The sequence below is a fragment of the Sphaeramia orbicularis genome, chromosome 21 (genome assembly GCF_902148855.1).
Source record: "Sphaeramia orbicularis chromosome 21, fSphaOr1.1, whole genome shotgun sequence".
Taxonomy (NCBI): Eukaryota; Metazoa; Chordata; class Actinopteri; order Kurtiformes; family Apogonidae; genus Sphaeramia; species Sphaeramia orbicularis.
The window spans coordinates 32,561,075-32,845,960 of record NC_043977.1 but is presented as its reverse complement, the minus strand read 5'-3'; the positions used below and the strand labels follow the sequence as shown (position 1 = coordinate 32,845,960).

Below are 284,886 nucleotides of genomic sequence, written 5' to 3'. Positions count from 1 at the left end.
GACTTCAGATGTCATTGATAAAGGGGCCAATACAGAGGATTAAGAACTAGGGTATGGAAACTTTAGATCAGAGTCATTTTGATAGTTTCTGTTCTCAGTCTGATTTAAAAAGGGCAAACATTTGTTTGATAGTAAATGTCTTCACCCAACCACTAGCCTTGAGTGAAAGAAAAGTTTTTGTGTTATCAGTCATAGTCTCTGAAAAATGGCCAAAGAATCATAAATTCTGCCAGGGTATGTAAACTTATGAGTACAACTGTATGAGGCAGTAATTGAACATGTAGACGATGTTGATATGTTAGAAACAGCAAAATGGACAAGAGTAAGGATCTGAGCAACTATAACAATGGAGAAGCTGTCATATCATTTCTAGATCTTGTACATTCTTGATGTAAAGCGGTTAGTACCAACCAAAAGTGGTGTAAAAAAACAACCGGATCTCAACCAATCGAGCATCTACAGGAGTAGAACATTATTGCTAATATTGTATAGGTTCCCCTTTTTCCACCAAAACTGCTCTGACCCGAGGCCTAGACTCCACCAGACCTTTGAAGGTGTGTGTGGTATCTGGACCAAGATGTTAGCAGCAGATCTGTGAAGTCCTGGAAATAGAGAGGTGGACCTACATGGACCAGATATTTGTGTCCAAAACCTTCCACAGATAATCAATAGTCCTGAGATTGACATGTCCTTCCTTTGTTCATTTCTGGTACTAACCATTGCAGACCAGAAACAAACAACAAGACCTGTAGATGTGGCCATGCTCTAACCCAGTCATCACCGTTACAATATGGACCTGGCCAAAGTCACTCAGGTCCTTATTACTCTGCCCCCCCAAAGGGGAGGCAAGGGGTGTTGTTTTTGGTTACGGTTTGTTTGTTTGTTTGTTTGTTTGTTTGTTTTTTAAGCAGCAAAACTACATTTTGAATTCATACCAAATTGGGTTTATAGATTGCTAGTGACCCAGAATAGATGTGGTTACATTTTTGGAAAAATTCACATTTTTAATGAATTTTGAAAATCTTTTTTTGTTCTCCCATTTACTTATAATGGGCAAAATTTCAAATGTCTGTAAACACAAGTTTTGTTTCAATTTCCTTCAAACTTGCCACATATATAGAGGTAATTGATATGCTGACATCAGCACATGCATAGACATGATGACATCAGCTGGATCGATGCCAAAATAAGCTACAATACGTGCGAGGGGCGGGGTTTGTTGGCACCACTGGCACTGGCCTGGCACCACTTGTGTTGATCATTTTGCTGCTTCCAACACATCAGCTTCAGGGACTACATGTTCACTTTCTGCCTGACATATCCAACCCTTATAATGAAATACTGAATATTATTACCACCTCTCCTGTCAGTGGTCACTATGTTATGGCTGTTCTGTGTATGTCATCCACCTTTTCTGCCTTCATTGGATATTTACACACAGATTTGCTGTTTTATATGAAGTTTTTTTTTTTATTTTTGGTAGTTTTATATATTGTCAAAACTTGTTTTTGTAATGATATCCTGTCATATGTGTTTGTATTTGTGTTTAATTATTAGATATAAATCATTGGTGTGGGTTTCAGTTTTGGGGGGACACATTATCACAGAGTCTAGGGAAATTTTGAGAATCAAACATTTATTTCCTGCATTCACCAACTTTTGCTCATCATCCATTAATGCTGGAAGTGTTTTTAATTGATATAAAATGTAAAATTCAGACACTAGGTGACATATTAAATTAAAGTATAGTAAGTAGACCCTCAGGTATTATTATGCTATGTTAATTCTAAATATGTATTCTCCTGCAGGTCACATTTTGTTTGACATCTCCAAATATACATGCACATATTCTATAAACCTTAGGAATTTATCAGCTTCAGTGTTTTCTGCAGGATTTTCTCATGTTTGGAGTGATTTTAGGAATGTTAAATCAGAATGGAGGGCTATAATACATTTTGATCACTACTGATTATTGATAATATTTAAATATTGAGGGGGAGGATTTCCCAGCACCCCCCCTGAAATCTACACTTATGTTTTAATTAAAATCATGTAAACTGAGCGACAAATGGACAGGTATCTGCACACACTGAATGTTATGTCTAAAAACAAAAGTATTTTACTGAGCCAATGTTGTAGTCAATAAGAAAATATGTATTTAAAAAAGATAATACCGGAAGTCATGTTGTTGCGCAAAACTAAACCAAAGACAAAGAGGAGATTTGATCAGGGACATCGAATCAGTATATGCTGAAAACAACAAAATGAAGACAGAAATGCACAGCTTTCATACTTGTATATCTGATTTTCTGCTTGTGCGTTTCTTAAAAGGCCCTGACACATCCAGGGTTTCTGTGCCTACACTCAGTGGTAGCTGGTGTTGGCTCCAGCATCCCCACAACACTCTGGATGTTTTTAAGAAGCACTTCCTCCTTGAACACAATAAATATTCTTGACTGAACAATTGAACTGATGAGATTTAAAGCCATAGACACTGACATGAACTAATGTTAATACATGATATGACACTTATTCTATGTTTTGTTTATAATTACATGTATGTTTCTTTGTTGCTGTTCCATGTGTGCAAATTTCTATTCTATTCTATTCTATTCTATTGTAAGTCATTTGTGGCATTTACTCCTTTATATTTTTAGATTACTTCTTGAATACCAATGTATACACGCTGTTGTATCTATTTTTTCTCTAGTTAATAAAAGGCAAACAGACAGTATGTGTCAGATTACTAATATGCTATTCAAACACAGTGCATAATTGGTTGCTTTGTCATTGTAAACATCTCAGAGGAACATCCTGTTCCTGTTTGTGGTGGTGCGTAGGGTGGGATGTTGTTTTTAAAGGTAGTTTTGATTACAGATTGGCATGTTGACAGGTTTATGAGCTGATGACAATAATGATGTCAACAAAACCAATCATCTTCTTCTCATCTTTGACTGGATATATATTGTGAGGATGATTAGCTTTTTATCAAATCCACTTTAATTTCAAGGTCATCATCTTTTTTAGCACTGATACTTTATACTGACAGACTTTACAGACCTTCCATTTATCAGGCAGCTGATTTGGCTCTGCAGTTAAGCTCACCACTAGGTGGCATCATATCACTGACTGTATCTACGCCAGCACAGACTGTAGCTACAGGATGCCAGCCTTTATCCATTATTTGTCTATGAACAGTAGCACCATTGTTCTCTCTTTGTCCTCATTCTCCTTATTGTGCTGCCCATAAATTAAAAGTCCTGAAATGCGTTGATTTCCTGCAGATTCGCTCTGTAGCTTTGAAGATGTGTGAATGTGTCTATTCATTGAACTATAGTAGGAACAGCTTGTTGGTGCTATAAATGAATTAATAATTTCTATATGCAGCCTGTGCAAGAATGCAGACAATGTCAGCAACCAGCCACAGAGATAGCAGCAGAATCATTTAGTAATGCTCATGTACTGACTGTATTGAGTGTATGGTATTGATCTGTTAATATGGATGAAACCTTTGGGTCGCTCAAACATCCCTCACAGATACCCTGTCCACACAGGAAGGACATCAGCCACCCTTAAAGAATATGCAAATTGTGTAAATCTGTCCATAAATCCACAAAAAACAGTGTTTACATAAGAAGCTGCTTTGGTTTAAACATCATGACAATACATTGAGCAGCATAGGGATTTCAATGGAAAAGCCAATATGATGTTAAGTTGCAAAAATATATTCCTCAGCTGCAGAAAACAAGAGATAGTGTCTACAAAGCTGGTGTATTTTAGTTCAGTGTATCGGGTATAATAGTAATAATATAGTGTACACTGAACAAAAAGGAGTCTCAAGAAAGTAAAGATGCCTGGTTTCACAGAACAGAGTCCTTAATAGTCTTGTTGAGTGTGCTGTTCTTTAAGAGAGTAACCTCATTTTAAGAATATATATCTAACATTTGTCTCAATAAGATACTCCAGCTCGATATAACCAGTAACAAGCTAAAACAATACTGTTGAAAACATCTATTGCAGTCTTATCCCTGATGGAGCCCAGACACTGCTCACCATCTCCGCTATTACTTTAAACATTCATTTTGCTGCTGTAATATGTGTACATTTTTTCCATCTGTCCCTCCGCTGGGGCTCTTCCTGAGGTTTTTACAGTTGTTTTTCCTGTTAAAGGGTTTTCTTCTTTCCTGTGGTTTCAAAGAGGTTTGAAGGACAGAGCCTGTGATATATTGTACAGACTGTAAAGCCCTTGGAGGTGAATCTGTGTGTAATGTTGAGTTATACAAAAAAAACTGAACAAAATTGGATTATTTCCAGAGTGACAGGATTTACACACATATTCAGTTTAACCCATAAAGACCCAAACATTCATCACTGACCAAAAGCATCGACTGATCTAAACCGCTTAATACCTGTTGATCCACTAATCCTATCAATACATGTAAATAATTGGTGTAAAATGCAGTTTGCCATCTTTTTATGGTCATCAGATATGACTCATTTGGACGTTCAGAGGCTCTGTAGTGAACGTGGAAACATCGTCATCTTCTACAACATTGATTCACCAGTAAAACCCATGGAGTTTGATAAATGACAGTGGATGAAACTGCCTGGTTTATGTTTAGTTGATGACATGTTTCACTGAAAGTCACTTTTTCTGCTGTTTTCTCTGTTTTTTGATAAATAACCCTCAACTTTAATCTCATCTTTTATGAACATCTACAGGATTAGTAAATTAAATATAGGAAAATACCAGATTTATACTGATAAAATGCAAAATACTGAAGATAATATTATAATAAATGTACATAAATCACTTAAGAAATGTTAAATATAGAGAAAATTTCATTTGGGAAATGACACAAAAAATAGCACTGGGTCTTTATGGGTTAAGATAATTAAACCCATTTTAAATAACTGTTTTTACTGTAATGAACAGCATTTTCTACCCTTAAAGACCTGAAGCTATTTTTGTGGTCTCTACATTTAATTAACTTTTATTATGTGATTTATCTCCATTTATTACAATATTATCCTCTACATGGTGAATACCTGATTTTCACGGAAAAATGAAAAATGCAGACATTCATAAAAGCTCAAGGTGAATCCAAAGATTATTATATCAAACAGAGAAAACTGACAAAGAAGTGACTGTTTTCAACAAAATATTTCATTAACTGACATAAAAACAGGAGTCTACAACCAGTAGCATTTGTCAAACTACAGGGGTTTTATTAGTGAATCAATGCTGCAGTAGACGACGGTGTTCCTCATGTTCACGACGGAGCCTCTGAATGTCCAAATGGGCACATTTAATGTAGGTAAAAAGGTGAAAAACTGCATTTTACCCAATTATTTGCATGTATTAAAAGGATTAGTGGTTAAAAAGTTATTAAACGTATTATATCAGTTGATGCTTTAGTTCGCCAGCAGTTGTGTAGATCTTTGGGGGTTACGGCCTATTATTATCTTTACATGCCAGTCTATTATTCTTGCTTTAAATAATCTATCTTCACTCCTATTTTTCTTATAATACAATAATATTATTTGACTTCTTCCTTATAGGACTCAGGCCAGTGTAGGCTGTTGCATATGTATAATGAAACACATGTCAGAAGAATTACAGTAATATGATGATACTGCAGTTCCTTGTGATTTTGATGACATGCTGATGCTCCCTATTATAGCACATTCTGTATCTGTGTCTGTATCTGTATGAAGATGATATCAGAGGAACATTGTCATGGAAATGTTTCATCTTTGGCCATTAGCAGCTCTTGTTCACTGTGCACAGACAATCTCTACATCAGTTTTGCTCATATCACATCTCAATCTTATGTGAAATTATATGAATAACCTGTTTTTTCCTCTTAACAGATTTGTGAGCTTTTGTGTTTCGGCCTCCGCTGTAGATAGTAAGTGTGTGAGGTGTATCTGAATGATGCATAGGAGTGTGTCAGTTTACATCCCCAGCAGACAGTGTTTTAGAGGATGTATGGGTTTAACACACAAAATATGATTTAGTTACAGCTAAATTTCTAAAATTAATTCATTACTTAAAGGGATTACTATTTTGTATCTTAATTATTCACCCCTGATTTGCATGAATATCCCACCTGCCTACATACTGTATGACACAGAGGATGGAGTTAAAGGGTGCAAACAGAATTAAGGTGCATGTACAATAAGCTTTTGTTATTGTTTATTATGTTCCATTTTTTCATTTAATGCTGTGTAAAAAAAAACAAACATCCAAGGTAAAAAAAAATATTTTTTTCTGGTGCTTCTATTTTGAGCAGATTAGCTTCAAGGTGAGAAAAAAACACTTCAAAAGCAAAGTGAAAACTAAATGTTCTACTGCGGAAGTGTAAGTTCACACAGATTCATTTTCCTCTTTGTTTACTGGCTTTCACTCGAACTTTCTGCTGTGGAATATAAAAGCTCAAGGAAAAACTGGGTATTTGCGCTGTTTGCCAATCAAAACATCAAACTGCTTTTATTTTTTCTACATACTTATCTTCAGAAAATGTCATTTTACATCCAGAGCGACTCCCGAGTTCAGAATACTTTACTGTTGGTAGTAGTGATGTGTGGTCCATTTGTCAGCAGGATTACATTGATGTTCATGAAACTTAGTGGAGGAGTTGAGCACGGGAGAGTGGCTTAGAACTCAGAATGGTAATGGTTACCATGGTAACAGTGCATTACACTAACCCATTGGTTGATGTGGCTCCAATAGCTCTCTGTGTCCTTGTCCAAAACATTAGCCACATATAGAAAAGAGTAACAATTATTTAGTTATTCTGGAACATTTATGATCATTGTGGTAGAAGCCATTCTTCCATCTGTACAAATGTACCATCTATACACACATTTTAACATATGGTGAACCAAAATGTAATTATGCTAAATTAGGGCTGCATTGCATTATTGTAATGGAAATGCAAGGTTAAAAAAATTGTTGGCTGATGTGCCCTTGAGCAAGGCATTTAACCCCCCATTTCCTCCCTGGGTGCCTGACATGGCAGCCCGCTGCTCCTAACCTGCAGTGTGTGATGTGTGTACCTGCATGTTCGGCTAATGATGGGTTCAAAACAGAAGGTTCGTTTTGGTGTCGGTTGAATGTCAGCCTGTAAAATATATACTGACAAATAAAGATTCTTCTTCTTCTTCTTCTTCTAAAGGCCCAACTGATCAAAGTACCAGTGATAGACAACCGTAGAGTAGAGGGGGTTAAAGTTTGCTCCAGGCATTTTTTTTTTTTTTTTTAATTTCTCTTTCAGCTCAAAAATGGCTCTTTAGATTGTAAAGGTTGCTGACCCATGCATTATCTGGCATAAAAGAGGACAGCATATGCCTTAAGTTGTGATTGTGGAACAAACAAAAGAGTGAAATACAGCCTTGGGTGGAGATCCATCTACTCCACACCATTACAGGCAATGTTGAAATATAGAATTTCAGATATGTTACTCTTTTTACAACAAAATGCATTAAAAGAGTGATATTTTGCTTTTTGTTTTCTTTAAAAATAGAATTATGCATTTTAAAACATTTCCCTGTGGTCTACATAAACTGTAAATGCTATGCTTAGGTCTGAATTCTTCATTAATTCAACTCCACAGGTCCATCTTCAGCCCTGTTTCTGAGTAATGACACCAGAAAGGTCGTTTTAAGCGCTGGCCCTTTAAATGCAAATGAGCCACTTCACACCCCACCCCCTCCAGATTGTTGGCTGTGCTGCTCTGTCCCGTTCGGCTTGAAGTTTGGACATATTTACAGTATGGACTACAACCACTGCTGCAAAGACAAGCAATTATGGCGTACTCTGAGAAACGTTTGTCGGAAGTCTTGACCTTATATGTGCAAATGTTGTGACGTAACTAGTCATAAAATATAACAAATTAAGAAGGAATTAAAACGAATAAGATAAGAAAGATTCATGTCAAGATTTTACACAATATATATACCACTAATGCTTATCTTTCTATATTTTTAGATCTAGAAAACAAATGTAACTTATGTAATAATGTGACTGAAACATTAATACACTTGTTTTATCAATGCAACCACTCTATTGCCTTCTGGACTAAATTGGAAAGATATATATTGTGTAAAGTCACACACCCCATTGTAACTGATTGTAAATCTGTTGTTGCATGTTTTATTGCACCAAGAGAGCAGCATTGAGTACATTGTTAACTTATTATTATTGTTTGGTAAATTCCATATCCATAAATGTAAAGTATTGAAAATGACCCCCAGTTTACACAGACTCTGAATTTGAACAGTACATTTGCAGTATTAAGCTTATGGACTCCCCCAAATGTGATAAGACTGTCAAACTAAAGTATATGAAGAACCTTTTACAGAGAGCTAATGTCAAAAATCCTGTGTATTTGTTTTTTTGATCGTATGTTAAGCTTGTTATAAATTCTTGTGGCCTTGTCGTCTGTATGTTTGATCTTTGTGAAATAACGGTTTAAAAAAAAAAAAAAAAAAGGTCAAGACGATAGGTCGGACAGCGAATCAAAAAAAAAAAAAAAAAAGAAGGAATTAAAACAGGTTGTATAAATCCACTCAATTTTTGCCGGAATGAATATAAAGATAGCTTTGCAGAACCTAGAGGGTTCAATTTCCAACTTTTTGATCTATTAGGGTCCAAATACACAAATAAATGTACCAAAGACTAATAAAAGTGGGTTTAGTAAAATATGAGCCCTTTAAAAATGACGTTATCAGTGTGTGATATTCAGTGACATCTAGTGGTGAAGTTGGAGATTGCATCACTTTGACCTCAACTCATATTTGCTTGCATTGGCTGCTGATAGTGATATATTACTGCTGGTAGTTGTTTGATCCATTGTTACTTCCGCTAGGAGGTATTGTGATCACTTTGCTTTGTGTATTTGCGTGTTTGCATGCGTGTTTGTTTGTTTGTTAGCAAGATAACTCAAAAAGTTATGGACAGATTTTCATGAAATTTTCAGGAAATGTTGATACTGGCACAAGGAAGAAATGATTGAATTTTGGTGGTGATGGGGGGGGGTGATCTGTCTTGGTGGAGGTCTGCATTCTCTGAGTGCTTTTCTTGTTGGACTTTGATATCAGCACTTAATCCTGGATGCCATGAAACAGAAAAAAAAAAATCCATTCTGAGCTACTTTAGAAACCTAACAAGCCAAACCTTGCAAGGTGAGTCACTCCTTTTGTAAATGTAACCATCTCATTCTGAGGTAATTAAAGCACAATGATTCATATTTCTGGCAAGAATTCACCTACTTCTGCACCTGGACCCTAATAACTCCCTGTAAATCTTACATGCTGAGCCTCTTAGGGCAGCCTATTCTGCACTCTGTTGTCAAAGACATTCTAATAGTGACCCTTCTAAGACTGCCTTCAGTACAGTGAAAAGTGAACTATTTCAGACACAGCTTGGGAATTTCCTCAACGCGGATGAATCAGCTGGAAAGAAACATCTTAACATTTAAATCACCCAGCTGGAGTTCCTGTGGCTTCACTCTTACATGAGCATCGGTGGAAGACTTCAGTCACTGCTGCTGCCATTTCACACATGACGTCTGTGACTGGAAATGATAGAGTGATAACCCAAACCGCACACACACACATACACACACACACACACACACACACACACACACACACACACACACATACACACGCACACACGCACACACACACACACACACACACACATCCCGTTATATCCAGATCTGATGGTGAGTCAATGGGACTGCTCAGCTACAGTTACTTTTTTTTTATAGTCTTGAACAATTTAACAAGTCTTCTTAATGGATGCTCACCCCAGTGTACAGCTCATGGGGGCTGTTTCATCACATTTACTAAATGCGTGTGTATCTGTCACATAGAGGCAGAAGGGAGAGAGTGTGAAAATAAGAGAGTGAGCGAGGGGAAGGGGAGCAAGGAGTCGAGTGTGAGTGGGCGGTGGCTGTCAAACAAAATCTGTGTCAGTACCACTGTTTTCTTAGATGTTAAATTAAACCTCAAGCCAGGTTTCTCTGAGACATCTTCCTCCTCTGTTGCAATCAAATTGGCTCCAGTGGAGTTACCCACAATGCACTCTCACTATGCGTTGTGAAAACCTCGAGCAGTAGCACTCATCTGTGAACAGGTGCTGCATGACACGCCCTCAGGGATTAAGTTTCCTTTTTTAATAACTATTTCCTGTGAAATAAATCGCTCTGTGGCGGTGATCGTTTATCAGTTTTGTTTTGTCGTTCTGCTTTCCTTCATCACTCTTTACCTTCCAGCTTATACCACTTTTACAGCACTTCTAATCCTCCACATTAGCAACTCTGGGGTTATGCAAAGCTTACATCATGCAGACATTGATGTATTTATGCCTCAGGGAAATAGTTGTGGCGGAGGGAGCGGGAAGAAGACCACTGACACAAGGATTACCACAGGAAACTCTCCCTTCCCAGTGCAGTAGTAAAAAATAGCAACATTTAAACATTTAAAGCCTACCAGACGACATCCCCTACAGTTTCATTAAATCTTCATACTGAGGTTCTTGCACAATGCCAAGAGTCCCACTGAGTGTGTATGTGAGTAAAGCCAAGCAGAGCAGCAGAGAGAAACTTTGCTCTCTGTTTTCTGTGCAGCTACTCAGCATCACAGTTCACAGACAAGGCTGTTATGTGTAATTACAAGCGAATGGAAATGGTTTTGCCACTACACGCAGCGTCCTGTCCTGCAGCACAAGCAATCATTCAGGACTTCCACTCCCACAGCCGCTTATTTGAGCCCAAATAGGAACAGTGTAGGCAGAGTGTTACATAGCTGAAATGTTTTGTCTGTGCGTGTGCCATCAGTGTGACTGAGTGAGTGAGCGTAATCTGAAAATACTCCATATCTGTGTTCTGAATGCCAAGTAGGTTTGGTAATGGGATAAACTGAATTTTTAATCTCAAAGGTGAAGATCTTTGGAGTCTATACCGCTTATGGTGCGTTCATGCAGTAAACTGTGATCTAAAGGTCTAAAGATTTAACTGCTACATCAACCATTTCTTTCACATTTCTATAGCATTTATAACATTGGTGGACGATTAGCTATCGCTCGCGCCGCTGCACACGCTTAGTAACAATAACAGTGACACAATGAAAGCAGTTTCCAGATGAGCGGTACTGAAAGGATGCATTCATATCTGCCGGAGATCCAGAGGAATTGTATTTTTTTTTTTTTATTATTATTATCATTATAGTAAATAATATAGTACAGTATAATACTTTTTGATTTAATGATGTGGATGAAAGTTGTTTTTTTCCCCACAAATATTATTTATCTAGTTTTCACCATGTGTTCCTTTACCACATTGAGCTCATTATAATAATAATATGTGACTTGTGTGCAATAAGTTGTGCAATAATCCTCTGTTCTTGCAATAACAATGCAAAATGTATTCAATATTTTATTCAAACATAAATGCAGTATTTTTTTTATTTTTATTTTTTTTACAGATTTTCATAGATATACACACTGTTAATATTGTAAATATTGTGTCTATCCATATTTTATTTCTCTTTTTAGATAGATAGATAGATAGATAGATAGATAGATAGATAGATAGATAGATAGATAGATAGATAGATAGATAGATAGATAGGTAGGTAGATAGATAGATGTACTTTATTTATTCCAGACTGGGAAATTACAGAGTAGCAGCAGCATGGCACACATTCAATAACAATATAATATCACAGCAAACATGAGTCAATCAATCAATCAATCAATCAATCAATCAATCAATCAGTCAATCAATCAATCAATCAATCAATCAACATTTATTTATAGCATGCCAAATCATAACAAAAGTTGTCTCATGACGCTTTATATATTAAGTTGGTCAAAACCAGACTCTAAGCCAATTTACAGAAACCCAACAGAATCCTCCAGGAGCAAACACTTGTGACTGGTGACAGAGGAAGGAAAAACTTCCCTTTAACAGCAGAAACCTGGAGCAGACCCAGACTCCTGGAGGATGGACGTCTGCCTTGACCAGTTGGGGTTAAAGAGAGAGAGTAAAGGAGGAGAAAAAAGAGAGAGAGCGATAGAGATAGAGAGAGACTGGGGGAGAGGGGAGAAGGGGGTAAGTAGGGGAAGACACATGGATGCAGTTGATACACAGATAACTGAACTAGAACTGTCAAAAGTAGATCAGCTGGTGTTAGTATAAATACTAATGAGTAAGAGTAATATAACATGAGAGCAAACACTATACACTGTACACTATAAATTAGAAGTATAAAAAGATCTGGGTAGAATCTGGATAATAACTGTAATGTGCTGAAATAGAACTGTAAGGTGCAAAACAAGTTGAAATATTCCAACTGGGAATGTGGAAAAGACATTTAAGTGCAAATGGATTTATGATCGGAGACCTCAGACAGAGGTGAGTTTATTGTACAGTGTTATGGCAGGAAAGATTTCCTGAACCTGTCTGTTCAACAGCTTAGCTGCAGCAGTCTGTTTGAGAAGATGCTCCGCTGTGTGTCCAGTGTATGGTGGAGAGGGTGATCATTGTTGTCCATGATATTTTACTTTTAATCTTATTCTTATCTTATGTCTGTTAAATTTTATATTCCATTATTATATTTTACTTTTTAGTTTTTAATCATTTTGTATTTGCTCTATTCTTTTTTCTGACACATTGACATATTGTTTGCACTGACTAATTTCACTGAACACACAGTGACAATAAAGGCTACTCTATGCTCATTTTCATAAGATTTCTGTTAACCTCCTGAGACCCAGGAAATGACAGCAAAGTACAAGCTTTTTTTTTTGTTTTTTATTAAATAAGTGCCTATATTGGAAATATCATGATGCAACAGTTTTTTCAGATGCAGTTTTTAAAAGTTTTGTGGAATGTCCTTTGTGGTGGACAGTTTTCTTTTCTTTTTTTTTTGTATAAAGTTGTGAAACTCTTGTCCACAAATGTGGACAGAAAACCCATAGCTGGGTCTTAGGAGGTTAAAGATTCTGTTTATTTTGTGCTTTAATGTTTATGGGAACATTTATAACAGTGCAATAAACTTGTCAACACCAAAACAAATTCTATCATTGTAAGAAAATTCATTATATGAATCTAATAGGGTCAGTGCTGTGTACTGTCTCCGGAGGCTCAGAGGTCATGTGGTGTTAACTGACTGTAATTGTAAGACTGTCATTTTCTGAAACCTTCCTAAATTGAAGTTAAGGCCCTCATAACCAATTTGATAACAACAGAAACCTAATAATAAACCTAATATCTGCAAAAAATGATCACTTGGCTCCCTAGATGCCAAATAAACAAACTGTGTTTTCTATTATTTTGAAGAGGACGTTCATGTGCTCTGTTATTCACACACCTACAGTACAAATATGGTGACAAAAGCCTAAAGTGTCCTCCTGAAAACACCAGAAGATTCAATAGATTTCTTGAATGGTGCTTGGGTTAGAGATCTCAAACTAATGTCAACATAGACAAAAATCGACAGCTGTGTCTTAGGTGGATATTAGTTCAAATAAATGAACACATACAGATGTTCTACTGTCTATGTGTCCTTCAGACTTCTCATACATGATTGAATCACTCAGTGGGCTGCGTCGTTTCTCAAAGAATTATATTAGAACTGAAAAAGTGTGCCCATTTAGTCTCCTACTGTACAAATAAATACAGACGGGTGCTTCTATGAAACTGTGTTCATTTTGGTACCTTGCACTTTGCCAGCTTTTTAGACTCAATAATAAAAGAGAAATTTAGACATATTTCCCCACAGGATGTACCTAATGATGAATTCAGATAAATGAAAAAAAAAAAATTATACTCTTGCTCTGAGCCATCCCATAATTAATGAATCTTTAATAAAATATTGGGGCCAAAAATAGGATCAGAATTTTGACAGGAAAAGCTACTTAGGTGGCATTTGATCTGGAAAACATGGCTTGAAATGGTCTTATAAAGCGCTATTAATAAAGACACTAGTCGCTTTTCCATTGACCCTCAAATTGGGCAAATATAACTTGCACATAATAATTTACCAAATGGAAAAACGACAAATTCGCCAAAACTCTCGTTTTTCAATTAAAAGTTTTTGCACTGGCAAGAGGTGGTTTTTTTGGGGGCGTAGAACAAATGGTATATCATGCAAAACTGTAATGGAAAGACCTTTTTCCGCAACTAGAGTCATGCGAATAAAAAAAACGGATGTTGACAGATGTTACAACAAGCCAAGAAGAAGAGTTTTAAAAGAAACATGGTGTGGTATGTGTGGACACACCAGGAAACCAAATCATATTTTAATTTAGTACGGGATTGAAGGGTAATCTATAAAAATAATGCATATATCTGTAAATCAACACAATATTTACATTTGTTGCCATGTTTATGGAATGACTTCTCGTGTCATTTCGCGATAATAAATAAAAAAATCATTTGTGATTTAATGGAAAAACCAACATTATGCGCTTCTGGTTTTTTGACATTTAGTAAATATCGGTAAAGTTTTGCGCAGATGTCGATTGGAAAAGTGACTACTGTGTTACATTTGATGATCCTAGTGGTTTTTCTAATCCAGACATGTGGGTTTTTCATGAATCGGCAGTCTCATTCCAGGTTTTGCGTGTAATTCATTGTGTCCCCTCACGTTACATGCAGAACCTGCCCATTTAAACATAAATAAATCGTGAGTGATTTTGCAACAGTGGTAATTCTTGTTAAACACTCTGCTTTGCATAACTGGTTTGATTCCCAAAAGGTACCTGTGAGAGAATAAAAAGATATTCAAAAAAATAGTGGTGTCCTTTTTTTACCGTGTTACATGCAGATTCTTGTATAAAAATAATAGCTATAAAAATGTGTTTTAAACATTTTCTAAAGATTTAAAGTTTGTTATTTTAGGTGTAATCCCAGAAAGTTTAGAGGGAAATAACCGAAAATACCTCTTGCAAATTTTATTAACGGCAACCTTTAAATGCATCACTATCAAGTGGTTGAAACCTGAACCCCCCACATATAACACTTGGATTGAGAAAGTGAGGGAAATCTATCAGATGGAGCAAATTACGTATGTACTTAGAATTCAGGGAGAGCTATTTACATAGAGGTGGAGTCCCATGATTAAGCTTTTAATGCAATAAGCATTCAGAAGTAGTTGTATACATGTGTGGTATTTTTTTTGTCATTCATGTTTCATGTTTGATTAATTGTAATCAATATCTACTGCAGATATACATTTTTTTCATGTGTGCCATATGGGGATGTTTGATTAGATATGTAAATATATGTAAAATGTCTTGTGTACTTGTATGAGCAAAACCGAATAAAAATTAAGTTTAAAAAAATGTGTTTTATCTGAAAAATAGTTTCTCTTTTATCTCAGTAAAAATGTATTTTTTTAAAATAGACCCAAAGTGCTTCCAAAGTAGCTTCATGACATTAGTCTACATCTGGTTTGAATTTTTAGCCCCCATGTCTTGTTTTTAGGGACCAGTTTCATAGAAGCACCCAGACACATACAGAATAAACACTAATCCAGATTGACACCTGGTGTTACATCAGTTACATAATCTTTTAAAAATACTACGTCATTTTATCCACTCGGAGGAAAAAATGCCAAATACGCACCACCAAATTTTCATTCAGATTATGAGACATTGCATGCTTTCTTTTTCCCCCTATTTTTTTGTTGTTGCAAATTTTAGAAAAATAGTGACTTCTTTATTCTTTGTTGTTTCATACTAGGCAAGTAGTGTTTACTAAATAAAACATGTGCAGGGCCTTGCAGAGGTTTTCAGATTTTCACTTGTCATAAAACATGCAGTCGCTGGATTTAGAACGACTTAGCCAAAAATCCATTGCAGCTTTGTATTTACAGACAATAATGATTTCCATGACAAAGCTGTATTAAACATGAAATGCATGTAACCGTGAAACTGCGAAGATTTAGTTTTTAATCGTACATTCTCGCTGCCCATCAGTTTCTAAGATCCTGTGCTGCAGTATGCTATTTGATAAGACTGTTTAGCATTCAAGAGGACTACTCAGCACTCAAGTACTCCCAGTATTATGCTTTTAACTCATTCCCCCAGAGGAGCAGAGGGATGGAGAAAGTAGGGATTGGAAATGGAGGGAGAAACTCAAGGATCCTTCTGGGAAGAGTGAAATTTCACAGGACAAAAGCTGGTTATTGAATTCCTGTCATGATTCTTTGGATAATACCCTCCTCTATCCAACCCCCCAAGACACATTTAAAGGCTTGCACCATCCTATTCCCATCTGATTTCACCGGCTGAAAGTATGTTAGTGCATACAAGCCACTGTTCTGTCCTACCACTGGCTGGATGCTCCTCAGTGCTTCTGTATTGGATTAGACTCACTGTCCCTTGAGCAGAGTTTAGAAAAATATCACAATGCTCCTCATCAGTATGTGAAACGACTAAGGACATACAATTTCAGAATGACTCGCCGGTTGAAGTACTTGCCCTGTCAGAGAAAAGAGGTAAACTCCACCTGAATCTGCACTGATCATCTGACCACAGGAGTCATGATGAGGCCTGATTGCTGTGTGATTTGAGCATCCTCCGACCCACAGCTCATCAATATCCCTCACAGCTCAGCCCCGTTGCACACTGCACTGCAGCAGGACGCAAGCATCAGCAAGATGAATATTTATTGAAAGCCATAAAAGGACATAGGGAACAATTTATTCACTGTCGAAAAAAAAAGTGACTTGGCTGGATTTTTGAAAGAATGTGATAATTTACCACCACATTCTGCCAGGGAATTGGGCTTGTGTCTCTGTTGTTGCTCACCTCCTCGTAGGACACTCATTTGACTCGTTTTGCCATTGAGTGATGAGTGAAAAGAGCACCAGGTTGAGTCGAGTACCCACTGGATTAGAATAATTGTCACTGCTAATCCGTTGGGATTCATTAAAGTGGTCAGATGGTAAAGCCAGCAGGATTATAAGGTGAAGAGAGAGCGGACTGGGCTGCAATCCTGAAAAACGTTTCCAAAAATGCAAGAAAACATGAGGGGGAACAGTCTGATTTTATCCTCTCTGAGTCCTTCCTCACTCTGCCTTCAGTCACAACTCATCCAGTCCCATCTAGTCTGGTTGAGGAAGGGGTGAAGGAAAACAAGCCCCCAACTTATTAAGCGCCTGACTCCACAGGAAGAATCCTTCATGCAGAAAAGATTTTCGTAAGACAGAGAATTTTCTCAGTTCTGTCCTGACTTCTGTACGCTGAACAGACTAAATCCTTTTCTTTATACAGGATATTTGAGTCTGGCTTTCTGCTGTATTCTTCTGGCTTCAGTAAGAAACTGAGTTGTCTCAGTATTTCTTGCCTGTGATTAAGTGAGAGGGCGTATTCACAGGCCATGTCTGATGTCGTAGTCCTGATTAGAAACAGAGGCGATTTCTCAAAGACTGCAAGGGAAGCTTGGCTTCCCCTAAAATTACGAAAATTAAATGGTTAAATATGTACGGTTATGTTGACATTTCATTGACTACAAATGTGTTAGAACACGTTCATCTCACAGACAAGTTCGTTCAGAATCAGCTTTATCACAAATCATTGGACTCGATGTTGTTCACTTCTCATACATTCCCGTTGCGCTGTTTTCTCATACGACCTATGCTCAGTGCATTTGCCTGTAGAAGCCCAGCATCCATGCACTTCAATGAGACTGAGTGGAACAGTTTTTTTCATTGCCTCAAAATTGGACAGTAATTGGATAAATGCCACGATGTTCATTCACCCCCGGACGCACTGCGTCTCTGGGGGTGAATGGAGCTGTGGGAGGAGCTCGGCCGGGCTGGACACTGAGCTTCCACATGCTAATTGGAGGATCAGTTGAGAGGCTGAATCCTGTTTGATTGACAGCTATTTTGAGATACTCCTTCACTGACACAGTTCAGTTTAATACCGTGGCGCATTCTGCTGTGAAATCGAGAGAGAAACCACTACAAAATTACCTGTTCATTTCTTGCACTGTAAATAAAACACACTCATTGTACTTCCTTGTTTCAATTTAACATAATTTCAGAGTTTTCTTGTTTACTTGGTACGATAAGGTCACTGACCATTTTCTTACAAAGGAACAGAGCACCGAATTTATGTTTAAATAACCTGACCATTTTTTTTTATGTAAGCCGACAATGAGCTTCCTCTCTCTGAAAGACGAGCAGCCGCCACTGATTAGAACATGTTTAAAACACTCCTGACCTGCAGCTCTTTTCTAACCACCCCTTTCAGTCTCCTCCGGACTTTCTTTCTTCCTGTTGTTTCCCCTGTTTGAGTGAGACATTTATTTCTTATTTTTCCAAATCCTCTGCTTCCTCCCTGTTATTATCCTTTTTTTCTTTCTTTTTCGTCACACTTTGTCTGCTCTCTGCCAGAGGTCTATGTTTGATTATAGCTTTGCTCTCTCTCTCTCTGATTACGACCTTTTGTCTTGGTGAGTGGTGTTGTCTTCCTGGCACTCTCCCTCCCCATCAGCCAGAGTGACCTTGGCAGTAAAACAGAGCCACAGATAGTGACAAATTGCCTGATTGCAACAGAAAAACAGTCAAATGCTCCACATGTATTTAGGTGTATTTTTTTTTTTGCTTCTACTGGGTATTGTCTTCTTGAGATATTCTCTGAATTAAATATTGTTTTTATCCCGTAACCAAGCAAACCCACCCCCCCATGATATATAAGAACACACAGGAAAGAGAATAGATAGCCAGCCCTTGAGCAGAGCATTTGGCACTGACTTCAAGAATATCAGTGAGATTTGGTGCCTCTCTTCCCGTCTCTCCTGCTGATTGCTCTTCCAGACTTATGATTCCTCTGCAGTGCAGGCAGAAATCCATCGAACCAAGGACATTATCAGAATTGTGTATTACATCTACAAACCATGTTACAGGAGGGAAGCAGAGTGAAGAGAAAATTAATGTTTGCCCAGAGGAATACATTCCCTCCCTCTCGCTGTACCTGCTATTCATCCAGAGAAGAAAAAAGTAATGAATATGGCACTGGATCACTGCATGCATGATGTTATCAGATACATAGTGTGGAATATGCAGCCTGCTGTTCAACTGAGAACAACTGTACAATTCGCTCAAAACCGACCAAAAAACACAAATAATATATGAGTGAATATATTACGTAAATATAGCAGAATGTGAAAATAAGAAAAGCGGGTGGTTCAGGCAGTGGACGGTGTACAGTGTGTCTCCGGGAAATAAAGCTCCCCTTGTGTCTCTGTGTGCAGGTGCACTCTGCAAGTTACAGCAAAGCACACCGACAAAGACGGAAACAAAGGCATTTTACATTTGGCTGCTGAAAAGCTGACAAATCAAAAGGAGAATTTGTGTTTGTAATTTAACACAGTATCAGCAATTTTGATCAGCAGTGTCTTGGAAGGAAGTTGGACATTTTGCTTTCTTACATTACTTTTTAGTTAAGTTTTTATAAACACAGGATTCATCTCATGAATGACAGTCGCGACTTACGTACATGTATGTATGTAAACATTTACACACCCACATACATGCACAAACATGGCCAAAAAAAGTCCCACACAGGATGATAATAATTCACTGAACTGCCAACATCATTTATGCCACTCAAAGCTCATACAATGTCATAATAAACATCCCCACATTTATTTCCTTCCAGAGTTGCATTGGTTTTTAACTAAGATCTTGTATCTCTGATGAGTTGGACCACTATCTAATGTCTTATCCATCACATCCCTAAGATTCTCAACGGGGTTCAGGTCTGGACTCTGTGGTGATCAATCCATGTGTGAAATGATATCTCATGCTCCCTTGAACCACTGTCCAACAGTTTCAGCCTGATGAATCCTAGTATTATCATGTTAGAATATGTCTGTGAAGTCAGGAAGGAAAAAACCCACTGATGTTCAGACCAAGGTTATTATCATTAACGAAAACTAACAAAATGACGAAAACTAAAATTGTAAAAACATTTTTGTTAACTGAAATAAATAAAAACTATAATTAAAGGAAAAAAACAATAACTAACTGAAACTGTATTGTGTGTTTACAAAACTAACTAAAACGTGTAAAAATTCTGGATAAAATTCCCTTCGTTTTCGTCTTTGTCAATGTCGGATTGATATAAAATCAATTTAATCCCTCAAGCAATTTTAGCTGCTGGGACCAAATGATATTTAACTCTTGTGGTCACTTGTGGTTTCCAGTCTTCTGGTCCCCACTCTACCTGGAAACATGGAGACTAAAGTTGGGAGAAAGCAGCAGAGTCCTGTCTGTGATTTATTTGAATATGACGGTGAAAAAGATATAAAGAAACTAAAATTAAACTAAAACTAAGCATTTAGAAAATAACGAAAACTAATAAAAAATAGCAAACCTGCTCTAAAAACTAATTAAAACTAACTGAATTAGAGAAAAAAAAGTCAAAACTAAATTAAACTAAACTATAATGAAAAACCCAAAACTATTATAACCTTGGTTCAGACCTGGTCATTCAGTTTATTCAGGTTCAGATGACCTCATTTTATGGACACTTAATGTTGTTGAACCTAGACCTGACCAACGGACCAACCCCAGATCATAACACTGCCCCCACAGGCTTGTAATGTAGGCACTAGGCATGATGGGTATAATCACTTCATCCACCTTTCTTCTCATCACTCTGGAACAGGGTCAATCTGGACTCATCAGACCACATGACCTTTGTCCGTTGAAACACAGTCCAGTCTTTACGCTGTCTATTAAACTGATGGTTGTTTAAGAAATGAGAAACTACTCACTGCATCTGTTAGAGTTAAATAATTTCTTGCATCTGAAACATATCAATTTTAGGGTTTTATTGGCATAAGTGGTAAACGTACACAATTTCTCTACTGGGGCAAAAGTATTAGACACTGCTAAAATGTAAAATGTAAGAGTATTTTTTCAGTTTACTGAATGTTTCTGTGCTAAATACTGAATCTCACATCACCACTATTATTTTTCTTTAGACATCAGTACCTTTTTCCAAACCTTCATCCATTGTTACATCTTTTGTTCCTTTAGGTCTGTCATGTGTGATATGCATTGCTTTATACACCAAGGCCTTGTCTTTTCTATGTGCTATTATTCCATCCATGTAAGCTGATATTTGTCTTGATGTCAGAAAGACACACCATGAAGCAGGCCCGGACTGGCTAATCGGGAGGACCGGGACAATTCCCGGTGGGCCGGTATAATATTTGGGCCGCGAGGGCCGGAGTTCACTTTAAATATGTATTTAATATTTTATTTATTTATTTATTTTTGGGGGGCCGGTGTTCAGTCATAGCACTGAGTTGATCACGTAATCTGCAGCCGCTGTTCCTGGGCCACACCCCCTCTGCTAGCAAACTGTTTGTTTTCTTCCTGTTTTTTTTGCGGACACACCGTGACCTGGCGTAACATGTCCTTGCATACGGTTAGTAGCTCTGTACTGTAGCTGTGGAGCATATACGATCTGTGCTCTGCAGGCTGTGGATGGTCAGCTGTGTTTGCTGTTTGAAACATGGATAATAGAAAGAGCAAAGGTGGTGTGGAGAAGACAAGAATTAAAAAGAGGAAAGCTCTGGAAGCAAACGCAGCCAAATGTGACAAAATCGGCAACTTTTTCACAAAAACGACCTCCTGTTTGGAAACTAATAAGGACGACGAACCGGGTAAACCACCTTTCAAGCTAGTTAATTATCGAGTCAATGAATTGTGTGGCATTGTGACGTGTAACATAACGTTATGTCATTTAAATAATAGTATGATACGACGCCCCATAACTGGGAAACTTTGTCTTGTTGCTCCTCAGAGTCAGAAAGAACACCCAGCAGCAGACACCAGCCATGAGCCCACAAGTCCAGAGTGGGCAGGTAGGACTGCTCAGAGAGGGAAGATTATTAATAAATAGGCTCCATTGAAGAGTATGGTGTAGGCCTGTTCAGTATGAAAGGTGCTCTGAGATGCTAGATGATTCAGCACTACATGAATGAAACTGACACCAAGGCTTTGAAAATAAAAGATTTGTGCTGAGAATTATGACCATTTTTAAACTGTGCATTAGTGTCAGAAGCAGAGCCAGGAGCCAGTAGTGATGAGGGGATTGTTCCTGTCAGGATGGAAGGAAAAGGTGAGCTGTTGGAACAGACTGTGTGAACAAGCATTAGTTCCAGTAAAACCACTTTCTATACCCAAATGATAGTCCTGACCTATTTTATTTTTTATTATTAAAAGTGAGACAGTAAATACACAAAGCCCACAACTGAAAGGCAATAGCATAAAGTAATATCAAATAAGCCTGCATATTTAGCCAATGTAAATATCTTAATTAGTTCAGTAAGTCAAAATGTCTGTATATATTATTTTTTATTGTGATCCAGGTGCAGGCGAGTCTAGAGAAACTGGAGGAAGTGTGAAAGGGAGAGCAGAGTCTACTGATGACAGAGGAGCAGCTCAGCAGCACAACCCTGAACCACTAGGCAGAAATGACACAGATGAAGATGAGTCTGTTGTTAGCTTTGATTGCTTTGCTCGCCCTCAGTCACAGGATACACATATTTTTTTCTTATCATCCTCATCAAACCCCTAATATCACTATACCAAAAGTTTTCAATAGCATCGATGGAACAAACCGCAAGTAAGTTGTGATGGAAATCTTTTGTTGCAGAGGATACAAAAATGATAGTTATTAGAAAGTGCAGCAAGCTTTATTTTTATTTTTTTTAAATTTTTAATATTTTTATACTTTCATTTCATTTCAAACATTTTAAAGGTTTGAAAAATGTTAACACTTAGAAGAACAAAAATATAGATTCTGTTATTGTTGTGTTGTGAGAAATAATAATGTTGGAGATGTCGATGTGCACTCACTTTTGAAATAAATCCACATTGTGAAGCAACCTTTACTTGCGCTGAATTGAAAATATTTTAGAAAATACACTGAATTAGAAGGCTTGTAGAACAGTGTGTAGACCTAACATGTAAGGTTATAATTGCATGATTTTAATAATAATCGGTCGTGATCTAAAGTGGGTCGGTCTGAGGTATGAAACTCCAGGACTGAAATGAGTCTCAGTCCGGCCCTGCCATGAAGCAGAATGAAGAATAACTGACAAATCACCCCTTGAGTATAGTAAAAGTAATGTAAAAAATGTCACAATATACAAATGTTTGTTATGAAATGTAAGGGTTAAAAGTCTAAAATCACCATGTTACATTTTTCCTGAAAAATCTATTTAAGTACAGCAACAACATATTTATACTTCGGCATCTCTTACCCTTGTTTATTGGACCAACAAAGCATTTTAACCCTCAAAGACCTAAACATCCACCAGTAACCAAAAGCATCAGCTGATTTAAAATCATTCATAACTTATGAACCGCTAATCCTATCAACACATTGAAATAATTCAGGTAAAATGCACCTTTTCATCATCATCAGATATGACCCATTTAGACCTTCAGAGGCTCCGTAGTTAACATGGATACACTATATTTTGGCAAATAACAGTGGTTGCAGACACTTTTTTATGTTTAGTTATTTTATATTCTGCTGAAAAAGTCACTTTTTCTACATTTTTCGCTGTTGTAATAGTGCTGTAATAGTACTGATGTAATAACCGTTTACTGTACTCTGAGCTTTTATGAACAATCTCCACAATAAATATGCAGAATGTTATCCCCTGCAAACTGTAAAGGATAATATTATAATAAATGTTAACAAATTACAAAGTAAAGGTTAAATGGAGAGGAAAAAAAATTATTTGGAAGTCACCACAAAAACAGTTGCAGGTCTTTAAGAGTTAAAAAGCCTACATTTGAGAAAACACTGTTTATTACAAGAGGTATAAACAGTTATTTAAGTTCGACATAATACATCATATATTCCCCTCTAAGGGCCTTTCAGTCTGTACAGTAACTGTGGAATATATTCAGAACTTTTATGAACATCTACATGATTAGCAAATTAAACACAAAAAAAACCAAATAAGTTTTTACTAAAAAATGCAAAATGCAGAGGATAATATAATAATACATTTAAATGAACCACTTAGGAAAGGTTAAATGTCAAGGAAAAAATTACTTAGAAGCCGGTATAAAAACAGTTCTAAGTATTTAAAGGTTAACATTTGAGAAACTCTATTTACTGTTCCTGTTGGATACTGAGAGTCCAATAAACGTGCATTTAAATTATCACAGAATGTTTTGTATTAGAAGTCTCTGAAATTAATGAAATGGCTGGCAACAGGTTAAATGAGGTTGTATTTGCTTCTTTCCTGAAAGTTAGATGAGAAGATAGAAAGCAATTATTTAGTATGAAAGCCACTTAGTTTAGAATGAGTTGAAAGGCACAAACTGGAACCTGTTTAGTCTTTCTACAAGCAGCTCTAAAGTTCACTGAAAAACATGGTATTTTTTGTGTTTTACTGTAACAAGAAATGCTGTGGGATTATTTCTGCAGACTGTCCTGATGTCAGATTTATATTTAATGTCAAGGGTTGGCTGATAGATGCCTTGTCTGGAATATAACTACACATCGGAGACACACTGTGAATGGAGATGTGTATTGTGGGAGTTTTCTTCCACTTATTTCTGATCCCAGCAGAGAAAATACTGAAAGACTGTAGGAGCAGAATTGGTATGTTCTACTTTTTAGTAAGAAGCATCTATCTATCTATCTATCTATCTATCTATCTATCTATCTATCTATCTATCTATCTGTCTGTCTGTCTGTCTGTCTGTCTGTCTGTCTGTCTGTCTGTCTGTCTGTCTGTCTGTCTGTCTGTCTCTCTGTCTCTCTGTCTGTCTGTCTATACCGTACTTTCCGGGCTATAAGGCGTACCGGAATGTAAGCCGCACCTGACTATAAGCCGCAAGTGTCCACGTTATGACATGAGATATTTACACAGAAAGATGGTAAACAGAACATTATTTAAATATTTATTTCCATACCTTAGCTGCTTTTTTCCAAACAGTGCCTGTAACATGGCAGCAAAATGGCAGTAACACGGCTGGTTAAAGAACCTAGAAAAGTCACTGATCTCTATATTCATCTTCCTTCTGCGCATTAAACCGCTGCAGTCATCCTCTTAAGTGTTGGAGTTGAATAGCCTCAAAGGCTCCGTCACACTCCTTCTACATCTCTCCTCCGTTGTTGCTAAATGGCGCTTCCATGCTGCAGCTCTATTTCTTTCTTAGACAGACACATCAATTGCTTTTAACTTAAAAGCTGCAAAATATGTATTTCTTCGTGTGTTTTCTATGATGAGGGTTTGTGCATGACACGCAAAATGATTGTTAAAAGTTAAGCTCAAAACTTCTCTTCTTCACATCACCTCTTCAACCTGTCTGTCTCAGTTTTGCGCTTCCTGCTAGAGCGCCCCCTGAGGGCTGTTAACTTGTATAAATCTATACTCAAGCTGCATCGCTGTATAAGCTGCAGGTTTCAAAATGAGAAAAAAGTAGTGGCTTATAGTCCAGAAAGTACGGTATATATATATATATATATATATATATATATATATATATATATATATATATATATATATATATATATATATTCATTCATTTTCTGAACCCACTTTATCCTCACTAGGGTGTATATATATATATATATATATATATATATATATATATATATATATATATATATATAATATATATCAGCAGAGTCTTGCAAGGAATCGATATGAGCTGCATGAAGGCTCGTGCACTGTCAAGTGATGTAAGGGAGAGAGAGAATAACACACGACTAGTTGACTCCTCCAAACTAACGTCGACTTGTGCCACTTACTTGTTCACTGTGACAAATTATTGGAAAAGCAACAACTGCATGGACGGTTGTATTGAAATAAAATTCTAAGTTACTACTCCACTGCAGAGACAACTATAAATCAAAACTTGGTGTTGACCTCTCTGTGATGAACACTTTTAGAGGAGACCTCAACAGGATAAGAAATAGTCCCCCATGTAACCCTCTATAAAACCTTCATAAGACAGAACAAAGTCATATATCTAAAAAACTTGTATTTTCTCTTAAAAAAAGAAAACATCTGATTCTCATATCTTGTTGTAGCAGAGACGGGGACTCGACTTTGAGTCATACTACATCAGACTCCAGATTTATTTTCACCATGCAGGTCAAATGCTATTGGGGTATTGCTTTCACTCATGTCTGCCTGTATGTGAGAAGAATAACTCATCCACAGATACATTAGTCTTTCTGAATGGTATGTATATTTACCGAGTGAATATCTGGAAGCCTTTATTTTTTCCTGCATTTACGGTAAAGATGAATGAAATATCACCAAAAAGTCCAATGTTTGTCCTGTTCATGCTGTTAATCCTCCCAACACCCACTTCATATTAAAGCCCCTCTTGTGTTTCAGTGGTGATAACTTTTTAATTTCATAAAAGGGTTTTTATTGTGAATTATGCAACAGCGAGGTATTAAAGAGAACTCATTGGCCTCCAGTTATTAATCTGTCATAGAGACCAGTGCAGGTTTGTGTGCAGAAATGATCTTAGGACAACATTCACATATGATTCATTGTTTGTATCTATGGTGCCAGGTTTCTGTCAAAAGTTGAGAGAGCAAGAAAAGCAACTCATATGATTTGATACTCATACTGTAGATATTACCTCCACACTTGCATAATATGTTGTCACTGTGGGGGCGGAAACCTCTTATGCCTGTCAGCCAGCTGAGCCCATAAAAAAGAAAAAAAAAAAAAAAAGGAAACCTCTTATGCCCAAAAATACGGTATATTCTAAATAAATGAATGGAGTTAAGAGATGTAGTAACAAGCTGTCTTCAACACTTTCACTGGTTAAATATTTCTAAAACCATAAGGCCAATGTGAAGACTGACCAAAAGAATCATTTTATGTCAACAAAAAAGACCAAAAATGGACTCATGTGGTTTCTGCCCGACAGCGACTATATGTTCTATTTGCAAATTCAATAATTCAAAGGTGTATGGGCTGCTGCAAAAGAGAAATAAAACACACAGCGAGGGTAAAGAACCACCAACTCAACTCCACGTGTACAAAACATCTGCCAAGTTGAGTCATGTGCCCATTCTCCAACCCTCAAGACCTTCTAACTTTTGTCATTTACCAGGAACCCAAAGGAAGCTTTGGCCTCTTATGATCGGTCATTTTCAACACAGTCACACCACACAACTATGTGAATCTTGACTGACTGATAGCAATCATTAAACACCAGGAAGAAGAAGAAGCTAGTGTGTGATTAATGCCAAACTATGTGTGGGAATGACTGTATGCCCACTATTCTGTCGTACTTTTGTTTGATAAATGAGGGCCATTCAGTGCTGTTGCTTTGTCAATGTACAAAACTGATTCTAATTCCTGATATTTTACAAGTTTCCTTATTAATCTAGTTTAAAATTGATCGTAATGACTTACCAGTTCTGTGTTACTGATGAATTCTCCAACAGTGTGAACCATTTTCTGTCAGCTTCACTGTGGATGTCAGTGAATGAACTCAGTGAAGATGTATTGTTTCCTCAACGTGTCTCCTTTCACACAGGTCAGACTAATGATGTAGCTATGTGTCTAAAAGTGAAGTCTGTTAAAGCACTGACCCTGTTCAGACCTGCTGTTAATTTGCTTCTCCAGTGATCGGATCACAAGTGGTCAACTCAGGTGTCAACAGACTCTAGATCATTCAGAGGTGGTCTGTGTCTACGACAGCCACATGCATGTGAATATGAATGTATCCTCAGATGAACTGCAGAACTGCCTTCTCAGCTGATGTCTGTCTAAGTGAATATCGACATGTCAGAAGTGTCATATTGAAGTGTTTCCACAGTTTGCATAATTCTGCCGAAATTGATTTTTACATACTAATTCAACTGCTTCACTAAAGCATATGTCAGTGGAAGAGAAAGACCTGAGCTCCAAAACAAAGCTTAAAGCTGTACTGTACAATGTGGCATTTTTACACTTTTCTTTTGTAATCTTTAAATCTTCCTAATAAACATGTGTCAAACTAAAATGTAAAAGAAATCAACCAGGTTTTGAAACTCAAAAATGTTTAATTCTTATGTATTTCTTATAAAAATCTGACCAATCATTTTATTCGGTCCGAATAAAATAATTGGCTGAGCCTGGCTGAGCTTCCAGTCAGTCATTTGTTGCTGCAGTTCTGCATCAGATACTGGTACCTCTGAATCTGACGTTTCATGTGTGCTGCTCCTGTCAAAGGGTGTGAATGGATAGGACTCAAATACACAGGTGCTGAGGGGGAAAAATGGATTTATTAACAGAAACAACAACCAAGGGGAACAAACAGAAAAAACCCAATTGCAGCAGTCAGAGTCTGGTGAATGAAGGATGGAGATAAAGTCCAGGAGTCGGGTGTACTTGACTCTGCAGACAGGTCTGCACAAAGCTCAATTTTCACGACCACGTGGACTCCACGTACATGTACTTGGTGTCACACAATGTATAAATATATGGATTATGAAACCTCGAATGTCCACAGACAGTGTACGGAGTCCGTGTGCTCACAGTACGGCACAGTACTGACTCTCTGGGAGAATTTATTGTAGATGATGAGGTGAAGTGAAAACAATGATCCTCAGACCAGATCCCTTAAATACAGGGTCTCCTAGTGATAAAGGAGTCCAGCAGTTGGATGATGTTGTGTCTGATTGCGGAGGGAGGGGTCCACGGCCTTGCCAGAGTGGACCGTGACTCCTCCCACCAGTAAGTGAGGAGGGGAGCATCAGAGCTCAGGCACCAGGAAGTGGGCAGGGCTTTGGAGGGAGGCGGGTTGATCATGTTCAAATTTTTACTAAGTATGTAACTGTGCAACATACCAGATCAGTAGGTATAGTATTAAGTATATTAAAGTTGTAATACTGCTAAGAGCCACTGGGGTTGGCTCCAAAAAAAGAGCCTATTTGATAAGTAGATGCCATTGTCCACCCCCTTTTCAAAGCTTCTCTCCTTTTGCTCCATTTTACAAATGATCAAAACATAAACGAAGTTAAGCTTGTAGAAATGGAATAAACATTTTTACAGTTACACACTGGCTATAGTAGGTGAATGTATGTGTCGAACGCTGCAAGTGTGTTCCACCAGTCAGAATTCTTCAGTACAAAGCCCCGCCTCCAAGAATTACAAGAAATCTACCCTACCCCCCTACAAGGACTGATTTTCAGGGAAAGTTTGGGGTTGAGGGACAATTTTGTATCTGGGTAATTTCGATGGAAACATGAGGTTTTTCAGAATCCTGGGTAAATGTAAAGTTCCTGCTGTGGAAAATGGGCTATAGACTTACAGTAAACTTCCTAAAATATCAAGCTTTTTCTTCAGTGACTCTTTTTTAACTTTACTTGAATCGCCTAATAACTGGTCCAGTGGTTCTTTAAATCTTTCATCTACTAATAAGACCTCAGGACAAATAGAAGAGTTCATATCTGCTGTGTTGTGCTTTGATTGACAGGTCGCTATAACAGCTCACTTGCCTGCAGACTTGACTCTCAGAGTTTCTGTTCATTAATGAAATTTGTTTTTAATCCTGACAGACAGCTCCACTGTAGCTGTAGTTAACAGGTTCCACCAACAAGACTGTAAGATGACTTTGTTATGCAGTGCTTGATGAAGTTTACCATTTTATCGTGTCAGTAACCTCCTGTAGCTCTGCCCTCTTCACACCTCCACCACCAAAACGCCAACATGGCTCAGAAAACAATGGCTGATGTTACAGTTTATCCATCTACTAATTATATAGAGTCTATGAAGAGAAGTGGTTGAAGTTGTCATATCAACATTTGCATTGAACTGATTTCTTCACGATGCCATGTTATGAATTAAAGAAAAGAATAGTGCACTTAAAAGCTACTGTAGTTTCCACAGCACAGCACTGTGTAGACTACACGGTGAATTACATTTGCAAAGAAACATCACAAATCCAGTCTCATGCCCCTCAGGGATTAGGGGATTTGACCTGTTTTTATTTACCACATTAAAAATATGCTTACCATGCTTGGTTTCAGCTTTTTCAACACAACATTCCCTATTATATTAACTTTGATATACTATGTTAGCATACTGAGCCCAAAAATACATAAGAAGCACAAAATCTGTTACAAAAACATGCTCAGTGAGACATTTTAAAAGGTAGAAAAGCCAAAAAATGTAAACCCAGTTTCAAAATGTGAAAATATATTAACACAACAGTCAGGGATGGATCATAGACTCCTGTAATGAAAGCTTGTAGATGAGTTTGTTTATTTCCATATAGAGTGAGATCTAATGACGACAATGCCAGGTGTGAATGGATACACTCAGAGCTGTCCACATGGCATTGGATCATCTTAATATATTTAGAGACGTCCTCAGACCTAACAGATGATAGAGGCTCATTAGAACCATAGGAGAGTTGAGAACTGACTTCAGCATCAACATGTCAGCATCTCTGTGTTGCAGCTCTCAAAATCTAAACCAGGGATGTCAAACTCATCTGAGTTTATTAATGATAATAATAATAATAATGGATTGGATTTTATATAGCGCTTTTCTAGACACCCAAAGCGCTTTACATTATTGATCCATTATTCATTCGCTCTCACATTCTCCCTCTGATGGTGGTAAACTACATCTCTACATCTGTAGCCACAGTTGCCCTGGGGCAGACTGACAGAGGCATGGCTGCCAATTCGCGCCTATGGCCCCTCCGACCACCTTCATACGCATTCATACACCAGTGTGAGTGGCACTGGAGGCAAGGAGGGTGAAGTGTCTTGCCTAACGACACAACGGACTGACTAGGACAGAGCAGGATTCGAACCGCCAACCCTTCGGTTATTGGATGACCTGCTCTACCACCTGAGCCATGGCCACATACAGTCAAATATCATCTCAAATGGGCTGGATGAATAAAATGATAGCATAATAATCCATAAATAAATGAGAACTCCAAATTTTTCTCTTTTTTTTTAGTGCAAAAAAGTTAAATTTACTGAATTACAAAATATTCTTTCCTGAAATTTCTTAAAAAAAACATAAGTGCAATTTTACCAATAGTATGCCTAATCTTATTGTGTGCAATACAAATCACAGTGGATCTACAAAGGCACAAAACATTTAGTAACAGGATAATATTGTAAACATTTTGGAGTTTGGAGTTCTTATTATGTATATGTATAGTATGCTATCCTTCTACTGGTCTGACCCACTTGAGATCAAATTGGTCTGTATGTGACCCTTGACCTTTAACCCTGTAAAGCCTGAACCATTAAATCAGTGACAGAAAATTCCAGTTCTTTGAAACTGGATCCTTTATTGGTCCCTCTGAACAACCAATTATTATTATTATTTTTTTTTTTTTTTCAAATATCAATTTCAATGTATGAGTTTCAATTTTGTATCATATTTGATACATCAGGTCTCAATGCTCAAATATTATTAGTTTTGAAGAAACAAAAACATAATATAACACAAACATGTCTAATAAATTGGTAATTCCTTTTCTAAATTGGCAAAGTTCTGCCTCCTTCCTCATTAATGACAATCTTGTAGTGTCACTGGGAAGGCCTCTGGTAAACAAATTCCTCCCCCCGGTGGATTATCTGTGTATTGCATGTATCTAATTGTACACATCAGGTTTTTCAACAAAAAAAAAAAATCACACTGATCATGTAGAGGGCTTCAACACTCATTTATTAAATATAATGTGTTTGCTGTTATAGGGTTAAAGTCATCAGTGTAATTTTGGAACACCCAAAGTCATCCCCAGGGGTATATGTTTGACCCCCTGATCTAAACCATGTGTTAGAACCAGTAGTACGAGGTCTGGACCCAAATGCACAACCCACAGACAAAAATACAATTAAGTGGTGTTTATTAAACACAGACAAGGTAAACAGTTCACACAAAGGGGTCTTGAGTGAATCCGCGAGGGATTGTTTGCGTGGATTTGTCTCGGCGTCCGAATCCAAAAGAGGAACCTCACTGCCCGGGTCGGGAGCACACGAGGGGAACCCGACTAGGAGAAAGCAGAGGAGCGTCAGGGGACAGACCAGGTCATACACAGGGAGTCTAGCAATCAGGCAACGGTACATAAGGGAAAAGGCAAAAACACAAACCATGAATCCGGGCAAAAAAGGTCGAACACCAGAGTGGCAGATCAGGCTGAAGTACAGGCGGGGGGTCAGGCAGGCTCAGAAGTCGAGAAACAAACCGGGTCAGGAACGAACAGACAGGCAGACGAACAGGTTCAGAGAATCGCTGGTAAGTAAACACAACACAAGGAAGGAATACGAACTGGCACAGGACAGGGGAAAACACAGGGCTTAAATACACAGAAGGGAGGGAAGACAATGAGACACAGGTGGAACAAATCAGGGCGGAGACAGGTAATCAACACAGGTGAAACAATCAGGGAGAGGAAGCAAAGACACCAGACATGACACAAGAGGAGGATTTAACAAAATAAAACAGGAAATGACACACAAGACAGATAAACATAAAAGAGTCCAGGTACTGATATGACACCATGTATGTTTGCAGTGACAGACTAAATATTTCATGTGTGTTTACAGATGCTTTCCAGTGTAATGCTGTATGTGTAATATTTTGGCCAAGATAATATAAACTGCTTGTTCCCTTTAACACGTGGTAAAGCTTAGGAGGATGGAATGAAAAGGATTGATATAAGGACAGACAGAGGTTATGAGGGGATACAAGAGATGGTCACAGAGGTTCAGACCCACAGGGAAGCCATTCAAAAGGAAGTCTTGCTCCCACTGTAAATGGAAGTCATTTATCATCCTTTCATTGCAGGGTATAAGTTATCAAACATTCTCCTTTTTCTCCTCTCTCCATCTGTCATATCCGCCTGGCTGCTTCGATCATTCACTGTCACTGCTTGCGTCTGACTCCACATGTATCTGCGGAGCTGCTTTTCCTCCACGTCTCACTGTGTGCTCCTTCTACAGTCTCTTTGAGTTGTTATTAGACATCATCAGTCAGTTCAGTATGTTTGCTTATCCACTTTCTTGCACAAAAAGCACATTTGCACCAAGCTGATTTATATAAATGACAAAAAATTTCAATATCACAACAAAGTTTTTACAGTTGGGAGAGGTAAAAAAAAAGTAATGTGTGGTTGTTTATTGTATTGTGCGATGGAAAAACATGCTTTACAGACATCACACGACAATTTCACTAAAGCTTCCACTCCAGCAGAGATGAAGATGAACCAACTATTAAAGTGAAGCGATGGATGGAGTATCTTCAACTACAATACCACTGACAGCCACTAGGTGTTAGCTCAGAAAAAGTCCAATAATACCCCTTTTCCACCAAACAAGTTCCAGGGCTGGTTCAGAGCCAGTGCCTAAATTAGCACCACTTCTTTGTTTTTCCACTGCCGAAGCACCAGTCAAACCAGTTCCAAACAGGTTCCAGGCAAGAACTATCTTTGAGCAGGGCTTAACAGGGTCTAGAACCAAGCACCGATGATGTGACCCCCATCATTGGTCATCGGTGGGCGGAGGTTACAGACCAAAACAGGTTTTAAAACTACAACCACTGGGTTTTTAGTCTGAAAAGAGAAAGAATTATGGACATTAAATCAAGCAGCAGTGGACTGAGGAGGAGACCCAGTGTTTTCTGGTAATGTGGTCTTCATCTGAAGTGCAAGACAAGTTGGAGGGAGCCCTAACCCTGACACTAACCAGCTTCTGAACCAATTGAAGAAGTTAAAGAAGGACTAGAGGGACCAAGAAAGACAACTTGGACACGGAGGCAGTGGCCGGCCAAAAAGAATCCCATATTTTGACCGGTGATCACGTTTTACGGTGACATAATGACCTTGGCCTATGGAAAAGCAAACCAGTTCTTTGGAGGCACCAGGTTGGAACCAGTTAAGCCCTGGCTCTAGCACCAGCGCCAAACTAGCACCAGGTTCTTCTTGGTGGAAAAAGGGTATAAGAGTCAAAATGAACTTTCTGAAAATACTAAAACAGCATATTTTCGAGAAGTCATTCAACTCTCATTCACTTTATTTTGACCTGTTAATAAGTGTACCAGTGTGTTGTACGCTTTTAATAAATTATTGTGTCATTCATAAGACTTTAAGACTAATTGAACGTGTTAAGTATTGGTTGACAGACACATTTCTCAAACTGAGAGTGTGAAGCAATGATAAATGAGAAAAAAGCATCAGATCTCTATTGTGTTTCAGTGGTAAAACTAATCCACAGGGTTTTGAAATGGCACAAAAACCTCTGGTTACATCTCTCAGTCCAGGTGATATGTTATTTAATGAAATATACACATCTGGTTAAGTTGTAAAATAGTTATATTATGTATAATGTATGTTTAGAACCAGAGGTGGAAAGTAACAATCCACAAAAACTTTGTGACTTTACTTAAGTATAATTTTCAAGTACTCCTACTCCCTTATGTTTTAACATATTTGATCTTTCTACCCTTTGCATTTTCTCAACTTTTTTTTTTTTTTTTTTTTAAATTCTTTGTTTATTTGGAAAAGCACAAGTTACAAAACTTCTGTTACATGCACAGTTCAATTTCTACACATCACATGAAAAAGTGCTTGTCCAAGATTTTTTGTCATATAAAGATCATATAAAGTAAATAAAGAAAAGTGGGCTGGAAGAGAGGGCTTACTCCATTACTTCACTGAAAAGACAAGACTCTATAAGGTGTGTATGTTTACATCACTCTAAACAGAAATGTTTCACATGTAAGAGTATTCACGTCACCGATGTATTCATTTCACATCCATTACACATTTAACATAGTTTGTCCATTTTGACCAAATAGTGAAAAAAGATTCCTTTTACCCTTAAAACAAAATGACAACTTCTCCAGAATGTAAATGTCCTGTACGATGTCGATCCATTCTTCTGTTGTGGGTGCTTCAGACTTTAACCATTTTCTAGTGGTAGTCTTTTTACTCACTGCCAAAAGCATTAACAACAGTTTTTTTATCTTTCAGAGTCCAGTTCTCACATGAAATATCTCCTAAGTATAGGGCTTCACATTTACAAGGAATTTTTTCAGTAAAACTGTTATTTAAATGTTCACACAACTGTTCCCAAAATGGTTTGATCACTGGACAACTCCAAAAAATATGATAGTGATTGGCATTCATTGTCCCACAGAGTCTCCAACAGGTGTCTCCACTGCATTTTCTCAACTTTTTAGTACTTCTTCCTCAACTATTCCATGCTTTTCTCTACTTTGTAAATATTGTGTATATTGTTTTGTATATTTGTCCTGTCCTGCTGTTGCTGAAGAGAAATTACCCCATTGTGGGATTATCTTACCTTATTTTCAAAACAGGGTGTGTATTTTTTTAACATACGTTTGGAGGGTTATTGGCACATTTTGCATCCTGCTGCAATTTCTCAATGTCAAGACTGATGTCAGCCTTCATGAATGGGACAAAAGCACATAGAAAATGTGACCCCTTGGTTTGTAGAGCAGAGCAGGTCACATGTGGCAGATGCAACGACACAACAGATGTAGAAGGACAAAACAGACAATAGAGAAAGTCTCAAATGCTGAGAGGAGGTGTCATCCATTCAATGAGTTATCTGAGGTGAGGAGATCTGATATGGATGTCAGTGATGTGAGCTTCAGATAATTTTTTTTTTTTTTAAACAGTCTTCAATTTTACTGTAAAGAAACTGAATCAGTATCTCTACCTTTACCAGGCATTTTTTTTTTTTTTTTAACTTGAGTACTTCTACCACTATTGTCTATAATACTAATAATGTTAACTCCTAATAAGAATTTGCAATGTTTACTTTTTTTTTTTTTTTTTAATAAAAATTCTCATGAAATCTACATGCATTTGGACAAAAATGCAACCAAAGACTAATTCTGGAAAAAAGCACCTCCTCATAGTGATGAAGCAAAATGATGAATCACAGTGTGGACAAGTTTGGAGGCAAAATTTGTCTGTGTTCTTACTTATTTTAGTCGGCTATGCCCTTGTTATTCACCTCTTCACCACATATTTCCGCTGTCATTTTCTAAAAGTCACCCTTTTTTAAATCTCTCTCTTTTTTTTTTTTTTTTAACTCATTCTCTCCCCAGTTCCTCAACTTGTTTTGTCTCTTCCCCACCCCCACTCCATTTTATGTATTGACCTCTGACACTTTTTTTTTCTCCCTTTGGTGGGTCAGTGCTGGCTGCTCAGTACATCTGTTCAGATACCACCTCCAGGGTTTTAAAAGTCAGTACAGCTTTGTAAGCCTTGTCAGTGTCTTTCCAATCAGCAGGAAGTCACACAGGAAGTACATTTGCAGATGGTCCTAACAGGAAACTGAAAAGAGTAAAGTGATATTTGGCTTGGCACGCTTTCAACATATAAATTGAAATGATGCAACCACAACAAAAATGGCACACATTGCAGAGAATTCTCCAATGACACATTAACAAGGCATGTAAAAAAAAGTCACAATTTTGCAAAGAACCTGAATATTCGATGAATGACTGTTATGCACACACACAGCAGACACTTTTCACAAAACACAACTGCACATGGGAGACTAGATCTTGAAAGCAGCCTGCCAAGCTACTGAACAAAATATTCATGTTGGTTTCACACCCATCTACCCACATCTGTTTTTGGTGACGTATGCAAACTTTCTGCTGATCAGCGTCCTATCTGCACAGGAAGCGTCATATCTGTTGTTATGAAACCCCTTTTTCCACACTCAGCTCTGGCAAGAGGTACCTCAGGGAAATATTTAAAAAGAAATACTCAAGGTGCGTTATCTTGTAGATCGACTGTAAAAAGCACAAATGGATACAAGAAGAACCCATGTTGGGGGAGGGAAGCTGACCAAAAGGAAATGAGTTGGACTTACCCACACACGAAGGCAGTGCAGCTTTGACATGTGGTTGGGTGGGGTCACCGCTGCAGATGAACTGGCCCTTTAGGTCATGTTTTTCACTGTGATATAATGCTTATACAGCCTTCTCCCTTGTGAGTCTGTAGGAGTATCAGCAGCCAGACCTTGAGGGAATGTTCATTTCATCCAGCTGCTCTTTCATGCGACTGAACTCATCTCTGCAGCTCTGAATCCCTTGAGTTTTACTCTTTTTTTATTAGGTTAAAGAACAGAAAAGCTAAGGTAAGTATTCAGAGCTTGTGTGTTTCAGTTGCAGACATCAACCTGAAAAAACTCTAGGGATTCTTTAGGTAACACAGGTTTTGAGAAAACACGTGTGATCAGTAGTGGCTTCTAAAACAGATTGTACGCAATGTTTTTAGTCCATTGTGAGAATCTATAGTATGCTATATTAAGACCAGTTAAAGCAAAGAGGAGAGAGGAGAAATCCTCTGGGAAAAAAACTGAATTTCCTTGTGAACTCATACATTTATGAGAAGACATAAGAGAGAAGAGAAGAAATAAAAATTTAAGGCAAATAAACTAAAATATCTTCTCAGATCATTGAGTCAGATGATCATAAAGTTGTAAGATACGTCTCAAATTTTCTAAGACTGAATCAACACAGATGTTCTTTAAGATAAAAGTCAAACTGTTGAGAAAAATAGGAAGCCGGACAACAGATGGGGACTATTTATAGGGTTTTGACTGCAAACTTTGGCCAAACTGGGGTTTTTTAACCCTCAAAATATCCCCCAAAGGACTTGTAAGATGGTGTGAAACTTGTAGTAACACATTTCACACAGTCTATGGTCAAATTATGAAACATTTTCCCCTGCATTTACACAAAATGCACGCAATGACCACATTTTCCCAAACCCATGAACTCTGTTTTCAAAACAGTTAAAATCAGTTTAAAAAAATGCAAAATATTAATCCTTGGCAGAATGCTTACAAGCCACCAAATATAATGCATCTTGGTCAAACAGGCTCTGAGTTTTTTGTTTCAATTGTTTTTATCCCCGACATATAAATGACAGACCTTTCTAAATTTTCCATAGTAATAAAAAGAAGAAGAAAAAGGTAAATTAAAGCAAAGGGTAAGGTGTTATACTTATTACCTCCGCCAAGGAGGTTATGTTTTTGCCAGGGTTTGTTTGTTTGTTTGTCTGTCTGTTTGTCTGTCCGTTAGTGTGCAACATAACTCAAAAAGTTATGGACAGATTTTGATGAAATTTTCAGGGTTTGTTGGAAATGGGATAAGGAAGAAATGATTAAATTTTGGTGGTGATCAGGGGTGGGGGGGCCCACGGGGGGGCCCATTTCCAACAAACCCTGAAAATTTCATCAAAATCTGTCCATAACTTTTTGAGTTATGTTGCACACTAACGGACAGACAAACAGACAGACAGACAAACAAACAAACAAACCCTGGCAAAAACATAACCTCCTTGGCGTGGGGGGGCCCACAGGGGGGGCCACTGATCAGCCTTGGCGGAGGTCTGCGCTCTCCGAGTGCTTCTAGTTCCATACTGAAATTTAGATTTATGTGAAAAATCACTCATGTCATCTCATCTTGACTCCAGTCGTGTAATGGTTCTGAAGACGGTTTTGAAGTTTTTCTGTTTCCTGTTTTATTTTGTAAGTGTTAATGTTTGTTGTGTGTTTGGTTTTACTTCCCTTGTTTTCCAACCACACCTCCTCTCACCTGTGTGTTGTTATCCCTTGTCGATCTTCCATGTGCCTTGTGTCTCCAACCACATTGTCTTGTGTTTTGTTCGTGTACCTCCTCACGTTCTTTTGTATCTGGATCATGTAATGGATTTGACTGTGTTTCGGCCTCGATTTTTGTCTGCTCCTTTTGTACCCTTTCCGGTGTTATATTACTTAATTGCAATCTGTTTTTCTGATAGTTGTTTTAAATATCTGGTTTGCATGCTCTGTTTGCCATCCTGTGCTTGGTGGCACGTTTTCTGCCTTTCATCCACATGAATACTCTGGTTTCAGTCACTTAAATGATCATTTCTGAAAACTCCAGCCAAATTGGACATTTAGGAAAACTCTGATTTTGTGCTTGTGTGTGTACAGAGGGTACAGAGTTTTAGGGTCCTGAACATCAGAGTACGCAACAAAAAAATGCATCAATATCATGTGTACGACTGTTTATCATAACCCTAGCCCCATGACAGTGCTCCACGTGTATTTATGTGGGGTCATGTAGATAAAGACTTTCCTGAAAATAATCTAGTCTGTATGACGTTATTACTTAAACAGAAATTTCCCTTTATGTAAATGCCCTGGGGTCATGTATATGTGACATGTGTCTGAATTGTCTCAAATAGGCCATGGCATCACATTTTGATACAGGACACCTTTACAATATCATTTTTTGTCATGCAATGTAATGAACCAGAAAATCAACTTGGGTAGATTTAAGGGAAAGGGTTGGTGAATGGGCTAAAATAATAAACACAGGGGGATAAAGAACAACACAAACATAATGTTCCACCATGATGATCCCAACCACCTCTTACTCCAGGTTCTATCCACTTAACAAAGTCACCCAACAATGTTAATTTCCAACAACTAATGCTTTACATTGACTTCTCTGTGGTTCGTTATTTGTTGAAAGTCAGTGCTATGGGGGTACTTAAGATCTTGGGACTTTTGGAATAAGAACAAGCTCTAGTTTTTTAGGTTTTAGGAGTGTGTTATGAGTGATGACCAGTACATGCATCTCCATTTACCTGTTTGTCTTTTCCATAAAAAACCTGATGAGAAACACTGAACAAATGTTGAAATACTACAAAATGTTATTACACTTGGGGAGAATTTGAAAAGTTGAAGAGATAAAATGTAAATGCAAATACAGTCCAGTGCAATGGAAAGAAATCTAATGAATTTATATGTGTTTGCATGTGTCAAGTTGAAAGGAGATGGAACATTCACTGAATTAATACAAGAAACAGACACAAAATCATCATCATCATCATCATCATCATCATCATCATCGTCATCATCATCATCATCATCATCATCATCATCATCATCATCATCATCATCATCATCATCATCATCATCATCATCATCATCTTTATTTCCAGACTCAGGAGTCCAAACAAACAAGCAACAACTAAAAAACACAGGTTCAAAACACAGACAAAACATCACCAATATTATAAAAGACAACTGTACCAGTGTCGCCACAAGGATGACTGGTATCGCACCGAACTACGACTGGGACTTGTCACCAGCATAATGATGGAATTCTGAGAATCATTCAATCGACAGATAAATTTGTACATTAAGTTTCTCATAAGAGCCTGAAAAGTGCTAACTCCTGCATTACAAAGTAACTCACTTTCACTAGTTCTTCAAGGTTCATATTAGATGGAAAACAGTAATGGCATGGTACTGCATAAGAAGAACTACACATACTCATGTAAAACAATGGATGAACAAACTGTAGAAGACTTTGACACAATGTGGTTCAGTTAGAGACAAAAGAAGTGTCAGGTTTTTGCTAAATATCAACAGCTCAGGTAGTCACACTTATCTAACTGCCAAAGTCTGAAACCATGATGATGATGATAATGATGATGATGATGATGATGATGATGAGAAGGAGGAGGAGGAGGAGGAGGAGGAGGAGGAGGAGGAGGAGGAGGAGGAGGAGGAGGAGGAGGAGGAAGAGTCAGCTCTTAATATTCTCACAATAGTCAGTGGAAATGCACACATATTCATCTTTTCTTTTGCTGATTTTCTGAAAATTTGGTTACAGTTTTCATTAAGTTCTTGTTAAATGAAAAGTGTTGTTATGGTCAAACCACCTAAGACAGGGGTCACCAACCCTGGTCCTTGAGATCTACTATCATGCATGTTGTAGATGTTTTCCTCTTCCAGCACACTTGATCAGGCTTCTGCAGAGCTCAGTGATAGGCTTATCATTTAAATCAGGTGTGTTGGAAGAGGGAAAAATTTAAAACATGCAGGGGTGACTACTGACCTAAAAAAATCACAAATTTAACTCTTTGAAACCTGACATGTCATTGCTGACGCACCCTGCGCATATGCAGTTTGGATGGCTGTAACTGTCTCACTAGTCACTTTTCCATTGACTCTCAAATTGCACAAATATAACTTGCGCATAAAAATGTGCTTACTGAAAAAACGACAATTTTGCTCAAACTCACATTTTTGATGAAAAATTTTTGCGCTGGTAAGAGGTGGTTTTTCAGGTGTAGCGAAATTGGTATATCACACGAAACTGCAATGGAGAGACCTTTTTACGCAACTAGAGTCATGTGAATAAAAAAATTAATGTTGATGGATGTTACAACAAGCGAAGAAGAAGAGTTTTAAAAGAAACATTGTGTGGTATGTGTGGACACACCAGGAAACCAAATCCTTTTTTAATATAGGATGAGATAGAGGGGTAAAATATAATAATAATGAATATATCCATAAATCAACGTTATATTTATGTTCGTCGCCATGTTTATGGAATGACTTCTTGTGTTATCTCACGATAATAAATAAATAAATCATCATATTTGTGATTTAATGGAAAATTTGGCATTACGCACTTCTGTTTTTTTGACATTTAGTAAATATCGATAAAGTTTTGCGCATATGTCCAATGGAAAAGCCACTATTGTGTGTGCAAATGGAAAAATTCCAACAGTTTCTGAAACCTGAGATGTTACATTTTATAAACTTTATTGGGTCATTATGGTAATTTCACTCACACTTGTACTAGAAGCTAGAGAATAAGCCATTTTAGCAGTATGGGTAAATTGTAAATGATTGCTAGATTTTGAAAGATCTGGGGAAAAAAGTGCTCTGAAAAAATGGGCAAACAGACTAACTCACAGCATATTTTGTAACCTTTTACTTAGTCAAAATAAGAACAAAAATCCAGGCGGACCATTTTAGGCTTAGGGTTTAAAGGGTTAAGACTATTTTTCCACATGTATCACTCACTGAATAAAACGTGAGGCTCATTGTTTGCACACATTGTGTTATGGTATCAGCAAGTTTTCTTCTTCAAACAAAAACTCATAGTCAGATATTTTTTACATATGGTAACAATATCACTGTGTCTTAAAATCTTTATAGCTCTGTTAACTTAGCTCTGTTTTTGGACAAAAAACAGCCACAGTAAAACCACAAATCACCACTGCATTATAGATCAATGTTGAATCATCCAAACAAGGCCAGACCTGTCACAGTTTACTCTGACATGGTGAGCTTAGTGAACATAACATCACTTTATGACTTTATACTTCCATAAGCCTCATAACCAAACTCACTCATGTTGAAGAAATGCTGCGATTTCAACATCAAACTCTATTCTTTTCATTTAGATCTATGTCCAGCTACTTTCTTTGCATTTAAAAGTTGTTTCTTAATGGTTCTCATCCCGTTTCGTTACTTTCTGATGTTTTAGTCAAAGGCCTCGTGGTGTTAGTTACTTCACTAACTTCATAGCTCTTCCTTCTAAGCACTGCACTGATCATTTTAGGTCATTTTTAAAAAAATACTTGAAAGAAGAAATAGTACATGCAGCTCTGTAATTGGATTTACTCATTTACGGCCTCATTTACACCTTTGGAGCAACATCTGTAGTCTCAGTTTGAAACTCGTGACAAAAAATGATACAGAACGAAGTGTGGTCAGAGTGTCATTAAATGCTGCTAAAATCACTTCTACTTTTTTTTTTTTTACCATAGTGATGAATGTTGTAGGTAGGGATGTAACAATTACCAGTATAACGATAAACTGTGGTAAAATTGCAGATGGTTAGTATTACCGTTTAAATTCTAATTATCATGATAACTGTGTTTGATTACCGCACTTTTAGGGGAGAAAACGCTGAGGTAAAGATCTGCTTTTATGTCAAATATTTGAGTGTAGTTTTAATTTATTACAATTTTAATTTTATATACTGAATATTTGGAACCAATATTCACTTTTAAAGTCTTCGAAAAGGTTCTATAAGCATCTGTGTGTTATTTATGCAATAAATTACACACATTTTTCAAATCAGATTTTATATTTTTTGTGTTTTCTGGCCTTTTGTGTTTTTATAGTAGTTTAAAGTGAAAAAAATAATAGGCAAATGATATAAATGAAGTTTTCCTGAAAAAACAGATCCCAAACATGGGTATAGTAAACATTTCTTTATACAGTATATAAAGGCAAAATCAAAAGTACTAAAAACGGCCAAAAAAATAGGCTCAGACCACTAAGGGTTAATACTTGAACGTTTCTGCCAACAGAAAGTGCACTGTGCCTATTTATTTATTTATTTAATACAACATGGTTAAATTATTTCAGTGTGTGTATTAGTACTTTTTGAACATTTTGAGCACAATTTCAATAATACCGTGATTATAATGATAACCGTGATAATTTTGGTCACAATAACCGTGATATGAAATTTTCATATTGTTACATCCTTAGTTGTAGGTATTTTCTTCAGGTATGTTAAGTTCAAGTAACGCCGGGTTAAACAGGGACTCTGTCTTGGCTCCAGGCAGGTCACAGATGGTTCTACACAGCTTTGCTTTTTGGTTAAATGTAGCTCTGCCACTTATATTTAGCTCCATCCAATGTTACTTTTTTGAGCTCATAACATTTCAGTCTTGTGTTTGTGTCAACTTTAAATGCTGGCATATGTAAGAGGCTTCCTACTACTGTCTTCAAGTATAATACACACACCACTCTCCAGCCTGTTCAGTTTTGACCTCTTGTTTCTCTTCCTGAATGCATTAATTATTCATGATGCTCATCATACTTTTAGGGTTCCTTGTCTTTTACCTCTCAGTATAAAGTTTTCCTGTGGTTATATGAATTATCTCGTTGTACCATTCCCAGTATATTGCGTTTCAGCTTGTCATTGAAACTATGTGAGCTTTATGCTTAATGAAATATTCAACCCTGAGGCTCCACAAATGTGAGATATTTTGGATGTTGCATCATTCTAAACACATTTCACCACAGTGTAACACTTTGCACCTTCAGTAAAATTTTAAATGCATTTGGTTTTCAGTTTAATGTTTAGTTTCACAGCATGAATGACTGACAAACTGGTATGCTGCTGTTTTCCCTTCATCAATATGAAATGTGCAAACTCTTGCCATCAAAGTATCTCTGATAGAAGAAAAAATATAAAGGGATTGGGTTGTGAAGTTCAGCCTAGATTTTTCTTCTTCTTCTTCTTTACTTAACGTAGACACTGAAATTATATACACAATTAAATCTTTTCCATTTGGTGCTGGATAGGTACATTTCAACTAAACCAAAACAACTGTTCACATTTTTTTCACCATATTAATGATTTACTTCTTAAAGCGTCATCAGATTTTAGTGACAAACATCTGATTGTTGAAACATTAAAAGACTTCTGAGGAATGATGAGCACTGTGAAGAATGATTTACTTTTTTGAGATTTGGATGTTATCATTTGTCATCTGATATTATGCAAAATATATATATATATATTTTTATTATTTAAACCTTGAACTAAAACAATAAAACTGAGCTTTAAAAAGACATTACACTAAGTTAAATGGAACTTATCCTCATTATTATTATTTTTTTTTACAATGAGCAAATATACATATATTTTCTGTACTTATATATTATTACTGTTTCTACTGAGTACTACTATATATGATTTAAAAAATACATATATTTGTATATATTTTTAAATTCTTTTTGCATTTCTTACTTTAGTCCTTACTTTTAATATGTTGCTGTAACACTGAAGGCTTATCTTATCTTATCTTATCTTATCTTATCTTATCTTATCTTATCTTATCTTATCTTATCTTATCTTGGGGGCAGCCATGGCCTAGATGGCTGGAGAGTCAGATGGAGAGTTGGCTTATGACTGAAGGGTTGCAGGTTTGATTCCATGGACTGGTGGAGAGTTGTTGGCTGATGTGCCCTTGAGCAAGGCACCAACCCTCCCCATTTGCAGTGTGTGTGAGATGCATGATCTAGTGATGGGTTAAAGGCAGAAGACAAATTTTGGTGCGTGGTGCATGTGTGTGACAAACTACTACTGACAAAATAAAGATTCTATTCTATTCTATTCTATTCTATTCTATTCTATTCTATTCTATTCTATTCTATTCTATTCTATTCTGTATTCTTATCTTATCTTATCTTATCTTATCTTATCTTATCTTATCTTTTCAATAATATTCTGCGAAATCTGTAACTTCATTGGACGTAGGGTTAATTCATTGCCCGCTCATTGCCTTCACTAACATTAACAGTAAGCTTTATTGCAATTATACATTTACAAATAGCGTTATGTGAATAATATGGAGGAAATAGAATAATAATAACATTCCTTCATCTATTACTACTGCTGTTTTGTGATGTGTGGGCTAGAATGAAAGATGTTTAGCATGTGGTGTAGGATTTAGCATGCGAACAACTTGGTTAGGGCTGAGAAAAAAGAAAGCCAGAAAGAAAACACAAAAATAAACACGTCATGAGGTGTCTAGTGATCAAGCTGGTCTCCTGTGTGAAAGTCCACTTCCTGAGGGCTTTACTACTTAACATTACTTGTTCCATGATGTCGATTTATGATGTCTAAGCACTTTCATCACCTTGTGCATTAAAAATTGATGCTATAGCTTTACCTCAGGCATTGAAAACATGCACAGGGGTCAGGACTAAGAAGCAGAACATGATGACATAGGAGGGAAAACAGTCTCTGTATACATGAATTTTTGCTTGAGTTATTTGGATTAGATTCAGATAAATTCACAAAGAATTCAACAACATCTGTTTATATACTCAAAGAATTCAAATATGGATCATGTGTATTCATATAGTTTCCAAACCACTCAGTCCTCAAGAGAGTTGCAGAGGAACCTACACCCTGGATGTGTCACCACTTCATCACAGGGCTGATATATATACAGACGAACAAGCATTTACTCTCACAGTCACACCTACAGGCGATTTGGATTGACCAGCAACCTATTATAGTGCATGTCACTGGTATCTAGAGAGAAAACGTGCAGATATGAGGAGAACATGCAAACACTCCACACAGAAAGTCCCCATTGGAGTCAAACCCAGGTCTGCCTTATACTGAAGAGATGTGTTTGTGTAGATCCATGTGTATTCTGCAGGTAAAAAATAATCATAGACCAGTCCCTTGTTTCTGAATTTCTCACAACCTTCCTAATTTTTTTTTAAAAACACGTTTGTGCACTGGAAAAAAAAAAAACACTCAACCATGAGGCACTACATATTATTTACTGTTCACTTATACTTCCTTATATGTCATATTGTGTGGGAGTGTGGGGCTCGACATATAAAACAACTGTAAATACTATAGTGCTCTTACAAAAACGAGCCATACGTATTACACTGGTCAACAACAAATTTATTGTTTAAGTTTTTTGAGCTGATTTAGGATCATTTTGGTGTGCTGAATCCAAAAATCACATTTTCACAATCACACACATTTTGCTCAATCAGGTCAACTTTCTGAACCATGCTACATATTGGCTTTTTAACATTTTGCTTACATTCATGGGCATTTTCACATCATATGATACAAAATTCTTTCATATTTCTTGCAATAAACGAGTTCTGAAGCTTTTACTTTTGCCAATTTATGATTAATGGTTTTTTTAATATTACAGATGAATGAAAGGGCTTCGACTAGAAGATCTTGCAAAAATAAGCCTGACGTATTCTGCTACATCTGCGGTGAATACACCATTGTACCTAACAGGAATCAAGTGATCAAATGATTTTTTTTTCTCTTAAAATCTATTTTGGGTGAGAACTATATAAAAAAATCAACAGATAAAGTCACAAAAATGTAATCAATTTTGTGGGAAGATCCAATTTTTCAAAATCAAATTAGCAAAAAAACCTGACCTGATTGAGAAAAACAGATGTCATTTTTGGATTTAGCGGTGCAAAATGGTCTTAATTCAGTTGAAAAAACCTAGACAACTTGCAAAAAACATTTTTTTGTAACCCAGTGTTATTAATAAGGCCGGTTACCATGAACACACTAATGAATTGTTTATGAAATCCTATATTATGAAATTTAATGATTTAGTTTACTATAAAATAATGCAAATAATGTATAAAGCCAAGTTAAAGTTACTCCCCATCTGTGTACGAAGGTTCTTCTCAACACATGAGTCTAAATATGATTTGCGAGATGTTTGTAAATTTGTTGGACAAAAAGCTAAAAAAGAGACTAAAAGAAGATGTATATCTGTTGTTGGAGTTAAACTATGGAATAAGGCCAGTATGGATTTAAGAATGTGTACCCATTTTTGATTTTTAAAAAAAATGGTACATAAGGCAATTTTTGAAGGATACAATTGTTAAGCTCTAATAAGTAATAGGTAAATAATTTATTTTTGATTCTACATTAAATTATCATTAATTTGGTGGGTTAAGTTTTCTATTTTTCTGGTTTATTCTCACCTTTTTATGTTTTGCTTGTTTGTTTGGTTGTATGCATTGTTGTTGTTTTTTTCTTTTTCTTATATTGAATGCTGGGTAACTGAATTTGTTATGTAGGACAGGCATTAACATAAGCATTCTGCTTCTGCCTGTGCCTTTTCAGTCATTAACCTGTTGGTAATGTTTGTAATGTTTGTAGTGTTGTTATTGACACTGGTTGTATTATTATGTGATGACTGAATAAAGAATTTCATCATCATCATCAAGATATTAGAAAACAATGGCATCACAGCCCAATTTGCATATGCCTATTGGTGCTTTGTGTGATGAACCTGCACCTGAAACATCAAATATAGGTACACAATATGTTCAGACCTGCAGAAGATCAAGGTCAGCACAGATACATGTGGGTGATGAACACACGTACTGGTGTTGTGGTGAAATGTACATAATGTAAAGAATATTCGACAACTTGAATCAGTACTCAAGGTGACTTCGGTTTCTAACTTAAATGGTCATTACTAACTTCATTTTGTGTTGTGGTTTGTACAGCGATGTTTTGTAAAAACCAAGGTCATGTGGACTGTAATGATACAGGCAGTGACCCAGACGCAGAAAAACGGCTGGAGGCAAACAAGTTAAAGTCCACAGTCCAGCTCTTTAATCAAAAAAATCAGGAACGGGTCCAAACACGGTCAAATAATACGAGGCAGGCAGAGGTAAAAAGGGAGCAGGTGAAAATCCAAGGTCAAAATACAATAGAATTCATAACAGGCATTTAGAGACAAAAAGACACAAGAAATCTGAGTATGCGAAAGGGTGGGGGTACACATTAGGTTCACATGCAAGGAATAACAAGACGCAGGTATAACACATCGGACAATCAGGGGAGGAAGGGACACAAGGAAAGTAAAACCAAAGACTCACAACAAACACTAAACAGAAAAAAAAAAAAAAGTGGTGCCATTCACAACAAACCCCGCCCCTCGCACATATTTCATCCATTATAAGTAAATGGGAAAACTGAAAAAATTCATTAAAAAATTTGAACTTTAACCTACTGTTCCCGAAATGTAATGAGATCCATTCTGGGTCACTGGCAATCTATAAAGTCAATTTGGTATGAATTCAACCAATAGTTTTACTGCTACAGACATGTGAAATTTCGCCCATTATAAGTAAATGTGGGGGGGTTGAATTCATAAAAAATGTAAACTTCAACCTACTTTTCCAAAAACGTAATGACAGATATTCTGGGTCACTGGCAGGCTATTAACCAAATTTGGTATGAATTCAACCAATAGTTTTGCTGCTAGAGTGTTAATAAACAAACAAACAAACAAACCGAACCAGAAAACAATAGCCCTTGCCTCCCCTTCAGGGGGTGGGGTAGTAAAAACACAGAACCATTACAGCAGACATATTCTTTTTAAATGAAGGTAGCATACCTACAGCAACACATTGCATTCACTGGAGACAAATATTTGATCTCATAATTATGGGAAAATATCTAAGTTAAGTTAAAAGTTAAGTCTTTCAATAACCCCCCCCCCCACCACCACGCTCCAAACAGTATGGAATAGAGCGTTGTCAGATTAAATCTGCTTTTACTTCTTTCTTGGACTGAGATGCAGGGATATATTAATGTGTCTTATAGTGAGGATGGTATTAATATTAGTTTGTTAACACTGTGGTCAATGGGATTAAGGGCCCTCTCTCATCTACTAGAAGTCATTCTCTAGCTGTATGAGCACTTTGACCAGTACACAAAGATATGTGTCCATGGTTTTCCCTGATCACCGCAGCTACAGTTTATGCTATAACTGATACAGACACTATGAAATCTAGATCTCAAAAATGACAAGATACGGATTTCAGAATTATGAGACTGATATCTCAGAATTATGAGATAGTAGGTCTATTTATCAAACTTGTTTAGAATTATCATTATTATTATTGCTTTTATCTGTATTATTATGGATGCGGCACATATTGTATGTACTCAAATTAGGGATCAGTCCTTGGGTGGTTTTGTGCTCAGTGCAAAATACAGTTTGACATCTAATGTAATCTTTCTGACCATCCTTGAGTAATGTTTGGTGCTTTGGTTTGCAATGATAAAAAAAACAAAAACAAAAAAAAAAAAAACAGAGATAAACTGTCAAGATACCACAGTTGACCCAAAGCAGAGAGGAACGTGGCCATCGGTATGCAGGTCTGACCACCGGAGCTGGATCCAGAAGGCTGAATGTCAGTCATTCCACCATTATGTGTCTCCAGCAACGGTTCAGGGCAACCGGAACAGTTGTTGATCAACCGAGACCGGGTCAACTGGTCAATTTCAAGTATGGCAGATGTACTGTCTGTCCAAAAGGAGACAGACTGTGGCAGGTACTGATGCAAATACTCATCAGCTCATATGTTTAACTCAGACATCTATTTGATAAAACATTAACTTAACATGGATTTGTCTCTTGGGTGATTATTGGCATAAAATGTACTAACAAATACTGTGTTTCTACACTTCTGCAGTTATAGTCTTTCATGGTTTGAAGCATTCGATCTAACATCTATCTCAAAAATTAGGTGATTCATTACAATATTCCATTCGTATAATACAATTGTTTTGATAGAGACCCCTATAGAGGCAGAAGTTGCATACTGTTTAAATAAATTCATGCAGCTTTTTATTGTAAAAAACAAAAAGAAAAATGCTACGGTGTGAAGTGATATGAAGGATAATCAACAACAAACAAAATGAATCCGCATCTTAATTACTGCGTGAGGATGCATAACATTTTACTTCTTTTTTTTTTTTTTTTGCATTCTTTTAATTTGCAGTGGCTCTGTTTACCCTAAAGCACTGAAAATTATGTATGAAAAGGTCATTCTTTAATTAGACCTAATCTAAACCAAACACCACATTCATCTCCAGAGTAATCCATCAAAACATCTCAAATTAGCCACACACATTCACCACTACAAACAGCTCAGCAGTGGTATAAACAACACCCCACAGTGAAAATGACACAAAGGCTGATTTTAATACTGACGCTGTCTCTGTCTGTTTTGTTTCTCCACATCCTATTTCTTTAATCATCCCCTGCTTTTTTTCTGCCTCCTTGTTTCATCTGCAGTAGCCCGGCCAACTGTGAGATGGCTGTATAAATGTTATCTCACATACCGGTGACCTTTCAGGGGCATCATGCCAAGCAAACACTCTGCCTGAAAGCCCTGAAAGGCTCTGTGATGACCCATGTGTACCCCCTACCCTAACCAGTCGTCACACTTGGATGAATGTGCAGAAAGACCTTCTCATTCCCTCCTCCTAATGGCCGCCTCTGGGCAGCCTCAAGCAGGAAGTCAAAGACACGCTGGAGAAAAAGAAAAAAAAACTTGGGTAAGAGCAAGCTTCAGCCTCCGATGTGATTTTAGGAACATATTTCCAAAGGTCAGTGTGTCGCTGTAAAGCCTGAAATCAATTCGCAGACAGAAAATGAGACTCCTGGGGTGCTTCTGTGATGTTAAAACATGTAATCCACTGCATACAGTAGGTACCAGGTCAGGAGAACCAGTCTGAAGCAATGGGCAATCACAGAGAGAAGAAGCAGTAGTTTGATGATACAGAGATATAAATGTAAAGCTGTAAACATTTTCATCTTAAATATATGGTTGAGTTTGATTTACATATTTATACTTTCATTTTGAGTTTTTAATTTATGTTGTTCACAGAAGTTGAAAAAACTCTGAGAACCAAACCATTGGTCCTATATTGTGCACTCACTGTAATTTGATGTATTTTGTATTGGTTTATTTTCTGTAGGTTTTATTTAGTTCTCATGTTTTTGCTTTTGACTGTCTTTTAAATTACTAAAATATTCTGTCATTGGTTGTTTCTGTCTTAGTTTTTGTGAACTGTAATTATCTTGTTTTTCAGTATGATAAGAAACTAAGTTATATTTATGGTTTTATTTTTCCTGAAGGTGGTTATTGTGTTAATTATGCCATTGGGATGCACTGTTTTTATTCTGTTGAAGCCTTGAAGTGTCTTCACGGACATGCAGACCTGTTATCTGTATTTCTACTGGTTGAACTGCTTCTCTGTTACTTATTAATGTTTTGGTAGCTTCACCAGCCCATCCTCCTCAGGCTCTGATTTCATTTTGCCCTTCCTCTTTGAGGTACATTCATTTCTTTTATTCTACATTTTAGATGCAACGCCCTGTTGGCCATTGTGTGGCTGTGGGAGAAATGTGCACTCAGATGAAAGCTTTCTCACCTCCAGTGCCCATTGTTGGAGCAGACTCTATTTCATTACAATAAATTTGTAAGCAGCTTAGATGTCAGACGTAATGTTTTGTGGGAAGACCAAAGGAACCAGGACACGTGCATAAAACTTGTTCTCATCACCATTTCTCTTGCTCTTTTACTCTGTAAATGTGTGATAGAGTTTTGTTAAAGATAGGCACTGGAGCAGAGGTGACTTTCAACAGACTTCCAGGTCAAATTCAAACCTGAAAATCACAATATATAAAGGATTTTTAGATCACCAAGAGACCATTTAACTCCTGTGTGCTTTTCAAAGTGCCTCACTACATCGATCCTCTTATTTTAGGCTCATAGTGTGACAGTGTCACTGACTCGGTTGGTTGACTTGGCCCATAAATATCTCAACAACTATTTGGTCATGAAACGCTCTAAAAACCTGTGATCTGCAGTGAAGGTTTCCAAAATGAGCTCCTGACATTTCCATTGGAGTCAGAGCGAGTTTAACAAGTCTGTTATGGGGTGAATGGTGGGCGTAAATGACATCTGCAATTTACTATAAGATGTTTCATGTCTTTCCAGGAAAAAAATAAACACAGCTCAACCAATTTTGCATAAATAAATGTTGTTAACAATTTCTATGTAGAATTCCAGTGTTTGTCATGACAGATGTGATTCCTATCAGAATTTCTGTGTCCATATAAAATGTTTTAACCACTCTACAACTAATCTGGGACTTTGGAGCCAGAAACTTGAGTTTGCATTGTGATTTTTGAAAGTTCTGAAACATGAAAAAAAGTTGAATTTTGAAAACCCCTTAAAACATGTAGTTGAGCGCTAGTTGTTTTATGCGTAGTTAGTGTTGAAGATTTTTCTCCACATTTTCAGATCAGTCCGTAATGAAAACTCCAGCACATAAAACCCTCAACTTGCATATGTTTATTTAGCAGAGACATGCACCCACAGAGGTTTACATCATGAACCAACTTTCATGCTTCTTTTGCTGCTCTGGCATTTCATGTCCTGAACACAGTCTACTGAAATGTCTGTCAAAAGAGGCTGTAGCTGTTGCTGTAACTCGGTGTTTTTTTTTTTTTTTTTTGCTTTTTTTTTTTTAAAAACATATCTGGATCTCAAAATTATGTTCATGTGTCACTGAATGATAGCTGGAACTTCACAGAAACATCAGTACTGACATTTCATTTTCTCATCTTGGCAGCATCACACAGCAGCTCATACAGTAAATGTGTCTCCAAAGAAACTGCAGCTATAATCAGGATCTGATGGTTATTAATGTTGAATGTTCATCTGGATGTTTGCGATAAATCACCCTGTTTCTTTTTTCTTCGTTTTTTTTCCCTTTTTTTAAATATTTATTTGTCTTTTTTTTTATGCAGATTCAAGTTATATTGAACATTTGAACCTTCAGTTTCAAATGCATTAAACATGGCCCATTCTTTCCAACCCCTCATCCTCCCGCCCCTGGTCCTGCATGACATACTTTCTCTGTCCGTGGTGTAGTAATAGTGATAATAACAAAAATATTATTATTGTCACATCATGAGTCTTGAAATTACCACCATAATTCACAATGACACGAATAGTAATTTAAAAAAAAGCAACATATTCAGAAAACAAAAAAGGTAAAAATATAAGTGAAAGAAAAAAAAAAATAGTAGACAAATTTGCTTATTCACAATTACATCCTACATGCAAAATATGAACATGTGCTGTTATTAATGTTATTAGAGAGTACACAAGTATATATAGCACACTGAAAAATGTGAGTATTGGAAAACTGCATTAAAATCATTTTTGTATATTAGAATGTTTTCTTTTTTTTTTTTTTTTAAGTATTTAACCATGGGGCCCCATAGTACTTGAAATTTTGATGGCTGACCCCTCAAACTGTATTTAATCTTCTCTAAATTTAGAAAAAGCATGATGTTGCTAAGCCATGAGGATGGTTTCAGTGCAATTTCCATCCAAAGAGTATTTGTCTTCCAGCTAGTAATGTTGAGAAGGCAAAAATGTCCATTACATCTTTTTTTTTTTGCATAATTTATGTTTAAGAGACATTCCAAAACTGGCTAATCCAGCAGACGGTATTAATGCAGTTTCCAAAGCTTGAGATAGGTGATTAAATATATCAAATCACCCTGATTTCTACCAACACAGTCTGGATATTTATATTTTTAAGTCTGACAGTCCAAGGTAATCCAAAACCCACCTGATTTGCCTTATTTTGTAATAATCTTTAATATAGTTAAAGATAATTACAAAAACTTTCAGGATTTGATGAAAACAAACACATATACACAGTCAGTCTGCATGCAGTTAATACACAATTTCTTAACTTTAGTTTCTTTTTTTTTGCACATCACATACAAGATGATTTAAATGTTAAAGTAAACAGATTTTGTTGTAGAAAAACTTTCTTATGAAAAGATCTCCCCTGTATTTGACAAACCAAATCAAATACTGGCTTCAATATAATTTAAATAAGTAAATTTAAAAAAATGTTTCTTATGTGTTTATTAAAATATGGATAATATAGATAATAGATTAAGTGGGTGACAGATTTAATCCGAAGAGATTATCCTAATATTTCAGTGAATATTGATCAACAGAAGTCCATCAGTACTGAAGATGAAATTCAATTTGCAATAATTGTGAATGTCTGAACAAAACTTAACAAAATTCAGGAAAACACTGACACTGGGAAGGTCATGACCATATTTACACATAAAGACACAGGTCTAGTAAACATTTACATTAAAAGCTGATAGATGTTCGTATGTCAGTCACATCTCAACTTTCTAAAAAATATTCTTTTTGATTGGAAAAAGTTTATGTCCTCATGGCAAGAAGCAGCCCCCTCCCTGGGGAGGTGTTCCGGGCATGTCCCACCGGGAGGAGACCTCGGGGAAGACCCAGGACACGTTGGAGAGACTATGTCTCTCGGCTGACCTGGGAACGCCTCGGGATCCCCCCGGAAGAGCTGGAGGAGGTGTCTGGGGAGAGGGAAGTCTGGGCATCCCTGCTTAGACTGTTACCCCCGCGACCCGGCCCCGGATAAGCGGAAGAGAATGGATGGATGGATGGATGGCAAGAAGCAGCATAAACAGTTATCTGTCACTGTCCTTTCTTCAGATACAAAAAGAAAATGCAGTGATTATATGTACAGCCTTAAAAGACAAGGACAAAAACTGAACTAAATGGGTTCTAAATGGTAAAGTCACTGTGACCTCTGACCCCATGACAAAAAGCAGCACAAACAATTAGAAACATCTGTCACGTGTTGAATGAAACCTGGTATAAAACAATAGAAAATAGATGCAATAAATCTCATATCGTCCGAACAAAAGGGTCAAAGACATGTTAAATGCAAATGGAGGTCTTATTAAATAACACCACTTTGGTTTATAGAGGCTGTTTTTTAACTGAAACTTTTATTTTTAATGCTGTACATACTCCACATACAGCTCTGGAAAAAAAAAAGAAATAACTGCAATTTCCTGTGAAATCAGCATGTCTGCATGCATGACAGCCATTCTATTTCTGTTTCTGTTGAATTCCAACACAAGCACACCTTATTCCACTGAATAAACACCTGATCCATGTCTTATTTAAGAAGCAGAAGTATTAAAACCACTACTGTGGACATCACTATCTTTTTACAATAGGCAAAAACAGTGCTATTAGTACCACAAAAGTAACTGGAATCCAAAAATAACTACTGAAAACTACTGGACTTCTGCTCTGACAATGTTCCCAAATTCTGAGGACTGGTTTTTCTATCAGGACAATGCTTCTGGACTCAGTTAGGTCAATAAAGGTGTGAATGATGGACCACCAGATGAAGACCCCGTCATGGACAGCCCAATCTCCAGACCTGGACCCACTTTGAAAACTTCTGGAGGAAGATGGATGGTAACAAGCCATGGAAAATATCTGAGCTCCTTGAATTTCTCTGCCAGGAGCTGCATAAAGTCATCCAACAGCAATGGTGGAGAGGCAAGACAAGTGAAAGCTGTCATTGAAAATCAGGGTTATTCCACCAAATACTGATGTCTGAACTTTACTCAAGTTACAACATTAGTATTGTGTCGTTTAGAAATGAATATGAACTGGTTTTCTTTGCATTATTTAACCCTTTCATGCATAATGGTTACCACAGTGGACAACTATTCTACAGCTGTTCTCTTGTATATTTTATTTTATGTATATTTTATATGTATATTATATTTTTATATTTTGTTGTTTTAGTTGAATATCAGCCAGCACAGTGGACACTAATGCATCATCCCAAACACTGCAATTCATACCATTACTGTAACTTTGCTGTTCTTGATAAACCTGATCTGCAGTAACATGTTTGAGTTTAAACAACGGTTAATTGTTAGACTGTAATAAACAGTTTTGGGGTTATTTTTAGACAACTTTTTTTTTTTTTTTGCACATTATCTCCATGAAGTGAGTAATAAATAGTATTAGAATATGTTAAAATGTGACAAAATATTAGATTAGCAGCATTAAACATGTGTTTATTTCATTGTTTTCATATCATTTTCTGATATTGGGTTTTAAATACATGCTTCTTTGCTTCAAGAATGTAATGCAAGGTGTAGCTGAGTAGACATTTTTGTAAATCCATAAAAAAAAACCAACTTAATTGTATTGTTTTTTTCATGCCTAAGGAGGAATAAAAGCACTAAAAAAAAAAAAAAAAAAACCTCAACTAAGGTTCTCATAATTAATGCATGAAAGGGTTAAGGTCTGAAAACACCTACATCTTTTTTTTTTATTTTGACCATGTGTCGTGTTCTGCAAATAGATGCTCTAAATAACAATATTTTTTATTTAGAATTTGGGAGAAATGTTGTCGATAGTTTAGAGAATAAAACAAAAATATAAATTTTACTCAAACACATACCTATAAATGGTCAAATCAGAGAAAGTAATCATTTTGCAGTGGTCTTTTATTTTTTTCCAGAGCTGTATATCCGGATTGCATCTTAATACAGAGACTGAGAAATGCTTATGTGTGGTCATTATAACTGCACTAAACCAACAAACTTGTTGGACCACGACTTCTGCACAGTACTGTATACACATGCAAATGCCACAAGCCCACTATGACATCATTTACTTGGCAGTGGAATTCATATTTTTTTTAATCTCATTTGGAATGGTTTTGTCGCCGCAAAAGCCACTCAATCCTTTTACAGATCTTGCTCTAAAATGGTAAATAGCATCCCTGTTCAACATTAGCATGCTATATTGTCACTGTGAGCCTTTTGACATGGTAAGATCACCAGTTAGACTCTTGACTAATCCTCATTCCTATCGTCGGTTGTTGACAGTAATCATATGAGGCTCATGCATGTATTTAGAATTCATGTGTGAGAAGCAAACACACAGTGGGACACACTCTGTCACATACAGTTAACTAATTAAAGGCATCCAGTGATGCTTTGTACCATGAGAACACACTCAGGTTGTTTGTAATTCTAACGATGACAGAATATCATGAAATATAGAAAGTTGTAAAGGAGGAACCTTCTTGTTATGGTATTATTATTATTTTTAAACTTTATCCGTGCTGTCTTATTTGCTATTTATCACTATTACTGTGAAAAATAAGCAATCCGTGTTTTATTTCCTTGAACCGAACATGACCAGAAGCTGCTATTTTTCGTCAGAGTAATCTAGCAAGGATGTAATTTTCTGTTGAACATAGTTTCAGTCATGGCAGTACTTCTGTCTTGTGTAATTAGACATTATGGATGTTGAGTTCAAGTCTGAATTCACTTCATTCTTTCTCCTGGGCACCGCAGCTAAATATATGACTTCCATCCAAATGTGCTCTATTACTGTCTTCCAATCTTTAATTGTACTGTGCTAAATCAGTCCTTCTGTCTCTTTTAGTAGCAGGGAGTCTTTCTCATTACCATTTCAAACCTCTAGTTTGGCTTCCACGTTCCCTCATTATATCTGATGTGGAGTCTGGCCAGTTTGGGAAACAGGCGTTCAAAGCCTATGCAGAGCTCAAGTCAAATTACACAGTGCTGTTCAAAACCACACACTCACCAAGCAACAATAGTGGATTCTGTGGTCAAATAGTGAAGCGGGCCATGTTTACCCATGTTTTTAAGGGTGTATTTCAATGATTTTGTATATATGTACTTCTGTGTGTACATATAGAAGAAAGACTTTGATATCCACTGAAAAATAATTACAATGGAGCATCCTGGGAACATAAGTTAAGTTGGAAATGTATCATGTATGAACCCAAGACCCAGTGTTACTTTTGCAGCAGTTCACAAATTAATTTTTCTCTATATTTAACCTTTAAGTGATTTATTCCATTTATTATTATACTACCCTTTGAATTTAGCATTTTTTCACAGAAAATCAAGTATTTTCCTGTATTTAATTTATTTCACTGAAAAAATCAAAATCGTACCAAGTGTATTTTTCTCATTTCTTATCAAAATATCTCATCACACTTAAAATAAGACATAATCACCGAAAGAGTAACTTTTCAGTGAGATATAAGAAGTTATTTTTAGACACTAGATCTTGAAAATCTTATTTCAAGAAATCTTGCCAAGATAATTTTCACTTGTTCCATTGGCAGTTTTTTTGTTTGTTTTTTTTTTTGCTTGAATTAAGCAAAAAAAAAATAAAAATCTTGAATTAAGCAAAAAAATCTGCCAATGGAACAAGTGAAAATTATTCATTCATTCATTCATTCATTCATTCATTCATTATCTGAACCTGCTTTATCCACACTAGGGTCATGGGGGTTGCTTGGAGCCTATCCCAGGTACTTATGGGCGAAGGCGGGGTACACCCTGGACATTTCGCCAGCTCATCTCAGGGCTGAACATATAGAGACAATCACTCTCACATTCACACCTATGGGCAATTTAGATTAACCAATTAACCTATCAGTGCATGTCTTTTGGATGGTGGGAGGAAGCCAAAGTACCCGGAGAGAACCCACGCAGACACGGGGAGAACATGCAAACTCCACACAGAAAGGTCCCACCCCCCGTCGACTGGTGTTGGAATCGAACCCAGGGGTTCTTCTTATATCTCACGGAAAAGTTACTTTTTACACTGTAAAAAAAATCCTGTTGTTTTTACGGAAAAAAAACTGGCAGCTGCAGTTTCCAGAACAATACTGTAAAAAACACATCCAACTGTAAACATGTTTACAGAGTAACATGTAGATTTAACAGTTTAAACATGTAGATTTAACACTGGATTTAAATGGTAAATGGACTGCACTTAATGAGCACATTTTATACATCTTCATGGTGTCCAAAGCACTTTCCAAATCCACCAGGTCCAACTGGGAGCAATTTAGGGTTCAGTGTCTTCCATGGACACTTTGACACATGGACAGTCAGAGCCAGGATTCGAACCACCAACCCTTTGGTTATTGGACGAGCCGCTCTACCAACTCTAACAACCCATTAATTTACAAATTTAAAATGTTACATTGTTAAATGTTTACTTTTTTGTAACTTTTTTTAATTAAAAAAAAGCAAATACGCCCTTATTTCAACAATAAAACAATAGAAATACATAATTTCTACATACAAATCTGTTTTTGTTCACATACTCTTCCTGTAAAAACTGCAGCTATATTTGATTTAATCTTTAACACAAATTTTTTTTCAAATAAACAACTTTGCATTATATTGTCACTTAAAGTTTTTTTATGTTGCAATTTTACACCTTTTTGGTGTTAATTCTACAGTCATTTTTTACAGTGTAGGTGATTATGTCTTATTTTAAGTGTGATGAGATATTTTGACTAGAAATGAGAAAAATACACTTGGTAAGATTTTGATTTTTACAGTATGATCACATATAAGTCCATAAAAGTTCTGATTAACATTGAGGGCTATTTTATCAAAAACAGAGAAAACTGAAGAAGAAGTTAATTTTTTTGTTTGTTTGTTTTAATAAATGTCTCCATCCACTGTCATTAATCCAATTCCATGGGTTTTACTGGCGAATCAATGTTGTCAAAGATGACGGTGTTTCCACGTTCTCTATGGAACCTCTGAATGTCAAAATGGGTCATATCTTACGACCATAAAAAGACGATGAACTGTATTTTACACCAATTATTCACATGTATTGATAAGATTAATGGATCAACAGATATTGAACATTTGATATCGGTAGATGCTTTTGGTTGCCAGTGGCTGTTTGGGTCTCTAAGGGTTAATAACAACACCGACAGCTAATCACATCGTACATTTCTACTACTTTACTCGTTTCCACTGTAACAAGATGAACTCATTGTGAAAAATCGCAGGCCACTCATGCAGATCATCTTCATCGCATTTCATTGTATATGTTTTGTCATGCGAATCATCACTGCCTGAAACTTCTTGATAGATTCGACAGGTTCTTTGTCACAGTGGTGCATTATTACCACCTGGTTTCCTGGATCATAATAAGGCTACTCCTGCGAAATGATGTGCACTGTAGAGAAAATAATTGTATTTTGTGTGTTGAAAAAGAAATCCAGCAGTACCTTCAGAGAATGAAAAGAATGAGCGTCTGAAATCAGTTCTTAAATGTTTAATTCGACTCCAGCGTATATGAAGGGGAGGATTTTTGTGAGAGTGTGGTCCATCAGGCAGGTGGCACGCTGAGACTAGAACACACTGACTTATTTATTCATTTATGTATTCAGTCCTTTATTTAAACAGATGGACCTGTGCACAAAAATAAACACCTAGTTTAAACAGTCATACACACATTATATTGTACATTTCCATAATTTAAGACACTAAACTGCTCTGTTAGAGGTATTTGACAGACCTGCAGACACAGATGCTGTGTTCAATGGTGTAACTGCACAGATTTTTACAATGTGAAAGAGAAATAAGAGCATGTAGCCTCATGTGTTTATGCAGCTCAAACCATCAGTTCAGTCTGAACAGATGTACCACTAACTCAACTCTGACTCAACATTTAATGTATTGTGTTGAATTACATCTAAACAACATAAACACCTACTGGAATGAATAAATACATTCATTTTAATATAGACTTTTTTTTGTTTTTGTTTTTTAAACAATTATTTCATTCTTTTCTGTTATGATTGTATGTACTCTGTACCCTCTTTGAATTACATATATTTATATATTTTGGTCTTTTGTTGAAGTTGAAGTACACTGAATTGCCTCTGTGTAAGAAATGTGATATATTATTAAGAATGTCTCACTATACAAATACAGTACTAAGGTTTCAACATTTGGATTCTCTTTTGAGATACATCTGAACCAGAATGGACCCATAAAATGCCTAAATTCATATACACAAATATCCTAAAATATAAAACATTAAAGATCTAGTAACAGTTGTAGTCATATTCAGCAGATCTTTGAATATTTCTATAATGAGATATTGGGTAGAAATAAAAAAAAAAAAAAGAGTAGATCTGTCATTTTGTTCATTCATTTAATATTTGCATCCTGAAAAAATCTGAAATCTACAAATAATATTTGATCTTCCAGTAATTATGTTAAACATCTTGTACATCTTGAATGTAGACATTTATACATCTTTTTCTGCAGTCTTTTATTTAAACCCTATGGTTATTTTACAGTTCATTTCTTTTGTAGATCACAGGCTTAAAATAAAATTACCTTTATTTAATTCACAGGAGATCATTGAGGACATGCCCTCATTTTCAATAACACTAAGAGTTCAATCAGGAGCAAAATGAAGAAACATGAAGATAGTTTGGAGTACAGTAAAGAACAATCATGAACAACTTACAGACTTCAGCAACAGGAACATTGTCGCCATATTTTACGTTAACCATTAAACCTGGTACAGAGTCAAAGACATCAGCCCTGAGATGGCAATGTGATGCCCTTATTTTGCTTTTATTGTATTATTTATGGATATCTTTTGTTGAATACTCTAACCCTCAAATGGCCTTGCTGTACTGTCTGTTGTTTGTTATGTCCTTGAACATGTGAAAAGAAATTTAAAAAAAAAAAGGAATTATAAAAAAAACAAGAATAATGCCATTTAAAACAGCAAAACATCACTTCTTTAACACACCTGTATTTTGACAAGTGTACCTCCAACTTGGCACTGATAAAAGAAATAATAATAATAAAATAACAAAAAAAGACAGTAAAAAAAAAACCCCAAAAAAACTGGTACAGAGAGGAATAGTAACTACAAACTCAAAACCAATTTGATGAAATTTATAACGCCTATATTTTATTAATGTATTTATTTGTACATGTATTCATGTACATATTTGTTCTTTTGTTATTTGTGATAGGTTATGGCTTCATGTAATGTTTATTTAGGGTTTCATATGAGTTTGGTCTCATTTGAATATGTTCTTCAAGCTGATCATCTCTTGCAGGTAGAGTACAAAATGCCACTAATTGCTTTCAATTTTGTTCAAGTCCACAGTAAAATGTCATCGCAGACATTGGTATGCACAGTGTAAACAGTACATCCTACTATATAATGCATGTTCTATGTCCATCCGATCGATGTTGCCGCACAGGACGGCGTTTGTACGGATTTTCCTCAGCCTTCACAGGCCCGATCGCTGCCAAACTCGACAAATGAATAGAAACATTACCTGACTATCTACTAGGCACAATTTTATGTCCGTATTCAAATGTTGTGAGGTATGCTGGGTGATTTTAGCCTCTCATGCTATTGTACAATGGCACCACGGGTACAATGCTGCTAGTGTAGAAAACACATTACTATGGGTGCAAACATTAAAACCAGTCAGTGGACTCCAAGCCTCTCGCATCAATCACGACCCTGTATCTTCATCCATCACTCCTCTGTCCAATGTGATGACAGTGACAATGGAGCAATACAGTAAGATGAATTGGTTTTCAGTATTACTAAGTCTACTATAAACCAAAGTAGCCTTGTTTTCTATAACCACATTCAGTTTAATATAAAGTTAGGCAGCAGACACTGAAATGTCAGATCAAACTGTCACATTGAGTTGAAAACATCACAAATGTCAAAAATAGCTCCAGTGATATTATTTTTAACGTAGGACATGGATATTAATAATCAGATTTTTGCAGATATAACCATTTTTGTGTCATTTTGGCAAAAAAGTGAATGTGAGTTTCGATTCAGTCAAATACACAGGTATGGTCAGAGTTGATACCATACAACATACAGCATTTTCCTGACACAATGCACTGTAATGTACAGGATCAAGAGGCTTTGAGGTGAAGGGAGAAGCCAGCTTACATTCATATATTGCACAATAATATTGTCTGAACTGGCAAAAGGGAAAAATTATTTGTTTCTACACTAATCATGCACCAGAGAGAGTATTATGCCCTGAAGACATACAGGCGGTGTAGATGTCGTCTCTGTTTCTGTTGTTTTATAAAAGGTGGATATTAACGGCTTGTATTTTTAACTACTTTAGCAGGAGAAGAGTTTTCAGTTGGCTTTCATGCACTGTCTTTGCAGCTCAGGAGTGTAGATATAGGCAGGAGAGGAGAAAAATCTCCTACTCACATAGTAATCCTTTAAAGCAGGCTTTGCTGCCTCTCACTGCCAAACACTTTGATACATCCCTTTTGAAAAAGCAGTGGAAAAAGAGTGGAACCAAGTGATTTTAAAGAGATTCTCAAGCAGGGAGAAATTAGTGGTTGTTTCACAATCCTTTTCCACATGAAAAACTTAAATGTTCTGTTTGTGACGCAATACGAATTGCAATTATACAACAAAAGAAAAAACTTAGAGAAGTAAGCAATGAAACTTTCATGATGATATATAACTGTAGCCTGGGCAGCCATCCAGTTTTCTCATTGTATTCAATACTGAGAAAACAGTCTGGAATTGAACCGATCACTGTGAAATATGTCCGATCTATTTTATACCGTACCAATCACAAGTCTAGGGGGCAGGTGTTTCGCAATGCGTCATACGCACCTACTTCTTTTTGTCGTGAGTCTCGCCTGAGTTCGAGAATCAAAGGGGGGGTGATGATGCAATGTTTAGTGCAGTGGTTTCCAACCTTTTTTGACTCTCGACCCCATTTTATCATCACAAATTTCTGGTGACCCCGGACATTCAAAACAGAGACATTTTTTTGCTAAATTTAGTTTGTTTTTGATCATGTAATAGTTTGCTATACTATGTTGCAAATTAATGTTAATTTTAGAGGACATTTAGTCTATATAATGTATATTATTGTGGACGGAGGCAGTAAACCCAGGTGTAGATTACTGCACAAAGTAAAAATTATATTTTCCTTGGTCAGGATATGTAGTCAGTCCAGCTTGGATTTACAAGGCTGACAATTAATACTGAACAAACAAGAACTCAAACTATGAATTATGAAAGAGCTGCAGCATCTGAAACTGACCACAATGAACATTTGAAACATAAACAGTACCACAGTGCTTCAGTTTCAGCTTCAGAGTTTGTCATGTCTTTTATGGATTGTGGATGTCTCTCTCAATTCACCATATATTTTTTATTAGTAAGTTGTTTTCTTTTTTGTTTTTTTGTAACAATTACTAGAAATTTCAGGTGACCCCCATTTGAATTCCACGCAACCCCATGTGGGTTCCCGACCCCAAGGTTGAAAAACACTGCTATAGTGTGACATATGACTTGCACATTGGAAATACCCCGAGCATAGCAGTGTTGCTAACCTCTCCAGTCAGCTCGTCTTCCACTGTTCCACAAATGTTAGCATGGATAGAGTCCTCCGCCTGTAGTGACAACAGCTCACGGATTTCGGCGTCTACTCAGTTCAACATCTTTCTGTTTGCGTTGATACGTTTGTTTACTGTACATGGCCCACACTCATTTTAAAATTCCCCTGGTACGGGGGTCGCACATGAAATACGTCATCAAAATGACACCTTGGTTGTGGAACGAGAGGTGTTCCTTTTACATCATTCCAGAATCATGATTCCACCTTTATCAAAGCTCTGTTACAACCTCTAGAGGTGTTACAGAGATAAAAGTGGGACCAAATGACCCCATCATTTCGTTTACACAGACGTTGTTGCAGAATAAAGGCGAAATATTCCTGTAACAGAAGAGCTGTGTAAAAGGGGCTAGTAATGTAAACAATCACCAGGACTAAACATGTTAGCAAAACCTTAAATATACTCAAATAAGATGCTAATAAAAGAGCGAAGCTATATTTTTGTTCAGAAACTTATACTATCCATCTCTTTTTTAGAGAGAGTAGGTCGATAACTAGAGACAGTTTTTACCTCTGTTGTGATCACTTTGCTTTGTGTGTTTGCCTGCGTGCTTGTTTGTTTGTAAGCAAGATAACTCAAAAAGTTATGGACGGATTTCCATGAAATTTTCAGGAAATGTTGATACTGGCACAAGGAAGAAATTATTAAATTTTGGTGGTGATCGGGGGGGGGGGGTCTGTTTTGGCGGAGGCCTGTGCTCTCTGAGTGCTTTTCTTGTTTTAAATGATTCACAGAATTAACTGCATGTTAAATCTCCAGCCTAACCACGGCTCTTTCAAACCCAACATCACAGCGGTATGGAACTGAAATGACAGTATTCAAATAATGCCAAGTTCAGGTCCACCCAAGCATCCAACCTGAACGTTTGGGTTGGGACCAACAGCTGGGTTGCAAGGGGAGTTAATTAATGCAAGGAATTAATAAATTTGCATGGTTTTCTTAGTACTGTTTGTCCATTTTGTTCTGTGAGTCAAATGTGAAAGACTAACAAGGTGTATTTGGTTTCAAGTCTATTTTGGTAAAAAAAAAAAAAAAAAAAAGGCTCATTCTTAACGCTCGAAGACTTAAACCAAACACATCTATGAATGTAAACGGTTTAATAAGATTTGAACCCTTAATCCTACCAGTACTTTGAAATAATTAAAGTAAAATGTAGTTTCTCAGCTTTTCACCAGCATCAGATATGATCCATTTGGACATTCAGAGGTTCTGTAGTCAACGTGGAAACACTGTCATCTTCTACAACACTGATTCACATACAAAACCCATGTAGTTGGACAAATGATAGTAGTTGGAGCTCCTTGTTTTTGCTTTCAGTAAGTAATATATTTTTTGCTTCATTTTTCTCTGTTCTGATATAACCTTTGACTTTACTACTTTATGAACATCTACATAGTCAGTAAATTAAATACAGGAACATACCTTCTGTTCACTGAAAAATGTAAAGGATAAAGATAAATCAGCAGGTTTCTGTTTTGTAGTTTGATTGAGGGACGCCAACCAGCAAAGATTATATATTATGTATAAATGACCCCATATATACAGAGAAATATATAGTGCCTTGTTATGCTGAAGATGTGAAAATTGAATGAATTATAAATATCCTTTTTTAATTATTAGAGTCATTAAAATCAGTGATACAGAGAATTACCTCTGCCTAAAAACCCTTGTTAGGTCTTATTTGTAAAATATTTAGTATGTTTTTTAAAGATATACACATAAAAAGAGAGTTGCTTTTATCCCTCGGCTGGTTTATCTATTCAGGATATCATTATAAGGTAATGTGGTGAAATGTCAGATGGTAATTTATTCACAAATTTGCTCTCCTTGCATTTTATATTCTTATTCATATTAGAAATGCCTATTTATATACAAAAACAGCCCATTATTAGTATAATTCTCTCTTCCACTCTCGTAGACTTTTTTCCCTGCCCTGTCTTAATCACATGCTGAATACTGAAACTGGCACCAAACTGACAGCCTCTGCTCTGGATATGTAACCTACTATGGTGTTACACAACTGTGAGTGATGCCTTTTACATTTCCAAGTGAATAATTGGATTAAAAAAATAGTATTGACTTTAAAGTGGCTCTATGTAATATTTATTATTTATTTATTCCAAACTCTCACCAACAAGGGGGAAGTCATAAATCAGAGCATACTTAGGACTAAAAAAACACCAACAAATTAACTCTATGCATCCACAGACTGTATCACTCCCTAAATAAAGTATAAAGATCAGTATTTACACACATCTGTATTATGGGATCATCAAGTTTTCTTCATACAAAGACTCATTGTCAGTTATTTTAACAGTCAAAATAACAGTGTCTTTAGCCACTTTTAAACAGAGATCCCGGAAAAAAGGCGTGGTGGTGAGCCCACCTTTTATTCCACCATTGATGATTTACACAGTTAAGCCAAAGGACTAATGGAGGTGAGACAAACTGGACTTTTACACAGCGGACCATGGCAGAATCCATGCCAGTGCCTCCATATGCACCTGCTGTCTCTCCGGCGCAGAGGTCACCGTCATCAAAACGTCACACCTTGGTTGCAGAACGAGAGGTTTCCTTTCACATAACGTTTTGGAATCATGATCCCACCTTTATAAGGGCTCTCTTAGTACCTCCAGAGGCGTTACAAAGCCGCGATAAGGGTGGAACCAAATGATCCCACCTTTTCATTTACACAGACGTCATTCCAGAATAAAGGCGAAATATTCCCGTAACAGAAGTGCTGTGTAAAAGGGGCTTTATAATCTTCCAGTGTTGTCCCAGATAGCAGTTACCTTTGGGCCGGATCCGCATTAAAGCCTTTACATTTGTTTATAGCTTACATCCATTTTCTGACTTTGGACCAAATCTGCATCCGATCCGTCTTTCAGCTCTCTCCAGCAGTTTCGGAGTTGTGCTGGCTTAGAGATTCGGCCCAGAACAGTTTCCCATCACACAACCAAGACTGATTTTCAAAGTTGTACTGCTGATCTGGACCAGAATCGTAATATGAATCTGGGCCAACATGATTCTTGTGTATATTCTTGGAGCTGGGCCAGAGCTGGACTGTTTCTGTAGAAGATCCGTTTCGCGGCGCAGTACCTGTTTTGGCCCGATGTGCGTTTGGACACCGGGACGGATCTGCTAAACTGTTTTGGGTCGAGGCTTGGTGCGATTCTGTTCCATATCTGTCCCAGTATCTCTTTGCTACCCAGGGTGTCAGCTGATAGTTTACATTATAGTTCTGTTAGTTTAGCTCTGGTTTTAGACTGAAAACAGCCACAGTAAAACCACAAATCACCTGTTTTCTGTATGGTTTGTGTTGTCAGTAACTGCACTAAAAATCTGTTTGGAATCGAACAAAGAAGGTCAGAACTGTCACAGTTTAGTTGGAAACCATGGATGAATAAACTCTTATAGACTCTAAAAGTTGTTTCTTAGTGGTTCTCATCCCATCTAGTTTCTTTCTGGTGCTTTAGTCAAATACCTTGTGGTGATAGTTTTTCTCACTGTGGGGGACTGGCAGAATGACTCACTACTCCCTCTAGTGGTCACATAAATCCATCAGACAGTTTGTGTGAATATACTCAATGAATATCTTTACAATCTAATACATTTAAGTCCTTGTAAAATTCAGTATGCTTTGTTCTAAATTCTGTAGTGATAATTTTGGGTCATTTTTTAATATTCAAAAGTAAAAATACCACATGCTGTTATGTGACATTGTGTGATTTGTTGTACATGTAATCTGTTGGTGTGCTGCCTCTTGGCCAAGTCATTATGAGAATCAGTTCTCAGCTAACTTACCTGGTTGAATAAAGGTTAAATAAATAGAAATAAAAATAATGTATCCTTGTTTGGGGAATGTAACTGTAATCAGATTACCATCTATTGAAACAGTAACAGTAAATAAATGCAGTTACTAGTGTTGTAGTACTCGTTTTAAGACCATTTTCTGCTTTCTTGGTCTTGACTCGGTCTCGGACCACAGTGAGAGGAGAAGGACTCATAATTTCACAGCAAGTCCTTGAGACCAAAAGATTTTTTTTAATGTTAACAAAAAATCTAATTAACTTTCATTACAAATAAATTTAAATAATAAAAAAAAACATATGGGATGTTGAGAGGCATTATTTGAAAAGTACATCCCATGGTGCAATGCAAAGATTCTGCGTTCAGTGAGTGTCAGTGACTTCACTTCAGTTACTGATGTGATCTAGTGTTGTAGTGCACGAGTCCGGTCTCAGACTTTTAAAGGATATTGGATATTATGTTCTAGTGTATTATTAAAATGACAACATTTTAGAAATATTGGAAAAATGTTGTGAAGTAGACTACCCATCTAGACATACCACGAGCAAATTTGAATTTGCTCTGCAGGTCCTATGATTCAAAATCAGGGTGGGCTTAACACGTTGATGACAGAGCAGCGCTGTTGAAGCAGCTTTGAAAAATTGGCAGAAGATAATGCATATGGTAGGGATTTTTTTTAAAGATAGTAAAAAGTCCATATGAAGAGGTTGAGCGGACAAGAGTGTGTGAGACTACTCTTATAAACAATTCCCAGCCTTAGTTTGTAGGCCTAAATGTTGATTATTATGGAGTGATATTAACCCTTTCATGCATAGTGGTCACTCCAGTTGACAGTTATTCTACAGCTGTTCTCTTATATATTGATGGGTTTTGTTGTTTTAGTTCCATATCAGCCAACACAGTGGACTCTTATGCATCATCCAACACAGTGCAATTCATACAATTACTGTAACCTTGCTTCTCTTGATAAACCTGATCTGCAGTAATATGTTTTAGTGTAAATTAATTGCTAATTGTAATTAGACTATAATTAACAGTTTTCTGAAACAATTTTTTTTTTTTTTTTTGCATATCCTCCTGAGACCCAGTAATGCATTTTGTCCTCTGTAGGGGACAAAAGTTTGACAGTTTAACTTTAAAAAAAATACTGGCCATTACAAAGGACATTCCATTAAAAAAAATCAATCAATAAATAAAAATAATTTTTAAAATGTATCTGAAAAAACTGGTGCATTATGCAGTTTCCAATCAAGATAAATTTTTAATGTAAAAAAGCTAAAACTGGCAATTTCCTGGGTCTCAGGAGGATATTATCTCCATGAAATGAGTAATAACTAGTATATGAGTATGATAAAATGTGAGAAAACATCAGATTAGTGGCATTAAAAATGATTTTATTTCATACTTTTCACACAGTATATCACTTTCTGATGATGAGTTTTAAATACATGTTTCTTTGCTTCAAAAATTAAACGCATGGTGCCCAGCTGAGTGGACATTTTTGTAACTCCATGAAAACTAGGTTCATAAAAAAGTTTCAACTGCATTGCTTTTTTCATGCCTAAAGAGGAATAAAAACACTCAAGAAAAAAATATTGACCAAGTTTCTCATAATTCATGCATGAAAGGGTTAAATCATGGTTATGAAAACTGCCTTGTTTTTATGATCTTGGTCTCAACTCCTGAAAGACTCTGTCTCGACTCGGTCTTACCTCTTCAAAGACTCTGTCTCAACACAGTCTTGACTCCTCAAAGACTCAGTCTTGACTCGGGCTCACCATAGGTGGTCTCGTCCCCATCACTAGCAGTTATATAAACTGTATATTGTAACATCCATGTGTTCTGTTGTCACATAGCCAAAGGGGATCTAACCTCTCACTGGCAGCACTGCTCTGTATGTGTCTTCTAATTTATGCATAGCATACACCAAGAGGAGGCTATGAAGATTAACAGTTTGCCACATTTCAACCTGCAAAATTTAGTTTGTTTGTTTTATTTTATTTTCTGTCTCATAACACTTTGCACACAACCCAAATTTCACATGTGAGAGAGCCAATTCATTTGTGTGTATGTACTGTAGTGTGGGTGTGTAGGACTGGCTGTAAAAAAAATATTATGTAGGTGTTTGTGCCTAAAAGTAGGCATCCTAAACGTGGGGTGTGAAAGCTTGTGTTCATTTCTACAGCTGATACAGTGACAGCACCACAGTGCATTTTTTTTATTGTATGTATGCATTTATTTACATATTCACGCATTGTGACGCAGACATGCTGAACGCTTAGCATCCTGTTTTGTCGACAGCAGACGGAGGAAGCTCTCACAGCAGACCGGCCATCATACACAGACCTGTCCGTCAAATATTTGGTCGCCATGGAAACAACCTAGTTCCAAGCTAGTGCAAGGCGGATAGAGCGATATAATGGAGGACCAGACAGAGCGGTGCCTGCCTGGGGATGTGTTGCTTTTAATGCGACCACCCTCATCCATGTCTTTTCCAGTCACAGATACAATGAGACCGAGAAAAAGCAAGACTGAGATTTACTATTTGGCATCAATCCCTAAAATATACACGACTGTAGGGAAAGCTAATTTGAACTCAGTTAGAAAAAACAGGAGCTTCTTGAGATGTGAGTTTTTAATCAAAACTAATACCTATTCCCAAGTCCTACAACAATTCTTCCAGTGTTTCTCTGGTTATCATATTGTGTAGCTGAAGACAGATTATCTTATCAACAAAACATAATCATTAGATGTATTACATCCAGCTTACATCAGTTAGATAAGAGGGAGATCACAAGGAGAAGACAGAAAATGAGAGTGATGGAGAACAGGAAGAAAAGAAAGACAAACAGTTAGGTAGAGCTGAGACACTTTTAAAACTCTAACATTAAAGTGATACGGACAGATCCACAGAGATTGTTTTATTGAGAAAGTGGAGTTTCTGAGGAGTTCAAGGTTTTATTGTTGTGTTTCTATGAGAGTAAAAGACGCATTGTTTTAGATCATGAAGAAAGTTTTTTGCGTCAAGTTTTTTTCCGCTCAAGAGGTTTCATGATGTAATAACTGTGCTGATAAAGTACAGGTGCTTCTACAAAATGGGGATCATTTTGGTACCTGGCACTTTGGCAGCTTTTTAGACCCAATAATAAAAGAAAAATTTTGACATATTTCCCCCCAGGATGTACTGAATGATGACCTCAGATAAATACAAAAAAAATTATACTCTTGCTCTGACCCATCCTAAAATTAATGAATTTTTAATAATAATAATTATATACATACATATATATATATATATATATATATATATGTGTGTGTGTGTGTGTGTGTGTGTGTGTGTGTATATATATATATACATATATGTATATATGTGTGTGTGTATATATATATATATATATATATATATATATATATATATATATATATATATATATATATATACATATATATATATATATATATATATATATATATATATATATATATATATACATATATATATATATATATGTGTGTGTGTGTGTGTGTGTGTATATATATATATATATACATAGGTGTCAGTGCTTTTGATCTGGAAAACATGGCTTGAAATGGTCTTATATACAACTATAAATAAAGAAACTGTTAAATTTGATGATCCTAGTGGCTTTTCTAATCCAAACATGTGGGTTTTTCATGAATCTCAGTCTCATTCCAGGTTTTGCATGTAACCCATCGTGTCCACTCGTGTTACATGCAGAACCTGCTCTTTTAAACACATACAAATCGTGAGTGATTTTGCAAAAGTGGTCATTTTTGTGAAACACTCCCCTCTGCATAATTAATTCAATTCCCAAAATGTACCTGTGAGAGAATAAAAATATATTTAAAAAATAGTCATATGTAATCTTCATGTCCTTTTTACTGTGTTACATGCAGATTTTTGTATAAAAAATAATATTAAAAAAAAAAACAAAACTGTGTTTTATCTGAAAATAGTTTCTCTTTTATCTCAGTAAATATTTATTTTTAAAATAGACCCAGAAAGCTTCCAAACTTGCTTCATAACATTAATCAATATCTGGTTTGAATTTTTAGCCCCTCTGTCCGGTTTTTAGGGACCAGTTTCATAGAAGCACCCATATGTGAGTGGTTTGTTCATATGTATACATCATATTTCTCAATCACATTGTGAACCATTGTTGCCATGTTGTGTTTGCTGTTTTTCTTCCTATTGGAATAAATTCAAATGGAGAAAGACATTTGTTGACTCTAATCATTATCTCCACAACTGCAGTGATAAATGTGACCTGACACTGTCAGACACATTGAAAGAAGACTAATTGCCTGTTTTGAAAAGTGTGAAGACTTCGCAGGAAATCCTGTGAGCAGGAAACAGCAGAAAACAATCCCCAAACCCCAGAGACAGACAGAGAAAATGAGAGAGTCGAAACTGAAAATGACAAAAGGTGAGCTGATGATGGTGAGGCTGTGGGAGTGGGGCTGCCATCTCCCAAAAAATGACAGATACAGTGAATAAGAATCTCAGAGAAACCTCGTGGGGTCCAACACTATTCTGAAAACAGAGGCACAAATGAATCTAGCTGGAAGTGACAATGACTGGCAAAGCCCAGAGACACTGTGGATCAACAGCCGTGGAAAAACAACAGGAAATGTGCTGATTTGTTCTGTTTTAAAGGTTTAACATTTCCACATTATTAAAAACACTAAAAAACAACTACGTCTATTCTATGTATTTTATTGATTTTTGTGCATTATATCAAATGTTTCCAAAACTACTCTGTTAGCAAATAATGGTAATCATTTATAGTTGCCTCTCAGCGACATCATATCCAATTTTACCAACAAACGCTAGACTAAAACAGCAGCATTTTCAGACACATTATGTTTGAATCATAAGCAGGTCATTTAGCTTCAAAGTAATCAATCTAAGAGCTAACTGATAGATATATTTGCATATATGTTGATCAATGTTACTATAAACCAGTGTAATTAGTTGCATTTAGCCTTTAAATAAATGTGTATGTCATTAGAAGGAAATGACATGTAATGAATATGCAACACAAAATACAACGTAAATAAAACTTGAATATATTATATTCTGTAAATTTCTGCCTGATTTATGTCAGATATTTATTAAGAGTGCTGGTGGTGAGACAATTCCCATGATCCCACACTGCTTCACCACATTATTAAGTCATTTGTCATGGTTGGATTGAGAGACAGCGTGCAGTAGAAATGATATAGTTTGTTTAACTGTCCCCACATATACAGAAAGATAATGCTTTGTTATTTTGAGAATGTGAAATTAGTCAGTAACAGAGAAAAGGCTACATCCGTACATCTTTACTCTTTTTTTTTTGGAGTGAATGACAAAAGTGTGCATTGCAGCCCACGTAGTGTGAGGACTGACAGATACATCCCAGTAATCTGCTGAGTCTGCCTCCTCCTGCTTTCTATTTTTATTATATTGTGTTTCAATAAACCTGAGCTTGTACTTGGATAACTCTCATCACTGTTGTCTGACAAAATCAACATGAATGTAATTTAATAATCACACCTGTCATCAATAAAAGTGTTGGAGTCAGCAGGAAACCATTCTTTATTGTCCTTTTCCAAATTTTATCTTCATTCATGTAAAAATGGGATGTCAGCCATTTCCGTTTTTGTTCACACAGAAGTCCTCTTGTCAAAAGTTTAAGATAAAATTGTGGCTTAGACTGGACAAAAAATGTGAATGATGTGTTTTTACTATAATCTTAGTTGTTGTTTCAAAGCAAGTATTTTGAAGACAAATTAATGTTTGTATCTCTTTCCTAGCTGCTGTATATAATATAATACTTTTTATCTAGATTATCTCTGTTCATGTTTATAGTATTGCGCTAAAAGTTTTAGGCCACCTTTAGTTTTGTTGTTTTTGCAGCATTGAAATGAACATACATTTTTATTTCTCATTCTTTTTTCTTCAGATACAACAAGAAAATACAAAAAAAAAATATGTGCAGAGCCTTGACCCTTTATCGGGCAAATGACTATTTTTGGTAATTTCTGCACACATTCCAAGACAGTGACAGCAACAGTTATAGTGAAACGACAATCTCAGGTCCAATGTGGTCTACAGGGTCTGTAAGGTCCACCTCTGCATGAACAGTGAGTGTACCTGCTTTGTTAGGTACCATGAAGTAATGGTACTAATGTAAGGAATGATGTTCAAAGGGAGAATGTGGATGTGGACAGGGGTCTGGATCAGCACTTACGTTGGTGTAATGTTCTAAAATACATATTCTTTTCACCTTACATGCATTTTCTTATATTTACTTCTTGAATTTTTAATTTTTTTTGCCACTTATGAATAAGGAACCAAATATGGCAACTTCATCAACCTTATTTTTTTTACATAACAATAAAATATTTGGAAAAATTTCACAGAAGTAATAAAGTCTTGTTAAGTCCTCCAATAACACACTTGACATTTAGAATTTCAGAGTATTTCTGAGTGCCCTAGGAAGGGTTTAAAGACACACACAAAAATGTAATAAAATGAGTTGTAAAAGTTAAAGCAACTGTTTAGTGTGACCCCCGACCCCATGACAAGAAGCAGCATGAACAGTTAGAAATATCTGACATGTGCTGAATGAAACCTGGCATAAAACACCAGAAAATGTATGCAATAAGTGTCATATTACACTGGTCTACAAGGAAAATGCTTCCAGAATAAAAGTAATGAAATTTTACCACATGAGAGTCACTGATAAAGAAAAATCAAGTAGAAAATGCTGGTTGGCTGAACTTTCCGAGATACAGCCTTGGGTCAAAATGTGAAATTCAAGAATTAACGAGAGAATGGGTTTGACTCAAAAGGAATATTTGTCTCAGAGCTACAAGATCTACTTCAAAATACTGTCTGCACATTAAAATACATTCACTTTACAGGTTCTGTTTAGTGGAAGATTTATAAAACTATTATATAAATGTACATAAACCAATATATATGTGTAACAACACTTAATCATATACCTTGAAAACATCAGCAAACCAGCACTTTTGTCATTTATTTTCCAATTAATCTTATTAAAATACGTAACATTTAGCACATTTAATCTCTGAAGCAAATCATTTCTAAAAAATTGTAGACCAGTGTTATCTGAACAAAAGGGTTGAAGACATTTTAAATGCAAAGGGAAGTAACACTAAATACTATCACTTTGGTTTATAGAAACTGTATTTTTCCCACAAACCTTTGTTTTTAATGCTGTACAGGGTGGGGAAGCAAAATTTACAATGAACATTTAGTTGTTTTTTCTCAGCAGGCACTACGTCAGTTGTTTTGAAACCAAACATATATTGATGTCATAATCATACCTAACACTGTTATCCATACCTTTTCAGAAACTTTTGCCCATATGAGTAATCAGGAAAGCAAACGTCAAAGAGTGTGTGATTTGCTGAATGCATTCGGTACACCAAAGGAGATTTCAAAAATAGTTGGAGTGTCCATAAAGACTGTTTCTAATGTAAAGAAGAGAATGACTATGAGCAAAACTATTACGAGAAAGTCTGGAAGATACTATTAAAGAAGAATGGGAGAAGTTGTCACCCGAATATTTGAGGAACACTTGCGCAAGTTTCAGGAAGCGTGTGAAGGCAGTTATTGAGAAAGAAGGAGGACACATAGAATAAAAACATTTTGTATTATGTAAATTTTCTTGTGGCAAATAAATTCTCGTGACTTTCAAAAAACTAATTGGTCATACACTGTCTTTCAATCCCTGCCTCAAAATATTGTAAATTTTGCTTCCCCACCCTGTACATACTTCCCATAGACCTAGACTGTAATAATACAGAGACTGAAAAATGCATCTGTGTGGTCATTAAAACTAAATAATAAAAACAATAAACCTACTGTTGGCCTATAGGACTTTTGTTTTAGAACAAAATGTGGTGTCATGTATGGACAATGGAGGAGCGTTCACTGCCTCATAGTGCATCATGACGAGGTAGGCAAAAAAAAAAAAAAACACACAGGAAGGTGATTTGATTAAGGTTGATGAGGGAGTTTGTTTTAGGCAGGGGTCAATTTATTCAGCATGACTGGGCGAGTCATTTCCACCGCCATCATATTGTCAGGAGATGTAGGGCAGAGGGTGTAATCGTTGGATTATGGTGTTTACCAAAAAGCAGCCTCGTCCTCTGGTTTTATCATCACACCTGAGATTTCCAAGCAAACAACAAAGCAAACAAAAACACAGACACACTAGACGAACATTCTTCCTTTCATCAGGCTCTCATTCGTTTAAAATGTTAGATTCAGAGTTGTTATTTAAACACCTTCCAATGTGAAAACTGTGTATCTGTGTTGCAAGAAAAAGCAGAGTTTTGGAAACAATGACAACACAGTCCAACTTGTCCATCGTTACTTTATGAAATGAACATGTACCTGTATATGTCTATATATGGTTCTTAGTATTTAGTCAGTACTTATAATTCCAATTGAATATTGAGGATCTTTTTAGCCTTTAACCCAGAAAGACCCAAACATCCACCATCGACCTAAACCATCTACTGGTGTAAACTGTTTAATACCTGTTGATCCACTAATCTGATTGATACATGTAAATAATTGGTGTAAATTGCAGTTATTCATCTTTTCATGGTCATCAGATATGACCCAACTGGATGTTCAGGGGCTCCGTAGTGAACGTGGAAACACAGTCATCTTCTACAACATTGATTCACCAGTAAAACCCATGTAACAGTGAATGGAAATGCTTGATTTATGTTCAGTTATTGATATTTTTGCTGAAAAAGTCATGTTCTGTTCTGTTTTCTCAGTTTTTGATATAATAACTCTTAACTTTAATCTGAGCTTTTATGAACATCTACATGATCAGTGAATCAAATATTGGTAAATACATGATTTACACTAAAGAAATGCAAAATAAAGAAGATAACATTATCAATGACAGTGGATGTAAATGCTTGCTTTATGTTCAGTTAATGATAGATTTTAATGAAAAAGACACTTTTTCTGCAGTTTTTTCTGCTTTTGATATTATAATCCTCAAATTTAATCTGAGCTTTTATGAACATCTACACGATCAGTGAATTAAATCCAGGAAAATACTTGATTTATACTGATAAAATACAAAATACAGAGGATAATATTATAAATAAAAGGTGATAAATCACTCAAGGAATGCTAGCCTACAACATTGATTCACCAGTAAAACCCATGGAGTTGGATCAACGACACTGGATGAATACACTGGGTTTATGTTCAGTTAATGATAGATTTCGTTGAAAAAGTCATGTTTTCTTAATTTTTCTCTTTTTCTGATATAATGACAATTAACTTTAATCTGAGCTTTTATGAACATCTGCATGATCAGAAAATTAAATACAGGAAAATACTTGATTTATACTGAAAATTCACAAAATACAGAGAATAGTATTATAATAAATGGTGATAAATCACTCAAGGAAAGTGAAATAGAGAGAAAAATTAATTTAGGAACTGACACAAAAGTAGTGCTGGGTCTTTATGGGTTAAACCTTTAATCCATTTTACCTGAATTATTTAGTGCTAGCCTAATGTATTGATAGAATTACAAATTTCTTCAGCCACCGACAGCTGTTGAGACCATATCATCCATATATTTGTTCCATATGTACTGCTGTTGTGGTAACATTCTCATGAGACAGCTACTTAACTTGCTGCTGCTGTTGAACTTTTATGACAGACAAAAGCATCTGCATCTGCTGTGTCCAACATGATCTGATCCTCAGAGTCTGTGGTTTGAAGTCCAGTGGAAACAATAGTGAGTCTGAGCCTTTTTAGTTGTTTAATGATGTTGTGTGCAGAAATATTATGTAAAACAATGGTCTGAAACGTCCTTTTACCTGCAGTAGATTATAGTCAGCATAGACACATTTGGGAGATCCACATGTCTAGTGTTGTGGTAAAATGTGTATAACCCATAAAGACCCAGAGTTACTTTTCCGGCACTTCCCAAATGAATTGTTCTCTCTATTTAACCTTTCTTAAGCGATTTATCACCATTTATTATAATATTATCCTTTGCATTTTGTGTTTCTTCAATAAAAATCAGGTTTTTTCCCAAATTTAATTCACTGATCATGTGGATGTTCATAAAAGCTCTGATTAAAGTTAATCATCCCTATATCAGACACAGAGAAAAATTAAGAAAATGTGACTAAGAAAATGTGCTTCCACGGTAACTACATAACCTTTGAATGTCCAAATGGGTCATATCTGATGACCATGAAAAGACAACAAACTGCATTTTACACCAATTATTTACATGTATTGATAGGATTAGTGGATCAACAGGTATTAAACAGTTTATATTGGTAGATGATTTTGGTTGCCTATGGTTTTGGGTTTTTATGGGATAATAATGCACTTAAAAAAACAACAACAATACACCTTCAACTTGTTTTTTGCTGCTCAACTTTGTATAAAACTAAATCCTCTGTTCCAACCATGTCCAATATTATCTGATCTATAATAACCTCAGTTTACCGTTAGCAGAAGTTAACACATTTCTGATAAATGATAGCTGTTCTTGCATTCTACAGGAGGAGGAAGTAGCCGTTCCCTATTTTCTATCCCAGCCTCCTCCTCTTCTCTTGAATCTGCTCCAAAATATAAGGGTGTCGTCCTTGACCCATGCCCGACCCTTCAACCAAGTTCCATGAAAATCATTGCTGTAGTTTCAGAATAATCCTGCTGGCAAAAAGACAGATCGAAGAGATGTCGTGAACTCAGCCGTTCTAGTCAACCTTTGGACTTATCCCAGTACAGTAGTTGCATTCTATTTCCTGATGCAACGAAAAGTCACAAAAGCTTTATTATAAGTCATCTTCATTCTTGATCAGACTGTTGCATAATCCTTTTACTTTACATCTTCTTTTACATTTTGTATAATATAAAAAAAACCCTGAAAGTAGCTGTGTGTGAATGACACTGAGGTCACTATATGTTTTAATGATTAGTTTTTTTCTGGATGTTGAGGTTTGAATAATCTGTGTTTTGTTACCTCCGCCAAGGAGGTTATGTTTTTGCCAGGGTTTGTTTGTTTGTTTGTTTGTCTGTCTGTTTGTCTGTCCATTAGTGTGCAACATAACTCAAAAAGTTATGGACAGATTTTGATGAAATTTTCAGGGTTTGTTGGAAATGGGATAAGGAAGAAATGATTAAATTTTGGTGGTGATCGTGGGTGGGGGGGCCCACGGGGGGGCCCATTTCCAACAAACCCTGAAAATTTCATCAAAATCTGTCCATAACTTTTTGAGTTATGTTGCACACTAATGGACAGACAAACAGACAGACAGACAAACAAACAAACAAACAAACAAACCCTGGCAAAAACATAACCTCCTTGGCGTGGGGGGGGGGCCCACAGGGGGGGCCACTGATCAGCCTTGGTGGAGGTCTGCGCTCTCCGAGTGCTTCTAGTTACATTATACTTTGATTCTATTCCTACAGTCTCTCATGCTTTTTCCTTTTACACATTTTTGTTGCACCAGTTATGTGTCGTATAGTTATAGACCAGGACATAAAGACGTGTGCAACAAAAAATAACAATGTTTACTGATTTCCTGTTGTGCTTCCCTGTCCTTAAAAAGACACACCTACACTCATAGCAATAACAAGTTGGTCAAGGCTCATAGTAAAAATTTCTACTCTTACTATTTTAGGGTGCTCATAAGACGTGGTTTTCTGTATAAACAATTACATGTTGAGGAATCCATCATTCAAAATACCTAAAATTATACCTGTATTATTCAGACACAATCATCTCTGTGTTTTCACGGAGGATCAGTGGAAAAGGAAATTATCCATTCATTTTATAAACTCTAAACACGGTTCAGACTCAGACTCAGCTTTATTGTCATTCAGTCAATGGTACGTGATGTAATGAAATATAATTACCCAGGTCTCGGTTTTGTAGCATAAGAAAGATAAAGAATAAAGTATAAAATAGAATTCGGCCTGATCACAATCAAGGTATACAAGTATATTTGCATCAGTTATTAATCCGTGTTGCAAAAAGGTACCCCCATAACCATTCCTAAAATGTTTCTTTGGCCATCTTATTACTAGATCTTGCAATCCTCCAAATTTTAAGAAAATTGGATAAAAACTGATAAAATGGCGACCCAATGAGCGTGAAAACATGTGCACAATTTTATTGTTATAAGAGAGCAAAATTATTGTACATAATGTTTTGTAGCACAATAAATAATTACTACTCAACTCCTGTGTCTTTTTTATTACAAAATACACACATCACATTGCTTTTCATTTATTGATCATTTTTGTTGAACAGAATTATCAATTCTTATTTTCAGTATTAAGACAATCAACCATTTTGTTATAAAAACTCTTCTTTAACAGCCCTTTAATTGTAATAATAGAAGCCTGTTATTTAAGTATTATTATGACTAAATATGCACAACTAGACAGATTTTAGTATGCTCCCTGGCTGCAGAAAATTTGGTAACAATGTGGCAAACGGATGTTTACGTCAAACCGCATGTTTTCAATGGCGCGTTGTTCACCAAAATTCATGTTGTGTCCGTACACCAATATACAGGGGTTGGACAAAATAATGGAAACACCTAACATTGTGGCATCATAGAAGGTGTTTCCATTATTTTGTCCAACCCCTGTACTTCCATCAATAATATCACGTATATGCCTTATAGATATATTGTTATAACTTGTTCACAAATGTTTATTTACTCCTGTACCAGGAAGACTTAGTCACAGATCTAACAGAGATGCGACCATGTGGTAAGCCAGATTTCCATTCCAATCTTATGGAGTCCATACACCAAGTAGTGTCCGTACACCATATCAGATATGTGGGTCTAATTTTATTGTTTCTGTCAATATATGGAATTTTTCAGCATGCATGCTTTGGACACCACATCTATGCAATAAACAACGCATGATTATCCTGAGTGCTGAAACATTTGTATATCTTTGTAGGCATTAAATATGGAGGCTATTAGGCTGTAGCGTCCGTACACCAAATATTTTCTGATTTGACAGGGGTACAAGCCTACGAAATTTTTAGTAGACACCATAATACAAAAATATTTTGGACTTTAAAAGAGACATATCAGACAAATAAAATTGCCTGTCTGATTTTTTGATAGAGCATTATTATTTTTTATCTACATGTGCACCCTTTCTGGTACCCTTGATTGTGATCAGGCCGAATATATAAACAACAAGTGGGGTAGAATAAAAACTACCATAAAATGTGAAAAAATAATAATAAAATGAATTCGCAATATGTACAAAATTACACAGTATGCAGCAACAGTCCAGTTAAAGTGATGGTACATGTATCAGCAGCAGTGTCTGTAATGACTCTAGCAGCATCATGACCTGTTAAGGTGCACGACGGACAGTCTATGGGGGGTGGAGCGTTTACGTAACATGCAAAGCAAGTTAAATGCAAGACAAAAAACAACAACAATGTAGACAATAAATACTTCTGTTTTAGTCTTCTTGGTTGGTCCACTTCTTTGGCTCAGATGTTGACTTTTGATTCTATGAAGCTAAATAGATTTTCACATGTAAAGACACAGTCATATAATTTTTCCTGCCAATATTTGACTGGACTTGCTCTCATTATCTTATCTTTTAGATAGGGACAACAATGCACGTAGTCATACACATAGTCAGAACCTTTACAACCTCAAAAGGTATTTTTTTTAAATCTTGTGCAAACAAGATAATTATCTTGTGGGAAGAAGTTACTATCTTGTGTGGATTGTGTAGAGATACACGCGGAATAAAGAGCAGGAGATCGATGCAGGAGGTCCTTTGTCCTCTCTGACTGTTCAACACAGAAGCCAATGGCAGGTAGACAAAACACATAAAATGAACTGGATCCTGTGCAGTAATTCTTTATGGACTGCATTGTGTTCAGACCAGACCTTTCTCCTAAGGCCCTACATCTGCAGTTTCTGTCTGCTGTCATCCACTTGTAACCGTGTACTGCTGTCAAAGTGATGAAATCATCTTAGAACATTTGACTAAACAGATAAAAACTGGTTGGAGCTGGTGTTTCTTGAAGAACACTTCGTGACAATTTGTTCTCTGTTGTTGAAGCGATATATCATGTAAGACACGAGGACAATCAGCCTCTGAATTAAAGTGGTTTCTCTGGGCGCCAAGGTCACAATCCCTCGGTTAAAACATGTGAAGTTGAAAAAGCGTTGAAAAGTGTTCACATCAGAAAAAGACCTGGGGGTTAGTGACAACAATATCTGCAGCAAAAAGGGGAGAGAGGGTGACAGTTGGGGTCATATATGTATAAACTTTGAGCCTCTGTGGCATTGTGGCTGTTTGTTTGTACTGGAAACACAAAGGCAGAACAGTACAGAGACCTATAAACAGGTTTTCAGTCAATATGGGGGCACAGTAATAACCAGTTAACAGCAAAACACCAGCAGATTATTCTCAGCATTGCTGGAGGTATGATAAATGTTTGATGATTGTGATTTTGCCATATGATCAGTACTGCCAAATGTATGATTGTTTGATCATTTAATGACACTGAGCAGCCTATTAGGATTTGTAACAGTCCAGGATATCTCATTTCAATTAATATCCCATCACATTCAGGTTGGTAGTGGGTCCCAACATGCGGTAACACGTGGACACATTTGGTGTTCAACAGTCTCTGTCATGTAAGCAGAGTAACTTATATGCATGTATTACACATATTTGAGTAGGTATTTATAAGTACTTTAACACTGACTTTAATGTGTGTAATTTGGATGATCCCATGGCTAAATAATAACTTTGAATTGCAACTACTCCAGACGCGTGTTTTTGTTTTTTTTATTTTTAACTTTAAATGTCAAATTTCTGCTTGGTAACACGTGGACTTGAAACAGACATTGATTTTTTAAGCTTTACGCAAACATCCAAAGCATGAGATTCACGTCAGAAATTGATATCAAATAGGACAAAACCTTTTAGATATCATGTTCAGCTATGCTCACAATAAATTTTGGAGTAACATTTTGAAAAGTCTCTGTTTTGTTGACATGAGAACGTGGTAACACGTGGACAGGTTGCCATAGTAACACGTGGATGACTCTTTACCATTGTATGCATCACCCAAAATGTTGACTTATTTATTAAAACAACAAGCTAGTAATAACCACAATGCTTTATTTAATGTATTTAATACTGACACAGTGTTATTTACAATGTCAGAACTAAACATGGAGAATCAGCGTTCAGTTTCTATGCTCCGTATATCTGGAACAAACTACCAGAAAATATCAGATCTGCTGAGAGTCTGAGTTCTTTTAAGTCACGGCTAAAGACTCACTTGTTCACTGCTGCCTTTGACTAAAAGGCTTTTTACTTTTTAAATTTTATATTCCTTTTCGAAACTCTGTACTGCAACTCTTACTTTATTATGTGTGTGTTTTTAAATTTTTGGATTTTATGTGTTGTTTTCTTGCTTGCTGTTTTTAATCACCTTTTACATGTTTCTTTTATAATGTTTTAAATGTGTTTCTTTTTCCCTGTCGTTGTATTTCAATGTCCTGTGTGAAGCACCTTGAATTGCCTTGTTGCTAAAATGTGCTATACAAATAAACTTGCCTTGTGGTGGTCCATATTGATATAGGTCAAATTAAAAATACAGATTAATTTCTCAGTAACAGTTCATAGATAGATTTTTAAAATGTGACCAGTGTATGAATTCACAAACTTCATCATTCAGAATTTTAATTTCTTAAAGTTACAGTCTTCTGCATGTCTTTTTGTTCATTTAATGCAGCAGAAGGTTCAGAACTTCTCCCGTACCGTGTAAGTGGCATTTTAAAAAGGATAACAGTTCCATAAAATAGAGATCTTTAGCTAAAAAAATGAGCCCGCTTAATAAATAATGTGTGCAAATTGACTTTTTCATGTTGATGTTCACTTTCGCTTGATCAGTCAAATTCATCTCTTCTCACATGGTATATTTCAAGCTAGTAATACATGGGAGGATGAACTTGACTCAGGAAATTGTGGTTATTTCAACTGAAGGTAACTTTCCGACCGCTGATACAGGGTGGGGAAGCAAAATTTACAATGAACATTTAGTTGTTTTTTCTCAGCCGGCACTACGTCAATTGTTTTGAAACCAAACATATATTGATGTCATAATCATACCTAACACTGTTATCCATACCTTTTCAGAAACTTTTGCCCATATGAGTAATCAGGAAAGCAAACGTCAAAGAGTGTGTGATTTGCTGAATGCACTCGTCACACCAAAGGAGATTTTAAAAATAGTTGGAGTGTCCATAAAGACTGTTTATAATGTAAAGAAGAGAATGACTATGAGCAAAACTATTACGAGAAAGTCTGGAAGATACTATTAAAGAAGAATGGGAGAAGTTGTCACCCGAATATTTGAGGAACACTTGCGCAAGTTTCAGGAAGCGTGTGAAGGCAGTTATTGAGAAAGAAGGAGGACACATAGAATAAAAACATTTTCTATTATGTCAATTTTCTTGTGGCAAATAAATTCTCATGACTTTCAACAAACTAATTGGTCATACACTGTCTTTCAATCCCTGCCTCAAAATATTGTAAATTTTGCTTCCCCACCCTGTATTTTCATCCAGAACAGTCAGACATTCGATAGTTAGGATTTACATGCAATAATTTCCTCAAAGTACAACAATTTTAAGCCTCTGGTGCAATACTCTGACATTTCCCTTATGGAGAACTTTCTTCTATTTGGACCTCCCCTTTGGTACCATTCCACTATGTGACAATATCTGTACCTACAGAATGTGTGAGGTTTGTACATTGTACACTTCCTCCCCTTTGTCGCCTGTCACCTGTTCATCAAACATGTCCGCCTGTATTTGTTGAGCCCGTTGCATCCAGATTAGCAAGATTATTATATTGCCTCACATGATTTCCTTATCAGTCAAGATATTGTGATCAGGAGAAACAGATGGCATGAAATGACCAAGATATTTAAGGGCTCGAAAAACCCAGGCGCAGCAGCGTATCGCCATGGAAACCGTCACGGTCTTGCAGGTTCCTAATAGCCACAATTAGTTGAGAGGAACAACAAAGTGGTGGAAATGAGAGAGATGGCCAGATGTTCAGATGTTATTTTAGCTGTGGCAGAAAGCTGTGACTGCTCTCTGATTCATCTCGATAACACAGTGATGATTACGCAGGTAGAGACGGAGGGAATGTGAGGGTGAGTTTGAAAGTACAGACAAAAAGCTCACAGTTAATATGAGGCAAAGTGAACAAATAAACAATGTGGGAGCGGATTGGACGCTGGCTTCAACTGGTTACTTTTACTGAGGTCTGAATCATCATGTCACAGGTCCCTGGGTTTCAGGCTTTATTTACTTTTATCTGTTTTTAACCCTTTAATGTCCTGCTCAGAGCACATTGTGAGTCATATACTATTATAAATGTGTTGACCTTAAGTCAACCAACTGAGCCATCTCTACTGTAAAATTTAATGTTGTGCTGCAAAATAATCCACTAGTTATTGTTGTTGCAGTTTTGTGGAAATTTAAAAAGAAGCTTAATTGGTTTGTCCTTATTATACTTTTAGAAATATAAGAGAAAACAACCTAATAAAGGTCAAATAATTATCTTAAAATGTGCTCTAAACAATTGCCCCTTTAGGGTAAAGGTAGTGAAGCTAGAATAATACATTTATATTTTCATGATGCTTCACATTATGCATATTTTGTGGTTATATATGGTGATAGTAACAGCAGTTTTAGGAAATAAAATCTTATTAAAAATAATTCTAAAAAAAAGTTTGTGGTGTGTGCATAAGCCCTCAAATGGTTGAGTATGTGAAATCTAAGTGAAAATCATGGCACTGCTTTTTGATTCTACCCCCAGCTTATGGAACTCACTCCCACAAAACACCAGGAACTCGAACTCTATACAAAATTTCAAATCACAACTCAAAACTCACCTGTTCAAACTTGTATTTTCTTGAGCTCCTTTGTTCTTTTGTTTTGTTTGTTTGTGAAGCGTCTTTGAGTGTCCAAAAAAGCACTGTACAAGTGTCATGTATTATTATTATTATTTATTATTACATTAATCTGAGCATTTTAGTTACTTTTAAGATGAAGATTTAGCGAATAGATAATATAACAGCCTTAAAATACAATAAAAATATTATTTTTTATCATATATTTCCCATATTGCCTGAAAAGCTGAATGTAGTCAGCTCACATTCACATGTCTACAAGTTGTCAACAGCTCTAACAAATGGTGATTTTTCCTTCTAAACATCTCATGTGGTTTCATTTCATTCACTGTTCACATCATCTAATATGTGACTAAAAATAAGATAAGAGAAAAAGTGCAAAAACTCAAAGCAGATTTTTGTTTTTCCTCTTTCTTCTCCCATTAATCGTGTGGTGAGCCTTCAGATCTATCTGGTGTCTCCACTCATAAAACTGGAAATAAAGTTGTTCAAAGTAGCTCCATCGTCAGTGCAGTACTGATTAATTTAATCATGTCAAACTCAATAATATATCAGTCAGTCAAATGCTTCATACTTAGGGAAGGTTTGTCAATTACTGGAGTATCACTTGCTCTAGTTTTATTTAAGCAACGGATCAGAAAACTTCTGTCATTGCCGGTCTTCACCTTTTTTTTGTTGCATCAAAGGTTGCAAAAGTGAGGGTGAATTCATGTATCTGTGAACACCAAGAAGAACTAAATGAACTGCTTTTTATCTTTACCGGTGTGACAAAGCTCACACTAATGGATAGCCGAGAGAAAACCTCGCCATTAATTTGACTTTTTGCTAAACCACTTTTCTGAGCTGCTTGTATAATTGTAGCTTAGCAACTGCAGATAAGCACAACAGGCCTGTCGAGTTCTTGATTACATTACTCAATATATTTTCTTAATCAAAGCGTTTGGAGTTCAGTGGTAATTCAGGCAGGAAACTTACATCATATTTAACCGTTTAATAGTCAGTGACTCTCCTGTAGTGATGCTCTGGAACGTCTGCAGAAACATGACACAGACTGAGATAACACCCTCCCAGCAGAGCCCGAGATCACAGGTGTAGCGAACAAACAAGCTATGAGCGATAGACACACTTATATACACGAGACTGGGCAAAAAGGTGCTTGTGACCAGCACTTCCTGCTGCGCCCACCTGAGCTACTGTGAAGCTCAATTAAATGGATTTTACAGTGTGTTTGCTCTTCAAGATAAGCTCCAAACGTTAGCTATGTGTTTTTTTTTTTTTTTTTTAAATTAAAACGGTACCAACTTGTGTGCCTCATTTTTATCTTACATTTGCACACTCTCATGCACCTGGTCACGTGGTCTCCTCTGTCAGCATGAGCTTCTTTTAACGTCTGGTTCAAAGTCAGGAGTGATGAAGTGTAGCTGACAGACACACACCTGCAAGAGAAAGACAATAATCACCAAGTCAGGTGTTCCACAAAGGGCTGCTGACCTGCTGTGAAGCTGTGATCACTAGGAGACATTTTTCACCGCAGAAGTCTTTATATATTGTTATAGGTTAGAAGTATAGTCCCTTCCTTCCACTCATGCTGCCTTTTCATTCTCAATGTCTGAGTCCAGCAGCAGGTTCATGTGAGTCATCTGCCTCTAAACTCCCCACTATGGAGCTCCAGTTTGTGCGTAATGGGACTGATGCCTCTGGTCACAGTGTTTTGAGGATTCATGTAGAATCTGTGCATCCTTTCCATCCTGTAAACATGCATTTCAGTCTGTTTCTGTGCGAGATGTTGTTTTTTGGGGGAGTATTAGTTGGCCTACCACTGGTCTGTTCACATCCCCCTGAGAGGCCATCTGAGCTTCCCTCTGAGCTTCAAAGGCTAAATAAAATATTTTCAACTGTAAACTCAGCGCGGGTTTACTTTCTAGTTGGTCTTTTGGTTCACAGACAGCTGGTTAGATCTCTTTGTGTTGTGATTTATTATTCATTGGCACATTTGGCTGTGCAGCAGTAATTGCAGCATGCAGCAGCAGTGCCTGCATCTGATGGAGCACAAATGAATAAATAAATCTAGATGGCGGAGCTATTTGAACGTTTGACATTTACTGATGAGGCAATTAAGAGAGCAGCGTACAAACATAGAACCTGCATTACATTCGCTGGTCCTGCCACAGCACAATAACACAAACTGCATCGTATCACTCTCTCTCTCACTCTCATGCACAAAGTGACATGCATATATTATGCAGAAAGCAAATATGTATGTTTCTTTGTGCCACCAAACGGCCTGTGTACAGTGTTTAAATAAACTGTAACAGTAAAACTGCATCAATTTCAGATACCCTTCAGGGACGGAGAAACGGGAAAGAAAAATCATTCACACTGACCCTAAAAAGACAGACTTAACCTTTCTGTTGAAATCCAAATGTAAATTAATCATTTCTTAATTGGCTAATTTTTTTTTCCAATCACAGAAATAGATCTTTTAATACCTTTTTGTTTTTTAATAATACACTCATAAATACAGCACTGTGCAAAAGTCTTAGTCCACCTCCAGCTTTGTTGTTTTTGCAGGGTTGAAATGAGCACACATATTTATCTGTCACTCTTTTTTCTTCAGCTACAAAAAGAAAATACAGGGATTATGTGCACAGCCTTAAAAAACACACACAAAAAACGGAACAAAATGGGTTCTAAATGTTAAAGTTACTTTTTAGTGTGACCCCTGACCCCATGACAAAAGGTAGCACAAACAAGTAGAAACATCTGACATGTGTTAAATGAAAACTGATATAAAACATCGGAAGTAGACTGCAGATGTAAGACTAACTCTGGTGTGATGCATCAAACAGCAACATTTATGGTTAAGATTGTACCTGGTTCCTAATAAATAAAGTAAATAAAAAGTAAAAAGAAAAAAAAATTAATGCAAAAAAATCTCACATTGTCTGAACTTAAATGTTAAAAAACATAATCAGTCCAGAGGGAAGTGAAAGTAATTACTACCTCTTCAGTTTATAGAAGTTGTTTTTCCAGAAACTTTGTTTTCCTGCTGGACATACCCCAAATATATGCAAACTATATTTTAATACAGGCACTGAGAAATGGATATGTGTGATCATTATAACTTTACTAAACCAACAAACCTAATACTTTACAAAGTACTGCATATCTCAGATCTATTTGCTCTCTTGCATCGATAGAATCTAAAAAAAAAAAAAAAGTGAATTTCTAGCACCAGTCCTCCAAAACAACACTGTAGCCTCACACTACTGCTGTGCCAAAAATTACAGTTAACCTCAATACAGTGCTTTAGTGTGTAAAATGTTCCAGTCTGATGATAAACACATGATATGCTGATGAGTCAGAATCAAATGTGCTGTAATGTTATGTATACATGTTCTTCTTGTCTCTACTATCAGTGAGTGATTTGCATGTTTTACCACACTGTTGTCAGAAAACACAGACCTGCCAGGAACCATTCTTTTATGTTTTGCTTCATACTCTCACATTTCTCCTCTTACTTGTGACTTTGAGGTCATCAATACCCCTCTATTGTACAATAAATACGATAAACCCGGGGTGTCAAACATATACCAAAAACATCCTACAAAAGGTTCAATTTAGCCCATGGGATGAATTTGGAAAGTCCAAAAATTACACAGAAGACATTGATAGTCAATGGTGTTACTGAGTCTTTACAAGCTGTTTTGATCATATGGTTAAATACTATATATTTCAGTTCTAGGTGCCTGTTACTAAATGTTTTGTAGATCTGTGATCTGTAAATTGTAATGCACATGTGTAAATGGTAAGCTGAGACATAATATTGTTAAAATTGCACTTATTTGTCTTAAAAAATGTCAGATTATTCATGGATTTTCAGGTTATTCACAGTAGCTGTAAATGCAAATGTTTTCATTCTGAAAAAAAATTGAAGTTCTCATCATTTAGAAGTTATTATGTTATTATTTTACTGATTAACCCATAAAGACCCAGTGCTATTTTCATGTCAGTTCCCAAATGAAATTTTCTCTATATCTAACCTGTCTTAAGTGATTTATCACCATTTATTTATACTATTATCCTCTGTATTTTGTATTTTATCAGTATAAATCAAGTATTTTCCTGGATTTAATTCACTGATCATGTAGATGTTCATAAAAGCTCAGATTAAATTTGAGGATTATAATATCAAAAACAGAAAAAACTGCAGAAAAAGTGTCTTTTTCATTAAAATCTATCATTAAATGAATATAAAGCAAGCATTTACATCCACTGTCATTAATAATGTTATCTTCTTTATTTTGCATTTCTTTAGTGTAAATCATGTATTTACCAATATTTGATTCACTGATCATGTAGATGTTCATAAAAGCTCAGAATAAACTTAAGAGTTATTATATCAAAAACTGAGAAAACAGAGGAAAACATGACTTTTTCAGCAAAAATATCAATAACTGAACATAAACCAAGCATTTCCATTCACTGTCAAATGGATTTTACTGGTGAATCAATGTTGTAGAAGATGACGGTGTTTCCACGTTCACTACGGAGCCTCTGAACGTTCAAATGGGTCATATCTGATGACCATGAAAAGATGACAAACTACATTTTACACCAATTATTTACATGCATTGATAGAATTAGTGGATCAACAGTTATTAAACAGTTTAGATCAGTAGATGTGTTTGGTGTGTGATGGATGTTTGGCTCTTTATGGGTTAAACTGGGCTGTATGTGGCCCCTGAACTAAAATGAGTTTGACATCCACGCTGTTAAAGCCTTTATTTGGCACAGCAGTAGGGAGACCAAATGGAATATATCTGCAGTTCTGGGCACAGATGATTGTAAGTTCATTACGAGAGCCTTCTCACCTAATATCGTCCTGTTGGAAACCCTTTGTCCCCTGAGGCCCCCTGGGCTGCTCAGTGATGGTTTACCGTGGAGTATCTGCTCTAAAGTTATGCTTCTGTTTGACTGTTTCCATGTCATGATAACTCACTGGACTCAAATGTGTTTCATTGGATTCATTGGATTGGATTTTCAGTTTAACCCTTTCATGCATAGTGGTCACTACAGTGTACATCTGTTCTGCAGCTGTTCTTTTATATATTCATGAGTTTTGTTGTGTTAGTTCCATATCAGCCAACACAGTGGACGCTTATGCATCATGTAACTTTGCTGTTCTGGATAAACCTGATCTGTGGCAACATGTTTGAGTATAAATCACTTGTTTTTAGAATGTAATAATCTTTTTTTTTCTTTAACAAAATGTTTTTTTTTTTTGTATATTATCTCCATGAAGTGAGTAATAACTAGAATTAGAGTATGTTAAAATGTGAGAAAACATCAGATTAGCAGCATTAAAAGTGTTTTGATTTCATAGTTTTCACAGTATATCAGTAAATACACGTTTCTTGGCTTCAAAAATTAAACCCATTGTATCCATTTGAGTGGACATTTTTGCAACTCCATGAAAAATAGGTTCATAAAAAGCTGTCAATTACATTGTTTTTTGTTTTTTTTTATGCCTAAAGAGGAATAAAAACAGGTGTAAAAAAATCATGATTAACCTTCCGGTATCCCATCCACCAAGGCCCTTACTAAACACCAAGTGTGCCTTTTTCACACACTTGTGGAATAATGTCAAAAAAAAATTTCATACAGTTTGTTTTTAATTCTTTAACACTTTTTTCTATTTCATCAACTTGAGCCATAAATAAAAATACCAAATACTCAATAACTGTCACATTTTTTAACCCTTTAAGTGCCGTGTTTTTAATGTAAACAAACCTTTTTTTTTTTTTATGCAAAAAACACACAAAAAAATATTTTTTTCAATATGCTGCATAAAAAGTGGCTCACATATTATTTGATTTTTTCATCCTGGCATATGTCAATGATTAACTCCAACATCGGTAAATTTCCATTATTATTTTTGGCGCTAGGTCAAATGTTCAAAAATACTAGCATCTGTCACCAAGTGTGCGTACAATGCACACCTATAAATCAAACTATTAAATATTATATATTGATTTATTTTTCCACTCTAATTTGATTATATTTTTGTAAATCAAGGTCAGCCCTAATCATACATATCAAATGGAAGAAATAGTGCGTTTTTGGCACACTTGGGAGACAGATGCTAGTCTTGTAATTTTCTTTTGTTTACAATGCGCAGATTTTAGTTGGTGGTCAGAATTTTAAAGATCATGCAAAAATGAACAACTTTTGAATTCTAACCTTAATTAAATTGTGAAAAATAATATTAAGTTTTTTAACACGAAGTGCAAAGTGTGCCTAAAAGGTGCATCCGGATACCGGAGGGTTAAGGTTGTCATAATTCATGTCACTACAGTGGACAGCTATTCTACAGCTGTTCTCTTGTATATTCATGGCTTTAGTTTTTTTAGTTGGATATCAGCCAACACAGTGGACACTTATGCATCATCCTGAACAATGGAATTCATACAGTTACTGTTCTTACTGTTTGTTGTTCTTGATCAACCTGATCTGCACAAACATATTTTAGTGTAAATTAATTGCTAATTGTTATTAGACTGCGATTAACAGTTTTCTTAAACAAAAAGCATTTTTTGTATATTATCTCCATGAATTGAGTAATAACTAGTATTAGAGTATGTTAAAATGTGAGCGTTAGCATTAAAAATGTTTTTATTTCATAGTTTTCACACAGTTTATCAGTTTCTGATGATGGGTTTTAAATGCAGGTTTCTTTGCTTTAAAAATTAAATGCATGGTGTCCAGCTGAGTGGACATTTTTGGAACTCCATGACAAATAGGGTCATAAAAAATGTCAATTGCATTGTTTTTTTTTTTCATGCCTAAAGAGGAATAAAATCCCTCAAGAAAAAAATATTGACCAAGGTTCTCATAATTCATGCATGAAAGGGTTAATCATGCTTTTAGGTGTAAAGCACTTTGGTCTTCTTCATCTTGTTGTAAAGTGCTATATATATAAATTTTGATTGATTGATTGATCGATTGACTAATTGATTGATTGATTGATTGATTGGAACTATGGTGGCAGACTTTGGGGATGCAGTGGTTTTACAAATCCATCTGATTCTTTTTTTTTTTTTTTTTTTTTATTATTATTTTTTTTTACTTATTTGCATTTCATCTCATATACCATTTCTCCTCCTTCCCCTTCAACAAACCACCTCGGTGCCTCAGTGGAAAAACCAACCCCTCTGTGACTCCGCCCCTCAAACTCAGATGTGGATGCAAGAAAAAGGCCAGCAACAATGTGACAGACAACACAGCCCCTCCGCTCCGCTCCGCGTAGTAGTGGATATCCCCTCAATGAACTGCGAGCCAAACCGAACCGCCCTCTCCCCTGTGCAACCCAGCGAACCGGCGCAAAATGGACCGAACAAATGCAGCAGCGGCATCACCCAGTGAGGACCGACACAGTTTTTAGGTAAGGCTTTGTTCGCTTTGCGCAGGATTTCCATCCAGATCTGCATGTGCTCCTTCTGAGCGCTTTGTGCAGGACACGGAGCGCAGGGAGAAGATGTGCGTCGATGTCTGGAAATGCACGATCCACTAAATCATCTTTGCGTTCATAAACCATGCGGGTGTTCATGTGTTTTGCAAAGGAAAAAAAAAACAAAAAGGAAATCAAAACAAAAACAATCGTTTGCGTGCGTCACTTTGCCACACCGAGCTAATTCCACAGCAGCTGATTTAGTCACGGCGCCTCTTCTAAAGGTGTCCACGAAAACGGTTGAATAAACATGAGCAGCATTATTGACACATGCGGTGGAGTTGTGCACAGTGGACACGCAGGTCCGTTATAGATGCTCTCCCGTGGGGTGAACACGCAGGGACCATATAACCCTTTGCAAGACATTCTTCAGACTGGAACTGGAGGAGTGGAGTTCATTCACAGTGAAGTCAGGCCTACATGCTGCTCCACAACTTGAGAGGATGCACACATCTATTGTTGGGCTTTAATACATTCATACTAAACACCAAATACAGGCTGAAAAAGAAAATAAACACACACTTGAAGTTGCAAAAAAAAAAAAAAAATTCTAAATGAGCCTATTAACCCTTTCATGCATGAATTATGAGAACTTTAATCATGTTTTTTTTTTTCCTGAGTGTTTTTATTCATCTTTAGATATGAAAAAAAGAATGCAATTGAAAATTCTTTTATGAACCTATTTTTCATGGAGTTCCAAAAATGTCCACTCAGTTTGACAGACACCATGCGTTTAATTTTTGAAGCAACGAAACATGTATTTATTTATACATTGTGTGAAAACTATGAAAAAATAAAAAATAAAAAAATAATAATAATGCTGCCAATCTGCTGTTTTGTCACATTTTAACATACTCTAATACTAGTCAATACTCACTTCATGGAGATAATATGCAAAATAATAAATAAATAAATAAAACCTTTTAATTGCAGTTTAATAACAATAACAAGCAATTCATTTACACTCAAACATGTTACTGCAGATCAGGTTTATCTAGAACAGCAAACTTACAGTAATGGTATGAATATCAGTGTTTGGTATGATGCATTAGTGTCCATAGTTTTGGCTGATATGGAACTAAAACAACAAAACCCATGAATATACAAGAGAACAGCTGTAGAATAACTGTCCACTATACATGAAAGGGCTAAAGGATCCTCATTAACTCTTAAAGACTTACAACTGTTTTTCTGTCAACTTCAAAATTATATTTAACCTTTCCTAAGTGGTTTATCTGCATTTATTATCATATCATCCTCTGTATTTTGCATTATTCAGTGAAAATCTGGCATTTCATCCTATATTGAATTTACCATTCATATAGACGTTCATAGTAAATTCAAAGGTTGTTATATAAAAACAGAGAAATCTGAAGAAAAGCTGACTTTTCTGTAAAAAAAAAAAAAAAAAAAAAAATCATTAACTGACAGCAAAACAAGCATCTTCAACCTATGTCATTTGTCAAACTACATGGGTTTTATTGGTGAATCACTGTTGCAGAAGATGAATGTTTCCGTGTTCACTATGGAGCCCCTGAACGTCCAAATAAGACACATCAGATACTGCTGAGAAAGCACATGTTATGTTGGCCGGGTTGCCCTTGGAAATTAGATCTAGATCTCAATGGCACTTTACCTGGTTAAGTAAAAAAAAACAAAACAAAAAAAAAAAATCAGTGTATTGACAGGATTTATGGTTGAGAAATTATTAAACATTTTAGATCAGTAGATGCTTTTAGTCGCTGGTGGCTGTTTCAGATCTTTAAAGGTCAACCCACTTTTGACCCTGATAGCATAATATTAACTTAAATGGACTCATAGACAGGAAGGTCATTATAACATCAGGGTCACATGTGCTTACCTGCCTGAAAGTTAAATCTAGCAGCGTTGTTTAACACCTCCTTGATCGCTCTGTGTTTATTTCACTCGACTAAACTCGCGGCTTCTCTTTTTTACAGGTTAAACTGACTTCCTTGTGGAGTGAATTTAATTAAAACAGTCAAATATCTTATCAGCTTTCAGACCAAATGCCTTCAACTCAAACAAAAAAAAAAAAAAAAAGGGCTCTTAATCGCCTTCATGTCAGCCAAAAGTGAGTGAGGGGAGCATTGAAGTGTCAAGGGCAATAAAGTGTTGTTTTGTGTGGGTTGTCTTTGAACTGCTGTGAGTTATCTGAAATCACCAAAGGGGAAGATCACTGAGCTGGTGTGACTTCTCTCAACATCACCTTCAACAGCGGCTGCAGAGGTGAAGAGAACAGTGAAGCTCATTATAATAAGAAAACACACGCAAGCATATGCATTCTCTCTTTCCTGTTGTCCAATGGAATCAAAGACACCGGTGATTTCTTTGAATTCCCTTCTGTGTGCAGCACAAGCAGCGTGAAGCAGAAAGTACAAAAGCCTCTCACCGGGTTATAGTGACATTGTGTCAGAGATATGTCATTTTGTTTGTGTGTGCAGCTGCTGAATAATTATGAACACTGTTTTTTTTTTTTTTTTTTTTACCTTCTAGAGCTTTCAGAGTTTATGTAGAGGACAAAAGATGAAGGTAGTGGACGATGTTTACAGCTGTTGGCTCCTGCATATAAAACCTAAAACTTGAATTCCTCCGAGTTTTATGAAGTATAGTTGTTACTACGCTCTTTAATTATGTGTTATGGATGTGCAAATGGATACCTGATAAATTGAGGTTCGCTGTCTGCCATATGGTTGCGACTGTTGCCCAAAACATTTGCTTTTACACACCCCTATCTAATTATGGCTGCACACTGGCTTGCACCTCTTTTTTTCGTGTGTGTCTGCAGCTGAAATGTGTTTGTGAGTGTGTGCAGACAGACTACAGGTGTGTAGGAGAGTTGCTGTGTTTGTACACACCATCACCACAGTACATAATGATTTAATCCTAACATGGTAAAACACAATACAGCGCAGAACACCTGCAGCTGTTTCCCACCAATGCACCCCAAGTGTCGGCTTTTCATTTTCATGTCTGACTAGAGTTTTATGACTTATTTCACTGAGGAAACATTGACATTTTTGCTTGGCGGGTTTGTCGGTGTCATAAGTGCCCTGACTGGATTCACAACATGTTGCAGATGAAGGTGTGTTTTATTCAAGTTGTTGTTTTACATTTGATACACATCGTATAATTCAGAACAGGTTATCTCTAAATGATAATTCGTATTGTGCATGTTATAAAGCCAGCTGAAGTGATATTTACTATGTAAATAACAGAAAATTCAATTGTGGCTGTATTGCAGTTTAGTGAAAAGAGTGTGACAGCGGCTTTAGATACTTTTTGCTGACACGTTTGAACCACTGGCACGTTTTGGAAGTAAAGGAAATGGAGTTTTTTTTTTTTTTTCCAGCCATAGAGAAGGGGTGAGGAAATACTGCTGTTCTAAATATATAAATTGCATAAAAAGCAGGGATGACCCAATAACAGATTTATACCGTTCAGTCAGATATTACAGGGAGTCCTGAAGGGAGGGAAGTGAAACTAAAATAACTATACAGTCATTTTCATCAGGATGTTATGTCAGCATTTACTTTGACTGATGAACCACATTATAGGGGTAAAACCAAAGGAAAATTTGTTCCAGGACAGAAATGGAAGAGGTTATTTTTCAAGGCCACGTTTCAAGACACATGTTCTATGGCCGTGGCAGTGCAGCGAAGCACCTTTTCAATATTGCACGAACAGTCACTTTGACTTAAGCACAAGATGATATGGCCTATCATGCGAATGAGGGTAGAAGTCGTCTCATATTAAAAGTTCTTTAGTGCCTTTTTTAAACAAACCAATTTTCATGAATATTTAACCAAACAATTTATTTATTTATTTATTTTTTTAAATCTGCTATTCTAATTTCTTTTGGGCCAAAACACTGACATGTTTATTAATATTAAGTTAATATTCAGTCGAACACTTGTTCATTTGCACAGCAGATACAAAACAGCATTATCATTTACTCACTGTATATTCATGTCTCTAGCCACTTGATTTATGAAAGTCAGATTTTGCTTGTTTTTAATCGACTTTTTGCATCTTCTGAGGTGGTGTTTCCTGATAAAATGTTCACCCAGCTTGTTAAGTTTGATTTGTCTGTCTAGTGTTTGGGGCTGACCAGGTTGTGTCCAGTTGATCAGAGATTTTTTCTGTCCGTTGTGAAAAGTTTGAGTAGACTTTGGATTATGAAGTGGAATGTGTAAACCTGGGTTTTTCAATCATCACATTTTTGAAGTGCATGAAAACGTGTCAGATCCAATTATTACAATTGTGTCAGTTACCACATTTTTATAGTCATGTAAATGGATTGGAGAAAAAACAGCAAAAAAGTTCCCCTGGAAGTCATTAGAAGTAGATTTTTAATACATTTATGTTTATGTATAATTTTACTAAAGTTCATGAGGTTTTGTTTTTTCACTGTATATGTTTCATGTGGTTAGTTTTGCTTTACCACCCAGGTTTTGGGATCCCGCATCATTTTTACATATGCTCTGTGTCCTTATATATTACTTGATTTACTGGTGTTTGTGTATTTTAACGTAGCCTTATGTAACTTTCTGCAAAAGTCTAAATGAACCAAACTATGGTTCAGTTTGATCTGGGCCAAGACGGACTGTTCTGGTCTGTTCTGTTGTTTGGAGGGGTTTCACACTTGCAAAGTTTAGTTTGGCCTGTGAAACCACCCTTAGTTCATCCTAAAATGCTGACAGAACTTTACATGTGACTGCTGCTAAACATTGGTTCCACTGTTGTGTTTCACATGGGCACTTATTGTGACGCACATGATGCCATGATGGACAAAGAGGCAGAAAATGTCTATATGCACACTTTTCTAAATTGTACCCATCACTTACCCCTTTAAATGTTTAAGCTTTCACATAAACATTACAAATGTGTAACTATATTATTTTGAAGTTGTATTTTAGTTCCATCTTAAATTGTTAGTAAGTTGGATACAAATTTGTTGAGGACTGCAGTGCACAGATTGTAGATGTCATTTGACTAATTTGTTTATATATATATATATATATATATATATATATATATATATATATATATAAATGTACCATTGTTGTTATTTCTATATAGTAGGGGTGTAATGCTGCACCGTTTCATTTCGGGGCCTTCGATACAATACAGTGGCGTACCAAATGAATACATGTTGTCTATATGAAGAACACAAACACTGAGGAAGCAGGGTGGGCACAAGCAGAACCCATGTGCTGGGATTCCTCTATTCTGCAGCGACGTGGTGCTGCAAAACCCCCCCCAAAAAACTCTTTATTCTGAGGCTGGGGTGCCAATAAGGGGGGGTAAGCATGACAACAGAGAGTATAACAGAGGCACAGAAGCCAGGTCGGATGTTCGAAGCCTGTTAAGTTTAACTTTTGGTGTTCAGTAGTTATGGAGCCCCCCCCTTCACTGGTCTCCTTCACTGTACTGAAAACGTATTGAACCAAAGCCCCCTGCACCGAAAACATACCAAACAGAAATTTTTCTGTACCGTTACACCCCTAATATATATAGATTTTGTATATGTCCTGTTACTTCAGTACTTGTGGATGTTGTTTCAGCTGGTTCTGGAATAAAGGACAGGGTGTGTCTGAACAGACAGAATGTCTATTCAAATAACTGTTTAATCAAATCGAGTTGAAGAAAATCATCAATATATTAATCAGTTACAATAATGATTGGTAGCTGCGGGTCTACATGTGACTGAACACTCACTGCTGTTATTATGTTTTTATATAAGGGCACTTCTGCCATTACCAGCTGACAAATTCTGCACTTGAACGGCTGCAATTTCCTCATAATTACCCCCTTACGTTTAGTCATTTTATCTCCTCAGTAGTGCTGTGGTTCTTCTTGTTTTTATTATTATTATTATTACTTACATCTGACCCACATCTCTTTCAGATATACCATCAGGAATGATGGTATACTCTTCTCCCTAATGTACTTCCTGCTGAATCGAGATTTCTTTGTATCTGCTCCAGACTGTATGTGGATTACAGTAGAAAGAACTTTGGGGGGGTGGGGGAATGGGTGGGGTGGCAAGTGCAGGGCACTGTGGGAAGGTGGAGGTGTAATTTCAGATGGCCGGTAACCGACCAGAGCAGCAGTTATCTGAGCTCAGCCTTCAAAAGCAAGAGCGCTGGAGTCATCAAGACCAGCTGTGCCTCTCACTCCTGGCTGGCTCCGAGGACGCTCCGTGAGAAATGCATGGACGTCCAGGGTAATTAGCTGTCTTCACAAGATAGTAAACTTCCTGAGGGATGTTGTTTACGTGTCTCTGTGCTGATGGATGATGCTTTACTCCTTATGTTGCATCTTCAATGGGGACATGGGATGTTTGAGCAGCTTATTGTGGGGTAGCTTTCATAGTTGTGGTATAAGTCTCTGATAAGCTGCTAATCACTGTCCATGTTTAGAAGTAAGTGTCCAGAGTTCAGACAGATTATGAGGAGGTTAAGCTGTCTGAAAATGGCTGTAGAGCTTAGATTAGTGGGATTGTTCTCTGGACGGCCAAACATGTATTTTTTTCGTAATATAACAGCCAGTGTGTGAAATCCTGATATGAACAAATGCTGTCAGCATCGCTTCTGAAACATAATACATGAAAATCTGCGTCTGTAAGATACACTCTTATTTTGCTTTCAATCAGAAAAAAATTGTGCTTGCTTTCAGCCATGTGAAGATAATTTACTTCCTGTGGTTCATCCTCAGCTTTATCTTTCGACACATTCAGATTAGCATCTCTGATAAATGTTTTTCTAGTCAGGAAACAAATTCATCGTATGACAGAGGCAGGAAGTAACAGAGTACAAGTCATGTTAAAACTGGCCAAAAATGATGTTCTATTGGTCTTTCTTACAAAACAACCAAAGATATGTACTATATACTACCATATTTTTTTTTGCCCAAAAGAATACAAACCAAAACAACAGTCACAAATATATTTATAGGTATGTTTTTTTTGTTCGTTTTTTTGAAGACATATACCTATATCTTACAAAATCATCATAAATATTTAATTGCTTTATTGTTTACTGTTTTTTTTTTTTACCTTAAGCAATGTAGAACTGTGGTAACTTTTGCAGATGTTATTGTCCTTCTAATGGATGGATGGATAAAGTGGACACTCTAAGCAACCTGTGCTGTGATCATCCCACTCCTTTTACATTTAATGATGCAGAGCATTAAGCCAGTATATTACCTAGAGTGGAAAGCTTTCAACACTGATACATCTACTGGTGTTGTGGTGAAATATACATAATATAAACAACACACCTGTGCTCTAATATTATCTTGGGTTTAACGTCTGCACTTTAAAGTCCATCAGAAGCAATGTTTTATCTGAATATAGTTCCAGACAACTTTCAGCAATGTAGTAGTTCCACAATTTTGCTGTCTACTGACCAGAATCTAAAGTATTTCCAAACAGGCCTTTTAGGTTGCACAGAATGCAAATGACTTTCTCTGTGGCCAAGGTTGGGCAGTGAACTCTCTGCCGTCATTAGCACAGGGTTGTTGCTGAATGATTCACACTCTTCAGCTTGACGTAGTCATTCTGCTCATTTTAAGCCAGACAAAGTAACCCTGTGTGACTCCTGTCCATCATGCATTGCACTCATTGCAGCGACCAAGACTGGTGTGAAATCCTGTGAAACAGACAACCTCAGCAGCGCAGAATAATCAAATAATAATTCATAATCTAATGATTTTTGTTAACAATTTGAATATATAGTTGAAATTACAATATCCCCATTGCATAGGTGGGGAGTTTCCAGGTATCTTTACTTTCATATTTAATTCAACTCCTTGCATTGTACACAAAAATGTCTGTGCTTTTTACTCCTAATGTTCTTGAAATAATCTTGTTGCTTTAGTTTTTGAAGGTTCCATGTGTAATGTTTGGTGACATTTATTAAGGAAGTTGCTCATTGCACCTCATCATTATCTATGGTGGCCACTGTAAACATGCATGGACCTGGTTACAACCACTGTTTGTTGTATTTGTTGTGGGTTTCTCAGTTAAAGGCATATTAACTCTGATGCGCACTCAAACATAATAGGTGACTAATACATCTTAAGGGCTGATGCCACTTGCTGTAAAATGGAAAAGATGAGAATATTCTGAAGCACTGTGTAAACATGGCAGTGCAACATGGGAGAATTGTGGTGAAAGGTGACCTTTGTAAATAACAGACTTAGATCCTCCTAAATCCCTGTAAATCTTGAACACTGGATTTTTAATGCATTTGAAGGGAATTATTTTGTATTTGTCTCATTGTGTATCTTCTTGGTAGTTCTTCTTGGTTCAACTGGATTGGTTTAGCGCTGTTGAAAGAGAAGTTGTGCTGAGAAGAACTACCAAGAACAATGACCTGGGCAAATGTGAACCTACACAGATGTTTCATTGTGTAGTTTCTCAACATCAGGTCTGACTTACTATCCGGTCTAAACGAAGAGGACAATAGCACATGGAAGAGATGACCCATTGCTGCATATCTGACACAACAAATGTAAAACGAACATAAAAGGTGTAACTTGATGGAATAGTCAATAATGGAGAACTTTTCTGCTGAACTGAACACTTCCGTACAGGTTACATTGCAGTTAATCATCTTTTTCAGTACATTGTTGGTATAGCAATCAGTAAGTCCGTCCGTCCATTTGTCATGACTTTATTTTTTTGGAACACAACAAGAAAACCATTATTTTTTCCTGTAAACTACTCCTCTGCTGTCGATGCGCAAACTCATTGAAACTCAGCGAACATCGTGTACCACGTCAAGTCTGACCTCTAGGGATACGCCGTCCACTGGAGTGAGGTTCAGGAACAGCCCCTAGAAATGTCTTTTACTTTTTACTTTTACAACCACGACTTTTCCATCATGTAAATAAGTCAAGTTACTACTTCTACTCGTACCAGGATTTTTGTTCTTGTGCTTTATTTTTGTCACCTCTGGTCTGTTTGCACAAGAACTGGTATCTCCATTCTGTCTGACACGTAGGGGAACAGACACTGAAATGATCTCTAAGCTGACTTTCTCTTATTGCTCACATCGTACCAGCCTCTGTGGGTGTCAGTGCTCCCAGCTGTATTTATGGTCCATAATGTGAGGTGTAGAGCTGCATTTCCTTCATAGGACCTTGCTGTTGGCAGGCTGTCTTTGAGAGGGCTCTGTGCACCGTGAAAGGCTGTCATCAAGAGCTGCTGGCCTGTGTGATTTATTGGAATAAGATGTGCTTAGAAGGTCAGGATGATTCAACCCTTCCTGGACGTACTTTTTCTTTCTTTTTTTTTTCTTTTTTCCCGGTTTCCCTCTTTAAGTAGAGGTTACCTTACAACTAAATGACGTCTTTGAAGTATGCAATGTTGTCAGATTGTTAACTTTTCAGGCTGCTGCTTGTTTAGACTCCCAACGCACTGTGGATGTTTGACTTTCTCTTGTCCGTTACTCACTCTAATGAGTCAGAGGCTTGTGTTCTCTCAGCGGCTGTGTCACTAGAGCTGGTTTTAAATGAAACCCGTCCTCTGCTCTCGTAATTACAAGGTGCATGAACACTTCACATGGTGCTCTGATAAAAAGAGAGGGTGTAATTGGTATTTCGACGACCACCTCCAGGTGTGTGTGTGTGTGTGTGTGTGTGTGTGTGTGTGCATGGTCAGTACTGCTAAACGTTATAGTGGTGCAAATCTGTTCACACAGTCACTTGTGGAGGCAAAATGTTTAATCATTGCAGTTGTTTCTAGGCAAGAATCTGGCGAGACAACACATGTCATGACACAGAGGTCATGGTTTAATATATTACTATTAGGGGTGTAAGAAAATATTGATTCTGCAATATATTGCAATATTTCATTTCACAATACTGTATCGATATTAAAAAGTACTGTATCGATATTTTCAGGTACTTATTCAAATGTAAATTTTGTGGAGGTTCTTTTTTGTTTTTCTTTTTTGTTTATATTTTATTTATTATTTAACACTCTTATTAAATAATGTTAGTTCCTTTGTTGGGACTGCACAAAAATAATGTTCTGATGTTAGTTCTGAACTAACAGAATATGAACATTTGAACAGGATCTTAAACTGTAATGTCTGTAAAACAGAATTTCAGTTTGAACACAGGAACATGTTGTGATAAAACATTAGATCCTGTTCTGATCAAATAAAAATGTGTTTAGTATTTGTGCAGATTTCTGGTGTAATTCAATTCTTCAAGGAAATTATCATTTAAAAAAAAGAAAAAAACAAAAAATTGCCTTTTTAACAGCATCATGATATATCGCATCGTTATCCTAGTATTGTGATTTGTATCGTATTGCCAGATTCTTGGCGATAGACAACCGTAATTACTATGCTCTTTAATCTAATTTTAGGTAAACAGCACCCCTCCAGCCTGTCTCGGTTAATGTTTTGTTCAAGAGAGGAGTCAAATGAATGCACATAGATTACGTCACTGCTATCTTTCTCCACTGTTAACTGTTATAACTGTTAACCATAAATCTTTGCATGTATTAACAGCATTTTCGAGAACTGATGCAGTATCACAAATCTGCATTGGACACATTTACATCCCTGAATTACTAATATAGAGTCATGGGAACATATTTTGGAGTGTTTGTTTTAATGTCCTGAGCGGCTCTGTTCAGGTTCTGTAAACCATGGCCAGTTAACTGACAACAAATTATTAATATCCACAGACTGCAACACTACAGTCTGTGGATCTTTTCGGCTGCACAGGAAGTGTTTATCTAACATGAACACACCTTTGGGTACCAAACGACAGCAAACACAGGGCTTGCTCTCACCTCTTGTTCTGCGTGTTGTCACCACCTTAAACTTAGAACCGAGTGGAAAGAGATGCAGGTTGTCGCACTGTCTATTATGTCAGTGTTAGATTTTCATTATCCACAGTATTATCAGTTTATTATCAGATTATGGGGGGCTACGGGGGAAGTGTTAAAATTATTTATATTATTTACACAGGTCGAGTTTAATACACCTGGATAAAATATGTAGCATCAAGGAAACACTGCCAATATTTGTGCTCAAATCAAATTTTTTACTCTTTTTTTACCTTTTTTTTCCTCCCATATTATTTTTTTGTTTTACCCATAAACACCCAGCGCTACTTTTGTGGTAGTTCCCAAAGGATTTTTTCCTCTATATTTAACCTTTCTTAACCTTTATTGTAATATTATCTTCTTTATTTTGCATTTCTTTAGTGTAAATCATGTGTTTTCCAATATTTGATTCACTGATCATGTAGATGTTTATAAAAGCTCAGATTAAAGTTAAGATTTATTATATCAAAAACTTAGAAAACAGGAGAAAAGGTGGATTTTTTTAACAAAAATATCAATAACTGAATATAAAACCAGTGTGTCCATTCACTGTCATTGATCCAACTCCACGTGTTTTACTGGTGAATCAATGTTGTAGAAGATAACGGTGTTTCCATGTTCACTACGGAGCCTCTGAACGTCCAAATGGGTCATATCTGATGACCGTGAAAAGATGACAAACTGCATTTTACACCAATTATTTACACTTTATAATAGGTTTAGTGGTTCAGAAGTTATTAAACATTTTTCATCAATGATGATTTTGGTCGATGGTGGATGTTTGGGTCTTTATGGGTTAAATCTGACAACATTATATTTCAGTATGAACCTGTCTGAACTGACCCGGACGTGCAAAAGAACAATACAGACATTGCTTAATCCACAGAGGCTGCTGTAGTCGGTGTTTTCAGTTTCATTTAAGATGTGCAGTAGAAGACAGCGAGTTCATAAGCAGATGTTAATGAGGATAAAGAGAACGAACCACATTTTTTTCTCCCGTCACTGAAGAACTGTGATGAATGCTTATCTGGAATGATGCAACAGTTGCATGAGTTCAGATGTGATTGCAGATGTGGCCCAGATCAAGATTAATAAGATGAGAATCTGTTTAACTTGTTCTGTTCACACGGTCTTGAAAACAAAAACTGATCGTCTTCACACGAGAAAAAAAAAATAAAAAAAATCATATTCGAGACACTTACATTCCTGAATTCCGAACGCTGCCATATTGTCTGTTTTTCACTGTGGATCAGGTGTGAGTTTCCTCCAGCAGATGGACTGTTAAAAGTGTGTGAATGACATCTGCCTCACTGCACCCTTCAGCCATTATTTGGTGCAGTCACTTCTTGGAGAAAGATTAATGAGTTGCTAAGCAGGCCTTTGTAAAAATAGACATTTTTGCACTGCTGATATAATCAGTGCTGTGGCTGAGGGAGGATAGGTGCGGGCAGGACAGACCTAATCTAATTCTCAGTGGGATCAGTCTTTAATGGAGTTAGTACTTTCTTGTTTGACCTTGCTAGTGCAGGTATTACAGCAGCCTGAAGCCCACACTCATGGGTCTAAACCTGCTACTACCAAGAGCATCAGGATGAAAAATACCTTAATAAATATCAGTTGATGTGACACTTTTAAGGTGAGCCAGTGATCATTTTTAAGAGACCAGCCTACATCAGATAAATCTAACCTACCTGATGGCTTTGCTTCAAGGAAAACATTAACTATAAAACCCTGATAACATCTATTGGAAGTTATTTGATATCAAATGTGAATGCACTGTATCATCATTCTTAGCATTTGTGTCAACAACAGATGGAATAACTTTGAAATTTAAGTGTCATATTTTGGAGTCAGAATAATGCATATCTATCTTGCTACAGGGAACTTTCGGCCTGCAGAATCCAACTCCCCAGCGGATTTTCTTCTCCTAAATAAAGTGATGTTTAAACCTTTTTTCGTTATCTATGTATTTCTCTCAGTGTTTTCTTACTTAAGTTATTGTTGCTGTATTTTCTGTAATTACCGTTGTTTGCTTGGTAATTCATTTCCTGGCTCATTTATCTGTCTAGAGTATATATATTCTTTATGTTACGCAGGTGAAACCTTCATTTAGATTAGAAATCTTGAACAGGATAAACATAGTTACAACAAATCAAGACACAACAAACAATTTTCATGCATTACAAATAAATAGATACGGTATGTGGTTATATTTGATAAAAGGAAATGCAAAATTAATATTGACAATTTCAATGCAAATTTAAAATCAATCGCTGTATTGCTATTATATAAATATATGCAGAATAAATACCTTGTGTAGATGCAGGGCATTTAAAGGTGTCTCTAGAGCGGTGGAAACTGACATGTGATGCTTATCTAAACACAGTCAAAGGTCAATAAGTATGCAGGGATAACTGATTTAATGTGATGGTTGTGTTTTGTTTCTGAAGCATTTTCTTGGTAGTATTTCTTTCCATTGAGTGTTTATTAAAATATCAGAGCATTTCAATAAAACAGGCCGGACTGTATATATAAAAACAGTTATAGTTTCAGTTGTGCCGGTGCAGAGAATCACTGTTACACTAACATTCATAGCTTTCAAGTTGGTGCAGGTTCACTTGCAGGCAGGCAGAACGAGGCATGTCTGGCTTTGTTAACCAAAGTGGCCTGCTCTTTACCTTCAGTGTAGTCGACTTAGAGGAAAAGGGAGTGCAATTTGACTTCTGTGTGAATATGTTTGTGTCTCGTATTTGTGTAGTAGTTTGACCTTCATAGCTCGCCTGTTCATCTGCATGGTTGGTCGCACTCCTAGAGTTTGCATGCAGTCGTGTAAGTGATTGGCAGGCTGCTGGATGGCTGGAATGAGCTCTATGTGCAGTGTGTTCTCAGCTCCACATGTTAAGTGCCAGTGGTGGGGATCTGGTTGCCTTACCACTGCTAGTTAAGTCACATTTACCCACACAGTACAGTAACTACACACACAAACACACTTCAGTCACATGGACACAGGCAGTGGTGAATGCAATATTAATTCTAGTCTTTGCGTGGGTGAGGCATAATGTTGAAATGACTGACTTTAGAGAAAACACACATAGACATGCACAGTCAATGGAGCACAGTGCGCTCTTACATCTGCATGCACAGCATCACAGATGAATGTAGGTCGCATAATAAGGCAGATGTGGGGGAAGGAAAGAAGGTGAGCAGTGGAAGTGGAAGTGAAGGGAGGAGGAAGCCTCTCATTATGTCATCATGTTGGAGCAACGGTTGGATTAGAGCTGGGAAGCATGTATATATATATATGTATATAGGAAGGGTGTAGTCGCTGAAATGTGAGCCCTTTAACTACAAGTAAAGAGTCCTTTTAGTCCTGTAGAAAAAATATAGGTACTGGACATAAACTTCTCTCCTGTTTTATGCAGAAGGAGCAACAGAGGCAGTTCTGAAAAAGCATGTCTATTTGGTTTTGTTGCGTTGTGGATTTGTGAAACATCATTATGTGAAAGCTCAAGTCCCGTTGTGTGTAAAGTCAATATTCAGTCTACAGTCCATATGTTCTGAACTTTTTATGGAGGAGGCATTTGAAGCTGACTTGTCTTCAGCCAGATCTTGGTATATTGTCACTAAGAAGACCTCAGTCCTGGATTTGCCTCTTTATTTCAGTCCACACTTCCTAGAGCTGTGTCTGAAAAAGATCAGACACCATACACTTTAAATCTGGAATACAGTGGTCCCTTGTTTATTGCGGGGGTTACGTTCTAAAAATAACCTGCAATAGGCCAAATCCGTGAAGTAGCCAGCTTTATTTTTTACTATTATTATATATGATTTAAGGCTGTAAAACCCCTCACCACACACGTTATACACTTTATTCAGACAGGCATTAACATTTTCTCACATTTCTCTCTTGTTTAAACGCTCAAAGTTCAAACCTTGTTAAAACTTATTGCTGCTGTCATCCTTATGTTATTTTCCTCCTTCTTTATGTAACGAACCGAAGATTCATTTATTCCATAATGGCGCCCTACAGCCGCGTAACTTCTACCCTCCTTAAGCATGTCCAGAAGTCCAACTTTTTGTGTGATGGTTAGCATCTCCCTCTGCCCTTTGGGTGCGACCGCAGGTGCCTTTGTCGGTGCAGAACGTTTCGTCGACATGGTGGGTTTTGTCAGGGAGAAAACTTGCAAACATACAGCACTTCAGAGTCACACTGCTAGTGATCGAACATTTATGTAAATTTGGCAAGTCGAACGCATTTTGTACTGTACAGGAAACACTGCACGGAGGAGATTGATTGACAATGGTCTACAGCCCCTTAGCCAATCAGGACGCAGAACACAATGTGTGTTAATATGCTGTAAAAAAAAAAAGCATGCAAAATTGCCCTAAAAAAAAATCCATGAAACAGTGAGGCCACGAAAAGTGAACTGTGTTATAGTGAGGGATGACTGTATGGAAAATGTTTTGCTTGATTCTAATTGTTTAAGCAAATCACATTCATGTTGGGTATTCTAAGTGCAGTGATAGTGTCTGTGCAAAGTAGTTTCAGGGGTGGATGATTGAATATATACATATGGGGAAGTGAACTGTGGTATTAAAATGATTAAACCTAAGGAAAAGAAAATCCCAAACAAACTTGCCATTTTTGACTCTTGTCTTTTGCAGCAGGGACGTCATTGTTTAACATGAACACAAGAAGTATGAAAATAATATGTAGACTAGAAAAGCACTCGGAGAGTGCAGACCTCTGCCAAGGCTGATCAGTGCCCCCCCCCCCCGTGGGACCCCCACGCCAAGGAGGTTATGTTTTTGCCAGGGTTTGTTTGTCTGTCTGTCTGTCTGTCTGTCTGTTTGTCTGTCCGTTAGTGTGCAACATAACTCAAAAAGTTATGTACAGATTTTGATGAAATTTTCAGGGTTTGTTGGAAATGGGCCCCCCCGTGGGCCCCCCCACCCCCGATCACCACCAAAATTTAATCATTTCTTCCTTATCCCATTTCCAACAAACCCTGAAAATTTCATCAAAATCTGTACATAACTTTTTGAGTTATGTTGCACACTAACGGACAGACAGACAGACAGACAGACAGACAGACAAACAAACCCTGGCAAAAACATAACCTCCTTGGCGGAAGTAAAAATGTAAGGAAGGAGAATACTGAATGAAATGGTCACCCGACTAGTGCTAAACTGAATTTAACATACCCAGTATAAGGTTGGTCTGATGTGTGACTTTTACCCTGCCCCCCGAAGGGGAGGCAAGGGGTATTGTTTTTGGTTTGGTTTGGTTTGTTTGTTTGATTTTTAACATTCTAGCAGCAAAACTATTGCTTAAATTCCTAGCAGATTGGGTTTATAGATTGCCAGTGACCCAGAATAGATGTCATTACATTTTGTGAAAAGTAGGTCTAAGTTTTTATTAATTTTTTAAATCTTTTTTTTCCCTCCCATTTACTTATAATGGCCAACTTTTCAAATGTCAATGAAAACATCAGTTTTGTTTCAATTTACTTCAATACACATATATAGAGGCAGTTGATATGCTAACATCATCACACACATAGACATGACGACATCAGCTGGACCGATGCCAAAAAAAGCTACAATACATGCGAGGGGTGGGGTTTATTGTGCCTGGCACCACTTGTTTTCATATATTTTTGCTTCTAGTTTTCATTTTTATCATATTTTACTAAATTTGTGTTGTGGCTGACTTTGTTCCTTTGAAAAAGGCAGATTTCTAAAGTGCTGATATCAGTTCCCTCTTTATTTTCTTATTATTTGTTTCGCCATAGGAACGATGAAACAAAGTTACTGTTGGTTGCGCAAACGGCTTTGTCATGATCTTACTTGATAAACTCATGTTTTTTCCTACTCTCCAGGCTGTTCATATTCTGCAGCATTTTTCTTGCTAATGCATGTAACATTTATATACATATAAGCTTTACAATTGTAATTTCTGTATTATTTATTTTTTTAATTTATTTTATTTTACTTTTATTTAACCAGGAAGTCCTTTTGAGATTAGAAATTAGTTTTGCAAGAGAGACCTGGCCAAGGGAGCAGCCATATAAAATCAAAAGAACATAAAATCCATACATGATACACAATGAACAATAAAACAGAATAACACTTATTTACAATTTATTAACAACAGTAATATATCAATAGCAAATTCCAAAGCACGGAGGCTTTTGTAATGACCACAGTATATGAGTCTACTGTTTGATGGTCCATCAGAAATGCATCAGAGCTCAGAGAAATTGATGGTGTGCTTGTAAATAAGAGCTCATCAGCATGGACACAGGCTCATGAGCCCATGTCATTCTATCACTTCCAAATAAATGGTGGTTGTCAGTGCAGTGGAATCTGAGTAAAAACACAGTGTGCTCACTTTGTCACTATTGTTAGGAAATCTTCCTGATGATTTGACTAGAAGTGATAAACACCTTCTAAAAATCTTTGGTGTTGCAGCAAAAAATAACAAACAAAAAAAAAACAATCAGTTGTAAATGGCTTCAACTTGATCCACTGGTGCTGGAGGACTGGTAGAATATTGTTGATGAAATTCACAAAATGGAGAGATTAACATTTATGCTGAGGCTGCAAACTGAACTTTACATGCTAAGATGGGGCAAATGGATTAGTTTCTTTAAATACAATTAATGTGTGGTTTGTCTCATAGTCCTGTGAAATACTATATACATTATTTGAGTAACATGATTGCTATTTCATAACTGTAACCTAAATTATCATTACTGTTAGATTGTGACTCCTATCTGTTCCCGATTGTTGTTTTAGTTCTGAATGACAAAATGATAAATAACTAGTAAAAACTAAGTGTCACAAAAAAGAAAAGACACTGTGTGGATTCACCTTCTGGCCCTTTTGTTCTTAATGCACAGAAATTCCATGATATTCCTTGCCTGTTCTGATTTATTTTTTGCACTATAGAGGTAAAACTTCCCTCCTTGTTAGATTCTGCTGTTTGGAGGTCAGTATCATCCTCTGCTCAGAGGGTAGACTTCAGTGTCTCCTCAGTTTGCAGACAGTCTTAACAGTGGTATCCTGGTTCCTGTAGTTCGGCTGCTAATTGTTTCTTCAGAGATCTTCAAATCCTCCAGTCGCTGCTTGCAGACGTCAACCTTGAAAGGACAGATGGAATAAAAGAGCAACTTTCCTGCCTGTGTAGAAGAGACTGTGGCTTCACACAAATCAGGTGCCTCGCCGTCAGTATTTTCTTTCTTTAAGTTACACACTGACATGGACTGAGGTAGACCACCATTCAGTCTGCAGGCTATTCTTAAAAGCACCACTTTGAGGTTTCAAGAAGTGATGAAAGCAGTGGACTCTTGCAGTGTAATTACACAGGATGAAATCTGATGTTCCACATTTTAATAACACGAGTGGATGTGGAGTCTGAGGCAGGGTGGACCTGTAGTAGGGGCCTCATTAAGTGAGCAGAGATTGTGATGGTTCATTTATCCCTGTGTGAATTTACTTCTTTCTTTTAGGCTTAAAAAAAAAAAAAAGGTTTCGTTTTTGGAGTGTAAATGACTTTCAGTATCTCCAGCTCTTGGTAGGGATGGGAAGTGAGAACCAGCTCTTTTTGAGAAGTGGTTCCAAGTAGCTCAATTCCTAGGAATCGTTTGCCTGCCTGCTTAATGATTCTGCTTATCGATTCTGCCTTCGTTGTGCATGCGTGATGACGTCACACGCACGTTGCATTGTTTTGGCCAGAACATAACCAACGTGGCGTTGAGGCAGAAACGGTCCAAAAAGATGACACCAGGTCCACGTGTAACACTTGCAAAGCTTCCATGTCTTCAAAAGGATGGAATCCCTCCAATATGTTCAAACATTTGTCCACAGCATGTGACTCATTTACAGGAATGTCACGTGTTTGATTCGCTACTTAACGACGCTTGTGAGTCTAGTGGCAGAGCGAACACCAGGCTGTCATCTGGACCCAGTTCCGGTGCAGGCAAGAAACGTCCTTCCCCCTCAAATAAAAGTTTCCGAAGTTAGGGGAAGGGAAATGAGGTGCACAACAACGGGAGACATAGAGGAATTAGTAAAACGTCTCAAGTTTAACTTTCACTGTACGGTGCCCCCCCGCCAGAACAGGGATCGGCGTCATCTGTTATTATTTGTGCATACTGTATATGTTATATTTTCTGTGCAGAGATGGAAATATAAAAGACTGTTAATGCAAACACACCCATTTGTACTCTTTTATTCCCTCACCATATCAGAATCGATAAGAGAATCAATAAGGAATCGGATCGATACGCAAAATCGATAATGGAATTGGAATCGTTAAATTATTACCGATTCCCATTCCTAGTTCTCGGGTCTGATTTCTCATTTATGATCAAATTTGTCTGTAGCCACAAAAATGTCCACCTCTGGACAATTTGAGGACGTACGGCAGAAGGCATTGTGCAGAAACATTATGCCTTGTTTTGGGTACATTTTTGAGGTTCATGTCACAACAGTCTTGAACATAGTACGGGATCGATACCTGTGTAAAAGCATCTGCTTTAGTGACAGTTATGCAGCAGGGATTTTATTTTGGAGATGTTATTTACAGGAATGACATTTCTTACAGAAACTTTATTTTATTTTTTTTTTATCTGACAGGGTCTTTCAAGATGCAACCCTGAAGTTTAAGTCAGTGATGCAATATGATAAGGTGTAGATAAGATGACTAATACCCAAATGCACATGTGTCAAAGCAACATGAGCAATGTTGAGCCTCTTCATAAGTTTACACCTTGTCATAAAAAAAGGTATAACCTCCATGTTTGACAGTATATTCATCCGTTGAGTGATGCATTGAATAATAAAGTATGAGCAGAATATGTTTGTGGCAGTTTCTTACAGGCAAATGGCTTAAGTAACTGATTTAGCCTTGCAGAGTTAGTTCAGTTGTTTTGTGTTTCATAAGACTTTGCTCTATTTATATATTAACTGTTATCACAAGTTGCACCCACTTCCTTTTCAAAATCCAGCCTGTTATACTCTTTCATTTAACACTTCCTCAAAACCAAACAGTTCATGCAGAAATCAAAGGGTCTGTAAATGCTAACCTCTTGTCCCGTTTTGTTTTTTTTTGTCAATGATCTATTAAGTTTGTTGCTGCTTGAACTGCTGTAAGGTGAATAATAAAGAAGAACAGCTTTATTTCTTTTTTAGATTGAGAACAGCTCCACTCTTAAGGGCTCAATATTTTATGAGGAACAAGCCCTTTGGCCAGTGTTTTATTCAAGAAAGTGTGCACTCTTACATCCTCTTGCTGTGCAGGGTGGAATAGATCACGGCAGTGTGTTCTTTTGCAGAAGCAGCCTGAACTTCTGAGGATGAGACCCTCTTAAGGCCCGGAACATGCTGGGTTCTTCTCACATGCAGCAGCAGTAGCGTTATGTGTCAATTTTCATTTCCGTGCCCTTGTTATCAGATGGGAGAGGCCACACAGGTTAGGTGTGTGACATGTGTCAACCACAGACGTGTCGTAGAAACTGAAGGAGACGTTTGTTTTTACACATGAAGTGGCGGCTTAAATATTACTGGCAATATTTTACATAACTGACGCACTTCACGAATACCAATGTCTGGACTACATCAGAATTTGGCACAGATGTAAAGGAAAATTGGGTTTTTCATTCTCTTTTACTGGGGTTAATTGACAGTGATGTGATAAATGAACTTGGCCTTCTTCTTATGAACTAATTTTTTGGTGAAATGTAATCATGTTGACAGGATATCAGCGGAAATGTCACTGTAGAAAGAGACGGAAGAAGCAGCAACAGTAACACACAGCTGGTGTGATGTGAGTAACATACAGCGGGTGGGGTGTCGCAGCTGTAAACGCCTTTTCAGATGTGTCCAAATGACTGTTTTTGTCAAGCTTAAATTTTCCGTAACTCATAAGTTGGTTGTGAAGACATCAGAAGGTTATTTATTTATTTATTTTTTCTTATTTTTACTTATTTTTAAGTAAGTTTAAGTTTAAAAATAAGAAAAAATAAGAAGGTTATTTTTGATTTAAATCTGATTTATTTTCTGTCAGAGGTTGAACATGACTGATGTGCTGAAGAATATTATACAACTGTTTCAGAAATATAAAACAGGTACATATATTTAAAACTAAACTGAAAGTATGACCAGCAGGCAACAGCTTTCAAGTGTTAAAAGAGAATACAAGCAAAACAGACCATCTTCACCAAACAACACCGGGGGTATATATGTGGGGGTGCGTTCCTTAACTACTGTAAGTGGCGTGAACCAAAAATGAAACTTAACATGCTTTGATCGTCCTTCTATGCCGCACCCTACTTTTCAGTTACCTGGCCGCCCCAGTTCTCAGTCACATTTTCTCCTGAGGGAACACTCATTACCTCCCACTGCAGCCCAAACATTAGCATGTGTGCTGTGGCTGCTCTTACGCCTGTGTTGTGTGCGTCAACCTAACTTGCAGTCCTCTAGTGTGATTGGTTCAGTGTGACGCTACTTAATTATGATTGACTGTCAAAACACGGACAAATTAATTCTATCGAAATTGTATTGAGCATGTCTCGTATTTCTATTGAGGAAAAGTTATATCGCGATATATATATCCTTATCATTTTATCACCCAGCCCTATCTCCAATAAATATACAGCTTGATAGAATGTACAGAATTTGGCATTTTCACTCAGATGCAATGATTAAATGAAAAGAATTTGATGGATAAACGTCAAAAACAGTCAACTAGAACTGGGCAATTAAAAAGAAATCTCAATCTTGTCTACATGAAATGAAAACAAAGCTTGATTTTCCAATTGAGGTATTTTTTTGTTGGAACGTCAGAGAGCAAAACCTCAGTTAACTGAATTCAATATGTTGGCTGGCATTCCTGTCAACTCATTTCTGTCCATTCTAATAAAAATTGTATATTAAGAACAGTTTCAGGAAGTTTCTTTAAATTTTTCACAAATATTCGCTCAGACTCAGGTATGAACTGATCAGAATTTGGTGGTCCAAGGTTAAGGTTACTGTGTGCAGTGGTCAGTTATTGGGTATCCCTTCTAAAATCCATTTCTAGTAATTGAACTGCATCAACAGGTTATGATGGAAGGATAGCAGACTAATTAAAGTTGTAATTATTGTTGAATGATGCCCGGCTGTACATGTGGTATCACTGTCATATGGACGAGAAAGATAAAATATTAAATAAATAATACCAGCACTACGAGGGAAATGGGGTATTAACTTGTTAAGAAGACGCTTATCTCTGTTTCATTGTAAGACTCTTTTGTTGTTTTGTTTCCTTTGACGGCACTGTTGACTGGGGCTGTTTAATCTTCATTATCCGCATTAGTCACTGTTTGTTGCCATCTCTTTTCTTCTTAAATACAGGCAAACATTGATGTTTCTGTGAGCCAAACTCAGCTTTTCCCATTGAGGTCAAACCCTCCACTTCTCACAGGAGCTGCTACTTGCGTATTTGAGAAATTTTTCAACTTGGCTGTGATTAAAGAATCCAATAGAATGTGGCCTCCCCCCGGTTCCTCAGCAGGATTTAGTAAAGTGGACTGAACAATTTTCAGTGAGGTGCTGTGTGGCTGTATTCCCTTAAGGGCTTGTCCAAGCACTTACCTGGCAGTCAAATAGTGGCTGCAGTTCAGTACAGTAACCTCTGGCAATGCTTGCACCATAGATGAACCGAGAATATTAGAGCAGATAGCAGCAGGGCATGCCAGGACTCAAGAAATTCCATGGAAAAACCACTTTCTGCTTATCAGATATGTCTATATTTTTCATTTCAGAAAGCCTAAACATAAGCAGACTGCTCTTGAATATAACTCTTATATTCATCAAGTATTTAGTTTGACAGAATACATATTCAGCTGCAGTTTCTCAGTACTTTTTGTCCACTCTGTGCTTTTGTAACTGATTGATTTGGTTTGTCATTTACACTTCTTACACACGTCTTATATGTAGAAAGGTGCTTTTTGGTACAAAAATAGATACAGCTTTTGTATGAAGGAGTCTACACATACAGGAAGTGATTAGGTCATACAACAAACAGAAAACATGGATTCATTAACACATTTCAGTTTTATTTTTCAGTCATCTGTCTGGTTCAGCTCTGACAGATCGATACAACCAGCTGTTTAATGGCCTGCACTTCACTCATGCTTCACCAGACCCAAAGCATTCCGTTAACCTTCAAATCAATTTTTCCTGACCTACATATAACTTGACTGATTTTTATGTCGGACTGTGAGCTCTGCCTAAAAGCGTCTGGTCCAGCAGTGTTGCACAGACATCGCAGCTGTTGCATTTATAGCTGTATGATGGATATTTGTGCAAAGTTGGGATAACAACTGGCGTTTAACAAACAACAACCGATCAATAGTAAGTGGAATCGGCTCCATGTCTAATGACGGAACAATTAATAGATATTTCCCAGGTACAGATGTTTCATATTATACGCTATCATTTATTTTTCGCTCAGTTTTTGTCACCACTTGGATAATGTTTTGTGTTCTTCCATATGGCACAGATGCATGGAGAGAATTTGCCTCGAGGCAACACAAACAAACAGAGGAAAGTGAATCTGCCGAGATAAGACAAACAAGGAGCCGTATCTAAAACAGGGGCTACTTCTGTCGTATGGATGTGCTTCGAGTCTGGAATAGTATTTGCAAATTATGCACAAACCATGAGATCTATTGATTTTTTTTATTTTATTTTGATACATTAATATTTTGTTACATATTTATCAAGAAATATGTTCAGATTGATCAAATATAAGGGAATACCTGATCAGATGATTAAGTTTTTATGAAATTCGGTATCTCTATTGTGATGCGTGTTACTGGCTCTGCCTTTTTGTTGCGTTGTGGGAGTCCAGTGTGTGATGTGTGTCTTTTTGTGGTGGAGGTCGAAGGTTATAGTGAGGTGGGTGTGTTATGATGCCAGTGCTTACAGCAGACATACATGTCAGCCATAGTGCAAGCTAACTAGAGCATTATGATCACAGTAGCACAGCAGCAGGGTTTCCACTGCATGTAAAGGATTTTGGTGCACCGCCACGCCTTCAGAATTATGATCTTTTTTTCAGATGTAAATTATATTGTATGAATGGATCCATATAAACACAAAGTCTATATTTGTGCACATTTACTGACGATAATAAGAGTGTGAAATGGTACTCATGAAATGTGACACTGCTCTGCAAATAATTTAATTTTGAAAAACACTGGAGTCTGAACTTCCTGTCTGGCTCTACTGCAGTTCAGTCAAGAGTGGCGGCAGAGACGACAGAACGGAGTAAAGCGAGAGAGAAAAGGATAAAAGAAATGTACCTCAGCAAGACTAAGTTTAATGAATATTTTGCTCAAGCCTGTGAAAATGACCCTAATGTTAACGTCAATGTTAATAATACAGTGTCAGCGACAGTAGCGTTTAACATTAATTAAAGTTGCACCGATCCAATATTAGGATTGGATATCAACCTCGATATCAATATTTTAGCTGGATCGAGGATCTGTAAAAGCAACCGATCCGTAAGACTGAACCTTCCCCTTTAAACTTTTGCGACATGGACTACATCATGCATGCCGAGAGGTTGTAGTGTAGGGCACAGTTTCAAAAAATCCTGGAGGAAACCCTGCAGATGTATTCATCTCCTACTGCATCTGAGGATAGAAATGAAAGGCCGTAGTTGATCAGCATTACGACTTCATATCCCCGCCTCTATGGGTGCAGAACAGAACCAGACAGAAAATCTGTTACCAACAGCGAACCACGCTAAGTCAAAAACAGAGATCTCCATGCAATGGCTAAAAGCAGAAATTCAGGAAAAGTAACATATTTATCATTATCTGGATGTGAAATGACCTAATTCTAGGCATAATAAATTACAGAGAGAGAAATTCCATCGAAACTACAGAATGTTGAAGCGACTTTTGGAGCTAATTTTACAAAAATACACAAAAAAAAAAAAAAAAATCATCTGTATTGAAAACACAAAGGCCTCAGTTTTGCACCTGGGTTTTAGTTTCCAGAATAACCACACACATCTGGAAGACTCAACATCAGCATCATGTCAGAAAGATATATGAGCACCAAACTAACAGCAGCAAAGTAAAAAACATGCCTACTTCGTGCCCCGATAAATAATGCACACCCCAGAGAAGCACCAACATCCACCTGTCCTGTGTTATGTGTTTTGCTGTATAACCATGGGCTTATTTTCTGACTGCACTGTCCAATGATTAATTCAGTTGTTTTTGAGGGAAAGTGTGGACAAAGTTCAGCCTGATACCGGTTCGACAGGTGTGATTTCTCCGCGGCATTTCCTGAGTTCCCAATTCAACTTGGGGTGAAAGTCCACATCCAAAGAATTTCAGCTGCATAAACACTGTACGATCTGCATCCTTCACTGTGAATGAGGAGTGTTTTCTGGCAGATTGCATTAGCCTCTGAATTAAGACTCCTATCTGTTTATTCATGGACCGACACAATGTAATGAGGTGAAAATAGCACAGGTACCCTCAGGAAAGGACTTAATATGAATTAATTAAAACTGTTTTTATCCTTCAACTTGATTAGTTGTTTAGTAATTATTTCAGCAGCTATCTGTCATTCTGCCTCTCTGTTTAATACAAACAAATAACCACTGCCGCTCACAAACAAACCGATCATATTTTGTTAAGCAAGAAATAACACAGCAAGTCTTTCATTTTAGCATTAGACCTGAAAGGATTAGCTGATGATACATTTGTTTTTCTGCTGTTCTGATAATTGGTTTGGTATCTAAAGCTGTATTTGGGATTAAAGACTGCAGATTGTCAAAACACATTTCTATCATAATATTTCATTATCATGCATTGTATTAGAAAAGTTTTATTGAAATTAGAGGTGGAACAATAGTGGATTTTAAAAGACAGATATGATAACAAAAACAATGAAATATGCACGTCTGAATCTGATTATTATTACTGAAGAAGAGCTATCAGCAGCACTTCAAAACACTGCCTGCACATTAGAATAGATTGACTTCAGTTTAACCCTTTATAAGGCACTCATCTTATCTTAAAAATACAATAAAAACACATGTAAGGTGAAAGGAACATGTATTTTAGAACATTAAACCAAGATAAGTGCTGATCCAGACCCCTGTCCACATCCACATTATCCTTTTGAACATCATTCCTTACATTAGTACCATTACTTCATGGTACCTAACAAAGCAGGTACACTCACTGTTCATGCAGAGGTGGACCTTCCAGACCCTGTAGACCACATCGGACCTGAGATTGTTGACTCACTGTTCTCACTGTAACTGTTGATGTTATTGTCTTGTAATGTATGCAGAAATGACCAAAAATAGTCACTTGCCCGATAAAGGGTTAAGATGTAGAAATGTGTTTTATAAATACAGTAAAAAATCCCCAGCTTTGGGAAAAAAAAGTTTCTGCATGCTTGTGGTTCTTTAGAGTGATACATACCCAAATCAGTGTTTTTCAAACTGTGGGGCGAGCCCCCCAGGGGGAGGCAGAGAGGTGTGAAGGCTTGTCAAAGGGGCACGGGATCACTTCTGGGTGTTTTTTTTTTTTTTTTCTTCTTCATGTTAGAACATGAGGCAGGTGGAACTAATGTTTTAATGTTGGAGCACCCTGGACTCATTTTAGGGACGTACAACAAACAAATATAGTGCCATGGTGACCTGTCACTAGACTAGAAAGAGTTTGTTTGGAGAATGGACAAGGATTGGACTGGAAAAGAAAAATGTGCAATGTTTCTGTTTTTGCACAGTTTGTACAGTTTGCACTTTAATGTTCTGAGATGTGCAACGGAAACAGGCTCATTGAAGCCACTGATATTGTTAAAATGTTCATCTTTTGTTTCCAAAATTAGTTCGTTGTTCTAAAAAAAGTAACTTTATTGTCATAGTTGTAAGATGATTGCGCATTTCTTATTTTTATTTGGAAAAATATTGTCTCAGGGAGCAGTCTGGTTGAGTTTATTTGTATTGTTCAAGCAAAAAGTATTGTTACGATATTGATGTGTCTTTCAGTAAAAGTTACAATTGCACCACTGTTACAGTGTTGTTGGGGTTGAGGGGGGCCTGGAGATTTTTAGTCCTACGAAGGGGGGGGCTGACAGAAAAACATTAAGAACCACTGATCTTAATTGATAAATCTCAATCACTGAACAAAGTAAATCAATGGATCTAGAACTGAGCAAGAAAGCTGGAAGTGATTTTTGTAAGTCTTTCCAGTTTAGAAACCCAATACACTGGTGTACAAGTAAAATACTTCCAGAATGAAAATAGTGAAACCTTGCAAAATTTGGGTCATTAACAAAGATAAGTCAAAACTACTAGTTGGCCCTAGTTGAAAAGATTAAATATTGGGACAAAATGTGAAATCCGATGAATTAATAAGGAAACGGGCGTTACTGAAAAAGAGCTACCTACTTCAAAACACTGTCTGTATATTAGAATATATTCACTTTTCAGTTTCCTAGTTTAAGATGTATAAATCTGCATACATATATGTCAAAACATTATTATATACAGTCGCGAAAAAAAAAAAAAAAAATTGGACCACCCTTGTTTTCTTCAATTTCTTGATCATTTTAATTGGTAAAGGTACATTTGTTTGGACAAATATAATAATAACAAAAATAGCTCATAAGAGTTTAATTTCAGAGCTGATATCTAACCATTTTCCATGTTTTCTTGATAATAACCAAAATCACTTCAGTTCTTACATCAATAGCTATGGCATTGTACTGACAAAAACAGTGCTTTTAGACATTCCATGTTTTCTTTTCTGTCTGTTTTAATCACATGATACACACAGGAGTTTGTACTTGATTGCATAACTATTGTTTTTGATGACTTTTGATGGTCTAATAATTTTTTCCACGACTGTATCTTGGAATTACTAACCAGCCAGCAATTGTGTTATTAATTTTCCATCTTATTTTATTAGAGTATAAGCAGTTTAGCACATTTTGTTTCTTAAGCAGATGCTTTTCAAAATGCAGGCATTGATATTGATAGTTTTCAATGTATGGTGTATGTTTTATTTTTCTATAAATAATGCATTTTATATTTATGCACTTTGTCCAAGTGAGTGTTGGTCGATCTATGGGGGCACCTGTCTTTTTATTACTCTTATTTATGTAATTTTTCATTGTTTTTTTTTTTTTTTTTTTTTTTTTTTATCTTTTACCTTGTTACTGTCTTTCATGTATCTTTATGGAAAGCTCTTGCTACTCATTTCCAATGCAGTTTTTCTGCAAATGGCAAATAAACTGATTCTGATTCTGAAACCAATTATTCACTCAGTCATTCATAAATTCATTCCTTTTCTGCTGGAGCCTATCCTGGCTACCATTGGGTTAAACCCTGGAGGTCACAGGATCATCTTAGAAACATACAAGCAGAAAATCAGATATACAACCATGAAACCAAAGCATTTCTCTAAAGTATTCATCATTCCTTGCTTGCTGTGGTTTTTGCCTTTTTTAGAATAAATTTGATGGAAACACTTTTTCTAACATAGTGAACACTTCCATTTCCATTTCTTTGTCTGTGAACAACATGAGACACAGTCGACACCAACGAATAATTATGTGTTTCGCAATTCAGAAAGAAACCTCAAGACCCATCTTTATCTTTTGTCGAAGACCACAGTAGCTGGTTGTGTTTGTTTGTTTCTTCATGTTCTATGAGGTTCTTTGTTGGTTTAGTTACAGCCATGTGTGACGTAGCCTGTATCATCACCTGCCTGGTTTAAACCAATTTATACAAACACGTGACAGGTTTTTTTTGTCTTTCTTTAATAATATTTCTCTTCAGACTTGCTCGACAATTACACGGAATGTGCGCTACTGTGGTTTTATACTCTACATAACAGCTTAAATGCTTAATTTCAGACTAATAAAGCAGGAAATGATATAAAATCCAACACATTTTTACTGACTCTTTTTTTAATCCCCTTCATTCACCTTGGCCCACCTGAAGCGATGGAATTAGCTGATGTTTTCTCTCTGTTCGCTGCTAATTCCCTCAGTTTTTCCAAATTTTTTTTCTCTCATGCAGGTCATAAACTACATAATTATCCTCCCGGGAGCAAATGACCTGCAAACATTCCCACTGTCATGTACTCAGATTGGATTTTTGTTCTGCTCTTTTACTGGATGAACACATTTCGTTCTATTAATGTCCTTTGTTTACCTTCATCTCCTCCTCTTGCCAATTAAGTCATTTCATTGTCTGGCAGCGCCTCATTTCACTGTTTCCCGTTTTGTTCCGTTTTCTACGTGTAGCCCTCACAAGACTAGCTCTGTCCTCCACCCCCGCCTCTCCGCCTCTCCATCTGTGCTACACATTTATGTTGTTGCACCACAGTTACTGAAGCACACATCCTGATTGCTGCCAGGTGAGGCAAAATAACTGCACACACATGTGCCTCGGGGCCTCACACACACACACACACACACACACAGACGTACGTACACTGTGGGCTTCTGTTGAGCAGCGGTGCATATAGATGACATTTGTTAGTTAGTGATGTTGCCATTGGGCAGCTGTGAGCTTCTTATTTTCTTTGTTTTTTGTGTGTGAGTCAGGGCTGCGGTTGTTATTTTCAGGTGTTAAATGGCATATTTTCCTCTGAGTAACATTTGACCCAACTGTGGTAGACATGTCAAAACTGCTACACCAGGGATTACCGCCTCACACTTTCCCCACCTGTCTGTGGCCTTAAGGTCTTATGGAAAACATGCTGCAATTTTCAGGAAGTGCAGCTTTGAGAAACAAAAAGATGTGCGTGTGCAGATTTGTGTGTGTGTCTGTGTGTGATTGTTGGCATCTGTTCCTGTTGGGTTTTCGTCTCCCATACTGTCTCTGCTCCCTCTGGCCCAATTGCTCCCTGCTGTTCCCCTCCTGCTTGACCAGGGTCAGTGGATGAGCCCTGGCCTCCTGTGTGGCCCAGGGTTAGAGGCCTGGATATCTGGGTGGACTGAAGGAGGGGTTAGACCACAGGGGCCCGACATCACCTCTTCTGCTCTCTGCAGGGCCCGTCACAGTCAGGAAGCTGTAATTAGGACGAGAGGAGACTTAACAATCAGAGGCCTTTCTCTGTATTTTTTTTTTTTTTTCTTCTCCCTCCTCCCTCACTGCCACTCTCGAGAGAAATGCTCCCACATTAAGAGACCAAAACTCATAATTACTTGTGGTTCAGAGGATTGAAGTCCTCTGATGTGAAGCAATTTAATGCTTCATTTGTTCACCTTCATTGCTGCGTATTTTATTCTGTATCTGTATTCTGTAGCCATCAGTGAAAGTAACATGTTGTACATCGGAGTATTAGAAAAGCTGAAGCCCAAATAACCATGGTTGGGTATGATAGTGGAATTTGAATGTTTTTTGGTTTAGGAGTTAACCCTCAAAGACCTTAAAGCGGCATATGATGTTCGTCACCAATTTTTCATCAAATCTGTAAAATCCAAGTGATAGCCTAAGTATCACAAATCCATTAGTCCTTCCATGAGTACGTACCTGAATCACTTCCCTCATGGTGAACACATTCGAAGTGTACTCCATCATAAGCAGTTCTTGGTTTACATACTAAACCGAAACCAAACTGTCACTCGGGCCTTTTCAGAATTCCACGCAACAGCAAGAAGCAATGAAGCCCGTTCAGAGTTTGTTGCGGCTGCGTGGAATTCCCACTCCCACAATACACTTTGCATCAAAATTTGCAAAAAGGCCCGAGTGACATGTCGGTTTGGTATGTAAACAAATGGACTGCTTGTGATGCAGTACACATCGACGTTGTTCACGGAGGGAAGTGATTCAGGTGCGTAATCATGGAAAGACTAATGGATTTGTGATACTTAGGCTATCACTCAGGTTTTACAGATTTGATGAAAAATTGGTGCCGAACATCATAATATGCTTTAACAGCCACCGGCGATCCAAAGCATCTACTAATCTAAAATGTTTGATAACCTGTGAACCTGTAATCCTGCCAATACATGTGAAAAATTCAGATAAAATGGTGTTTCTCAGCTATTCAGTGACATCAGATGTGTCCTTCTGGACATCCAGAAGCTCTGTGGTGACACAATCACAACAGTAAAACTCATGTCGTTTCACAAATGGTAGTAGCTGTGGGTCTGTTCTGATATAATGGCCTTTGGATTAATTCTGAACTTTTGTGAACATCTACATAATCAGTAAATTAAATATAGGAAAATATTTGCTTTTCACTCGAATATGCAGAGAATAATACAATAAATGCTGATGAAGAAGCTAGAGAAGGTCATTTGGAAGTCAATATAAAAATAGTTATCGGTCTTTAAATGTTAAATTTCGTTCATTTGAGCCTTCATTAAAGATAATACATTTATGTAAATAAGTTTTATATTAATATCAGAATCTTGGTTGCTGAGAAACAAAATGAAACAAATCCTAAACAAATTGCTTTTTTCAGTCTCAGTCTAAAATCTAAGGAGTGCTTCTTTGACCAGTGTAATTATGAATGCAGTAAATTTGTTTTCAGATGATTCACATTTTGTGTGTTTTGTCTTTGAATGGATTAAACCCAGCTGATGTGGGGGAGTCTTCAGTAGTTGTTGTTCTGACTTATTTCTGAAGATTATGAGAGAAGCTGTAAACTTGACTCCACTCAGTAAACGATCCTGGTCTTAAAAATTCTTCTTTTTTTTTTTTTTTTAGTTTTTAATGGAAAGCAGCCAAGTTCTGCCCCGCAGGTGGTGTTTTCCTGCTGTGTGTTTTCCTGCGTGCACAGCCTCATATACGCATGTCTCTTGACTTTACTAATTTGCCCCAATTCTGTTTTCAGGGTCCTGTTGTATCCCAGAGGACGTGTGAATATGAAGAAATAAAGTCATCTTTTTAGGTGAGTTTGCTTCTGTTCTGGTTCCTTTTCAAAGTCCAAACTGGGGTTACATTCCATACATTGGAGCTGGTTAGTTTTGTGAGTGCAGTAAAGAATGTACCATGACATGCATTTGTCCTGTCATCATCATCTACGTCAGCTTTGTCTCCTTATATTGACGTCAGTTGGTTTGTAGACAGTGGGTTCCCTTTTCTCTTTCTGCAGAGAAAACTGACTGAAGAGGTTAATGTCATTACCACTATTTCTATTATCATTTTATCAGCAGTATTAGCTTCAAATGCAGTACTAGACTATTTGGAATATTTTGACACTTTTCCCTCAATTTCACTTTCTTTTCACTTTTCAATTTCACCTTGTTAGATCGTTTTTCTATTGATGTCACCTTCACTTAGAAACAAGCTTTTTTAGCTGAGTTCACTGTAATCGATGCAGAATCATGTCTGTGCATACTTTGACAATTAGAAGGTTTTTCCACATTCATCTGTGTAAGGGAGGAAATTTTTAAGTGTTTAAAAAAAAATCAGAATTTAACCCTTTAACAACTGCAATCTGTCCGGCGCTGCATTTTACACTTTACAGCATTCAAATTGCTCTAACTCCTGAACCATTTGTGTTATCAACAAAATTCAAATGGCATCAGAAAACTGAGATCCTGAGCATTCAGACATTATATAACACTTTACGGCAGCAGTGTGGGACTCTATTTCAAGTAGAAAGGAAGTGTTTCAGAGACTTCCACATGGGCAAAAAAACGCCTGGAAATAATAAAAAACAAGAAGCCATAATGTGGATACTGAATGTTCAAGACCAAAAAGCATGTTTGAGCAGATCTAAAATAGTTGAAAGTTTATTTTTTCAATCTCAAAGAGTTTCGTTATTGACGTTTACAGTTGTTTTTGGTATTAAATATGCAAAAAATTTCAAGTCTGTTTTTTTCTTTTTTACTTAAACACACTGTTTTAAGCATTTATTATTCATAATAATGATAATTAATGGCCAGATAGTGAAAGTCTGGTTCTTCCTGAAAATAAAGGCGCAAAAAAATTGGCAAAAAATACATTTTCTGACACTTTTATTGCAAAAGAAAATATGAAGACACCTAAGTGGCCTGTTATAATGACAGTCTTAAAAGGGTTAAAAAGTAGATGTACAACAAGATTATGATGAAAACTGAAGCTTTAAAGGGTGTGATGTAGAGACATGAAATCAGTAAATAAAATGGACTTTTAGAGACCGAGGACACAGTATTGGTAAAGTCAAAATAATATTAGCACATTTAGAGATTAGAAGTCTTCGATGATGCTAGAGGACAAGACACCAGTTTAACTCGTTTTTAATGGGGTCTTGAATATTTGGTAAAAAACAATATTAACTTAAATTATACAATACAGAGAATCTCATTATTTCTTGCAATTTAATTCAAGGGAGTCTTGAAAACTATGCCTCATCCTCCTCTCAACAGCGGATCTTACTATTCTTTTGTTTAATGACTCCTGTAATCAGTCTGAAGGTCTTTTCACACTAGAAACAATCCATACAACAGTTTGGTTTTATTCCACACAGAGACAATCATCTTCTTGTTCATCTGTTTGTTCTGGTTCATGGTCAGATTTCTCATCTGTAGTTCTGGTTTGGATCAAACTGAAAATTCTCAAACTCCAGGCTGCAGTTACAATGGTATTAAATGTTCTCAGTACGATAAAGGACAGCGCAGCAATCAGGAAGAGATAATGTAAAATTATTAAAATTATTCTAAATCAACTAGACGATGGAGTCGTCGCTGCAATCACAGTATTGTTTCAGAGTAAACAGTGCTAATCAAATGCTGCGTTTACAGGACATCACATTAGTGCTGCACATCATCAACATGTATTTGTTCTTATTAATATGTATGTAACTAATAAGAATAATAAAACAGACCTACCACTTACCTGCAGTGCTATGTCTCTTCAGCTCATGGAGAAAGAAAAAGAGATGCTGTTTATTTCTATAAGTGCACTTTTTTTGTCCATATCTCCAATCCCCCAAACCTTTATATTCTTGTTTGTACTGTGCAGCAGCAACAGGAACTACATTTGACTGTGTATAACATAAAACATTTGGACAAGGTCTACTGTAGTCACGATTACCCAAATGCTATTTGTGTAATACATGTGGAGCTACATGTCCCCTCTGGGTCACTTCTTAATGAGCAGTAGCTCTGTCAGTGGCACTGAGGGCAGAGTGGAGCAGCAGCTCTCCACCTGTGATGTAGATTATACTAGGCTTTGTGGGTATTTTTTTGTCGGCACCACAGATAACTGGTTACATTGAGTTGAAATAATATGCGTGATATTTTCGTAGTTTTATGAAGTGAATTAATAACCCTCTTTTTTTGCCAATCCCATTGTTTTAGCTTTGTGAATGAAAGCACATGTTGAATAAGTTTGCAGTTTTTTTCCTATAATGCATGATTTGTATTGATTTCAGGGCTTAGACAAATGGAGTTTAGCACTGCTGTTGACAGGAAGTCATCATTCAGCAGTGTGGATGTTTGTAGTTATTGTTCTGAATGTGATCAACCAACCCCTGGAAATAAATAAAATGCATTGACTTCTTGTTTGAACAATGGGAATTAGAAGTCAGAAAGGAGTGGGACCTTTTTAAAAGCGATCTCGCTTTAGAAATAAATAAACCAAACTGTATTTTTATTTTCATAAATTGGAGAGAACATATACATAAGTGAAATTGTCTGTCCTCATTATGTCAATATCAAGTTTCAATTTATATAGATGTGCAAAGTGCAAAGCAAAAACAGGTAGAAAAATCACAAACGAGTGAGAAAGGAAATAGAAGAAAAAATGAGAAATGTACACTCACTGTCAATGAAATTTTTGAGACTATATTTTTCGCCATAATTTTTATTTTGATACCCTAAACTGGAATTTTTTCATATGAATCATTTGTTTAGGATATTGGCATACAGAAACAAAAATCTAAAGTTTCAAGAAGAATTTCAAAACAAAAAACTTAACTAAAGAAAATGGCACCTGCCAAACACAAAATCACAACAGTCAATACTGGGTATGGCCTCCGTTTGCTTCGATGCAGGCGGTGATCCGTTGGCGCATGCTTCGGAGCCTGTCGTGTTGTGGTGTTCAACCAGGTTTCTGATTGTGGGTTGGGAACAGCCCATACTCCTGGCTATATGACTGTAGCTCAAACCGGCCTCCACCATACCCAGTGCCCGGAGATGTTGTTCACGTGGTAGATGTGGCATGATGCCGGTCACTGGACTAACAATGGTGGCCGTTTTTGAGCCTTTATATAGGCCTTCAAAACCAATCCTCAAATTGTGCAGATACCCACTGGGTATTGCTCAGTGTGTATTTGGTCCAATTTTGCAAAGAGACCAACCCATGTGCAATGAACCGTGACAACATGACAACTCACCATTATCTCAACTACCCGAGCACTAAGTCATCAATAAATCCACAATGAATAATTACAACCCCCCTACAAGTAGAAATATGCATACATTTCTACCTCAAAGTTTCTATTGACTGTCTGACTGTATTTATATAAATATTTATATAAATAGAGAATTAGAATTTTGAAATTCTTTTTTTTATCCACATACATAAGTGCATCATTACAATCCAGTCATACCTAAAACAATAAAAGATAAAAGAAAAATAACAGAACACCATTGAAAATGTAAATAGTATTTACATATTTGCGTTGTGGAGTGTGGGGGGTGGTGGTGGTGGTAGTGGTGGTAGTGATATGATACTCTGACACCCCCATCTGTAGTTTGACCCACAGCTGTGTTCTTTTCCAGGCCCTCCAGCTGACCTCTGGGCTGAGTCCTGGCTGCGGGGTTTTGTTGTTGGCGGGCCGTCTGATCAGGTGTGTATGTGAGTGAGAGGTGATGAAGTCCAGTATGAGGCAGTGGCGGAGGCTGGTGCTGCTGGGGATGCTAGCGTGGGTTCTCCTCTTCCTCGCCCTCCTCTCGTACTTCCTGGATGCTCGCGTGGACGAGCCCCTGTCCTCTGCTGGCTCTTTACTCTCCCAGCACCCCGACACCCGCCGCCTGACCTCCATCCAGCAGCACGCCATCACAGGCGTCCGACCTGAGCTGTCCTCAGCCGTGACCACATCATATCCTGGAGATGAGCCGCAGCCGTCCGCCAGCCCCACCACCCCAGAGTCCAGTGTGGAGGTGAGCCGCAGCCCTAACAGTGCTCCCTACGCCGCTTATGTAAGCCAGGAGGCCAGTCGCCAGGACTATCTAGACCCCCAAAGCCTAGCTGCCTGGTCCTCTTTTGGCACTGAGAATGTGGGCTCTCACTCGGACCCTGTAGTCCAGAGTCGTGAGAGAACGTCCCAGCAGGCCACGGACTATCAGAGCAATGCCAGCACTGCACGCTACCAAGGTGGGGAGGAAGAAGAAGATGAACGGGATGATGAAGAACTAGGAAATAGGATGAGGACCGCGGCAGGCCGGGGGGGCGGTGGGGACTCCTCAGACCTGGAGGAATATTACTTCTCCAAGTCAATCTCGGTGGTGCAGCGGCTGTGGCGGGGCCGGGTGTCCTCTGGCATGCTCAGTCCGCGGCTGCAGCGCGCCAGGAAGGACTATGTGAGCGCCAATAAGCATCATGTTTCATACAAGGGACTTCGCAAGGCCGCCCAGAGCGCTAAAGAGCTGCTGTGTCAGATGAAAGCCCAGGCCGGGCTGAGGACGGTGGATGGGTCGGAGCAGCCCTTCTCCTCCCTCGGCTGGGCCCGTCTGGTTCCACCTCTTTCTCTGGAGCAGCTGTACCAACAGAAGGACCAGAGAGGCTTCAAGACCTGCGCCGTGGTCACCTCAGCCGGAGCCATCCTCCGCTCTGGACTGGGAAAAGAGATCGGTGAGTAGACAGCACAACAATCTGGAGCTGGAGTGGATTCTTATGAGTAAATACTTTTACTCAAGTATTTAAGCACAGATTTACTCTAACTTCAATCTTTTTATTCTGTACAATTTTACTCTAGAGAAGTGTTTCTCAGCAGGGGGGCATTTGGAATGAGAAAGCTGTGAGGGGGGCGCTCAGGCACAATGGGGGGTGTTAGTCATGGTAGCCCCCCCCAGCAGAATGACCCCATGTAAGGTCCAATGTATAACAGAAGCACATACCCCCCTGGGTCTTACGGATTGAGGTCTGTCATGTAATAGAGGCACATCCATCCCCACCCCCTGCCCCCCCATTGCGAATCTGTGTTCAAGTGGTGGCAGGTGGCCAATGATGAGGTGAGGGGGGCTTTACCTACACAGCTATATAACCTATATACAGGGTATGTACGTGACGTCACCGCTAGCGGAAGTCACCGCGGTTATGCACAATGAGTGGGAGACAGAGGGAGATGAGTAGCAGCGTTGGCTTCAATACTGTCGAAACTTAAAAACAATGTTTAATAAGAAAAAATGGGGAAGAGCTGTTGTGCGATTGATTGTATGAATAGGTTTGAAAAGCAGTCGGAGCTATCGTTTTACAGGCACCAAAAGATGTAGATGGATCCACAAATCCTGGAAACCAAACCTAGATTTGTGGATCCCGTTTCGTGTCAGGTAACACTGATTTATGCTGTATTTTTGGGTAAAATCATACCTTAAATTACGTATTGTTTTGGCTAACGTTACTAGTAAAGCTCTTGGTTTCATGATCGGGTCTTTCATGGTTTTTGTCTTCATTTTGTGATTATGAACCTTGTGCTCCTACATGATTTGTAAACTAACTTAAACTGAGGCTAACCTAGTTTTTCAAATACGGGGGGTACTAGAGAATAAAGCTACGATGGAGTATTAGGGCCACATGAGAAAATAAAAACACTTGTCATTAGGAGTATAAAGTCATAAAATATTGATATAAAACCAGTAATTTTATGATAATAAAGTTGAATACAAAAACAATCACAATGTTATGAGAATGAAGTCATAGTTATAAAAAAAAAAAAACTCATAAAAATGTAATTCATTTATGAGATTAAAGTCGTCATATTCCAACAATAAAACTATAATATTATAAGAATAATGTCATAACTTAAAAACAGGTGGGAAAAATATCATAATTTACCAGAATACAGTTGTACCCTGCTGGTCCACAGCAGTAGTATCTGTGTTGTATAAAGTACTTGATATGAACTAGACTCAGTAAATCTCCTCAGTCCCAGTAGATCATGCATATATTCACTGGGGTCAGTACACTGTCTACTGTAAATGCACTTTGGATCAGTTGGTTCTCTGCCTAGTTTTGGACCCTGGTTGTCAGTAATGATGAAACCATGTACATTTGTTTCAGGTAAAAATAGCGATGATACATACCCTGGACGTCCGGATACGCGATTTCTGTCCACATGTCAGTGTTCATGGACCACTTGTTCTTTGGCAGCTCATACGGATCCATGTCCAGTCCAATTGTCCTTCATTTAATTTCATATTTTCCCAGTCCCGCTGTGTTTACTGGTATACTCCGTCATGTTGAGCAAGTTGGTTTTTGCCACTCAGTCTGACTTAGAGGGGTGTGGCCTGGGGGGGAAGTGACATATGTGCATACCCTCTATAGAATAACTTACACCCCCTCATTGCAATTTCTTTTCAGGGATGGGGGGGTGGCAGGAGGCTTATGATGCTATTAGTGGGTGTTTGTTCAAAAAAGGTTAAAAAACACTGCTCTAGAGGCAAATAGAAGACTTATACATCTACACACCAATACATGTATCTTTTCTTAATTTTCAGATTCAAATTTTGTTGTCGATCTCCAAATGTGCCGACTTTTGTGATAAATTGAAAAATAAATGTGCATTTATGGTTTGAGGACTTTCTCCCACATCTTAAATTTAACTACTGTATTATTCATTTGATGAATTATGCAGTGGTCTAGTTGTGGAAAAACATGTTTGTTGTGTCACAGTAACTTTGACCTTTGGCTACAAAAATGTAATCAGCTCCACCTGGATGTGCTGCGTGACCATCCCAGAAACATGATGCCTCTGGCAAATGCGATCACCTGTGGAACACTGAGCTGTTTTCTCTGAGTTCATGAATAGTTGACTTTTACAGAAGAACAACATTCAATGATCTTACAGAATATGACACATTACTGTGGATTAAACCACCAACAGTATGTGAACCAGTTAAAATAAAGCTTAAATTTAAACATCTGCAGCAGTAAAACCTAACATAAATATTAATGTGGCAGTAAAATTAATCCATAAACATCATGTGTAATAGTAAAATACTGACACTTGCTGTTTTAGTCCACAATGACTATTTTAACCATTTAATACTTATCATTATTTTTTAATAATAATTGTAATAATAACTGCTTCCATTTACAACACATTCCTTTTATTATTAATTCTTACTTATTGCTACTTTAAGTACATTCTGCTCATAACACTTTCAGAAATTGAGTTTTTTTCATGTGGTATAAGTGGATAAGGGCAACAGGAAAATGTCAGGGAAGTCATGCAGAGAAGATGTCAGCTCTCAGGTCATGACTCCAACCAGTGCTGCATGTGCATGTTTACTTTTATAATAGGATTTCTAACTGCTGGTCCATCCGTTAGAAATGACCAGATGAATAAATTATCAGCGTCTTCTCTAATCTCTCATACTCTTGTTTGCTGTTGCTGATCTTTTCGTTCCTGCCGGGGGGGGGCTTAGTCCATCTGTTTCAAATTCAGACACTTCCTCTGGGTCAGAGGGCAAAGAAGTCGTCTAGGAGTTTCATTAAAAACACCATAAAAGCAGTTCAAAGCATTTGTACTGGTGACTTGTCCTATAAAACCATTGGAGTGACATGACTTTTCAATAATTCAGTTGTGTCAAAAAGCATGAAAAGCCACATCCTACCATTTTTATTTGCATTTTCATCCCTCAGATTCTTGATATTCATACAGTAGTGGATCTGAATGCACATAAATTTGCACCTGCTTTGTCCAATCTTCTGAGAAAATTATTAAAATTTGGAATAAATGTAAATGGAAACACTGGTCTGTTTTTTTTTTTTTTTTTTTTTTTAATAAGATGAACTGGAAAACAAATTAATAAAGTGCTTTTTAGCTGACGTTTTCACTGTATATGATTAAGTGTTATTACATTTATGTACATTTATACAATACATCTTGTTCTGGGAAGAACCTGTAAAGTGAACGTATTGTAATGTGCAGACAGTGTTTTGAAGTAGATATGGTAGCTCCGAGACAAGTAGTTTTGAATAAAACCATTTCTCTTATTAAGTCTCAGAATTTAACATTTTGACCTTAGACTGTTTCTTGGAAGCTACAGCCAACCAGCATTTTTGGATTCATTTTTCTTTGTAACTCAAAATTGGTAAAGTTTTAGAGATTTATTAAGGGCATTTTACTTATAGACCAGTGAAATCTGACATGAAACTGGAGCTCAAATTACTCTGGTGTACAAGCAAAATACTTCTAGAATAAAAGCAATGAAACTTTTCCAAAATTAGGGTGAAGAATGCTTGAAGAGTGCACAATGTTTATAGTTTCAGCATGAGGTCAAAATATGGAATTCTTTGAATGAGAAAATGGGTAGTGACCACTTTTACTTCAAAACATGTGTAGTTTGGAGTTTTTCAGCATTTTTTGTTATTTTATCATACCCTAAAAGTTTGGGTATTTTGTAGGCAAAATTGTTAGTACAGAACGGCTTAATCAATAAAGAAATAATTGGTAGTTGCAGACATGTCATACTTGTGTAAATATATTTGCTTTATTTGCTATAGCCTCATCAACACACATGGACACAGAAAAAGATGCCAGAAATAGAAAAAAATACACATTAGAATACTTTCACTTTTTAGATTCCTTTTAGTTTGTGTGTAATAGAGCATTAAAGCATCATCATATAGCTTATAAATATTATTCAACCAGCTCTTTTGTCATTTGTTTTCCAATTCAGTCTGTAACATTTAACACATTTTATCTCTGAAGCAAAAAATTGCAGGCCAGTGTTAGTTAATGATGAAATTAATCAAGTACTACTTTATTAAGTCAAAATAATCAGACTCCAGCCTCTTAAATGTAAATATTGGCTTCTCTTCTCTAATGACAGTAAACTGCAGCCCTTTGGGTTGTGGACTAAATAATTAATCTTGTGGCTTTTTGTAACAGTTTATTGTAATTTTCGGATATTTTACCAACAATTATTAGAGAAAATAATTAACAGATTAATCAAGTAGTAAAATAACTGATCATGTCCGTCCTATGTCAGACTCATGTGAGTGTATCTGTTCTATACTGGGAGCAGATCATACTGGATTTAGGTGCCGAGTTAACCATTTTAGTTTATTAGTTTATTAGTTTGGATCCCCATTAGCTGCTGGGGTCATTAACAACTTAGCAACAAAACACCCCAATTCCCTACGACTCACTCAACAAACAGTATGTACATACGTGCAACACAACAACACGAAAACCAAAATTCAACAGCAAACACACAATGCAAAAAAATTACAAAAACAATATAATCGTACCAACAACAAAAAATGAATAAATAAATAAACGCAAAAAAAATAATTTTACTGTAAAGTAATTCCGGTGTTTTTGTAATTATGTTTCTAATTAATTTAATCAAAGAATATCTAATTCTGCCCTTTACTTGTAACCAGGCCAGCCGGTTGTGAGTGCCTCTAGTGCTTGTTCTGAGCACTGGGCAATGTAGGACTATTCAAGCTGCTTTGTTTTGTTTTTCTTCTCCTATTTACATAATGGGCGAAATTTCAAATGTCTATACAAACATCGATTTTGTTTCAATTTACTTTAAACTTGGCACCTATATAGAGACAATTGATATTTCGACATCAGCACACACATAGGCATGATGACATCAGCTGCATCAATGCTAAAATAAGCTACAATATGTGTGAGTGGTGGGGTTTGTTATGCCTGGCACCACCTATTTAATATTTGTTTTATATGAGTATTCCAAGTCTACAGTCACACCCAACAGCTTAGCCTCTGCTGCTTCAATCATAGTTCCTGCTACAGACAAATTCAAAACAGAAACTCAACCATATGCTTTTACACCATGTTCCCAAGATCCATAATATTGTTTGCTTTCTTAAGGAGAAGACACACCAACTCAACTGCCAGTTATCACCAGAAAAGGTAGCCCGACTGATCAGTCGGCTCCCGTCTCCTCAACACAGTCAAAAAAGTGTGAGGAACACACCAAATTGACTACCAACTTGAGCGTACATTCTGCGCTTGAGTGAAATGTAAAACCGGAAAATGACGGAACATCTCTCTAGACCAAAACGCAGAGCTCACTGTCATCAGTCATTGTTGTCAGCAGAGAGTGTCGAGTAGTCAAGAAGGGTTGTTGTTGTTGTGCTTGTTGAACGGATGGCTAGTAATAAGAAGATACTGACGTTGTCAGCTCTCTGGCTTCTTCTTATGGAAGAAGAAAGATGTCGCAGGTGAAAACTAAGGAGAAATCGCACTATGCTAACAATGCTAACGGTGTTCACTTCATGGAACGAATGAAGTCCATAGGCAACACTGACTGGCACTCATTCAGATATGATATGAGCAGTTCATGGCCTATTATAAAATACAGTAATGGTGTGAAGCACCTTGGCATAGCTGTATTCACATGGAAACTTCTCATTCACTGATTCACTAGTCAAGGTCTGTCCCTCCACCAATCAGATTGGTCTGACTGAACGACTGGTAATGGCCGATTACACATGTTAAATCAGCCAAAAAGACTGGCAACGGCATTAATGATGGCCGATCGCACGAAACACACCAAACAGACTCATGTCACCGACCTTGTCATCTCAGAGTCTGGTTTCAACCAGCCTGATATGTAAAGTGTCATGAGATAACTTTTGTTATGGTTTGGCACTGTATAAATAAAATTTGATTGACTGTTTGATTGATTGGCCCGATGACATCCCACCGCCGTAAATCGGGTTGGTGTGTCTTTGCCTTTACGCCTAGTACCTTGTGGCTCACCAAGCTATTGAATTTTAAATGACACCAAATCTACTTATGGTCTTTGCATCTACGTGGGTTTTTGTGTGGCGTTTACTGATTGACTTGTCAAGCTGATTGCGAGCAGCGTTGAGTGTGTGCCTAGTAGGTTATATGTCTTTGCATTTGAGAGGGTGTGCTTTGGTTTGGAGACTTTGGCAGCTCTTTGGTAAGTGGGGAGAGTGTGAACTCAGTGACAGATGGCTCGCTAGAAAAAAGCAGAACCCCCTCTGGTAACCAATCAGGCATCTTCACATCATATATAGCTTTCTTACATTGCCATGTGAATTCAGCCGCTCAGAGAAAGTACAAGAGTTAATAATAATGAGGGCTGTATGTGTTTTATTTCGATTATGTCTCTAAATCACCAACACAGTTGCTTAGACATTGGCTGCCCTAGATAACATTGTCCTAGAAAGAGAAGCAGAGCAAACAACTTGCATAGAAAATGGCTTGCATGTGCTGTAAATCTGCGTCTGTATATAACCTTGCGGTCTTTGTGGATTTGTGAAGATGCATACCAAAAGATCAATACCGGTGCTTTAACCACTGCTGTAAAATTTCCTAAGTTAAGAAAGAAATGTGAGCTGTCCGAGGTCAAATTTATTTATAAAGACGCAGGTGCAAACAGGTTTAAGTACAGAATAAATACAGTTTTAGGAAACGTGTATACATGTAATAACACAGATTGTACTGATATGATTGTATTGATCAATAAAAGGATATTTTTGACATTTTAGCTTGAGGTTTGTCGTTACTGGGCTAACTATATAAGGAAACACAAAAACAGTCTGTCTGCAATTTTAAGCTCCAGGCCTTAAATTTAAGATGCACAGATGCTTGTAAATCTCTGTTGAAACATCACCATCCTCCGTGTTTGCATTTGTTTTGCTGTGCAGTAACGTGACCCACATGCACATAAACAAACATGTCTTATTTTAGCTCCATACATTTGACTATCACTTTACCTTTAATATCTTACATATATTATTAAAAAGCCCATAGGAAATACAGATCATGGTGAAAATGTGAAAGCCTGTCTGCCGGTGATTTTCCTTCATGGCCAATTCGTCCTCTGAGATTGTTGGCGTTACTGTATGTCTTTGTGTGACACAGCAGCAGAGTATTGGTCCACTGTGTCATCATCATGGTATTCACCTCTCAAAAGAAAAGATCTGTTTCCAAAGGCGACTTGACGGATGAGATAATTGTAATACAGCTGATTAATTATTGAACAGACTCACTGTGTTGAATAAGCTGGACATTAATTTTCCAGCTTTGCCTCAACAGGAAACAAACTGCATTGATTTCCCTTTTGTGTGTTTAGACCCATCCCTCTACCTCATCCAAAAGTCTGCGCTGCATCGAAACTACACAGTATTTGAATTGTGACAAATCAGCTAATAATGAATGTGAAAATTATCCCCCTATTCTGTGGCATTTGGCATTTTGTTGACATTCAGATTATTGGGTATCTGTGCGGCTGCAGTGTTCATCATGTAAAGGCTTTGTTCACTGTAACAGAGGTCAGGTAATGTGTGACTGCCATCATGTGGTGAATAAAAGAAATTGCATCTCTACTACATTTAAAAATAACAAATATTAACATTATGTTGCTTTTATTAATATTATTGGGACTGTAGCGTCACAGTGGTTCTGCCTTTGGGGACCGAAACAGGAAATGAAAAGGTTGAAAGGAACATGATACTCAAGATTTGTTGGTCTTATCAGAATGATAAATATTTACACTGTTAGATCAGTCTGACCCGTGGTATCACTTAAGATGTTCAACCTACTCTGCCATTCATTCATTTCCGTTCTCCAGAGAACAGCAGCCAGTCTTCACAAAGAACAAACTGGAGACTCAACCTTTTCACAATTTGTTTATAGCATTTGTCATAAATAAATGATGTGAGCGATGAATGGGATGAATTATGTAAATTCACTGTTATTTTTTTTTTTTTTAACATATATTACACAGTTCTTCTCTAAATAATGTTACCACTTTTGTTATAAAGAAAAACATATTAAACTTGAGGTTGATTGATATTAGATTTTTAAAGACCAGTAATGATATTTTGGAGAAGGAAAATCAGCCAGAATTAACCTCGGTAACAATCAAAAATAAGTTATTAGGTGATAAATAACTGAACATTCAAGTCACACAGAGCAGCTACAGTCCTGGAAGGTGAAATTTTTAATCTTGTACGGGTTAATTATTAGGATTATGATGCACAAAATGATTAAAGCTGCAGGAGCCAACGCCTCCTCTCTGGGTTCAAAGCAAAACACAAGATGGATGATGCAATATTGTTTCATGCTGTTGTGGAAAAAAAAAAAAAATAAGTGGTGCCACTATTCCAAGATTCCATGTTGTGACACAGACTATGGCCATAGAATCACATACAGGTTGAATCTGATCAATAATTGCATGTATGTATTAAACACCTACCTGTGAAAACACCTGAGATTAAGCCAAATCTGCATCACTGGTTGGACCCTGAAACCACAGGAAAAGAGTGTACGTAGAGGAAGTTTCATGTCCTCAGACCACTTGAATTACAACATGACGACAGATACTGTATTTCTGGCATTTTTCCCAATGACTCCATCAAGCACTGCGGCATTTGCTTGTTTGTGCAAATTAGGAACTGTGAATAAAATCATCTTGAGTGAACAAGATACACAACAGGGGGAAAAACGTTCTCAGACGCCCTTAGAATTTTACACAATGTCAAATACTATCATGAAATATTTGTGGAAAAATCTTTTTGTGTTTCAGAAGGTGTGGCTACATCAGACAGACACAAACAAATGTATTTTTTTGTTCACTGCTAAAAAAAAAAAAACCAAAACTATGGATGTGTTTCATTATTTTGCTTAGATATCAAGTTTTGATCTCGACAGAACCGAGCACATGCAAAAGGGATCATGTGGGTTTGGAGAATGGAACAATACTTGGCAGAGTTTAATGACTTAAGAGTGATTTGTAATGTAATATATTACAAATGCATTAGGGTGTCCAAAAACTTTTTTCCACCACTGCATAAAATACCACCTTTTGGGCCTTAATGGTCTCCCTAAATGAATCAATAAGCATCAAATGCTGAAAAAGCAGGGAAGTCTTTGTTCAGTTTTTTTTTTTTTTTTAGCTATTATTTTCCCTTTAAGTCTGTGATTCTACGTGTGAAGCCTGATATTAACCATCAATCAGATACAAGTTATTCCAGTGGTTCCCAACCTTTTTTGGCTCGTGACCCCATTTTAACATCACAAATTTCTGGCGACCCCAGACATTCAAAACATTTTTTTTGCTAAAATTAATTTGTTTTTGATCATGTAATAGTTTGCTGTACTATGTTGCAAATAAATGTTAATTTTAGAGGACATTTGGTCTATATAATGTATATTATTATGGACGGAGGCAGAAAAGCCAGGTGTAGATGACTGCACAAAGTGAGAATTTATTTTCCTCGGTCAGGATATGTACAGTCAGTCCAGCTTGGATTTACAAGACTGATAATTAATACTGAACAAACAAGAACTCAAACTATGAATTATGGAAGAGCTGCAGCATCTGAAACTGACCACAATGAACATTTGAAAGATAAACAGTACCACAGTGCTTCAGTTTCAGCTTCAGAGTTTGTCATGTCTTTTATGTGTTGGGGTTGTCTCTATCAACTCACCATATATTTTTTATTAGTAATTTTTTTTTTTTTTTTTTTTTAATCAATTACTAGAAATTTCAGGCGACCCCATTTGAATTTCAGGCGACCCCACGTGGGGTCCCAACCTCAAGGTTGAAAAACACTGTGTTATTCTGATAGTGACAGTTTTTGAAATATCAGCTCGTGGCCTTAATTTAACACAGGGGACAGAAATGAAAAACAAGACGCCTACTGAAGTTGGAGAAGGTGTAATGAAACACAATAGGTAAGGATGTCAAGAGAGGCGTTTTTAACCTCTTTAAAACAGCCAACATTAGCCTGACAGTCCCTCTGTTTCTCCAGGCCATAACAGTTGATTGGATCAATAATGTTTGGAACAAAGCAATTTAAGACCAATCAAGTGAAGTTTCTTAAATGTCAGTCCATATCCCAGCACGACACTGACAGAAATAATACTTATCTCTGTAACTGGAGCCTGGAAAGGAGTTCGAAGTTTTATTACAACGGAGTGCACGGTAGTAATTTGGGGGGAAAAAAACATTTAGCTTTATTATATTTATTCCCAGATAAAAGCTCAGATCTTTAAAATTAGGCCAGTCTTCATTAGATCAACGAAACACAAGTTTCTGCTTTTTTACTTTGCTCAGATGAGACATTCTCATTTTTAGGAAAAAAAAAAACTAAACCGTAGAGCAGTTAAAACACATCTGCCAGAAACAGGCTACGCAGGGTCAGGGACATTAAGCTGAAAGCCATCTGGCAGAAGTGTCAAGAGATCTAACACTACATCCACGTCTACATCTTAGGTTTTAATGCAAGTTTCGGAGTGCTCATACAGGCTGTACCTCTATCAAAGCAACTGTACAGAATAAACAAACTGTAAAATATTCTGCGATAAGAGAAACATAACGGGTCAATTGTGAACAAACTGTACCAACAGAGGCAACGGGATCAACTTTAATCTCCCAGACGCTGATGTATGGGCACCTTTAAGAGTAAAATAAATCAAACTCCAAGACACCGTGTGAATAATGGGCTTTTAAAGCTGTATTTTAATCACCGTGCACGTCGCAAATACCACATATATTATGGCAGTGACGCTGTTGATGTAGAAAGCAGAATACTCACTGTAAACCTAAAGGGATTGGATTTATTTTGAGTGAACCTATGTGATGTACACAGCGGAAGAAGAAATGATATGAAGTCTCAGCTGGTGAATGTGTTCATCTGTACAGGCATAAAAAAATGTCACTGTCATATATACTGAAAGATAGAAAAACTACATGAAAAACCTTCAGTGAGGGGCAAATGATAGTAAAATATTAAAAGCTAAAGCCTTAAATCAAGTGTCACATAGATTAATTTTCCTGCATTCTGATTGGACTTAATTGGATGAGGTACTTAAACCGATTAAAGTCATTAAAAAAAAAAAAAGAAGTAAAACTACGACCTGGTAAAATCTGTTCTAAAATTAGACTTGATATGTCTCTTCTTGAAAATCTAATCTTCTGCAGCTCTTTTCAAGTAAAATATCTATTTTTTTTGCATTTGATAAAACCACATTCTTTTAGAAGCGTATACAATTTATGTCCTTGTCCTTGTCCTGCTCATTGTAGAGGTGTAGAAATAAATATCTTGAAATGAAAGCAAGTTGAAACTCCACTTTTCTAAACAGTTCTGTGACATTTCTGTACTTGTCAAACTGCTTGTGTGTGCTGTTGGAAAATAAAAATACTTGACTGTTTTCAAGTTGTCATGACTCAGAAGGAGCGAATAAGTCTTTTTATTGAACTGTCACCGTTAAGGCCGCAATTTACTTGGAGACTGAAAAATTGGCTTGAGAAAATAGTCCTTACAAGCTGTGTGTAGTTTTACCTACTGTACTTAAAGGAGTGATATTTAGCTTTTTTTTTTTTTTTTAAATGTAATTATGCATTTTAAAACATTTCCCTGTGGTCTACATAAACTGTAAATGCTATGTTTGGGCCTGAATTCTTCATTAATTCAACTCCCCAGGTCCATCTTCAACCCTATTTCTGAGTAATGACACTAGATAGGTGGTTTTGAGCGCTGGCCCTTTAAATGCACATGAGCCACTTCATGCTCCACCCGCTCCAGGTTGTTGGCTGTGCTGCTCTGTCCCGTTCAGCCAACAACTGAACATTTTAGGTAATCGGCTCAAAGTTTGGACATATTTTCAGTATGGACTACAACTGCTGCTGCTGACAAACAATTATGTCATACTCAGAGAAATGTTCGTCAGAAGTCTTGACCTTATATGTGCAAATGTCGTGACGTAACTAGTTACAGACGTAACAAATTAAGCGGAAATTAAAACGGGTTGTAGAAATCCTCTGCCAAAATGAATATAAAGATAGCTTTGCAGCACCTAGAGGGTTCAAATTCAAACTTTTTGAACTATTATGGTCCCCAAATACACAAATAAATGTACCAATGACTAATAAAACCGGGTTTAGCAAAATATGACCCCTTTAAAGGCGTCATAAAGAGTGGGGGAATTTGTGGCTATTATTATCTTAAACTTACGTGAATTAGGGCTGCACAATATATCATGAAATGCACATGTGCTGTTGTCATATTGCATTAATGCTGCACAATTAATCACAAAAACTGTCAAATCCTGATCTATTCAAGATTTGCGAAAGGTTGCAATGTAAAGGTCCAGCAGGTGACACTGGACATGATGCCAGTTCATTGCAGATGCCATATCTTAAAATTAGAAAATGTTGAATTCAGAAAAAGCCCCAATTCAGAATATCCAAATGTAATATGCTGTTTACATACAAAACAAAAGTGGTTCCAGGCACAACAAAACCCCGCCCCTCGCACATATTGTAGCTTATTTTGGCATCGATCCAGCTGATGTCATCATGTTTATGCATGTGCTGATGTCAGCAGAGCTAGTGCCTCTATATGTGTACCAAGTTTGAAGTATATTGAAACAAAATTGATGTTTGTATAGACATTTGAAATTTCACCCATTAGAAGTAAATGGGAGGAAAAAACAAAAGATTAAAAAAATTCATAAAAAATTTAAACTTTGACCTACTATACCCAGAATGTAATCACATCTATTCTGGGTCACTGGTAATCTATAAACCTAATTTGGTATGAATTCAACCCACAGGTTTGCTGCTACAGATATTTGAAATTTCGCCCATTATAAGTAAACGGGAAAATTTTTTTTTAAAAATTCATAAAAAATTTGAACTTAAACCTACTGTTCCCAAAATGTAATGAGATCTATTCTGGGTGGCTGCTAGAGTGTCAACAAAGAAACAAGCAAACTGAACCAAAAACAATAACAATAACCCTTGCCTCCCCTTTGTGGGGTGGGGTAAAAATAGTGTATAATAGTGCATTATTATTGTGTGTATAAACAAAAAAAACTTGTAAGACAGTGCTACCAACAGCCCATTCGGAACATGACATTCAATTTGTTATATAATAATTGCTAAAAATAATAAGAATTAAATCATAAGAATTTGTGTCAAAGCAGAAATATTACTGTTGTTATACTGACCTTTTTAAACAACGATCAAACCCTCAGTTGGCTGTGATTGAAATGCAGGAAAATGAGTGGTACTTTTCTGTTCTTGGTGAAACAGTTTTCTTACCGCACCTTGCAGACAACACATCACCTCAAGGCAGCACAAAGACCCAACTGACAAGTACAACGCCACATCTGAATGGCATACAAAACAAAATACTCTTCTGTATGCTTTGCCAGTTTTAGAACAAAGGCTCCAAACTGAGCTATTCGAGTCATTAATTCCTGTGTTTTTCGCATTTAGTTTTTTCCACCCACTGTGTCAAAGTAATATGTATTTTTTTTTTTTTTTTTCTCTGTAAGTGGTTTAAAAGCTTGATAATATCCCATCACGTCAAAATTAGCCCCTTTTTTCCCTGTGTTAAAGAAAACTTCTGTTTACAGTATTATTGCAGCAGGAGGGCAAACTCAATGTCAAGCTGCTAAGCATGTGCACACGTCGGCTCAGTGTTGTGGTGAATGCCAATCAGAAGCGTGACAGTGGACTCGTGACAGTGATAAAGGAGTATCACACTAAAGGCTGGAGGATCATCTATTGTGGTGTCAAATAAACCCATAAGGATCAGTGAAACCGACAGATCGATTGTCAGACCGTCTGGCATTACACGTTTGTAATTATTACTAAATCCATCCATCAAACTGAGGATTTCGTGATGGTGTGGAAGCTGGGGGGCATCACAAACAAAACAACTAACATACTGACTTCATATGCAAAGAAGAATATTTTTTTTAAGTTAAGCTTTGTGTTTTTGTTGGCCCCTTTTCAGTTACTTGAACTAACCACTAGAGAGCACTTTAGTTATTTCTAAGAAACAGTCAGCATGATCATTATTTACTCTGCACTGACTGTGTTGTCATGGTAACGCTGGTCACATTGGGCTGCTGATCTTACCATATACTCGAAAACATTCTCGTAACTGGCTGTGTATATTTTTAGCAGCCCCCTTTCATCATAACACGCGTTTTCAGAGCAACAACGGTATCTGTATGATAAGGTGGGCAGAAGTGAATTAACCCATAAAGACCCAAACATCCACCGACAACCAATAATGTTTAATACCTGGTGATCCACTAATCCTATCAATACATGTACATAACTGGTGTAAAATGCAGAATGCCATCTTTTCATGGTCATCAGATATGACCCATTTGGACGTTCAGAGGCTCCGTAGTGAATGTGGAAACACCGTCATCTTCTACAACATTGATTCACCAGTGAGACCCATGGAGTTGGATCAATGACAGTAGATGGAGACACTTAGTTTATGTTCAGTTAATAATAGATTTTGCTGAAAAAGTCTGTTTTTCTTCAGTTGTCTGTGTTTCTGATGTAATAACCTTTGAATTTACTCTGAGCTTTTTTGGAACATCTACATGATCAATAAATTAAATTTTGAAAAACACATGATTTTTACTGAAAAAACACAAAACAAAGATGATAATATTACAATAAATGGTGATAAGTCACTTAGGAAAGGTTAAATATAGAGAAAAATTCACAAAAGTCACACTGGGTCTTTATGAATTAACCCATAAAGACCCAAACATTCACTGACGACCAAAACCATCTACTGATCTAAACTGTTTAATAACTGTTAATCCATTAATCCCATCAGTCCATGTAAATAATTGGTGTAAAATGCAGTGTGTCATCTTTTTATGGTTATCAGATCTGACCCATTTGGATGTTCAGAGGCTTCGTAGTGAACATGGAAACACTGTCATCTTCTACAGCATTGATTCACCAGTAAAACCCATGAAGTTGGATCAGTGACAGTGGATGGAGACACTTGGTTTGCTGACAAAGTCACTTTTTCTTCAGTTTTCTTTGTTTGTGATATAGTAACCCTCAACTTTCATCTGAGCTTTAAAGAACATCTATATGATCCATGAATTAAATATAGGAAAATACCTGATTTTCACCGAGAAAACACAACCTACAAAGGATAATGTTATAATAACTGAAGATAAATCACTTAACGAATCTCAAATAGAGAAACATTTTTATTTGGGAACTGACACAAAAGTAGCACTGGGTCTTTATGGGTTAAACTACACTGAAGCCAGTCAACTTTATTATTAGCCTGCTATAAGAGTCTGAAACAGAAACAAGCTTCCACATCAGTCAAATAAAAATGAAATAATCATAAGCTGAAAAACTATGATCAAATGTTTGAATCTTTGTTTAGTTTATTTCAGGGTCCTGCTCCGTCTCCACGTCAGACCTAGAGAAGACTTTATCATTCCTAGGGTAAGAAGTTATTTCAGCAAATCCATATTTTCGATAACAGCATTCATAGAATGGAATCCAGAGTCCAGATGAAGTGGAGAAATAATCGCCTACCGCTGTTTTACTCGTCAGCTTTAGTTGTGGCTCATAAACAGCCAAACGTGAACACAGCGTATCTGTTCCTGCCTCTTACCTCACTAATGTTTATTTATTTAGTATTAGTCAATTACAGAAGTATTTGGACAGACATAAATGTTGTAATTTGGCCTCTATTCATCACGACAGTGGAAGTGAAATAAAATTATCATTTTTTTCAGTTATGTTCAAGATTTAACAATAACATTACCTTTTTAGGAATTACAACCATTTTCAACAAAGGCTCAAAAGTAATTGGACCAGGTTGTTAAAAATATGAGGATTGTTTGGGGGTGACTATGGCTCTGTTGGTAGAGTCTAATGACAGAAGGGTTAGTGGTTCAAATCCTGGCTCCAACTGTCCACATGTTGAAGTGCCCTTGGGCAAGGCACTGAACCCTACATTGCTCCCGGTAGGGCCTGGCAACGCCTCACATGGCAGCAGCTACCCACTTGTGTATGAGTGTGTGCATGAATGGGTGAATGTGAGGCTTTGTAAAACGCTTTGGACACCATGAAGGTGTAGAAAATGTGCTATATAAGTGCAGTCCATTTACCATTTTTTATACTTGGATGAAAATCCTTTGTGTTCAGTGGCTGCCTGATGTGTGGAACTCATGAACACATGGACATAGTGGACATAGTGGACATGGGCCTTTACTAAAGACACCTTCTGTTTGTTTATGGGTGACTGAAAAGCTGCTCTGGTGGGTTGAGATCAGGTTACTGACTAGGCCAATTGAAGAACATCCCATTTCTTTACCTTCACAAACTCTTGTGTTGCTTTTGCAGTTTGTTTTGGGTTTTTATCCATCTGCCATGTGACACAATGTTCTGTCAGTTTTACAGTTTTAACAGTTTTAGTGTCTGTTGCATTGTATTTATTTGTGTTTTTTCTGTTGTTTTATTGATTTAGATTATTTATTACATTTTCTTTCTTATCTACGTTGTTTCTGTTTTTGGCTGAATTTAACATCTGGCCAGAGACAACTAATGACAAACAAACAGTTTCTTACATTTCTGGTGATTAATGATCACTTTCCCAGTCAAATAAAGCAAGAAGTGAATAAAATGAAATGACTGACAGGAACATCTTACTGTGAGGAGATGTGAGGAAGTTTGAGTTGAACTTCATACTGTTTATCAAAACAGCTGCTTGTTGAAGTTTCCTATGGAATGACCAACCACAGCGGTTCTGTTTGAAACGCATTAGGGCACACATTACTTATTCACTGGATTACAAAAGGATTACAGAAATGTAATTAACTATTTTAATCACTTATTCACTTTGACTTCATCACTTATACATGTAGCTTATCGCATATAATGGCTTTTTGATTAGTTTTATAAAAGGTTTTGAACATGCTGAGAAGTATAAATATTATATTCCATTTCTTAATCACATACTGAAAGTTTAATGTGTATTGATCAAACACACAGTTTAACAGTATAGAAGCTACCTTTGAGTAAAAACATTACTTAGTTAGTATATGTTAAACATTTTGCGCATTCAAGTGCCTCAAGAAATGAAAGCTTGATGAGTTGTTTTAGGCTATAGGTGAACTTGTTTATTTGCATCCAGAGTGGGAAATTAAGAACTGATCATAAGTGATCACTGGGGCAGCATGTGAAGACGCATTCTGATTCCTGCTGTGAAGTGATGCACTTACACCTGCCCACTTGAGATGTGATTACACACAACATGTTCACCATGGCAGGTGTGAACAGGACCGTGGAGACCACTCCTTGTGACTCATCCCACCCTTAATGATGTTCCACTCAAGTTTGTCCCTACAGCTTTTCTGATTGGCAACATACATGCATGACAAAAACATGCAAAACAGCATGATATATCCTTCATATAAGGTGTAACTAAAGCTGCAACAAACAATTATTTTAATTAATAGTTAATCTATTTTTGTTTTGTTTTTTTTGATCAATCAGTTACCTTTTCTTTTTTTTTAATGTCAAAAAATGGTGGAAAAATGTATTTAGTGTTTCAAAATTCCAACAATGACATCCTCAAATGTTGAGTTTAAAGTAAAGGAAGCAGAACATATACACATTTAAGAAACTGGGAGATGAAATGTGTTTCATTAATTCAATATAATAACAACATTTTTATTTGCAAATATAATTTATTTACAAACAATATTTTTCTAAGTAAGTACAGATGATCACACTATATTCATTTTGTGATGTAATTACATGAGGCTGTTAGATACAATGAGTCGCCCTTTGGCTTTTTTAAAACACGTATTTATTGAGATTTTCTTCTATTAACCAAGAGATCAGATTAATCCCAAGGTTGCTGTGGATTAATTTCAATTAATCATGATTAAATATCATTAATTTTTAATCTATATAAATTGCGTTTCATTTTGCATAAGCAAATAGACTCAAGAAAGAAGGGAATATACGTGCACTTAATGGGTTTGTTGCAAGCTAGGCGACACATTAGCCGAAGTGCTAGCAGAATCCCCAACTAATGTATGCTTCGCGTTAATGTGGTATTTCAAGTTGGAAGAAAACTCCTTCCTACAGAGTTTGCACAATACTTCATGTCGGTCAGCTGTTCCATCTTGTTTTTTTTTTTTGGTTTTTTTTTGGCCTCATATTTCCCCCCAGAGGGCCAAAGTGCTGTTTAGTGTCTTCCATCTTTATTGGTTGGTTCTGCGGCCTGTCACTACCAGATCAACTGCCCATTTGTTCATGCGTGACACTAACTCTACTTGGACAAACTGACCCAAATGTGTTGCCAGAGAGTCATTCTGCACTGCAGATGGATTAATTGCGTTAACATTTTTAATCAGATTAATCCTGATGATGATGATGGATTATTCTGTGTTAACACATTAGTTTTGACAGCCCTAAAAAATACAAAATGCACACATAAAAAAGAAACAACTAATAATATTACAGGGAAAAAACACACAATCAAATAAATAAGAAATAAATCAGTTTGTCCATCCAACCATCACCAGATATAGCCTATTATTGTTCTCAAGAAAATTGTAGAAAATGGTCCATATTTCCTGAAACTTGTCAAGTCTGTCTTATCTTTTCCAAAGCAAGATAGAAAGTCATTCCCTTCAACCACTGTGTGTGTGTGTGTGTGTGTGTGGGGGGGGGTTTCCATGATCTATCTATCCACTGGTTAGCTTCCAAAAATCACATATTCAGCCAGGATGTAACATTTTTTGCAAATTACAAGATCCTTTGATAAATACGCAATAAGCACATTCTAGGACTTAGAGGAACTTCCTTGCCAGTGATTGTACCGCCCTTTGGCACTGGTTACCTGTGATACATAATTCATAGAGAAGTTTTTTTTGTCGTTCACTCTGCTGTTGAGAGAGCGTGTCGCCTCTCTTTACAACCACATAACATCTTCTAGACGAGCATCAGTCCTGGAGATTAAATCCAGTTGGGAGCAGCTTTAGGGAGGAGTCAGGTTGGGTGTTTATAGGCTAGAGGCTTTAAGGATATTAACTCCAACACCCTGTACCATCCTGGGCTGGATTCAGTCCCAGGTTCTCCACAGGCTCCTTTTAAAATCCTGTTTGACGCATGTATTGGTCCTGCCTGAGGTCATTGAACTACGGGGAATCCTTATTTGACATGTCTCAAGCTATTAATCTCAGAATAATTCCACCTGCAAATCAATATAATGTGAAGTAGTTTTGTTGTCATGACTAATGACCTGTAGGAGAAGACTCAGAACACATGAAACTGTTAAATAAATGTGGAATAAATCTCATCAGTGTCAGTAAATTTACCATGTATTAAATAAATAATTATGTTAACAGAAAACTTCAAGTTGTGGTAAATAGTTAAAATGTTCATGTCAAACTGTTTTTGAATAGAGAAGTACTAGTACTACTAAACTATTTTTAATGCATTGTGATGTTGAATATACAGGGTGGGGAAGCAAAATTTACAATATTTTGAGGCAGGGATTGAAAGACAGTGTATGACCAATTAGTTTATTGAAAGTCATGAGAATTTATTTGCCACAAGAAAATGTACATAATAGAAAATGTTTTTATTCTATGTGTCCTCCTTCTTTCTCAATAACTGCCTTCACACGCTTCCTGAAACTTGCACAAGTGTTCCTCAAATATTCGGGTGACAACTTCTCCCATTCTTCTTTAATAGTATCTTCCAGACTTTCTGGTAATAGTTTTGCGCATAGTCATTCTCTTCTTTCCATTATAAACAGTCTTTATGGACACTCCAACTATTTTTGAAATCTCCTTTGGTGTGACGAGTGCATTCAGCAAATCACACACTCTTTGACGTTTGCTTTCCTGATTACTCATATGGGCAAAAGTTTCTGAAAAGGTATGGATAATAGTGTTAGGTATGATTATGACATCAATATATGTTTGGTTTCAAAACAATTGACGTAGTGCCTGCTGAGAAAAAACAACTAAATGTTCATTGTAAATTTTGCTTCCCCACCCTGTGTGTATACATACATATATATATATATATATATATATATATATATATATATATATATATATATATATATATATATATATATATATATAAAACATTTATTTATTTATTTATTTATTGATTTTTTGCTAAAAGAGAAAAGCAGTGTTTGCTTAGTAGTTGGTACCTCAGGAAATTTTACAATAGTAACATCAATACAACAATTACAACGATAAACCATACACAGTCCTTGTTAGGGCTGCACGATATTGGAAAAAACTAACATTGCAATTTTTTTTAACCCTGTGATATATATTGCGATATGAAAAAATACTCAGGAGGATAAAACAGCTGTGTGGTGCCGACATAAATGGTCAAACAAATTAGCTGTGTGTCCTCTCATTGTGGCGACAGGTGCAAGGAACTGTCAACATAGAACACGTGTTTTAGTATCATCCTTCTTGTTGCCAAAATAATTCCAGATAACCAATGTTGCTTTCTTTTTGGAACAGTCTTAGTTTTCTGTGATTTTCTCTTGCTCATTGCTCATTTTTCAGTGTTTTTACCAACAACTCACCCCATGTACAGGGGTGTGGTCTGCTTTGACAAACTGATTAAGAACGATTGTGATTGGTGGATTGCTGTACGCACTGTGTGTGTCAGGTACTCAGGTTGAAATTAGATGAGAACACATTGAGTTCATTTGCCTCCTACATTACAGGACCTGCCATGTGATTATTGCGCATTCGTACATCGCGATGACGATGCTCATTGTTATTATAAAATGTTACTCCACCTCCTGTAAAATCCTCCACTACAGTCTCAACTAAATCCTGCGGTTGTGACTTTGTGCCCTTTTTGAGGATGAGTAGAATTAATTTCAAGGATCATATTGAACTTTAACGTTTTCCTCATTAAGCCTTACTCTCTGATGATGTATAAATGGTACTCACTAGGATTATTTTTTATCACTGTTTAATTCATGTATAGAACAAGAGCTTTTCCCTGGGATGAAACATTAGAAAATGTTTGAAATGTGATAAATACAAAGTGCATTTCCTGTGTTTCTGTCTGTTTTTATCATTATGGTCCTATTTAAAAATGTAGGTAAAAAGTGTCATGTGACACTAAAACACGTAGAAGTGCATAATAATACTGTATATAACTCACAGCACTTCATCACCTGCCTTTCAGACACTCATGATGCTGTTTTACGGTTCAATGCTGCACCGACCGATGGATACGAGAGAGATGTGGGGAATAAAACCACTATACGCATCATCAACTCACAGGTGAGTATGTGACGCTGCCTTTTAATACATAAAAATTACTCATTTACATATAGAGAAACAGCTTTATGAATGTGATTATGAGCTTTGCATGTTTAATGATTATTTAGATGTTTTGCCAAAACTTTTTTTATTTTTTTAGTAACAAACATAATGAGGCCTCCAATTGGGAATAAAATCATTGCTCATTAATAAAATATATAGTTTTACTTAGTTTCATATAAAATATAATTCCACATATTTCAGTAGTTGTACATTTCCAAGGATGATATATGCTTGTTGTGATGATACATTCATGGATATAGAGGTTATCTTCGAGTGTTAGTGACAGAGCAGCCAAATGGGAAACTGAAGTGAAGTCATGAGGTGAAGTGTCATTATGTATTTTTTTAATATACCCAAAAGTGCAAAAACAATACACAAACACAAGCAATAAAAACAAGCAATAATAACTAGTCCATGGGTCTGCAGCCCTCATCTCCTGAGCCACTCTTTAACCATACTTCAGTGGTTTTATCCAAAGCCATAAACATCCTGTGGAAATGAGCAATAAGTACATGAATATTCCTTTGTAAACATTTCATCAACCAAATGCTGTGTCACACACTGTATTAAGGCCTTTTTTTGCCAAACTCAACAGCACAAGCTGAAACTCACTTTGCATTTGTTCTAGAGATGCTAATTATCGATTAATTCATTAATCATTAGTTGGTTGACCTTGTCAATTGATTCACAATTAACTGATAAGTGGCGATTTTCCTGAGAACCTGAATTTCTTTTTTGATAGGGTCTATAGGAATAAAAGGTAAATATTGTTTTTATACCTCATGAAAAAAGCTTGTCATATTCCTTAATGATTGATTTATTGTACCATTAGGGATACACTACAGGCAATGACATTTATGGAGTAGAACTAAATAAATTCTGCAGAGAAATTCAATAAAATAAATCGATCTGAAGAGGGGCAGTTCAGAAGAAATTGACATTTCTGACTTTGTATCAGTATCTGACATGATGGAGCAAGATTTTAGCAGAGGAGGTTCATGCTGGGGATGAATCTCCAGGAGCAGGGAGATGCCATGTTGTACTCCCCCCCACCCCAGCTATTTTTCTGAAGGCCACCAAGGTGACTGACATACCTTATATACTATGGCCTGGATCAGGAGCCTGGGGGATATCTTCAACTTCTGTCTCACTGACCAGATTGTCCAGATGACTGTGGACTACTAGACCAACCTCCAGGGATAACGCTCCGTCAGGGACCGGACCGATACCGACCCCATATATGTGCAGGTATCTGGGCCTCCTCCTGCCAGCAGGGGTGCACCGCTCCCATAACCAGGCAACCTGCAGCCTGTGGGACAACCAGATGGGCTGGTCTGTGTTTCGCTCCACATTGTCCCTAAAGCGATTCTAACTCATCAATGTCACAATCCAGTTCGATGACCGGCTATCCCAGGCACGGCGTCGCAGCGCAGACAAGCTGGCAGCCTTTGGACAGGTGGACAACTCCCCCCAATATTCAACCTCAGCGATGAAGTCTAGGCAGTGGCACCCCCTACTCTCGACACCGCACTGTTGAAAAGGGCAATGAACCGGCAATTATTGTAATTTAATCTAGCTAATTCTTACCAACAATTAATTGATTGTCGATTAATTGTTTACATCCCTAATTTGTTCACTGTTAGTCTGTTCCTAAGTATGTCCACACGTGCCAGTAATTGTTTTTTTCTCCATAAGATGATAAATCTCATTTGTGATTTAGAAAAAGCTCCCCCCAAATATAAATAACAAAAACCTCAGCTTTGTTTTGTGTTGTATGATTTTAATAAATGCATGTTTTATTAACCCATAAAGACCCAAACTGCCATCACTGACCAAAATCATCTACTGATATAAACTGTTTAATACCTGTTGATCCATTAATCTATCAATACATGTAAATAATATGTGTAAAATGCAGGTTGTCATCTTTTCATGGTCATCAGATATGACCCATTTGGATGTTCAGAGGCTCCATAGTGAATGTCGAAACACTGTCAGTAAAATCCATGGAGTTGGATCAATGACAGTGAATCGAGATACTTGATTTATGTTCAGTTAATGATATATTTTGCTAAAAAAAAGTAACATTTTCTTCAGTTTTCTCTGTTTCTGATATAATAACCCTCAACTTTCATCTGAACTTTAATGAATATCTATATGATCAGTGAATTAAATATAGGAAAATACCTGATTTTCATTGAAAAAAGGCAAAATACAAGTGATAATATAATAAATTGAGATAAATCACTTAAGAAATTTTAAATTTAGAGAAAAATTCATTTTGGAACTACTACAAAAATAGCACTGGGTCTTTATGGGTTAAATGCATAGTTAAAGAACCAAATGATCAAATGACTGATGACCACAGAGTAATCATCTCATGGTGAAATGTGAAGGGGGGTTGATATTTCCTCCAGGTCTGGACATTTTGTCTCCTACTTCAGGTTAAAACTTGCTCTTGAGATTCTAAACATGTGCTGACAAATACTCTGCTCAAGATAAAGCAAACAAACTGACCCAACACAATGGCATAAGAGGGGACATTTATAGTGAACCGGCCAAAACAAATAAAACACAAGTGGAAAACAAGATGCACGCTGACTTTGACTGAATACAGACCTAAGTAAAACTAAAACCCTTTGAATGTATGGTTCAGTCTGATGAGCTGGTGCCAGCACTTAATACTCCTCATCCCTCAGCTGCATCTTCTACTGAACCAGAAGGAGATCTTCAGCAACCACAGTAGAAAGAAAGATTAAAATAACAAATAACTCCAAACAGCCTTGTGTGTTTTAATGCACAGTATAAACACTTACACTTCACATTATAACAGTTTATTTTGACCATGAAAAAAATTTAATAAAAATAGTGGTAACAATGCTGTGATGGTGAGGTGTGGCAGAAACAATGGCATGAACATCGATGACATTATATTTAGACAAATTGTTCTTTTCATATCATTTGGTTATTATCATTTATTTACTTATTTATTTTTATTACCCCCTGTTTTCTTCTTTTTTTTCTCTCTTTTTCCTTTCTCTTCTCACTTTTTGCAGTTTATTAATGATCATCAATTGTCATACCCCTGACTTTTTGAAAACACGCAACCAAGTCAGGACATTGATTTTGTTTTTGTTTCTTTTGTACATTACATGTTATAGCTTATATCCTAATCCCCAACCTCCTCCCTCCCCCCACATTATGATGACTTAATATAAATATTGTATATTATTGTGTCATTATTGTGTTAATAAAGGTTATAATAAGTTATTCAGAAGCTGATATAATAAATACCTACCCTTTGTTAATATGTGCACACCATTTAAACCGTGTAAAGTGAAAACAAACAAATAATAACTCATCTTTCTGACATTGCATTTTGCACTTCAGAGCAAAAATTACTGTAACTCCTGAATCACTATCTACAAAATTCAAACAGCATTGGAAAGCTGAGATCCTGAGCTTTAAGACACTTTATAACACTTTACAGCATTAATGTGAGTATTCCACACAGGCTAAAAAACGCCTGGAAATAACAAAAAACATGAAGCAATAATATGAATACTGAATGTTCAAGACCCAAAAAGCATGTTTGAGCAGATGTAAAATAGTTGAAAGTTTATTTTTGCAATCTCAAAAACTTTCATTTTGGACATTTGCAGTTGTTTCTGATAATAAGCTCAAGTCTGTTTTTTCTTCTTTACTAAAACACACTGTTTTGAGCATTTATTATTAATTTATAATGATAATTAAAGGCCGGATATTGAATGTTAAGTTCTTCCTGAAAGCAAAGGTGCAAAACAATTGACATAAAATACATTTTGACACTTTTATTGCAAAGAAAACATGACGGCAGTCTGTTATAATGGCAGTCTTAAAAGGGTTAATTGTTAAACGCTTAAGAGTGGTTGATTGACCATGTTGCTGTAAGTAATAGAGTGTGTGTTTTGGTTGTTTTTCCTTGTGTGGCTGCAGCTTTCACACTAACAACTCCATTTATCTCAGTTTTAATTTACGGAATTTGTTCAATCAAAGCTGCTTTAAATTGTTTTGAAATGACTGTGAGATGTGAAAGGGTTCATGCATATTGACAAACGCACAGATGGTTATTAAGCATTCTGCAGCTCCTCGCTGTGCGCTACCTGCCCAGCACCAAATGACTGAACAACCAGCAGCGGAAAACCGTGGGAGCTATAGAAAGAAACACAAATTACTTAGACAGTGGAAACCAAAGCAGATGTGAAAGAAAAGCTTTAGGACTTGAGCAGCAGCAAAATCTAAATGCTTTTAAATCAAATCAAACAAAATAAACATGTTATCTTTCAGAGCATCAGTACTGGTGTTAAACATAAAACATTCTTCATCCTCATTCATTCGAGTGTATGGTTTGTTCAAATATTTTAATTACCTTACATAATATTGTAGCTTTAACTAAAGTGCGGTTTTGTAAATAATATGCATTTTCTTCTTTTATAAGATTCTATAAATCAAGTCTTAATATGAAAATATAGACCAAATACTGTTGCTCAAAGACATAAACAGGTGCTAGTGACCAAAAGTATCTACTGATCTTAAAGGTTTAATATCTTCTGAACCACTAATCCTATCAATACATTGATGATTCAGGTAAAATTAAGTTTCTGCGCTTTTCATCATCATCAGATATGATCCATTTGGATGTTTAGAGGATCCATAATGAATCTGCAAACACTGTCATCTTCTGCAACATTGATTCAGTAGTAAAAACCCATGTAGTTTGACAAATGACAGTGGTTGGAGACACTGTTTTATTTTCAGAAAATAATATATTTAGCTGAAAAAGTCACCTTTACTTCAGTTTTCTCTGCTTTGATTTAAGCTTTTGAATGTATGCGTATTTACATTATTAGTAAATTAAATATGTATACATTTTCACGTAAAAATGTAAAATATTGAGGATGGTATCATAATAATTGGTAATAAATGATGTAGAAAAGGTTTGGAATTTACATTTGTCTTTAGGGGTTAAATTAGTAAAATGGGTTTATTTACTTATCATTTTTTGGTAGCTATACTTTAACTTTGAACTGTGTCATTTCCTCTGCAGATTCTGGCCAACCCTAAACACCGTTTTAACACAAGCTCCATCTACAAAAATGTGACCCTGGTGGCCTGGGACCCTGCCCCGTACACCATCAATTTACACAAGGTATGTGTCATGTGTTTCCTCTTAAGCCAGTGTTTTTCAACCTTGGGGTCGCGACCCCACGTGGAGTCGCCTGGAATTCAAATGGATTCGCCTGAAATTTCTAATAATTGATTAAAAAAAAAAAAAAATTACTAATAAAGATATTTTTTAATGATTCAATATACATTTCATTATAATTAAAACACCACACATTTTTCCTAATAAAAATCAAGGTTAAATAAAACGAAGGATGTAATATGTGAGCGGGCATATTGTGATTGACCTGATCATGTGACTGCATGTATTACTACGCTTCAACCTGCCCGGACACAGTCGCAGTCAGAAAACAGGACCAAACAGAGAATGGAAAGATTTCTTTACGCACCTGACCACGCTAAAACATCTCCAAGAGAAAAATATCTCCATTTTTAATGTCTTGGTTCACCAGAAATTTGTGATGTTAAAATGGGGTTACGAGCCAAAAAAGGTTGGGAACCACAGTCCTAAGCCTTCTATATTTACTTTAAAAAAAACAAACAAACAATGGTTATAATAGAAACTGTGTGACTCCATGGTTGTAATGTTTGGCCAGAAACCTATACTCACAGATGTACAATATCCTGTACAAACAGCACAACACAACTGAACTGTACAAACATTCCAACTGTGCTTATCGCTCCTGCAGTTGACCTTTCGCCTTCCCCTTCTCCTTCATATTCATTTTCTGCTCTCATTGATCGCAGCTCCTCCACATCTGACTTCCATATAACCTTGAAAAGACCGCAACTTGTTTTTCATAAAATCCTGCACATGGATCACAGGGGTGTTTAGTAATCCATCCTCTCCAGGGTGATAAACCCCTCAAAACAATACACAGATCAGAAGGAAGAGAGATCTGCATTACAAACCCTGACACAAAGAATTCTAAACCACAGAGGGAAATAAAATACTACATTTGTTTTATATTTATGAACTAGTCAAGAGCACCACACAAAAACTGAAAAGGAGAGAGTAAAAAATGTTAACATTGAAAAAAATGTTAACAGTGAGTGCTGCTCTGAGGTGAAGGCAGAAAAAGTACATAAAGCAGTAGTGTCAACATATGCAGGTACATCTGACACTCATCAAGGACAAGGAATGAAATCAGAAAAGGAAAAAAAGACCTTCACAAATGACAACTTAAAGCATCCAGATAAAGAGACTATGTTGAGGCACTCTGATAGTAAAAATAAAATCTTTAGCATTTCACCAAAGCATAAAATCAAAAAGTGCCCGATTTAAAACTCAGGATGTCATGTGACTTTGGTCATATGATATATGTGAGAGAAAAAAAATTCTTAAGACATGACTGAAAAAGTACATAAGGCAAAAATAACCAAAAAAAACCACAAACAAAAAAGAAACAATTATATTCAAAGAAAAAGAATAGAAAATACAACAGAAAAAGGGTATTGTATGTTAAATAGAAAAACATTTGTCCCCATAGTGAACTGAGCTTTTCTCATTTATTAATTGTTTTTTTTGTTTTTTTTCTTCACACTCTTAACCTCTAATTAGACTGATGCCAATTAACCAGTTGCAGGTTGTGTATTTCACACTTCAGCCTTCAGTGGTGCCCTGACTTAATTCACCTTTTAATGTCAATACCATACCATCAATACTATACAAATGCAATATACCAGCAAGTTGCATCATAGACATGTCTATCACGTACTGAGAATTAATGTCATTACTAATTCAAGAAACCAAATAAAAACAACTCAACAGGACTCCTTTCATTACAGCCACAGCTGCACCACGTACATTATCTCCAGCACAATCATCAGCTTACACAAACAAAATGACAAAATCGTAAAAATGTTAATAAAATACATTATACTCACTGAAACTACTGCTTATTTTATAGTATGACTGCAACCGAAAACAGCTATTACATGTAATTCAATACATTTTACTCTACACAAGTCACTACAGATTGTAGTTTGCATGCTGAGTTTGTTCTGACTAATCACTCTTTTACCGTCCAATCAAATGCTGTGAAAATGCTGACGGGGGCAAGGCCACCCCCCTGTGACCAACATGAAATCTGATTGTTTAAAATAACAGGATGATTCCATTTATATGAAGCTCCAGAGGCTGTCCTGTTGATTCTGAAGGCCTCTAAGCAGATTTACCCAGCAACACATGATGGCTGAAATATGATTGGACAAACACTTTAAGACGCATCTACGCTACTAGAAGCAGTGCAACCAAGAGAAAAGCTACAGAATAAAGAGAGTAGACTATTGGGAATAATTGAATACATCTTCATGGAATATATAAAAATGTAGGGTGTAAATATAGGTCAGTGGTTCTGATTCCTTACCAGGGCTTTGCTGGCCCTGATGGACCACCACTGCAATTAACATGCCATCACCCTGTCACAGTTACGTGACCTAATAACAGTGATTCTTGCCATCTTTATAAGAGTGATGAAACTACAGAAAATGTATATTTCTTGCTGGTTTTCAAATAACATAGCTTTATCTCCCTCTCTACTGAGATCACAAGCACCAGGAATGCCTAATCTATTCTGCACTGATAGCATGGCAGCCTACTACAAATGGACCAATAGGCCTTTAAAGACCACCCCCCTCATTTGCTTAATGAGGCATAAATGCATACAGAAATATAAAAACGACACAAAAAAATGTAAAATAGAGACGCAGAAATAAATAGGCTTGGAGAAATACATAGAGGAAGAATATGCAAGAGGGGGAATACTGGGGAGGTAAATATGACGATGAATAGAAAAAATGAGACAAGACAGAAAATGTAAATAGAAAACAACACAAAAATAAATGCAGGGATAAAAATTAAAGAAGGAAAAATATAGATAAGGACAAAATAAATAAATAATGGTACAGAAAATGAAATGTTAAGGTAAATAAATGCCTTTTACATTTTTTTGTATCATGTACTGGCATACGATTAATTTATCAAGCCATTTTTATATTACTGTATATATTTTTCAGTATGGGAGGTTTGGTCCTCCATAGAGCAAGTCCATGCAAAACTTTAAATATCAGGCAAGCATTTTTGAAATTCACAAAATTATTAAAATTAAGAAATTAATATTTATCTAAAACAATGCAGTGGTGGAAACTAAATGTTTTTTTGTCTAAAAAATTTATGTTTTTTTAAAAAAGTGATTCTGTGGGTTTGAGTATTGCGCCAGCTGCAAGCAGCATATAGGGTCAAAAAAGGTCTGACTTATTTATAATTTTGCTCATTAAAATTTACTGTCTTTCTAAGTCACTCTATGCATTTCTTAAATGTTAATGTTGGGTCCAAGGTTAGCCTGAGGTGCTTGAACTCTTTGACCAAATCTACTTCCACCCCTTCAAGAAAGATGTGTGACTGTTTCAGTTCAGCTGGCTTTTTGGTGAACACCATGCAGACTGTTGTCTTTGTATTAAGTTGTAAACAGGATTCCTTGACCCAGTTCTGCACATGGGTCCTGGTTGCTGTCAAAGACTGGGAGGCTTCCTGTGGATTTTTGGCATATATGAAAATAACATTGTCTGCATCCGTTTGAATATTAACATTTAGACACACTTCAGGAAGGACATTAAAAAAAAAAAACCTAAATAAAATAGGCCCCAAAATACTGCCGTGGGGGACCCCTGGCAAACAACTGAGGTAAGATGAATGAAAGCCAGAAAGGGACACACTTTTTTCTGTCACACAAGAAAGATTGAAACCAAAACAGTTCTTCTGGTGAGAGATTAAAAACGGGTCAGTTTGGATGAAATAATTTGGTGATTGTCAGTGTCAAAAGCCTTCTTGAGGTGCAGAAAGACAGCTCCTACACAGGCATGTTTATCAAGAAGACTTTTGACTTTTTCAATAAAAATACAGTTTTCAGACTCTGTGGAGTGATTATTGCGAAATCTGAACTGCATTGGATGTAGAGGTGTGTGTCCAGTGTTTAAGTGTGCATTTAGTTGCTTTGCCGCCCATTTTTCTGCAATCTTAGAGATAGTGTGGAGAATACTGAAAGGCCGGTAATTACCCATTTCAGTTTTATCACTGGACTTATAAATTGGTGTGACTACAGCCAGCTTCAACGCTGAAGGCAAAACATTTTGCTTGAAGGATGGATTTATTAAATGAGTTACAGGTAAAATGAATGCAACTTTGTGCAGTTTTAAAAGTGAGTGTTGAAACCATAAACATCCTCAGCTCTTGAGTGGATGAGGGAGTTGATAATGCTGGCCACTTCTACTCCTGATATTTCCTCTATCCTCTCAACAGCACGACAAGGATTTACAGGATAATGTGCGCAGTCAGGTCGAGTAAATTGTTGAGTTATCTCGCTGACAGAATCAACAAAATATTTATGCATTTCAGTTGCTATGGTGAGAGGATTTTGCACAAGGGCATCATTTATTTGGATTTCAAAATTATTAGTAACATTTTTAGGTTGTTTACCATTTAATTTATTGATATTTTTCCAAATCACTTTGCTGTTTCCTCTTGCATCATTTATAATGTTGATGAAAAAATTTGCTTTGGCCTTACGAATTAAACTTGTTACTTTATTTCTAGCTGGGGTGAAATTCTGCCTGTCTGTGTCAGATCAGATTTTAGAGCTTTCTTACACAATATATCTCTGTCTTTCATCAGTTTTCTACAATCATTGTCTATCCTTGGTAGTGCATTTCTATTGTTTTTCCCTCTTTGTAAATTGGGCTACTATTTTATTTAGTTTTAGGCCAAAGGATTTACAACCCTTTTCTTTATCACCGTTCATGAGAACTTCACTCCAGTCAGTCTCTTTTAAGAGCTGCATCAAGATTTTGAGTTTGATTTTCTGGAATGATCTCATGACAACTCCCAGATTTCTGTGGGTTACGAAACCTAGCTTTTGAGAGTTTATGTGAAAACAAAGTAATATAATATTATGATGACATCCCCCTTAGGAGATTATAGGTTTTGAGAATCCTGTTCGGCTGATTTGTGAATATTAAATCTATTTGTCTGAAGAGGTGTAGTGAAAAAAAAGATTGGTGTTTTAGCCTAAATTAATTAGCCATTTATTCTTCATTTATCATGGATGTTTTCATGGGTTCTATAGAAGTGGAATGAAAAAAGGTAACAAGAGGTGTTTTGGACCAACAACCACAACAGGCAACATGACTTTAATCATCTGCAGTGTAATGTGACAGATGAACCACTAAACTCAACTGGTGCTCTGAGTCATTTGCTTTTAATTACCCCACCCCCCCGAAAGGGAGGCAAGGGGTATTGTTTTTGGGTTGGTTGGTTTGTTTGTTTGTTTGTTAACTTGCTAGCAGCAAAACTACTGGTTGAATTCATTCCAAATTGGGTTTATAGATTGCCAGTGACCCAGAATAGTTGTTGTTACATTTTGGGATACATAGCTCAAAGTTTACATTTTTAATGAATTTTTTAAAAATCTTTTATTTCCCCATTTACCTATAATGGGCAAAATGTCACATGTCTGTAGCAGCAAGACTATTGGTTGAATTCATACCCAATTTGGTTTATAGATTGCCAGTGACCCACAATACATGTGGTTACATTTTGGGAAAAGTTATTCAAAGCTCTAATTTTTTATCAGTTTTTAAAATCTTTTTTTCTTCTGTCATTTACTTATAATGGGTGAAATGCCAAATGTCTATAAAAGTATACATTTCTTTTCATTTTACTTCAAACTGGCACATATAAAGAGGCAATTGATATGTTGACATCACCACAGGCATGGACATGATGACATCAGCTGGATCGATGCCAAAATAAGCTACATTTCGTGCGAGGGGTGGGGTTTGTTGTGCCTGGAACCACTTGTTTTTTTGTTTTTTTTTTTTTTTGTTTTTTGGGGCATTTTTGTGGCTTTATTTGACAGCGACACTAGGGAGAAGGGAAACGAAGGTTCAGCCAGAGATGGGGAATAAAATTTAGATTTATAGGTGAAGCCTGTGTCGTTTGCAGTTCTGCTCTCCTGTGCTGAAAATGAAGTCAACATGATCTTATGCTTTCAGAGTTCAATTCATCAGTACATTACAGCAGCATGACATGTCCTGCATGAAGGAATTCAATTATTAATCTTACCAACATGGCTGACAGGTCATGTGGAGTCATAATGTCTGTTATAATAACTTGACTTTATTGCCCAGTGGTATATCCCACATCCCACAAGTTTGACTTAACACTCTGTAAGTGTCAGTGCTACTTATTAACTGTTCCTTTTTTTCCAGGGGGTCTTGTTCTGTTATTAATTTTTCTGATGTATTTATGTATTTGTCACACTCATCATAGCACTTTAGGTCTTTATTATATAGACATGACCGCAATTTTAGACTTCATTATGCGTCTTAGAGTCTTTTTATCTATGCTGCACTAGCCTGGCATTTCATGTGCCCTGAATTATACTCCCTCTGATTTATGTCTACACTGTGTTCAATATTTCTCAGTCTCCTCACATTCTTCTTATTGTTTCTGTGTAATTGTTATTCAAGGAATGGAGTTCAGCCTCAGTCAGAAAGATACCAGACTTCTACGAGCTCTGGGATGATAATGAATTTATAAAAAAAATAAAATCATTTGCAATTATAATTACCCTTCAACCTGGTATTTTCATAATAGCACTGACGTAAACTTTGGTCAGCTCACGCTATTTGGGAATTGTTTGATTTATATAATGTGCTTAATAATGCCTAATCATTTCTCTCTAAATGAACGGGGACTAATTTGTAACCTTGCAAAGGCAAACGTTATTGTTGTGCAAAGCCATCACCTCAGTTGTTATTTTTCAGTTGTTTTAAACAATACAGTGCTGTTTGAAAATGCGAGGAGCTTTTGTTAGCATTGAAATAAATAAAAATTATAAGAAAGAAAAAGTTAAATCATCATTGTGTTACTGTTCATGCAGCTTTGCCGCTTTTCGGTCCGCCATGCAACATGCAACCTTAAGCTGAACAAAGCCAGCTGTCATGTAAAAGGTAAAGGAATGAGGGCAATGCCATTGTGATAAAGGACACGATGAGCTTTATGTAACGAGGTCAAAATGGTTACTGAGATGGAAGTTATCTTCTATAGTGTGTTGCAGCACCATATACTTAACAGATTTGTTAACATTCACGTTGGTTTTGTTTGTCGCCATGAGTCCAAACAAAGCTCTTTTAATTTAGCCTTTTTACTCCTCGCTTCTGCACACAGGATGCACAATGCTTCTGTTGATGTGAATGTCTTATATTGTGCACGTAATGGGTCTTCTCATACGAAGCTAATGACATCATGGATCATTAAATCAATTATTATCAGAGGTAGTCTTATGGTGATGTTGAGTCACCAACCGACTGGGTTGTAAACCCTGCACACACACAGAGTCTCTTATAAAGGCATCTTTTTAGAGCATCATCTGTTTTTTTAATAATCAAGCAGCACAAAAAACAACTGCACCTCCACAAGCCTTTTCTAAGTTTATGTTAAGATTTAATGTGGGGACACAGACTGACTTCACTTCTACACTCATGCTCTGCTTTTTCTTCTTTTGATTTGACCAACTAGAGCAGGACTGTCACATAGTTTTTGTTCAGGGGTGTATAAGCCAATAATGCAATGACAGCAGATGACGTAATAATGCTGATAACATAATAACGGCCGATAACGCAATCAGTTTGCCCTTTTTAAAATGTAATAAGCCAATAATGCAATATCTGGCCAATAACGTAATAAAAGTCCCAAACAGATAACATAACTTTTGGCCAATAACGTAATAAGTTATTACATTATTGGCTGGTAAAAAAAATTCTTTGCAAATGTAATAACTGAGCCAGTAACATAATAATATACTAATATCACTCTATTTAACTTTTTATTATTGGATATAACTGTGAAAATGCATACTGTCTCTCTCTTTGTCTGTGTCTCTCTCCCAATAATGTAAAAAGTTATAACGTTATTGACCAAAAGTTATTATGTTATTGGTTCAGGACTTTTATTATGTTATTGGCCAGTTATTACGTTATTGGCCTATTACATTTTAAAACTGGCAAATTTATTATGTTATTGGGCGTTATTACATTATTGGCTTCTACAGGGGGCCACATACAGCCTAATATGATCTCAAGTTGTCCCAACCAGTAAAATAATAACATAATAACCTGTTAATAATGTCAGCTACAAACCTTTCTCTATGTTTTAGTGTAAAAAAAGTCAAATTACATTATTAAAATAGTCAATATTATAATAATAATACAATAAGTGTTACTTCTGTTGTACTAGAGCTGTGCTGTGGTGAACTTACTTGCCGGCACTCTGCCTGTATTTTGATGTTTTTTTGCTATTTTTTTTATGTATGTGACTACCTTTGTTAGGGAGGTCAGTGACAGTGTCACACAGGAAATGCTGCTGAACAACAGGAAAACATAGTTTGTCTACATGACTCTCTATTGACATAGTGTGTGTCTATCTGCAGGATACACAACACAATGAGCATAACATCAGAAATATCAGAAACATCAGAATAGCTTACCCACCATAAGTTTTACTCTCCATTTTACATTTTCATTTCTATGTATTGTAATTACTCTTTTATCTATTTGTTTACTTTGTTGTATTTTATATGTTGTTTTCATTTTTGTGTCCTTGAGTGTCCTGAAAGGCCCTTATGAATGAAATTTATTATTTTTAATATTATTGTATATTTTAGTGCTTGTTTTCATTGTATTGATTGTCTTAAGCTTGGAGGATCTGTTGTGCGTATTTTTGTTTATCTGTTGTGTATATTTCTTTATACACAAGGTTGGAAGTCAAAAGGAGCAAACATTAATGCTGAATCTATTGTTTTTTATTTATTTATATATATATATATATATATATATATATATATATATATATATATATATATATATATATATATATATATATATATATCTTTTTTTCTGTGATACACTGTTTTTCACAGCTGCAACAGAGGTGTTAAACAGAAACGTACATTGTCAGTCTGGGTTTTTAATGACTTGAATTCACAAAAGTGACTTTGCTGAATTTAACCCTTTCATGCACGAATTATGAGAACCTTAATCAAAATTTTTTCCTGAGTGTTTTTATTCCTCTTTAGGCTTGAAAAAAACAATGTGACTGAAAACTTTCTTCTGAAAAATAAATTTAAAAAATAATAATAAAATAAAAATAATTTAAAAAAAAAAATTAAAAAATACATTAAAAAAAAATAATAATGAAAAAAAAAAATCTTATGAACCTATTTTTCATGAAGTTGCAAAAATGTCCACTCAGCTGGACACCATGCGTTTCATTTTTGACACACAGAAACATGTATTTACTGATAAATTGTGTGAAAACTATGGGTAACGCTTGTGATTCTGGGGGTTTATGCTCAGGAGAGATCTACATAGTGTTACCAATTCATGTCAGAAAAGATATGTAGTGTATTAAAACTTTGGTAAACATATGTGTTAAAAAAAAAAAAAAAAAACAATGAAAAGAACAACAAAATCCATGAATATACAAGAAAACAGCTGTAGAATAGCTGTCCACTGTAGTGACCAGTATGCATGAAAGGGTTAAGCCCAATTCTGAGCTTCCCAAAAATTTGAGGCAGCAGCTCAGTCTTACGTATAAGAGTCCTTGTATAACAGATGGCCTGTAACAGTGACTTTAAAGGAAATGTCATATTTCACCCACTCCTTACACATATACAATACAATGTACCATACTGTATGTTTGTAAAGAAAGAATGAGCACATACCTTAGATAGTGGCCCATCACAACTATGTTGGTACATTTTCATCATGTATGTATTTGGTGTTCTGGAGTATTGCACTTCTCATGTTTAACTTCATCTTCTTATCGAATCTTATGGATACTATTCATATAATTTATTAATTTTACATTGAACATGTGAATTATGTTAAATGAATAAAAAACATACCCTTCTGTATGGAGTTTACATGTTCTCCCTGGGTTTGCGTGGGTTTTCTCTGGGTACTCCAGCTTCCTCCCACCATCCATAGACATGCACTAATAAGTTAATTGGTTAATCTAAAGTCCCCATAGGTGTGAATGTGAGAGTGATTGGTTGTTCTTCTGTGTACAGTATATCAGCCCTGCGATGAACTAGCAACACTTCCAGGGTGTACCCCGGCCTCACCCATAGGTAGCTGGGATAGGCTCCAGCACCCCTCACGACCCTCTTGAGGATAAAGCGGTTCAGAAAATGATTGAATTAATTAAAAAAATGAATATATCTGATACCATACGAGGCACATGACCACAAAGCAAAGCATGACACAATAAAATGTGGTAGAATGCATCTTTATGTCTGTGTTTCAAGATGTTGTTCAGAAGCTGTCATTTTTCTGTTGCAGTCATTTACAAGACATATTCATTTGGATGTTAAAGTGCAGGGCATTGTGTTTAGCATCTCTAATACAGTTTGTGCAAACTATCCAATGGAATAGATTACATTTTCATTTACTGACCAAAGAGAGACATGAGTAATAAATAACTTGATAAGCCTTTTCATTTAGTACATGTTTTTTCTCACTACATTTACATTTTCATTTAAATGAGGCCTTAATCCCATGATTCCTGATTCTTTTGCTGTTTTTTTTTTTTTTTATCCCTGTAAAATAATTTTTTGTAATTTGAGGCTGTATGACACACAGCATGGGAATTCATGAAAGGAATAGATGGTGTTTTCATAACATAATTGCACTTCCCTGCTGTCTGATCTGTGGTGTCTAACCTCCCCCTTTTTCTTTGGCAGTGGTATGCCAGTCCCGACTACAATCTATTTGGTCCATATGTGGAGCACCGTAAGCTTCATCCTGGCCAGCCCTTCTACATCCTTCACCCCAGCTACGTGTGGAGACTCTGGGATGTGATTCAGGGCAATACTCAGGAGAACATCCAACCTAATCCCCCCTCATCTGGCTTCATAGGTAAGTACACACATGTACATATATGCACATGCTGAATGCATGCAGTGCACATCTGTTCTCTTGTAGGTATGATGCCTCTGTAGTCTTATCTTTCCATTTCCTTGTGAGCTCTTGGAGCAGCAGAAATATAGCTGCACACACACGTCCCTGTGCACAAAGAGATGATGGAATTCTTATCTTCACGATGCACAGTAACATTATCAGTATGCACCAATGCACTCTATGCAGCACATCCATACAGGAGGTGGAAGGAATGTGGCCATCGTTGGCCCTTCCAAGAAACCCCTCTATAATTGTCAGGCATTTCAATACGGTACTACCATCACCCAGCACATATATAAAACATCTGATCATGCTGGAGCCTTTGTTTCTGAATCTCAGACCATTATTCTTACAGTACATCCCCATTATCTCATGTCATTTTCATTCCTTGCATTAAATTTGCGCTTCAAAGTTAATTTGTCAACGTCTTGAAGAAATGTTAGGATGGTGTGATGATGCTTGATGAAGACTTCATATAACAACACAGTTTTTGCACTGTTAGATAGATAGATAGATAGATAGATAGATAGATAGATAGATAGATAGATAGATAGATAGATAGATAGATAGATAGATAGATAGATAGATAGATAGATAGATAGATAGATAGATAGATAGATAGATAGATTAAACTTTGTCTGTCACAAGTGACAGAAATTCTTCTTTGACAGGCTCATATTAAGAAATACACTGAAAACAAACATTAACACAAAACATATTAAAATAACATTCAAGTGTAATCATTCTAAAAAGGAGGAGGGGTGCAGTTAAAAACAGCAAAGTGTTCATTTTTGGTTATTCAGGATGGCTATTGCAAAGGGGATGAAGGATTTTTTATAGATATTTTTTTCTGAGCAATTTGATTAAAGAATCAAGTAATATTACTCTATTTGAATAAAAAACTATTATGCCATACTGCAGGATGATGTGAGAGAAGAAGAGAAAGAATTAGACTGAATAATGTTATTATTGCCTTAAATTAATGCTGAACCTAACATTTTTTGCTAACCTGTACATCCATATTGGGCATTTATAGTAGCAGTAAACCTGCTTAAAGTCACCACAAGCCTTTTTGGGGATCTGTTATGCAAGATTATCATGGAGTTTTCCTGTTGAAATGAATGGGATTGTTACAATTTTAGTATTTTCATGTATAAAAAGCTAGATAACCTTCTTACATTTTCAGATTTTTTGAAATTTGGTGGTCTGTTGGACTCACATTTGTAATTTATTATTATTATTTTTATTTTTATTTGTTTATTTATTTATTGATTGATTGATAAAAGTCTAAAATATGTGGTAGTGTATATACTGCAGACATTTACTGTTGAGGTGTGTTGTCTGATATTATTGTGTCACTTTATCACAACCTACTCTAGGCAGCCACAAGTTTTTTTTCATGTCTATTTGACACCAGTCTGATTAACAGTATGAAATATCAGTGACTGAATTGGTTTAATTTTTCATCGTATCATTTGGACTATAACAACCCTGCTCTTCCTTGGTTTTAATGAAAGTCCAGCATGACTAACAAATAAGAAACATACACACAGACTACATCAGTGATTTTACAAGCACCCAGTTTAAATACAGAGCAGAACTTAAGTGGTTGTTATTGATTCTGGCTTCATCATCACCTTATTATCTTTTGTTCAGGAGCAGCTTCACATCCCGAGAACAGGAGTGTTTGCCCTTCTCTGTCCCTCATCCAGAGTGCAGATGGTTTTCTGTCGTGATTGCAGTAAACTATAATTTGTTGTACTGATGTAAATCCATCTGATTGGTCAGGATTTACACCAACAAAGAGCTAATTACAGTGTAGCTTCACTCCCAGATCATCCAACTATATGTACATTCATGCGGTCTTCATCCTCTTGCCATGTTACTCATGTTCTGCTGCTAATTACCCCATGCCATCATACACATTGTCGATGCATGTTTTTGCTATGGGGAAGATACTGTTCATATGTGCCATTGTGGGATTAACTTGCAGAGGATCTTATGGCATCTTCACAAGTTGAGTCTGGTCTATAACTATAGAAAGCTGACACGTAACAATATTCAGTCTAATTCTTTCTCTTCTTCTCCCACAGCATCCTGCAGTATTGCATAATAGTTCTTTATCAAAATAGAGTAATATTACTTGAGTCTTTTATCAAATTGCCCGTAAAAACACTTCTAAAAAATCTTTCATCCCCTCCGCAATAACCATCCTGAATAACCAAAAATGAACACTTTGCTGTTTTTAACTGCACCCCTCCTCCTTTTTAGCATGATGTATCCTTGTGTAATTGTGTAATTGATGCCTCTGTGTGGTACATTTTATTAGAAATATTCCTCTAATTAGCTTTCAGCCTGTTGTAATTAATGACCTAAGAGGAACCAAGAATCCTGTACCTCCTCTTTCTGGTGGTTAAAGGCTATAGAACACAGTGTCAAACATATGTCCGCGGGCCAAAACCAGCCTGCCAAAGGATCCAATCCATGGGATGAATTTGTAAAATGCAAACATTACACTGAAGACATTAACAATTGATGTCATCAAAAAGTTTTTAGTTCAGGTTCCACATGCATCTCAAATGGGTCAGACAAGTAAAATACTATCATAATTACCTATAAATAATGACAACTCCAAATTTTTCTTTTTGTTTTAGTGTTTAAAAAAAGTAAATAATCTGAATAAATATGAGCAACATGAAATGTCTTAAGAGAAGTGGAATTTTAACAATATTCTGCCTGTTACTAAATGTTTTGTACATTTGTACGTGGGTGCTTCTATGAAACTGGTCCCTAAAAACAGGACAGAGGGGCTAAATATTCAAACCAGATGTAGACTAATGTTATGAAGCAAGTTTGGAAGCACTCTGGGTCTATTTTAAAAATAAATATTTACTGAGATAAAAGAGAAACTATTTTTCAAATAAAGCACATTTTTTATAATCTTTTACATTGTATTTAATACAAAAATCCACATGTAAAACAGTCAAAAGGGCATGAAAATTACGCACCACTATTTTTTAAAAAATATCTCTTTATTCTCTCACAGGTACATTTTGGGAATCAAACTAATTTTGCAAGGCAGAGTGTTTTACAAATATTACCACTGTTGCAAAATCATTCGTGATTTGTGTGTTTAACTAGGCAGGTTCTGCATGTAACGCAAGCGGACATGATGGGTTACATACAAAACCTGGAATGAGACTGAGATTCATGAAAAACCCACGTCTGGATTAGAAAAACCACTAGGATCTTCAAATTTAACACAGTGTCTTTATTTTTAGTGGTATATAAGACCATTTCAAGCCATGTTTTCAAGATAAAATGCACTGACACATAGTTTTTCATGTCCCAGTTTTGGCCATATTTTGGCCCCCAATGTTTTATTAAAAATTCATTAATTATGGGATGGCTCAGAGTAAGACTATAATTTTTTTTTGCATTTATCTGAGGTCATCATTGGGTACATCCTGGGTGGAAATATGTCTGCATTTCTCTTTTATTATTGGGCCTAAAAAGCTGGTACCAAAATGAACTCAGTTTCATAGAAGCACCCAGATCCACTGTGATCTGTAAGTTGTGTTAATAATAAGCTGAGATGTAATGTTGTACAAATTGTTCTTATTTAGTTCCAAATTCCAAACTCCAAAATTTTTACAATATTCTGCTTGTTACCAAATGTTTGTGTAACATTGTGTGTAGTGCACATGTATAAATGAGAAGCTGAGGCATAACATTGTAATTGCAAATTACAAATATTGTAATTATTTTTCTTATGACATTTCAGTTATTCATATTTCTTAGGAAGCTTTGTATATGTAAACGTTTTCATTATGTAATTTTCCTCCACTGTTATTATTTGAGTGGTCTGGCCCACTTTAGACAATACTGGGGTGAACATGGCTGCTGAACTAAAATGAGTTTGACACCCCTGCCGTAGAAAGTCTACCCTATGATGCATGGTTCTGACTAATCACGTGTGTTTTCACAGATGTAGGGCATTAAAAATGTGACTGACAATGTTAATGACCAATCACTGTCAAGATTTCACACCTCTGCTCCATAATCACCTCTCGCTTCTTTATTTTTCACCTTCTCAGGTCCTTGACTCCTCAATGTTATCCTGTAAATTGATTGCTTGAGTCATAATGAAGGATGTCTAAATTTCCTTAAATGCATATCAAGGATCGAGGACCAAAGAGTTGGAGAAAATGTGTGGAGGCCTTGTAAAAGTGTGTTCAGCAGTTGGACTGTGTAAAATACTGAATAATGGAAACTATTAAAAATGAAAGTTGTCTTTGATCTGAAGTTGTATTAGTTATCTAAAATGATCAGATGCACAACCAAACATATGTGTATGTTAAATTTAAAAAATGTGTGACATCCCTACATTGCATTACTCCACACTGTGAATTGGGTTAAATGTTAATCATAACTTTACATTAACATTCATGTGACAGATCATAAAATACAAAGCTGTAATTACAAGAGAATAGCTGAAGGTGTTTCCACATGTCATATTTAACTGACGTCTACTTACAATGACAGCTCTGAGGTGAAGATGTCTCATGTTGTTAAATGCCTGATGCCTCAGGGTGCGGATTTGAGGAGCTACAGGTTGAGAATTAAGAAGGTGGACGTGGCTCATCAGAAAAGCAATATGGCAACTTCCATTTAAACGTGTGACTTTGGCTTCACCTTTCCATTAAACCTCATCTATCTCTGTATTAGTCTTTTGATTTTGATTGAAAGGACAAAACTGCAGATCATTAATGTAACTAATGATGGTCTTGAGATGGCATATCACACAGTGTATACCTTTTGAGAAGAGAATAGAGATCAACATGGCATTTTAAAACCAAATGTTTCTTTTATTTTCAGACCAGTAGGAATGAACCTCCAACCTCTGTTAAAATACAGGAGCTTGGTGATTTTCTCCCGCACTTGTGATTAAAATGGACAATTATTGTTCAGCCAGCTGGGTTTTGTGAAAACTCTGTGATTACATTTCATTCTACTCTTCACTCCCTCTGTGGATCCCACAGGTGATTTGATTGCAGGTAATGACCAATCACTGCAGGAGCTGGTGAAGCTCTTTACTCAAACACAGCTGTAAAAATCTCCAGTCTGGAAAATCCCCATGGTTTTTTACAACCGACTACATTTACATGCACAAAATATTCTGGTTTCTGCCTAGATTCTGAAAAAGACGAAATTCGTAATAAGAGGTTTACATTGCTAATGAAAATTAATATTCCACTAGTATTCCATTTACATGGAGCTGTGTATATCCTAATGAAAAATAGGGCTATTCGAAAAGAAGATGTTCCACTGTGTTAGCTTTTTGATATTTGCGCATAGCTACATCCTTGTCTCCTTTCATACTGTTAAAAGGGGTTTTTCTCCTTCAGATCATATATGCGTCTCCACCAGAGAAGATTTTTGTCTGCTCCAGTGAACGGTGGCAGTGTTTCACAAGCTGTGGTAAAAAAACATAAATGAGAGGCAGTTTTCCAAATGTCCAGAGACTTCCCGTAAAGCCAGAATGACATGTGCATATCCCACATCTTGACCAGAGAAAAGCCAGTTTCTAAAACAGCCTAATTCACAATATCCAAACAGAGTACACTTATTGCAACATTGTCATATCGGAATAAAAGTGGAATACTAGTGTGCATGTAAACGTACCCATTAACACTGAATGTACAAAAAAACATGCAAGAGACACAAAGCAACAATATGAAAAGAGGAATTAACACCAACACACAGATATAAGTCAAATAAAGCCTGCATGCAGACTAAAATGAAAAGATTGCAAGTATATACAGGTCAAAAGTTAAACATAGGAAGAGGTGTGAGTATTTTTTTTTTAAGATTTAGCACCTGCAACAGAACAGCAAAGAGGCTGGTTTAACAAGAGGCAAGGATGGCAACAGCGAAGATAAGTGATGCACATACCAATCCATTTAGACACTGAAGCGCACATTTGACAAGCCACATGTTTTACAGCAGCACATAGACTAACTGATTTGTTTTGTAAAATGGATGAAAATGCAAATATCTGGCTGTCTAAAAGGGATTCTGCCTCTGTGAAATACCTCTAAATGTTACTCGGATTATTAAAATACTTCAGTCAAAATGTGATGTTTTTAGTTGTGCTGTTTTTTGTGAGTATAAGCATTAAATCTATTCAATGTTAGCCACTTTGCTGCAAATTAGAGAAAATATACCACTGAAAACTCAAAATTGCAGGTTTTTAGAAAATGTGTAAACCACTTCATATTTGCATATTTGGTCAATGAATAATTATTGAAAGAATATATCCCAGATATCGTAAAATAAGGGTTCAGCACCTGACATGAACCAAAGTTATTGGCCACTACTTTTGTGTACTTTGATTTAGAGATGCATTTGACCCTTAGTTCTTAGGTATGACTTCATAGCACTGTTCAGGGCATAACATTTGGCTCTTTGCCTCCATACAAAGTTTGCTGGTAGAACTTGACCTCAGTCATTGTAACACCTTTCAGATTTACCTGGAGTCATGTGTTATTGTCAAACATCAGTGCTTATGGCCCGTTCCAAAGTGCTGGGAGGTGGGAAGTTTCTGACATCCAAGAAGGGAAAATACATTGGATGCTCGTCAAAGCCAGAGGTTCTAGTTGCAAAGTGGGGCCAGATTGAACTACTGTCACCTCACCACGAACTACAACGTGATGTCAGTACAACAATGGTGACACAGAGTGTGCAAGTTCGCAATGAAAAGGAAAAAAAAAACTTTACAGTGTATATTTAGCTTATGTGTGGTTTGGCCTCTTCCATGGTTTGTAAATGTGAGAATACTGTACTGTTGACAATCAAAATGCTTCTTCAGTAAGAAAACAAATAGGACCTTAGATCTGCAGTCCTCTATATTTGTTGATTATGTTCAACATGGATCATCTGGAATGCTTTGAGGTGGGATGTAGTTAACTCCAGGTGGGATATACCCTACCTCCCAGCACTTTGGAATGGACCAAAATTCTCCTATGGTAGAATGGGAGCAATATTTTGAGGAAATAAGAGTGGAGACTGTAATAACAGAAAATTACAAAGACATTTTACAAATCACATATTGGTAGAATGTTCCAGTGTCCACTGGCTTTTGGCTTTGGCCACATTGCACATAAAACAGACAGTCTGAATTTTTTGTGGTGTGCTTATCATAGAAGAGATGTCAAAACTCAAACAAAATACACACATAAAAAGAACACAGTCAATACAAACACATGTTCACACCAAAGGTTCATTGATACACTTGTTGGGCCGACTGTGTGACACATTATTAATGCAGTACTTGTGTAGTGACCACTCTGTGGAGAGCCCTGGGGCTCAGGTGGTGGCCTCTGGGGGGTTGGTGCGTTTAGAGGCTGGGGTGCTGGAGAACTGGTTCAGCGTGGCATTGGAGATCTGGGCAGTGCAAGCCACTGTGTTGCTGTAGACTCTACGGTTAAGCTGGATGACTGTGGTCTTTGAGGGCATGGAGGTGTTGCCATTTTCTGCTGACCAGTGATTACAGTGAAACAGGACCAGGAAACACCTGTAGAACTGATGAGAAAAAGGAAAGAAAGATCACGTCTAACAGAAAAGTACTGCACATCAGGAGTTGCAGCGAGGTAGTGATCAGTAGAAGTACATCTATGTATAGAAAAAAGGGTTGCTCTCTGGATTCGTATGCTTTCCTCTTTTTATTTGATAAAATTTCTGCCTTTTCAATATCAACGTAATTAGACAAATAGATGCAATATCTGTCCATGACAAAATCACCCATTAAAACACACCTCTAATCTGTGACTGGTGATGTGTATTATATTTTGTCCTTCTTGTTTATATCACTTCTGTAAACTGTCCTTGAGACCCCTGAAAAGCAGTCTGTAAATAAAATGTACCCTTATTCAAACTCTAGAACTTCCTTGAGTTGTCAGAGGTGGACTGACCCAGGTTTCACACTCTCACAGAGAATAGTGGCTACATGTCTTTGCAGAGTTAGATTAAGCACAAGTCGTGCCTTAGTGCTCTTTCATGTCCTCCCTGCCAACAGGTAGTGCCACTTGAGAAGTGAAAGTGGGCACTTACTGGCCTGGTAACGATGCTACGGGTAGATGTATACTCTGAGGTCATTTAACACATTAGTCAGAGAGATGCTCTCTACTGTATAAGTGCTTGTTCTTGTTTTTTTCCTGAATATTATAAAGGAATGAGTCATGATTACACCAATTTCCCTCTCTTTGCCTTCATGATCATCAAGTACAAGTGGAAGCAAGTCTTCTCAACATTGACTTGACTGCCTGTCGATGACTTTGTGAGGACATAAAGAAACACAGCCTTGGGTGTTTCATTTTTATCTATACTTAAAACTATAAAAAGAGTCAAATTGGAGGAACAGTATGTGCACTGCAAAAAATAGAAAATAAAACAATAGAATTGTTTTCACATACTATAGGAAGAAAATTGGTTCTGTTGGGTTATTATTGTCCAATGTGCAGTGGGCAATGAAGAAGGAAAACAGTGGTGAAATGAACAGCAACCATCTGAAAGTAAATTATCAACAAAGCAGCTTTGAACAAAGCAAAGGTGGACTGAAAAACGCCAAGAGGAGGCAAACTGCTCATGGGAGCGCATCACGCTTTGTGCTAAAAAGACATTGCATTGTCTAACCGATAGCAGACAGAGCCTGCTGAGGCACAGATACTCAGCCATGTTCATGAATTATTTATGCAGTTCTATTTTTTTTTTTTTTTTAATCTCAAAAGGTAGGTTACTGCGCAAACTGCTCTTTCAGCACAAAATAACTTTTTGTTTACACTAGAAATGACATTTGCACAATGATAAATTAATCTAAACATGCAGCTGTGGGAGACTAGGACTGTTACATCAGCACATAATCACAATTCCCTTGTTGCCATTAATACTGTATGAAGACTAGTAAACCATTTAATGAAATACTAAAGTTTGCAAGACAGAAATAAATAGGTCCCTGATGACATGCATCATACTTACACATCACTATTATTACATAATAATAAGGTTGAAGGCCTATTTTGTTTCACTTAAGTCCCATTTGGTCATTGTTATTATGGATCTACATATGTAAGACCCGCAACTCTACTTGTAAACCAAAAAAAATCTGTCCATTTCTCTCAATTTGGTTTTATTTATTCATGCAATTTTTGTGGATTATGATTTATTAATTATTTGTATATATTTTGGAGGTGTCTTTATATATTTGAGGATTTGAACAGTCTCCATGTCTAAGTTTAGCAATATTGTTCACCATAATATATGCAGAAAGTATGCTGAGTTGAAATAGACTGAGATGAATTCAGCAGAGGTGAGAAGTGACAACGTACAAATAATTAAAAAATGTCTTTGAGGTTACGGTTGAGCGTTCATTTCTTTGATGAAGTTCTACTTATATTCACTACATCTGTGCTTTCAACTCCAAATGTGTTTTTCACCGGCTCTTTTTGATCAGTGGTGGATAATCATTTAATTTTTAATTTATATCATAATGCACTTCCCAACATTGAAAACAATTTCAACTTAGATAGATGTGAGAATAATGTAGAAAAAACAATAGTGGTGAATATCACACATGAAAGTCAGAGCAACGTAGAAGGTGTAACAAGACAAAACAGACATGAGAGAGACCTGAATATGGAGAAAAGGTGTTATTTTTTTACGGTGATATCTATCTACAACTGGGAAAAGTCATACTGACATGCATGATGGGATGTTCATTAGCTTTGCAAGGAAAGACACAGTATAAATGCTTTTTAATTCCACTCTGGGTCCATTCCAGTGCTTGTGTTTATGTACTTTTACTCGAGTAAAGAAGTTGATTTAGTGCTTCTCTTTTTTTTCTTTTACACAAGTATCTATATTCCCACTTGAAGTGAAGAATGTGTGTTTTTTTTGCCACCTCTTAGACATTACTCTAGTGTAATCATGCCTCTCTCTTGGTTCTCCTTGCAGGTATCCTCCTGATGATGGCTCTGTGTGAGCAGGTCCATGTGTATGAGTACATTCCCTCTATGAGGCAGACAGATCTGTGCCACTACCATGAGCGCTATTACGATGCTGCCTGTACACTGGGTGCCTACCATCCCCTCCTTTATGAGAAGAGCCTGATCCAGCGGATCAACACAGGTCCTGAGAGCGACCTGAGGAGGAAGGGGCGGGTCACTCTTCCAGGCTTGAGCACCATCAACTGTGACATCTGAAATATGAAACCTGATCCTCTGAGCCCAGACGTTCACACACACACATACATAATGGCCTTTTCTGGCTGGTCAAGGGCGAGGTGCAATAAAGCTACTCGAGACAAGGAGCCTGGAGCTTGCAAGTTTGAAATTAGACCCATGAAGAACATAAGCCATAGCCCTTCAGGGAGGGATCCACATTAAGGCTTCTGAGATACCTTATCTTCATTAAGCTGTTTACCACACCGGAGACTAATGGAAGAGTCTCAAAGACAGGACTGAAAAGACATTTTTCTCTGCTTTAGCTGAGCCACGTTAGCTGTGGAGCTGACTAGGGTAGCAATGGATTGGTGTTTTTAGATAGACAAGTCAAATTTCAATAATCGGGTGTAAACTTAAATGCCTGTTTTTAATTATTTGGGAGGTTCTCCACTTAAAGGAAATGCCACTGTTTATAACAGTGGATATATGTTTGTTGTTGTTTTTTTTTTTTTTTTGGTTTTTTGTACTGACAAGGAAGTCATCTGTGCTGAATGTCATAAATACAGCATACACATACATTCAAGGAAATGCACACATTCACACACACACACACACACACACACACACACACTCCTTTACTTAAATACAGCAGCAACACACAGAAGAACACAATGCAAAAGATGCTATTGTCGTATCCATAGAGGAACATTAATGGTCTTAACTGCTGTGATATACCTTACTGTACACGTCATTTCTCTGCAGCAGGTGATCTTGCTTGACATTCCTCTGACATCTTCTTGTGAAATCAGAACTGGTATTTTGTGTCGTCATGAGAGGTTCATTTCACACCACTGATGTTGTTAATCTTAATAATTACTTGCTCCTCCCTGTGCATGCCAGCGTGTGAAATCACAACTCCAGGTTTTCACTTGTTCTTCAAACATTTTGGGTGATTTCTCATTCAGTTACAAGCTCACAGGAAGGCACCGGTTGTCTTTTGGGTTTCATCCTGATGATTTTTTGTAAACTTAGGGCATTCTTAAATTTAATAAAAGGGGCCAAAATTGATATTCAGAACACACAGGTGCCCAGACCAGCCCTAATCCTGTGCCTAGTGGGTGACTGAACACTTTCTTTGGGTTGCCTTGTGATTGTTCAGATATTCGCAGTATGTACTGTGGCAGGACTGCAGTACCACGGAGATTAATTTCTATGAGAGGCGTGTGGTGTAATTGCTGTAGTGATCCTAGTCATGGGATTCTCAGCACTGCCTCAGTAATCATCAGCCAGTTTGTGATGGTCAATTCAGTCTTAAATGAATGTAAGTTTGGCCAAACTCACCACTGAGGTATGTCTGCACATATGCAGCTCACTGCAGGTCCATTCCTTTGTTGTGGAAGAGCATGAAGCTCATTTCCTACAGCTATAAATGGCTTACATCTCTTGAACCCTGCAATATTGGTCTGTACCATCCACAGCTCAGAGTGGAGACAGTTACAAAAGACCATTTTAAACCAGTGACATCATGAGATTTTCTTTCTCTGGCTAGGAGGATTTTTATGTTTACAATCAGTGCCACATCTGCAGTAAGCTCCAGAGGTATTTGTTCAGTATGAGGAAAAGGTTGGTTGTGATGGTGGTTTTTTTATTTGCTGCAAACAACATAAGAAGTATGCCTGTAACATACCTGTTGACAGATTTTTTACAATGTTGGTTGTGATTCACTAAAAGATACAAATCCTGTCACAGAAACTTTCTTTAGAATAATCTGATGTGTGTTGAGGACGGTGGCTCTTTAGTATTTAGTGGTAGTAGTTAAAGTAGATGTCTGTGGAGCTGAGCATTGCTTGTTCTTGAGTAGGGCTGGATATTATTCAGGATTTGACTGGACCAATACGGTACTACAGCATAGTGACAAAATTTTTATCATTGCTACTTACACAGATTGAATGGAAATGATTTTTGTTGACTAATTCAGGAAATGAAACAAGTAACTAATCTTGGTACTTCATCCCACTGAGGCAAATGTTGTAAATCCGGTGTTAACTTTAAAGTTATTTCTCACTGATTTGCAATATTAATGTAATCCAGAGATATTCACAATATAGCAGGCTCTGTACAAATAATATCAAAATATTTCTGATAATTAACACAGTCTCTTGCATTATGCATATTTTCCAGCTCTGTTTAACCGTGGTTTAAAAAAACACTTGGGCACATTTCGTTCAAAATAACAAACACTAGTGAGCTGTTATGCCCAGCCCCAGTTTCATGTGGATCGTTTGACACCTTATTAGATAATTATTAGAAAGTCTGTTCTGTACCAGAAATGTAAAAAATTAAACTCAACACACCAATTTAGAAGCTGAATGAGATTCAGCATTAATTTTTAACCATGCAGGTTTTCAACACTGCTTTTTTATGTTCTCTGTAGAGATTAAATTGTTTTATTGCTTGTGATTGTAACACACTGAAGGTGCAAAACCTTGAATATTGTACATTGTACATGTGTATTTCTAATTACTTTGACCTTCCAGTGCACAGAGCATGCAAATCTGGATCAGGGCTAAGAGTCTTAAACTGTCTGTGCTGTACTGTGCTGCAAGTAGACACCATTGTCATTAATGTTGTGAGAGGAGATTGTGCAACAAGACTTTTTTCTTACGTGTTTTTTTTTTTTTCTTGCAGATTTTAATGCATGCTTCTGGACAGGGAAAACCAAGCCCAGCTGCGGTGCAGCTTAATAGTAGTTCCCTGGGAGCACTCATACAGTGCAATGCCCTTTGGCAATTTCATCTTTGCATCTTAATATTGTGCCAAATTCCACTTTTTTAATTATATCTGATTTGGGTGGGTTAGAGGAGAGATGAGATTTCATAATAGCAGGACTTTTTAGGTGCTATTGCTTCTCTCTGGGATGCTTGAGATGGAATTTAATTGAACTTTTGTTGTCATTACACAGGCAATTTTGTTGTCACTATGAGAATAGACATTTTCCTGAAACGACTGTAAAAAGGACTGAGAATACTTCACCGGGTTCTACCCCTTTAGCCTTTTCTTATTCATATCTTGTTTTTATTCTGTGTTGTGGGAATTGCTGCAATTCACTGCCTCTAAGGGACTGACAAACATTTAGGTTATTTTTCTACATTTCCCTCCTGGTTTTTATGGCAGTTATCTCAAAAAGAGGAAATAAGCATCCGTCACTGAACATAAGAGTGAATGTTTCACTCCCATTTGCCTGAGGGTGTTTTTTTCCTTGACTTTGATTTGTCAGTGAATTTCTTCTTATATTACACTTGAACTGATATTTAAATAGACCATTTGTATGATTTAAACTGTTATTTGTCTTTTTTACTATGTAAATAAAGATGTTGTAATGTCAGATTGTCCTTGACTTTTAATAGAGTGACATATTCAGCACAAAAAAATGACATGCATGCTGCTGACTCACCTGTTTGTTCATGAGTATATAGATGAGAGGGTTGATAACGGTGCTGCTTTTGGCCAGGAGGGAGGGCACCACACTAGCAACAGGACTGATGATGTTGGGTGGGCCGAATGTTGCCATCATGGCCACGACACCATATGGCATCCAGCACAGCAGGTAGCAGGCAGCTGTGGTCAAAACCATGAACAGTATGTGGTACTCTCTCCTCCGGGCGGCAGTCTTTCGGATCTTACCGACCTGGGAACAAAAATCACAAACTATTGATTGTGAAAGAGCAAAACCTCAACATGAGATTTTTTGAAACTAAATCTTTTATTCCTCCTCACTTTGCAGACTCACAAAAATATGTATTTCGTTTGGATTATTTCTTTCACCAATGCCTTTTTTCTTTTTCTTTTGCACAACAGTATGAAACTCTACTTCTTGTATTTTGTCTTTAAGATCTGACAAATAGATGCTGCGTTACAGATTATCCTTCATGGATTCAAGGATGTTCTGATTATGTTGTCAACTCATAGAGAACAAACACAGGCCAACAGTCTATTGTTCTATTAAACCACAAACAAACAGATTATGACGTACAAGTTGTTCTTTTCTGTCAGACAGAGAGACGATGCAGACACTGCTGTCTATATCGAAGAAAGTACAAAATAATAGCCTCTGTCTGTCTGAGTTTCTGTTTGGCCCATTATCTGGCATAAAAACATGATTTAGATTCAAACTCTTTGATGGGTACAGCAATAAGAAGAATCGAAAAAAAGAAACCTTTTTTTTTGTTAATTGTACTGTGTTCGTCTGAAAAAAGCTAAAGCCATAAGTCAATTTTCATGCCATGGTGACAGTAGTAAGTATACCTACGTCAAACGTACTCACACAAAAGGAAAACTTGGCATTTAAATGCAACAAATTAACTGGTATTCACAGCTATATTTTAACAATAGAAAGGACAGAGTAAGAAATGAAAGACTTGAGTAATCACTAAAACAAGACCAATAATCCAACCTCAGTGTAAAGCCCACACAGTTTAGCAGCGTGAGTGCATGTCCATGTATTAGACTTTTAATTGCCTGAGCATGTCATTATTTATTTAGTTATTACTCAAAAACACTCCATATATTTAAGTCATTCATACTACTGGCATTTTAAGCCATATCTCCTAAGGGCGCACATTTATGTATGGGTGGATGTCTGATTATATGAGAATGTTATGTGCTTTTGTGGTTCCAACAGTGCTTTCTTACACAAATGAAGTTAAAGTTATTTGAATTCAAAGTCTTTTTAATCCAAACATATAATGCACAGTGTATTTGCGTCTTCAGCTCTTTCTGTAACTTCCTTATGTTGGAAACCTGTGTTATTGTCAGCTTTTTTTGTGCATTTAATAAATAACTAGGTTTTTCAGTTGGTCATAGTCAAATTGTATAACCATGTTAAGATCCTAGACCTAACCTAGCACACAAAACTGTAGCTAAATTCTATGGTTAGAGCAGAAATGACCAGAAGTATACTGAAATGAAAATGCTCCCTGGAACTCAAAACTATCATTACAGATTTAAAGCATCGAAGGATCACCAAAGACATGAATACTACTATAATACTCCACAAATGTACTTGCTAACTTAGAATAATTTTTCATTTTCTGATCAAACTTCATTATGGCTAGCAGAGGTTTTACATCACAGAACTATATGCTTTATGCTTTTTATTCAATGATAAATATCCAGTGTTTATTACTCAGTAAGATACACTGTACAACCACGTGTAATCTAATAAAACCTAAAATTAGAACTGAACTCATTTTTTCCAAATAATAAACAGTCTGAAAAATTAACTACTTCTGTCAATTACTTAATTTTATTATGAGCTTCAGGTCAGTTGAAATCCTCCTGCGGATTAAAACTGTTCATCGCATGTCATGTTGTCTCATTTAATACTAAGGTTTAAAGACTGTTATCCTAAAGGTACTGATGCTGCAGTGAAAGTGATTTAGATAATGTAATGCACATATTATTAAATGCCACTTTCTGCAAACTGCTTATTTATCCCTGAGGCTAACGGAAAACAGAGATAGAGAATTATCAAGAGTAAAGACATCTAGAAGGAAGAGGATGAAACCTCAGACTCTGTGGGAAAGATGTATCCCCGAGACATTTCAGGGGATCAGGTCACCATGTGAAGGCCTCAGTGGATAAAGGGAGTCCCTCTGCACTAAAACCCACTAAAAAAATGGGTCTAAGGCTTTGTTGCAGTAGCAGATCTATAGAGACATAATACTGCAATAATCCCCTGCCCTCCTGCTAACCCCAGCTGCCCTCAGGGATAAATAATATAAATCACTGGAGCAAAAAACGATTCTGCGTTTTGGGGAAAAGTCTTTCCTTATAACTTTTTGTGACCTCATGGGTACATACTGCTATGAAATTACAAATGTATATGACAGTGAGAGAAACTATACAATCTCAGACCCAGTGCTTATGGAGCTGGGTCAGTTACACTTTAAAGCATCTGGAAAACTGGCTTGAAATCATAAAAATCATATGAAGATGGACGCAGTGACAGCTCCACAAAAGTAAAAAATAAATAAATAAAAAATCTAGATGTCCCTCTGGTGGCTGGCTACAGAATAAGCCATGAATTCTACCCTGTCTATGGCCGGGTTTCCACTACATGGAACCGGCTCGACTTGATTGGACTGGACTCAGGTACCAGGTGCTATTCCCAGAGACTGTTTCCATTACAGGATACTACCGACTTTAGAGTACCTGGACATCATAGCGACACGGCCCGTAACTTTCATGACATCTCTTCAGAGAGTTGCTGATAAAGTCACTTGTCGCGTCACAGAGCAGCTTTGCAGGCTGCTATCACGTGGATTAACCTGTGGGTATATTTACTGTAAACTTCTGAATCTGTTTTTTTTAAAATAGTGGGTCGAATATTGATAACGCAATGACGCAGCGACAACTCTCTGACCAACAAGTGGTCTGCAGTGTTTGCACATCACATTTTTGTATCTCTTCCCCTGTTCTGGAACCTCGGTGGAGCAGATACCAAAAAACTAGTACCAGGTACCAGATTCCAGGTTCTTTTACATACAACACAAAAGGGCTGAGTCGAGTTGAGCCGGTACCACTTAGTGGAAACGCGGCGTATGTCATTCAGTGGCACTTCAACAAAATTAAAGCACTGATCCAATAACTTTTCCCCAGAGGTGACCCTATAATTGATCAAATAATCATCTTTCTGATCACTTTGTCTCTAACAAGTTATTTGGTACCATAGAGAGGATTTATCATAGAAAAATATTGTGCTGCAGTCAAACAACAATCGACTGTTAATTTGAAAGATAATTTTACAAGTCAAGAAAAGCAGAGTTCATTGTAAGTATCAGCCAATAAAAATATGTAAATAGGAAGCCTACACATCTGAAAGTCATTACTTCATTATAATCTCTCTGAACAATCTTTTCAGAGTCACTGAGCCTGTTTACATGACCCTAAAAATCAGATAACTAGGAGTAATCAGATAATTGTAATTATACGATCTGATTCATGCACTTCAGAAATGTGACAATCAAAAAAAACGTAGTTTTGAAGTTACAGCCTATTCACGGTGGACTCCAACTTCCAGCGTCACATCTGTTTTCTATGATTTTTTTTTTTTTTAACACCTGCACAGATGTAAAAGAATGAAATAAATCAGATTAACCTGTATATATGAAGACATACATGAAGAGTTTTAGTGTCCATGGAAACAGGCTCAGTTTCAACATGACCAAACTGTCGTCATTTTTCTTTGTTTTAATACTTTTTCTCCCCGTTCTTCAAGATTGAGGTTAAATGCATCAAGGACATTTGCACTTAGGTGTTGGTGTCAGATGAGAGATGCAGTTCACTGAGCTGTTTCACACTAAACTAGATATATAACTTTACTATGTTTATGACAAACAAATTTTCTTGATGCATATTGTATATTATATGCACATTACATAAAAAAAAACAAAACAAACAAGCATCCTATGTATAGTTGATGGCACAATTAAGTGGAATTAAATTTTTGGTCTCTGGCTTTTGATTGCCACTTATATTTTTAACAAGGGGTCCAATAAGGAACATGTCTCTGTAAAAACAGATGATTGACAGCCGTGTTGACCAGTTCCAGGTCTGAATCCATCTGATGTGCAGTCAGCAGATGGGCAGGCATGACATCTTTGCACCTCTGCTATGTAGACTCTGGTTGTAAACTCAACCAACATGGCAGCTGGATTTAACTTTCATTTTACCACATCAGGAAGAAACAGCCTCACAGTGTCCATCTTTATATACAGACTACAGTAAATACACATATGTGATAGATGGAAATTAGCTTTTATGCTAAATCTGGTGCACATATCTTGTTCTTTGCAACTAATGCCAATACACACTGTCCTGCAGCTAAATAAATAAATGCTAAATACTAAAATATCAAGGTTGAGGGTGCTGTGAATATCTGAAAATGTTTTTGTTTTTTAAATAACTAAATAAATAATAAATAAAGATTACAAAATGCAGTCCAAAAACAGTCCATTCTCCTGTTAAGACAGACGTTTCTCAGACTCACATTTTCATCTACATCTGATTACCTGGTAACATTAACCCCACCCTCACCAGGGCTACAAGTGTGAACAAAATCCAAAAGCATCTCTCACATGATACAATAATAAAGACAGCTCCAAAATATACATAATATATAAGCTAACATTACATTCCACTAGCAGACAGATGGTAGGAGAGATAATTGGCAGTGACATTTAGGTGTGACAACTGCCTTAGGTCTTTTTTATGTTTTCACAGAATTAGTTTGCATAATAAACCATAAATGGTTATGAACTGTGGTAACTCTGTCATGCATGAGTAATTCTAAATGCATTGGATGTTTACGTCCCAAAAAATTTGTCCAATTGGATGATTTTGAGTGACATTACAGTCGACCGCTTAACACAACGTTAATTGTTGATGAATATATTTTAAGCATGGTGTCCAAAAGCCTCTCTCCATAAAGATAACATATGATTTATTTAGGAAATCTTAATCTGGAATATAACTGTGATTGATGTTACACGTAAGTAGTGTTATCAATTATCTGCTAATGTAGAAAACATATGAATTAACCAATCAATTCATGTAGTGATTTTGGTTTTGTACTTTGGAGCAGCTACTGGAGTGATTACTGCAAATATTGTAATTTTAACCTTTAAGGGTTATTGAACAGCACATAAATCAAACCCCGTATCAGAAAGTTTAGAATTTGGATTGAAAATTATTTGTAACATTTTTTGATATTTATTATTATGTGCTTAAGTTAACAATGAGAAGGTTACTGTGGATTTAGCTATCTGATAAGCAATTTGTAATGTTTTGAAGGGGCCAGGTTAACATGACAGACAGCCCACTGAGACTCAGACAACCTCTGTAAAGGTCTGAAATGTGGCCACAGAGGTAATCACATAAACTGTCAGTATGAGCTGATTCTGTTTGTTATGGTTTGTTCTCCACAGATGGACCATTCCCATGGACCATTACACAACAAACAGTCAAAGAAAACATGTACAGCCGCATTGTTCCCAGCCTTAAACTAAACAAATGGGACCAGTCTGTCCAGCTTTAGATGTATTTGTAAATAATCCTGCTTATGTGGACCATAAAACTTAACAGCCTGTCAAAATTACTTGGAATGGTATGTACATTTGGTTGGTGTTTTCCTCTGCTGTGGATCATCTGTTTGTGTGTTAGCAGAATTACATGACAACTGCTGCACTGGTTTTTATGAAGCCTGGAGGAGATCCAGGAAATGGATTGGGTCCTGGAATTTTATGTCATTTTTGAAACATTACAAGAAGGGTTTTCGGACATTAGAGAGCAGAGAACATTGTTTTCTTTAACTCTAGAGAAAGGTTTTACCCCCATATTCCCTCCACATGAGGAAAGTCTGAGCCACAACATCCTTCAATATTATTTATACTAAATATACCCAACCACTTATTTAGTCTTCTTATTTATTAGTGTTCTTATTTATTATATTATAGGGAGTCTTTTGAGTTTATTGCTCATTCGGTCAATATCACAATGATAATGAAAAATCTTTATTACAATGCTAACACTCACACTAATCAATAACACACAGAAGGGAAAGATTTGTCATAAATTTTGACTTATTCGTGGTTTAAAGTTGTGGAATGAGAAGAGGGATGGACTTTTGGTTTTAGTGGAGGTCTGTGTCCACTAAGTGCCCCTTTAATTCTACATGTATGATTAAATTTTTAGGAGAAGACGTGTTATATCACAAAATTCTGTGGTTGAATCATAGTGTTATCAAGCAGCATTTTAGAAATAAAAATTATGTTCCTTCCTTTTTTGCTGTTAAAATGGGATCTGTTTAAAAAGTGTATAGTTTATTCTAAAGCATCAATCTGCTTCCTTTGACATTTTCAGTGCTTCGCATAACAGTCTTAAGTGGAGGATTCGTTTAGGAAATTGTCCTTCAACATGCAGCAGAATAAACAGCATAAACACAAATCACACAGATGTTTTGGTGGGACTGTACCTGTTTAACTGCCAAAAGCAGCCTGCTATAACAGTAGATCATCACCAGGACAGGGAGACCCAGACAGAAAATAAAGAGGCAAATGATGTAAGCGTGTGACTGTGCAGACCTAAGGGTCCAGGACACAGAGCAACTTGTTCCTGCTCCCTCTGTATCATAACTGCTCCAGCCCAGGAGGGGGGGCACTGTCCAAAACAATGAGTAGAGCCAAGACCCCCCAACAGCCAGCAGTGGCTTGCGATAGCTTGGCCCACGCTTGTTGTACACAGTCAGAGTGCTGTAGCGATCGTAGGAAAGGATCACCAGGGAGATTAATGACACAATACCTGGAAAAACAGAAGTAGAGAAGTGAAAATGGACCCCAGGCAGTAAAGGACTGCAAGTTAATGGTTAAAATGGAGTAAAGATAGGCCAAAAAAAACCAGAAATCAATAAAAAAATGACCATTATAGTTATTTTAACCCTCAAAGATGTAAAGCATCAACTCATCTAGAATGTTTAATAACTTCTGAATCACTAATCCTCAATATATTTCAATAATTCAGGTGCAGTTTCTCTGCTTTTCACTGTCATCAGATATGATCCATTTGGACATTCAGAGGCTCCGTAGTCAACATGCAAACACTATTATCTTCTGCAACATATATTCACAAGTGAAAAATATGAAGTTTGATAAATGACAGAGCTTGCAGACACTTGTTTCCATCTACAGGTAATTACATATTTTGTTAAAAAAAAAATTCTCCTTTTCCTCAGTTTTTTGCAAAATGTAGAGGATAATATAATAAATAATAGTTCTCGATATTTAAGATTTAATACTAATAATTATCAGCATTTTCAGGCAAAATTAAACACATATCTATTCTGCAATCTGACAATGATGACATTTAAAGATGGTCCTCTCTGAAACCTAAATACTGGATATTTTTTGCAACCAAAAGCACCTCTGATGACTCTCTTGTTACAGAAGCCTACTCAACATTATAGTGCTGCTGTAGTTTGTAGCTTTAACTCCACAATGTTCAATATGCATATACCTGTTAAACATAAAACAACAATCCTCTGCACTATTAGCGCTGTAATTTGTCTTAATGTTCAAAATTTATCTGTTTGACAGGCTAAAATGACTTATCACTATTCAAAATGTGTTGATGCATGCAGCTTAATTATACACCCAGCTGCCTATGTAATTTACTAAATTGAAAAGTAGATTGAGGTGTCTTCCACACAACTCTCAATTTTACTCCTATGTATCATAGTTTATCTTGAACAGCTGGGAAAAAACAGAAAAATTGTTTATCGGCAGTACCCTTTTTACACTGTTTTTTTTTTTTGACTTGGCCACTATCACCTTGTGTTGAACAAACCCTAACATGATGAATGTGCTGCCACTCAACTATTTGAAGCCCTAGTGGAATTCATTCTGTATCAGCACAAACCAAGAGAAAACAGGTTTTCTTCTATATTTCAGTGCCATCTCTTTACTGTCCCAATATCGAAACTGATATTTTCTAGACAACCATTTGCAACCTGCATATTACTTGCTTAAAAGTGCATGTCAGAAACTTCCTATTCCAATGTAACTTTAACAAAATGTACACTAGAGAAAAATAACCCCAGTGATTTATTTCTAAAACTCTTTTTTAAAAGACTCTAACACCCAGAGCACACTGTAAATGGTATTTGTCAGTGTGTACATGAATACGGTTTGCAAGAAATGTCCACCATGCAGGCATGTTCTAGGAAAACTGATAACAATAAGAAATCTGAAATTATTTTTGAAATTCAGAATCCAGAAGCTTTGCCTTTAAAAGAACATAGCAAGCTATCTTAGCTGCACATAAGATAAAACAGTAGCCTATCTGAAACTGTATATTTACTATGTTCTCAAAGCCTTTCAGTCATGATGTTACATATTGTTCTCTGGGACTGATGTACAGAAGCAATGCTATGCTTTCATTGGATAGATAACAGAGCGAGAATAACAGCAGGGGGATTTATATAGAAAATGAAAAATTCAACTGAGGCATATGGCTGTTTTCATTTAGCCAGAGCAGTCTGCCCTCTTCAAGTGAAAGCAGCTAGGTATTAACACATGTGCTTCATGTGATAATTAAGAAAGGGCAGTATGATATGAAAAAGTCCACAATCATGGCAGTAAATCTACTAAAAACGGACTTTTATTAAAAAAAAATACAAGTCACTGAATAAAATTGAGCATGGTCTTGGATGTGTAGCATGTGAAGCTGTAACATATGTGCTTCATTAAAGTTGGGCTACTTATGTGTGAGAGGTGATGGTATTCCTTATAAATGTCCATGGTTATTTGCATTGTTTAAGCTACTTATGTGCACCAGACCCTTCTAGAGGGATGTAAAAACAAAGGAGTGTTTATTTTCTTCTGATGTTTTTTCCATATAATTTGTGATGACATTAGCCTGTACCGTTTATTTGTATGTAAATGAGTTAAAGACAGGTATATTCTAACTGTTAACAGGGTGCAAATCCATGTGCCACTCAGATATATATCATGTAGGCGCCACAGAAATATGTAACACAGCCCAGTGTGTCTGCAATACCACTGAAGTGAGCTTAAGAATAACATACAGATATGAGGTTTGGCACAGGCTGCCCCTCTGACGCACATGGGTACAGGCCAGAGTGGGAGCTGATGAATATTCTATACTATTTCACATTAGTGGGTGTTTTAAATTATAGAATCATGACCAATCTCACTCCTTGTGAAGTTTAAACTCAAGTGTGTCCTTCGTGACCCACTGGCATCATGTGCAAAGCTGAGTTTTCCACCAAGCGAATGTGACTTGTAGAGTTTCAGATATTAATGCAATGCAATTAGAAATCACACATGAAACATGCCCATGTTCTAAAAATCAATACTTTAATCAGGGGTCATATGCCCTCTTGAAGTCAGGTGATCTGTATCTATATTAGGTTATGAAACGCAAATGCGTATTTGGTTCACTGTGCGTGGCGCATAGAGAGATACCAAAAATACAAAACGTGCACAGGTGAGGAAAATCACGTCAGTGTGCCTCTGGGAAATAACAGTCAGCCAGTCCACCTTCATGAATATAGAGCCCTCGGAAATAGAGCAACAAATTGGAAATGACAGTTGGAGCAGGTTGATGGTGGGCCTTTTCTCACACTCTCCAGGGTCACCAGTGATAATGATCTAAGATGCAAAAATGCATTATATTCAGTCAAACTAATGCACGTTTTAATGACAAATTAAAATTATGCATCAGTTTAAAGGAAAATCAGGTGGAAAAAGTAGCTTTTGGGTTTTCTAGTTTAAGAAAGAAACGTCCCTGCACATAGTTCCTCAAGCATCTCTAATATCTGTGCTGTTATATAATACGGACATGTGCTTAACCTACCAAAGCAGGAGTTGATAAAGCCGTACCAGCTACAGCCGCTGCGTCCCAACAGCCACCGTCCACGAATACTGGAGGCAAAACTGAGAGTGGTACCGAACAAACACACCAGCATGTCACTGACACTGATGTTCAGCAACAACATGTTCACCGGCGTTCGCAACTTCTTGAATTTGCAAAACAGAATAAGCACAATGAAGTTGTTGAGGAAGCCAAAAGTCATGATGAAGCCCAGGAACACGGACAGCACAACGAAGCCAGTAGGAGAGAGCGTCTCCGGGACCGTCGGTGTGTCCACCTGCTCCGGGTCTTCAGTCAGATTGAAGCTGTAGTTGAGCGCAGCCTGACCCGATAACATCCTGAGGTCCATTCATCGGAGATTTTTGTAGTTTCTGTTCGTCACACAGTAGCTGTTTCCCAACTCCTCCATGCTGTCTTTGCTTTGAGACGCGCGTCCTGTGCGCGTAATGGTGCCTTAGAAACGCACATTCCTGCGCTGATCTGGAGAGAGCTGGGTTGGAGAAAACGGTGTGTAGCGAAACACAAAAAACTATAAAAGAAAAGAAAAACTAAAAAAAAAAGAAAGAAAGAAAAAAGAAAAGAAAAGGAAAGAAAAGAAAAGGAAAGGAAAAGAAAAGAAAAACTGAGGACACCTGTAGCACTTGTTACCTTAGAACATCGCGCCTCTTATTCATGGTGTTCACTTTGAAAGAAACGCACCGGGTTCTTTTGGCGCACCACCATCTGAGTTCCACTGGCATTGTTCAGTGTGCTTTTATTTCGCTTGACTGTGTCATCTTCTGGTCAACAGATATCCGCTCACTGTCAGCACTTAGGTAAGATGCGCTCTGGTCCACTGGTGGGCTGCTTTTAAAGGACACCGTTATACGTCACAGGGTAGTGGGATGGGAAGACACCCGCGTGTGCATGTGTGTGTGTGTGTGTGTGTGTGTGTGTGTGTGTGTGTGTGTGTGTGTGTGTGTGTGTGTGTGTGTGTGTGTGTGTGTGTACTGCTTGCTCCTGTATGGCAGCGTCTGTTAGACGAGCTTTCAACCACAAGCTTCCGCCTGATCTATGAAGTAGGAACATGATGGATTGTCCTTGAAAGATGAGCATTGAATGCTTGTTTGAGGGTTCATAAGTTCACGATGAGCTTTTGGTTATGGTTGGGCGTTCAGTTGGGATGGGGAAGATTGGTGTCTCAAGCCTTTTTGCATTCCAGAGGAGATCTGGGACCCACCACCACCACTACTGACCCAGCAATGCCAATTTTATTGACTCTTATCATAATAATAATAATAATAATAATAATAATAATAATAATGATAATGATAATGATAATAATAATAATAAGTGGTGCCAGGCACAACAAACCCCGCCCCTTGCACATACTGTAGCTTATTTTGGCATCGATTCAGCTGATGACATCATGTCTATGTGTGTAGTAATGTCAACATATCAATTGTTTCTATATATGTGCCAAGTCCGAAGTGAATTGAAACAAAATTGATGTTTTTATAGACATTTGAAATTTTGCCCATTATAAGTAAATGGGAGAAAAAAAAACTATTTTAAAAATTCATTAAAAAATGTAACTTTGACCTACTTGTTCCCAAAATGTAATGAGATGTATTCTGGGTCACTGGCAATCTAAACCCAATTTGGTATGAATTGAACCAATAGTTTTGCTGCTAGAGTGTTAACAAACAAACAAACAAATAAACCAAACCAAAAACAATACCCCTTGCCTCCCCTTCGGGGGGTGGGGTGGGGGTAGGGGGTAGTAATAAATTGTGTTTACAAAGCACTTATCATTTTACAATATCTCAAAGTGCTTATGAACCCTCCAGGGATATATGCCTTATTTTTGGCCCCATTTTGCCTGCGATAAAGCCTTGTCCTCAGTGGGATATGTGCTCCCATGAGCCACTGGGGTCGCCTGTGACTTTTTTTCTTTTTTTCCATTTGTTCCTCTGATACAGAGGACAGTACAGAGTGTGACCCAACATTACACGGCACATGAATGGGATACCTCTCTAACATCATTTACTATATGTAAGGGCACCTATGGGTCCGCTGATGGTCATAGGGGCCATAACCACTCACCTAGGTCATGGATAGTCTATTACAATGCTGTAGGTCTGGTACTCCTTATTGTTGTGGAATTGGGGTAAAAGCTATTTGAGTTGTTGCTATGGCAGAGCCTGGAAAAATACTGTCAGGAGAGAGGTGTTGGTTTGGCTGAACCTGTGCATGAGTGTGTTATTTAAGTCCCTAAAAAAAGAAAATGGCACATATGAAAAAAAAAAAAAAAAAAGTACCTGAGTGAAAACTTCATTTTCTGTGTGTAGCTGCAGGTCAGGGGTTATTGTTCTGTGATGTACTTAGATGGAGAATGACAAATCTGCCACAGTGGGACAGACATATCCATCTGTATTCTGTCAGAGTACATCCAGTGATCCAGTCTAAGGGGTTAAGGGATTCAGTAAATCAACAGGTGCCTTCACAGTGCTATTTACTTAAACCTATGTTTGTAACTATTCCCATGTGATAGATTCAATCTCAATTTAGGATACAACTACTGTACAGCCGTATTTGCTGTATTGTTTCATGGCCACACAGTCTAGTTATCTGCACATGCAAAATTTAATTGCAGTACAAATGAAGTACCTTCAAAAATAAAGAACATACATACATAATTAGCAGTATTTTTTTACCTTTAGGATTCGGTATCATACAAAAATGTTCTATACTTGTGCTGATACTGATACCTTGGCTTAAATGATACTTTTTCTGTGCCAGTTTTCTGTTTTAACACAAAGAACTGTATTAAACATAATCATAATCATACTTATATTGTATTACATATTTCTATCCATACTGTACATTAAGTACCCTGAGTTACCTTCTATTTAGATTTGTATTTTGTTTAAATATTTTTATATTTGGGATTTTACAGAACTGACTATAAAGTCTTATTGCACTGTATTATTTATGTTTAGCAATTTTGCATTCTATTCTATTCTATTCTATTCTATTCTATTCTTTCTTTTTTTTTTCAGCTGTTTGACATGTATATTTAGTCAAAGCAGTTTGGTATCTTAAAAAATACAGACATGTTTATCACAGAGTTGTTGAATGTTATTTTTCTGTTTTCATGCTTTAGTTTCTTGTTCCAGTATGATCACATTTGTACTTGTCTGTTAATATATTAAAAAGGTATTAAAGCTCTGCCTATGTGTAGCATGCACTGACAGTTGTATTCATTTAGTAATGGCATTTGGCCTCAAGACATGTTTGATTTTCTGTACTAAATGGTGATGGTGAACCAGAGCAGATTATTATTTTTAAATGTATTTCTTTGATGACCAGCATCACATTTTCCTACTTCTTTGCTGTCTTTATTTTTTCGCCAAATGTCTGTGATTATGGACACTCTTTACTGAGTTGTCAGAGCAGGAAAAGTACTGCCAGAACAAATGAAATAAATAATAGTTTTGCTCCACCGATTACGCAAGTATCTCTTTCTCTTTTTAATCATGCTGTGTTTTCTCCTACAAAGAACACTCTACTCTCTGAATCAGTGATGGACAAATGGTAAATCAGACAAAACTGACAAATTGGAAGGAAGGAAAGGAACCACTCCACTGCATGACTGATACACTGTAGTAAGATTGGTTTAAATAAATAAATAAATAAAAAAAAAAAAAAAAAAAAAAAAATGAATTCAAGCAAAACTGAGTGGTTACAGTTTACTGAACCAAAAATATATAAGCACATCAATATGTAATGTTTTCAGTGCATTTTACTGTAGCATTCATGTAAATGTTTCACTGGAAATACTTCATATTATTTATTAAATGACCTATTCCAGTACTGAGCTGTGACAAATCGCCATTTGAGTTGACAAAAAACTCTCATTAATTCTGCTCTGACCATTCAGACTGAGGTCACACTGGAGAAGACTGCATGTGTATCTGATTCAGGACCACATATAGAAGTGGTCCAGATCACAACTGAAAAGATCAGATTCATTATGATTTATGCTGTTCACAATATAATTAAATAACAGATCTGAGTCACATGTGGCATTTGGACCACTTTTGCTTGCAGCATAAAGATGCCAGATAGACAGATGGATGGGGCATACATAATGATTAATAAATCAAAATGCGTTATATGCCAGGTGGATAAAAAAAATATGTATAGAAAATATAGGTGGCTGTTGTTCCATGTACAGCCTAGTTCCTTGATAGTATTTTCTTATCAATTCTAATGTTGGAAGAACATCATATTCCCCAACAGTGTACATCCTTTGACTGCATTTCTACTGGGTTAGATGCACATCTTAAATACACTGCAATAAGAACTGCAAGCTAAGCACAAAGTAATAGCGCAGCAATAATGAATTAATAACTTGCTGCAATCTGAGCCTGAGGCATTCGGATACATTTTTCATGATGATGAAGAACCTTCAAACAGGAATCCAGGTGTTGATGCATATTTGTGTTGTCAGATTTACGTTTCCTGTTGATAACACTGGCAGTTTCCATTTTCATTACCTTGTTTAATTATTGCCTATTTAATATACAACTGACATCGTACTGTTTTCATGGTGCTTTCATTATATTTATGAACATTTACAGCAATGATATTATTTCAGACGAGTGACACATGATCTCACGAAGCTCCACAGATGAAGACAGACATCATTTCCACATGGGACATGCTTAACCATAGTAACAGAAGCTTAAAATTCTATTAGCTGGAGGAAAAATAGTGTGTGCTTGTCAAAACCAAATGCAACATAAATCTGTATTTTTTGGATTTGTAAAAATTATGTGATAAAATCTTTAAAGAAAGCAAACAGCAACACAACAAGCAGAAATAGGATCCACTTTGCTATTGTAATCACGTTAGGAAATGAATTCAAATGAGATAGCTTAGATTAATGATTATTGCTGATACTGAATAATACTGAGTGTTACTAAATTATCCAATTATTGTACATTATTGATTGTACCGAAGATAATATCATCATTCAAATATACTAATTACTGTACATCTGGCAACAGTGCTGCTGGAACCCTGGAGGAATATTATGATGCTGTTTGTGTAATGTTTGTAGCCTGTTGAATGCTTCTGTAAATGCTGCTCTATGATGTCCTAAGCACTGTTGGCACATGGTGATTTCAGTGTTTGTGTATGTGTGCTGTTCTTAAGGATCTCTGTTGGCTGTAAGATATTCAAATAGGTTCTGCAGTTGAGATCAATAATTTACCAATCCGCTCTGTACCTAGCATGGGTGGAACTGTGCAAATATGAATTCAAGGTCATCATATGAGGTTTATTAAAGATAGCTTTCAGTAATGACAACTGGAACCCACCCACCAGCAGAAAACTGCAGACGCTTCTCTGCCTACTCGTCCCGGTACATTTGTAAACCTTATATGCACTGCACCCTGCTCTTAGCATTTAGCAAACTATATTTTACAAAACTGATTTTCTTCCATTTTTGGTAATAGACAGTGACTGTAGTTATTTAGCTCCTCCTCTATTTGCTACATATTTATGTGCATGGAAATCATGAGAAACATAAATGAATATATGTAATATGAATACAGCAGTTGCATTTTCATCTGTGCAGACAATAATAACCTAGACTGTGATACAGTAATTTGAATAAGTTTAGTATTTTCGGGCCCAAAAGATTAAGAGATCAAGATCAAAAGCAAAAGAAGAGCTTGCCCATGCACAGTTTTCTGAAGCTTGGATGATAGTAAGTAAAGTGTATTCAGTAAAAATGAAAGCACTAAGAAACAACAAATCTTCATAAAAGGCAGCTCAGTTCCCATGTACAACCCTGTAAATCTGAGCAGTTGTACGTGTTATTTAAACGTAGGCATCTTTATTTAAGACTTTATCATGCATTCTGGAATATAATGGTAGATACCGTGGTTAAAACTTCTGTAGAAATTCTTGAAAATATAGTGACATTTTTATAAATTTGTCTGTTGCGACCTTGATCTTCAACTTTTCAATGTCAAACAAGTGGTACCAGGCACAATAAACCCCGCCCCTTGCACATATTGTAGCTTATTTTGGCATTGATCCAGATGATGTCATCATGTCTACGCATGTGGTAATGTCAGCGCAGCAATTGCCTCTATATATGTGCCAAGTTTGAAGTAAATTGAAACAAAATAGATTTTTTTTATAGACATTTGAAATTTCGCCTATTTTAAGAAAATGGGAGAAAAAAAAGATTTGAAAAATTCATAGAAAATGTGAACTTTGACCAACCTTTCCCAAAATGTAACCATGTCTATTCTGGGTCACTGGCAATCTATAAAGCCAGTTTGGTATGAATTCAACCAATAGTTTTTCTTTTACAGACATTTGAAATTATGCCCATTAGCTATAAGTAGAAGGGGGGAAAAAAAAAAAAAAAATCATTAAGAATTTGAATTTTGTCCTACTGTTCCCAAAATGTAATCAGATCTGTTCTGGGTCACTGGCAATCTATAAACTCAATTTGGTATTAATTGAACAAATAGTTTTGCTGCTATAGTGTTAACAAACAAACAAACAAACAAACAAACAAACAAACCAAACCAAAAACAATACCCTGTCCCTTGCCTCCCCTTCAGGGGGCTGGGTACCCAGACCCTGTACAGTAACATAAAGCATTGTGTTACATGTTGCTAGAGTCAGTATCCACTGTCATTTGCCCCACAAGCTGCAAATTACCATACGAAGGCTCCATGGGCTGTTTTCATGCCAATCCTCACTATTAGCAGCTGTCAGATGGGCCATTACCAAACATTTCACCTAACAGATGGGCTATTCTAGAAATTATCTCTAAGGGATTGTCAATGATTAAACTACAACAAAATCCTGAAAACACAGATATGTCACTTTGACATTCTGTTCCATTCAATATCTCTGCCTAGAGTTTAATGAGGGGAGTATTTTCATATGAGGAATTACATTATATTGTAAAACTATGTTTCTTTTACTCCAGTGACCACTTGATGATGTGACGTGAATTCTAAGATATCCCATCATTCTATTAAAACAGGAAACAACAAACATCTGTTTCCCACAAATGAAATTTAACTAAATTGTATAAGCAAATAAACTGTGAAGTAAACACAATAACGTAAGATAATCTTGAGTGTCCTGTTTCCGATGAAATTAACACAAGAAAAATATTTGTCCCTGTTGCCATTCAGTATCAGTAAGGATCATCGCTTCTAAATCAGCACATCCTTCAGTGCACAGCTCTTTATTTCACCACTATCCACTTGTGTTAGTATTGTTTTAGTTTGAGGTTATTCTCATCTGTGTGTCTTGTTTTGTTCTAACAGATTTCATGTTTTTTATGAGATGTTCTTTAATGCACTTCTAGGCTGTCTCGTAGGATGTGCTGTCTCATTCTATTTCAGTGGCAGAAATGTCACTCTCCTACCTCCCACTGTTGGCATGTTGGCTTTCAAAGTCCCCCCTCACCACATGAATGAACAGCAACCTGTGAGCTGCAGGTGTACACTGGAAATGGTAAGTTTTGACAAAGACATGTCTTTTCATGTGACATTTTCTTTGGTTGGGTTCGAATTACAACATGATTAGATTAGATTAGATTAGATTAGATTAGATTAGAATTTTCTAATTAAAAATGTGCCGTACCATGTCTCATAAATGTGCAGTGTTGCATATTTTGTCTCTTTCTTTCTATTTCCTCAATATTATAGGAAGGGTTAGGCCTAAATACCTCACAACATTAAAACAAAACATGTGTCTCTAGTATAGGTATAAAAATGATACAATTTCAGCTTCAGACAAATTTTCTTAAATACTTGGTGCATCCTCATTCAATTATATGGTTTTACAAATCAGAGTAAAGTTAAAAAAAAAAAAAAAAAAAGGCTCAAACATTATTTAAACCTAATCCCTAACCTAACTTAATCTAACCAAAAAGACAAAAGATTCCACCATGTCATTATTTAGTCTCTAAATATTATTTTGCCCTGAAATGTAAAACCATAGTAGTCAAAGAGAGTGTACTTCCTTTGTTTCATGACCGTAAATGGATTATCTCAGTTGAGTCTAACAGGTGGAACCATAGATTATAGCTGCACTTGAACAACACATGCCCCAAATACGGTGAATCTTTGGAATTAGCATTTGTTTGTGTTGTTCACGTCCCCATCTGATGCATCCTCTGTCCACTGGTTGCGATTTACATAATATGTGGCCTACATTCCCTGGTGTTGTAGTGCGTTAGCTTCTTCTTATTTGTCCTGCACATTCCCCTGCATCCAGATCAAAACATATAAAAAAGATTACCTGTCAAGCCCTAGAGTAGGGTAGCAATGTCATGTATGAGGAAATCTCAACTCTAATTAATGCTGAGAATTATTTAGTATTTAACCTCCACCTGTCTGGAAACACCTGTAAATAGCCAAACTCTGCATCACAAAATAGATTTTCTAAACACAGTAAACACAGAAGTGGTTGGAATTTATGTTTCCTGCCTCATTACTTATCTGACAATATTCTGTTTCTTGGTAATGTAATATACTTTGCACCATTAAAAACACACAGGTCAGAATAATATGTATATTTGGAGATATATTAAATTAATTGGTTTGGGGTTACCTTCATAATAAAGAGGGAAGCACTGGTCATTAGAGAATAAACTGTGGACATGTTTATTCAGTCAGTAAATACAGGTACTCAGAAATTAAAAGTGTCATCATTCAGTATGTGTGTGTCCACCTTTGGCTTCCAAACAAGCAGTGCAGCAATGACAAATGAAACTGACAAGTCTCATGATCCTGTCCTGAGGGATCCGATCCAATCTGGAATGGATCTGGCACTCGGACGACTGGTTGTACTGCGAGGACAATGCAGACGGCGACCAACTTCACCACGGCTCAGACTTGCTCGTAACATGCTAATGGCACGTTCTCTCTGTTGTATCGTAAGTCATGGCATTTTGAGCAAAAACATTTGGGCGTTTTCTTTGCTGCCTTTTTATCAGCTATGGACCACACCTAAAGTTACCAGTCAAGCGTGACTCTGTACAAGGGATTTGACTCAATGTCCGATAATAATGGATTAGTCCAAACGTTGATGTCGCACGCATCGGGAATGAAAAAAATACAGCTGTTGACTGTGTTACTGATCTCATGAGCAACATACAAAATAGGCACCAGAGCAAAACATTTTCTGGAAATTACATCATATGGTCGGACCGTGGGTTTTTAATGGCATTAAGTATATATGCAGTACAGTTCAATTGGAGGCACCCATCTCCAAGCAAACACTTTTAATATAGTCTATAGTGTGTTCCAACACCACCCCCACTGGTTTTTGATGTACATTTCAATTAAATTCCACACACTGTTTGATATTGGATTAGTCTATACTATGATGCCATCGACTATATTGGAGTGTAGAAAGCCAAATGTATGGCATTTAACAAAAAAAAAAAAATCAATTTGCTAACCTTCTCATTTTGGTCAAATGACACAGTATGAAATAACACCTTGGCAACCACAGATAATTCTTGTAGAAGGAAATGGTCTAGAAATTGGATTTTAAAACATATATGTACATAGAAGGGCGACACGGTGGTGCAGTGGTTAGCACTCGTGCCTCACAGCAAGAAGGTCCTGGGTTCGATTCCAACACCAGTCTACGGGGGATGGGACCTTTCTGTGTGGAGTTTGCATGTTCTCCCTGTGTCTGTGTGGGTTCTCTCCGGGTACTCCGGCTTCCTCCCACCATCCAAAGACATGCACTAATAGGTTAACTGGTTAATCTAAATTGCCCATAGGTGTGAATATGAGAGTGATTGTTTGTCTCTATACAGTATGTTCAGCCCTGTGATGAACTGGCGACTTGTCCAAGGTGTACCCCGCCTTCACCCCTATGTAGCTGGGATAGGCTCCAAGCGACCCCCGTTACCCTAGTGAGGATAAAGCAGGTTCAGAAAATGAATAAATGAATATGTACATAGATACTTCATAGACATTGGGAGGCATTTATAGTTTTCAGTTTGCTTTGAAAGGTTGGGCACGGCTAACAATAAAAATCATATATTGAGAAATACTCATTCATTCATTCCTTCATTGAGAAATACTATTTTGACAAAAGGTTGAAAATAGGAAATCATAGAGTTGTACAATGACAGATACCTTATTGTTGCTAGCCTTATGGAAGGTGACCTGGAACATTGGGATAATAAGGAGGAGGACAAATGTCCATGATGAAGAGAAAACTGAGGCGGATGAGTGTTCACTTGGTGAGTTGTTACATTTCATTCACATATTACAAAGGAGCAGGAGAGATTATTGTGGAGGAGTTGTCTACTACTAACAGCACAACAGAAAGTAATGTACAACCATGCTGCAGCAGAAGAGAAAAAGAAAAAAAAAATGTGAAAGCAGACGACAGTGTGTTTTACTCAGCTGTTATGGTGTTTACAAATTTGTAAATTCAGTAAAACCAGCACCGGTACATCTGTATCTGGTCACTAACAGCAGCCTCTGGGACAGATGCTGTGGGGTCTGTGATGTCATAGAGCACAATGACCAGGAGTCTCTGTTTGTGGAAAAATATGTAAAACATTTGTTAATGGCAAAGGCACAGAAAGGAAACTAAAACATGAGTCAGAGGTCAGTATGTGGCAGAAACAGTAGCTGAAGACTGTACTGTCACTGAGAAGAAGGGATTTTTCAGATAGTTTTAACAAAACACTGTATTTTGTTGAAAAGAGTCTTAAGCACTAATGTTCAGAACACACATTAGTCACTGGCAGCAGAGTTATTAGATCCTTATTTACAGTCCTTTATGGTGCTACCTAACATGGATTTTTTTGGGGAAAAGAATGTTTCCTCTGATGTTTTGTATTCATGCTTTGTAATTAGAGAAATCAGTTTCAGAAATTCCCTGCCCTCACCTATAGGTAGCTGGGATAGGCTCCAGCACCCCCTGTGATCCTAGTGAGGATGAAGCAGGTTCAGATGAATGAATGAATGAATGAGTTTCGTAAATTAATGTGTTTCATTTTAACATCATGCATAAAATGAAGAAAAAAACTCAACCTACAAGATGCACAAAATAAAAGCATAAATATTATTTGTTGTAATTGGAGCTGGTAGTGGTGGGGTTAATTTTAATGTGCAATGGCTGATTTACCTACTGGCGCCCGTGGTGCCACGGCCTCCATTTGAACAAGTAAAATGTTGAATATAATACAAGTGTCATTACTGGGATTTGAATCCCAGTCTCCCAATTGGTAAACCATAGCATTACCAACTGAGCTGTCCACCCACATGTGCAATGGAGGGCAAATGTCTGCGACTCAACGCTCTCCTATCTCTGTATTGGAAGGGAGGGTCTATTGTGCACGTGCCATTTATGATGATAGTCTGTATGATAAAGGGGGTTAAATCTCAACAAGACTAAAGTTTAATCATGAAGAGACAACTGTCTATTCAAGCAGCATTTAGGTCTGCATGTCGGAAAAAAAAAAGAGCAGCCTCAGAAGGTATGTAATGTATTATTGTACAATGTGAACCAGTGGAAGCTGGTGAAATTGTTTTATGTTGGGGCACAGTATCCAGGTCAGTTTTCAGATGCACTATAATCATACATCACCACTAGGATTCACCAAAGTACACGCACCACTATTTTAACATTCATTCATTCATTCATTCATCTTCTGAACCCATTTTATCCTCACTAGGGTCACAGAGGGTCCTGGAGCCTATTCCAGCTTCCTATGGGTGAAGGCGGGCTACACTCTGGACGAGTCACCAGTTCATCACAGGGCTAACATATAGAGATGTACAACCAATCAGTTTCACATTACTATTTTAAAATATTAATTTAAATTAAAATAAAAACACACAGTATGTTTTCAGGCTTTTATTTTTTCTATGTAAATTTCACCCGTCTCTCCTTCAAACATGCACATTTTTCTGTGACCCTATTGTTAAAGTCAGACATGTCCCTGACAACTGTCTCTTCCACTGATAGTATGGATAATGCATTTAGACCAGGGGTGGAGGTAGTGCTGGTAGATCGTATGGCATAAATAAAAATAGGATATCAATGTAAGGGCTAAAACATATCAATAATACCACTCTTGCCAGGAAGCGTTCCCCCTACCTCCCACATTGACACCAGTTGTGTTGACCTCTGAGCTATCCAGCAGCTTGGTCTTAATTCAGTCGTATACTTACAGACTTATTCATTGATTCCATTTCTGCAGAAGGTTTTGATTCTTTTTGGATGTGACGTTTACTCCTGTGGGTGGTGCTTGGGCACAATTTTTTGCAACCTAAACAGGAAACATGTGACTCGACTGTTATGACGGTTCATTAAATGACCAAAAACCTTTTTTGAATTACACTAGAATGCAGATTATACATGGTACTCATGGGCTGTATCATGTATAGCTTGTTTATGTAAATATTAATGTTTTTGTAAAATTATTTTAGGTGATTCCTATCATCTTCTATTAATGAGCTGCCACTGGTCTGAAGTATATAACTGCATGGACTGAATATTAAATATCTCTGAGTTGCTGCGGAACACAGCCAGTGGAATCACACAAAGTTAAAATAAAACAAACCGGCTGTGGATCAACCATGGTGAAATTAGATGATCATCATCATTAAATGTCCTGACAATTATTTTCAACCATGAATATTCTTTTATTTTGTCACTTCCTTGCCCGCTACCCACCCGCATTTAATTTAATTCTACCTGTGCATGTACCCGTGAAAATATATATATATTTTTTTACCCGACCCGATGCAGGACTCTGATACACATACAATACCGTGACACGCTATTACAAGGAATTGCATACGGTAAATAACCTTGGCGTTTCTGTACTGCCGTTTTCTTTTACGTCCCCATGCAAGAACAGGAATTTATTTTTTTTTATAAAAAGCTCCCTTTGGGCCCTATGTGAGCACTTGCCTGTTTTATATGACTGTATACAAGTAGTCATGGAATAAGAAAGGGTTATATTGTTCAGTACTGAAAGTGTTGTTTTATTCAGTGCATTGATATAATTTGTTCCCGCTGTGAAATCCAGGTTTTGCTGAAAAACAAAATAAAAATATAATTTTGGGAGAAAAAAAAGTTTTCTTTACACACAAAACACGTACCAAGACCGAACCGAAACTGTGGCTCAAGAACCGAGATACGGACCAAACCGTGGGATACCTGTACCGTTGCACCCCTACTTACAATGTTAATTTTGCTTTGCTTCACCCCCTTGAACCCCAGCTGGGACCCCGACCCTAGACCCCACCATTTTCCTGCCCCCCCCAATTTTTTTCTGGATCCACCACTGCTGTGTATGCTGTTTAGTAGTTTAATGTACAATAAAGCATCATAAATGGCTACTTTAATTTTATATTGATAATATGAATTTGCAGACTTATCAAATAAAAGTATAAAAAGTATAATATCTTTTTAAGATGAAGTGGTGCAGTGACTTATATAGTAGTAACAAAGTAAGATAAAGGAAATAAAATACACTCTTAAATGAATACAGAACTTTATAAAAATGCACCAAGCTATATTAGTGGTGATACAATGACAGATGGTCTATGTAAGAGTCATACTTTGGTTTATGTTAAAGTGTGTAAGTGTATTAAATAGTTGTTTAAAAAATCACATCCTTCGTAAATAATCTTCTAATGGCATAAGGTTTAACAATAATACATGAAGGCATTGGTGCTTCGGGATGAATGATAATGATACACATGAGTAGACGTGTACATTTGTATAAACATGCGCTAAAGGGAGAGAACTCAACCATGGGACCAACAAGGTGAGTTCACATCACTGTGGAAAGTTACATGTGAGGGAATAAAGGAACCATTGTATTACTGTTCCAAATTTTTCCAGAATTACAAAGGAAAATCAAACATAAAAAATAATTCAAATAACAATATTATAATGTTGTGGTCATCTACATATGTTAAAATTTTTTCCACTGAAGATACTTGCATTAAATTTACCGAGTGAGTGAACGTCACACGCCTCCGCTCTGCGGTGCCAGGATGTTTAATTGAGTCACGAGCAATCGCTCATCTGCTACTCCTCGGCCCAACTGATAGGAGGAAACTCCGACATGTGTGCTTCTGTGTGCCTCTAAAATGAGCAACTGCGTTATTTCCCGGTATTTTAATAATATGTTAATGTGAGGCGGAGTGTGCGCCTGTTGGTGTGCTGCGGCAGTTATGAGCGAAAGACAAAACGTTCTCGGTCAACTGCTTAGCTAGTCAGGTAGCTAAATGCTAACGCTATGCTAGCAGCTAACTTCGGCTTCACAGTGACTTTTGCTGCTGAGACATTAACATGGTCTTGTTAATGCACTTGTGAGAGATACCCCTGGGTGAGAGATTGCCATGTGTTGCAGTTGATGGTATAAATATTTACTTGGCGAGAACAGCTGACACAGATAAGTTCATGGGAAGTTGTAAATATTGACACCAGTAGCTTCCCATCCGATGCGGTGCTACCTGTGTGGACGCTGCTAGCCACGTAAACTGCCTCTGCTCGGTGTTGACGTAGCAGCGCACTGCTAGCCTCTATGTCCTGTCTAGCTTATTAGACCTGACGTAAACTGGAGGAACCAAGTAACTGACAACCTGCCAAATCAACGCAGATATCTGGAGTTTTGAATCGAGGACATGATCAGCCGAGAGTCAAAATGCTCTAGCTGGACCTGAACCTGTGGCTCGTTGGTTTCCTGGTCCTGTTGCATTGAACGGATGATGAAGCGAGTCATCTGGCTGATATCAGGAGTAAATAGAAGAATGATGAAGCTACTTTTTGCCCTCGCTTTGATCGCCTACATCGCCTGTGAGTACCACATGTTTACTTCTATTATGGCTTACTGTATGTCATATAAAACACTCATTGAACTTTAATCGCCATAACAACTTAGTATGTAGGGCTACAAAACATACACAAAGTGGGCACTTACTAAAAGTCGTGGATTTTCCTGAGCATCTTTTTCTTTTACCTTTACTGTCCGTTTATCACCAAATGTTTCTGTCACGTTGTAAGCCAAATATACCTTTCAGCTGTCGATATACAGTCAAAATGTGTTTTTATTAATATGTAATAGGTTTCATATTTCCTTTGTCCCCTGATTGATTTACCAGGTGGCAGTGTTTATCTTTTGCTCCAAGTTCCATGTCATCGTATAGTTTGAAGAAAAAGCACACAGGCATTATTAAAAACGAATATATTTTGTTGAAAAATCGAACATAAAAAAATAAAGGCTTCATATGTCAACATACATCTACAATATTTTGTTATTGTCATTTACATGGATGTATAATTTGATTATAAGTGTTAACCATGCTAATTGCTATAATGTACAATGTATATCATGTTACAATCACTTCAAATTCCAAATTATACATCCATATAAATGACAATAACAAAATGTTGAAGATGTATATTGACATATGAAGCCTCTATTTTTTATGTTCACTTTTCTTCAAGCTCTTTGATGATAGGGAACTTCAAGCAAAAGACTAAACACTGGCACCTGGTAAATCAATCATAGGTTTGGGCAATATGAAACATATTACATATTAATAAAAACATATAATCACTGTATATCGACAGCTGAAAGATATATTTGGTGTACAATGTAACAGAAAGTTGATGATGATATTAACAGGATAAATTTCCAGCAATGGTACAAGAAAAAAATGCTCAGGAAAACCCGCAAAAACTCACAAAAACCTACGGAAACCCATGGAAACCCACGGCTTTTAGTAAGTTATGTGCCCACAAAGCACCTTGCAAGTTTTGCCAAGCTGGGTAGTCAGATTCATTATCTACCCAGCACAGTCTTGATGTTATATGAGATACAAGATTAGATTTCATTTATGGATTATTTGATAACTTTTCCCACCTCTTACATGAATCTGTAGCAATTCACCTTAGTGTTTTTTGGCACTGTCAGATGGGCTTTTGCACTCTGTCCTTAGTGTATTTCCTGAAAGGAAAGGAGGTCACTGTTGGATATAGCCTAATAGAAGAATGTCTTTCAAACCTTTAAGACGGAAGAAGAAAACAGGAAGAGTCAATGACTTGTTGATCAGGAACTGTAATTTTATGTGTGTCCTATTGCAAAGTTGAATAACCTCTGAGCCACCATTTGGAGGCAAGTAGTTCTTCTTTATAAACTAAAATGGAGTACATTATGTCTATGGGTTTCTGTCATGTACAGTGTCATGGCAATAATTGTAGATTATTTATTCACTGTGGTGCTACAGTATAACCAAGAAAAAATACATCATGGTTCCAGATTCAGTTGGTTTCATTGTATCATCATCACAGTATTTATTAAGGCTTCCTCATGATTGTCAATGAGTCAGATGATCTGTTTTGAGACCACTCAGTTGACAGGTTTTAATTGTCTTTTCTGTATCTTTTATGCCACCATCCCAAAATTTTTGGCTGATTTCTGTGGACTTACGTGTTCTCAGTAGTTTGGAGATTATTGTTAACTTAAATGGAGTAATAAATAAACATTCAAAAAGCTTATAAAACAAAGTATTGTTGTAGAAGTTCACTGGAGTTGTATTTCTGCTTGACGTTAAAGATTTGTTAACCAAAATTTCATGTGGCAGGATTGCCATAATTAATTAGCCTACAAAAAAATTTATTACTGACATGGACAAAGAAATGGCTAGTACCAATAGAAATTTAAGCACCTGGAGAGGACGGTCGGTAAATAATGTGGGAGTCCCATGTGTTTGTACAGCTGAATGGAAATGAATATCATGAGTATGGAAAACAATTGTGGTCAGTTCAATGATTTGCAGTTAGGTGTTTATGCAATAATTGTAACAGGCTAATAACAAACTATCCATTGTTTTAACAGACTCTGGCTAGTAATGCCAACACCCTTGTGAAGTAAAGTTAGAGTTAGGATTGCACTGTATGATAAAAATCTTGATATCCCTAAAATAAATTGTGACGCACAATATAATACAATATGTAGTATAATGTTAATGTTACAAACTGTCAGGCAACTCAAGAAGGGGAAGCAGTCCTCCACAAACACTGTTCACAGTGGGGATAAAGTTCTGCTGAACTTGACAGGGGATATCATCAGACAGTGGAAGGCATACTTCAAGGATCCTCTAAATCCTGCCTTCACACCTTTTTTAGTGGAAGGAGAGCCTTGAGACTCAAAGGGTGGGCTAATCCATCACTCAAGCTCTGCAAGGTCTCCAAGGTAGTTCATAAACTCCTCAGTGGCCAGCCAGGTGGATGAGACCTGTGCAGAGTCCCTTAAGTCTCTGGATGTAGTAGGGCTGTCTTGGTTGACAACCTTCTTCAGCCTCTATGGGAAGATCTATGCAAGGGTACTGGAAAAGAGAGCCAAACCAAGAGTCAAACCTCAGATTCAGGAGGAACAATATTGTTTTCATCCCTGCCATCGAGAAGGCATTCGACTGTGCCCCTTGGTTTATCCTGTGGGTGGTGTTTTTGGAATATGTGGTCCATGGCCCACTGCTGTTGTGTATTTGATCCCTGTATAAACATAGCCAAAGCATGGTTCGTATTGCCAGTAGTAAAGTCAGACTCGTTCCCAGTGTATATTGGACTGTACCAGGGCTGCCTTTTGTTACAGCCAGCCCTGGTGTAGCCAGGGAATGCAAGGTGACCACAGCGGCACGTCTCTGCTTTTTGCAGATGATGTGGTCTTGTTGGCATCATTGAACTGTGACCTCCCACTTGCACTGGTGTGGTTAACAGCCGAGTTTGAAGCAGCCGTGATGAAAATTAGCCCCTCCAATTCTAAGGCCACTCTTCTCAACCAGAAAAGGGCACATTTCAGTGTAAAGGTTACAGCACATTACTATTTTCTAAATACATTACATGTTTGAAGGTTGACATTTAAGTAGTTTAGTTCCATCTTCTTTGAGAATAAATTTAATGGTAGTTCTCAACTGTGATTATTTATGTGGGCAGATATGACTGTGACAGTCTCCATGTAATGTTCCAGGCTGAGGTAAAGATCTGTCATTACTGTCCTGCCTTGTTGGTGTTTAATAAAGATAAACTGTTGTGCTGATCACACATAGCCCAAAGAGATCAGATAAACTAACATAATGTGCAGGTTTCAGAAGCATCTGTTCAGTTTCAAATGTACCTCAGTGTCTTGATTTTATGTACAGTTGTCCCATAAGTCTCCATACATAGGAAAAATAAATGTTTCTTGACATAAACCATTTTTATTTATATAATATGCTCTATATGACTGCCATTTTGTCGGGAACACATTTCAATGCATGTCCTCCACTGCTGAAGAACCATAAAGAAGAAATATAAAGAAATACGTGTTAGAATCATATATGTATGGAATGTATTATGTCTCCTATGTATGGTGACTTATGGGACACCCTGTATAAAAAACAAAAAGGGGTAAAACTTCCAAGGGGATGCGTACATTTTATAGACACTGTATATCATATACAACACATTATGTTGTATATATTGATATTATTAATATACCAGGTAGGCCTAGTTCAAGTTATGATTGATTTCAAAAACTTAAACTAGGATCTAGCCACTCAGTGTGTAAGATTTAGGGGTACTCAACTGCAGAAATCCATTCATTAGAGATGTTTGTTTGTATTTAATAACCCAAAAATAGGAGTAGTTGTGCTTTCTTTGCCTTTGAATGTGGTGTTTATATCTACATAGAGAGATGGTCACAGATTTCCATCACATTACACCAGCAGATTTCTACACTAGCTCCTGCTTTATGCCATCCAGCATTGAGGTGTATCATGGTGTTGTCATTTCCTTAACCAAAATCCCAGATTTAAATAGCAGTGGCTCGAGTGAGGGCCTGTTGTTTTTTGCTACCATAGGAGAGGATGTGGCAAAGGGTATCAGTCTAAAATGTGACCTCTACTGTAGATGTCACTAAGTATTATTGAAACTTTAAGTAGAACCCATTTAGCCATGTGATGTTACTTCTTGTTTTGCGAATGTGGTTAAATGTCAACTTATAGAAATGTCTAAATGCTGGAGTTTTGGTTTTTTTTTTTAAATCACAGGTTCAAACAGGCATAGACAGACCATTTTACTCTTTTGGTGCTATTTAGCAGTTTTTCCAGACTTTTTAACAAAAATTTCTTTGTCATTTCCAACTAACTTCCTCTCTATTTCTTTCAGCTGTCTGGGGAACGTATACAAACATGAGGTACAGTAATTTATTTCTTGTATTGTGTGTTTGTTTGATGATTTGCTATGGTTATTTGTAACTTAAATGTGCAGACATTTATGACTATAAAATGCAAAATACAATAATACACAAGAACCTACACCAGTGTATTAAAAAATTATGTAGCTATTTCTTGCATGTTTCCTGAGGGACTCAATAGTCTACTATTTATTATTTGTTTAATTATGTAATTTGTTTTACATCTGATTTCTAAGACACAAAACTATTTAAACAGCTCAAAAACAGTTGCTGAATCTCCCTACTGGCAGTGCCCAGTGCTTGTTTAAAATGGCACAAATAAAGTTTGAATTATCAAAATGTAAATCGACTCATGGCATTGCTTGAGACAATCTGCATACAGTCTGTTCAGAGATGGAACTTGCTCTGACTTTACTTCAGATTATTGAGTGAACATGCTGCATTGGTGCCAGAAGATGAAATGTATTTATCTTGTGGTTTTCGCTGATTAATAATGGTAAGTGTGTGTGTAAAGGTCACACCACAGAGTCTGTCAGACTACTTTTTAGCTTGTTAGCTTACCGGCCAACAGGCCATAAGCTTATTGTCGTCATGCGGTGTCCGTCGTCGTCGTCTGTCGTCGTCTGTCGTTGTCAGTCATCGTCTGTTGTTGTCTGTCGTCGTCTGTCGTCGTCTGTCGTCCGTTACAAAACTTTCAATCATCTTCTTCTCCAAAACTACAATTCTGATCGACTTCAAACTTGGTGTACAGCTTCTTTATGATGATGTCAACAAACGTTAGTGAAATTATTTGGATCCGGATCTGATTCTGGATTTGGTGCAACTTTGAAAAATTTTCCCATTATAAGAGATAGGAAGTGGATTGATACAATAAATCAGTAAGTATCAATGATATCAAGTTGGAATTTGAATTTTTTACAAATCTGATTGGAATATGACCAAAACATGGGCTATTTCTGTAATATAAGAAATACACATAACTGGGTGATAATAAATAACATCTGGATACATTTCCCAAAGCTTTTAATTTGGCCGGTAAGCTACAGGGCCATTGGTCCTATTTTTTGAGGTGTGTGTTAGTGACATGAGACCCTAAAAGTGTGAACTGTTTAGGCTTTTATAATACCTGGGATTGTATTGGGTCTAGTTCTTGGCAGCGTGTTCATTCAGATTGATTTTTTAATTTTAATTTTTAATCGGAGGAAGATGCACAAAACCTTCTTTATCTCTTGCTCAACTATTTCTCCAAACAATTTCAATTTCAGCATGTTTGTTTGCTGTAAAATATAACATTTAACATGTTTCTTCAGTCATGTTCTGCCAGTGGTGCTTTTATTTCATAATTTCATTAAATTTTTTACCAAAGAATCTACAGCCCTTTCAAATGCTTTTGATATTATGTATCATGTTTTATCTTGAATTCATGTTGAAAACAATCAATAAAACCATGAAAAATGATGAATGTATTTTTTTTTTTTTGGGGGGGGGGGTAATATTGCCCAGCCCTAACTAAACTGTTGCTAATGTTGCAAACCACTTTGTAGCGTTATGGCAATATAGATTTTAACATTATTGTGGCAAACTACTCTGATACAGTGTGACTTAAGTATTTAACTCCCAAAACATAAATTCTTGTATTTTTATTTTAGATGCCAATAATGAATTCAGGCACCATAGGCTACTGTTTGTGTTTCATGCTGAGATGTGTTGCCTGCTGGCAGCATGCATTAAATCAAGTGATTTTTCTGTGTCTGTCTTTATGATTGCCATTTCATCTCCCTTTTTTCTTTCTCTCTTCATAGATCAATACAGGAACATGGAGAAATGAAGATTGAGCAAAGAATTGATGAAGTGAGTTAAACCCTTAACCTGTCATATTTCAGCAGTTTAAGGAGTTATGCTGTTTCTTATCAGCTGTATATGTCATACATTATGTTACTGTATCTGTGTGATTTTTTTTTTTTTTTTAACAGCTCTTACATCATTAGCCTATAGAGTAGTGATAGACTGACAAATTTGGTACCAACGTTGTTCTTTCTTTTTCAATCAGACGTTCTTACACATTGTGAAGAATGTAGTCTTTATTCACTTGACTTTTTTCTGTAGCTCATTTTCCTATTCTGCTATCCACTGAAATTTAGAGGGTATCAAATGACTCCTGAGGTTCATGAGAATAGCTGTAATATAGATAAAGTTATCACAGCTACTCTTGATGTATTTGTTTGACCAAAATGACAGCATTTTGTGCTTTGTCATCCTATGTTCTTTTTCTTTCTCACAGAAATAATTTCATTTTATCTGCCCTGATCAAAACTGTGAGGTTTGGTCAGTGTTAAATTGGCTTTTGTGAGGAGGGGGAGTCCTTGTGTAGCCTACAGTCAATGGTCATCTTATTTCACAAGCATCTACATAATATTGCCCTCACATTGCCCACAAGTCATGTAATATGTTTTTTTTTTTTTTTCTCAGGGATCTTAATTTGTAGGCTGTGTAATTGAATAGTTATCTAAACAATGAAGATGTTAATACTTTTCAATTTATTATCTTTTTCATTTTATCATGCAACAATAGCAAGTTATTTATTTGCACATTATAAAACCTTATGAAAAAGATAAAATGCAGTACAGCAGATACATTGAACAGTAACCTATACCTCATACAATTCAACCTCAGATTGTCAGAATACAGTACATGGGCAATGCAACAGGTAAAAATGACCTAAAATTAACATGGGTTAATTGGTTTGGCTTTTGTTTCTACAAGGAGTCTCACTAGTTGCTGTTTGAAAGTGGAGACTGCATAGGTGGGAAAATCTGACGGGGGTGTTTTTGTTTGATGACTGACATTTGAAAAACAAGTGAAAAAACCCTCCAAAATGAAAGGTACTTGAAGAGTTCACAATACTTGCCACAAACAAATTAAACTGGAATAATGGTGACTTATTGAGCTTGTCTTGTGCATAATCTTTGAAGAAACCTAACAAGTGAAAAAAGCATTGAAAAGTACGGAAGCATATTGAATTCACATGGAAAAAATAAAAATCTGCCCTGTTTTTCTGAATTAACGAGAGGATTTTCTCATAATTATGAGAAAAAATAAATTATAAAAAAAAATTGGCTCTGTTTTTCTGAGTCAGTGGGACAGTGGTGCCTCTTTATCCAAGCAGAAGTTCTCTGTTGTAGGAAACAAGCATGCCCGGACTTAAATTTAATTCAGTTTTATTTCGGTTTGGGTTTGAGACATTGGGAGATACTCATATCTTTAATGCGGAAGCATATTGCATTCACATGAAAAAATTTAAATTGTTGCTAGGTAACCCACTTCAATGATGATACTATGATTCTGGGCATAGCAACGTGATTGACCACTGGGAGGCCATTGTATTCCAAAATTACTAACATCTCCCAAAATACTGGTCCTATCAACTTGCTGTTTTCGCTAGTCTCTTCCTTTACCAAAAATACATGAGTATGCCAAACTGCAGCTGTCAGCTTGTTCTGTATTTTGTGTGTTGCCCAAGACACACAGAGTTCACTTCCCTTTTATAATATAGGTTAATCGATTGGCTTTTGATCCCCAGTCTCCCGCATCACAGTCAGTAGCATTACCTACTGAGCTATCCAACAATTGACATACATAACTCATAGTAATACTGCCTAATGAGCTATCCGCTGACATATGTATTAGGGGTGTAACGGTGTACTCGTTTGTACCGAACAGTTAGTTTGGGGCCTTCGGTACAATACAGGGGTGTACCGAACAAATACATGTAGCCTATGTGAAGAACGCAAACACTTGGGAAGCAGGGTGGCCGCAAGCAGAATCCATGTGCAGGGTTTCCCCTATATACTGTTCAAAAAAACCAAACTGCTTTACTCTGAGGCTGGGGTGCCAATAAGGGGTGGTAAACATGACAACAGAGAGTATAACAGAGGCACAGAAGCCAGGTCGGATGTTCGAAGTTTGTTAAGTTTCACTTTCGGGTTTTTGGTAGTTACGGAGCCGCCCCCCCCCCCCATTCACTGGTCTCCTTCACACCACTGAAAATGTACCTAACCAAAATTTTTCTGTACCGTTACATACCTAGTATAAACTATATTACTATCATCTTAAGCTTCCCTTCCATTGCTTATATAGATATATGGCCTTTGGGACAGTAATGGTAAGTGCTGTCTTATGCTTTCATCTCTTGCATGTCTCATGTCTCATTTCTCATTTCACTTTAGGCTGTCGCTCCACTCAGAGAGAAGATTCGTGATCTGGAACAAAGGTTTGCATCCCTTTTAGTCTACCAATGTACATATTGTGTAAGTCATGACTACAATATTTAAATAACATGTTCTTTGCAATCCTTTGAAATGCTTCTGTGACCAACACTGGATTTTAATGCCACTTCAGAAAATTGGTCTGCACAGAGTACACATGCCGTTCTCTTAAGAGGCTGCAGTGATGTTGAACATTGTGGTGTTGTGCAGACTCAAACCATATTCATAAACATATTTATCACTTTTGAAGCAACAAGCGTCATCTGTTAAAAATGTTTATGGTGCATGTAAACAAGAGCTCCTGCAGAAAAATGCAGTAAAGGTATCCGCAGTGCCACTTTTGTGTAGTAACTGTCATATATTGGTATTACACCTTTGTAATACCAGTACTGCATAATGTAAAGATTAATATTTTGCTTCATACTTAGTCATGTAAACAGAAAAAATGTAACTGAAAAAAAAAACAAAAAAAAACAAGTCCAGGTTCAGTGGGCCATATCGCCCAGCCTACTTTTATTTCTTTTTACGGTATATTTAAGTATCTCTTGGATTTTTTTGTGTTTTATGGAACAGTGTTGGAGCCTTGTTGAAAGAATAAAAATTCATGAGTATTGTCTTGTATCGAAAAGTACATCATACATTAAAACAACACATAAACTTATGACGCTATAATGTGATAAATGCCTACATTGTAAAAAAAAAAAAATCAACTCATACCGAAGGAAATTATTTGTGGAGAATGGATAAATAAATGAGTATTGATCATTTATGCAGTTTGTCGAAGTTCTATTTGACTGTGTATATATTATGTACATGTTCGATAATACTGATTAGTTTGTTTGCTCAGAGGATCCTTTTAAAATTCATAGGGGTGCACAGAAGGAAGGATGAGATGTAACATCAGTATCTGGAAATGTCTGGGATTTATCTTAACAACAGGTCTCATACATCCTCAGAGCCTCCTGATCCAACTGATCAATGAGAAATGACGCTGCCTCCAGCTGATCAGTGACTAACAAACAAACAAACATGGAGTTGATCAGACTATTTTCCTTCTGTTCAGTCAAACGTGTTATCATCTGCACAGCAACAAAACCTTCATGTAGCTACTGTGGTGCAGACATGGAAAAGAGTCACATCATAATGCAGTATTACAGTTCTACTAACAGAGCTTCATTAACTGCACTTAACCACCAGATACCTAACTCCAGAGGCATGAGACCATGTGATATTATAGACCAGTCACTGTCCTTTGCATACACACAGCTTCATTTAACATTCAGGACTCCACTGTAAACGTGTGTAAACTATAAAAGCAACACAAGCAAATTGAAGTCTAGATAATCTATAGTCCTCTATTTATCTGTTCTCCAGACACCGTTTCCTGAAGAGTTTCCTGTTTTTACAATATAAGCATTTATCTTGTTGCAATTTGACAAATTTATATGTTATTTTGTTGTGAAAGTTTTTGTTATTTTTTGCTAAGTTAAGACACTGATGAATATTTAATTTTCTGTACTGTTTTGTGTGGGTTTTTCCAGATGTTTATCACCAAGTTTCTCTTGTCTTTTACAGTTTTTCTCAGAAATACCCACCTGTGAAATTCCTGTCAGAAAAAGATCGGAAAAGAATTTTGGTATGGAACACACTAATAAAAAAACAGACACCCACTGCTTACCTCACATACGCAATAATTATTACCCTGCTCCCCAAAGGGGGAGGCAAGGGGTTTGGTTCGGTTTCTTTGTTTCTCTGTTTTTTGTTAACACTTGAGCAGTAAAACTATTGGTTCATTTCATCCCAAATTGGGTTTATACATTGCCAGTGACCCAGAATAGATGTCATTACATTTTGGGAAAGGTAGGTCGAAGTTCAAATTTTTTATGATTCTTGAAAGTCTTCCCCTTTATTTATAATGGTTGAAATACATTTAAGGGGCAGGGTTTGTTGCACCTGGCACCACTTGTGCTGTTAAGGTGTTTTTATCCCGAGCTTTTGTCACACAAAACCCAGCCTTAGGTCTTTATTTCACCTATAAATTAAACCCAGACTCTAACAGATTCATGAAATAAGCTGCTGTTAGTCTTCATTCTGTCCAAACAGTAATACTGGCTTGAAACTGTATAATCTGTATCTTGTTTTTTTGTCTGTTCTTGTCATTAGCAGAATAGTAGTGCATGTACATCAAAATAATTGGTAAGATCTGGGAACGCTACAACACCAATAAAAGAGTTGAACTTCACACAGAACAAAGCGGTCAGATGAGGTTTAGAATAAAGACAAAACGTGACAGTACTGATCCAGACCAGAAATATACTGACTCATTATATGAGGACCATATGGAGTGTCTTGGAATCATTAATTTGTCAGTCATTTCACAAATTAGTACTTCCAGTGTTGTACTAAAACATTTAGATGCTTTAAAATATAAGTAAATGGTGAGTGGATGAATAGATCATTTGTTTCTGTAAGTGCAATAATTGTTTTGTTGAATCAATGTATGTCCATTATGTCGAGGTATATATGCTAGTGTAACACAATCATTAATTTGTATTTCATTCGTATCTTAGTCTATAGTAAAAAAAAAAAAAAAGAAAAAACACCTTAGTGGTTTTGCTCAGTTAATCCTGTGTGCTTACAAGTACCTTTTTGACAGCTATTCATTATCGAGAGTTACTGTGAGTTTTTCTTGCTTTCCAGGGTATTAAAAACACATTTGCAAATGATTAAAAGTTGCCTCATTTTGAAGATTTAACGGTGCATAACAATCAGAAAATCCACCTGCGGTATATTGACACAATAAAAATGTAAAATCACTGATATTGTTCTTCAGCATCCAACATACTATACTAGAAACCTGGACCTGAACTAGTCTAGAATAAGCCACACCTCTGTTAACCCCCCTCTCTCCCATTTTGCTGGAAATGCCACAAGTCCGATAGTGTTTCATTCCTCTTAGGAATAAGACAAACTTCTGTTAAAATTGGTTTTGCTCGACTTACACTTGTGTTTTCTTCCACTAGATTACTGGAGGGGCTGGTTTTGTGGGTTCCCATCTGACCGACAAGCTGATGATGGATGGCCATGAAGTAACTGTAGTGGACAACTTCTTCACAGGGAGAAAAAGGAATGTGGAGCACTGGATTGGCCACGAAAACTTTGAGCTCATCAATCATGACGTTGTAGAGCCTCTTTATATAGAGGGTAAGGCATTTACTAAGCATGGAAAGAGTTTAGATGCCAGGTGAAGATGATTACATTGTGTTAGATTTGTTACACTTCACCGAGTGACCGTGTCAGTTTTATTTAGTGTCAAATTATGTTGAATATTAGGTTGTATCACTGTTTTCATCCATCTTGCAGTTCCAGCTAGGGCTGAGCAATATATTGATTTCATTTGGTTAATCCAGTTTTGGCTCTCAGAATATTGTGAAAACATGAAATTGAGATTATTCCTCAAGAGAGCCTTCTTCCAATCCAGTCCAATCCAAGTCTATTTGTAAAGCACTTTAAAACAACCACAGTGAACCAAAGTGCTGTACAGAAGAATAAATATAGTCAAAATGAAAGAATAAAATACAACAATAGATTAAAAGCCATAAAACAGCTGTACAATTAAAAACAATAAAAATAAACCAATACCAAATACCAACAATAAACAAAAGAATACAAATAATGATACATTCAAACTTCTCACATGGTGTCAAAAGTCAAGGAGAAAAGATAGGTTTTAAGAAAGGATTTAAAAACAGACAGAGGAGGGCTGTCTGATATAGAGAAGTAAATCTTTCCATAGTTTAGGAGCTGCTACAGCAAAGGCACAGTCACCTCTGAGCTTGCACTTAGTTTTAGGGACACTCAAGAGCAGTTGATCAGCTGACATGAGAGAGGTGGCGGGGTTTAAAGCTGCAGCAGCTCGGAGTGGTAGGGTGGGGTGAGGCCATTGAGGGATTTAAAAGGAAATACAATAATTTTAAAACTGATCCTAAAATGTATAGGCAGCTAGTGAATTGAGGCTAAAATGGGGGAAATGTGCTCACTGTTTACGTGTGCCAGTTAAAAGATGTGCAGCAACATTTTGCACCATCTGAAGACGGGTGACAGAGGAGCCACTAACCCCTACATAAAGTGCACTACAGTAATCCACCCTAGTTGTCACAAAGGCATTGATTACTGTTTCAAAGTGCTGCCTAGAAAGAATTGGTTTAATTTTGGCCAGCTGCTTCCACTGGAAGAAGTTTGATTTGATAACTGAACTGATCATCTGACAGTCAAGCTTGAGATCAGTATCCCCTTTAACCCCAAGGTTTGTGACGGCTGGCTTAATGAACTGGGCCAAGGAACCCAGATTTGCAAGTGGGGGCCCAGTGGTGCCACCAAAAACCGTCTCCTCTGTCTTTTTCTTGTTAAAATTTGAAAAGTTTATAGCCATCCAGGCCTTTATGTCATCAAGACACCTAAGTAGTGGTTTGACAGAAAATTCATCTTTCTTTTTGAGAGGGGCATAGATCTTACTGTCATCCGCATAGCAGTGGAAATGCCATGCTTCCTAAGTATGGAACCAAGTGGAAGCAAGTGAAGAGATGAGAAGAGGGCCTAAGACTGAGCCCTGTGGGACCCCACATGAGAGACAAGCAGAGGAGGATACTGAGTCACCAAGGCTGACATAGAAAATTTGATCAGCAAAGTATGACCTGAACCACTCCAGTGCTGCGCCCCTGATACCCATTCACTGTTTTAAATGATAGATTAAAAGTTCATGGTCCACTGTGTCAAATGCAGCAGTTAAATCTAAAAGCACAAGAACAACCAGAGGCAGTAGCTGAAAAGATTTCATTAAAAACTCTTAAAAGAGCTGATTCAGTGCTTCGCACGGTTTTAAAACCAGATTGGAAGACCGCAAGAATTTTGTGCTCTTTCAGAAAATTAGCTATCTACAAACTATCTTCTTGAGAATTTTTGAGACAAAAGGCAATTTAGAGATAGGCCTGTAATTTGCCAGAACAGCAGTATCTAGTCCTGTTTTTTTAATCAAAGGTTGCACTACTGCATGTTTGAAATTTTCAGGGACCACATTTGAGGACAAACTGCTATTGATAAGTGTCAGAACAGAGGACCCTATGGTGGGGAGAACCTGAGGGCTTCAACTGACCAACAGTCTTCTGTAACAAGGACAGAGTCACAGGCTCAAACCTGTCAAAGACAGCAGAGCAGGGCACAGAGGCTCAAGTGTCTTATGCAGAGGGTGAGATTAAAGCTCTAGTGAAGGCAACCTTATCAATGAAAAAGTGAAGAAAATTTTCACACAGCAGGGGAGGAAGTCAATGCAAACAGTTTGTGGGGCATTAAGAATAGAGTCAATGGTCTTGAACAAAACAGGAGGCTTATGACAGACAGAATAATATCAGAGAAATATTTCCTATTAGCATCTTTCATAGTTGTCTGATAATGACACCAGCAGTCCCTCAAAATTTCTTATTTTTATTCTTCTTCTTATTCAACATCTTATCCTTATTGCTGAGCAACAATTTCAGAATTTTCAAAACTGCAACCATTAACTGTGAATGTGTTGCTCCAGTCACGTATGACAGGTAGTTTTAATAAAAAAGAGTATTTCTGAATCAGTCTTCGCTTTCAGTTCATGCAGCCAGAAAGACAACAGTTAAAATGGTACATCACCCATAATGAAAAAAAATCAAGACTGAATTTTTTGCCTGTGTCACCCAACTCTAAATGTAGCCTTACTTTCTCTTTCAGTAATTATACATGTGTACATTCACAAAGCCACTGTTAAGAAAATATCTTTTACAAGGAGAGTCAGCCAGCTGATAGTGTTTGTCATCATCTTTTCTTGATTATGAAACAGAGTGTCTATTCTAGTAATACATTTATAAACATGATTTGCATGATTACCCTTCATTATGTTTGGACTAAGTCACATATCTCTATTGTTGTTCAGTGCCAGTTCTTTTACCCTTACTTTAGTCAATTATTCTATGGTCATTTTTCCTGAAATGTTTTGTGTCCTAACAGAATACGTACTGCTTACTCTTGGTGTGATGTAATAATACATCTTTGTGAAACTAATACTATTTCTCTGAAAAATGTTTTCCAATGAAGTCATTCAAATGTAAAAATTGCTCTCAGTTTGCAGCATTTACATCTGATGGTCACTGGCCTTTCAAAAGCGAAGTACCTTTTACACAATGTCAGCTCTACAGTCGTAGAACTGGAGTGAAGTGGAGTGAACTTAGATGAAGAATAAAAATAAACTGGGAAGGATACAACAAACACACAAATGGTCAAAGGATACATATTAGACCTGTATGTTAAGGATACTCAAGAAAATCTGAGTCAAATGAAATGTTTTTTTATGCATCAGGGATGCATATAAATAGGCTGAACCATTTCTGAGCTCTAGTTTGTTTGCTCTGCGTATACCAGGTATTGATCTTTGCAGCACTAGCCCCTTTTACACAGCACTTTTGTTAAGGGAATATTTTGCCTGTATCACAGAATGACGTCTGTGTAAATGAAATGGTGGTATCATTTTGTCCCACCTTGATCGTGGCTTTGTAACACCTCTGGAGGTAGTAACAGAGCCCTGATAAAGGTGGAATCATGATTCTGGAATGCTGTGTGAAAAGAACACCTCTTGTTATGCAACCAAGGTGTGACGTTTTGGTGACGTATTGCGTGTATGAACCCTGCACCAGGGGGGTTTAAAAATGAGTGTGGGCCGTGTACAGTAAACAAACATATCAACATGACAAGAAAGATGTCGAACTGGGGAGACGCCAAGATCCACCAGCTGTTGTCACTTCAGGCGGAGGACTCTATCCACGCTAACATTTGTGGAACGGTGAAAGACGGGCCAACTCTGGAGAGGTTAGCAACACCACTGTGTTCGGGGTATTTCCGACGCAGAAGTTATAAGTCACACTATATGCTGAGCTGCGTCACCATCCTTTTGATTCCGGAACTCAGGTCCGCAGTGTAAAAGTCCAGCCTGTCTCACCTCTGTTACTCCTTTGACTTGGCTGTAGAACTCTGTCAATATTGGAAAAATCATGGGATCACCATCTCACCTTTTTTCCGGGATCTCTGTGTAAAAGTGGCTACTAAGAGACAATTGGTGGTTGTGGTGTAAGGGTGAGACTTGTGAAATTGCACTAGTTGCAGCATTGTTTTCACATCAAAAGCAGCAGGTAAAGACCCGTGTAAGAGAAGATTGATGGCTCAGCACCTCTGAGATGCAATGATTACACTGAAAAACACATTGCAGTAATAATGTTGTCATTGTAGAAGTGCACTCAGGCTGTCTGCTTGATGATTGCTTGACAGTAGATCAGTATCAGAGAGACGTGTCCAATTTACATTAAGTAGCGTTCCCCTGTCACCACTATCACAAAATCCACTGCCCAACACAGTGTGGTGTGACAGCTGCATAACAGCTGACACAGTGTAGCTGGAAGACATAACAGTAACAGCATTAACTAGTAAATATGCAAAGGATTTCACAATCACAAAAGATGAGTAAAGGTTCATGTTTGTCGCAAAGGTAATCTCCAATATGCATGTGTAACGTAGTATTAGAGAGTGTTTTCCCTTTTCTGTTTGTACTGCTTAAATGCCACCTGTAACAATGCAGTGTATTGGTAAAACTATAGAGATGAGATCCATGTAGGGAGGACGCAATTATTGGATAATTACATCATCAAGCTAACCACAATTATTTTGCATACATGGTTGTATGCAAACAGACGGACTTTATTTATCCCAAACTGGGAAATTACAGTGTAGCAGCAGCATGACACACATTCAATAACAATATAATACCACAGCAAACATGAGTAGAGAAATTTAACACAAGAGCAAACACTATAAATTAGTATAAAAAGATCTGCGTAGAATCTGGATAATAACTGTAATGTAGTGAAAAATATCTGTAATGTGCTGAAATAGAACTGTAAGGTGCAATACAAGTTGAAATATTCTAACAGAATGTGCAAAAATACATGTACATGCACCCATTACTTATTCTTGTAACTACATTTATGATGAAATGAAAAACAGCTGGAATGTAAATGTCATATTTCAGGAGGATATCAAGATTTTACTGGTGCACATATATCGTATCACAATTTGTTACCGTAATGAACAAACTCCTATTTTTCCAAGAAATTCTAGCTCCACTGGTTTACACATTAGTTGCACAAATATTTTCATTCTGTGTTTTATTTTATGCAGTATTATTAAAAAACAAAAAACAAAAGTGAGAAATAAGCAATGTACTGAATCTTAGAATATAGTGTTATTACTGTCATGCTAATGATGACATTTACTTAGCCATAGACATCGCATGATTTTTTTTTCCCCCCGAGAAAATCCATTACATGAGGTAGGAGCATCTAAGTGAATGGTTATGAAATGACTGAGCAATTCACAAACTCTGTCATAACAGCAGACCTAGGCTTCACCTTCCAGATTGTTTCATGAAAAAAAGACATTGGTATCTGTATATTTAAGGGGGTAGACATAGGAACTGAGGTATTACGTTGAAAAAAGAGTAAGGTTACAATAAATAAAGGAGCAAGGGACACTGTTTTGTGCCATAGTTGAAGACATATGTCCTTTAGTTGTTGATGAAATCCTTGAAAAAGGCAGAAATGTATGAATCTGCCTATAGAGTTGAAGACTTAAGAGTGCTAGAGAGAAATGAGGCATTATTATGTTACGATATTTAGTTCATGTTTTAGAAGAAAGTGTATTGCTCAGTTTTATGTGAACTCTTATGGGAAAATCAATCCCAAAGCACTTGTTACAATAAAGTCCCATTTTAAAACCCCTCCCCCATTGTGGTAGGCTTGCAAGTCTATCAGTAAATCCATAAATGTCCATATTCTGCCAACGTGTGCTTCAAGGTGATATTTTGTTTTCTATTACTCTTCACAGTGGACCAGATCTATCACCTGGCATCTCCAGCCTCTCCTCCAAACTACATGTATAACCCCATAAAAACCCTCAAAACTAACACCATTGGCACCCTAAATATGCTTGGTAAGTGAGTTCATTTAAAAGTTCACAAATTTTAATCTGATTTTGATAGCTGTCAACAGACAAATATTACTATTCCTCTTCATCTTCTTAAGTATAAATGTGATATAAACCATGAAATAATGTAAATAAAGTTTTTGAGCTTTAATTCATGCCATTTCAGCACTATAGTAGTGTTTTTTGTGTGTTCTTGCCTATTGTATATATGATGTGTACAGCCATGGAGCAGCTGATGGCCTGATTGATTTCTTAAATGCATGATTTGCCAAGCTCAGTCCTGGAGTTAAATCCCTTTGTTTATTTCCAAAGATAAGTATTTTTCCTCTGATGTTTGTGTTAGGATTGGCCAAACGTGTGGGTGCCAGACTCCTCCTCGCGTCAACATCTGAGGTTTATGGAGGTGAGTAAAACACTTCCCACCACCTCCCCCTCCTCCTCCCTTTTTTCTTAAACCACCAGATGAGGTGGGGATGAACACGATCTTCACACAGCCGGTACAAAAGTAACATTAAAAACACAGCACAGGCCTATTATTAGATCATTTAATATATGTTATAAGCCTATAACATTTTGCAGGAACTATTTATGGAAGTAAAGGAAGGATGACAGGAATGTATTTCTGTATTTTTATTTGATTGAAAACACCTTCAGTCTTTTTGTTTGTTGACGCTTTTGCATTTGTTATCTCTAATCTTGTGTGTAATTTGCACGTGACCATATTAACATTCTCCAGCATTCATTTCTGATGCTTTTTCCTTTTGTACAACTGCACAAGATGTATTTTGATGGTTTGATGTTGGCACCAAGTTATAGTTAACTTTGTTTTGAAAGCAGCACTAAATTCCATTTAATCCTTTATTTACAAGTACAGCATATACTCAACTGAGAACACAAACAGAGAGATTCACGGCAAGTATTAATTGACAGTTATGACCTTTACCCCAGAACTAATAAGCAGTGTTTCCTGTGGAATTGATCTGTTGATGCTTCGGTGTGTAATGGGGGGGTGGGGGGCACGTGCGTTTCGGTTGGCGGGGGATGCATGTGGGTGCGTTTCGGTCGGTAACTGCGCATGCGTTGGTTTCCGTCCTACTTTTAATACTATGGGGGTATGGGGCGGTGCCGTCCATGCCCCCTGCAGAAGTGAAAGTGAAACTTTATGCTCATTTATCTTTTCCCTACCTCCTGAAGCTTCGCAAACTTTCATTTGAGGGGGCAGGAAGTTTGTCCTGGCCTATTATATATTATACTTATGTATAATAAGTCTAATGCAATGGTGATGATTCTTTTTGTATGAAATGTTTGGTATGGCAGCATGGATGCCACGGCAAAATGTTACCAGCAGAAACGCTGCTAATAAGACTGTGTCACTGAACCTGTTTCAGCAGATCAGTGAATCGTTAATATTTTACACCAGTTGAGGTTTTACCACTGTTTGGTATTACAGTCCTTCAATACATTACTGTGAAAGTGTTCACGAACTGCCGTGAGTAGAAGTCTTGTTTAATTGTCTGTAAAGGGCACCATCTTTATCTTTAAAATGAAATCGTTTGTTTGTGTTTCAGACCCAGAAGTGCATCCTCAAAATGAAGAATACTGGGGTCACGTGAACCCTATCGGCCCTCGAGCATGCTACGATGAAGGAAAACGAGTAGCAGAGACCATGTGTTATGCCTACATGAAACAGGTAACATTACATAAAGCACTGCAACATTAAAATGCACAATTTTAGTTACAAAGTCATTTTCATGTTTTCCAGTGCTGCGGTGGTTCATGTTAATGTTTAGTACCTGTATGACTTTTATTGACATGCTATGAAGTTGGTTGTTTGGACAAAGTTAGATTATGCTTTTAGTCAAAATAACACAATTTCTGAAATTAAAAGGAACAATCTGCCTTATTTTAACATATGATTCACACTATTGTTTTTAGAGGGTTGTTTGGCATCACAGATATGCCAGTTGCAATTATGATCCAGTGATGAGAAATTTATAGTATCCTTGTAGAACAAAATTAGGCCACCCCTTGAAAATTTAGCAACAGTTTTTCTGATGATGTAAAGTCATAAATAATTTCTTCATGTTATGACTTGATTGATGCCAGCCTTTGATGAACTGATATGACTGATTCCTCTTGCCTTTCTTGTAGGCAGGTGATATTTATTTATCTGCCTTGTTGTCTGCTTCTCCTCAGTCACTCATTATTTTTTTCACATTTTATGGGAGAGTTCTCGGAAAGGCCCAGCCTTCAATATCTGTCCCTGTCAGCCGTTTGTGCAGAGAGACAAGAATATCTCACATTACATCTGTTGCTCAGTCATGTAATTGAAATTCATTAACATTTATAAAATGATGAGTGTAGGTTATGCATTGGATCAAAAAGCATGTTTTTCCCTTCACTCAGACAGAAAATTATCACGCAGATGACAAACTGTCAATCAATAGATCTGCCTTTACCAGTTGATGTGCTGCATTTTAAACAGCACAGCAATATGTAAAGCACTGCGTTATGTGACTGAGCTGCTTCCTGTTTCATAATTCGACTTAGTGTACAGATGTTATTGGTCTCATCAGGATTTTGTCTCTACTGATGTTAATTCTGTTAATGGATAATACAGTTTTTACTGAGTTGTTTCTCTAATGTCAAGAAAAAATTAAAGCTGCAAGCAGCATTGGGCGGGACCTCGCACCGGGCGATCCGCCTCCCCCGCGATCCACCCCCCGCGTGATCCGCCTCCCCCGCGATCCGCCTCTCGTGACCGTCCACACCTCAGCTCCACTCACACCTCTCCGTCCCCATACCAGTTCCCACCCTTTAGTGTCTGTCCTCCTTACATCTGTACAGAACACCAGCGACCCTCTGCTGAAACCACCATCACCTTTAAATGAGACTTTTATTTTGGAAACCCTACTGTGTGTATGTGCATTTGTTTTGGATGTGAGAGAAAGAATCAGTTTGAAAAATGAATTGAAATTGTATGAATAATTTAGCATTAAAGTGATGATTTACCACATTTAAGGGTTTTATTTTGGAAAAACCCTATTGTGTGAGCATGTGTGTCTGTGAGAAAGAGTACTTTTGAATAAAGAAACATTGTACAAACAGTTGAGCGTTTGGTCATAAAAATGAAAAGAAGTTATGTAACAGACATTTTGTATTATTCCTAACTGGGGTTTTATTTTGAAAAAATGTACTCTGTGTACTTTTTAATATGTGCAGAATTTCCAATATCCACAATACAATGCAGTAAAACCTGTTTTAAAATTAAAAAAAAAAAAAAAAATTTGGTTTGCCTGGGATTTGAACCCCGGTCCTCTTGTTCCATAGGCAGCTACATGAACCACTGCACTACAGACGGACACTTACTTACAAGTGTGCACCAGGAAGAGTTTTATAGGGACTTTGCCATTGTGAAAAGTGAAACTAAACATAGTCTTCAAAAAAATCGCCATAATTCCATAACCTTAGGTCGTATCTGAAAAATTCTTTCACTTTTGGATTCTGCAGACTTGTGGGAATTGAATGAGGTATAAGTTTTTATTCAAAAGTCTGAAATGACTAAGCAGTAATTGCAGAAACGTAGAGTAACTTTCAAAGGCAGATTGCCAACTTCCTGTTGGAGTTAGCTCATGAGTGTCAGTGTATGATTTGTCGGGCTCAATCAGACCAACATTTTGGCATTTGTTTCATGTTTCTGTGACATTCCTACTGGCCGCTAGGGCAGATTTTGTGTGTTTTTTAGTACATAGGTGGCGCTACAGAGTCCATTTTGGCACCCAAGGGGTTAATTTTGATATTGTATGAAAGTGTTCACCAGCCATGACGTACATGGCAAATTTGGTGAGTTTTGGAGCATGTTAAGGGGGTCAAATGGCAGTCTAAAGTAGAAAAAGTATAAAAATAAACAAATTGTCATAAATCAATAACCGTACATCGTATGTCAAAAATTTTTGCATGTGAGCGTTGTGCTGAGTCCCATGAACGTGTAGATATGTCACATGTGGGGAAAAACTGCAAAGTGAAACATGAGTTCCAAACATCGCAACTTTGCGGGCTTCTAAAAAAAAAAAAAAGACAGTTAAGACTAAGTTACGAGACCACTTTTTTGAGGAGAGTCCACTCTATCTTTTGGTGCCATTTTGAAATCAATATGACAAACGGTGTCATCGGAGTTAGTTTTAGAAATTTTATTTTGAACGGCATATTGCGAACTTCCTGTTGGAGATAGGTCATCAGTGTCGGTGGATGATTTGTAGTGCTTCATCCAACAAAAACTTTGGCACTAGTTTCATGTCTGTACGATTTTCCTACTGGCCACTAGGGCTGTTGCCGTTTTTTTTCCACATAGGTGGCGCTAGAGAGCCCATTTTGGCACCTATGGGGTTAATTTTTTCATTTTATCAAATTTTTCGCCAGGCCTGACATGTGTGCCAAATTTGGGGAGTTTTCAAGCATGTTTAGGGGGTCAAAATCCAGGTCAAAGTGGCGTCGGAAAAATAATAATAAAAAACGAACGAATAACAATAGGGCCTTGCTTGCAGGCAAGGCCTCTCACTGTGTGAGAGGGCCTTACCTTTCGGCTCGGTCCCTAATTAAGGACAAGGCTTGCCTCTGAAACCTATGACTTATGGTAGAAATAATAAATAAATATATATATATATATATATATATTAATAGTTATAGATCATTAATTTTGCTGCTGCATAAAATGACACCATATTACTTTGAAAGCTCAAACCACTTTGCATTAAGAAACACTTATTAAGTCCTAGTGCACATTGAATGTTGACTTTCACACCAGGAGACTCATTATTTTCTACATGAGAACCACTTTTACGTGATTTGACTGGGTCAGAACAGCTCGTTCACTTCATAAATTATAGTGTAGTGTGTTATGGGATGGTCTTTTTTTATTCTATCAGATGTAGTATGACTCTTAGTCAGATAGTTAAGCCCGCTGTTTGGAATCATCTGCTTTAGGCATGTTTTTTTCATGCCTAAAGAAGAATAAAAATTCGTGTATGAAAGGGTTAACCATACTGGACAAATACCACGAAGAAGAGGAAAGTTTTTTGAGAAGAAGAAGAAGAAAGTCTAAGCTCTTCAACAGACTGTTTTAGTCTGTAAAGGTGGAATCTTCATTATCAGATTTTTTTTACACAAGCACATATTTAGAGTTTACAGTACAGTAGCACAGTAGGTATAGATCAACATTTATGAATAAAATGACTTTTAAAGCCATCAGGGTTTTCCTTTTGTGTAAATGAGGAAACAATCTGGAATTAAATGTTTACTTGACAATTTTAAATAATTTCAGAAATTAGAAAAACCCAATTCTCTCAACAACAACAAGCAGCATGTACATTAGGAAAAACAGATACTGAAAAAAACACCCAGGAAAAATTAGTATTCCAAGAACACAGTGTGATAGCAAATAAATTGAGTTCAGTGGTTAAAGCCGTGGAAGCGTGGCTGCCAATCCGCACCAAAGGGCCGGTCTGACCACCACCAAACATTCATACACATTCATTACACCAGTGTGTGTAGCACTAGAGGCAAGGATTCGAACTGCCAACCCTCTGGTTATTGGATGATGAGCTCCACCTCCTGAGCCACAGCTACCTTTTTTTTCCCGTATATACAGATGCATCTTAAAAAATTTAAATATTGATTGAAAATTTTATTGATGAAAGCTTACAGGTAAAGAAAATAAAATATCCAGTATCTCACAACATGAGAATATTTCATAAGATCAATTTTAAGAAAGGTTTTCATAATGCAGAAACTGTCAAACTTCTGAAAATATGTTAATTTATTCACTGAATTCTTGGTTGGGGTCTTATCTTCCTCTTGATAATACTACATAGATTCATGTCAGGCTGGTTGGCTGGCCAGTCAAGTCCTGCTAGAAAAGAAAATCAGCATCTTTGTGAAGCCTGTTGGCAGGGAAAACTAAAACGTGCTCTAGAATCTCCTCTGGTTGACAACTGCATTGACCTTAGACTTTATAAAACATGGTGGACCAACACCAGCAGATGACATGACACTCTTCTATGTGTGGTGGCTCTGATTTCTGCCTTAGTCCACTATTAGTGAAGCTCCCCCAAGTTCTGGAATCAGCTTTTCTTGACAATCCTGTCAAGACTGTGGCCACCCCCGTTTATTCACCTCTTCCTACCACACTTTTCCCTTCCAGTCAACATTTGGAGAATATGTTTGGATATACCACTCTGTGAACAGCCAGCCCTTTAAGCAGTGACCTTCTATGGCTTACCCCCCTTGCAGTGGTCTCAATTGGTGTCTTCTAGGCAATGGTCAAGTCAGCAGTCTTCCCCTTGTTTGTGCTAGTGTGTACTGAACCAGACTGAAAGATTCATGGTATTCAGGCAGCATAAATGCTGATTTAAACTCAAAATGCTATTCGAATATTTTGCAAAACATGTTGTCTTTGACATAATGTGGTCACTTCAACCTAACAAAGCAGAGTGAAATATTGTGTGTTACTAAAGCCTCCATTTCAATTATAACACGATGCCCTTGTACAGTGGAGAGGCTGGTAATTGCCTGAAGAGTTTCTAAGAAGGGTTTGTCTTGGCTGATATAATATCATGTAAATTGTGTGTGGCTACCTACATTATTTTCACAACCTATGGAGACCTTTGTAGGGATGAAATTATCTGCTGTGCATTTACTCTATCCTGTCACCAAATAAAATAAAAGCTGTAGCTTAGAAAACATTCTCAGTTTACACTGATAATCATAAAACACTTGAATATGTTATGAAGATTTGAAAGATTAAGCTTCTTCTCACATGTTCATTTGTTTTCAGTCTTTGCATTCCTATTTCTACCTCCTCTTGTCTTTAAAATTGTTGCGCTTTTCTGTTAATTCCTTTCAAAAGAAACTTGCTCTGAATGTGCACCTCTATTTTCGGATTGAATTTATTTCCACTCTCCTCTGAAAATCAGCTTTTCAGCTACAAAGCTACAGTAACAAACACTTAGCCATTGTCAGACATCACATCTTTGTTCTTGAATATCCAGGTTTTCTTTTTTTCTGTATTCTGACATTTCCATAGTTACACACTAATGGGATTTTCTGTGAAATCTTCAATTCCTATTTCTGAATTACACTCCACTTCAATAACCATTTAGACACATAACAGCAAATCGCAAAGGACAAATGCATCAGTGTTATGTCACATTCACGTATACATGTTGATTGTATGATGACAAAGCCCTTTTCTTCTCATTATCTTGATATTAATATCTTGTTTTCAATAATATTTGTATTCTTGAATTTTTTACTATGGCTTTTTCAGGAGATGTTGTGTGCGGAGTAGTGTAAATGTGCACCCATATGTTATGAATGTATATAATTACCTTAAGGCAGTGCAACTAACTATAAAATATTTAACACTCCATGGACAGATTATTAGAGATAATAGTAAAATATTTATTTGGCAAATTATACTCATTATTTTTCAACCTCATGTAAGAAAACACTGGAATAGTCTGGAAAATCTCTAATCCTGATGTCCAGGGAACAAGACCTTCAAGAAAAAAAATTATGGCATTTTAAGGTAAATAATAAGTTAGAAATGAATAAAGAACAATGTGACTTGAAACAGGCAATGAGAACAGGTCATGTAACTGTGATTTGGTGCAGAAGAAGCATTCAGATAAGGTCTAGTCCTGAAGGAGCAAAGATAGGATGAGAACATACAGTTTGTCAATGAATGTGTCAGAAAAGTAAATGTACACCAAACTCCATAATCTCCAATCCAGTAGATGATACTGTATAACAAAATGTTCACCCATATCTGACGGAACTACATGTACGCATGGATTCACGCTTTACTGCACCTTATGTTAATTATGCCCAGAAGCATTGCCAATATTAGTGTGCTCAAAAGTTTCTGGAATGGACCATTGGTCTGAAACAGAGACAGAAAGGACCAACTGTTACCAGCAACAAGTCTAGGGGCCAGGGTCTTTCATGGTACGGGCTTGTGCCAGCACCTCTAACAAGTCATTGTTATTTCTGTGATGCACCACTAATGCTGAAAAGAGCAGTGAGTTTTTGGAGCAACACATGCTTCCTACAAGATAACAACTTTTCCAGGGATGCCCATGCATATTTCAGCAACTGTAATACTGCATTCTGCGTACGTTACAAAAGCCTGATGGAGGAAGAGGACGGTGGGGTGTTACACTGCCCTGCCTGCCATCCCAACGTTTCACAGGCTGGGCAAAGTGGCACATCTTGAAAAGCTAAATGCAACAATTACTGCTGTGTACTCTTCCACACTTTAGGAATTGTGGACAGGAAAAATGGGAGAAAATTACTCCTGCAACATGTAATCAGCCGGTGTGTTCCTGAATGTCTCGAACGTGTTGTGGAAGGAAATGGTGAAATCATAAAGCGGTAAAAGCTTCCTGTGCTAACTTTTTCCTTAAATGTGTTGCAGCTCCAATGTCAGGACCGAATGTGTATTTACCAGTAAAAGGAAACTGCTTAGATCATACATTAAACAGGTTGTGGTCACACTGTATGCAGTGATATACAAACAAGTAAAGTTTAATAGCACTGCATTTTCCATACTGTCATACTTATAAGGTGATATAGCCAATAGAGGACATCAGTTGTCTTTGTATTTCGATAGGCTGGTTTGCCTGTAATTGGGGTTCTGGTGTTATCCTATTCTGTGACGAGTGTAGACCGTACATGTGAAGGTTTACTGGTGCACAAACCACCTCTGACTTTATACGAGTTGTGAAAACCACACAGCCGCCTTTTTATCATACTGTCCTCATTTTGTCCTTGTTCTGAATACATTTGCGGGTTGCGTCCTATGAATTTCATATTCAGCTTTTTCAAGAGAATCATCTACATAATATTCATGTTTTTATTCATGTTGTATGACTAAAAATTGGTCCAGAGTTGGTATGTATTGATGGGTAAGGCTGACTTAAGAAGGCCATGGGTTTTTAAAAAGGCGTAGTCTTCTAGATTTGTCAGATCCGTGTGAGTATCCATGATGCTGTTGGCCTTATTCAGTCAGTTTTCTATTGACAGACTTGTATAAGTAGCCAAGTGCCACCTTGCTTGCTAAGCTGGTTTTGACAACAGAGGTCAGTTTAATTTCCTGTGGTGCATTCTTACATAATGTACATAATTATGTTCTCCATACAAAAACCCTTTTTGCAGTAGGAAATTGCTTGTGTGTGTGTGAGGGGGGTGTTACTTGGATGATTGCTGTACCTTTAAAACTTGAAAATATGGTTCTTTTTTGTGGGGAGACAATCCATTCATCAAGTTGATCAATGTGAAAGGACAGCAGTAAACCAAGATGTTTTTATTAAATTAAAATTTTAAGGGCCAATTATTAAAAATAAACTGATAAAATTATCAGTAGTGGAAAGAATAAAGATCTCTGAAGTTCTGCTAAACATGCCATTGTATTGGATTGTAGAGATATGTATTGAATATATTCATACTAACGGTCCAACAGATTTATGTGACCACTAGAGAGAGTAGTGAGTCACTGTGCCAGTCTGCCGTCTAGAAAAAAGTAATGGCGAGGTGCTGAGGGTGTACAAAGAGTTAGAAACTATGTAGATATGGGATGAGAACCAACAAGAAACAACTTTTAGAGTCAAAGAAAGTGGAAAAAATGGTAAAAGCCAGAAGCACTGTTGTTTTTAACCACTGGACACAGATCGAAATGGAAAGAATAGGAGTTTAATGCTGAAATCACAGCACTCCATCTACAGGAGTGAATTTGATTCTGAGGCTTATGAAGATGTAAAGTTATTATGTGATCTTATTATCTTTTCTAAGTTGGCCGTTTATTCATCCATGGTTCAGACTAAACTGTGTTCTGACCCTGTTTTGATGATTCCAAACAGATCTTTTGTACAGCTATTGACAACACAAATGGAACTGAAAACGGAGATGATTTCTGGTTTTACTATGGCTATTTTCTGTCTACATTATAGCTGTTAAACTCTGTTGTTAAACTATCAGCTGATGTGACACGTGAAGATTATAAGACAATGTTATTTTTACTGACTGTCAAAATATGTGTTTTTATTTGAAGGAGAAAACTTTTTGATACTGATGATACCACTCACTCTTGACTGTGTAAATAATGAGCTGGATGGTTTATTCAGTTCACTGACTCCTTGGTGGTTTTCATAGCTGTAGGTGTTTTTTGACATGTGACTTCCCTCTGCTGTTTAGAGTTTGGAATATCAATACTCCATATAAGTTCTATGAAGCAGAAATAACAAAGAAAAGCTATGATTTTCAAGGGCAAAAGAAAGCTCAGTTTGGTTTAAAATTATAACACAATTAAAAGGAGCTTTGGTTCTTTCGTAATAATTCCTAATGTAAACACTTTGAGAGAGATGTACCACTAGAAACATTTAGCAGAAATGATAATACACACAGTATACACAGTTCATATTTGAACAGAAGAGGTCAGAAATCAGCACTGTCTCACCCCTTGCAGTAGCTTCGCTATTATTTCAATATCTGTACACATGAGTTATTTATGTGTACATATCTTATTGATTAATTTAGAAGCTCAGATTAGTTATTTGCATGTGAATACTTCCAGTTTTACTTGTAATGTTATAGATATGTTTTCCTCTGAAGAATAAGCACTACGTTGTATTTATATATGTATAACTCTCCTTCTCGAACATGTATAGTGTGGGTCTTCACTCACTTCGCTGTTCTCTGTTCACAGGAGGGAGTAGAGGTGAGAGTGGCAAGGATCTTCAACACGTTTGGCTCCCGTATGCACATGAATGACGGACGGGTTGTCAGCAACTTCATCTTACAGGCTCTACAGGGAGAACCTCTTACAGTAAGCATTTTAAGCTTTCTAGTGATCAGGTTTTCTTCTCATTTGTGGTTTTGCTGTATTAGCATTGTGAAGGTGTACTTAGTGGGTGAGTCTTGGTAGCACAAAGATTGGGTTTTGTGAACAGCGATGCACTTACGTATATGTCAATACCTCTTTTTAATTAAGTAGAATTGATTACTACGGCACAAAACCTAAAATAAGTTTTGAAGAAGTAGAAAAATATTAAGGTGTACTATAGAATTTGCTTCACCTCTACTTAAAATAAAGACCCTACTGAAGACAATGACCTTTAAAAGTTTTAATGATCACCTGAACACGGTTTTTGGAAACTGTAGTTTGTTGAACTTGAGTTTGCAATAGTAATAATGTGCTTTTATGTATTTTAATATAAAGAAATTGAGAAATGAACCCTCCATGATCATGCTCACGTTGTTCAAATGCAGCACATTTGCACAGGTTAAGTCTGTTTTATTCCTATTTATTTTGATCATCTAGTGGATCTGATGTTGAGGTTTACTGTTAATAAACTAACACACAACTGCTGATGCTGGTGAAAGAAAGATGAAACGATGGAAAATGTTACTGAGTGTCATTCATCTGATCACCTCGTCATTTCACTCTTCTGAAGGATTTGAGCCGGTGCTTTCTGTGAATGAGCCTCAATGCTGTGTCATGACATTAGCCTGCTAAACTTGACCCCAGGATTCTTCTAAAACAAAATATTGCAGCTTCCATGAATACAGAAGTAGAAGTGATACACAGAGGACACACAGAAACCTTACCAATCACTCCAAATCAGATGTTAATTTGTGTGAGACTAATATTATCACAGGAAGTCTGTGTTTGGGGAAATGTTTTAGGTAGTTTGCAGCAGAATACAACCTAATCTGTGATCAATCTCCTGTTGTTCTAGGTTTATGGTACTGGTTCCCAGACAAGAGCCTTTCAGTATGTAAGGTAAGACAATGACAAAATAAACTTGTTTGACATCATTCTCCTTATAAATAAGTGGTTCCAGGCACAACAAGCCCTGCCCCTCGCATGTGTTGTAGCTTATTTTGGCATCGATCCAGCTGATGTCATCATGTCTATGCGTGTGCTGATGTCAGCATGTCAACTGCCTCTATATATGTGCCAGGTTTGAAGTAAACTGAAACAAAATTATATATATAAAATAAGTGGGGGGAGTTGTAAAAACATGAAACTTTGACCTACTTTTCCCAAAATGAAATGACATCTATTCTGGGTCACTGGCAGTCTATAAACCCAATTTGGTATGAATTCATCCAAGAGGTTGCGCTAGACATTTTTATTGCCTGCCATTTTGACGGACAAAGTCATAAAAATTCCGTCATAACACATCATTTTCTTGACCAACTCCAGATACAACCACATCACCCCCATCCTCTCTTCTCTCCATTGGCTCCCAGTCCACCATCGCATTGATTTTAAAATTTTAATGTTTGTTTTTAAAGCTTTAAATGGTCTGGCTCCTCCCTATTTATCAGAGATTTTAACAGTTCACCAAACAATGGGGTGATCGTTCATTTGCTGTTGCTGCATCAAAACCGTGGAACTCGCTGCCTCCTGACTTGCGAGTCCTCACCGACCTGCCCCTGTTCAAGTCCAGGTTAAAGACTCACCTGTTTAGACTGGCTTTTAACCTTTAGCGCTGAGACACTATTAAGTTTTCATCTGTGGTCTCTTTTATCGCAGTGTGTTGTGTCCTGTTGCTTTATGCATATTTATGGTACTTGATTGACCTGCTTTTTATCTTATAATTTAATCATGCTTTTAGATGTGAAGCACTTTGGGCTTCTCTATGTTGTTGTAAAGTGCTAAATAAATAAACGTTGATTTGATTGATTTGATTTTCCATCATTTCAAATTAAATTTTTAATGAGACTTTAGTAGTCTTTAATGTTCACAAACTTCTTAATGATGCAGTAGTTGCTGCTGGCCGATAAACATTATCACTATTACTTACTTGTCCTTCATCCTCCACTGCATCAGTCCCTCTTTTTTTCACTGTGTATATCAATGCCATCACATTTACTGGGCTTTTTAAAACAACTAAGGAGACTCTGCATTTTGCGCTAGCAAAGTAGCATATAATTTTGGCTAAAGTCAGCTAAACAATGAGACAAGACCTGACAATGACTGATTAATATGCATACTGGCCATCATCTAGACAGAGTTCTACTACAAGTGAACTAACGGTGAGTCATTCAAAAGAAGTAACTGTGTACATTAGACCCACAACCCGACCTGTGACTAAATACATTGTCTACACAGTAACTGACTTTTAAGGTTTTTATTTTTGGTTAAAATGCACGCCATCAATAAATCTCTAATGTGTACTGCTTGATGACATCTGTGGCCAGATGTAAACAGGTGAAGCTCACTTCAAAATAAAACAAACCGGCTGTGGATCAACCACGGTGAAATTAGATGATCATCAACATTAAATATCCTGCAAATTATTTTCATCCATGAATCCTCTTTTATTTTTTTCACTTCCTTGCCCACTATCCGCCAGCATTTCGTTCAATTTTACTTGTGCCCATACCCCTGAAAATTCTTTTAATTTTTTTTACCCGTCCTTGCATGTTTTTATGGGTTACCTTCCAGGTACCCGACCTGGCGCAGGACTCTGCGGTGTTGTATTCAGCATAGTTGTGAACGGTGGCGCTGTAGGGTTATATACAGGCAGGATGCTTTATGGACTGTTTGATGCCTTGTTAAGAGACAGACAGACCAGCGATCCTGCAGGTTCTGTTCTCAGTGTTGTGTGAAAACTTTCTTTGGTAGATTGACTTCAGTATTTTAATCTGTCAAAATGACAGACGGCCTTCGGAATTTTCCATCATTTACAAAAAAAAAAAAAATTGTCAATGATGGAATATTTTCAGTTAACACAACCTCTGATTCAGCCAATAGTTTTGCTGCTACAGAAATTTGAAATTTCACCCATTATAAAGAAATGGGGGGGGCGGGGTTAAAAATTCATTAAAAAATTTGAACTTTGACCTACTTTTCCAAAAATGTAATCAGATCTATTCTGGGTCACTGGCAATCTATAAACCCAGTTTGGTATGAATTCAATTAATAGTTTTGCTGCTAGAGTGTTAAACAAGCAAATAAACAGAGCCAAAAACATTACCCCTTGCCTCCCCTTTAGGGGGTGGGGTAATAAATATGACCTAAATACTGTAGTGTAATATTATTATAGTGTGAATGTGTTGTTTAACTACTTATTTAACAACAAAATAATATCATAATTGTAATGTGTTGGTGAAAAAGTCGTATTGTGATCAAAGTGGACAATATTGCAATTACTGACTGTGTTATCTATTTATGTGGTTATCAAGGAAATGTGCAGATTTCTGATCTTTTTGAAATGTGTATTTTTTTTCAACTAAACACTTAAATAGTAGCACTGTTCATTCAGTGTGTTTTACCTTTACCTTTCCTCAGTTTCATTGAATCCATGTTATCAGCATAATCACTTTTCCACCGAGACTTGTAAAATGGGTTTTAAATGTATTTTTTGTGATGTTTAAAATTTAAAAAAAAATAAAACTTATCAGATCATTGCATCCCAAACTACAAGTGCATGACCTGAAGTCTCAGAGCTTTTTAACACCTTGTAAATGTAGATAATACAAATGAGACACGCTGAACATTGCTCTTTAAAGGTTGTCATTAAAAACAACCATATGCCCGTTTACTTATCTGCCTTTCTCTGATGAGGAAAATCGAAATGTGGGATAAAAGGGTATTAATTAACTTATATGCATCTGATAACAATATTAATTTGATCAGTTTGAAGAACAGAAGCCAAAGATACATCATTTAAAGGTCCTGTCTCTTCAAAGACTCCATCTGCCGCCCTGTTCACATCTAAATTTGTGTTCACAGTAGAAAGCCAAGGTCTCCTTTTAGTCGTCCAAAGTGCATGGAGACGCGTAACTGTAGTTGTATTTAATGAATTTGTTTATACCAATACTAACAGTGACTTTAGGGATTTTCTTCGTGGAGGTTCTTTGAAGGAATATGCTTTGATGCAGTGTATACATCCTTGATAAACATCTGAGAGAAAATACACACAATACAAAAATGATTAATTAAAAGATCCATTAAAAGAACCTTTTCCATCATGTGTATAGAGTTCTTCTGTCATGTGTAAAGATATTTATTTCTTGGATAGACCATGTGCCAGAGCATATTTCATTAATAAGCCTCACATAGTTTCTGATTCTAACAAATTGTGTCCTCAGGGTATTTTTGACCATGCACTTTAATGCAGCTTGACACTTTTGTGAGCTGTACTCATCAAGGAGGAGTAATAATGTTCTCAAGACAGTTTTAATGCTAAACTTCAGGGTCAGATTTCATCTCTTATTAGCTAATAGTTACTGACTGAGTCAGAGTGGTGTCTCTTAGGGAGAAGGGGCTCATTCAGACTTGATGAACTACCATTGTTCTCAGGCTTTAGTTATAGAGTCCTGTTGAATTAAAGAACATGACATTGACACGTTTCTAATATTTAGTCTGCAGGACTTCTGGGTTGTACCAAATACAATTTAAAAAAAAAAACAAAAAAAAAAACATTGTATGAATATAAATACACGTATATAGTTGTGTATAGTTTTCTTTATGCATGGGTTATTTGTAGTATTGTTAAACAGATACGTAATTTATGTTTCCACGTAAAGCTGTACATATTTGCATCAAAATTCTATGAAAATAATTCAAATATCTGACAAAGTCTCAAATATGACTTCAGCCTTCAAGTTTATACAGGACCATACTGTGTAGAAATGTACAGGAAATGGAAAAGAGCCCTTGTTCTTCTCTATGACCTGTCAAAATTGTTTCATTATGTTACTGTGAACAAAATGTCCTTGAAGCTTTATTATGAAGACAAACCAAGTGTATAGAGTGGAAGTGAAAAGAAGATAATTGCCAGTTCTTTCTCTGTCTCTGTGTATTATTTGTCTTCCAGTGATCTTGTGAATGGTCTGGTGTTGTTGATGAACAGTAACATCAGCAGTCCAGTAAATCTGGTGAGTTCATGGCTGTGTCACATAAATGCAAATAGAAAATCAAATGAAATGTCATATGTTGACACAAAAGTAACCAAGGCTTATGAAATCTGTTTTTCAGGGAAACCCAGAGGAGCATACCATATTGGAGTTTGCTCGTCTCATCAAAAGTCTCGTCGGTAAGCTGTCGCACAGACAAAGACAGTTGTCAATGTAATCAAACTTCAGTCCCTGTGCGGGTGGTCTTTTTGCTTGACTGTCTGATTGTCTCCCATATCATTTGTTCTATTGTGTGTCTTTTCATACACACTCATTCTTAAGGTTAAGCGTCTTTATCGAAGGGTTATTGTTGAGTTTAGTGTCGTAGCAGTAGATGTGTTGTATATTACATTACATGTTTTATTCTACAAGCAAAAACTCCTGTCAACCTCCTTTTCATTCATTAGGATAGTGCAAGAGCTGTTGACACAGCATTAGGAATGGCTTTGCTGTATCACTAAGTACATCCTTCATGTTGCACTATTAAAAATTTGTCTACTAAAATAAGCAGGATTAGAGAGACCTTATTAAATTTCCTCCATGATGTTTTCCCTATGAACAGTCTCTACTTGGCAAAACATGACAATGCTGTGTCCCAATGATGAAACAAATGAGATGATTTAATTATCATACTGTTGTGGATACAAGAAGCAGTGAGCATGTTTCTTTTTTTAGAGCCTGAAGTCAAAGCCTAAGAGCGGTACAATGTAAAGATTCAGTGTGTACAGTTTTGGGGGATGTCTTTTTGTGACCGTTTTCATTTCTACCTACACAGGGAACAGGAACTACATATACAAATGTTAAAGTGTTGCCTTTTGCATCTCTGTCTGTTGTCCATCTGTCCCGTGTGCATGTATATGTTGCTGTGCCATTTTCTGGAACTACTTGATTCCTCTGCTGTCAGTGCACTGAAAAAATCTAAATCTTACCAAGTGTGTTTTTCTCATTTCTAGTCAAAATATCTCATCACAGTTAAAATAGGACATAATCGTCTAAAGAGCAACTTTTCAGTGAGATGTAAGAACTTATTTTCTGACAGCAGATCTTGAAAATCTTATTTCAAGAAATCTTACCAAGATAATTTTCACTTGTTCCATTGGTAGATTTTTTTTTTTTGCTTAATTCAAGATTTTTTTGCTTCGTTCAAGTAAAAAAAAAAATTGCCAATGGAACAAGTGAAAATTATCTTGGTAAGATTTCTTGAAATAAGATTTTCAAGATACACTGTCAAAAAATAAGTTCTTAGATCTCACTGAAAAGTTGCTCTTTAGGTGATTTTGTCTTATTGTGTGAAACTAAAGCCTCTTTTCCTCTGACAGTATCAGCTTGACTCAGCGCAGCTTTTTTGGCATTTCCACTGTGGAAGAGCAGGAACCACCAATATTTCTAATATCACCTTCCCTGAGTTTCCAAGTCAGCCACATTGATACTAAATGATTGATACTAAATCACTCATTATCACAGATCAGTGGATTTAGAATTTAGCTGTGTCAGTAACTATGTGTGTTGTCATGTGGCAAACTTGGAACCCTGAGCCAAGCAATAAATCATCCACAGATTTGAAGTGGTAACTATATTCTTACTTAAAATAATCATATTTATCTCATCATTTTATTTCAAAAATTCTAATTTACTTTGGAGCTGGGATAGGCTCTGACGACCCCTGCGACCCTAGTGAGGATAAAGTGGGTTCAGGTGATGAATGAATGAATAACTTAAGTATCGTCCTTCTTCACTGCAGAATCAGAATACTTTATTAATCCCAGGGGGAAACTGCAGCAGAAGTCGGTACACTGTCGCTATGGCAGCCAGCCACGCTTTGGGATCCTCTACCTGCAGTAGAAATACAGCAGGCTAGTACCAAAACCAAGCCAAGCTGAGTTGTATAGATTTGAGTTGACAGTGAAACAAGCGGCATAAGCTTAATTTCATAACAAGTAGTGGCTCTTGTTTCCATTTTGTTGTGGGTGGGATTCAGGATCAAGCTGCATTGCCATAACCTGACCAGAACAGGTGTCCCTTCGAACCAAAAAGTACAGTATGAACAAACCAAACAATTGCTGTAGAGAGACTTTCAGACTTTTAGCAGCTGCTGTATTTGGGAGGGCTTTCAAATGGTTACAGTCTGCTTCCACATCAATAAATAGTCCCAAATATTACACAATGAACCTTTAAACCAGGTGGAAAAATGTGGTTGAAAGAAAACCTTTCAAGGTTTTATCATAGACTTTCAATTATCTCCACTAGCAGAATAAGGAATGACATTTTCTTGGATGACGCATCAGCTCCAGTAATAACTGTGGCAGAGCCAGTTACGCTCACAGCCACCAAACACTGACACAAAGGCATCAGTGTAACTGACTCATCTCTCATCAATACACTGTTTATGTTACATCAACAGTATGAGCTCAGCCAATTTTTCTTGATTTAGATGTTCTTTATGTGTATTATGTCATAGATTTATGTGCTCAGGCAGATGTCAGAATGACACTTGTGTGCTTCTCTTTACACACTGTTACAGTGAGCCGCAGTCAGATTCAGTTCCTTCCAGAGGCTCAGGATGACCCTCAGAGACGAAGACCAGACATCCGAAAAGCCAAGATGATGCTTGGCTGGGAGCCAGTGGTAAGTGTGACATGAGGACTTAAATATCCTCACATGCACATGCACCGTCATGTTAACATAATGTAGACTCAGTTAAATATATTAGGTCTTCAAATAAGTACATTTTCATCGAATTATGTCACTGTCTGTCTTGACTAACCCCATACTCCACACCAACAACATTTAAAGGCACACCACACAGGGCATCTCAGAAAAGGAACCCTTTTGTCTAACTTCAACAAGACTAAAAGCATCAAATATACAGCAACATGCTTGATAAGCATCTCAAGTACACAGTACATTTTGCTGGGTTGGTCCTTTTTATCCAACCTGTTCAGCAGAGTCGAGGACCTCTCACTGCACTGATTCACCCAAACCACTGCTGAACAGTGAGTCTGTGAGCTGAACTTAAAATTGGCTCAGTTTAGTTAAAATCAACTAAAAGGTGATGTTACAGTTGGATTTTTCGTTTGCCTGTAATGTTGTTCATCATGATATGCCCAGCACTGAACTAAACCTCAATATTTAAGTGAAACCAGAATAGAAGTCAGTGTAGCGGTGCTTGTGTGCAGTGATAGAATGGAAGGGGGTCACATTTTGATTCTCTCCATTGAAGGGACTACATACCTTCTAAATCATGCATAGGACTTAATTTCCTGCCTTGTAGTTTTCTTAAAAAAAAAAAAAAACATAACTGGAGTGTTCCTGTTTTGAGATTCCCTGAAGAATTCCTCTATTATTGTATGTCAGTATTCAGGGTTTGTCTGGGAATTGGCTGCATCTCTTCTCAGTCTCGTCTTGTACGTGGGTAAAGAGGTTTTGAGAATTAAAAAAAACAAAACACTATCTTGTTGTCCTTTTTCTCACTATATGTTGACAGGTGCCACTGGAGGAGGGTCTGAATAAAACCATCCAGTACTTCAACAGAGAACTGGAGCACCAGGCTAACAACCAGTACATCCCCAAACCTAAAGCCGCTCGCATGAAGAAAGGTCGACCGAGACACAACTGAGGTGGGGCTTCCCACTGCTGACTCTCCCACTGCACAGAGGAATGTTAGGAATCCTCAGACAACACATCTCTGAAATACACTGACTGTTTCTGGGGATATCGTGTCTTTTTTCTTTCTTTGGTTCTTTTTTTTTTTTTTTTGTACCCCAAAATCTAAGGAAAAACTCACTCTTTCAAAAGGGTACTACCTTGCATCTGCACTGGCGGATGAAGACTCCGTCGCTAAAGCTTGTGTTTTGATGGGACGAGCCTGGTTCAAAGAATGACAGCAGTTAAAGAGAAAAAAAACTCAAACCCAGCCTACGTGTTTTTTGTGATTTTTGTGCTTTTTCCTATTTAAAATGCTGACTCGAGAGACTTGTTTGAGCAAACAGACTACGATCCACTGGATGATTCCTCCTCCTTTAAGTGGCATGTCACTACCTTTTCAACTATAATGCACCACACTGTAGGACCGGGAAACCTAATCACGGCATCATTAAATGTGTCTCGGGTGTGAAATCTCATGTGAGGATGTGCAGTTTGAATTTCAGGTGAAGACGCTATTTTAATAAAAATATTTCCAATATTTTGTGTATAATACAACTAGGGAGGAAAATATTTGTGCGTATGACAAATCTGTAGAACTACTTTCTTTGGCTGGAAAAAAAAGACTCAAGCAGTACAGAGCCAAGTTTATTTACAGTATTTTTTGCATAATAAGAGCCAATGCTTTAAAATCTATCAGTCATACATACAAATCAGCTGCCTCAAAATTTCACTTGTAAAGCAGGTTGATGAGATTAGAATGGGTTACAACGTTGCATTTAAGATCGGCTGTTTATCAGGGTAAAGGAAGGCGGATTAGTCAGAAGTGGAGTACTTGACACTTGCAAGGCAGATATAAATCTACAAGGAGAAGTCAGAGGATTTAATAGTAGTCGTAGTTGACGTTGGCTCCATGTCTGTAGGCGTTAGGGTCACGTGGGCCGATGGGGGAGTTTTCGTCGTAGTGGTGCTGCCTGCCCTGGTCATTGGCTCGTGCGTGGTCCATCCAATAGGACAGGTCGGCCTCCAGCCTCTAATGAGAAATATCAATACATGGGACTCGTTAGGAAACCTCAACGCTTTTCTAAGGAAGTGGACACAGAGGCAGCTGATAAGGTCCGCTGAGACTATCAGGAACCACAGCTGTAGCAAACAGACATGCTTGAAAGGCAAACAGTGAAAAGGTCAAACCTCTGATGGCTCTGGCCTTTTAAGGAGAATGGCACACACAGGTGGTATCATGTACGGGGCTGCTTTGAGAAATACTATTATACTGGTGGACACGCCAAGTCTGTCAGCTGACAAGAATCTGGGCGCAAAGGGTTTATTCGTTCGCCCTTCCTCCCTTGTTATCTGTTTCCTCCATTCTCTTTCTGTCCCTGGTGAATTCAACACAACAGCCAGTGACCTGAAAGAAAGCTGGAGGGTTTTATAAGTGGATTTATGTGTGAGAGGGAATTCAAGTAATGTCATATTTAGTTCCATGTTTGTTTATTTATTCATTCAGTCAATGTTGTGAGAGTAACTGTGCCTTTTTAAGAGAAATCTGTCTTTTGGATGACACACGAGATAAGGAGTTACTGAATTATACCTTTATCACGTCATGATTTTTGTTCTTATCTGAGCTACTTCAAGTCCGGATAACTAAAGTCTGTTTTGTTTTTCTTCTCTGTTTGATATTTGTGTTATTTGAGTCCTTTTTATCCTCCATATTGATCGGATCTGAAGCAGCTGAAAACCTGTTTTCATTTATTTTATGTTTGACCACCATGTTTATGAAACCTAGAGGGGTTTGATCATGTTTGATTGACAGTACAAACTGAAAAGCCCCTGTCTTCATAAATATCAGAGAACCTTGTTTGTGCTTTCACATTTCTAAATTGATTCCTGTCCAGAATGGCATAGACAGCATCCATTTTCTCAGAGAAAAATTGCCGAAACTCTTCAAATTGAGCGGAAAATGTTTTGGTATTGGAGGTCTCCTTAAAGAAAATAGGTTTTCAGAGCCTTTTGTGGTTTGAAATCAATACCAAAAAAAATCAGTTTTTGCTACCCAACAAGCCAATGTGAAACATTACTAAATGACCACTCCACCAGTTTTACTGGAAAAAATCAATTTACTTCTAAACTGGCATCATCAGGGCTGAAGTGACAAATGAGGCAAGGACGAATTTAAGAAAGTTATGTCATAGGACGTTGAGTTTTTTTTTTTTTTTAAAGCAGCACTCAAATAATTATAATAATACATTGGATTTCTGTTGCGCTTTTCAAGGCACCCAAAGTGCTTTACATTATTGATCCCTTATTCATTCACTCTCACATTCACACACTGATGGCAGTAAAATACATCTGTATCCACAGCTGCCCTGGGGCAGGCTGACAGAAGTGTGGCTGCCAGTCCACGCCAAACAGCCCCTCTGACCACCACTGAACATTCATACACATTCATACAACAGTGTAAGTGACACTGGAGGCCAGGTAGGTGAAGTGCCTTGCCCGAGGACAACAGAGCATGGCTAAGACAGAGCAGGATTCAGAACGCCAACCTTTTGGTTATTGGAAGGCCTGCTCTATCTCCTGAGCGTCTGTAGCTGTGACAATAAGGTGAAGGCTTTCTAATGAGTAAGATAAGACTTTATTTATCCCACCATGGGGAAATACTTTGATTTGATTAATACCTGATAATTTCAAGTATTGATGGTAAAAAATTTATATTTGGTGTATGTACGGTATTTTGCAAAAGTCCTAGTCCAACATTATATATTTATTGGTTTAGTAAAGCTCTAATGACCATATATATGGATTTCTCAGTCTGTATTAAGATGCAGTGTGGATATACTGAATGTGGAGTATGTACAGCAGTAAAAACAAAATTTTCAGGGAAATCAGCTTCAAAGTAGTATTTGGTGTGAACAATATTTGCATTTAATATGTCTTTAACCCTTTCGTTCAGCAGTGAGACTTATTGTATTAATTTTCTGATGTTTTACACCAGGTTTCATTAAACGTGTCAGATGTTTCTATTTGTGCTGCTTCTTGTCATGGGGTCAGGGGTCACACTAAATATTAACTTTTACAACCCATTTAATTCAGTTTTTTGTGTGTCTTTTAAGGATGTGTACATATTTTACTGTATTTTCTTGTATCTGAAGAAAACAGAATGAGAAATACATATTTATGTTCATTTGAACTCTGTAAAAACAACAAAGCTAAAGTTGGCATAAGACTTTTGCACAGTGCTGTATAAACACTAAAAAAGGGCAAAAAGGTAAACCCATCTGGTGTGTGTTTTTTTGTATTTGCATCTGCATTACTTTGCAGAATCATGTTCAATAGACAGAGTTTGAAGCCTGAATTCCACTGCAACACACACACACACACATCTGACCTGCTCATCAAAGCCCATGTACATAAACTGCTGAATCCACTGCTGTACATCTGGTCGACTGCGATCCCAAACGTTCCTCTTGGTTCTGCTCAGCTTTGCCAGGAATTCCTGAGCTTTGGAAGGAGGGACTGCAACAGAAACCTTGGGGGGGCCAGCTCCGGCTCCTGCAACTGGATAAAAAATAAAGCAACACTTAACTTAAATGTTATAGAAGTAGTATAATACCTCAGTGTTTTGTACAGTTGTGTGGTTTTTACCATCTCTTTTTTTGAAGATCTTGTGCAAACTGTTGCTGTCACTGGATGCTTCTGAGAAGGAGAGTCAAGAGAGTAGATAAGCAGCATCTTAACCTAAGGTAAGCCACTCGTACTCACTGACACCCACTCATTAAGGAACAGCTACATTAATGCAGTACATTTACCACCCTACAGCTGAACAAGTGCCACTTCAGATGGGTCTGTTTCAATGCAACATGCTCTCAATAGTCTATTTTTTTCTGCTTAAAGTGGACCTTTATTTTAGTTTATTGAACAATAGTGAAGGATGAGCTTCGTCTCTTTCTCTTATAGGTAGAAATGTCAGGGCGGTGCATTGGGGAGATCATGCAGCTCTCGTCCAAGAAAACTCGCTTGCGGTCAGATTGCATGTAAATACTTGCCACAGCACGTCTCCTCTTGCTGATCTTCTCTCCCACAAGAGCAGTGGAGCTTTGCTATGTGTGTGGAATGCTTACACACAAACCGCACTAATGAGGTATGTCGTACCTCGTGGTCAGTTCAGTCAAATGCACAGACAATTTAAGCATGACTCTGTCTTCGCTGAAGCATTAAACATCTGCATTACTCATTGGTGTTGCAGGAAAACAGGGGTAGAGATGTGGAAAATTGTTAGCATATGTTTGTATTGCAAATGACCTGTGAACAAAGGATTCCTGCAGAACTTTTTCCTCTAAGCTGTAGCTTTCTGTTCACAAGCCACATACTTCTTAAAGTAATGAACATCTTGACATCAGGGAAAGTTTCAGTAATATAAAGAATAAATCAACTTAGCTGGTAGAACTCCCTTGTTAAGAATGTACATTTGCAGCTTTTATTTATTATGAATAACAATAGATGTGGCTGAAAGTATTTTTTCCTGTTGCTGTGGGTTACTGTATTAGAGCGCAGATTTGCTGCTCATGAAGATGTACAATATGGTGTCATTTGCTCAAGAGTTAACACAGCAAAGTTCAGTTAAACATGTCAAACTATCAGTATTGCTGTTCTCCAACTGTCTCTCCAGAGGGATCCTTATTTCCTCAGCAATTCATTTTCATTTGCCATGTCAAAGCTCAAAGTCCGCAGTGACACACAGAAGGAGAGAGTGGGAATTCTCAGCACAATTAGACCTTAAAAACTGAAATGAATACAGATGGACTCTAAAACATGTCATATTAAATCAAGGAAGAAAAAAAAAAAAAAAGATCTCACCTTTAAGAGCCAGCAGTGTCAGCAGTACAACCACCCCCATGAACCTCAGATAGAGCTGCTGGGATGCCATGTTGAACCCGTTCAGTCCACACAGAGGAGCTTAAAGGCAACAACTGAGCACAACCGGGGAGTCGAATGGGCGTCAACTCAGACTTTTCACAGTGGAAAGTGGCCTATGGCAAAGGAATGTCGTTTACCTCTCTGGCTGCAGGACTACTGGGAAGTTTACTGCTCTTTAATGAATATTTATGTGTTTTTCAGGTATATGACATTCATGAGCTGCACTGAAAAACAGATCATCTGTATCCATGAACAGATTTTGGAAAAAAGAATAATTTAAAAAGTTTCTGAATCAAGCTGCTGCTGCGTTTTCATCTCTTGGAAATGATGATTGCATTGCCCAGGGGGTGGTTTGGGTGTAAAGTCTCTTTTACACAATTATTCAAACTCCCACTAGAATTTTAACACATGGTAAAAGTTACCACAGAGACGTCACTGCGCTGCATACCTGAGGGGAAATGTATTCAGTGACTATTTTACATTTCATTCATACAGTCAGTGACAAAGACTCAAAGACCTCAGGATCTTTTTACCTCTGTAGGAAAGAAAAAAGCACCTCCAAGTAATTGCATGCAGCTTTGCTTTGAAACTTTTCCAAACGAAGCTGCAGCTGAAAGACATTCTCTTATAATATAAATAAAATACCTGGTGCTTAGTACATTTTATAAAGATGTGCATGACAGTACAGTATATTCCTTTCATTTTTTTAGTATCAACATGCTGTATTGTAAAACAAACTTTTGGATTTGTTGGGGTACACTATGTTCTTAGAAACTTCAAGGTTTCACCATTACAGTTTTACACACTCACACCAGTCAGGCAAAAGTATCTGTCATTCAGGAATGACCAAAAAAAAAACCATCATGTACAGCTCCTTTAACGGAAATATTTGCTTGTCTCTGTTTGCTTCTTATAGGCTGAATATCTCTGGGTTTTGGATTTTACGTTCTTTTTTTTTTTTAACCCATAAAGACCCAGTGCTGCTTTTGTGGCAGTTTCCAAATGAAGTTTCTCTATTTTTAACCTTTTTTGAGAGATTTATCACTATTTATTCTAATATTAAGCTCTGTATTTTGCATTTTTAAGTGAAAATCAGGTATTTCCCTACATTTAATGTACTGATTATGTAGATGTTCATTAAAACTCAAATTAAAGTTGAGGGTTATTACATCGAAAACAGAGAAAACTGAAGAAAACAATTGTTTTTTCTGCAAAATATATCATTAATTGAACATAAAATAAGTGTGTCCATCCTCTGTCGTTGATCCAACTCCATAGGTTTTACTGGTGAATCAATGTTGTAGAAGATGACTGTGTTTCCACGTTCACTACAGAGCCTCTGAACGTCCAAATGGGTCATATCTGATGACTATGAAAAGATGACAAACTGCATTTTACACCAATTATTTTCATGGATTGACAGGATTAGTCTATCAACAGTTTTATATCAGTGAATAAGGTTGCCAGTAGATGTTTGGGTCTTAATGGGTTAAAAAAAACAATAAGAATTATTATCTAGTTATGAGATATTGGGGGAAAAACACTTCTAGAGACAATAGTAAATTGATTTAGAATCTAAACAGATACAGTGAAAGACAATAATCACATTGTAAACACTGTCATTTAATTTGGTTGACCATTGCTAGAATTTTTAACTTTGTAGAGGCTTTATTCAGAAAATATTTCTGGGTTTGGACTTGCAATGTGAAGTGTATTAGTGCCAGAGGACAGTGTTTGGTTTGGATCTACAAACAGCCTCTCTGTCTCTCCCAGGTTGAGCCGGAAAGGCGGAAACAAGGGTTTGGCAGCCCACTGCTCCTGTGACGGCTTTGAGAAGGACGTAGGACAGGCAACAAACAAAAGACCCATGGATGTAGAGGAGGAGAGAGGGATAAACATATTTATTAACTCTCATCCTCCTTGTCGCAGCTTTTAGGTTTTGCTAAAACTGTCCAAATCCTCCTTATGTAGCCTGTATTTTTCCCAGCTGTTTGCCCCCTGATTCACATGTAATTAAAGTGTTCACAAAGGGAATGAAATAAAAGGTCATGCTGATGCGTACTGAACTGAACAGTCTGTGTCACGACTGGTTTGTGGAAGCTCAATGAAAGAAACGAGTCCTTGCCTTCAGTGCACGCATGCCTTATAGAGATGATTTCCCCCGTGTTTTTATTCATCCAGCATATCAGATACCTCTGGGGAGAACCAGATGACGTCTCAGAGTGTTTTTTCTTATAGTGGGTTTTATCAAAAGGCTTTCTGTCCTGAAGCACATATTTCCATTGTGGATGGGAGGGAAAAATTATAAAGGAAAAACAGATGTCTGTGGATTTATCAAATGTAAAAGCAGAGTTTATAAAATGTAGCTTTGGAATCTTTGCTTTAAAATCTAACACCACATCAGGGATAAAAGGCATTTGCCCATTGACAAGTTATTCTCGCCACAAAAACTGCATCTGAACAGAGCATCTGCCTCTGAATGTCCAACACACTGACCTGGAAAAAGAACCAAAAAGCTCTGGGGTTAACAGACACAGTGACTCCTGTACTCAGGTACAAAGCTCTTTTCTTTGTCCTTTCAAAACCACTAAGAATGTCTCTGCAGCTGCATTGTCATAGAACGATAAGATAGATCTCGGTTAAGCCCCTAGTGTGTTTTTGTTTGCTTTGAAAGGATTTAGGAGTCAGAACATCAGACTTGAGATTGATTTTATTTAAACATCGAACACCTTCACAGACGGACATGAGGTGATCTTCAACAGGATGCACAAGCATTGGGCACTCGAAAGCACAGCAATGCATTTCCTCAGATGCAGAGATTGTTTTTACTGACATATGCTCCAGTCTTTTCTTACGGAAGCATATACTTCTGATTTTGTATATTGGATGTGTATTCCAATGTACTACAGATGTACAGATTTAAATTTCTCAACAAAACTGATAAAAAGGAAACAAATTCTAATAGTGTTGCATTGAGTAAAAAAAAACAAAAACTATTGAATTGAAAAATCTTTAATGTCTCCGAAGGGCAATTTGATTTGTAACAGAAGTGTACATATCTCACATATCACTAAAATAATCAATCTCACATAATACAACAAATACAGTAAATAAGTCATCATAGTAAACAGTGCATTATTCCCAACACACTCACCTACAGGTTATTTAAAAACTTAACGGCAGATGGGACAAATGATTTGAGATATCAGTTTGATTTGGCTCTGGAGGCGAAAGTGTACCTTCTCTTAGATGGAAGAAGCTGAAACTCTGCATGAAGAGGATGGAGAGGGTTTGCCAAAACAGCCTTGGCCTCTGAGGGGCTCTGGCTGGATACAGATGATCAAAATCATTCAAGCCAGTGCCAGTCGTTTTCTGGTAGATTTTAACAACATTCCTCAGTGTGTTTTTGTTTAAAATGCTGAGGTTACTAAACCAGCAAATCAAAGAAAAGGTTAAAATGGACTCAAGAAAAGATGAATAAAACATTTTAAACTTTTTTATCAACATTAAAACACCTCAGTTTCCTCAGATAAAAAAGCCTCTGATTTGCCTTCCTGCAGATGGCATCTGAGTTGGTCTCAAAGGACAGTTTGTTGTCCAGGATGGGGCCTAAATACTTATACTGACTGAATACTTTCTCTGCTGTGCTTTTAAGAAAGGTTTGGGCGGTGACAGGTGGGTTCTTTCAAAAATCAAGAATCATGTGCTTAGTTTTTGACGCATTGAGTTGCAGGTAAGAGTCATCACACCCTCTTGCAAAGTATTCAAGCACAGGTCCTGCAAGAGGCTGACCATCATGGAGTCATCAGCAATTTTATTATAAACCTTAACTCGAATATGCTCCTACAGTCATTGGTGTAAAGCGTATATGTTAAATATATTAGGTATGTGTAGAAGAATGAGGTGTTCTGATCATTTGGTCACTTATTGTGGACTCAACTATATTAATGGTAAGAATCTTAGTATTAATCAAAGATAGATTTGTGCTTAAATGGGTGAGAAAGATGCACTGATTGAATAAAGTGGTGTTAATATTGATTATTTTAGTACAATGGGACCTGTCAGTGGGTGGGATGTAATATATGCAGCATGTGAACATTTAAACCTCAGACTTAATGTATTAAGCAAAATAAGCAAGAGGGATGTACGAGGGCTGTTCAATAAGTTCATGGCCTCACCCAGAAATACTGGTTGTTATAATACAGGATGTTACATTCTTTTGTGATGGGATAGTGATGCTTGAACATCGATGGACCAAGTGCATTGCTGTAAATGGAGATTATGTTGAAAAATAAAATATAAATTATCAGTCTGTGTTGTTCTGTTCTGGGTGAGGCCATGAACTTATTGAACGGCCCTCGTAAGCAGCTTTGACAAAGAAGAAATCATGATGGTCAGGTCATCTCCAGATTTTGTTGTTCATCTGATGTAAAGTGGTTAGAACCGACCAAAGGTGGTCTCAACTACAACAACAACAAAAACCGGATCTCAACCAATCAAACATTTATGGGATCAGACCATTATTACCATCTGTCTAATATAATGGAGGTTTCTCCACCACACCTCTTAAAGTGTGCTCTGGTATCTGGACCAAGAGGTTAGCAGCACATTCCTGAAGCCCTGGATGTAGAGAGGTGGACCTCCATGGATTTGAATTAATTGTCCAAAACCTCCCACAGATGATCAGTCCTCCTGAGACTGGGATGTCCCTTCTTAGTCCATTTTTGATCAGTACGAACCACTGCAGACCAGGAACAAACAAGACCTGCAGATCTGGAGATGCTCTGACCCATTCATCACTGTTACAATATGGACCTGGTCAAAGTCACTCCGTTCCTTATGTTTGTCATTTTGCTGCTTCCAACACATGAGCTTCAAGGACTAAATGTCCTCTTGCTTTGTAATATATCCAACCCAGTGAAAGGTGCCATTGTAATGAAAAAAATCAATATTACTATGACTTCTCTCAGTGGTCACAATGTGATGGCTGCTGGGTGTACAGAGATAGGAGATCTTAAGTGAATTTTACTACAAAGCAGTGTTATATTAGCAGTACTATGGTAGCAGTATTGTTCCCAGTAATTGTAACAGTGATCGATATCTGTAAGTCACAGAGTGACTATTTCTACTGTCTGGTAAACATTGGAACACATGGTCAAACCAGGTTCTTATTGACAATAGGGGTGTTACTGCAGTTTTTATAGAACTAAAAACACATTCAACAAAGCTTGTGTTGGAAGAGCAGTCAATGGGAAAGAAGAAATAGAAGGACGAAAGAAAATTGAATATTGTCCTTCCAGTTGTCCCATTTTAATTTGGGGACTAAACTCCAGCCAAAACATAAAAAAACCCTGTCCCTTAACCCATAAAGACACAGTACTACTTTTGTGGCAATTCCAAAATTAATTCTTCTCTCTAACCTTTCTTAAGTGATTTATCACCATTTAAATCAAATCAAATTTTATTTATATAGCGCCAAATCGTAACAAAAGTTATCACTTGACATTTTACATATAGAGTTGGTCAGAACCAGAAACCCAACAGAATTTATTTATCTATATTATTAAAGCCAAATAGCCTCTGTGTGTGTGTGTGTGTGTATATGTGTCTGCGGATTCACACAAAATCTGTACAGAGCTGAAAGCTGCAGTTTGTCGTGCTTATGTGTTTTTGGTCAAGGAGCAGACTAGCGAAAGAGGCAAGTGGATAGGACCTATATTTTGGGCGAAATTAGAAATTTTGGAATACAGTAGCCTTACCATCACCTCACTATGGCCAGAACGCTTTGGCAGTGACTGCTGGACAAATGTACAGCATGCACGAATACACAACAGCATAAAAACTACCACATCTAGAATCCATGGATCCCCTCGGGTCAGTGAGCTAGTTATAATATTATCCTCTGTATTTTGTGCCTTTTCAGGGAAAATCAGGTATTTTCCTATATTTACTTTACTAATCATGTAGATGTTGATGATGTTGTGAACTACCTCAGCAAGCTTGGATGGGATGGGGTCTGGGGTGCAGGTCGGTGTTTTCATGCCAGTCATAAACTGGGAAACTTTAGCAGGAGAGATGGGAGTGAACTGAGATAGTGGGTGAGCAGTGGGGGGGGGGGGGGCACGGCACGGGCGTGGAGGCTATTGTAGATGGAACCTATTTTAGATTGAAAAAATGACAGGAAAGTCTGGCATTTGTGGGATGTGAATGTTGAGGTAATATTGTCATGGGGTTTCAGCAGGGAGTTGATGGTGGAGAACAGTGTCTTGGGGAATACAGTCATGTGTAATAGTGTTAAAAGATTATGTGCAATAATGATTATAGGATTTGTGCAGTAGTGTTAAAGGGACATGTATAGTGTAATTATGTGATGAAGATATGCAATAGTGAGTAAGAGAAATGCTTAGTATTATGTGCAATAGTGACAATGGGAAATGTGCAATACACTTATGTGTAATAGTGTCAGAGGGGTATGTGCAGTATAACAGTATGTAATAGTGTTAGAGGGATATGTGTCATAGCAACAATAGGATATTTTCAATATAATCATGTGCAAACCTTAATCAGTTAATGCTTGGTGGCTTGCCTTGGTCCTGGTTTTATCTCTTTGTGTGCATTATGTGTTGTTGCTTGTTTGTTTTTCTTTTGTATGTCTTAGTTCAGTCATGGTATTATGTTATCTCTAAGTTGTTGGTTTTTTTTGTTTTTTTTTACATGCCGATGAGACTCAAGATCGAAATTACCCATATAGCTAGAATCTCTCTTATTTACGTGTAAATGTTCATTAATACAAACTGTCCCATTTTAAAAATAAAACCATCACTTAAACAATCAATGTTCGTAAAAACTCAGATTAAATCTGAGGGTTATTATATCGCAAAACAGAGAAAACTGAAGAAAAAGTGACTTTTTCAGTAACGATATCGGTGGCTGAACGTAAAAACAAGTTTCTCCATCCACTGTCACTGATCAAACAAACTACATGGAATTGATGTTGTAGAAGATGACGGTGTTTCAACGGTAACTTCAGAACCTCTCAACGTCCAAATGGGTCATATCTGATGACCATGAAAAGATGACAAACTGTATTTACACCTGTTATTTACATGTATTGATAGGATTAATGGATCCAAAGGTATTAAACATTTCCAGTCAGTAGATGCTTTTCATCGGTGGTGGATGTTTGGGTCTTTGTTGATTAAGAAGTGAATGTGTTGTGTTTGGACACTTGTTCATTATCTTAACTGTGAGGTTTTCACTGAAAGTACATCACTTTCTTTTCTATCTTCTCTTTATTGGTTTTCCACTATTATGCAATGATCTATATTGAACAGACATATTTGTGTCTGCATATCATGTGTTGATCAAACATCAGAAAAACATCAGAAAAGCAAAAATCAATAGCTGTCCACATCGATTTATTTGACCCAAAAGAAGAGGCTCTTTACAATCTGCTGTATAGTTATTAACATTTTTTAACAAAACTATCATAAAACTGTCATTTTTATTCTAATCCAAATGCTTTTCAAAGGTGTTACTTCATTTTATTTATCTTCTTCCTCACTCCTCAGGTTGAGGGTCGGACTCAGGACTGTCGTAACCCAACTCGCTGGCGATGGGAAAGTGAGCCCAGAAGGTCCGAGCCAGGTCCCGGACCCCGTCATAGGCCGACTGGGCCCTCAGCTCCTCCAGCCACCCGTAGAAATCTGATGACCACAAATCCCAGTAAGGTAAGCTCCGCTTCCCCCTCCCCTCGCCTCCAGAGCTTTCCTCGGCTCCTGTCGACATAGACTGAAGTGTGAAAATGACTTCCCACCTCATCTGTCATTTCAGAACAACTGTATCTCGCCGGGTCGAGTTCATTCATGTGGTAATGTCATATGCGAACTGCAGATACGTACCTGTAGGAGGAGGGAAGCCGAGCAGAAGAGAAAAGAGCAGAGCATGTAGGTATAGACGCTGCATACTTTCAGGATCTGAAGGGGAAAAAAAAACACAAAAATAGGACTTTAACCCATAAAGACCCAGACAGCCACTGGCAACCAAAACCATCTACTGATCTAACATGTTCAATACCTTTTGGTCCACTAACTCTATCAATTCGTGTAAATCACAGGTGTCAAACATGCGGCCAAATCCGGCCCGCCAAAGACTTCAATCCAGTCCCTGGAATGAATTTGTGAAATCTGAAAAATCACGCTGAAGATCAATCAAGGATGTTAAAAGCATTTTAGGTCATTTCAATCTAAAAATGATCAGACCAGTAAAATACTACCATAACAACCTATAAATAATAAAAACTGCAAATTTTTCTCTTTACTTTAGTATAAGAAAAAAAGTAAAATTACACAAATGTTTACATTTACAGACTAACCTTTTTTTTTTTTTTTTTAAGTGAATAACCTGAAATCTCTTAAGAGAAGTTTGTGGAATTTTAATAATATTGTCTCTGTTATTTAATGTTTTGTGTACTTATAGATCCACTGTGATCTCTAAGTTGTGATTCACATGTATAAATGACAAACTAAGGTGCAATGTTGTTAATATTGCACTTATTTTACTAAAGAATGTTCAGGTTGTTCATATTTGTTCATGTTATGTTTGAGTGCAGTTTGTAGATGTAAACATTTTCATTACGGAATTTTACTTTTTTCACTCAAAAGTTCTTATCCTATTATTTATATTATTTTACAGTCCGGCCCACTTTATGTCTTATTAGGCTAAATGTGGCCCCTGAACTAAAATGAGTTTGACACCCCTGATGTAAATAATTGGTGTAAAAAAACAGTTTGTCATCTTTTCATGGTCATCAGATATGACCCATTTGGACATTCAGAGGCTCCATAGTGAACATGGAAACACTGTCATCTTTTGCAACACTAGTCGCTTTTGCCATTGACCCTCAAATTGCGTGAATATAACTTGCATATAAAAATTTGCCTGATGGAAAAACGACAATTTTTCCAAAACTCTCATTTTCTTGTGTCATCTCGCCATAATAAATGAACAAATCATCGCATTTGTGATTTAATGGAAAAACCGACATTACACACTTCTGTTTTTTCGACATTCAGTAAATATCAGTGAAGTTTTTCGCATACGTCCAATGGAAAAGCCACTACTGATTCACCAGTAAAACCCATAGAGTTTGACCACTAGCTGGGTTTCTGTTACCCTCAGAAATGTGCAAAATGTAAATTTCACAATAGAAAACTAGTTATGGAAACACAGAAATGTTGCAAAAACTGTCAAAGATGCTCGCATGAGGTGGATTTTTAGACGTTTTGATGTAGAAGTATAGTGCAAAAGTGTAATGGAAACACATTTTGTGCATTTTCACACATCTGTGCATGGTGGTTTTGCTCAGGCCAAATGTCTCACCTGTGACCCTGTACTCAGAACAGGTGGTTCTAGTTTGTATTGGGCAGTAGACACTGGCTTTAGGGTAGGAACTGCTTCCGGAGGGCATGATAAGTCAAGCCATGAGAGGTTCAAGTACATCACACAATTCATTAAACGTTGCCTGGGTCATCTGGAAATTCAGGATCTATAACTCATTGGTGAATTCCTGATGTACAGTTCTCTCCCAGAATCCATTCTGTGTGGCCGCTGCTATAAATAAGGACTTTGCCTTTGGACAATTTTGTGTTCCCTTCTTCTTTTGTTTAAGACAGTCACTGCAATAGTAGTAGATGAACCAGCACTACAGTCCCAACACTGTGGAGGTTTGGAAGGAAACTCAGTGCGTCCATCTTCCTTAAACAAGAATTATACAGTACTAGTGGCATTGTACCCGTGGTGCCATTGTACGATAGCGCCCTCCTGTGGTGCAACAACGGCATTGCACCCGTACGCCCTCCTGTGCTACAACATCGATCACACAATGATCATACATCGACGGGACACGGGGTGGGGCCAAAACATGCAGTATATAGTAGGATTTTAAGAGAATTACGACATGTCGATTTTACTAGAGTCACACATCAGAAGCCAAACACTCTTCAATAGAAACACCTACAAGTAGCAATTGTACTTTGTCGAAATTGTACAATTATCGCTTTTATTTTGTGGAAAACTGTAATGGAAACCCATGTAATGACGGAGGATGGAGACGCTTGAAAAAGTCCCTTTTTCTTCAGTTTTCTCTGTTTCTGATTTAATAACTTCTGACCTCACTCTAAGCTTTAATGAACATCTCCATAATCAGTGAATTACAGGAACATACCTGATTTTTGCTGAAAAGACTGCAAAATACAGAGGATAATATTATAATAACTGGTGATAAATCACTTAAAAAAAGATTAAATCTACAGAAAAATTCATTTGGGAACAGTCACAAAAGTAGCAGTGGGTCTTTATGGGTTAAAATGACAGGTCACTCAGTGGAACATCCTGCACAAGAAAAGCTTCACTTATGAATTCAGAGACACAGACTGACTCAACAACACCAAGAGTACGATGTGGAGCTGCAATTTAACATCTAAAGCATGACTGTGTGCATGTAGAAATGGAAAATAAAAGCTTCCAGGTGTCATTTTTATCTGATCCACGTCTTACCTGATCAGCAGGAGAATTTGATGTGATTCAGTCGTCGTCCGTCTCAGACTGAGCTCAGGATGATGAATGATTCTCGATTAGAGGGAGACAAGAGGGCGGACATGTTTGCTTTTCCACCGTCCACCTGCGTATCTCAGAAAGTTTTTTTTTTTTTTTTTTCATTTCTGCCATCTCATGGTTTAATACAGTGATGGGGAAGTTACAGTAGAAATTTTACCCTGATAGAAGTTTAGTAAATAGTACAGTAGTTCAACTACTTTGTCTATTTGATCACTTTCTAGTACTTTTTCTACCAAATGTCCAATCCTAAAAACTCCTAAAATCATTATTTACACTAACACCGTGTAGTAAATAGAAATATTAGATCCATTTTCTGATTAATCATGGAAAATACTGTTGAATTTAAAGCACTTGTCAGTAGAAGATATAACTCACAACATTTAGTTACACATTTCTTCCCCTCTGTAACAGCAAAATATTACAGTTGCATTTGTTTTATAATTCACTTAGTAACATCAACCCAACACTGTTAATGTGCAATCACATTTTCCATCATTAAGACATTAATGATTAATGATAATGATTAAAACATTCTCTTCTGCTTATTGAAATCAAATAGTCATTTATACAAGGCTACTACAGTATACACCTTTGGAAATATTATTTTTCTCTTGGGTTTGGGTTTATGTTCTGATTAATTTAAGCATAGATTATGTGTATTTTCCATGATTTTTGCCTCATATTTGCACACAAAAACTCAGATGGCTTTACAAATCACATTTATGACTAATTGACTTTTCAGTACTTTGTCTAACTTATATGTGTTTTTGTCGTAGTCACCCGCAGTCACACGTTTCTGCTTTTTACAGCTTCCAGTCCAAGGTGAAAAGGAATGAAAGTAAAGCCAAATCCAGTGGGGAAGAGTGAGTGGATATGGCAGAAGTACCAGACAGTTTTCACACCTGGTGTCCAGACAGACTAAGCTAACATTCAACCAAAGGGCGCAAAGTTATTTTCACCATCCATTCATAAATTTGTTACTTCAAGGCAGGTGTCGAACGACAGTGCACAGTCTGCAGCACTAATGGGAGAGTTGCGGGTTCTTTTAATAAAATTAGAAAACAGGTCTAATTGTTACAGGTTCAAGGTAAAGGGAATGATACACAAAGTTCTTTTACCTTTTGTAGATAAAAGCAAAGGTGGTTTTGACACAACAAAACCTGAGCGACAGAGGAGGACATATTTCAGAGATATGCTTGTTTTTTATTTTGAATATCAACATTTAAAACCAATACAATGAGAAAAAAAACATATATAAAAAAAGAGAAAGCAAGTGGTCCCAGGCACAACAAACCTTGCCCCTTGTACGTATTTCGCCCATTATAAGTAAATGGGAAGATTTGAAAGAATCATTAAAAAATTTTACCTTTGACCTACCTTTCCTAAAATGTAATAACATCTATTCTGGGTCACTGGCAATCTATAAACTCAATTTAGTATGAACTGAACCAATAGTTTTGCTGCTAAAGTGCTGCTGAACAAAGAAACAAACCGAACCAAAAACAATACCCCTCGCCTCCCCTTCGGGGGGGCGGTGTAAATATATTTGAAAAGGAGAGGGATGAAGTTCAACTTATGTACTCCCACCCCCTTACTCTATCTTTTTTTGCTGCCATAAATTCCCATGTCAGCTCCCCAAAGTAACTTAACAAATCTCATACATATCAAAAACTAGAAAAGCACTCAGAGAGTGCAGACTTCCACCAAGGCAGATCAGCCCCCTCCCTCCATCACCACCAAAATGTAATCAGTTGTTCCTTGTGCCAGTATCAACATTTCATGAAAATTTCATGAAAATCCATCCATAACTTTTTGAGTTATCTTGCTAACAGTGAAACAAACAAAGACAAACCCCGATGAAAACATAACCTCCTTGGTGGAGGTAATAATATGTCTGTGTAATCTTCAAATGTCTATACAGTATCCCTACCCCATCATCAAGAAGCCATGGGAGTTCGGTCTGGTCAACAGTCACATTCCAGAGGACTGCGGTATGTTTCCTACTTTATGGCTATGTTCAGTATTATCTTGGTTCCCCACTACTCTTGGATTATCTCCATCCTGATAAGGCTCTTCTCATGTCCATGTATAGACATTTGTTTGCCATCACTAAGCATCAATTCCATACTAACCCTCCAGCATAATGAAATCGTAAGCGGTCTGAGATTACACAATACCTCTGCACTTCCAGTTCTGTTCGTGTACAGTCTTTACAGATATCGCTGTAATATTTGACCTTTTTTGTTTTTAGGAGGAATGGACTTGTCTGTCTTTGAAGCCTGCCTCATCACAGTCACCAGTGACCAAAATCACCTACTAATCTTTAACCCTGTAAAGCCTTAACCATTAAATCAGTGACAGAAAATTCCACTTCTTTGAAACTGGAGCCTTTATTGGTCCTTCTGAACAACCCAAAAATTTTTTTTTAAATGTCAATTTCCATGTATGAGTTTCAGTTTTGTTTCATATTTGATACATTGGGTCTCACTGCTCAAATATTATTATTTTTGAACAAACAAAAACATAATATCACACAAACTGTGAGAACTGTGAGGAGGTGCTGTCTGACCCCTTAAGTGGCTGCAGATTTTATTGAAGTTTTACAGAAATACCCTCCAGTTCCTTTATCTGCATCCTGTGATTTTATTGTTGAAAATTTTAATAACAAACTAAAGTCAAGCCTCAATTCTGTAGCTCCACTGTTTACAAAAAAGGTGAAAACAAAGCCTACACTGCCATGGAGAAATGAGGAAACAAGAATGTTGAAAAGAAAATGCAGGATGGCGGAAAGAAAATGGAGGAAGAACAAAATAACAATAAACCATAAATTATTATTGGAATAACTTCAAATTTACAACAAGGCAGTCAGACAAGCCAGAAACACATACTTTGCCAATATAATTTCCTCACACAAAAATAATCTCAAACTCCTTTTCTCCACCACTGATCATTTAATTTATCCAGATATCACCAGACACTCTGCCACAACTGACTCCTTGTGTGAAGGCTTTGCAGACCACTTGAGAAGCAAAATCGATTTTATCAGATCTAGTATTTTACCTGTTCAAGAAACCATTTTTAATAAGACTGAGGGTCTACTTTTACCTGATGAAACACTGGACAGTTTTGCCCTGATTGATGCTCAGACACTTGGTAGAGTTTTCTCCCAAGTAAACCCAACCAACTGCCTTTTATTTGCAGTAGAATTGACTTCTGTAATGCCCTGCTTTCTGGTCTTCCCAAAGATAGAATTTCACAACTCCAGCTTCTTCAGAATTCAGCCGCTCGAGTGCTGACGAAGACCAGATGGTACTGATTTTTAAACTTATATGTAAAGCACTTCGTGCTACATCCTTAATGTATGAAAAGTGCTATATAAATAAAGATTGATTGATTGATTGATTGATTGATTGATTGATTGATTGATTGAAACATGTCTAACAAATTGGTAATTCCTTTTCAAAATTGGCAAAGTTTTGCCTCCTTCCTCATTATTGACAATCTTGTAGTGTGGCTGGAAAGGCCTCTGGTGAACAAATTCCTCCCCCCTGGTGGATTATCCATGTATTGCATGTATGTGATTGTATGCATCAGGTTTTTCAAGAAAAAAATATCACACTGATCATGTAGAGGGCTTCAAAACTCATGTATCAAATATGATATGTTTGGCATTATAGGGTAATAACTTCTGAACAACTAATCCTATCATGTATCATACATGATGCAATACGTAAATGATTAATGTAAAATCCAGTTTCTCAGCTTTTCATTCATACTAGGTATGACCCATTTGGAAGTAAAGTGACTCCATAGTGAACGTGGAAACACATGACATCTCCCTGCCCTCCACTTCAAGCACCCAGGTGCCAGCTGACAGTCAGGAGTGGGGTGACAGTCCCCTGCCCTCCGCCTTTGGCACCTGGGTGCCACCTCAGGAGTGGGGTGTGGAGTGGGGCGACAGTCCCCTGCCATCCGCCTTTGGCACCGAGGTGCCAGCTGCCAGTGAGGAGAGGAGCAGCAGTCACCTGCTCTCCAAGAGGCGGAAATGCAGGCACAGACACATGTCCTCCACCTCCGGCCCCCAGGTGCCCCCTAACATCCAGGAGATGTGTTCTGTTACTGTTGTTCATTGTTCATTGTTGTTGTTCATTGCATTGATCACTTTTAACCCTTATATTTTGCAAGTATCAGTTCTGTTTCAGAATGTTTTCCTGGGACAGACCATCAGATGACCCAGGACAGACCAGGTAAAAGCTGTGCAACACCAGCAGTCAGGTGACACATTTAATTGGTTCATTTGGAAATTGTGGTTCATTTTATTGAATATCTTGCTCATCATTGTGTATTTTTGTTAATAATTTTCTCTATTTTTGGGTCATTTGTTTATTTTGTTCATAATTTTTGTTGCAGACCAGGAGAGAGAGACCAGCAGAAAAGGACCAGTCCAGATGGAGACCGGTCCCAGGTGTCATGTCTAGTCAGGACATGGCAATAGGGCTCGGGACCCGCAACGGGTCCAGGTCATGTATTCAGTTGGTTTTAATATTTTTGAATATTGTCAAAGCCCAAGTGCAAAGGGATTTAATCTACAACTTTCTTGTTCTTTTTCTTTTCAGCAGCAGAACGAAGAGATGTTAAGTCATGTGAGGAGACAAAATGGAGTTTGGATCAACAATAGCAGAAAGACCTCATCTCTAAATGTAAGTCAGTGTGTTGATCTCAAGATGCATTTTTCTGCTTCTCTGATCAGTAATGTCCACCACAGTTATACATTTGTCTTGGTCTTTTTTTGAGTGTTTCAAGGAAAGACGACAGTGATGCAGATCCACTGTGAAGGAGGAGGCCTTTTGATGGAGTCGTACATCCATCTGTGGTCATTTTTCATCAGAACCAGTCAGTACAAATCCACTTCCTGTCTCCTCCGGACCCACAGTTACAAAAACACATTGTGAAATCACTCTACTACATCCACACATGATTCTGTTTTGATGTTTCTAGATGTGGGTGTAGATGACATCAGAGGAGACCCCAGGATGAGAGAAGGACCAGACCTCAGACCAGACCATCCCACAAAAAGCCAAAATGACCCCTCTGAAACCTGTAAGTAACTGCAATAAACTGCATGGACTTCATCTTTTGTGACTGTTTTTGTGTATGTACACTTATTTATTTATTTATAGAACACGTCATTTCAAGAGTGGATTGTACCTCACTGATCTAGTGGATCGTAATGAAAGATAGTGTTAAGGGTCTTCCCTTTAAGGGTCTGGGCCTATTTTGGCTGTCTTTACTTCTGATTTGCTTTTAAATAACACATGAAAAAATGTCAACCTTACCAATATTTCTGTATTTTTTTAGCACTATTTCACCTATATGATCTGATCATTCTTTTACACTTTGTCTTAGTTTATTAACATAATGGATACAAAAATTATAGAATACATTGTGAAAAAAAAATACTATTTATGACAATGAAATCCACAATCATGGTCAATGAAATCTGGAAGATGAAAGAGTAAAACCAGTTGCAAATATTAACATATAAAAGTATCCATTTTTCTATTAATCATATCTCCAGTTTTACATGGTCAATCAATGCCAAACGAAAACTTCTTGGTTTTTATAGTGCTTTGATCACCCAGACATTGACCCAACGCTCTCTGGGGGGTGGTACCACCCCCGTTGAGGAACACTGATTTAGACATACGTTAGACAGATGAAAACAGGATGAAAAACTATAAGTGTTACATACAATAGCAATAATCAAAGAACTAAAAGTATATGATATGTTATGTTATTGTTATGTTAGTTATGCATGATAGCTGATTTAAATAATGTGTTCTATTTCACTACTGGTTTTATAAAACAGAAAACTGGAAGCAACCAAACTGAAAAGCTTCACTGAGTTATTGCAAGATATTATCAATGTTCAACATGCACTTTATATCAGAGAAGTTTCATTGAAATTCAAGAAATTGTGAACCAAAGAAAATAAATATCTGAAAAATCTCACAATGTAAACGTGAAATAACAGAAACCAGTTTCCTTTTTCTGCAGCTGCTTTTCTGTTCAGTGTTTCGGATGAAATTCCAGGACAACTTCCAATTAATGTCAAATGTCTTGGTTGTTGGTCTCTCATAGTGAAACTAGTATGGAAATATAGAAGAGTATTTCAGAAACAATCACACTTCTAGGCTTTTACCATTAGTGAGCCGAGTTGGTGGAAAAAGACTACCACAGTATTATGTAGTTCTCATAAAAGGTCATTTTTTTGTGTGGTAAAATGAGTTTGTGCTTTTATTTAGGTTGGTTAACCACATAAGTCAGTTGATATGCTCTGGGTGTGTTCCTGCTCATTTGTTCCAATTATTTGTTCCTTGTGCCAGTATCAACATTTCCTGAAAATTTCATCAAAATCCATCCATAGCTTTTTGAGTTATCTTGCAAACAGACAGACAGACAAACCCCGATGAAAACATAACCTCTGCCGTTACACCCATTTCATGACAGTATTACACATCAATACACAACATATATTTGCTGAATATGAAAACAGATCTGCAGTGGCCACAGTAACCAAATTACAACTTTATTTATAGAATATGTTAAGACTTAGAGCTCTGTGTCTGTATGATGTGAGCACTAGATCCTTGTGCACTAGTACATGGTGTTCATAAAGTGAAGAGCACAGCTGTGTCTGAAGTGCAGCCTTTTTTCAAATTGCAAGACAACATTCACCCTCTGAAGGACGTTTATCCTGTCATTTACTGTGCACAGCCATAGTTCAGTCATATAACGTGAAGTCTATTCAACCAATGTGCTGTTTAAATAGAATAAATAACTACATCTTGAAAATGATCATATATATTTGCTTTAAAGGGGAAATCAATGTTGAATGTCAGCAACAGAATGTAACATTAGAGCTCCTTTTTCTCCACGGTTCTGTTTCCCCTAGTCTGTTTTGTTTTGGGTTTTTTTTAATGTTGTTTTAATCTTATTAGATTTGTCCTGCATGATACGGACTGACGGACACGCCGAGGGCTCAAGGTCTGTCCTCTTTGTCCAGTAAAACACATAATAAAAATAACTGATAGCTCCCAACAAAAGCACAAGACTGAGGAGTGAAAAATAAAAATATTTCTGTGAAAATGTAGAGAATGAAAGTAAAAATCAGTTTCTTTATCGAGGCACAGACTTAAGGCAAGAACAGAGTAAAAGCTGGAGCACACTGACAGTTTCAATACATTTTAATAATGTAAACAGACAAAGGCTTCGACACTGAAAAACGAATTACGAATTATTATATAAGAATAACAACCTGGGACTTAGATGCAGCTCAGATCACATTTTATACCCATTTCATGCAGAAAACTATAACTTTTAAAGGGTTCTTCTACTTTTTCTTCCCACTGTATCTCATCTGCCTGACAGTGAATATGACAGGGTAGTTCCTCTATTAACAAAAAGCCTATAGCTACCACAAATCACCTTCTCTAGATTAGAAAAACATCATTCGTAGACATTGTAATGTTCTTAAAGTGGTATCACAACCTCACATCTCACCCCTGTGCCTCCTCTGGTCATGGTCAGATGTTTCCATTATCTAAGAGAGCATCCAGTTCATTCTGACACCAGTAAACCCTCTAGGATTGTCTCCTTGTTTCCTAATCATCCTGTGGGTTTTTTCACTCTGGTCATTTTGCACAGTATCCAAATTCTTTAAACTATTTCCTCAACCCATGCACTGGTAAGAAACATTACATTAAGCACCGGATCTACTAAGATCCCAATTGCGTGTACTAATTTGCCTATACTATCTAGAATTTTGCGCATGGGGTTAAACTGCGGTTTGTGGATGATTTACTAAGAGTGATTGCATAAATGATGTTGGAGACACGCCTATTTAAATGAAGGTTTTGTGTGTTGTGTTTTTTGCTGGTTTGCAGCATGACGGGTTTGGAGAGACAAAAGTGCTAAAGCTAAGCTCGACCATATAGAATTAGAGGTGTTGGTAGATGAAGCCAATTAACAGTTAAATGAGCTACAGCAACGAAGCCTGAGTTGGTCTCATTGAAGCAGTCCCGAGTGTGTGAAAAACTAATAAACCTGACCACCCGGCGCGACATCGCATTTAGGACTTTAGACAGCACATCTGAAAAATGGGATTGGGAGATCGCAGCCGTAATAGCTACCGCTGAAATGACCCAGATGTAAAAAAAAAAAAATTAAAAAAAAACTTGCCAGGAGTTTTGTCATTGCAGGTATTGTGTGACTCCTTCTCGTGGCTGGTTCCAAATCTGCTCTGACTTACTCCAACAGCTCCAAAATGACAAGGCTGGATAGGCCATATGTTTTAATGGGTGTTTCCTGTTCATTCCAAAAATGTTCACACGAGGGTGAAAAATGCGTTCTCTGCGTCTTGTTTCATCATTTTGATGTCTCCTTCTTGCAACAATAATGGCAGCCATGTGTGCACAATTACACATACAAACCGTTTACACCTCCCTTTGAGACGTATTAAATATAGACACAGTTTCTATGAGTAAAATTGCTTTTGGGTTTGATAAATCACTTTGCGTGTGCTAAATTAATATATTTACATTTTCTCCTCCCAGCACACACACAAGTGCATGTAAACTCCCCATATTGCATATTCATTGGCAAATGTACTAACTGGATGCAGACGCGTTATTTTGCACCTTTGAAAGACACAACTCTTAGTGTGCACTGTAGGGTGGTCCAACAATCATGGTAAAAAATAAAGTTTCCGATAACCTCAATTAGAACCCTGCATTAGGTTTTGGCCTTCAAAAGATGATTTAGGAAAAAATTTGGAAGAAAAAGGAGATGTTTTAGAGGTTGCACAAAGCCTCTACCTCAGAGCATAGTTTGAAGCCCCATCACCAGTGAAAGCCCCTGCAAATGATTTGGCATTCCTTAAAAAGCTGTCACAGTTTGAAAATTCAGTTGTCAAGAAAGCAGCCTTAACAGCTTTCAGCCGACATCTTTGGTATTTGAGTGAAGAATTGGTTGTCCTGGCATTCTTCGACTCTAGTGTGACACAAGAGCAGAAGCAGCTGATGGTTCACAACATGATGGAAAATGAAGGTTCAGAGGTTCCACTAAAGCGTTGGGATGCCCTTAATCAAGCAGATTATGAAGGGAAGCAGATCAGTGATTTTTGCCACCACCAGCACCATGTGTTTCTTTGAAACTTTGAATCTGCCACAAACATTCTTAAGAATTCCTCCAGAAGACTGGGCTAATGATGAAGACTTTCAGAAGGCTGCTAAAATTGTGCATTCCAAAAAAGTTGTCAATGATGTTGCTGAAAGAGCGGTGAAGTTATTCAAGACTTCAACTGTAGCCGAACAAAAAATGAAGATCAGAAACAGTACTGGCTCCAAGTTGTCAAAGGACACGGGAACATTTTTTGTAATTTCAATAAAGCAACAGTGGTTGCTGGACTTTCTAAGTAACATTTTTATGCGAGTTGCAGTTTAATTTTGAGAATAAAGTTACAAATTATTCTAATATGCCTTATTCAATTGGCTAGTTATGTTATAGTATATAGAGCAATCTTCACATGTCTTGTGCAACCTCAAAATATTAATTTGCATAAAATTTGGACCGAAGTAATTTGGCCAGATATGGAACCAAATGCAGGGTTCTAATCCAGAGAATCTTAAAAAAATTTTTTTGGACCACCCTAGTGCACTGTTAGTAAACCAGTTCCTAAATTTTTTTGCGTGTGCAATAAGTTTGCACACATTTTTATACACACAAACCTTTAGTAGATCCAGCCCTAAATCCTTCATTAACTGTAGCACCCCATATATTGTAAATGCTGTGGTGGAAAAACGTTTCTGGACACTCCATGCATGTGTGATATATTGGATTAAGAATCTCTCCTAAGTCAATCACTCTGCATGGTATTGTTCCATTCTTTAAACCCACATGCTCCCTTCTCCATGTGCTCTGTTCCCTCAAGGTCAAAACTGGATGTTTCAGCAAAATAATGAACCATTATCCTGTTAACAATAAACTTTTTTTTTTTTTTTGCATTTTTTTGTGTCTGTCTGATGCAGCCACACCTTTTGACACACAAAAAAAGATTTTTTCCACTAATATTTCATGACAATATTTGAGGTTGTGTAAAAATTTTAAGGGTGTCCGAAAACTTTGTATCCACTACTGTATGTTGAAATGTTCCTGTGGTTTGGTTTATGTTGGACAAACCAAAAGATGAGCTGCTGTGGCTCACATTTCTAAACATGAGATTGTAACACATACAAAAAACACGGAGTATATGATATGACTAAACAGCATCTCTGAGGTTCTGGTGGACTGAAAAAGTTGCATCTCCTTCTAAAGGTGGAGATATTTTTAACGTATGGCTCCACAGAGGGACAAGAGTCATGATTTATACAGTAAACACCGTGGAGCCTCATAAATCAAGTGAATTTGTCACGTTATCTTTATTCTGTCACATGTATAAGGGGTTTTCATTTCCTCTGAGAGATTGTCAAGGTTTTTCCTTTGTGTTTATATGACATTAACCCCACTTGTCATCCATTTATACTGTAAGCTTTATGTACTTGTACTTAATTTAATGAAATTATTTTATTTTGTTCTATTTTATTCATTGTTTATTTTTCTTTTTTATTATTAAATGTAATATTTATTTATGTACTGTATATGTTTTTGGTATTATCTAAGCATGCCCCAGTCTTTTTTTTTTTTTTTTGATGCCTCATGGCAGTTTCTTATTCAGTGCTGCCTGAGGGCTTGAAGGTCACACATATTCAACAGTGGATTCTTTACTTTAGAGACTCCACAGACCCCCTGAATGTTTTTGCAGGATTATACTCTGCAGACAGTCAAGGACCTACATTCTTTGACATTTTGCAACGATAAATATTCATTTTGATCTGAATGACACTTCTGTATCTTATATTGTTCAGACGTAGCCTTCGGTCGAGCTTCTTTCATGTAAAGTCATGATCCCTTTGCTTTTTACCAGTGAACCTACTACTTGTGGAATCTAACACAGCAGAGTCACAAGTGCTTCTTATTATTATTATTATTTTTTTTTTTTTACTTTTCTTTTATCTCTGTCTCAACTTTTTTGGGGCATGGTGCAGGCAACAAAATTTAACATTTTTAATTTAATTAATAAAAAAAAATACAACTAATTTGGTGAAAACATTGTTTGTTGTCAGTTAAACTCAATTAACTTACCTTGATGAAAATGCACTCCGTACTTTATACTGCTCCTTGGTCCTCCCATACCTCACATATTGTATTGAAGTGTGGGGAAACGGTTACCAATGCACCATAAATCCATTAGTCATATTACAGAAACGAGCAGTACAGATCATACATAAGGTTGGATTTCTAGAACACACTCATAATCTCTTTATTCAGTCAAAACTATTAAAAATCTGTGATCTTGTAAAATATTATAAAGCAATGACCTTATTTAAAGCATTCAACAAATTACTACCAAGTAATATACAAAAAAACTTCACAATTCAGGAGAGTACTCATAATTTGAGAGGTTTTGGAGATTTCACATTACCCAAATTTCAAACCACTCGTAAACACTTTTGTGTGTCTGTATGTGGAGTGAAACTTTGGAACAGTCTGGACATCCAACACAAACAATGCCAAAATATCCACCGATTTAAACTGCTATATAAATATATGGTCTGGTCCCAGTATAAAGATAGAGGGTCTTAAAACTGATGTTCCATAAATATTCTGTCTTAAATGTTAATGTGTGCTAGTTGTTCCTCATCTAGTTGGTATGTGTTGTCCATTACCATCTGCTATTGTTCTTACCATCGCTGGTATGTGCTGCCCTTTACCATTAGTGCTATTGGAGTTTTTTTGTGTTTTTCTTACCTTTGTTGGTATGTAATTATTGCTGTTCTTTACCAATTGTGGTATTGCAGTTTTTTGTTTTTACCATTGTTGGTATGTAATTATTATCATGTAAGTTGACGGTTTACTGTTACCTGCGGTAACACCACCAGGAATGTACTTTGTTTCTATTTTTTTTTTTAACACACATTTTGGTTATGCAATGTAAATACTGTCAAATGAGTTTATTCTAATTTAGTATAGGCCTTTTTTTGTTCTATTTTGTCCATTGTTCTGGCTTGAAGTTGAAGGACAGCAGTGAGTATTTAAAATGTTATTATGTTCAGTTATTTTATGATGAGAATGGAGGTGGGATTAAATAAGTTTTTCTTCTTCCCATTCCTTTTTGAGTATAAATGAATGATTTTTTTTTTTTTTTTGGGGGGGGGGGGGGGGATTTTGAATTTGCATGTATTCTAAAATGTTCAAAATAAAAAAACAAATGAATGAATGAATGAATGAACAAATCAGTTAGTTGTTGCATATTAAACACTGATGTTACTTCCCACCTCTGCCTTTATATAACCTGCACAATCCCACTGAGGTTGTCAGCCTGACCAGTAAATAAAGAAGACAAGAAGCCAATAATAGTTGAATGACATGCAGACATAGAAAGCAATTTTCATCATTAAATAAGCAGAAAAGATTTTTCTTTTTTGAATGACAGACAGTATAGACCCAATCAGGACATATGGACTCAAAAGAAGGGAATGGTGTTCAATAAAGACCCTCAGCTGAATTGGCAACATTGAGCAACATGAAATATATGAAATATATATATATATATATATATATATATATATATATATATATATATATATATATATATATATATATATATATATATATATATATATATATATATATATATATATTCTCATCCCCTGCAAATCTTCTTGTGACCTTGTCATTCCTTACATCTGCCAGCATATGGGACAGTTTTAATCCATGTTCTGGCAACCAGATGACAAAGGGAAATAAGCTGTACAGGAAAAAAAAAAAAAAAAATCATCCTGTGTTCAGAAAGCAAGCTGAAAAGATGGACCGCATAAGTGTAAAGATAAGATAAAAGCATTTCTTTTTGTGGCTAGTGTGGACAGGACTGTGTGACGCCACTGAGCTTCAGAAAACAGGAGGTGTGATAGTAATAAGTAGCATATATACACTGGAGGAGCTGAAGGGCCATTATATTATCAACACGTCATTCTTTTGTAGCATCCAGATTTGCACTTAATGGTTCTGGCTGTATGAGGCCTTATATAATCCACCATTACAGTGCTCTATATCTATTTAGTGTGATCTGTCAATCATGTCTGTTGTCGTTCTTCTTCTTTTGTTTTTTCTCTTTTTATGGTGGAATATTTCAGGGTTTCAATATGATGTAGTGCCTTTGTCTGATTTGTTTTCTACTGTTTCCTCGCCGCCACAGGCAATTTTAGGGCTGTTAGTGTCAGTCTTGTTCTGAATACATGATTTCAATCAAATGTTGCAAGACATGAAAGGACGAAAGGAAATTCACTTGTATCCTGCCAGTTGTGCATTTCTGGAGCTGAAACAAAGATGCAACAATGCACCAATCAATCGGCTGTGTCCGAACTGAAAAGACAAAGTATTTGGACAGATATTCAATCGTAATTACCTGTGAGGCTTTTAAAATCATCTCACCGTCTTTTTCCAGTTCCTTTTTATGGGATTTCCATTGTTTTGTGATGACTTCTATTGAATCTGAACATGTCAGGGTCTGCAAATCTTCTGCAGACACCTTTAAAACTAAAGTGGTCTTTTAACCATCATGTGTCCAGTATGTGAATAAGTAATCAGATCCTTTGTTCTGTGACTCATTAACAAAACCCTGTGACTAAAACGGCAGCATATGGTTACTTTTTTGGTAAAGTAGAAAAGGAGAATAGAGAAGTGGTTGGTTGAGCTTCCTGATATTGGGCTAAAACTTAATAAGGATTTGACAAATTGAGCTGAACTTCCTAAATGCACTGATAGTGAATAGAGTCACTGTGTTCTTTCAAGACATTGACATTGCTTATGGTGAATAAATACCTGTCTGTCAGAGGGCACCTGAAGACTTTGGGAAGAGTTTTACTGGACGAGTGGGAGGTTTTTCGTTACATCAATGGGTGAAAAGATATTTTTCGTTCTGTTTGTTTATGAAGACACGAAGAATAAGCACCCCTACCATGTAGTCAGAAAACAGCCTTCATCTGTTATACACTTTATACCCACTTACAATTCCATACTGCCTGAGCTATTCACTGTATGTTAAAGTATTATTCATCTCCTGTTCTCATAATAAGTACAGAAGACATAGTTTACATAGAAGGTGACTTGGCTGTTAAGAAACTTTTTTTTTTTTTTTTTAATGTCTTGTGTCCTACTTACATTACCTGGCTACTGAATACAGAAATCAAAAATACACAAAACATTTATATAAAAGGATTTAGTCAACTTTAAAATGCTTCTACTAAATGTGTGTTATATTCTAGTGTTGGAACTGGGAGTTTCCAAATGATGAAACTGTACCTGCATACAAAAACTTACATAAATACTAGATAAATTCCCTTTATATCTACAGTTTCTTAGAGATAATTTTGTTATCAAATGTGAATATGGATGGATGGTGTTATAACCTCAGCAAACAACTGACAAGGAATGTTTGCTAGATGGCAATTGAAAGATATGTAAATTCAAGCTTACAAACTGTACTGACTTTCATTCCCACTGTAGCTTCATACTTTTATTTGTACCCTTAGATATCACTGCTTTATGTTTTTGTTTTTTTGTTTTTTTTAATATGTGATCTTCCTCAGAGATTGCATCCACTAAATCTTACATACTTTAATAAAATGAAGTGGAGAACAAATGACTAAAGTGCTGGTTAACTGATGTTTGCAATGCATAAAGTCCTACCACACATACAGTATATACTGGTTTATGTACACAACTATAGAAACCATCAATACTATACAAAAAAAGGCAAAATAACAAGGTGTGGCATCACAGAGAGAGAGGCATTCGGCAACATTACTTGTCAATAGTTTGCTGAGGTTACAACACCATCCATCCATATTCACATTTGATGACAACATTATATTTAAGAAACTTTATGGAGAGACATTTGTTTCTTTATTCATCAAAAACTGTAGATATAAGGGGAATTCATTAATATTTATGTAAGTTTTTGTATGCAGGGACAGTTTCATCATTTGGGAACTCCCAGTTCCAGCACTTGAATATTACACACATTTAGTGGAAGCATTTTCTATAAATATTTTGTATATTGTTGATATCTGTATTCAGTAGCCAGGTAATGTAAGTAGGACATAAGACAATAATAATTTTTTAAAAAAAGTTTCTTGACAGCCCAAGTCGCCTTCTATGCAAACTATTCCTTCTGTACTTATTATAAGAACAGGAGATGAATAATACATTTAGTAATGTTGCATCGCTGACTAAAACAGCCCACTTATCAGACAAAAAACATCACTGAATGACTCAGGTAGCATAGAATTGTAAGTGTGTATAAAGCGTATAATAGATGAAGGTTGTTTTCTGACTACATGGTAGCGGTGCTTATTGTTTGTGTCTCTGTAAACTAAAAAAAAGCATCTTATCTTTTCACTCATTGATATAAAGAAAAAACCTCCTACTCATCCACTAAAACTCTCCCCAAAGTCTGCAGGTGTCTTCTGACAGACAGGTATTTATTCAGCATAACATCAATGTCTAGAAAGAACATATGACTTTAGTCACTATCAATGTATTTATGAAGTTCAGCTCAATTTATCAAAACCTAATTAAGTTTTAGTTTTGGCTTTACATTTGGAGGATTTTTTCTCTGTCCGTCTCTACAGTCTATAGCCCCCTTTACACAACATTCCCAGGAACTTTTATTACCAAGAACTAATTTATCTAGGTAAAAGAATTCCTGGTAATTTGTCTAGTCTGCATTTCCACTGCACCTCAGAGTGTATTTGTATTTGCATAGAGTAGGGGTATTCAAATCCAGTCCTCGAGGGCCGGTATCCTGCATGTTTTAGATGTTTTCCTCTTCCAGCACACCTGGGGCTCGTTTCTGTACTAGTTGTTAAATCGTTAAGCCCAGCGCAACGCAAAATGCGTCTATTTAACGCATTTTGCGCTATCCTGTTTCTGGGTTTGCTCTTTGTTCGTTAACAACTAGCGCAACACAAAATGCGTTTGTGCATTAGTTCATTAACCCCAACGCAACGCAAAATGCGCTATCCCGTTTCTGGGCTAGTTCATTAAAAGTGTGCACTCACCCAGTTCCTCACTAAAGGGCTGATTTTAACACGGACCTCAGAGGTCCGTGTTAAAAGGAAGAAGGAAGGATGTATTCTTGTGGTTTCATTTCACTTCATTTCTGTTATGTATTTCCTTTGAAATATTATTTACATTTGAAAAAGACGATTTTTAGCACAAGTTTGACAATATCTTTAATGTTATCAGATTTTTCCCATGGACATTTTGTGCCAATAAAAACGAATTTACCAAGTGAGGACTGATCCACTCACTGAATTTTATCCTCTATCGATTTATGGACAAATATAGATTAGTTCAGGACAAAGTGTGTGAGGCTTGAGAGATGAATGAATGAATGAATGAATGAATGAATGAATGAGAACCGTATGGGGGCAGAGCCAGTGAACTGGTGCCACACACACCAGCAGGGGTGTGTATCTGTGCGTGCATAATGAGATGTAAGCGCGTGGATGAGAGGAACGGAACAGTGTTCAGTTTTTCTGTACAGTCTGTTTGTCCTGTTGTTCGGCGTGGAAGAGACTGAATGAGGTTTGCATGGATCCGCGAGCCAGAGCCTTAGCCGGGGTCGGAGCTGGGGCTGAGGCCGTAGCCAGCGTCAGAGCCGTAGCCAGGGACAGAGTCTCAGCCAGAGTCGGGGCCGTAGCCGGCGTCGGAGCCCAAGTTGGGATCATACGGGGACAGAGCCAGGGATGAAGCCGGAGCCTCAGCCGGCGAATTGTTCCTGTGCAGCGCTCGTGAACCCTGGGAACAAGCACTGCGCGTGCCAGTACTCTGGAGGTGTGGCTTCGGGGGGGATGTCTGAAGAAAGGGGTTTGGACTTTTGAACTGAGTATTTTCAAAATGTAGCTTGCTCAACCCATTTTTCTAAGATCTTGGACCCCACCTTTAATTTGTTACGTCTATAACTAGTTACATCACGATATTTGTACTTATAAGGTCAAGACTTCAGACGAACATTTCTCCAAATACGCCATAATTGTTTGTCTGCAACAGCTGTTGTAGTCCATACTGAAAATATGTCCAAACTTTGAGCATATTACCTGAAATGTTCAGTTGTTGGTTGTATCAAAGTGATTGAACGGGACAGAGCAGCACAGTCAACAACCTGGAGGGGGCTGGGTGTGAAGTGGCTCGTGCATTTAAAGGGCCAGCGCACAAAACGACCTTTCTGGTGTCATTACTCAGAAATAGGGTTGAAGATGAACCTGTGGAGTTTAATTAATGACAAATTCAGACCCAAGTATAGCATTCACAGTTTATGTAGACCACAGGAAAATGTTTTAAAATGCAGAATTCCATTTTTTTTTTAAAAAAGCAGAAGATCACTCCTTTAAAAATGGCGGATGAATGTAAGTGTGGAACGTGGCAAGTGTGTTCCAGCGTCCTTCAGCACACACCTCCTACCCCCCTCCTAGAAACACTTTTCTGTGAAAGTTGGGGGGTTTGTATCTGGGTAATTTTGGTGGAAAAGGTTTTTCAAAAGCCTGGGAAAAGTTAAAATTCCCTATAAATTTCCTGTGATGGAACAGGGGCTTTAGAGTAACATGAAGGAGGTGGGATGAATGACTTTTACCGCTGTCAGCCACTAGGGGGCGATTGAGATGTTTTGGCTTTACACTAGGAGGACCATCACTCTGTCCGTCTATATCACAGGTGTCAAACATGTGGCCCAGGGGCCATATCCGGCCCGCCAAAGGGTCAAGTCCGGCCTCTGGGATGAATCTGTGAAATGCAAAAATTGCACTAAGATATTAACAATCGTTTCAATTCAGGTTCCACATTCAGACCAATTCAGTCTCATAATAACTGATAAATACTCACAACTCCAAATTTTTCTCTTTGTAAAGGTAAATGTTTTTATGTATTTAGACTAAAACAAAGTATAATTTCGCAAAAAATCTGAATAACCTGAACAAATATGAACAACCTGAAATGTCTTAAGAGAAATGCAATTTTAACAATATTCCTCCTGTTACTAAATATTTTGTGCATCTGTAGATCCACTGTGATCTGTAAGTTATAATGTACATGGGGAAATGATAAACTAAATCATAATAGTGTTAGAATTCATTCATTCATTCATTCATTATCTGAACCCGCTTTATCCTCACTAGGGTCACGGGGGTCGCTTGGAGCCTATCCCAGCTACATAGGGGTGAAGGCGGGGTACACCCTGAACAAGTCGCCAGTTCATCGCAGGGCTGAACATATAGAGACAAACAATCACATTCACACCTATGGGCAATTTAGATTAACCAATTAACCTATCAGTGCATGTCTTTGGATGGTGGGAGGAAGCTGGAGTACCCAGAGAGAACCCACGCAGACACGGGGAGAACATGCAGACTCCACACAGAAAGGTCCCACCCCCCGTCGACTGGTGTTGGAATCGAACCCAGGACCTTCTTGCTGTGAGGCATGAGTGCTAACCACTGCACCACCGTGTTGCCCAGTGTTAGAATTTTTTTTTTTTTTTTCAGTTTGTTCACATTATTCACATTGTTTGAAAGGATAGTTTATAGATGTAAACAACATTTCATAATGTATTTTACTTATTTTTCACTGTAAAACATAGAGAAAAGTTTGGAGTTGATATTATTTAGTGTTCGTTTTTGTTTGTTTTTTTTCAGTTTGTTCACATTATTCACATTGTTTGAAAGGATAGTTTACAGATGTAAACATTTTCATAATGTATTTTACTTTTTTCACCGTAAAACATAGAGAAAAGTTTGGAGTTGATATTATTTATATATTATTATGTTATTATTTTACTGGTTTGGCCCACTTCAGATTAAATTTAGCTGAATGTGGCCCCTGAACTGAAATGAGTTTGACACCCCTGGTCTATATTATGATCTGACTCGACTATTGTAGAAAAATAACACTCATTTTAGTCCATACATGCATTCTGATGTATGTTACCAGTTTGGGACAGACATCTGTGTAAACAGGCCATGGAGTGTCCTGGGTATTAAACTGCCACTGATGGTGTCTGAGGATCTCTGGGGAGCATGGATCACCCTTTAACTCCCATTACCCCCGGGGTCCTTTTAGGCCCAGAGTAGCTGCACCTGGGTGAAGCAGACCCTTCAGCAGACGGATGTGCTGTGGATCCCAGTCACAGCTGTGAGACTGAGAAGGGAGCAGAACCTCTTCACTCTTCTTTTCCAAACACAATCATAGCAATGCCTATATCAAACCATAGACTAATGCCGTGAAGGGGACTTGTCCGTATATTGGGGAGGGTGCTTGGCGGATCTGAATGCAAAGTAGGTTGCGGGGCAGACGGTGAAACATCTGGGGTTCTTCGGAATAGGAGAGAGAAATGATCATCGTGACAGATGGGTACAGTGGTGCGAAGCGAGGGATTTGTTCATTATGAATACCTGTTTCCATCACCGCCCTAGGAGAATCTATACCTGGAAGCATCCTGGAGACCTCTCAAGAGACCACATTGATCAAAATGAGAAACAAGAGAGCTATAGGTGAGCTGTGAATTTCCCTATGATGAGGATTTCTATGAAACAGAAGAAGAAGAGGTTTATCATAGATGAAGAAGGCTGAACTGTAGAAATAAAAAAAAATGTGATATGATGTTGAAGGATGTGGCACATAAAGACTAAGAATGTTGTAAATGTAAAAAATTTTACAATTAGAAAAAAATATTCAACAAAACCATGTAGTTGAAGCTTTTTGATAAAACATAATATTAGAGATCAATCCTCAAAAGCTGAGACCGAACATTAAATAACTGCTGAATCTCTAAATGTATTGACGTGTTTTCTGATTAATTTGGACATTCAGATGCTCCACATATGTGTTTGACTGTGTGTTAGTTTAGTAAATTTTTTTTTTTTTTTTCAGTTGTGTACAGTCAGATAATTAAATATAAATAAATACCATAAAAAACACACGACACTATTACAATGAAGGGCCGTAATTTATTCAGTAAAGATTAGATGTAGAGAAAAAAATCTCCCAAAATCAGTTGAAAACAGTGATTTTATAAGTGGTCACAGTAAAAATTGAATTTTTGGTAATAATTTCAGGAAAATAATCCATTCTCAGACAAAAACAAAAAACAAACAAAAAAAAAAACCCCGTCAAATCTGGACTTTAAAAGAACATGATGAAACTTTGGGTTCTTTTAAATCATAAACAACTGTTGTCAACTGACAGAAAATGATAGAAAAACAGAATAAACACAAGAGAGGCAGAGGTCTGAAACACTGCTCGGGCCTTATGGGAGTTGAACCACTGGTTATCAACATGTTTTGCTTCTAACATCTAAAAAAAACAGTGTAAACAACTCCGCTAAATGGGGATTTTCGCTCTAAACTTCTTACAGTTTCGTTTCAATCATCCACTATCTCAATAAAAATCAAATGGGAGAGAAAAATTTACAGATTTGTGGATGATAGCCTTGTTTTTTCTCTTTCCTCTCCCATTGATCAGATTTATTTAGGGTCTCTTTTTACAAAACCAGCTTCAACAGTAACATGCTCTAATAATGTTATAACAAACACAGTTTCACCTGAAAAAAATTTCCTTGGACGTCTTATGCCGATACAATATTTATACAGTGTCACAATAAATATCACATTTATTTCCACCCAGAGCTGCATTTTTTAAATTTATTTATTTATTTTTCTAACATCTTGTATTGATGATGGGAGAGTTGGACCACCATGTAAAGTCCATCACATCCCAAATATTCTTAACCCATAAACATCCAATGCTACTTCTGTGGCAATTCCAATTTTTTTTTTTTTTTCTCTATATTTAGCTTTTCTTTTCACCATTTATTATAATATTATCCTGTGTGTTTTGCATTTTTTCAGTGAAAATGTTATATTTTCCTATATTACTGTACTGATAATGTAGATGTTAATAAAACCTCAGATTAAAGAGTTATGTCAGAAACAGAAAAAAAAACTGAAGAAAAAGTGACATTTTCAGTAAAAATCTATCATTAACTGAACATAAATCAAGTGTGTCCATCCACTGTCGTTGATCCAACTCCATGGGTTTTACTGGTGAATCAATGTTGTAGAAGATGATGGTGTTTCCATGGTAACTACAGAGCCTCTAAACGTCCAAATGACTCATATCTGATGACCATGAAAAGATGACAAACTGTATTTTACACCAATTATTTACATATATTGATAGGATTAGTGGATCACAAGTTATTAAAGTTATTAAACATTTTAGATCAGTAGATGCTTTTGGTCGGTTTTGGCTGTTTGGGTCTTTATGGGTCAAACCATGTGCGAAAATTACATCTCATGCTCCATGAATCATTCTTTTACAATTTGACCCTGAAGAATCCTGGTATTGTAATTATATAATATAATTGTAAAAATAATCCACTGATGTTCAGTTCTGGTCATTCATCATGTTCAGGTATCATAACACTGGCCCCACAGCCTTGTACTGTAGGCACAAGGCATGATGGGTAATCCCTTCATCCTCCTGTCTTCTCCCCCTGGTGCATCCATCACTCTGGAACAGGGTCAATCTGGACTCATGAACTTTTTCCACTGAAACACAGTCTAATTTTTATGTTTTCTATCAAACTGGTGGTTGTTTAAGAAATAAAAAACGACTCAGTGCATCAGTTAGAGTTAAAGAACTGCAGATGAAACAGATTAATCCTGTGGTTTTTATCCAATGGAAGGATCTGAACTATTTGCTGATTCAAATCTAGGTACGTACCTAATAATATGTTCAGGACTCTGACTTTTATGTACATCAGGATTTTTCATGCAGGACATTTTACTTGTATTTTTTGAGGGTTTTTTTCACATTGCTGTGTTTGTTTCTTTCATTTAGGTAAAACTTGTGAATCCTCCTTCTATGACAGTCCTCTGCATTTCATCCTGTGGCAGTTAAGTCTCAGTTCTCCTACTTTTTTTTCTCTTTGTCATTAAGTTATAGAAATATAATGGATAAATGGAATTGAATCCACCTTAACTTGATTCAGTGACACAACCTTGAACCGAATATATTTGCTGTTCTTATTTATTTAGCTTTGATCTCCTTGCACACATACTGAGCTCACCGGAGTATACACACACACACACACACACACACACACACACACACACTAAACATTTAAATCTGACATCTGTATGACTCCACCAGGACCCAGAGGCACTGAGGATGTGCACAGCTGCCACATGATGTGCAATGAAGTCCAATACTGCCACCCAGTGGTTATTTATAAGTACTGCAGCTCATAACTACAAAACAAATGTTCAAATGCTAATATGGTTGTGTAACCTCTGTATATTGTAGTGAGTAGTTTAACTCCCAGAAGTAATGGTTCCAGAAAGTGTTTTATTATTACCCCACCCCCCTGAAGGAGAGGCAAAGGATGTTGTTTTTGATTTGGTTTATTTGTTTTTCAACACTCTAGCAGCAAAACCATTGATTGCATTCATACCAAATTGGGTTTATAGATTGCCAGTGACCCAGAATAAATCTAATTACATTTTGGAAAAAGTAGGTCAAAGTTCTTTTTTTTTTTTTTTCTTTTTAAATAAATTTTTAAAATCGTTTTTTCCCTCCCATTTACTTTAAATGGGCAAAATTTCATACGTCTATAAAAACATACATTTTGTTTCAATTTACTTCAAACTTGGCATATATATATAGAGGCAATTGATATGCTGACATCAGCACAGGCATAGACGTGATGACATCAGCTGGATCAATGCCAAAATAAGCTACAATATGTACGAGGGGCGGGGTTTGTTGTGCCTGGCACCATTTGTTATATCTGATTTTTTTTTTTTTAAATTCATTTCACTGCTGTTCAAGACTGAGCTCAATGCTGTAGATTGAGCTCAGTTTTGTTGTATGTGTATATAACAACAACAACAACAATAATAATAATAATAATAATAAGTTGCATTTATAAAGCACTTTTTATTCAAGGGAATTTCAAAGTGCTACAGAGAAAGAAAGTCCAACAATAGAAAATAAAATACTGTATCGGAATGAAATACTAAAAATATAAAACAAAGCATCATGGTGGACCATAAAAAGCCTGACTAAACAGAAATGTCTTCAGTCCCTTCTTGAATGAGTTCAGTGACTGTGGAGCTCTGAGGTGGTCTGGGAGGGAGTTCTACATACAGGGGGTGGTACAGGAGAAGGCCCGGTCTTCCATGGTCCAAAGTTTGGTTCTGGGGGGGAAAAGAAGGTTGGTTCTGTGGGGCTGGAGGCTTCAGGTGGATGTATGAGGGGCCGGGAGGTCCTTGAAGTAGTCGGGGGCATTTCCATGGGTGTACTTGAAGGTAATGAGGGCTGTCTTATAGTTGGTTCTGAAGGAGGTTGGGAGCCAGTGGAGGTTCTGGAGAACTGGAGTGATGTGTTACTGTTTATGGATTCATGTAAGGGTTCTGGTGGCACTGTTTTGAATAGATTGACATTTTTGGAGCTGCATAGAAGGTTCTAGTAGAACTTCACATACTTCTAAGTAGAAATACAAGCAGACTGGGAGCTGTGAAACTGAACTGGCCATTATGGGACACATAAAGTTCCCTGGATCATAACTTCCACTCCAACACTGTCCACTGTACATTCATAAAATTAGACAACTTATGGTTAATGACTGACACAGAACCAAACATCTTCATCAAAAATAGAAACCATCACTTCAGCATAAATACAAGAAAGCAGAAAGATGAAACTATATTAACAGATGTATGCATTTTAATGATGTATTTGTATTCTGAAAACTAGACTTTACTGCCTCTCAATTTCCCTTTATATGACATTTTTTCTGAAATAGTGTTTTTAAAGGTAGGTGAGACCAAATCGTTGTTTGTATAATAGACTATAAAATAAAATGATCCTGACCTTTGACCTTTGTATGGATGACCAAGGTGGGTCACAGCTCATATTATATCTGACTTAGATCATCTTTGTTATGAAGTTATTGTGTGAAACAAAGCACAGACAATCAGTGTGGATGGTGTGTTTGTTTCAGTTTTAAAGTAGCTTTATTTAACCCTCAGAGACTTAAACCACCGGTGACCAAAAACATCTACAGATCTGAAACGTTAATAACCTTCAAATCAATAATCCTGTCAATAACATGTAAATAATACTTCTGGGAAAATACAGATTTGCAGCTTTTCACTGGCATCAGCTTTGACCCATTTGGACGTTCAGAGGCTCTGTAGTCAATGTAGAAAGTGTTATGTTTTGTTTTCATGATTCATCAATTAAACTAAAATAAAATAGTTTGATAAATGGCAGTGGTTGTAAATGCTTATTTTTATGTTTACTTAATGATATATTTCGCTTAGTCACATTTTCTTCAGTTTTCTCTGTTTTGATAGAATCTTTACATTTGATATAACCTTTACTGAGATTTTATGAACATCTTCATTTTAAATAAATGAAACAAAAGACAATACCTGAGTTTCACTGAAAATCCAGTGGATACTATTAACCCTTTCATGCATACTGGTCACTACAGTGGACAGCTATTCTACAGCTGTTCTCTTGTATATTCATGGATTTTTTTTTTTTAATTTTTTTGTATTTTTATTTTTTTTACACATATCTTTATTAAAGTTTTAAGACACTATATATCTTTTCTGACATGAATTGGTAACATTATGTAGATCTCTCCTGAGCATAAACCCCCAGAATCACAAGCCCTCCCCATAGTTTTCACACAATTTATCAGTAAATACCTGTTTCTGTGCATCAAAAATTAAACATGTGGTGTCCAGCTGAGTGGACATTTTTGCAACTTCCTGAAAGATAGGTTCATAAGAATTTTTTTTTTTTTTCATTATTTTTTTTTAATGTATTTTTTATTTTTATTTTTTAAAATTATTTTTATTTGATCTATTTTTTAAAATGTATTTTTCAGAAGAAAATTTTCAATCGCATTATTTTTTTTCATGCCTAAAGAGGAATTAAAAACACTCAGGAAAAAATTTTGATTAAGGTTCTCATAATTCGTACATGAAAGGGTTAAAATAAAAGCAGATATGACTTTGGAAAGGTTAAATGTAGAGGAAAACTGCATTTGCAATGCCCAAAAATGTCCGACTTGACCAATAGT

General features: G+C 36.9%; 5 protein-coding genes and 2 long non-coding RNA genes across 8 annotated transcripts; 3 read left to right on the top strand and 4 right to left on the bottom strand.

Annotated features, from left to right (window-relative positions):
- The first annotated feature begins 93,548 nt into the window (after window positions 1-93,548).
- On the top strand, window positions 93,549-181,788 carry st6gal2a (ST6 beta-galactosamide alpha-2,6-sialyltranferase 2a). Its single transcript, XM_030124914.1, has 7 exons — window positions 93,549-93,723; window positions 125,539-125,595; window positions 129,416-130,487; window positions 151,862-151,959; window positions 157,088-157,189; window positions 167,967-168,141; window positions 178,195-181,788. Exons 3-7 carry the CDS (start codon window positions 129,506-129,508, stop codon window positions 178,440-178,442), a joined length of 1,605 nt encoding a protein of 534 aa, XP_029980774.1. The 5' UTR covers window positions 93,549-93,723; window positions 125,539-125,595; window positions 129,416-129,505; the 3' UTR covers window positions 178,443-181,788.
- Window positions 120,732-134,995, bottom strand: LOC115412418 (uncharacterized). The gene is made up of 3 exons (XR_003934341.1): window positions 134,985-134,995; window positions 124,305-124,314; window positions 120,732-120,842 (listed from the first exon to the last, which is right to left on the bottom strand). It is a non-coding gene; the product is annotated as an uncharacterized LOC115412418 (long non-coding RNA).
- On the top strand, window positions 138,792-139,466 carry LOC115412417 (uncharacterized). The gene is made up of 3 exons (XR_003934340.1): window positions 138,792-138,805; window positions 139,149-139,151; window positions 139,338-139,466. It is a non-coding gene; the product is annotated as an uncharacterized LOC115412417 (long non-coding RNA).
- tmtops2b (teleost multiple tissue opsin 2b) lies at window positions 175,019-192,426 on the bottom strand. Its single transcript, XM_030124923.1, has 4 exons — window positions 191,835-192,426; window positions 188,437-188,762; window positions 181,858-182,091; window positions 175,019-175,767 (listed from the first exon to the last, which is right to left on the bottom strand). Exons 1-4 carry the CDS (start codon window positions 192,199-192,201, stop codon window positions 175,552-175,554), a joined length of 1,143 nt encoding a protein of 380 aa, XP_029980783.1. The 5' UTR covers window positions 192,202-192,426; the 3' UTR covers window positions 175,019-175,551.
- Window positions 192,427-205,932: 13,506 nt separating this feature from the next.
- uxs1 (UDP-glucuronate decarboxylase 1) lies at window positions 205,933-244,660 on the top strand. Of its 2 annotated transcripts, XM_030124916.1 has the most exons (16): window positions 205,933-206,046; window positions 206,536-206,732; window positions 211,086-211,113; window positions 212,916-212,964; window positions 215,340-215,383; window positions 216,954-217,014; window positions 218,402-218,582; window positions 224,334-224,438; window positions 224,776-224,835; window positions 226,001-226,122; window positions 235,192-235,311; window positions 236,225-236,268; window positions 240,320-240,380; window positions 240,481-240,538; window positions 242,920-243,023; window positions 243,883-244,020. In XM_030124916.1, exons 2-16 carry the CDS (start codon window positions 206,642-206,644, stop codon window positions 244,012-244,014), a joined length of 1,260 nt encoding a protein of 419 aa, XP_029980776.1. In that variant the 5' UTR covers window positions 205,933-206,046; window positions 206,536-206,641; the 3' UTR covers window positions 244,015-244,020. The 2 variants fall into 2 exon arrangements, with proteins under 2 accessions (XP_029980776.1, XP_029980777.1); XM_030124917.1 differs by lacking the exon at window positions 205,933-206,046 and having other exon boundaries at window positions 206,642-206,732; window positions 243,883-244,660.
- Window positions 244,661-244,670: 10 nt separating this feature from the next.
- Window positions 244,671-249,040, bottom strand: ecrg4a (ECRG4 augurin precursor a). Its single transcript, XM_030124934.1, has 4 exons — window positions 248,898-249,040; window positions 247,686-247,736; window positions 247,429-247,598; window positions 244,671-245,073 (listed from the first exon to the last, which is right to left on the bottom strand). The coding sequence occupies exons 1-4, from the start codon at window positions 248,965-248,967 to the stop codon at window positions 244,924-244,926; spliced, it is 441 nt and encodes a 146-aa protein (XP_029980794.1). The 5' UTR covers window positions 248,968-249,040; the 3' UTR covers window positions 244,671-244,923.
- Window positions 249,041-256,517: 7,477 nt separating this feature from the next.
- Window positions 256,518-259,535, bottom strand: LOC115411999 (otospiralin-like). Its single transcript, XM_030124299.1, has 4 exons — window positions 259,515-259,535; window positions 259,183-259,201; window positions 256,859-256,933; window positions 256,518-256,735 (listed from the first exon to the last, which is right to left on the bottom strand). Exons 3-4 carry the CDS (start codon window positions 256,920-256,922, stop codon window positions 256,518-256,520), a joined length of 282 nt encoding a protein of 93 aa, XP_029980159.1. The 5' UTR covers window positions 256,923-256,933; window positions 259,183-259,201; window positions 259,515-259,535.
- Window positions 259,536-284,886: the final 25,351 nt, after the last annotated feature.

What these genes read in the sequence shown, in the direction of transcription:
- st6gal2a (XM_030124914.1), top strand. Translation starts at nt 129,506, where the DNA reads ATGAAGTCCAGTATGAGGCAGTGGCGGAGGCTGGTGCTGCTGGGGATG. An exon ending in TGGACTGGGAAAAGAGATCG is followed by an intron (nt 130,488 to 151,861) that starts GTGAGTAGACAG and finishes CCTGCCTTTCAG; the next exon opens with ACACTCATGATGCTGTTTTA. An exon ending in ACACCATCAATTTACACAAG is followed by an intron (nt 157,190 to 167,966) that starts GTATGTGTCATG and finishes TTTCTTTGGCAG; the next exon opens with TGGTATGCCAGTCCCGACTA.
- tmtops2b (XM_030124923.1), bottom strand. Translation starts at nt 192,201, where the DNA reads ATGGACCTCAGGATGTTATCGGGTCAGGCTGCGCTCAACTACAGCTTC. An exon ending in TGCTTTTGGCAGTTAAACAG is followed by an intron (nt 182,092 to 188,436) that starts GTACAGTCCCAC and finishes TTTTGTTCCCAG; the next exon opens with GTCGGTAAGATCCGAAAGAC. An exon ending in ATATACTCATGAACAAACAG is followed by an intron (nt 175,768 to 181,857) that starts GTGAGTCAGCAG and finishes TTTTCTCATCAG; the next exon opens with TTCTACAGGTGTTTCCTGGT.
- uxs1 (XM_030124917.1), top strand. Translation starts at nt 206,642, where the DNA reads ATGATGAAGCGAGTCATCTGGCTGATATCAGGAGTAAATAGAAGAATG. An exon ending in AGAGCCTTTCAGTATGTAAG is followed by an intron (nt 236,269 to 240,319) that starts GTAAGACAATGA and finishes TTTGTCTTCCAG; the next exon opens with TGATCTTGTGAATGGTCTGG. An exon ending in TCAGCAGTCCAGTAAATCTG is followed by an intron (nt 240,381 to 240,480) that starts GTGAGTTCATGG and finishes TCTGTTTTTCAG; the next exon opens with GGAAACCCAGAGGAGCATAC.
- ecrg4a (XM_030124934.1), bottom strand. Translation starts at nt 248,967, where the DNA reads ATGGCATCCCAGCAGCTCTATCTGAGGTTCATGGGGGTGGTTGTACTG. An exon ending in GATCTTCAAAAAAAGAGATG is followed by an intron (nt 247,599 to 247,685) that starts GTAAAAACCACA and finishes TTTTTTATCCAG; the next exon opens with TTGCAGGAGCCGGAGCTGGC. An exon ending in ACATGGGCTTTGATGAGCAG is followed by an intron (nt 245,074 to 247,428) that starts GTCAGATGTGTG and finishes ATTTCTCATTAG; the next exon opens with AGGCTGGAGGCCGACCTGTC.
- LOC115411999 (XM_030124299.1), bottom strand. Translation starts at nt 256,922, where the DNA reads ATGCAGCGTCTATACCTACATGCTCTGCTCTTTTCTCTTCTGCTCGGC. An exon ending in CGGCTTCCCTCCTCCTACAG is followed by an intron (nt 256,736 to 256,858) that starts GTACGTATCTGC and finishes CTATGTCGACAG; the next exon opens with GAGCCGAGGAAAGCTCTGGA.